The sequence below is a fragment of the Trichosurus vulpecula genome, chromosome 7 (genome assembly GCF_011100635.1).
Source record: "Trichosurus vulpecula isolate mTriVul1 chromosome 7, mTriVul1.pri, whole genome shotgun sequence".
Lineage (NCBI taxonomy): Eukaryota > Metazoa > Chordata > Mammalia > Diprotodontia > Phalangeridae > Trichosurus > Trichosurus vulpecula.
This window is the reverse complement of record NC_050579.1, coordinates 86893092-87128604: the sequence shown is the minus strand read 5'-3', so window position 1 is coordinate 87128604 and position 235513 is coordinate 86893092. Positions and strand designations below refer to the sequence as shown.

Sequence of the window (235513 nt, the reverse complement as noted above, 5' to 3'; positions counted from 1 at the left end):
TAGAGAGCCATGGGAGATTTCAGTGTAGAGAAGTAATATTATTCAAGTACTATGCTAGAAGTATTATATATCTAGCAGTGTGAAGGATGGAGTAAAGAGGGGAAGAGACAAGGAAGAAAAACCAGTTAGGAGATTACTACAAAAGCCCACGTAACAGATGATGAACACCTGAACTAAAGTGGTCGTAGTTAAGAGTGCAAAGTAACTCTTTATTCTCACAGTATCTCTCCAGCAGAGGTAACTTTAGCAAGTTGTACAGAGCTAAAAAGGTTTTTTTAGGTTTTTTTATTATTATGAAAATTACAAATACATGTGAGTTCTTAAACAAACAACAGAAAAAGAAGATTGTATAACACTGTAAATCTCCATTACTATACTTTTTTTTTAAAATGCATGAGTTAAATTTGACTACGTAGTTCCAAAGCCTACCTGTCTACCTATGTCCCTTTATGAATTTCTTCTGTTTTTTTAAAAAATGTTTTATTGACGCTCTTTTTGTTTTATTGATGCTCTTTTCTTTCTCTTCTTTTTTTGAGGGGGCGGATATCACTCTCATTACCTCTATAATTCCGCTCCATATTTTGCCAACCCTAAGTAAAAAGAAGTCCTTCATGTCTCCTCTCCACCCTCAAAAATAAATGAACCCTTCCCTTGTAACAAGGGAAACAAACACACACCAGTCCACATCTGTAAATGTGTCGTTAGGGTTAGGGTTAGAGTCGGAGAGGGAGTTGGCTCCTCCTCTATAAGCTCAGCACTTCTCTGCCAAGAGGTGGGAAGCATGCCTCATGCTCAATCTTGTGGATTCCTAATTGGTCATTGCTCTAATCATAGATTTTAAGTCTTTCATAATTACTTTCCTTCATAATGTTGTAGTCACTGAATAAACAGTTCTCCTGGTTCTGCTCACTTGGTTCTTCATCAGTTCATATACATCCTCCAAGGTTTTCCTGAATTCTTCTCTTTTGCCATTTCTTATGGCATAATAATATTCCATTATATTCATATGCCATAATTTGTTCAGCCAGTCAACCAACTAATAGACAATCATTTTGTTTCCAGTTTTTGGATACAAAAAATGCTGCTCTAAGCATTTTTGTACTGGAAAATTGACTGTCATCAATTATTGACTGTAGCTCTGGCAACAGGTTTTTCTATTTTTCAAAGACTGACTTAGTTATGAATGGAGAAGCTCATCTCCAGTAGATAAGAGATATGTGTGATGAATACCTTGGCTACAGCAACTCAAGAAACTTACCTCACAGCGTTGCTGTGAGCAAAGCATTTTGCAAAATTTAAATTGCAATGTGAATTGTAATTGTAGTAGAATTAGAATGATTTGGCAATTGATATATGAAATTAGGAAGAAGGAAGAGTCGAAGACAATGCTGAGATTTCAAGTCTAGGTAAGTAGGTAGATGGTAGCCACATCAAAATAAATAGAGAAGTCACAGGAAGGTACAGCTTTTCAGGAGGCATGGGGGACCTAGTGAGGTCAGTTTCGGACACACTGAACTAGAGATGATGGCAAACTATCCAGATGGAGAGAGCCAGCAGATTACAGGGCCAGGTTGATATAGGATGAAGAGATAGAATTATCATCTGCATAAAAGGATCCATCGAAGCCCAAACAGTGGATGAGATCATCAAGGGAGGAAGAATAGAGAGGGAAGATAAGAGAGCCATTCTCTTCTCACATCTACATTTTGGAATCTCCAGTTTCTTTTAAGATGCAGTCCAAGTGTTACGTGCTACGTGAAGTATTTCTAGGTCCTCCATGCTACTAGTACACTCTTTCCCAAAACTACTTTGTAGCCACTTTGTATAGTTAAGTATGTACATGTTGTTTCCCCATTAGAATATTAACTCCTTGAGGGCAGGTAACCAATTCTCTTTTGTCCTTGTATCTTCAGTGCCTAGCACAGTTCCTAGAATATAGAACTAAATAAATACTTGTTGATAGATTGTGTCCTTGGGGGACACTTGAATTTAAAGGAAGAAAGAAGGATATGGAGTCACTCCATATATGATCTGACCACCTGAATTCATTGAAGTAAATGCAGAAAGGAGCTAGCAATAAACAGTGACCAGTATCACATGCATTCTGTTTTCGCAGTTCAGTGTCAAGGGAAATAGATGGAATTCAAGATTACTGCTGTTAAAGTGGCAGAATGGAATTCACCTTCACTAACCCTTGATAAATCCAAGCCCAGGTGTCTTGGCTCCAAGTAAGTTATTCAGTCAACAATCTTCTTTTAAGCTACATACGTGGTGCTAAACATTGAAGATACAAAGAATGGAAAAACATGACCTCTTCCTTGAAAAAGCTAGCAGTCAAATGGGGCAGACAGACAACACAGAAACAATTATATATAAACAAGATATCACACACAGCCTGTAAAAATGTACTTGAAGAATCACTGACTTGTTGGAATCCATCATGGCTCATCTACTCTGCTTCATATTTAACTGATGACAACAAGCTGAAAGTTTGCCATTAAATTGGGATTATGGGCTCTAGCTACTGTTTCATTAATTCTATGAATTCACTACTTCAATTTCATTCTTTTCTCTGCTCCCACTGCATAAGGCTACAAGAAGAAAGATGCAAAAGAAAGAAGGTTGCCAGCCATCTGCTGGAGGGGGCCACCTCCAGTCATCCTGATCTATATCTTGCCACTGGACCCAGATGGCTCCGGAGCAGAAAATGAGGCTAATGACTTCACAGACCTCCCTCACTTAAATCCATTCTGGGGACCACCTTGGCTCTATCCGGAGTTTCTAGTGCTTCTAGGTTGTGCCTTTGAGGGTGGTGGTATGCAACAGAAGCAAAGAGGGACAGAAGAAGTATCACCCACTGCTTCCTCCCTAACCGTTCTACTATCCCTTCAATCCTCAGCATTAGGTAGTAGGTCACAGCCTCTAGGCAGACCCAGAGATTGTTCTGTAGGACAAAAATGCTTTCATCAATATTAGGTCAGGAGCTATTAGTATGTATATGTTTGATCAATTTAAAAAAAACATAATGCTTAGTTCTTATTTTAAGGCTCTGAAAAGAGCCTGGTTAATTAGTAAAAGTCATACAATACATAACTTTCCAAATCAGTAATTGCTAGCATTTATATATAGCATCATATAGTCAACTTCCTCCTCCCTCTTTTTCTATTCATGACCGTGGAGCCAATCATTACAATAGAATCTAGCTAGCTAATCTCTCTTGGGCAAACCACATGAAGCAGAAAAATCAGGGAAGAGTTGGTAAGTACTTCATATGTGCTACCTCAGTGATCCTTACAACAGTTTTAGGAGGTAGGTATTAAGTGACTTGCCTGTGGTCACATAGCTAGTGTCAGAATCAAATTTTGGACCTAGGTCTTCATGATGCCAAGGTCAGTGTTCTATACGCTATTGCTCATATTGTTTGTATACATGCCTTTTCCTCCTTTTAAACTGTAAACTTTTTCATCTTTATATTTTTAAAACCAAGCAGAGTTCCTTGCTTAATAGATGGTATTTGGATTAAATTTATTAAACAAATGCAAAGAATTACTTAGAGTTTTCCCACAGAATCAATTTCATACCCAAAGAAAGATCACGGCAATGTTTTAGCCTCCACTTTTAGTGAGGGCAAATGAGGAACAAATAAAAATACCAAGAACAACCCTAACAAGGTGGAAATGTTCTCAAGGCATTTTCATAACTATTTTGTGCTAAAATGAGTTTGTGTCATTTCATAGAGCAAATGATTGAAGAAAGCTTTGTGATGGTAGAGAATAATAGAACTAAGTAGACGCCAGATTATTTATATCAATGGGAAATAATCCTGGGATTATGGGGTTGAGATGCCATATCCAAATGGTACTCACAGTAGGAACTGTTTGATATGATTTACTCAGCGGTTAGGGAACTTTAAAAGTTTGTTTACCTTTTTAAATTGGTGAAACCTAGGATCTACAAAGCCTGTTCCTGAGGTGAAGTGGAAAGTCATTAACCATGACTGAGCAGCCTCAGTGTAGAAAGATCACGTTAACAAATCAACAAGCACTTTATTCAGTGTCTACTATGTGCTAAGCACTATTAGATGTACAATGAATAGATAAACCAATTTTTAATAAGCATTTATTAAATGGCTACTATGTGCCAATCACTGAATTAGGCACAAACGCAAAAATCTCAAGGATCTTATATTCTACTTGAAGAAAACAATATATAGGGGTAGCTAGGTGGCCCAGTAGATAGAGCACCTGCCCTAGAGTGAAGAAGACCAGAGTTCATATCTGGCCTCAGATACTTACTAGCTATGTGATCCTGTGCAAGTCACTTAACCCCAATTGCCTCCAAAACAAAACACCCCCCCAAATATATACACAAAATACTCACAAACAAAAAGTGAAGTTTTTTTGTGTTTTTTCAGAGTGCATTAACCAATGGCATGTCATAAAAGGGCCCTTCTAGAGGTGGTACTTGAGCTGTGCCATAAAGAAAGTTAAGAATTCTAAGTAGAAGCAATGAAGAAGGAGACTATTCCAGTCACAGGGGACAGCTAAGGTGTTTGGTCACCAATGGGGCCAATAAAGTTTCTTGAACCAGAACCTTGCAATGACCTGTACAATAATCCCTTACACACTTAACTGCCCATAGTTATTCACATTGAGAAAGAAAAGTGGGTTTTTTTGGCCCTTTAGTATATCTATAACTGCTTAAGCTGTGAATCATTAAATCTTGAATACAAGAATCTATTTAGAGGGATATTTAGGATTGAGAAGTCAAATAAGAAGAAACTCAGAGTAGAGGCAAAAGTGGAAGCAGCATGAGATCTAAGACCTCAGGAAAGACAATCATGGCCATTGAGTCTTCTGTGATCCCAAAGTCAAATGGCCTCCAGAGAGAAGGCAGCAATAAGTTGAAGCCCTCCATTTCCTCCTACCTCATCTTCTATTCATGACAGTGGAACCAGTCATTACAATAGAATCTAGCTAGCTAATCTCTCTTGGGCAAAACACTTGAGGCAGAAATATTAGAGAAGAGTTGTAAGGCTGTGGTCAGTGAAATCCAGGGTAAGTACCCTGGAAATAGGGTGCAGCAGGTTGCTGCTGTAGATAAATGCAGTGAACAGAGTATATCTTTCAAGCACAGTACGCGAGTCAGAAAATCTGCAGTTCAATACATATTAAGTGTGAGATCTTGGTCGTCATTTCAATTCATTAGCAGAATGACTATAATACTTGCATTATATCAGTATATATTTATGTGCATGCATGTATATACACATACATATGTATATATATGTATATACATGCATACATATATGTATGTATATAGCCATATCCATATATATGCATATATGTACATATATACATATATATCTCATATATGTATATATGTACACAAGCTAATGGACTAATTCAAAGGTTTACCCATTTACTTGCCCATGCTACCAGAAAGATTTGAGACAAGTACTAGTTGTGTGACCCTTGGCGAATTGTTTAGCCTCCACATCTATAAAATGCGAGTAATAGAGCCTAATCACAGGTAGGTTGTGAGGATCAAATGAGGTAACATATTGCTTTAAGCTTTGCAAAGCAAATAAACACTAATTATTATTATCATGATTATTACCAATCAATCAATAAAGATTTATTAAATGCCTACTATGTTCCAGACACTATGCTGTAATCAGTCACCTATTATATTTAACATATAGTATTAGGAGCTATGGTGAAACAAAGTTTAGCTAAAGCATCGTGCCTGACTTCATAGAGCTTCCAGCTTAGTAGGGCTATGAGGCCCATGCACATTTACCCATAAAGTCGGGTCCTGGGGCTTGGTAGTAGAAGAAAGAAAAGACATCAAGAGGAGGTGGAGAGTGGCCACCTGGCCTTGCATGGAGTCATCATGGCCCTTTTTGTATCATGGAAATAAAAATTTACCAAAAGGAAACTTCAGTACAAGAAAAAGTCAGCCTATGTCTAAAATATATTCACTTACTTTCTCCTTGCTGATGGGCTAGGCTTGTGTTCATTAATGGTGCTGTCCTGAAGACTAACAGTCACTGATGTGATCTGGTGTTGCTTTGTAAAGGCAACAGAAAATCAAAACATGGAAAGCACAGAGCAATAAGCAGTCACACAAGGGAAGCAGTACTATGCACATGCTATTAATATGCAAAAGCTCCCTAGAGTTCAAGCACTAAATAACAGTATACATGTCCCTAAATTAGTAATCATCAAAGTTAGAGGAAAATATTTAAATAGAATTAATTAGATTAATTTCTCCCTTAGTTATATTTTAATAGAAATTTTTAACCAAAACATGTAATCACTATTTGCTTCCTTCCATTTGACCCTATAACCTAAATCTAGGTCCTGATAGCCTGCTGTCCTTGTTAGATAGATACAGGAGGAATTCAACTATACCTCACACTGGCTTTCCTCAATGCCTGGAATATCTTCCTTCTTCTTACGCCTACCCAAAGAGTTCTTCCCTTCATTTAAGTGGCAATCCAAGGACCACCTTCTGCATGAAGTCTTTCTTGATTTTCCCTTAGTACCCTCCTTCCCATAATACATTTTATTTAATAGTTTGTGTGTATATTTACCACCTTTATATTTATGCCCTCCATAATTTATTTTTTCTTGTTTTCTCCTCCATTGCAATAAGCTCATTGCAAGTAGGGATTGTTTAATTCCTTGTACTTGTATCCCTAGCATTTAACTCAGTGCCTGGCACACAGGAGATGCTTAATACTTCCTGAAGGATTGATGCAAAGGTGGGTTCTCTTTGTTTATGCTCCCCTCCTCCCAGAGAAGCCAGGTGCACAACACAACTCTGCATATTCATACTCCTTTCCCTTCCCACATACCCCCATCCAAACTGAAACTAGGCTAGAAAGGGCAAGGCTTGGGGATGAGTTGGACAGAATCAAAAGTTAGAGACAGTGTGCTTGCAGGAGTACTTGAATGGATATATTCTTCCCCTTTCTATACTTCACTTTACAGTTAGGAGTTTGGAGATTAAGGCTGCAGCTCTATCTTATGTCATATTTATTTGTGCAGGTCTTATCCTTTTAGACCGTAAGCTCTTTGAGGGCAGAAACTATGTTCTTTTTTCATTTTTGTATCTCTAGTGCTTTGCAGATGGAAGTTAAATGTTTTTAATTGAATTTCTCATCATTTCAAATGAAAAACTCCTCCTCCTTGGGTACCATTTGCTTTGAACTCCATCTTTAGTTATTATGCAAGGTGGTCTTGAAAGGAAGATTGGTTGTTCAATCTCCATTTTTTTGGAAAAGAAAAAAAATGAGAAATGGGGATTTGAGATGTTCAGGGGAATGGCAAGCTGATGAAAGAGACTGGAATGGAATAGAGCCATTGACATTACTTAGCTGCTGCAGGACAACCTGTCTTTTGCATGAGAAATTTAAATAGCATCATTATAGCCTCTGAGTATCCCTGAGATACTTAGAGACCCGCTTTTCCATCATAATGAATCCAATTAAGCATTTATGATTGAAATTATGCAGGAAAAACTCATGATGGCTCATCCACTGCTCACCCTCTTATGGACATATAATCTGAAGAAGCAATGATTAGGGAGTATCAAAGACAGGAAAATTATTGAAAGGCAATTTTCTCCCACCTGATTGGTTACAAAATGTGAAGAAGGAAAAAGAATATCAAAATGCTAGCAAGCAGTTCATTTTCACTATGTCTAAGATTAGAGACTTTCTCTAGAGCATATGTACATTGGTACTATCAAACTCACCCTCATGTGCCCTCTCAAAAGATATTCAAAAGGTCAAAAAGAAGTGAAGAAGCATCTCTCCAAAGGTACAAGAAAGCCAAAAACACACTTTCAGAATGGCTTACAAATTACATTACCAATTTCTTTTCTTCCTTCCTTCTTTCCTCTGTTTTCTTCCTTTCCTTCCTTTCTTTTTCTTTCTTTTCTTCCTCCTTTTCTTCACCCATCTTTTCTTTCTTTCCTTCCTTTCTTTTTCTTTCCTTCTTTCCTCCCTCCATCTCTTTCTTTCCTTCCTCCCTTTCTTCTTTTCTGTCTTTTCTTCTTTCCTTTCTTCCTTTTTTATTTCCTTTTTCTTCCTTCCTTCCTTAATACTTTTATTTCAGCCAACATGAATGCTTTCATAATATTTAGGGGCAAACCAAAGATATTGCTTTCTTATTATAACTGGCAAAAAAATTACACAGAATTAATTATTTTGCTACATGCTGATAGGGAGCTTCTGTAGCCTGTTCTTAGTATAAATTTGTTTTCTTAAGTCTTTTCTCCTTTTCAAGTATTATATTTTACATTCTTTATAAAAATCTGGGTTTTCATAAGTAGGCAGAGGCATTCTTTTAATGGTGAATTTTCCTCCCAACATTTTACCATCTTAAAAAAGCCAGAGTCCTTTGAAGCATTTGATGAGATCTTGCACTTGATAAGAATTCTTCTCCCCTCGTGTTCTCTCTCATAAACCTTGGAATCAAAAGATATCCTCTCTGTCTGTCTGTCTCTCTCTCAGATAAAGCTGTTCATCCAGCTCTATCTATTTAGGTGACCCATCAATCAATTTTCCTGGTAACATTAATACTAATCTCCCCTTTTGAGTCCTGTGGATTAGTCAGAGGCCTGACTGTGGATGCCTATTCTGTACAAATGTCAGAAGGCTTAAGATTGTAAAAATCCCTTTGACATAAATTATAAAAATGAAAAGGCCATAATAAAGGTACTTTGTTTTCCACTTTGTGTCCCCTGTGGCTATCACAGTGACTTGCACATAGTAGGTCCTTAATCCATACTTATTAAAGACAGAGTCATGACCCAAAAATATAAGACTAAATGAATCAGTGGTTCTGCTAACTATAGATCTTGTTCAACACATTTCCAGAAGGTAGGGCCATTTAAAATGGTTCGGTGGCCACTATCTTGTTTTAAGTTTGAATACTGCATTGAGCTAGTTATCTTTTTGTCATGTGTCAAACTTGATCAAAATCAGCGCCCCATAAATGTTCTCATGGAACAGGCATAAGAAATGCCAAGCAGTCAATACGCAACACAACATCACTTTGTTCAGTCAATAAAAGTAGAAACCATAGAAACCATCAGTTCTTAATTAGAGGTTTAAGACAAGTGGCTCTTAAACTTTCTCCAGCTGCGGCCCATAAAACAAAAACCCAGTTACTCCCTTCCCCAACAATCTATACTTGTCATTGTGAAATAAGCTTGCCAGAATCAATGAGAAGACTGGTGCTAATTTTGAAAAGACACCAATACAAGTCATCAGATTGAGAGAGTAAGAAGAAGAATGAGAGAGTGAAAGGAGACATTAAATGTTTACTGGGCACCATGTGCAGTGCTAAGAGCTGGGGATACAAAAACAAGTAAGCAAAACAGTCCCTGCCCTCAAGGAGCTAACATTCTAAGGGGGTGGGGAGAGCTGGAAAGAGAATTATTAGGGAGAGGAGCCAGGAAGCATGGTGTGGAGATGACTGGGAAGTGACATGGAGACCCGGTTCTGGGCAAGACAAGGTAAAAATTTAGCTATCACATCTCAGGGAGATTCTAGGGGTGGAATCCAAGGTTCCTGTGGGGAGGAGGCAGGGGTGATAGCTGGAGTGGAAACAATATAGTATGGAGATGATATAATGTGGAGACGGTAATATTAATATAACAATGATGATAATAATATTAGGGAGCACTTATATGGAACTTTAAGGTTTGCAAACATTTGGTTTATACATATTATTTCATTTGATACTTACAACTATTATTATCCCCATTTTACAGATGAAGAAACTGAGGCTGGCACAGGTTAAGGAACTTGCTCAGGGTCACACAGCTAGTTACGTGTCTGAGGCAGGATTTGAACTGAGATCATTTTTTTTCTGATTCCAAATCTGGCATCCTGTGATGAGATGCTACCTACATTAATACTATAAGAAAACCACTTGTGGAGCACAGAGAACCTATGGAGATCACACTCTGAGATGAACTGAGACGAATCTCACGCTTTAAACTTGGACAACTGGTGATGGTATTAATGGATAAAACATGTCCAAGAGGTAAATAAGGTTTGGTCAGCCTGAGATCAAACACGTTTAGATTAAGATAATGAGATATCTATTTAGTAATGTTCAACAGGCTGTTAAAGTCAGGGGATCAGAATGTGAGAGAGAGGTATAAAGACAGAAAGTTAGCCACATAAAGATTACAGCTGGGACCCCAGAAAGGGATGAGTTCACCGGGGATAATGTATAAAGAGAGCAGGGAGGGAAAAATTAAGTATGGAAGCTTGGGGGGATGCCCATGTTTAGGAGGAGAAGATAGACTAGGAGAAAAATGAACTACTTAGGTATTGTGGAAAACAAAAGAAGAGAAAATGTTAACAAATAGAATTGTCCGTAATGTTAAAAGCTGCAGAAAGGTCAGAGTCGGACGACTAAGCAGAAGTCTGGACTTGGTGATTCAGAAGTCATGATTAATTTTGAAGGCAGCAGCTTCAGTAGTGGTAGAGCTGAAGGGAAGGCAAGTCAAAAAGCACATTTCCATGAACTAAATCTCTAAGTGAATGAATTTCTTAGGGAGGTGAGTACCATTTAGCATATTTGACTTGGGTCTCCATTTCCAAGGCTTCTTCTCCCTCCTTCCAGGAATTTACATTCAACCAATCTATCAATCAATCAATAAACATTTGTGAAGCATCTACTATGTGCCAGGCACTGACCAAAGTGCTGGAGATACAAAAATGGGCAAAAGACAGTCCCTGCCCTCAAGGAAGTTACAATCTAATGTACACACACATACATACATACATATATATGCATATATATTATACATATGAAGAAAGCCATCTACAAGATGGACAGGAAATAATTAACAGAGGGAAAGCTTTAGAATTAAGAAGGGTTGGGGAAGGCTTCCAGTGAAAGATGGGATTTTAGTTGGTACCTAAATGAAGCTGGGGAAGTCAGGAGACACAGCAGAAGAGCAAGAACATTTCAGCCAGAGAAAATGCCTGGAGCTGAAATATGGAGTGTCTTGTTCATGGAAAAACCAGGAGGTCATTCCACTTGGTAAGGTGCTCAAAACATTGATCTGCTTAGTCACTCATTCTTTCATTCATTCAGCAAACACTATTTAAATTTCATTTAATATGAAGTGACTAGGACCTAGAGTGGATTGGGTTAGTTTCTAGAAGAGAGACAAAGATTTTTTTTTTCCTTTCAGAGAGTCCTTGCTGTTATAGAGCTTACAAACAATTAGGGTAAAGAAAACAAATAGATAAATATAATGCAAATTGTAATGTGATGGATGTTAACTTAAGGAGTCAGCCTAAGGACAGATATGTCTTTCAAAGGAAGATGTAGCAATCTAAATAGAAAGTATTTTTAAAGTACTAAAGAAAAAAAAGAATCAAAGATCTAGGAATTTTTAGTAGGCATCGGGAGAGCTAAAGCAAAGACTTTTTCATTTTAATTTTAACAAGATGGGGGACCCTGTCATTCATGTACCACAGTTTCTTGATGACACTTACTGAGACCAGGGTGTCAGTAGAGGATGTCTTCTTGGTTGGCCACTTTGATCACCTGATCAATCTCCATTAGCCTCTTTCTTGGAGAGTCATATCAAAACTGTCACTTGTGCATCAAAACCTCACTCTTTGGATGATGAACAGGTTAGGATTAAAAGTGCAATCCTTTCAATCACTGAAAGAGAAAAGGCCTAGATATATGGATTTGGGACTCATCTGCACAATTATATAGAGAGTTAACAGAGTAAGGAGAAACGAGAAGAGGCCCCAAGATAGGGCCTTGAATGATGTCTGGGGTTCAGGGTGAAAGACAGATGCTAATCCAGCAAAAGAGACTTAGAAGAATTAGTTAGACAAATTAAAGGAAGTCTAAGAGAGAAATGAGTCACAAGAGCCAAAAGAGGATTAAATATCCGGGAGGAAGAAAAATTAGTCAGCTGTCAAAAATTATAGAGAGATCCAGTAGAATGAGAGCTGAAATAAGACCATTAGATATAGAGTTTGTCTGTGAAAGGGGAAAAGGATATGAGTCTATACCATGAGAAGATGGGCATGGTGTGTATATATATATATATATTTTTATATATATATATATATGTGTGTGTGTGTGTGTGTGTGTGTGTGGTGTGTGTATGTGTGTGAGGACTAAGAATATATATAATATAATTAATATTATATATATATATATACATATATATGTGTGTGTACACACACACACACACACACACACACACACACACACATATATATATATATATATATATATGGTTTAAGGACGGGGGAGATGTGAGCATGTAGGTATGGCATGGATAAAGAGAGATTAAATATAGGAAATGGGAGAAAGAGAGAGACTGAAACCAAGAGTGAGTAAGCATGATCAAAATTATTAAAGGGACTATACCTGAGGGATATAGGAAAGGTAGGACCAAGGGCACAATTAGAAGAACTGACCTTGACAAGAAGGGTCATTTCTTTCCTGAAGGCCTGGAGCAAAGAAGGGCAGAGTCAGACATTATGTAGAAAGATTTGGGAGGTCCAGAGTCAGGGAGAAGGGAGACCTTAAGGCTGATTTTCTCAGTAAAGTAGAAAGCAAGATCTGCTGATTGAGTGGTATAAAGGATTTTAAAAAAGAAAAGAAGATTGGAATCCGTTACTTCACAAAGTATGATTTAGGGTCAGTTAGAGAAAGATAAAAGTAGTGACAGCCTTGTGTAAAAAAAAAAAAGTTTCTACCAGATCCATTTGGCATAGTTGTTTTCAAGTTAAGAGAAGAGATAGCTCATGGTAGGGGTAATGCAGAATATAAGTGATAACATGTAAATTAGGTAAAGGATTCAAAGATAGAGGACAATGTAGAGTTGAACTGGTTACCTATAAGGTCAAGACAATGAAAGCAAAAAAGTGAGTCTAAACATGGATGATGGAATAGAATAAGAAGGCATAATCAGACTAGAGATCTCAATTAGAGTGAAGGATATGTTTAAGAGGAATGAGGCAGAGGGAAAGATGGAAGGATAGGAGATTGTGATCAGTGAGAGTTTTATAACTCAAAATCACATAGGTAGCATAGCTACAGGTAATAGTAAGATCTAAAGTAGAACCATCCTTATGGGTGGTGGAAATGGAGTGAACATGTACGTCATGGAAGATGGTTGATGAAGTGAAAGGGAGTCAGTCAAACATTTATTAAACACTTAATATATTCTAGGCACTATGCAAAATTCTGGATACAGAAAGAAAGCGAAAAACAAGGTCCCTCTCCTTGAAGAGATTATATTCTAATAGGAGATAACATGTAAACAACTATGTACATACTAGATATATGCAGTTTAAATGAAAGGTAAGCTCGGAGGAAAGGCACTAAATGGGGAGGGATGGTGGTGGTGGGACCAGAAGAAGTGTCTTGCGGAAGATAGGATTTGAGCTAAATGATGATGATGACGATGATGATATGACAACAGCTAGTGATAATATAGTGCTTTCCAGGGTTGTTGTGAGGTTAAAATGAGACAATATCTGTAAATCACTTTGCAAACAGGTGCCTCCCCCTCTTGGTCATCTACACTGGTTGCTGCTCATGCAGATCAGTTAGGAGAAGGGGGTAGTGTTCAGTTGCCAGGCTGAAATCAAAAGCGTAAAATTCAGGATCTGAGGGGAAATGGCCACAACAAATACAAGGAAAAAAAAACACAAGGAATCAATAACAAAATATCTAGGCAAGGCCTGGAACATAAGAGAGCACAGGCTCATATTCTGGAGAGCTAGATGTTGAGTATAATTCAGGGTCAGAAGGCACAGTCAGAGAAGTAGATGATCCATAATGAAGACAATACCTGGGAACCTCAGTTACCTAATCCCACCTGGTAGAATCTTCTCCATTTGACCCTGATTTAGAGTCTATATAGGGTGCTGGGCCTCAAGTCAGGAAGACTCATCTTCCTGAGTTTAAATCTGGCCTCAGACACTTACTAGCTGTGTCGCCCTGGGCTTAATCCTGTTTGCCTCAGTTCCTCTATTTGTAAAATGAGCTGGAGAAGGAAATGGTAAAACATTCCAATATCTTTGCCAAGAAAACCTCAAATGGAGTCATAAAGAGTCAGACACGACTGGAAATGACTCAACAACAAAAGTGTTACAGATGTACCCGTTTTCCTGCTATATCCTGAAAGGATTCTTATAGACCAGGGATTCTAACATTTCTTTTGTCATGGATCACTTTGGCATCCTGGTGAAACCCCTTCTGAGAATAATTTAAAAAAACATAGCAGGAGGAAATGCTAAATTTCAGGGGATGGTGAAATGGCTTTCATTTTACCTACAAATGACAACTCTGAATCACCAGGATCAGGGAAGGAGAAGGCAGGAATTTTCTTAAAGCTTCAAGATGTAATTTCCCGCCCCCCTCCCCTCCAAGTTCCTGAATCCCCTGAAAATCTACCACAAACCCTCTTGGAGGTCTATGGACCTCAGGTAAAGTATACCTGTTACAGACAATGGATCATGAGAGTTCACTTAAAGCTTCTTTGAGAAAATGTCAAGGTGAAAACTCTGCTTTAAAACACATCAGCAAAGGTTTACATGGAAGAGAGAAATCAAGCCCCAAAGGAATTGAGAGGGAGGAAAAAGAAGCAGAGCTTTGCAGATATATGGAAAGAGAGAAAATTATTTCATTTTTTCTAAATAAGCTTTCTATTAAATCATAATTAAGGGAATATTCACTCTAAAACACTTAGAAATGTATAACCCCTCCCTTCCAATAAAGGACTCACAAGAATTACCAACTAATAATGTCACCTTGGTGGTACACAACTATCATTAATCCTGGAGATAAGAAATACTTCCACTCTGTTACATACAGCCTGGAGCTGGAGAAGTACTTGTGACTTCCAGGGCTGTTTTCCTCTGTGAATTCCAAGCATCATTACAGCTGGTAACAGTTTTCTCAAATTCTCTTTTGTGCCAATGATAAAATGGAGCAGGCCCAACCAGTGTCCAGAAAATCATTCCAATTCAATAATCCAATTACTTTTTTCAGTTTCTTTTTCCAGAACTGGCTTCTTTTATAGTTGAGGATAATGTGAAAATGAGAGTATGTTACTCTAAAGAATATTCTACTATGATATATTACAAATGATACCTTTTATTAAAAAGGGCTTGAGCATTTAGCACGATTCTTGGTATGTATCAATCGATCAACAGGTATTTATCAACAAGCACCTAACATAGTGCTGGGAATAGAAATATAATAATAATTGTATTATATAATTAATAAATAGATAATTAAAATGTATATATGTGATAGCATTATATTATAATTATATGTTATACAACAATATATAATTACATAATAATATAATAAAAATATATGTCCTTGCCCTCATGGAGCTTTAATTCTCCTATAACAGAAACAAAATAATATTCAGAGATAAAGCATATCTATGTAAACTTGTTTGAAATTACATACACTTCCTATCTCCTAAACAAGTTTCAAGTCACTTGCAGTGTAATGGCACCTAGAGGCATCATAAAGCCATAGATACACATGGGATCATTTCTTCCTTTCACACCAATGAGTGCACAGTGTCTGAGTATGGACATAAAGTAGTTTCTTCTGCCTTCTTCCCACATTTACTACTTCAGTTACTCCCAGTTAAATGATTTTTCAGCAGCTCATAAAGCCCTATGTAACTGTAGGGTCCAATCTTTTTTTTCCTATAGTGGAAAAAATAGCAATCCCCGTACTTTAACACCAGCTCCCTTGATTGAACCTATAAATTATAGCCCTAAATCATGGATTTTTATCCTTTTTGTGTCATATGGTGAAGCCTACAGACTCGGTTTCTGAATAATTTAAAATGCATAAAACATATAGGATTACAAAGGAAATTATATTGAAATGCATTTTTATATATATATGCGTATATGTACACACATACATATATACACAGTCAGCATACATATACCTATATATATTTATGTATATATATATAATTCCTAGATGCTGTCTCACAAACCTCTGTCTTACACAACACTAATTGCTGGGAAGGCCATTGGTTTGTAATGTTACTTCATAATAGTATGGCACAGAGAAGATATGGGTACAAAGTTTAGAAGAGAAGAAAGGAGTAGAGAAAAGATATTCTCAGCCCTCAGCCACTGACAATATAGTGCCTCCTGGGGCTTGTGTGAACTGGAGGCTGAGGAACTGGGGAATTCTAGGTGACACAAGAGAGTAATTCAATATGGAGAGAACACATCTGATTCTATGTAGAATTCAGGTGTTTACAGGAACAATCCTCATGATATTTATTCTAGTTAAAACAGTTAAAGAAAATAGATGGTATATTTATCAGTGTCGGGTTGAGAGTACTGCTGCCATTGTGGTCAGTGTTCTTCAGTTGGACAGGTCCCTGGATGATAAGTTAGGCCTCACTGGCATTCTTATATTTCAGGAAGTACACATTCTGGAGCCTGAGGACTCTGCCCCTACACCTGGCAATATCACCACTGAGTTGATGGCGATCAATAGAAATCACTCCTTCCCTGCCTCTTCCTACTCAGACAGGAATTCTAATTCACAGAAGGCACAAACTGCATTTATGACCTATACCCTGCTTGCAACAGACTGATGCAATTATATATATTTTAAAGCACTTTAAGGTTTGCACAGTTCTTTCTTCATAAGCATTCTACAACAGAGACAGCAAGTGTTATTGTCCAACAATTTCAGAGATGAGGAAATTGAAGCAGTTAAATGATTTGTCCATAAAGCCACTTAGTGTATGAGACAGGATTCAAACCCAAATCTGGGCCCAAGCCTATGGTGCTATCCATGCTGGCTCTCAATATAAGCCTCATCACTTCTATTATTTTTTGTTAAAAGCCATTTCAATTTTTTTTTTGTAATTGAATATTTGTTCCAAAGAGCAACCCATCAAAAGGCCGTAACATTTTTTCGTCCTCAATAAAAATGTTCCTTAAAGCTAACTTCCATCTTTTCCAAAGTATGTAAATGGACACTTAGGGGAGAAATATAACCTTGGAAAAAATTCTGGGTAAAGATCATAAAATCTCTTTCTCTCTCTCTGTCTCCCTCTTCCCCCTTTCCAGTCTCTCCCTCCTACCTACGATCTTTCCCTCTCTTACCAACCTCCCTCCCTCCTTCTCTCTTCCATCGTCTTCTTCCACCCTTCTTTGGGATTTCCTCCTCTTTTCCCATTCTCCTCTGTGACCTTTCTCACCACCATTCTCTGTGATCTCCTCTCTCCCTCATCCTCTTCCTCTCTTATGCCTCCCTCTCTCTCACCTTCCTCTTTCACCCTACCATCCCCCATCTTCCACCCCCTTCTCTCCTACCTACCTTTATCTTTCTCTATCTCTCATCCTCCTGTCTGTCTCTCCCCCACCCTTATTTCTCACTCTCTCTCTGCTCCCTTTCCTCTTCCCTTTTTTCTCTCATTCATTCTCAGACTTGTGCCATTAAATTTTTCTAAGTCTGAAAACAAAATTGCTTAGAATTCCACACTGTGACAACTCATCATAGTCTCTCCTTTCACTAAACACATCTATTTTAAAAAGCAATATAATTCATTCAGGAAACTATATGTGGGAAGCAGGAAGAATGCTGTTTGAAGAGTAATTCACTTTGATTAGAGACAATGGTGCTTTGAACCCAGCAGGTGGGCTTGCCATGGTGACCACTGCCCATCCTGGGACAGAATGAGCAAATCTCTTTTATAAAGGTTGGAGGTAATTTAGTTTCCAGTTTCCTGATGAAGACTTTGATGCCCAGCCTGCCTGCAAGAAGCTGGCAGGAACAGAGTGTTATAGGTGGGAGATTTTGTAAGGAAAAAAGAACCAGCATCGCAGCCTCAAAGACATGTAGGTCTGTAAACATATCCAAAGTGGTATCTGTAGGATTTGAAATTAGTCCATCAGTACAAGGCTTTCTGGCCATTGGGCAATTAGCTAAAAGGTCCAACACAGAAGATGGACAGCAAGCAGAGTCCTGGGTGTATATTTTTTTGTTACATTGTCTTAATAGTTTGGCTAACCAACCAGTGTAAGAATTGAGCCACTGAAAATTTCATTGCAATTATCTGGCACACGGGAAACTCGCCTTTGGGTGTGATTACACAGAAGCAAGAACACTGAGCAAATTGAATCTGACTCCTTTTCAGCTCTGTGAATCTTTGGATGGATCACAAAGTAACTTCTCATGCTGGAGACACAGTGCTTTTTGTCAATCCTATTTACTGTTACAATGAATACTGCATATGACATGGATGTTATTAATATAACAGGGAGATGATATGTTTTACTGAGACCTGGGTGAGGAAAGCCTAAGGAATGTTGGGTCAACCCCTTTCTGGTAGAGGCTGTATGACAGAGCAGAAAGAACCCTTACTTTACACTTGACACTAGCTGTGTGACCCTGGGCAAGTCACTTAACCCTGAATGCCTCAGCAAAAACAGCAGCAGCAGCAGCAACAACCTCTTACTTTACAGTCAGAGGATCTGAGTTCAAAACAGTGCCTCTATCACTGGCTACTTGTGTGACCTTGGGTAAGTCACATAACTTCTCTGACCCTCAGATTCCCTACCTGTAAATTGAGGAGGTTGGATTAGATGGCCTCTAAAATCCCTTTCTATTTTAAAAGTATGAGCCTATGGATTCACAGGCAGACATGGACAAATATCACACAGGATGGGCAGATGGACATAGGCTGTGACTCGTCACTGAACTACACACAATTGCGAGAGCACAGAACAGTGGAGCATAATAAATATTGGTCTGGGAAAATAGTGAACTTTCAGGTGACTGATTGCATAGCCCTTTGCAGTTACCACATGTTTTCCTTTTATTGTTCAATCATTTTTTCAGTCATGTCCGACTTTTTGTGACCCCATTTTGGGTATTCTTGGCAAAGATACTAGAGTGGTTTTGCCATTTCCTTTTCCAGCCCATTTTACCGATGAGGAAACTGAGGCAAAAAGGGTTAAGTGGCTTGCCCAGGGTCACATCGCTAGTAAGTATCTGAGGCTGGACTTGAACACAGGAAAAGAAGTGGTCCTGACTCCAGACCCAGCATTCTAGCTACTGTACCACCTAGCTGCCCAATGAATTTTCCCATACATTATCTCATTTGAGTTTAACAATAACATCTGAGATAGGTCAGGTAAGTATTTTGTGTCTATACAGGTTAAGTTTGAAGGGTTTCCAAGCATTGATCCCATCAGACTTCACTGATCTTTTGTGAGTCTGAGCACATCTGACTAAAAACCTAAAAAGAGTAAGGAAAACAGGACACATCTTCAGAAGCTGCTATCCTTATGACAGCGAAGTGACTGCAGTCATCAGGCATCAAATGAGGGCCCATAACAATTATCCATTTCAATGTGACTCAGATAATGTGGCTCATTCTCCAATATAGCTATTGCCGGGGCAAGTTGCATTGTGGTTATATTCATGAGGATTTTGTAACCTTTGAAATAAAAAAAATGACTGGTAACTTAATAGGCTGCTGGGGCTAGAGTTTGATGACCATATGTTATCCATCTCTTTTGAGGATGAAGCAAAAGGAAATAGGTTTAAACTGAAGCAAACCGCATTTAAAACTTAAGGAAAAACTTCCAGACAGGGAAGAGTGGAATGCCCAGAAGTGAGATGCCTAAGGGAAATGGTGGAATCTCATCTATTTAACTTTAAAAATAGAAGGCCCATTTCCCCCTTATTTTCAGCCAACCTTAAGAGTGTTTTGTTCGGCTTCCCTTCCTAAGGATAGGGAGATGTAGCATCTTAAGTAGATACTGTCCTAATATAGTCATATTCCTGTCTTGGGATAGTGATGTATTAAAAAAATTCAGAGCACAACTTTAAAAACTCTTTGCACTGACTGCCTCCGAAGAGATGCTTTTTGATAGAAGAACATTGCCAGAAAGATACTTTCAGGCTCTGGTGAGAAGGGTACAGTTAGTCATGCAAAATGTTATATACTGCAAGCAGCAGATCTCATGGGCAAGCAAATCATGTTTCATAAGAAACAGCAAAGAAAATGACGATGCATGGACAACCCTGGGTAATTTATAGACACGATTTATAAAACCTAAGACCAAAAAGCAGCTATTATGACTTGTAATGATTGCCATTTTCTACTGCATCAAGTTTAAACTCATCCTAGCTTTTAAAGCCTTCTTGACCCAAGCCTATATATCCAAACTTCCTTTCCAATATACATCCTCCGAGCCAGGAAATCCAATGTCTTCATTATCTCCCAGAGCAGCCATCTGGTTCCTGACTCATAACTTTGCTCGTGATATCACCTGGCTCCCATCTCCCAGGCTGGGGTATCCTATCCATTTCTCTCTGCCTCTCCAGATACTATCTGTATTTTAAGGACTACCTCAATTTTTATGAAGCCTTCCCCAACAAATCTGGTCCCTTACTGATTCTTCCTTGGTCTAACAACCCCAAATATTTATAATTAAAGGACCATACACCTTATCACTAGATGGCATATTAGAGATTATCTACGTATACGTAGTGGGCACTTGAAAAATTATTTTAATTTAGTCTAGCACAAAGCTCTTGTTTTACAGTTAAGGAAATTATAGCTCAGAAATGTCAAGTAATTTGTCTAAGGTCACACAGGTGAGAAATAGCAAAACTACTTGGGATCTGAACCCAGGTCCTCTGTCTAGCATATTTTGGTCCTTCATTATATTCTGTCTTTTACTATCCTCTAAGCACTGGGCTTGGAATCAGGGAGATTCATCTTCATGAGTTCAAATCCGGCTTCAGACACTTACCAGCTGTGATTCTGGGCAAGTCACTTAACTCTGTTTGCCTCAGATTCTCATTTGTAGAATGGGCTGGAGAAGTAATTGGCAAACGATTACTGTATCTTTGCCAAGAAAACCCCAAATGAGTCAGACATGACTGAAATGACTCAACAACAAATTCTTTCACATAAGTAAGTTTTGTCTTTTCAGTTAGAATATGAGGTCCTCAAAAAACAGGGACTGCTTTATATTTTAGGTGTTCTACAATGCCTATCAAAATGCTGAGCACATGGTAGGTAGTCAGCAAACATTTATTGATTTGGATTTCTGTAAGTGGCCAGAACAACTAGCAAATTTCGAGGTAATATGGCAAGGAACGTAGAGAGCTCCTTGAGTCGGAAAGACTTGGCTTCAAATTCTGGTTCCATTACATACTGGCTTTGTGACTTTTGACAAGTCACTGAACCTCTGTGTCTCAGGCAATTCTCTAATATGATAAGTTGCAGAGAAAGCCCCTCTTTGACATCATAATGATATGCTTCCATGATCACACCAAAGACATCCCGAGTTCTGATATCTTTTGGTTCCTTTTGGTTTGTGGAACTCAGAGGCACAATCATAAGACTAAGTTATGAACATTTGTATGATGACGTGTTTTGAGTATGAAAGGTTGATAAATTACAGGTGCACAGGATGCTTTACTAGATAAACACCCAGGTACTTTAAAAAAATAGCTTTACTTTCCAATAAGAGCATACAATGCTTTAATACTTGAAGAACGTATGATACCACTGGTGTAGGTAATTTCTCCAGGCAAATCACAACCCCTTTATAACTTAATACATGTTCTTGAGTGCGACTGTGACCAAGGAATTTATGGACAGCATAGTGTTGAACCTTATTCATTTTAGCAAGACTGGTCCTTCTACAGTTTAAGACTCAGTCTGAGGCCTGCCACAACTTCTTAGCAAACTGGCTTTCAGTTTTTCCTGTTGCTTCTGAGAGCTCAGGGTCATCTTCACATCACGATAAGGCATAGGAGGTGATCATTAGTGGGTATAGGAGGATTCCAGGGACTATAAACAGCAAACATAGTATAAGAGTGTGATGTGTTAGATAATAATTCACATTTACCTAGCATTTTCCACTTATAAAATGGTTTCCTTACAACCCTCTAGAGGGGAAGGCAGTACAAGTATTATCACCCTTATCTTAGAGAGGGGGAATCTGAGTATCAGAGAGATAAAGTGATATGTCCAGTATCATGCTGTAAGTGGTCAGACCATGAGTTGAACCCATGTTTTCTGACTCCAAGTCCGATGTACCGTGCTGCAAAACAAAACCATGCTGGTGTCCAAGTGTTGGCCTGCTTCAAGGTGCAGCTAGAGGTGGAATAAGAAATTGTTGCACTGGTAGTGTGTTGCTTTACTCTTTCTCATTATAGAAGACTTTCCAGGGACTAGAGTCTTAAAGAAAGAAATATATTCCTTTGTGTCACTCGCTCTTCACAAACACTCCCCCTCACCATTTCTATTATAAGAAGTTTTTGTTTTATAGCAAAAAGATCAAGATTAGTCACACCTCGAAAAAAAATGAAATGTATTCCATAATCAAGCAGCCCACAACATCCAATCTGGTGGGAAAGCACCTGACTTGAAGTCCAAGGTCCCGGATTCAAGTTCTAGGGCCATAATTTACTAAGTGCTTGAGATCTGGCAAATTTTGTTGACCTCTCTGGACTTCAGTTTGCTCATTAAATAACTAGGGATTATAATGCCTGTTCTGACTATGTCATAATGTCATGATATGACGGATGAGCTTGGAAAACCACAAAGTAATATACAAATTATCATTGTTATCATTATTCTTATGAGGTATAGTAGATGGAACAGCAGACATGGAGTCAGGAAGACCTGAGTTCAAATCCTGTCTGAGACACTTATTAGCTGTGTGACCCTGGGCAAATCACTAAATCTCTTAGCCTCAGTTTCTTCATCTGTAAAATGAGAATAATAATAGCACCTGCCTCATACGGTTGTTGTAAGGATCAAAAAAGGTAATATTTGAGAAATGTTTTACAAATCTTAAAGTAATAGATAAGTGCTCATTGTTAGTATTATTACTATTTAATGCATACTACAGGATCTACAGTAGTAGGCTACTGTAGTAGTATTACTACTATAATATAACTACTATAATATTACTACTATATATATAACTAACTGCTATAATATTACTACTATATACATAACGGCTATAATATTACTACTATATATATAACGGCTATAATATTACTACTATATACATAACGGCTATAATATTACTACTATATATATAACGGCTATAATATTACTACTATATATATAACGGCTATAATATTACTACTATATATATAACGGCTATAATATTACTACTATACACAACGGCTATAATATTACTACTATACACAACGGCTATAATATTACTACTATATATATAACGGCTATAATATTACTACTATATATATATAACGGCTATAATATTACTACTATATATATAACGGCTATAATATTACTACCATATATAACGGCAATAATATTACTACTATATATATAACGGCTATAACATTACTACCATAACTAACGGCTATAACATTACTACTATATATAACTAACGGCTATAATATTACTACTATATATAACTAACGGCTATAATATTACTACTATATATATAACGGCTATAATATTACTACCATATATATAACGGCTATAATATTACTACCATATATATAACGGCTATAATATTACTACCATATATATATAACGGCTATAATATTACTACCATATATATATAACGGCTATAATATTACTACCATATATATATAACGGCTATAATATTACTACCATATATATAACGGCTATAATATTACTACCATATATATAACGGCTATAATATTACTACTATACACAACGGCTATAATATTACTACTATACACAACGGCTATAATATTACTACTATACACAACTGCTATAATATTACTACTATATAACTACTATAATATTACTACCATATATAAAACGGCTATAATATTACTACCATATATATAACAGCTATAATATTACTACTATATATATAACGGCTATAATATTACTACTATATATATAACGGCTATAATATTACTACCATATATAACGGCTATAATATTACTACCATATATAACTAACTGCTATAATATTACTACTATATATATAACGGCTATAATATTACTACTATATATATAACGGCTATAATATTACTACTATATATATAACGGCTATAATATTACTACCATATATAACGGCTATAATATTACTACTATATATATAACGGCTATAATATTACTACCATATATAACGGCTATAATATTACTACCATATATATAACGGCTATAATATTACTACCATATATATAACGGCTATAATATTACTACCATATATAACGGCTATAATATTACTACCATATATAACGGCTATAATATTACTACCATATATAACGGCTATAATATTACTACTATATATAACTGCTATAATATTATTACTATACAACTACTATAATATTACTAATATACACAACTACTATAATATTACTACTATATACAACTACTATAATATTACTAATATACACAACTACTATAATATTACTAATATATATAACTACTATAATATTACTACTATATATAACTACTATAATATTACTACTATAACATAATATGACTACTATAAATATTAAAAGTATTGTGCTAAATGCTATGGGAAATACTAAATACAGCCCCTGCCCTCAAAGAACTCAAAATCTATTGTGTTAAGCATATATGGTACATATATGACAAAAACAAATAACAACACGTATCAAATTAAAAGGAAAAAACAAGAAAGCAGCTGTCATAAGTAAACTCATGATGAAGCACTAAAGGAATGGTAATGCAGAATGGATGCAAGTAGGTCACTAGAGAGAAAGATCACTAGAATCATGAGAAAGGCTTCTTGGAGGGAGGAATGAATTAACCGAGCCTTATAGAATGAGCAGAATTTGTCTAAGCAGAAAAAGGATAGCATTATAAGTGAGAAGAATGATGTAAGCATTAGATGTAGATACTACATCTCTCTCTGTGTAAGGGGTGGTTTCCACCCCTAACTCAGTATAATCATAGAGGGCCCGGGCGGCTATATTGAAATCAACTGAAAGGCATAAATTAAGTTTGAACCAGTTGCTTAATCAATTTCAGAAAAGCGAAGTGTTTTGATCCTTGAATGAAGACATGATGTCACACGGGAAATGTCTTGTGAGATAAGCTGAGCCAAAAACACCTCTGGGCCTTTTGGTTCCATAGAAATGGAACATTCCTGAAAGGAGGCCAGTTGGGTAATGGCCAAGTCAACGGCCAAAGACTCCTGAAAAGGAATCTCTCTTGGAGGGAGGTGGGGGAGATTGACTTTCTCTTTTCTCAGCCCTGCCACTTCACCCCTACGATGAGGACAAACTGAGACATACTGAGGACAAACTAGAAAGTCGAGGAAAGGACTTGACAAGGATGTCAACCCTCAGAGCCTAGGAAGAAAAGGATTTCCAGAGATCAGGAGGTCTGAGTTCCCCTTGGGCCATATGTGTTTTTTAAGTTTGTACCTGCTCTCCTTTGGGACCTTTTGTACGCACAAAGGGACAGTGCTCCCTCAGTCTTTACTATTGTTATCCTGTTATCCTGTTGTTCAGTGGTTTTTTTCAGTCATGGAGGATTTTCCCTGACTCCATTAGGGTTTTTCTTGACAAAGATACTGGAATGGTTTGTCATTTTCTGCTCCAGCTCATCTTATAGATGAGGAAACAGAGGCAAACAGGATTAAATGACTTGCCCAGGGTCACACAGCTCATAAGTATCTGAGGCCAGATTTGAACTCATGAAGATGAATCTTCCTGACTCCAGGCCAAACACTCCACCTACTCTACCTCCTAGCTGCCCCATCTTTACTATACTTCCTTAGTAAATACCCTTTCTAAAGCCTCATTAACTGGATAATAATAAGTGGGGAGCACACCAACAGGGGCTCCTGAGCTATGATAGAATTAAAAGTTCCAGTCCCTCAGTATTACAACTAGAACCCTATAAGGAGTAGTCAGTAGTCAGCCAGTCTCTGGAGACCTGCACCCTGTTGATTTGAATAGAATTTGAAGAATTAGCCCTGGAGGAGGTGAAACATCTAAACATTTTTTTTAAATCAGTAGATTATATGCTTGAACTAGCACTTCATAAATAAACATCAAAAGCCAAGACCTATGAAGTAAGCCCACCTTAAATAGGAAAACTACTTCAAAAAGAAGTTTCCCATGAGCAACAGACAGCAGAGTTTGAAGTCTCCCACTCTACACCAACCCAAGGCTTCTTGCCAGTCATGTTCACAACCCAAGTGATGCTACAGAACCACAGAAAACTTACATAGGTGGAAAAGAACCCAGGGCTTAAGAACCAATGAAGCCAACTTGATTTGCTTGCATTAAAAATCTCTTATATTTTACAAATCTCATATTTCCATTGCACTTCACTCTGCCTTTGTAGAAAGAAACTGACCAGTCCAGTAGCACCAGAGGACTTAATACCACCTAAGCCTATTTTTCATTGCCATCTCTACAGACATGGAACCTGGAAGAACTGCTCCAGGAGTCAGCACCTATGTATATCTTACTCAGAGGATCTCAAGGTCATTGATTTAAAATTAGAAGGGACCTCAGATCCCTGTAGTCCAACTTTTTCATTTACAGATCAAGAAAATTAGGCTTAGCCAGGTTTCGTGACTTACCCAGTGTCACACTAGTAGTTCTCCTTAGAAGAATAATTTGACACCAAGTCCTCTGTCTCCAGAGCCTTCCCTAACCTCAGGACACCAGGATCTCATGTTTTTCCTCCCATATGTAACAGACATCAACTCGTTTTGCTAGTTTACAAAATAAGTACTGCTAAATCGCTTTTTCTGAATATAAACAAAGTCATTTCAAAGTTTAAAATAATTGGTAGTTGACTTAGGAAATATTTTTAATCCTATCTGAAAATTATGGGAGATAAAGCATCGTCGTCTTTCTCCTTTTTCCCCTTTATTGGTGAGCTAGGAACGATAAACACTTTTAAATTACTATTAAAGGACTCACAAACGCAATTCACTTTCTGATGATCCTGTTACTGTTGCCTCACTAATTTCCTTCAAATATTTTTGTACTTTGGTAATTCAACAAGCATTTATTAAGTGCATTCTATGGTGTTGGGGAGTAGAGATATACGACCAAAAAAAAATCAAAACACATTCCTATATAACTTTAGGTCTTTTCATATGTTCAGTATCTTATTTGATCCTCAAAACAACCTTCTGAGTTACATAGGGCAATTATTATTATCTCCACTTTATGTATGATGAAACTGAGGACTAGACTTAACTAAGATCATCTAAATGGTAAGTAGAGGAGTTGGGCTATAAACCCAGGTCTATTGAATTCCAAGTCCAGTATTTTATCCTCTGCTATGCTTTTATTTCATATGATGGATACTACTGCTGCCAGAACGTAAAGATAAATTACTCCAGCTGGTACTTCAAGACACTCTGAAACAAGCCATATCACCCAAACAAATGTTAAGGGAAAACATGCACCCCTGATTCTATGGCTTCCTTCCATAATCTTTGCTAAGAATGGGTAGCTGAAACCAACTTCCACTCATACAACTTAGAGGTATTTATGACTGAGCATAAAAGCTCAAAGTAGTGTTTTTTTAAATAAAATAATCAAAAGTTGTATCACAGACTGGTAGAGACCCTGATTACTGATCTATTCTAATCACCCTTCCTTCAAATAAACCCACTTCTAAGTTGCCCCAAGTGCAAAGCAGCTTACGTTGGTCTCAAATTTAATCACTTAGCCTCGTTTCATTAGCATACTCAAGAAGCTGTACCAAAGAAAAATGTTTCTATTACTGCTAGAAGCTTGCAAGAAAATGTTTATAATAGAAGGCATAAAGAATTTAAACTGTAATTAAAACCTCTGAATCTTTCTCCCTCCATGCAATATGCATAAGCACACACATTTAAAACATAAAAGCTTCAGATCTATAAAATGTTATATACATGCATGTACATTTCTTCTTAATTAGAGAAGAGAAAATTGAAAACCAAAGAAAGATCATATCAGTGACCATAAATTGCACAATGAGTCAACGGGAAACAGTTTTTGTTTCCCAAGGTTCCTAACTACAATCATCAGACCCAATTTTCTCAACGTTAGAAATGCGAAATACGTCCTAAAATTTCCTCATTACTCCCTTACGTCAATCTCAAAACTAATCAAGCTGTTCCCTCAACTGTGACAAGGCAGACTTAGTTTGGTATAAGTCAATAGCCCATTTAAGGACAATCTTTGACTCAACTATTTCTTTCCATTAATCTTATTGATAAGCTTCCTTTTTTACTAACGCTGCTTCACTCTCAGGGAAATCAATGTCCCCCAAACTCATTATACTACCATAAACACCACTGGAGCATATTACATTCAGAGCCATGAAAATGGATAACAACAAATTTAAGATCTATAAAATGTCAAGAGACTTAAGTCATAATTTAGGTATCTTACCCTACTACTTGGCTGATAGGCAGGCAGGGTGGGTGGCAGAGTGAGAAGTTGGGTATGGGGGAAGCACAACAGGAAGGAAAGTCACTTTGCTCCCTCTAAGCCTCAGGGCTGATTCATGTATGTTGTTGCTAACATACCTGGTCCCCATTTCTGGATGAGGTGACAAAGTATTATACTCACCTTTATTTTTTCTGAATTCCTATCATGCTAACACAAGTTAGTACATAATTGTTGGCTAAATGCTTGAAATACTAGCTTTATCTTCCCAATTCAATTTAACAAATTGATCTATGTTGTTATCTCAGAGGAAACCAAGGTCTATTAAAATAAAGTGACTTGCCAAGGTCATGTAGCCAGTAAGTGACACAGACAAAATTTGAACCCAAATTATTTTTGAATTTCCAATTTCTTAGGCACATAAGTGCTCTCTGAATGCCTGTTGGTAAGTAGATTGGTTATTAATACATCCCTTTTGATCGTGTGGGAACCTCATATCCAGGGTGATAAGGATGCTGAGAAATCCAGGGGATCAGAATGAATGGAGTGAGAAAATATTATGCTCAGTGTCTAGGAAGCCTACCTTTCTCTGTCCTTAAATCAGGTATGATCTTTGTATCATGGTCACCACTTACTATTTCAGAAGGATGTGAGATGAGTAGAAACAGAAGAAGGGAGATAGTGAAAGTCAAAGAGGAAGTAGAGAAAGACCAAGTTCGAAGGAAGATGAAAAATTGGAGAGTGAAACTGTCTTACCTCCACCCCATCCTAGTATCTACCCATGGATTATCACCCGGGAGAACTGTTACACTGACTCCTAATTATGTCTCCATTAGCAGGAAGAATCAAGTCTTCACAGATGGCAGGGTTGGTGATGTTGGCTTTTAAAAGCATCTTTTCCTAATACTATATTGGACTGAAAAGTGAGCAAGCAAATAAATTAGGGAATGTGGCATGGTAGTGGTAGTCATCAAAATCCACTGCCATATTCTTGGACTTGGCCATGGTCTATATGAATACTAAAAAAAAAACTTGCTACTTTTAGCATGTTGTAAATATCCCTAAAAAGGCACCAATGTTAGCTTTGAATTAAATCTGTGTAGTAATTCAATGAACATTTATTGAACAATTGCTCTGTGTAAGAGAACTGTGCTGGGCTCTGAGTGAAGATATATAGATGAATTACATACGTAAGTATTTACAAAAGAGATAGCCTATAATTTTGAGGGGAAGGTAGTTCAGTCTGGAAGGATCAGGGGAACTGGTGTTTGAATTGAGTCTTAGAGGAAACTAGACATTCTAAGAGACGAACATGAATATTGAGGGCATCCCAGATGTGGGAAACAGCTGTTGCAAAAGAGACGAATCCCTCCCTCCATGAGATCATGAAGGGAGAGATATTAAGAGAGGAATGACTTATGACAGAGCCGAGGGGAACAACCATACTCAGGGCAAAGGGGCGGGTGATGATAGAATAAGTGAGAATGAGATAGCCAAGACAAACAGGTAGGAGGAAATCCAGGAGAACAACATCATAATAGCAATGAAAAAAATGAAGTATTCTTGAGAAAGAAGTGCTCAGCAATGTCAAAAGGTCAAGAAAAAGGAAGAACAGTGGAGTCAGCAGTGCAGAGATTGCTAGTAAGTTTACATACAAATTGCTGGGGTAAGAGGCCATATTGCAAGGGGTTGAGAAAAATGACAGCAATGACTGTAAATGATTCTTCAAAGAGTTTGGCAGTGAAGGCGAACGGAAATAGAGAATGGGAGCTTGGAGGAATGACAGGATCAAATGGAGTTTTAAAGATAGTTTAGACCTGATCATTTCTGTAGACAGTGAGGATGACTCTAGGATATAGAGACAGACTAAAGAACAGATGAAGAGAATGAGCAATAAGGTAGACTTCCAGAAGAAATGGGGTATGGAGGCAGGAAGAAGGAACTGTGGGCACAAATAGAGGGCTGGAATTTTGCAAGAAGAAGGGTCATATCTTCTTCAGAAACTGGAGTAAAGAAGGAGAGGAGCGGGTAGAGATGGAGAGTAATTGTAAATGATGGAGTAGATGAAATTCAATTTATCCAATAAACATTTATTAAGAACCTACTATAGTAAAGTGCATTAAGAGACAGCATGGCATACTAGATAGAGAGCTGGACTCTCTGACTTGTATTTGCTATGGGACCCTGTGCAAATAACTTAGTCTTTCACTGCCCTAGACAGCTCTAAAAGACTATAAGCTGCAGAAAAGTTGCCAGCCTGCATTGGTGGAGGCCATTCCTTACCAGCAGCTCCATAAACCAATCAATTCACAGGTCCAGTCTCTATCCCTGTGTGTAAAGTATGATATGCAGTGCTTGGAGTACAAAATAGACAAAAGAGAACAAAACAGGATAGTTCCTGGCCTTGAGGAACTTCTTTGCTACCAAAAAGTACACAGACAAGAAAAATATAGAGTCATTCAGGCAGGAAAAAAGTACTAACCAATGTATGGGAGGTAGTGAAAGGCTTCCTTTAACAAGCTGTACCTGAGTTGAGCCTTGAAAGAAACTAATGATTCTAACAGGCAGGAAAAAAGAGGGAGTGCATTCTAGGCTACTTGTACAAAGCAAAGACATGGAGATGAGAGGTGGACCAGGCCATTGTGGGGAGGGGTGTGATATTGAATAGTTGGGGTCACGGTGAAGGATTTAAAATGCCAGGACAGAAAGTTCATATTTTAGTCTAGAGTCAACGGGAAGAAGTTGCAGAGAGACAAACTGAGGTTTGATTTAAGGGAAAACTCCCCAAATATTAGAGCTAATCAAAAATATAATGGGTGCCTTTCCCCTTACTGGGGGTTTTTAAGCAAATTGGATGACCACATGTATGTTGTCATCGGATTCTTAAACAGAAATGGGCTGGACTACTTACCCTCTGAGGTCCCTTTCAGCCCTGAGATTCTCTGAATTGCAATAGAATGTAATTCTAGTTCAATTGCCACAATTCAAGGAATCAAAGACTCACAGAATTTTAGGGTTGAAAGGGACCTCACACCAGTCTTCTGGTCTAGCTCATATGCAAAAAGATCCATTGCTTTAATCTCAAGCCAACTCTGCTAGAAGACCTCCGATAAAAGGGAAAAGTCAAGGATTGCTGAGGTTTCGAACTTCTGAGTTCATCTTGATTTTTTTTCCTCAGTAGAGAAAGCTCATCTACTGAGAGATGTGGAGGCCTTGTGAGTTTTATGAAAGGGGAAAGTTTGGATCAGCTGATGAAAGGGGAGGAAACCAGTCAATCAGGGAAGAATAGTGAGATTGAGCTGGAGCAGGGGCTCAAGATATTATGTGTATAGTAACTCCATTTGGCATGGTCTTCTAGTTTTCAGAAGCAAGAGAAGAGAAAAGAACATGGTTGGGGTAATTCAGGATAGAGCATTAGCAAGACATGAATGAGAGAAGGATAAAAGGCAAGGTAGAAAACACTATTAGTGGGAAGAGCACTGATTGGAAATCTAAGAACCTGGGTTCAAATCCCAGCTCCGCCATTTACTACTTATAACCTTGAACAAGTTAGTTCATCTTTCTGGATCTTGGTTTGCTTCTTTATAAAGTAAGGGGGTTGGTCTAGATGGCCTTTGCAGACCCTTCCGATTTTATATCTAGGATCTTATGATCCTGTTAGGCAAGGGGATAAGATAATATCCGATTGAATTGGTTAGCTTCCAAGAATGTTGACAAGAATGTCGTAGAGCTGATGAACTGGGAGGACAGAGAGAGATAAAGAGACTTGAAGTTATGGTAAGGATAGAAAATGGTTAAAGAGAAGAGTCAGGTAGAGGAATAAATGAAAGGGCAGGAGATTCACATCACATGGGCAATGGTAAGATCTAAGATACGACCATCCCTATGCAAGCCTGATGTGGAGTGAAGACGTAGGTCATGTAACTTTAAACAGTTGATAAATTGGGAGGGAGACCAGTTTGCTTGGAGAGCAATAGGTATATACAAGTTCCTAATTATGAAGGGAGGGGTTGTGGATGGAAAGAAAGACACATACTAATCTTGAGACAGAAATGAGAGTAACCTGAAAATCTGTACATTATAGTAATATGCAGCGTCCCAAAAGTCTTTGTGCAATTTTAGTAGCTTAGGCTTTAATCATCGTGTATAGGTGGCATCAGTAGATTGAGTAAGACTCAAAGGAGGAGAAATGACTGAGTGATGGAAACAGAAGGACACAAAAGAGGTACTACGGAACAAGAACGTAGTCTGACTTCTACGGGCCAGTGGATTGGAGATGGGAGATGGCAACACTGAAACCAGGTTCTGAGAGCCAGAGTATAAAAAGAAGGGATTTGGGATGAAGGAGAGATCAGGATTCTTTTGTCATAATGAACCACTTGACTTGAGAATGATACACATGTGACTATTGTTATAGCTATTGGCGATATATAACCTATCATTACAAACCTTACTTTTTTTTTTTAAGCCAAGTAAATTAGCATGGATCCCATCCGCTCAGGGCCTCAGAGAATTTAGGATTATTCTAAAAGAGTTTTGGCTCCAGGCGTTAAAAATTGGGGGAAAGACCGAAAAGATGACCCGCAGCAAAGTTAATGTATACCTTCAGGCTAGCAATGCTCATTTCTAACAGATGACTCATCACAGTGACATTAACAAAGGGAGAAACTGCTGGGGAGTATTTTTGGAGCTAGTAAAAATTGCGGCAAGCTGATACACCTTTAAAACGTTTTTGTTGTTGTCGTTCATGACTCTTCTTTTAAAGAATTGTACCTTTCAAAGACCAACATTGTAAAAACAAATGCTATAAGCAGCCTGAGAGCTAATCTGTGCTAAATAATAGTTATAGCATACTATACTATAGCATACATAGATACTTTTAAATTACTATTAAAGGACTTACAAACACAATTCACTTTCTGATGATCCTGTTACTGTTGCCTCACTAATTTCCTTCAAATATTTTTGTGCTTTGGTAATTCAACAAGCATTTATTAAATGCATTCAATGGTGTTGGGCAGTAGGGATATAAGACCAAAAAAAAGAATTAAAACACATTCCTACATAATGTTAGAATTAGAGGTTTTTTATATTATATACATAATATATATTTCATATTTTCAGTATCTTATTTGATCCTCAAAACAACCTTCTGAGTTACATATTATTATCTCCACTTTATGTATGATGAAACTGTAGTCTCACTAAATTAATTTATGGACAATGTGTCCCTGACCATAATAAGAAAATCCTAAGAACAGTTTTGGGTAGGTTTTAAACATGTAACTTTCCCTCCTAACGGTACAGGGAGAAAAGTTCCTCCAGGCTTGCAAAGCATCTTTCCTTTTTCTCTGTATTTTAGAATCCCCAGCTTCCTTCAAAGCACAGCTCAGGTACCACCTTCTACAGGAGGCCTTTCCAAATTCTTCCCTGTCAACCCTTCCTTCTCCTCCCACCAGTTATTATCACATTCTTCCTCTTGAAATCACTTCTTATATATATTTTATATTTTCTTATTTGTATATATCTTGCATCCCTTTTGCCCCAGTAAATTCCTCAGGGCAGAGCCTGGTTGGTTTTTTTGTTGTTGTTGTTGTTGTTGTTGGGTTGGGTTTTTTTTGTCTTTGTATCTCTAGCACCCAGCATTGTGCCCCATAGTGTATTGGTAATTAAGATGGGCTTTTAGCACTTATTCAATCAAGTGCCCTTGAAGAGTTTGGCCTTTGTTTCCTTGATTAAATTAGGAGTCCTCGATGACCTCCTTGCCTCGAGTGAAAGCCTAGTGTACATGGGTTTGAGTGACATGTTGGTGACATCAGAGGCTTTTAGACCACATGGGTTTAAGTCACATTTTTTGTGATGCTTTTAGATCACATGGGTGAGTCTCATGTGTGACTCACCTTTGACCCTGAACAAGATATATAAACTCAGAGGTTGGCGCTCTCTCTTGGGACTCTGAGCCACAGGAGAAGTGGCTTGTGACTGGGCCAGCCATTGTTATGAGCTCCCCAACTCCTGAACTCAGATGTTGATGGTTTCTTGGTAACTATGAATTGTATTTGGTCCGTTTATAATAGATGTTTGTAATTTGTTTGTATTTGCTCTGAAGTTCAGGGTGCTGGCTTTTCCCCTGAACTAAGTGAGTTTATGTGTATATCTTGGATTAAAGCAAGATTGTTAACCCCCTAATGTTTTGCTTTCCTTAATAAAGCAGATCAAAAGAACCTATGCTGGCAGCATTCTTGTTGTTGGGCTTGTGTTGGTCTTTCACGTGAACAGCAGCTGCTAGCCAGATTGTTGCAACACATATATAGTAAATGTTTTTTGAATTCCAATCAATCAAGCAGGTGAATTCAGCTACAAAACAAATAAGTGTCCTAATAATGGCCTGCATTTGTACAACACTTTAGTTTCAAAACATTACTTAATAAGAGGAGAAGCTGGGATTTGAACTCTAATCCTCTGACTCCATGTCCAACACAGTTAATTAAAAACATGGAAGTTGAAACATGTCACTTGACTTGTACTGAAAGAGAAAATAGAATTTACATTTTCCAGTAAAACAGTGAATACCAAGTTGAGCAAAATATCATATGGTAGGATCACAGAGGAAACAGATTTTAGTCAAGAGATTTCAAAGTTAGTCTCTTCTAAAACCAGTCTTAAATTATAAACCAGCCTTAATTAAATGCCAGCATTTGTTGAAATGTAGCATTTCTGTCAAAGACCCTGCAGAATGTTGTAAGTCTGGGAACTAGAATGGTAAATGGTTTTTTGCAAAAATTGTTTGAACTTGGTCAAGTTAATGTATCCTTCTGCCTCAGTTAGGTCATCTGTCAAATGGAGATAATTCCTGTCCTAATTACTTCACAGGGTTGCCAGAAGGATCATAGAACCACAGAATGTCAGAAACATAAGGCATCTCAGAAGGTACCTAGCATAACCCCTTCCTAACCAAGACTCCTCTCTGTGACATCTCTCATAAATGCCATCTAGCCTTAGTCTAGTAAAATGGAGCACAGACTCTTCCAAGATATCTCATACTTTCAGGTAGCTCTAATTTTTAGGAAACATTTTTCTTTTTTTCTTTCTTTTTTAATCTTCCTTGACCTCTGGGGACAATCAAAGTAAATGGTTTCCTCCATTCAAATATTTGAAAACAGCCTGGTATAGCGGAAAGAGTGCTGGACTTGGAGCCATAAGAACCTGAGTTTGGATCCTGGCTCAATTATTTACTATCCATGTGACTTATAGTCAGTCAGTATCCATCTCTGGGCCTGAATTTCCCTAATCTATAAAATTTCCATATCTATAGATGATTTCTGAGGAGTCATCCAGCTCAAAAGCTAGAATCCTCTATTTCTCTGTTCCCTTCAGTCTTATAACCCCAGGCTACACATCTCCATCTTTCTAGCTCATCTTCATATAGCATGACCTTGAGGTCCTTCATTATGCTATGGACCCACTTTGGATGCTCTTAAATTTATCTATGTTATTCCTAAAATAAAGTGTCCAAAACCGAAGACAATTATCTTGATGCAATTTGGCCAATAAAAATCATAGGAGGACTATCTCTTTTCTCATCCTAGATTTTATATCACTCAAAATGGCCCAAGACATCATTAGTATTTTTAACTATTGTATGAAAATGTTGACTCATCTGAACTTGAAGTCGACTAAAAAGTCTATAGCTCCTGTTTTTTCAGATGACCTACTATCTAGTCATATCTCCCACATCTTGTACTTCCGAAATTTATTTTTTGAACCTTGGTATAAACTTCATATTCATCCCAATTAATATTTATTTTACTAAATAGGGTGCAATGGATTAATCTATTGAGATCTTTTTGGAGCATGACTCTTTCTACCAATACATTGGTCAATGCTTCAAGTTTTGTGTCATCTGCAAAATCTCAAAAGCATTCCATATATGTATTTTTCTGAGTCAATGACAAAAATGTTAGCCAACACAGGCCAAAGAAAAATTCCCTAGTTAATCCACTGATGGCTACCTTGGGGTCTGGTCATTCAACCAATTTTAAATCTAATAGCAGTGTCACCTAGTCTATACTTCTCTAATTTGTCTACAAGAACAGCATGAGAAGCTTCATCAAATGTTTTGCTAAAATGTAGGTAAATTTTGTCTATGGAATTCTCTTGAATCAATTAAGTTAGTGAGCCCATTAAAAATGAGGTTAATCTGGCATGACACATTCTTGATGAAGCCATGCTGGCTGGCTCTTTGTAATCACTATTTCCTTTTCTATATCGTTCTCTAACAATTCCTTTAATAATGAATTCTAGAATTTTGCCAGGAACCAAGGGCAAATTATTGGTTCTAATTTCCAGGTCCCGTTTACCCTTCTCCAGTCCTGAAGCACCTCTCCTTTTCTCCACATTCTTTAAAGAATCACTGACATTTGCTACGCAATAACATGGATCAAATGGGATAATGAACACGAAAGTATACAACAAGAAGCAATGTGATATAACAGCAAAAGTGTGGGATTGACACCAGAAGACCTGGGTTTGAATCCTAGCCTCATAATTTACTACTCTAAGCATTTGATGAGCCTAAAAATCTCTTCTAACTATAAACCCTATGATCTCCATAAGTGTCTTACTAACATAAAGATTTACATAAACTTACAGTGCCATCATCATCACTTTTGTTATTTAAAATCACCATGGGGAATTACTTTTAGCATTTCAAGGAGAACAGCAGACTTGTTGCTCTATGTAAATGGTGGACATTACAGGAAAGATAGTCCATGGTCCATGGAACAGGTAAGAGCAGGAGAGGAAAGAGAATAAGATGTCAGAGAAATGATTATACAAGTAGAAGAACACATCAATATTTACCAAGTTCACTTTTTCACTCAGTTGGCTTACTGGAGTATTTGGATTATACAAATCTAATCATTTGTATTTGCTTAGTACATGGCTTACCGACTTTTCCTTTACTATGCTGAATGTTGATCTTGCAGAATTTTCAAATTAAATTGATAGCAATGTAGAAGGAATGTCTACCAGTACCATCAATGGTACTTTTGACAACTCATATACACATCATTACATACTGAGCTCTTTAAATGCTGACTCAATACATGGGCATCCCTCTATAGTGGTTCTACCACCCCTGTAGTTTTCCCAAAACTCTTCCCATCTCTCTTACATCATGTATTGGCAACCAAAAATGGGCTCCTTAGCACTTAGTCAACAAGTGCCCTTGACTAGTTTGGCTCTTTCCCCTGAACTGAATGCTGTTTGTATCTTGGACTGGAGTAAGCTTGTCGGCCCCTTCGCCTTGCTTCCCTTGCTTAAGCTGATGGAGGGGGCCTGTGCTTTTCTGGTCGACCCCTTCGCCTTGCTTGGGCAGATTGGGGGGGGCCTGTGCTTTCCCCGGCGTGCCTTGCACCCCCGCAGAAGCTGGATGGTTAAAAGCAGCTCCCGTTGGAACCAGAGGCAGTTACAGCTACAGTTACAGAGGCAGTTACGGCTACAGTTACAGTTACAGTTACAGTTACAGCTACAGTTGCAGTCACAGCCACAGCCACAGCCACAGCTGAAGCAGGAGCTGCCAGTAGCAGAGCTGACCTACGGGAGGAAGCTGAACAAAGACTTCAGGCCAGTGGGTAATCTTATTACCATAGAGGGGGAAGCATGATTTTGCTTTACGCAATCATGCTTCTCTGTAGCCTCCTGGTTACTCTTTCAAGGCGTACTTATTGGGCCTGGAAGCCTTTGATCAATATATCAAAATGGGGTTGCTGGTTCATGGGTTGGTTACTGTGGAGCCTAAATATATGTTTTGATTCTTTTGCCTTCTACTTTGAGAGTTTCTTATATCCGGCAATTCCGAACGTTTCAGACATGTTTATGATCCTCTTTGAGATTATAAACTCTGCCCTCCTAATACATTTGGCGACGAGGATGGGATCGCTAGGTATAAGATCTCTATTTAGAAGCAGAACAATTCCAGAGGAAGAGATGAATATCCCAGGATGGGAGGATCCATTTTATTCCTCCCTAGCAAAAGAATTGGCTAAAAAAGCTGGACCCTGTGAAAACTGGGAACCAAGGCTACGGAGAGGAGATCCTAGGGATTTAGAAAAGTGTTTACAAGAAGTTGGGATTCAGTCAGGGGCATCACTATCTAGGCAAAGCTGGATGGTGTTATCAGCCTACCGGCTAGTATACGAAAGATTGAGATTAAGTGAAAGACATGGGGGCACTCCTACCCCACAGGAAGAAGGGGAATCTCAGATAGCAGGAGACCAAACTGACTCAAATGAGAACTTTTCTATTAATGTGGCTAAGAGCAACAGGAGACCAAAAAAGCCCAGAGTGCATTTCAACCCAGCCCAGAAAGAGCCTGACTGCCTGCTTCGTCCTAGCCATGGTGGCAGAGGAAGTGAGTGGGGAGAGAATGAGATAATGTTAGGGGCTGAGGCACAAAACACTACTGGGGTTCAGGATGTGCCTCACACAGAGAATAGGAGATGGTTAAATGATCAGACAAGGGCTCGACCCATACAAAGGAGGAAGACAGAAACCCGAGGTGAAGATTCAGTTACAAGGGAAATTCAGGAAGATTTCTCACCGCAAGAGGTCACAGATATTTTGAGTAGATTCAGCCAAAGAATAGGAGAACCATTGATATCTTGGATGGTAAGACTCAGTGATCAAGGGGCCAGTGGAATATCAGTAGATAGGACAGACTGCATGAGATTCATAGGTATCAGCCATGATCCTCTAGTTCAACAAGCTTTTAGGGAACATCATCAGCAAGGAGATGGTGATAGCAGGACTACTCTGTTGGCATTAGCCGCTGTGGGATGCAATAAGAGATATGCTACTGATTCTATGTGGCCCACTGAGCACAGACCCTGGTATTCACTTAGAGATTGTATCATGAGACTAAAGGAGGAGGTGATGAAGACTGCCATTATGATAGGAACCTCAGACAAATATTACAATGATCCAATGGGACTGCCTCATAGGAATTTAATAATTAGGACAGCTCCCCCTGCTTATAAACAACTAATTTTGAATTTATTACTTGGAGAAGTAGGGAGCCGTCTTACAACAGTGATAAATAAGATTTTACAGTTACATGACTTAGGTGACTGGGGAAGGGATAGATCTCCTCGAGAGAGAAGGGTGAATAACCAGCAAACTTGGCGCCAAAGGAGAGTAACAAGGAAAGAAATGTTTACTGCTTTATTGAGAGCAGGGGTAGGTTTTGAAATGATAGATGGAATTCCAACCAATGAATTATATAGAATGTACAGAGATAAAGGCCTTGATAACAGGAGAGATAGGGAAATAAGAACTGCTCCTGCAAATACTACAGATGTTGAACCTTCAAACCCAAGTGAATCACATGAAAGGGAATACTAGGGAACAGGCCGAGCCCCAGTCCAAATTAAGGAAATACACAGGCTGGATTGCAGACCTCACATTAACTTGACCATATATTGGAAAAATGGGTCAAGTACGGTAACTGAGGCATTAATAGATACTGGGGCCGAGGCCACCCTTATTTATGGAAATCCAGACAAGTTCAGCCATGGAACTCCTATTACCATTACAGGACTAGGAGGGACTGAAATATCAGCCAGGCAAGTTAAATTAATGATGAAAATTGGACAGTTGCCCAAGAAAGAATATAGTGTGGTTATTGTGCCTATTCCCGAATACATCATTGGAATAGACATATTGAAGGGTATGACCTTAAATTTACCCGAAGGGAAATACCAATTTGCTGTGAGGAAAATGGGCATTAATGCAGTCTTAGTGGGGAAAATCAAGATGGATCCAATCACTTTGCCCGAACCTTCTAAAATAATTACTTTGAGGCAATATCGTGTGCCAGGTGGGCAAGATGAAATTGCCAACACTATAAGAGAATGTGTTGAGGCAGGAGTGTTAGTCCCTACAACTACTCAATGGAACAACCCTGTCTGGCCAGTCCGAAAGTCAGATGGAACATGGAGGATGACAGTAGATTATAGACAGCTGAACAAAGTGACCCCTCCCTTGTCCCAGACATGCTGTCCCAGACACAGTTACTTTAATAGAGAGAATACAAAAACGTGAAGGGACTTGGTATGCAGTTATTGATTTGGCCAATGCCTTCTTTACAATCCCAATAGACCCCAAGCAATGGAATCAGTTTGCTTTTACTTGGCAAGGCCGACAGTATACATTTACACGCCTGCCGCAAGGATATATTCATAGCCCAACTATTTGCCACAGGATTGTAGCTGAACATTTGGATGAATTAAAGTTACCTGGTGTACAGCTTACACATTACATAGATGACATCATGATACAGGGAAAGAATATAAAGGAGGTGGAGGAGAGTTTAGCATTATTAATTGACCATATGAAAAGCAAAGGATGGGAAATCAACCCCGCAAAGGTTCAAGGGCCAGCTCAAACTGTAAAATTCTTGGGGATACAGTGGAATAGAGGACTGCGAGAAATTCTCCCACAAGCTCGACAAAAAATCCAGGATTTTCCCACCCCTACCAATAAGAAAGAGGCCCAAAAGTTCATAGGGCTGTTTGGTTATTGGAGACACCACATCCCACATTTGGGACAGATTTTAAAACCCTTGTATAAAGTCACCAGAAAGAAATATGAATTTGACTGGGGACTTGAACAAAGTAGAGCTTTTGAGGAAGCAAAGGCTGCTATTCAATTAGCTCTAGACTTATGGCCTATGCAAAATGGGCCAGTAGAGTTACAAGTGACTGTACAAGATGACTATGCAAATTGGAGTCTGTGGCAAAAACAACAAAGCCGAAATGTACCTTTAGGCTTTTGGTCAAGGAAACTGCCCTCATCTGGAGTGCAATATACACCTTTTGAGAAGCAGCTGTTAGCTGCATATTGGGCTTTAGTAGAAACTGAGCAACTAACTCTGGGTCATGAAGTGGTATTAAGGCCTGGAATTCCAATTATGACTTGGGTAATGAGTACCCCAGCTTCTCACAGAATTGGACATGCACAAGAGGCAAGCATAATCAAATGGAAGTGGTATATTCAGAATAGGTCCAGAGCAGGCAAAAATGGAGTTTCTGCTCTACATGAATCTGTGGCGAACATTGATACTGAGAGCAATGAAAAGCCCCTTGAATCTAGGCAACAGATGGTACCATCCTTAGTGAAATGGAATAATGGATATGACGGACTAAATGAAGAACAGAAGAAACATGCTTGGTTTACTGATGGGACAGCAAAATATTTAGGACAGAAGAGACATTGGAAAGCAGTAGCCTATAACCCCTGTACAAGGAGAACTCTGGAAAGTTCTGGGATAGGTGGAAGTAGCCAATATGCTGAACTGATGGCAGTGCATCAGGCCATCAGAGCAGAGAAAGGAGGACAGTGTCATATATTTACTGACTCGTGGGCGGTAGCTAATGGATTAGCTACGTGGATGCCTATATGGAGGAATCAGAATTGGGAGATTCATGGCAAACAAGTTTGGGGTAAAGAGTTATGGGAAAATATATGGGACATGTCTTTGGTTACAGATCTGTCAGTTTTTCATGTTGATGCTCATGCAACCCTGACCACACCAGAACGTGAGTACAATGCACATGCGGATCGACTAGCAAAGATTGCTACTGAATGTATTGTCCCTACTCCGACTCCAACTGATGACCCAGCCTTAGCAAGATGGGTCCACCAGACTGCTGGCCATTTAGGGGTCCAGGCCACCCATCGATGGGCACAGGATCGAGGTATCAGTATTTCTCATGCGTTGTTAAAACAAATAACAGAGGAGTGTTGTATATGCCAATTAGAAAAAGAACGAACTCTTCCTAGGATAGTTACTGGAGAAATAGCAAGGGGAAAAGTTCCAGCCCAAATTTGGCAGATAGATTATATTGGCCCACTACCCCAGGATAAAGGATGTAAATATGTATGTACGTGTGTTGACACCTATTCAGGTGTACTAGTGGCTTGTCCTTATAAAGACGCAACTCAGAAAAACACCTGTAAAACTTTAGATATTGTAAGTTTATATTATGGAACCCCAATGCAGATTCAAAGTGACAATGGGTCACATTTCAAGGGCAAAGAAGTGAAAAGATATTGTGTGTTGAATAATATAGAATGGATATATCATATTCCATATTACCCACAAGCATCTGGGCTAATTGAAAGAATGAATGGATTGTTGAAAGAACAGCTGAGAAAATTAAGCTCAAATAATTCATATCGACATTGGAAGGATAATTTGTCTATTGCCTTACGTAATTTGAATAATAGGCCCTTAGGGGGAAGTACACCTCTAGCCAGAATGATGACCCCAAATCTGCAGATCAGAGAACAGCAAACATGTGAGATCCAAAACATTGAATTTTGGACTGTGAGGGAAGATGTCCCACTACCAAGTCCAGGAACACCTGGTTCAGCAGGATATGATTTACATTGTATAGAGAATTTTAGGTTAAATAGGAAAGAGATAAGAAAAACCCCTACTGGAGTATGTATGAGAATCCCCAAGAATCATCTTGGACGGATATTACCTAAACCAGGATTAGCGGCTCAAGGAATACATGTATTGGCTGGAGTGATAGATTCTAATTATCAAAAAGAAATTGTTGTGACACTCCAGAATATGGGTAAAAACCCTGTACAATTTTGTAGAAATGATAGGATGGTTCAAGTCATTATTATCCCCTGTGAAAAAATACCCTTTGTGAAAACTGACCCTCCTCCCAAAATAACTACTAGAGGGGCAAAAGGGTCTTGCTCCATTGATAGAATAAAGTCAGGAGCTAAGGTATGGGTAAAACGGAAGCCAGATGATATTCCAAAGGCTGCAGAAGTTATAGCCCATGGGAAGGACAACACTGTAACAGTTGTCTATTCAGGGGAAAATAATTACCAAATCGTACCCCTGAACCATATATTTTACCGTGAATAGGTTATAATAATAGATTCATAGACTCCACAGGTATGGCTAATGCTGATAAATGCCATAAGCCACTCAGAGGAAAGGTAACTTTGTGTGATTAACGGATGAAAACTTGTACATCTGGGGAAAGGCTGGGAGGACAATCTTAGTCTCTATCTAGGGTGGGATCCTCTTGGCTTCCTCATTATGTTCCTTTTGAAAAGAAACATTTCCCACCTGAGTTTGGCTCTGATGTTGGATCTTTGCATAACTGAAATCTCAACCAAACTTGAGATGATTTTATTTGAAGAATTATAGTCCATACTTGTCTATTCTTTTTGTCCTTTGTTTTGGCTAACCTTGTTGCTAGTTTTGTTTCCTTCAGGCTTAAGCACCCTGCACTTTCCGGTGACTGCCTAAGCATGTAGCATTCTTGGAATTCCTGCCAGCTTGTTAAAGAAATGACCTCTGGAATGGGACTTTTTGGGGGCAGGGCCATCTCTACATCCAATTTCAGCATGAAGAAGCTATGGAAAATGAGACCTTCACCCCTCACCCCAAGATTTTGAGCCCCAATCGTTCAAGGGGGGTGGAAATGATGATAGTGTTCTGTTTACTTATTTTGTGTTATCCTTGCTGTGTTGTTTTATTGTTATGATATTATTGATCCTATGTAATGGATACAAGGATTTAGGGGTGGACATTTGAATTATTAATAATTATTTTGGGGATGATTGATTGAAGAGATTATCTTGCTGGGATCTAGGGGTGGATCACATTTGAATCGTAAACCAATATTTAGGAATGTCACCAAATGATATGTTTTGCTTTATAATGAATGATATGTTTTAGTTTCCTTTGTAATTGGATCACAATGTATGTTCTAGGATACATGGCTGATTAGATTATGTATCCTATAACAAGGGGTGGAGTGTATTGGCAACCAAAAATGGGCTCCTTAGCACTTAGTCAACAAGTGCCCTTGACTAGTTTGGCTCTTTCCCCTGAACTGAATGCTGTTTGTATCTTGGACTGGAGTAAGCTTGTCGGCCCCTTCGCCTTGCTTCCCTTGCTTAAGCTGATGGAGGGGGCCTGTGCTTTTCTGGTCGACCCCTTCGCCTTGCTTGGGCAGATTGGGGGGGGCCTGTGCTTTCCCCGGCGTGCCTTGCACCCCCGCAGAAGCTGGATGGTTAAAAGCAGCTCCCGTTGGAACCAGAGGCAGTTACAGCTACAGTTACAGAGGCAGTTACGGCTACAGTTACAGTTACAGTTACAGTTACAGCTACAGTTGCAGTCACAGCCACAGTCACAGCCACAGCTGAAGCAGGAGCTGCCAGTAGCAGAGCTGACCTACGGGAGGAAGCTGAACAAAGACTTCAGGCCAGTGGGTAATCTTATTACCATAGAGGGGGAAGCATGATTTTGCTTTACGCAATCATGCTTCTCTGTAGCCTCCTGGTTACTCTTTCAAGGCGTACTTATTGGGCCTGGAAGCCTTTGATCAATATATCAAAATGGGGTTGCTGGTTCATGGGTTGGTTACTGTGGAGCCTAAATATATGTTTTGATTCTTTTGCCTTCTACTTTGAGAGTTTCTTATATCCGGCGATTCCGAACGTTTCAGACATGTTTATGATCCTCTTTGAGATTATAAACTCTGCCCTCCTAATACACATCATCATGGCCTGTTCCAGTGCTTAAATTACCAATTGTTCCAAGGACATAACTTTGAATCAAGGGATTATCTTGAAGAGAGCTCTGGTTAAAACAGTAGCTCTGTTAAAAAAAATATCCATTAACCCAACAATACTGAGTGTTTGATCATATCATTTAGCCATTAGGTAAGAAAGAGTTTCTATGACAGTAACAAAATCAGTACGCATTGATGGTGAAGGGGGAAAAAAGTGAAAAAGTTTGGCATATGGACATAAAGGACTGCTGCAAATTACTTGGTAGGATTAGGGGCAGGAATGAGACTAGGTATGTATTGGCACAGGAGAAGTGTCTAAAGGGATTTGGACATGACTCTGAAAACAAATTTGCATACAACACATTTTAACCTATATTTTGGCCACTGTACAAAATTGTTTCATCAGAAACATGGTTCCTAGAGGCTTGTCTATGACATAAAATATACACCAGTTATGTGGATCTATGAAAAAAAAATACTGACTCAAACTCAAATGCCTTCTTTATTTACATCAATAAAGAGTCATAACTAGCAAATTTTGTATATAGACCAAGTTGCTAGGTAGAGGAAGCTTCCTATTTTAATCACTCTTGCCTACTCTTTAGTTACTCTCACCAAGTAGGTGCTAAGCTCAGTTATTTCTATATTGCCAAAAGATTGAAATTTTTTGAAAGTGCTCTGGATCACAGCTCCTATTGCCCTACCCTAGTTATGACTCTGGTTAGGATTACATCAGCGATTCTCAACCTTTTTAAAATGGGTTATTCTGTTAAATTGATTTGTCACATTTAGTAGGTAGCGTGGCTAGAATATGACAGACCTGGAGCTAGAACCTAGATCTCCAGATTCCCAGTCTTAGTGCTCCTTCTACTTAATGTAATAAAGGAGCAGCTAGGTGGCACAGTGAGTAGAGCACCAGCCCTGGAGTCAGGAGGACCTGAGTTCAAATCCAGCTTCAGACACTTGACACACTTACTAGCTGTGTGACCTTGGGCCACTCACTTAACCCCAATTGCCCTGCCTTCCCCCCTCTAAAAAATAAATAAAATTAAATAAAATGTAATAAAAATAAAAAATGAAAATCCCTGAAACTGCTGGTTGAAATGCTACCAAGTGTCAGACCAAAACTGAAGGAGCCATATATCACAGTCCTAGAAGGACTTCTAGGAGACCTTAAAGGATTTAGCACTGTTAAGGTCAGGGATGAAAGGGTGGAAAAGATATGTTCAGCGCAGGAATTAGGCAACACAAGGAGCCTGCATTACAGTTTCAGTTTCTTCAACTGTACACAATGTCCAACTGAGGTAGTCTAGACATCCCTTCCCCAACCTTCCCCCTAGCATCTGAGAAGCACATGTCTAACATGAAATGAAAAGTAAAATGTCAAAGCCGAATGTGTCCCAAAAAGAATATCCTTAAAATTGATTTTTAAAAAGACAGAGGACACACCACAGTCTATAGGTTTTTCAGAGAGTCTATTCTCTTAAGAGAGAGTATGAGACAACTTTGTGACAAAAAAAAATGTGAGAAAATGAATGGGAACTTAATTCTAGCTTCTCTGAGCCCCATAAAAACTTGTTGTTTTTTTTTTAAATCACTGAGCAGGAAGCATAAATTGAAAGTTAGTTGGAGACTAAATAATCTAAACCTAAAGAATGAGTGTGTCAAAGAACAAATCACAGAAAAAATTAGTAGTTTCATTAAAGAGAATGACAACAATGAGATAACATTCCAAAATCTGTGGGATGCAGCCAAAGTGATACTTAGGGGAAAATTTATGTCTCTTAAATGCATAAATCAGTAAAAGAGAGAAAGAACAGATTAATGAATTGGGCATGTAACTAAAAATACTAGAAAAAGAACAAATTAAAAACCCTCAATTAAACACCAAAATGGAAATCCTGAAAATCAAAGGAGAGATCAATAAAATTGAAAGTTAAAAAAGCATTTAACTAATAAATAAAAGTAGGAACTGGCTATGTGAAAAAAACCAACAAAGTAGATAAATCATTGGTTAATTTGAGTTAAAAAAAGAAAGAAGAAAATCAAATTATTAATATCAAACATGAAAAGTTGAAATATAACCAATGAAATGAAGTGAAAGAAATAATTAAGAGTTATTTTGCCCAATTACATGCCAGTAAAACAATCTAAGTGAAATAGATATTTACAAAAATATAAATTGCCCAGATTAACAGAAGAGGAAATAGAGTATTTAAATAACCTTATCTTAGAAAAATAAATTGAATAAGCCATCAATGAAATCCCTAAGAAAAAATCTTCAAGAGCAGATGAATTTGCAAATGAATTTTACCAAATATTTAAGGAACAATTAATCCAAATACTAAATAGACTATTTGAAAAAATAGGTAAAGAAGGAGTCATATCAAATTCCCTAATTTGATACCTAAACCAGGGAGAGCAAAAACAGAGAAAGAAAACTATGGACCAATTTCCTTAATAAATGTTGACGCATAAATAAACAAATAAACATAAACAAACAAATAAATAAACGAGGAAATAAATAAATAAATGAACAAATAAATAAATAAATAAGTGGAATGCTAGCAAGGAGATTACAGCAGTATGTCACAAAGATCACTCTCTATGACCAAGTGGGATTTATCAGAAATCACAGCTGGTTCAATATTAGGAAAACTATCGCCATAATTGCCTATAACAATAACAACAAAAATAATACAATTATATCAATAGATGAAAAATTTTTTTTTGACAAAATACGATGCCCATTCCTATTCAAAACACTAGACAGCAGAGGAATCAGTTGAGACTTTCTTAAAATAATAAATAGTATCTATCTAAAACCAGCAGCCAGCATTATCTGTAAAGGGGATAAACTTGAAGTCTTTCCAATAAGATCAGGAGTGAAACAAGGATGTTTATTGTCACCACTATTATTCCATATTGTACTAGAAATTATAGCTTTACCAATGCGACAAGAAAAAGAAATTAAAAGAATAAAAATAGGCAGTAAAAAACAGAAACTATTACTCTTTGCAGATGACATGATGGTATATTTAGAGAACCCTAGTGAATCAACTAAAGAACTAGTTGAAACAATTAACAACTTCAGCCAAGTTGCAAGACAAAATAAACCCACATAAATCATTAGCATTTCTATATACTAGCAACAAAAAGCAAGAGACAGAGAAATTCCATTTAAAATAATTTTAGACAACTTAAGATACCTGGGAGTCTACCTGCCAAGACAAACTGAAGGATTATGTAAATACAATTAAAAGACATTTTTCACACAAATAAAGACATATCTAAACAATTAGAGAAATATTAATTGCTCATGGGTTGGCCAAGCCAACACAATAAAAATGACAATCCTACTTAAGTTAATTTACTTATTCAGTGCCATATCAATCAAATTACAAAAGACTTATTTTATACAACTACAAAAAAATAGTAATAGAATTCATCTGGAAGAATAAAGGTCAGGAATATCGAGAGAATCAATGAAAAAGAAATATTAAGGAGGGAAGCCTTAGCAGTTCTAGATTTCAGACTATATTACAAACTAGTGATCATCAAAACAATCTGGTACTGGCTAAGAAATGAGGAGGTGGACTAGATTAGGTACACTAGATTAGGTACAGTGGAATAAATTAGGTACACAATATACAGTAGTTCATAAACATAATAATATGTATTTGATTAAACCCAAAGATCCAAACTTTTAACAAAAGTTGCTGGGAAAACTGGAAAGCAGTTTGGCAAAAGCTAAGCATAGATCAATATCTCACATTGTATACCAAAATAATGTCAAAATGGATAATGATATATACATAAAGGGTGATACATAAAAAAATTAGGAGAGCAAGGAATAATTTACCTGTCAGATCTATGAATAAGGGAAGAGTTTATGCCCAACAAGAGAAAGAACAGATTACATGATTTTTGATTACATGAATTTTGATTACATGAAACTAAGAAGCTTTTGCACAAACAAAACTAATGCAGCCAAAATTAGAAAGAAAACGGGAAAGTGGTAAACATTTTTACAGAAAATGTCCCTAATAAAGGCCTCATTTCTCAAATATATAGGGAACTGAGCCAAATTTGGAAAAATAAGAGCCATTTTGCAATTGATAAATGATCAAAGGATATGAACAGGCAGTTTTCTAAAGAATAAACCAAAGCTATCAATAATCATATAAAATTCTCTAAATAACTACTGATTAGAGAAATGCAAACTGAAATGACTTTGAGATACCATTTCACACCATCAGATTGGCTAACATGACATAAAAGGAAAATGACAAATGCTGGAGGAGATGTGGAAAAATGGGACACTAATGCACTTTTTAGCAGAGTTGTGAACTAGTCCAACCATTCTGTAGAACAATGTGCAACAATGCCGAAAGGGGTATAAAATTGTGCATATTTTTTGACCCAGCAAAACCACTACCAGGTCTGTATCTCAGAGATCAAAGGCGAAAAGACCTATTTGTACAAAAATATTCATGGCAGTTCTGTTTGTGGTGAAAAAGAATTGGAAATCAAGGAGATGACCATCAATTGGGCAATAGCTGAACAAGTTGTGGTATGTGGTTGTAATGGAATATTATTGTCCTGTAAGAAATGATGAGCAGCATGGTTTTTCCCTTTTGTTTTGATTCTTCTTTCACAACATGATTAATGTGGAAATATGTTAATACGACTGTACATGTATAGCCTATATCAGATTGCATGCTATCTTGGGGAGGGGAAAAAAATAGAACTCAAAATCTTATAAAAGTGAACGTTGAAAACTAAAACTAAATAAATAAATAAATGACAAACAAGATGGTTTCAGAAAAATCTGAAAAGACTTATGGGGATTGATGCAAAGTGAAGGGAGCAGAACCAATAGAACATTGCAAACGAATAATAATATTGTAACAGTCATATTGTAAGGATGATCAGTTGTAAAAGACTTAACTACTCTAATCAAGACAATGATCCAAGACAATTCCAAAGGACCCATGGTGAAAAATGCTATCTACCTCCAGAGAGAGAACTGACGAACTCTGAATGCAGATTAAAGCATACTTTTAAAAAAACTTTATTTTTATTATTTTATTTTGTTTGTGTTTTCTTTTACAACATAGCTAATGTGGAAATGTTTTACATAACTTTCACATATATAATTGATATCAAATTGCTTACCTTTTCAAGGACAGAGGAAGAGACAGAGGGAGGGAAAGAATTTGGAACTCAAAATTAAAAAAAATATTTTACAGATGATTGTGTAATGTTTAACACAATAAATAAAAATAATTTTAAAAAGTCACTGAGCAAAATAGAGGTCCTTTAAGGATGTAGTAGCTTATAGTAGTGGTAGTAGTAGTCAAGATTCTCTTCCTATGGTTCATAGAAACATGAAGAAAGCAGTTCTTAACCTTTCCTGCATCATGTATCCCTTTGGCAGTCTGGTGATGTCCATGGACTCCTTCTCTGAATAATCTTTTAAAATGCACAAAATAAAAGCCATAGGATTACAGAGAAAACCAATTATATTGAAAGATAGTTATGAAAATATTGTTAAAAACTCAAGTTCATGGACTCCAGGTTAAGAACTCCTGTGAAAAAAAGAAAAGGGACAGCTAGGTAGTACAGTGGACAGAGCACTCAGCCTGGAGTCCAGGTGATTTGTGTCAAACTTGGGCTCAGAAACTTACTAGCTGTATGACCCTGGGCAAGTCACTTAACCCCTATTTTCCTTAGTTCCTCATCTGTAATATGGGGGCATACTGGAGAAGGAAATGGAAAACCACTCCAGTATCTTTGCCAAGAAAACCCACGGACAAATCCATGGGGTCACAAAGAGACAGAAAAAACTGAAAGACCAAACAACAACGAAAAAGAAAAGCTCTAAAATGACAACCAAGTTGTTAAGAAAAACTATTCTGAACGTTCAACCCAACCTGTCTTCAGTCACCACCGCTCTCCTTTCATTCTTATCTCTATAGCTCTCCTTTTCATTTATCTACCCACCTCCACACCTGCATGCCTGACCTGCTCCCAACATATCTATATAAAAAAAATAGAGGCTATGCCCATTGCTCCTGTGATATACAAGAGTTAGTGACTGGCAGCAGAATCTAGTGTCCAACTATGATGACAAAGAAAGGGCTTCTCTCCATCTGGGACAAAACAATATGCCTGTCAGTTCACATCATAATCTCATATGAAGCTGCCAATTCTGCCTGACATACATGTGATGTTCCAAATCCTATCTCCCAGATAATTCTTCTTTTCAAGAAAAGGGTGATTATGCTTCCTGATCATGAACAGTCCTCTGCTTTGCAGATATTACTACATAATTAGGGCTTGCTTCATTGGCTGACAGTTCACCTCAAGCTGTTTCTTTAAAATGACCTACATTTTCAACAAAGGGTGTCTGCTCTAGGCTTTGCTTTTGTGACCATTGTCATCAAAATATCATAGTGATATTCTTCCTCTCCTCTTGCCTTTTCTGCAGGCATAGCTTTAAGTAACACTGGTACAAAAGTCTAAGACCTCTTAACTGTTAAAGTGCAATCAAAGAATCTCTGTTCTAGAGATATTTAGAGACTAGACCAAGGGAAAAGGCCGAAGTCTCACATGTCTTAAAATACAGGTAATCTTGTATGGTTTTATAAGCTCAAAGTTCTTTGCAAACACACATGCACAATCATCTCTTTTTTAACAGATAAACTGAAGTATGGGTTCTCAAGGAACTATCCCCCAAATCACTCCCCATGCTAAGCTAAAATCAAGAAAAAAGTTTGGCCAATATAGTTGGGCCAATGTTCTTTTTATTGATTCACACTTTCCCTTTTCTATTCAAAGTCCTATAAATGACTAACCAAAAATGGAGACAGAATAAGAAGTTTGAATAGTTTAAAAAATATGTACATACACATGTATTCAAAGGAATGTCTGGGTGCGACCCTGGACTCTGAGAGATAAGTTTTTGCCACATCTTGATGGAACCAGCCCCACCCCCTTACCCCCACCACTCCATTTTAGCTTCCCTATACATTATTTTTTCCATTAAAAGGAAAAGTCCTTTAGGGCAAGAACTGTCTTGATTTTAATTTAGTCCACGGCTGTATGCACAGTACTTCACATTATAGTAAGCATTTAATAAATACTTTTTTTCATTTATTCATTTAATAAATGTTTAATGAATGAATGAATGCTTTGAATCTAAAAGAAATGAATGTATTCCATATTTCCTTCCATTTTCCCCTTTTCATTTTCTATGAGAGTCTTAGATAGAAGAACTTTCAATGTGTCTTTCATAGGTAAATGCTCAAGGTCTCCCAAGGAAATGAGGAACAACAGAAGTCAGTATTGGTAAATATCAAACCAGGTTAATTCCCAAACCTAAAAAACACTATGTTTAAACGTACACTTAATGATATGATGTAAAGAAGAGGGAGAGATGCTTTAGACCAAACAAAATCATGATCTATGTGCTAGATCCCTTTGAGAAGGATGAACTATGTGTCTGGTTAATTGGGTAAAAAAAGAAAAAGAGAGGAAAAAAGGAAGGAAGAAAAAGAAATAAAAAAGGAAGGAAAGAAGGAAGAATGGAGCATGTAAAGCACTTTACAAACCTCAAAGTGTTATATGAATGTTGTTTTCTTCATCACTATTATTTTGTATCCCTTCAATAGACTATAAGCTCATTGAGGGCAGGTTTGGTGTCATCTGTATCTTTGCACAGCCTAACACACTGACCAGCACATTAAAAATTCTGAACAGATGATAGTTGAGCTGAAAAGTTCCAAGTCTTCCACTAAATAGCTATGTCATCTTGAGTAAATTTCCCATTTTCTCTGGTTCTTGGTTTCATCATATGCAAAATGAGGGTGTTGTACTACATGGTTTCTAGGGTCATTTTTTTTATCTCTAAAGTTTTTGATAAAATCTAAGAAAAATCTACTATGTCACAGTATACTGATTAAGACCTTGAATAGTATAATAGCCTTAAATACTGATGTATGGGCTTTGAAATCTAACTAATTAAAAATGGCTTATAGGAGATCAACTAATTAGATGATTCTTATTTTTTGTCCCTTCTGTAATAACTGTGCAGAAAAAAAATTCTGTCACTTGGGTGTAATTTGTGATTTGGATAATGTTTCCTTGTAGGACTGACAGTGGAAATAACTGAGATGTCTGGTATATTAAGTGAAAACAGTGAGATGACTGGATTTTTAAATATCAAAGGGCATTAAGGTCAAAATTTATCAGTGGTAAGATTTCATTTGTTAATGGCTCTTTCTTTCTTTCACATATGTCTCCTGAAATGCCTCTATACCTTTGCTCAGTTCTCTTTACATGGAAAGTCCTTTCCCCTCTCCCTTCTGAAATTCCTGTACATTCTTTAAAATCTCACTCAAATTCCACCTCCTTCAAGAAGACCTACGTGATAGTCCCCATCCAGTCCTTAATGACCTCTTCTTCTAAGACCTCATTAACCTCTTTCCCTAAGATCTCATATAATACTTTATATCTCTCTTATTTATTCATCTTGTATCATTTTGTGTTATAGTTCATCATATATGCATCATTAGACATAAGTTCCACAACAGCAGGACCATGTTTTTTATCTCACCCAATTCCTAGTATACTTGCTCTACATAGATTGTACCCCAAACTAAAATGATTCCATTTCACTGGATGTCTTCAAGCAGACATTTGATGACTTCTCAGGGATGTAAAGAGAATTTTGTTTATATACAGGTTAGACTAGATAACCTCTGTTCCAACTCTGAGATTCAGTGATCCTTCCATCCAAAAATTAAAGGGACCTAGTGATTAATACCAGGGAAAGTTCTAGAAATTAGCAGTGCTGTGTATGTCAACGATTAGGAGATATATATATGGGAATCTATGTCACATTTCATCCTAACAAGGACTTTTGTTGTGTACCATTGATTGTATCAAAGGTAGACAACCAAAGTTATTTTTTTTCCCTGAGGCCTGATATAATTTGATGTACACATATTAAATCACCACCATGGACCTGGCACTCTGCTAGATGCTGGGCACACAGAGACCAAAACAAAGTTCTTGGCATGCCTTGGAATAAAAAAGGAACCAGAATATTTGTCTCTGACCATTCTCCCTCCGTTATCTGTTCTTTCAGCTGGGAGGGAGGAAGAAGAGAAGCCTTCTATCTAGAGGAAAGGGAAAGATAAGAAGAAGAAAAAAGATAAGGAGAAAGGGCCTGAGGCTTGTTCCAGAATGGAATTAGGACTGCTAAGTAACAGGCCTATGGGTTCCCTATCTCCCCAAAACTTCATACCCTTTTTTCCCACCCCACCTCAAAACCGTATCTCGAGCACTGTCTGTATTAGAAGTGCTAATAAAGTATAGCTAGACAAGTGGGTAACCCAGGGAAAGTATGCCAGGCTATGAATGTAAACTCCCCAAAGGAATAGTTTACTATTAGAACAAGGGCATTAACACTACGTGCTTAGTACAAGATAGCACCCTGATCTCAGTCCTCTCAAGAACAAGATTAAATAATATTTTGACAGAACAGACACTATGCAGAGCATGAAAATTTCACAGGTCCACATTTAAAAGGAAACACAATCAAATAAAGAGTAAGTTTGTTCCTAAACAAAGACAGAAAAACAAGGCAGAAGGGAATGTTCCAAAGTAGAAGAGTTACTTTCCAGTTTTAGTAGGCTCCTTACATTAAGACAATTAAGACAATAAAATGTGGAGAGAGAAGGTTGTATGCCTTTAAAGATCACATTACCATAAAGAAAAGAAATTTAAATATCAGTTGCATTTGGCTTTAAGATACAGATTTTAGACCCTCTTAAGCATTAACAAACCCACTTTTTTTTTCTTTTGTGAGAAAGTCAAATCGACACTCTTGAGTGCTTTGCGAAATACAGAAACACAACAGTACTTACTAACAGTGCCCCAAAGAGTTTAGGGAAGACTTGGCTGAAGAAGGAAAACATGCCATGTAAGTTGGAAGTGACAGTTTTGGCCAAGGAAAAAGAGAGTCTCACTCTTTTAGCATTAAACGTCTTACTCCTTCATCAAGAATTTCATTCCTTCATTCCAGCCATCTTTCAAGTGAATTTCTGCAAACACTCATTCAAATTCTCCTCTTTTGATCTCGCTGAGAGCACAGGGAAATTTGCTCAGCAAGTGTGTTGTGGCGTGGTGCTGATATCACTTTCAGAGAATGATTTAATCAAACACCTCAAGGTCATTCACCTAATATAGGAACTGCTATTTCTGTTGGATGGCAGGTTCAATGAGATTTACCACCTGTTATGTTACCATTCTAACTCCCTCCAGAGGAATTAGGCACAGGGTTAGTGGTACTACTCAGACAAAGATGGTGAAAGGGAAAGGAAACTGACCAGGAAGGTATGAAGCTGGCTAGGTTACACTTCTTTGAAGCCTTCCTGATTTGCAGAGGCTTCTGATCCTTTCCTTTTATGTTACTATTGGGCTCAAAATGATGCTCCTGAATAAGTTAATGCTGAACATTATTATTTAGCAGTTATAAAACAATGCTGAAGGCTTTTAAAAATTTTTTAACATTGCTTGCTTGCTTTGGAGAGGACTTGGATTTTATCCCTGTCATTTAGTTTGTGATTCTATGGGACTCTGAGCAAAACAATTCTTCCACTTTTCTAGACAACAGTTTCCTTATTTGTAAAATGAGTGAGAGAAGGGGGTAGGCAATCAGATGAGATGACCTTTAACATTTCTTTCTGCATTGTTTGCGATCTCTACAACCATATGGCTAATCCTCAATAAAGACATGTGAAACAAAAATCAAGTGATTTACCCACGGTCAAACAGCCAATTAGTAAAAAAAAAAACTACAAATATAACTTATCATTCCTTATTTCCAGGTTGTGGGCAGCTAGGTGGTACAGTGGATAGAGTGCCAGACTTGGAGTCAAGAAGACTTGAATTCAAATCCAGCCTCAGACACTTACTAGCTGTGTGGCCCTGGACAAGTCGCTAAACCCTGTTTATCTCAGTTTCTTCATCTGTAAATGAGCTGGAGAAGAAAATGGCAAACCACTCCAGTATCTTTGCCAAGAAAACCCCAAATGAGGTCATGAAGAGTCGGACACAATTGAACAACATTTACAGATTGTTCCTTTAACACCCATGGAAACAGGCTCTTTTGCATGACTTTTGGCTGTTTAAAAATCTAATCCACTCATAATATTCCTCATAAAATTTTGTAGTGACACTAGACAAAAACATTACCAGCCATATTTTCTCACTAATCTTTGAAGAGAATTAGTTTTCCAATTAAATAACTCTTTATTCTAGTGATGTTCACACATTTAATACAGTGCTGTCACCAATTTAAAATTTAAACCACATCTGCTGAGGCTTTCTTCACGATCTTTCCAAATAACTGTAAATTGATATCTGTGAATCTAGAGACAAAGACCATTAAAAATAATAGCAATGCAGTTAAGAGGAGACCCACTCACCATGCTCAGACATACTTCTGGGATCCAGTAATTTACCTGTCTGGCTTACTGAGTAATGGGGCTAAAAGCTCATTCTATTTGTCCTCCATGTAGTGAATGTCTCTGTCCCTGCCTTTTAAAATTCTCTCTTTCTGTCTCTGTCTCCCCTCCTCCAATTATCATTCCCCCCATTCTATCAAGTGAGAAAAGTAAGAAATGTATCCACTTTGCATTGTCTGAGATTCTGGTGGTTGGGAATTTGAGTCATTAAACAATAACACCAAAAGGATAAGAGATATCTTTATAGCCAATGCTGTTCAACAAATTTCTGCAGAAAGTTAGCCTGTCCTCACCTCCTACACATTGATTTTAGTTGCTGTTTGGAAATCCCCAAAACTTGAATTGCCTTATTCCTAGCCTTCCCCTCTCCAATTCCACTTGCTCTAGGACTAAGGTGTTCCTTGGGTCCCTGATGTGTTTCTCATCCTTTTTTCCTCTATCTTAGGGGCTTTCGAATGACTGTTGCTCCTTGCTTCTCACTCCCTATTCCTCTTATCTTTGTCACAAAATGATCAGCTCAGATCAGAAGCATTCAGAGTTCACTTTTACAGGGCCTTCTCCCTCCTTCTTCTGTTACCACAACCATTATCCATCTCTAATATTACTGACAACTAGGACAAGGGGAGTTGGAGGGGGAAAGGGTAGGAATAAGGCAATTTGAGCTTTGGGGATTTGGGGGTTTTATGAATAAGAATATCAGAGTGTGTTTTTCATTTTTAACTTAACAAATATTTCTCAAGGACCTAGTATATTCAGGGTTATGTAATCAGGGAGACATGTGCGCTATGAATAAGAGACACACTTGAAACAGAGAGACACACACAGAGTTAAAATAAAGGGTTGGAGCAAAATCTGTTATGCTGAAGTAAAAATGGCAAGAGTGGCAATCATGATCTCAGACAAAGCAAAAGCAAAAACAGGGTTAATTAAAAGAGACCATTAGGGAAACTACATTTTGCTAAAAAAGTTACCATAGACAATGAAGTAATACCAAAAATTTTTGTAGCAAGTTTCTCCGATAAGGTTCTCATTTCTCAAATATGTAGGGAACTGAGTCAAATTGATGAAAATAAGAGCCATTCCCCAATTGATAAATGGTCAAAGGATATGAACAGTTTTCAGAAGAAGAAATCAAAGCTACCTGTGGTCATATCAAATGCTCTACATCACTATTGATTAGAGTAAGGCACATTAAATAACTCTAAGGTACCACTTCACACCTACTGGAAAGGACAAATGCTGAAGGAGATGAGGGAAAATAGGTACATTAATGAACTTTTGGTGGAGTAGAGAACTGGTCCAACCATTCTGGAAAACAATATGGAGCTATGCCCAAAGGACTAAAAAACTATGCCCATCTTTTGATCCAGCAATACCACTACTACAACTGTACCCCAAAGAGATCAAAGAAAAAGGGAAAGGATCTATCTGTACAAAAATATTTATAGAAGCTCTTTTTTGTGGTAGCAAAGAATTGGAAATTGCAGGGATGCTCATCAATTGGGGAATGGCTGAAGAAGGTGTGGCATATGATCATGATGGAGTACTATTATGTTATAAGAAATAATGCAGGGGGCAACTCAGAAAAACATGGCAAGAACCTGGAGATCATTGTGTATAGTAACAGCAATGTTGTAATGTTGATCAACTGTGAAAGACTTGGCTCCTCTGATCAATACAATGATCCAAGACAATTCCAAAGGACTCATGATGAAAAAATGTTATCTACCTCCAGAGAGAGAACTGGTAACCTCTATGTGGAAAATGAAGTATAACTTTCTCAACATATTTTTTTGCTTTGTTTTCAATGTAGCTAATATGGAAATATGTTTTGAATGATTTCACATATATAACTGATATACTTAGTCTCGTCAGGTGGGGCAGAGATCAGAAAAAGCAAAAGAATCTGGAACTCAAAATGTAAAAAGAGAAGAGTGATAAAAATAAATAATAAATAAATTTTTTAAAAAAAGAAAGAGAAAAGAAAAGCAGAAAAAATCATACCTAAACCAAATTTCTAAAAGAAACTCACAGACAGTAACTTGGCCATCCCATCCTCAGTATCCACAGAGGTAATTATTACAGGATTAGTGACAACTTAAACTCAATAAGGTGTTTTCTTACCATGTCCTCTAATCTTCAGCCTCATCTGATAATCATGTTTTTGCCATTTATATGAACCACTTACCATTTGTGCTTCATTATTATGGTGCAAAATAATATGCATTTCACTAAATCAATCAGATTAATTTCTTTTTTAAGAAGTAAATGGCAACAGTAAATTCCAGACACGTTTGTTCACTCTTGCCAGTTCATTGCTTCTGCTTCTTAGGTATTTATTCAAGAACAAAAAAAAGGAAAAAAAAATTTGAGGAGACTTTGTTTGCAACCTGTTACTGCCCGAATAGCTTTTCAGAATCCATTAGACCAAAAGAAGTTAGAAACACAAGACTGATTGACAATGTGGAAAGGGCCAAAATGAGGGAGGGCAATGGGGCAATTATTTCTTTTTTCTCAACATAGCTAACTGGAACTGGGTCAAAGGTGAATTGGTCAAGACATAAACAAAGACCCCTTTCTCAACTACATGTGAACTATTAGTATAATATTCCAGGACAAGAATGATGTGGCATGGGAGCTTGACCTTCAAGGGACAAGATAGATGGTACAAAGGACTGTAGCTTGTTTTGTAAATTATCAGTGATAACCTAGCTTCCTTCACAGTAGAGCTCGAGATACTTTTTACATCAGGACTTCCCTGATTCCCCTCTTGCTACCCCCCCAATTACTTTGTATTTTGTATTTATTTATATATGTACATGTTGGGGTGTGTGGAGTATTTGAGGAGGACTGACACACTTATGGTAAGAGGGCTTGCTGAGCCATTTTCAGGGAAGCCTGTCCACTTTTGGTCTTCACCTGCCACTCAATTCTCACCTGTGTTCCAAGAAGCTGTAGTATGCACAGTGGCTACACCCTGGTAAAACTGTCTCTGTAGAAGGGTTAAACTAGGTTGAGGGTAACTGACAGGCCTAAAACTCATGAATGAGTTAGGAGTATGTCTACTCCAAGCATGTGAACATTTCCTTCAGCAGAATGGATGGATGAGGACAACATGTTCCGGTGGCAGATGAAGAAGTACTGCTGAGTACTTGGTCAGACATCAAAGATGCCAAGGTCATCCACTGCATCCTAAGCCATTACCAGTTGTCTTGACTTTTATCTTGCCATTGGACTCTAATGACTCTGGAAGAAACAGTGAGGCTGATGAGTTTTTGCAACTCTGCCTCACTTAAATCCGATTCACATGCAAGTCAAGACGTCATCTATGATGTCATCGGCCCTCTTCAAGAACAAAGGATGAACAACAACAGCAGAGTGTTGTATTCCCATACAGAATGTAAATTTCTCCTGGGCAGGATGGCAGGGATTGCTTCATTTTTGTCACTGCATCCCCAAGTTCTACTAATTAATCAACCAATCAACAAATATTTGCTGAGTACCTACTATGTGCTTTTAGCACTATGTGTTTTAGGTACTTGGAGTACAAAGACAAAAATAGTTTCTGCCCTGAAGGAGCTTACATTCCAATAGGGGAGACAACATATACATGCATAGGTACAGGGTCTATATGAAATATACACAAGGTGATGTGGTAAGAAAAGAAACTAAAAGCTAGGGAGATTAGGAAAGACTTTACATGGAAAGTGATTTTTGATCTGAAAATTCTAAGATCCTAAGAGGCACTGATGAGGATGGAGTACATTCCAGGAATGGGTGGCAGCCTATCTAAAGGCACAAAGCGCAGAGATTTATTATCTTGTGTAAGGCACAATAAGGTCGGTTTTATTCGACCAGAGAGAACATGAGGGGGAATAAGGTTTAATGAGTCTAGAAAAATAAGCTGGGATAAGGTCAAGGAGAACTTTAGATGCCTAGTGAAGGGCTTTATATATTTCTAGAAGTAACAGCAACCTACTATAGCTTGTTGAATAAGAGAATGAAATGGTCAGATCTACATTTTAAGAAATTCTTTGGCAACAATATGGAGGACAGATTAGAGAGAAGAGAGATTCATAGTATGAAAACCAATTAGGAGGTTTTTGAATCACTGTAGGCCAGAGGTGGAGAACCTGTGGCCTCAAGGCCCCATGTGGCCTTCTACCGGTCCTTGGGTCTGGCCTTTTGACTGATCATAAGTTTTACAGAACAAATTCTTTTATTAAGGGGATTTGGCCTGTGATGTTTGGATCCAGTCAAAGGGCCACACTTGAGGACCTAGAGGGCCACATGTGGCCTCAAGGCCACAGGTTCCCCACCCCTGGTCCAGAAAAAAGGTGATGAAGGTCTGAAATGACGTATTGGTTGTTTGGGTGAAAAGAAATGGAAGTACCTTAATACAAAGTTGGAAGAAGCCCCTAGAGAGTAGCTTCAGAAGCCACACATCCCAAAGTCCATCCTTAGGTACTCTCCCCACCCTTGAAAGATGCTAAACCAAAAACCATCATCCCAAGCCTACCCAAACCACGACTAAGTGAAAAACCCTACCACTCCCACCAGAGTTTCTCTTGGTCTATGGAATTAGTATTCATCTAGGTCCATAAACCTTATTCACAGGTCCAGCATAAAGAGAGGCTTTCTAGAACATGGTAGGGTGCTTCACACAGACCAGACCAGCTGACTTTTTTCAAAAGTGACTTTCCTCATTCTTCAGAAATCCCACCCCCACCCCTGCCTTCTACCTCCTGACTTATGTCTCACCCTCCCTCCCCCATTCACCACATCTGCTTTTGCTTTTGTCCTTATGACTCCTCCAACCCCCTGTCTTCTCCCTCCCCCCACTGAACTGTACTCAATGAAAAGCTGAGAGAGCTAAAAGATAGTGCCAGTCTGATGTGTCTCTCAGGCTGGAACATGTCTCAAGCTAAAGACAGGAAGGATGTGCAAAATTATGTAAAGGTAAAAGGGACAAGACTTGGCAAATGCTTAGAAATATTAGGAAAGAGATCATGAAGTGTTGAGGATGACAGTGAGGTTTCGAACTCCAGTGACTTGGAAGGACGGTGGTGGCTTTGAAAGAAACAGGCTAAATTTGGAAGAAGGGTGGTCTTAGATTGGAAGGGAGGTAGTGGACTTTGTTTTGAGAATGATGAGTTTGAGCTACCTGTGGAAAATACAATTGGAAATGTCTAATATACATTTTAAACTAAGGCAGATTATATAGATCTGTGATCATCTGCAGAGATAAAAATTGAGTAAATTAAAGTTGATGAAAGCACTGGTTAAGAAAATATGAAGCGGGAAAAGAGCCTAGAAAAGAGTTTTAGGGTAAATCCACAATTGGCACACCATGGACGATAATCCAGTAAAGGTCCATTACAGCTACAATAATTCTACAAATACTTAAACAATCTTTTAATGTAGCTGCTTGTTTATTATTGAGCAGAATCGTTTATGGACCGGAAATTATTTCCTAGAAGATCAGTTCAAAGAGCTTGGGATGGTTGTTCAGATTTTACTTGTTTTGCTTGGTCCCAGAGGGCAGAACCAAGTACTAGTAGAAGTTGCAGAGAAGTCTTGACATAAAGAAAAACTTTCTAATGAGGTTTGTTATTGTTCAGTCATTTAATTCATGCCTGACTCTTTATGACAGCTTTCGGGGTTTTCTTGGAAAGACACTGAAGTGTTTTGCCATTTCCTTCTTCAGTTCATTTTACAAATAAACAAATTGAGGCAAACAGGGTTAAGTGACTTGCCCAGGGTCACACGGCTAGTAAGTGTCTGAGGCTAGATCTGAACTGAGGTCTTCCTGACTCCATGCCCAGTGCTCTATCCACTGTACCACCCACCATTTCTAATACTTAGGGCTGTCCCAAAGTAGAATAAACTGCCTCAGGCCCTCTCTCACTTGAAGTTTTCAAATAGAAGCTGAATGGCTACTTGCTAGATCTATTGTAACAGAGGTCACTACTCAGGCATGCCTTGAAGTCCCTTCCAACTGAGATTCTGTGACTCTACAACCTAGTGCTTCTACTAAAATGCTGTGTAGTTGGGAGCAAAGTCATTTTCTTCTTTTGTGCTTTTTTTTTTAAACTAAGGGGTTATACCAAATAATCTCTAACGTCCTTATCAAGTGATACATGCAACAATTTAATGTCACTGACATTACTTTTAAAATCACAATATGCATTTTGGGGGGTAAAGTTGGACTGGATATATTATTTTATTGGTATAGTGAATTCTCTCTAAAGAGATTCCTTCTACCAATACACCTATTTTAAAATGGATAGTCTTGAAGATTTGCCGAGGGCACTGGGAAATTAAAGGAGTTATCCAGGGTGACTCAGCCAGTAGGGGGTCAGTGGCAGAATTTGAACCTAGTTCTTACTGACTCCTAAGCCGACTCTTTATCCACTACACCAAACCACTTCTATTTTATGTGGAGAAACTTAAGCACACAAGCATTAAGTGGAGATATGTATAGATCACACAAGGGACAATGGAATAATAAGCACCTCCCACCTCCCAGTGAATTATTGTTCAATGTCTTTGTCTTGTCCTTCAAGGGCTCATGCACACTTTTTGAAGAGTCTGTACAAAATCAGGTCCTAAGATTTTTGAGAATAAGAACAGACCTTAGAGATTATTTAGTCCAATCCTATCCTTTTACAGATGGTGAAGGAGAAGCCTCTAGAGGTTAATGATTTTGACGACTGATATAGGACTCAATTCCATCTTTACTCCCTCCAGACCCAGTTAGACTTTCAGTAGGGTGATTTACAAATCTTCAGAAACCACTATTGCTAGTATCGGTGACATCATCGTTCCCCCAAGTTTAATGGGGATCTGGCGCATGTGTCGATCCCTATCAGCATACTAAGATAGCATTATCCATTTGGATGACACTAGGAAGCCGCTTCTGGGAAAATTGTTATGACAGGAGCATGTATGGATATTTTGCCTTGGCCTACCATGTGGTTGTAAGAAGCCTTTTTCCACTGGCTCCACAGCTAGAAACGTTGGCATCTTCAAAATGCCCTGAGTCAGTACAAGCCATGGCTTAGATTTTGCCGCATTTACATCTTGTGGGGTGAGTGACTCCAGTCACTGCTGGTGAAACCAGATAAGGGGGGAAGACCTTAGGTCCTCTTGATTCCTTGAGGCTAAAGTCCTTGACCTTTTTCTTCATCCATTTCTGTTCTAGAAGGAGGGTCTAACCTTAGCCAAGAACTTTAGCTCACAGAGATCTAGCCTAAATTGGGCAGGCTGGATGTTGAAATCAGCTCAGCAGACTTCATCCTGAGGAGCCAGGCCAGGTCCCAGACTCTAACCCAACAGAAGCTAGTAGTCATGCCAGCTTTGGACATCAGTGTGCTATAAACTGTGAGCCTCACCTCCATCCCAACTGAAGTATTATAGGGGGGATAATACCCCCAAGGTATTGAGGAAAAAATTTGTACTTTGATCTGTCTGTATAGATAGTTCTTGTTGCCTGGCAAGCCCATCATGTTTAAAAAATTCTGTCCAGGTTGTAGGAGGAGAAATTACTGAACCCCCCTTTTTAAGTGTAGGTATAATAAGAATTTCTCCCTGTCCTAAGACAAGCAAGAGGCAGCTAGGTGGCACAGTGAGTAGAGTACCAGCCCTGGAGTCAGGAGGACCTGAGTTCGAATCTGGCCTCAGAAACTTGACACACTTACTAGCCGTGTGACCTTGGGCAAGTCACTTAACCCCAATTGCCATGCTTTCCCTCCTGCAAAAAAAAAAAAGACAAGCAAGCTCCCAGCTCTACCCCTGTGTCAGTAATCATAAGCCTATTGCTTCCCTAAGTATTACTAAAGTTTGTATGTTTGGCCCACCTAGTTATATTCTGTGAGTAGGTTCAACTACCAGCAGATGGTTCACTTCATCCCTGGGATTGCTATATTCCATAACCCTTTTCCAATATGGAGTTAGTGAACTATGCTTCTGAAATTGAGCTTGAAATGGATAAGATTTTACAGAATTTCAAACGATGGAGTTTATTTTCAATGTATCATGGTAGAGGATTAGAATGTGCTCTTCTTTCATCCTACCCCTGATATAATTTTATTTCTTGTACCATAAAAAGTGCTGAAGAAAGCACACTGTGGTTTTAGTACCATTACAATTCATAGATAAGTTAACCACCCGCTGAAAATACCCTAACCCTCTTTCTATTGTTCCTTGCAATCAAAATTCCTTTAGCAAACAGCCTGGGCAAACACCCACGATGTTGGATCAAAAGGTACACCTTCCGGATATGATACTTCTGAGAAGAAATGTCTTACATAAGAATCACCAGGAAATTGGGTATCATGGCAGAACAGGCTGTGACCACCACCTATTCAAAATGTCTAGAAAAAAGCCAGGCTCTTTTCTTATATAATCCTGGACATTTGGCTCTGATTGTGATAAAAAAGTTTACAATTTATTAATGAGCACCTATTCAGCATCCAACACACGCTGTGTGCTATGGGTTTAAAAAGAAGTAAAAGACACTCATATTATATCTGAGTAAGGGAAGAAGACTTGAAGAATAATATAAGACAATATAATCCATAATTAAATTAATACCTGAGAGAAGCCAAAAGCGTAGTACAGACTATTTATGCAAGAAGAGATCAAAAAAGGGAGAAATCAATGTGACTGAATTTTTTTTCCAATGGGAAACCTGAAGACATCATGATCAAGATAGAATGGCCACACATCATTATCTATTAGTCATCAAACACGCTTCTTATGTCAATTTCTTCCGGAACCTCAGTAGTATGGAATAAATGGATGGTAAAATATCATAGATAGTGGGAGGAAAGCAGTTAACAATCCTTTGACCTCCTGCTGCACCTCTTGGCTATCCCACTTGCTAAACACAACCCTGATTAATTGGTATGCCGCCATCTTCTTTTTGAGAGACACTGTGGCTTTGACTATATCGCTTGTAGTGGAAAGATCATCACACTCAGAGTCAGATGATCTGAGTTTGAGCCCCGTTTGTGCCACTTTCTATATGACCTTGAGCAACTTACTCAGTTGGAGAGTCTCAATTTCCTCATTTCTAAAATGAGCATAATGACAATTTCCCAAAGATTTTTTGGGGGAAGAACGAATGAAAAAGCAGATGTAAAATTATTTAGCTTAATAAAGCAACATATATGAATTGCTACCAACACTACTTTTATTGTATATTCCCTGTTTAAGTGGAAAACATATGGACTAGGTCTTTGTACCTCCAGCTCAAAACACAGTATCTTTTCTCATAGTAAGTACTCTGCAGATGTTATTGATGACTTCCGTATTTTGTTTTCTTCTATGTATTTATTTGTTCTAGTCCTAGTTAGCTTTTCAGGGTTTTGTTTTAAGTCTTGTCTGCCTGATAAGGCTGTAAAATCCTTAAGTTCAGAGATTATAACAGCATTCTTCCATGCAAAGTGCTTTGTAAACCTTATTTGATTATCGTCATTCTCCCTGGGGCGCTAGTGCAGTACCTTGCACACAGCTGGATTTTAATTAACATTTGTTTGACTGCCTTTAAAAAAAATCACTTGATATGTTCATTCAATTGTGGTTACCTTTAATATTTTCTTAAAAATCACACAGCCTGGTATATGGTATCACCACATGTTACTAGGTTCAAGCAATATAAATTCAGGCTTGAATAAGATTTATTTTAAAATCAAAGCCAAAGTATTTCAACTGTATGTTATATAAAATTGGCTGAAATATAGGACTAGTGAGTCATCTCTTTTATGCCCCCGCATCATTAAAAATACATTTTTTTCTACTTAAATCTTGTTCTGTGCTGCCTACTCCAAAAAATCATGGAAGAAATGAACAAAGAGAAAAACAAAGTGAAATACAACATTTAAAATTAAGAGACCAGGATTGCTTTGTTTACTGAATGCAAACTTGTGTTTGCTGTAATTACAACTGAGAAAAGTTGACAACTTCCAATTTTCTTTCTGCAAATCAATTAACCTTACATGTACCTTTCTACTTTTTCAACTAAGATGTTGTTGAAAAATGTTATCCACTCTCTACCTCCTAATGCAAGAAAAAGGGGAGTAAAGGGAACACTGAAAATTCAAGTGATGATGCAAAATCAATTTTTGATATCACCTTTCAAAAATGACATTTATGGAGTAAATCGAACTTAAACTTCTACTGATTCCTCCTTCAGAGGACCTGAAAGAGTTTGGAGTGACACAGATTTAGAGCTGGAAAGGTCACTAGATGGTGCAGTGGATAGAGTGCCAGGACTGAAGTCAGTCAGGGAGACTCCTGTTTCTAAGTTCAAATCTGGCCTCAGACACTTACTAGCTGTGTGATCCTGGGAAAGTCACTTAACCTTGTTTGCCTCAGTTTCCTCAACTGTAAAACGAGCTGGAGAAGGAAATGGCAAATCACTCCATTATCTTTGCCGAGAAAACCCCAAAAGGGGTCAGAAAGAGTCGGATACGACTGAAAAATAACTGAACAAAAGAGTTAGAAAAATGTCAAAAACTGAATCTTGACCTGCTAGCCCAACTCCCTCATTTCACAGATAAAACAATGGAGGCATGAGAAGTGAAGTAGTAAGTAACTGAGTTAGGGTTGAATATCAGTCCTTTGACTCCAACCCAGGGATCACACCTGTTCTCTTGAGTGTTGGTTTTCGGGGGGGGAGGAGGGAAGGCAAGGCAATTGGGGTTAAGTGACTTGCCCAAGGTCACACAACTAGCAAGTGTGTCCAGTGTCTGAGGCTGGATTTGAACTCAGGTCCTCCTGACTCTGGAGTCAGTTCTCTACTCACTGCACCACCTAGCTGCCTCCTCTCTCTCTCGAGTGTTTTCTAAACACTCCTGTGATTTTAATCCTATCTCCATCTTATATCTAAAGAAAAAACTGCCACAGGGTGGTATAATAACTTGTCTATAGTTTCATGGCTTATTAAGGGCAAATCTGAAATTTAGAGATTTATAGAAATTAGAGCTAGAAGAGACTCCAAAAATCACCTGGTCCCACCCTCTGATCTTACAAGCAAGGGAACTGAAACCCAGAGAGGTTAAATGGCTGACTTGCCTAAGGCCACGCAAAGAGTAACATGGCCAGAATTCAAATCCAGCTCCTGCAGCTTTCAAAATCATCACTCATCATGTTGAAGCTTGTCTAGTTTAGTGGACTTGAATGGTTACTACTCTAATAATCTCTATATTAGACACATCTACTTCACATTCCTTCCCTCCTTCCCCTAAACACACACACACACACACACACACACACACACACACACACCTGATAAGTGCTCATTTTCTAGTATGTGATACTTATGAATTTGCTTTAATAACATTTAATGAAACCATCAATGATAATGTAAATGAGTGCAATTTTTAGCTCACACACAAGAAAGAACAGTCAAGTGGAATATAAAATGGGGGAAGTAATTTATCATATGCATGCATGCATGAATGCCAAAAATGTGGTAGGGATCAGTTGCTACTGCCGCTTTTACCATGATCAGCCTTTGGCTTCTTTTCTGAGTTCATATATAGTCAACTCCTCAAATCCCTGAACTCAGCACACCACCAAAACCAGAGATAATTGTGAACTTCAGACATGTATATGTGCATGTGTGTGAATACAAGTGTGTATATATACAATGCTTAGTCATTCTTGGAAGTCTGAGTTAGCAGCAATAACATTACATCATACCAATGAAGTTCCTGGGGGTTGCTAAGCAGAGATTAGTTCAGACTCTAGTTGTGTGGCCCATAAATGCTTCAGGGTTCTCTTGGAGAAGCCTAAGACATGAGTAGGGTGGAAGGAAAGAAGAAAAGTAAAAAATAGAGAGAAGGGGAGGGAAGCAGAAAAGAGAGGGACAAAGCAGAGAGGAGAGTGTTGCATATGGTGGGGGAAGAGATGGAAGGAGAAAAGGGGATGCTAGAATACTACAGTCAGATGCTGAATAGGTGTTTACCCTAGCTCCAAACAAATTTGAACGAGCTCTCTGCCCGGCAGGCTCACATTGTACGTCTCCTGGACTATGCCCAAATTAGGCAGATACACCATTAACTAATGCCAGCTCATTCTTCATGAATATCATGTATCACTGCAGCTGGTTCACCAACCAGACAGCATCAAGCTCTAGCAAAATACTTTAGTAGGTGCTGTAGGGAGTGAGAAAGGACAGAGAAAGCCCTGACTAGCTGAATGATCTTATTATCCACAGCTGAAGCAATATGTCACAAAACTAAAAATGCACCCAAAATGGATAACTCAGGAATCTAAGCAGTCTTAATTTTGAATTTCATTTATTTTCTCAATTAAAAAGCCTTTATAATTTTTTTCTCTTTCCCACCTCCCACCTACCTCTGCCTCCACGATGGGGAAAAGAAAAAAGAAAAACAAAGCCTCGGTAATTGGTTTCACAATCAAGCAAAAACAAATTCCCATACTGGCAGGGGAAGCCAAGTAATATGTTGGAATACACTGGAAGGCACATGGGATGTACCCAGTCAGATAGACTTGAGTTTGAGTTCTGGCTCTGGCTTAATCTGTGCCACCATTGGCAAGTCAATTCTCTATGTGACAGTCTCATTGTCTGTAAAATGAGTTTGAAAATGCTTATAAAACAGACTTGCCATGAGGAAAGTGCTTTCCAAGCCTCATGGTTTTATATAAATTAAAGTTGCTATTGCTGATCGAGGAGCTGTCTTTCATCCCTGTCCACAGAGAGTGGGAGCAGAGCAGGGGCACAAGTACCATGGCCTTCTTTGGGACAACAGGGATCAGCCTTGTATAATCTGGCCCCTGGCTCTGCTAACTCAGTGCTAAAAAGTGTCAATCTCAGGCTTTTCCTCTCATTACCATAGAGGTCATCAAATGAATGGGGCCACCCTTGACGCACAGAATGACATCAAGCAGCAACGTTCATCGCTGGGAACTGCTGGGTAAAAGCAACAAAGGGAGATGACGTGATCCTTTTCAGCCCAGTCATGTACTGCCGATCATGAAGCCAAGAAAGCTGAAGCCTCAGATAATAACAACCTGTTGGCCACAGCGAAAAAGCAAAAACCAGTCTGGACATGGAAAGAACTAGTGGTGAAATCAATTCCAGCAAAGCTGCAGAGGGGGAGAGAAGGAGAGAAGGAAGGAACAAGCATTTACTAAACCCTCACTGCATACTAGTCACCATGCTAAGCACTTTATAAACATTATATTATTTGATCCTCATCACAACCCTGGGAGGTAGGTTCTGCTAAGATCCCTATTTTACAATTGAGGAAACTGAGGCACAGAGAGGCAATGAAGCAATGTTCACAAAGAGCCAGTCAGCACAGGTTCAGTAAGTACTGCTGGTCATACCAGAAGAACTTTATTTTTCTTTTTTAACTGCATTGCTAAACTGTTAGATTAGGGCAATGATGTAGATATAATTAATGGAAAATACTAAAAAAATTTATACAGTTTCTCATTCTATTTGTGTGGAAAACCGAGGGCTCGAAAATGGTAAAAATTAGATAATTTCAAAACTAGCTGAATTCTCAAAGAGCATTCATGGCTCCGCAATAACTATGAAAGAAGTGCCCGAGGTATCTGTGCTTGGCTTTGTACTATATACGTATGTGTATGTGCATAGGTACATACCTACACACACACACACACATATGTGTATATATATAGTATACATGTATTATATATAGACACATATAGATAAAATATACATTGATATATTGATAAAATACACACATACACACATATATATTATCAATGACTGATAAAAAGAATAGAGGAAGGCAATAAAAGCATATTATGTGCCTACTGCATACCAGCCTTTGAGTTAAGCACTTTACAAATATTATCTCATTTTATGCTCACAGAAACCTTGTGAATTAGGTGCTATTACTATCTTCATTTCACAATTGAGGAAACTCAGGGAGACAGATGTTAAGTGACTTGCCTGGGGCCCCACTCCTAGAATCTGAAGCCAGATTTGAACTCAAGTCTTCTTGATTCCAGCACTCTATCCAGCCACCTAGCTGTGTCAGACACAAATTATCAAATTTGTTAATGACACAAAGCTGTAAGGCACAGTTAATGTGCTGTAAAATAGAATCATAATCATAATAGGCTGTGGCACTGGACTAAATGCATGAACTAAGATGGAACTTAATGAGGATATAAAGTCCTATACTTGGCTTGAAAAAAATAGACATTGTCAGTACAAGCTAGCGAAGACACGGTTATATAGTTTGTCTGAAAAAAAAAAAAACAACCCAAAACATTTGAGCATTTTGATCAGTGACTGAAAACTCCATACAAGTCAATAATGGGATTTGGCAGCCAGGTAATTTGATGATGAGAGGTATATAGCTTCCAGGAATAAGGAGATAATTGTTCTGCTGGTGCTCTTCTCTGCCTTCATAAGACCCCATCTGTAGAATTGTATGCATTTCTGAGAAATTTATGTTTTAAGGACATTGACAGCTACAGTGTCAACAAGAAGAGTACAAGATTCGTGCTGTATGAATATCCAGTGAAGAAACTCATGATATTTAGCCAAAGTGAGAAGCTCTCTTCGAGTATCTAAAGAGCTGTCACCCAATGGAGGTATTAGACTTTATAGGCACCTGGCTATAAAGAGTAGAACCAGGTGCAGTGAGTGCACACAAAATTGTAGGTTTGATGTTCAGAAAAGACTTCCGACTATTTGAGTCAACCAACTAGCAGCCACAAAGCAGGTGAGCCAACCTAGTTGAAGGACCAAAGGAAATCTGAGGGAGATAGAGGAGGCAGCAAGTATGAGGCAAATCAAACCACTGTGTCCACCTTGACCACCACTTTCCATCAGACCCTGATAGAGATACCCCAGAACTCTGAATCCAAAAGTCTCGGAAACAGCAATGCTTCCACCTTGGAGTCTATATACGTCATCTTGGGGAGCAGTCTCTATGGAGACTGCAGCCTGGCAGCTGCTCCTACAAGTGCAGCAGTCATAGCTACTGAGGACCCATAAAAGAAGGTTCTTGCCACCAAGTTCCTCAGAACTATCAAATGGCACAACATCAGAAATGGAAATGATCTTCTCAGTGGAAAAGACATTAAAGAGGAAGCATTATCATCTCTTTATCCTAAGAACCATGAGACCTTTCCATATGACTCATAGCTAAAATCTTTCATAAATGATGTCTCCGTCATTAGAATGTGAGCTTTTTGAGATAAGGAACTGTCCTACTTTTTTATTTGTATCCCAGGCAAACCGTCTCTTTATTTCACACCAGGCTGCAACTGTATTCTTCCATTATGCCTTAGAAAACACTTCATCAGGGGGAGGAGCCAAGATGGCAGCTAGAAAGCAGGGACTTGCCTAGGGCTCCCCCCAGGACCCTCCAAACACCAATAAAAAATGGCTCTGAACAAATTCTAGAACTGCAGAACTCATAGAATAGCAGAGGGAAGCAGGGCTCCAGCCCAGGGCTGCCTGGATGGTTGCTGGGTAAGGTCTATCACCCGGAGCTGGGAGCAGAGCGTACCCAGACCAACCAGACCAGGAGCCAGGTGGAACAGGCCCTAGCACCCTGAATCAGTGAGCTGTGGCAGTTACCAGACTTCTCAACCCACAAACACCAAAGACAACAGAGCAGGTTAGTGGGAAAAACTGCGGGGGACAGAGTGAAAGGAGTTCACAGTCCGGCCACCACCCCGGGGCAGCAGAGGAGGTGCAGCTACAGAACTACAGCTGCAGTTGCTTTCAGCCCCAGGCCCACTTGGTGGGAGGAATTAAGTGGCAGATCAGAGCAGGAGTGCAGAGCCTGCTTAGATCTCAGTCCAGTCCGGGTTGGCGGATCTTGGGGAAGGAGGAATGCTGGTGTGGCAGAGCTTGATGTGTAGAAAAAGCTCTGAAAACAACAGCGCATCACCTCAAGCTGGGCACAAAGTACTCTCTATTCTACAAGCAATCATACCTCAACGAAAAACTCAAGGGTCAAGTAATTGGCTGGGAACATGAACAGGCAGCAAAAACAGAATCAGATTCAGACTCAGACTTTGGAATCTTTCTTTGGTGACAAAGAAGACCAGAACATACAGACAGAAGAAGTCAACAAAGTCAAAGAGCCTACAACAAAAGCCTCCAAGAAAAACATGAACTAGTCTCAGGCCATGGAAGAGCTCAAAAAGGATTTGGAAAAGCAAGTTAGAGAAGTAGAGGAAAAATTGGGAAGAGAAATGATAATGATGCAAGAAAACCATGAAAAACAAGTCAATGACTTGCTAAAGGAGACCCAAAAATATGGAAAAAAATACTGAAGAAAACAACACCTTAAAAAATAGAATAACTCAAATAGCAAAAGAGCTCCAAAAAGCCAATGAGGACAAGAATGCCTTGAAAGGCAGAATTAGCCAAATGGAAAAGGAGGTCCAAAGACCACTGAAGAAAATACTACTTTAAAAATTAGATTGGAGCAAGTGGAAGCTAGTGACTTGATGAGAAATCAGGATATTATAAAACAGAACCAAAGGAATGAAAAAATGGAAGACAATGTGAACTATCTCATTGGAAAACCCACTGACCTGGAGAATAGATCCAGGAGAGATAATTTAAAAATCACTGGACTACCTGAAAGCCATGATCAAAAAAAGAGCCTAGATATCATCTTTCAAGACATTATCAAGGAGAACTGCCCTGATATTCTAGAGCCAGAGGGTAAAATAGAAATTGAAAGAATCCACCCATTGCCTCCACAAAAAGATCCCCAAAAGAAAACTCTTAGGAATATTGTCTCCAAATTCCAGAGCTCCCAGATCAAGGAGAAAATACTGCAAGCAGCCAGAAAGAAACAATTTGAATATTGTGGAAACACAAACAGAATAACACAAGATCTAGCAGCTTCTACATTAAGGGATTGAAGGGCTTGGAATATGATATTCCGGAGGTCAATGGAGCTAGGATTAAAACCTAGAATCACCTACCCAGCAAAATTGAGTATCACACTCCAAGGCAAAATATGGATTTTCAATAAAATAGAGGACTTTCAAGCTTTCTCAGTGAAAAGACCAGAGCTGAATAGAAAATATGACTTTCAAATACAAGAATCAAGAGAAGCATGAAAAGGTAAACAAGAAAGAGAAATCACAAGGGACTTACTAAAGTTAAACTGTTTTGTTTACATTCCTACATGGAAAGATGATGTGTATAATTCATGAGACCTCAGTATTAGGGTAGCTGAAGGGAATATACATACATACATAGAGGGCACAGGGTGAGTTGAATATGAAGAGATGATATCTAAAAAAATAAAATCAAATTAAGGGATGAGAGAGGAATATATTGAGAGAGGGGAAAAGGGAGAGATAGAATGGGGTAAGTCATCTCACATAAAAGTGGCAAGAAAAAGCAGTTCTGTTGGAAGGAAAGAGGGGGCAGGTGAGGGGGAATGAGTGAATCTTGCTCTTATCAGATTTGACCTGAGGAGGGAATAACATACACACTCAATTGGGTATGTTACTCCACAGGAAAGAAGGAGGAAGGAGATAAAAGAGGGGACGATAAAAGGGAGGGCAGATGGGGGAGGAGGTAATCAAAAGCAAACACTTTTGAAAAAGGACAGGGTCAAGGAAGAAAACTAAATAAAGGGGGATAGGACAGGAAGCAGCAAAATATAGTTATTCCTTCACAACATGAGTATTGTGGAAGGGTTTTACATAATGATATGCATGTGGCCTATGTTGAGTTGCTTGCCTTCTTAGGGAGGGTGGGTGGGGAGGGAAGAGGGGAGAGAATTTGGAACTCAAAGTTTTAAAAGCAGATGTTAAAAAAAGTTTTTGCATGCAACTAGGAAATAAGATATACAGGTAATGGGGCATAGAAATCTATCTTGCCCTATAAGAAAGTAAGGGAAAAGGGGTTGGCAGGGAGTGGGGTGATAGAAGGGAAGGCTGACTGGGGAATGGGGCAATTAGAATATATACCATCTTGGAGGGGGGGGGAGGGTAGAAATGAGGAGAAAATTTGTAATTCAAACTTGTGAAAATCAATGCTGAAAACTAAAAATATTAAATAAAAAAAGAAAAAAAATAGAAAACTCTTCATCCTATAAGATCCCTTCAGCCCTGGAATTCATGGGTCAGAAATACCTTCAGCCCCTGCAGCCCTTCCCTCTCATTGGATTTCTATTTAAAGAGGACACATAGGCCAATCATCTCTTCATTTCTCACCAAGCTGCAATCCAGACTCTTCCATCATGCCCTATGATGGATATCTTCCCCTCACCCTAGTTCAGTTTCCTTTTATGTGTCGTCTTTTCCCACTAGAGTATGAGTGCCTTGAGAGCAGGGACTGCTGCTTCTTTTGCTTGTATTTGTATCCCCAATGCTTTGCACAGTGCCTGACATATAATAAGCATTTAATAAATGCTTGTTGGATGACTGATTCACCCCAGAGCTCAATGTGGTGCTTTGCACCCACCAAGTGCTTAATAAATGTACTTTAATAATAAATTCATTTATTCATAAATAGGATGGGCTGCCTTAGGAGGCAATAGGTTCCCACTATACATCTTTAGGTACAGTCTGGATGATCACTAGTTGGCTATGTTATAGGGTTAGTTCTTTTTCTTTTATTGATTAGAGAGACTCTGAGGTATCTTCTAAATCTGAAACTGATACTGTGATTTAAAGTACAATTAAGGGTAAATTGTGGCAATTTACATACACAAACACACACACACCACATTTAAGGGTTTACACATGGTATTTCCTATGTTGAATACAAGCTCCTTTAGGGCAGGGATTGGTTTTGTATTTTTGTCCCAGGAGTTAGTATGGTTTCTTGTACATAGCATTGGGTTAGAATGGAAATGAGAATACTATTTTTCTTTCTCATTTTTTCCTACACTGGAGACCTACAGATCTAGTTATCTTTGTGCCATTAATTTGCTGTGTGACTTTAGACAATTCAACCTCTCCGGGCTATGCTTTCCTCATCTTGAAAATAATGAGATTAAATTAGAGAATCTTCATAATCCTCTTCAATTTCAGAATTATATGGAAATGGCTATGTGGTTCTACGAAAAAGCAAGAATGTTTACTTTGGGAATCAGGAAGAAAGGATAGGACAAGTATTTGAAGAAAGGGGTATAAGAAAGAGGACATTTGAGTTATTCTGTTTTATATTAAATTTGATCATTCTTTTACTACCATTATGAAAGGAATTATGATCTAGTAGATAGGCAAGTCAGTCAATAAACATTTATTAAGTGCCTAATACGTGCCAGGTAACATGCTAAGTGGTGGGAACATAGATACAAAAAAAGACATCTTGCCTTAAAGTAAGACCTTGTTTGAGTCATTCCTCTGATACAAATGAGCTTTGTGACCTTAGACAAGTTAATACCCAAAGCAACTCTCTAAGAATAAATGAGAAAAGAGTTGCCCATCTGAACTGGTAAGACAACTTCCCCACACCAAGGAAATCATGGTTCTAAACAAATTGTTTTCTATGTTAGATATTGGTAGGTTGCTTTCTGTCACTTGTTCACTTTGGGACCTCTCATCTGTAAAATGGGGACACTAGAATAGATTACCACTAAAATCCCTTCAGCAATATGATTGAAGGATCTGTGTCACTTTGGACAGCTCAATTCTCCAAGGTTAAATGTCCTTATCTTTAAAAAGAAGATAATAATATTTATACTGCCTACCTAACAAAGTTGTGGTGAGGTAAGTACTTTGTACATTGTCAAATGGAACACAAATGGGAACCATCAGCAATATTATTATAGCTCCATCAGTCTACCAATAACCCTTTTTTTAATCAGGCAAGTCAGTAACTATACCGAAAGCCATTAAGTGTTATATGTAGAGAGACGGACATGTCATAAACCTAATGTTTAGAAGGGACTAAAATGAAATGCTGGAAAGTTTTCAAATGAACTATATTTAATTATTCTAGTTGTGTTAATTGTATTGACAGGTAGGTTCATAAATATGTCTACATCTTCCCCAGGATGGGTTTAATCATCCTCACAGAAAACATCCATCCAACAGAATTCAAGAATATATTCCTAGATAGATGGAAAGTAAATATCTCAAAAGTGAAGCCTGGATCGCAAAAAAGAGCCAGCTGGCATTGACTCTTGAAGAAGAAGTCATAGTATATAAATTCATTTCCTTTTTGATTAGGGTTTCTAAATGGGTAGACCAGGGCAACATTGTAACAGAAACCTCTGTCTCCTCTCTTATCCCATCACAGCTAAGAGAAGACTAGAGGTAGGGGAAAGGTACACATTATATACTAAAGAACTAATTGTCTACAGGTTATTTTTATGAGATGGAGAAAATGTTAAATTCACATATACTATACACCTTTATTTTTCAGTACTTACAATTTTTTTAAATCATTATTTTTAGACCATCATGAAAAATAAATCTAGCCCATGTGGGATAAATTTAATAAAAGTCACATGTATAAACTTTATTTCTCAAATATTCATACAGTATTTCAATTTCTCCCCTCCTGAGGTTTTTGATTACTTTGTGGGGTTGTAAAAATTCTTCCAAACTTATTGGGAGGATGCCAATTAAAGCATTCACAACTTGCTAGTTCAAACATGTGAAAGGGACTAGCTCAATTTAGATCCTGATGGTAAACCTTTCACCTTATTCTAAATCAAAGCAGTTTACCATGTATTTCAGGCATAATCTCTTTATTACTTAAATCAGTTATTTCTGGCAGGACATTCTCAAATTTTCCTCTCAGCACCTTGCACAGTACACAGTAAATTTTGATAACCTCTTCAACAGATTGTTATGAAGAGGGAAATGTCAAGTGCTGAGAGTAATTTTGAGAATGTTCTGACAAATAATAATTGATTCAAAGCAATCCTTTCCCTCTCTAATCACATATTGGCATTTTATCAGGACTCTTCAAGAGACAATGTCCTAACCCAAAGAAGTTAATTTAACAGTGAGAATTCAAGGTGAAAAAAATTGGAGGAAGGTAAGTTTTTTTTTTCACACTGTGCCAATTACACTTGATTGAAACATATAAAGAATCCAAGATCTGGCTGTGCTTATTTGTGTGTGTGTGTGTGTGTGTGTGTGTGTGTAGTGCACTTGATTTGGTAGAGCAAAATGGCACCATGAGGGTTCTGTTCCAACAAAGTATCTTTCACCTATACGTAAAAACCAAGAGTCACTGAAAGATATAAAAATAATGATAATCTTGTTTAACACCTACCCTCTGATCATAAACACCAGGCAAAACATAAAAAAGGAAACATGTTTGTTAAAGGTGTTTCAATAGAGAGAAAGAGGAAATCTTGTGTGGAGTCCAAATGAAACAGGGATTTCTTATAAATGCTGACATAGACATCCTCCACATGCTCCTGTTTGTAGGTGACATTATGCTGGTTGCAAACACTGGAACATAAAAGCCTCCTGGGAAAGAGCTGTAAGCACTCAAAAGAATTTGTCTTAACCACCTGCTCAGGAAAAACCAAGTGAATCGAGAATCTTTTGCCCAAATTTTGACATTCGGTTAGAGGAAAAATCTTATCCATCAGTATGACCGAGACAGACAGTACATACGGACAATAAATGTGGATCAGAATTAAGCAGGAGGAGAAGAGTAGGTGCGTTGGTAATTAAGGTGGGACTTTCTTACCGTTTTAGAATGATAAATTAATTAAGTGTCTTTGACTGAGCCTTACTAGTGCAAAGCCCCAGGCCCAAACCTCTATCTACTAGGTGCTAAACCTACATGAGGGTGAAGCCCTCAGGGTCCTAAGGTATTGCTAAGACCAGAGCCAGTAGTAGGAGCCTAAGTTCTGGTGGCTCAGATGAGGTTTATGACATCAGAAGACTGTATAAAAAGAGCTCTGAGCCACAGGAGGAGTGGCGCATGACTCTGGGTCAGCTGTTGTTATGAGCTCCCCAACTTCTGAACTCAGATGTTGATGGTTTCTTGGTAATTATGAATTGTATTTGGTTTGTTTATAATGCATGTTTGTAATTTGTTTGTATTTGCTCTGAAGTTCAGGGTGCTGGCTTTTTCCCCTGAGCTAAGTGAGTTTATATGTGTATGTTGGATTAAAGCAAGATTGTTAACCCCCTAACGCTACTTTCCTTAGTAAAGCAGATCAAAAGAACCTGTGCTGACAGTGTCCTCATTGTTGGGCTTGTGTTGGTCTTTCACCCCCCCCCCCCACAGTAGCTACTAGTCTAATTGTTGCAACAGTAGGTTAGATTGTCTTCACTAAGATGCAAGGGCTCTTTTAATGATCCCAAATTTCTCTCAGAAACTGAGGCCTATGCTAATAATACCCATGTTGTCATATGGTTTAAATCCCATCTCTGACAATTCCTAGCCTTGTGGCCTTTAGCTTAACTTTCTGGCCTTCTGTTTCCTCATCTATAAAATGGAGCTAACGATACATGTAGTACCTTCCTTATGGGACTATTATGAGGATCAAATGAAATAATATATCTAAAGCACTCTGCAAACCTTAAAGCAGCATATACATCATAGCTATTATTTTGAAATACAGTTATCAAATATAATTTTTTAAAAATATCTTAGACTCCAGCTTTATGACAGCCTTTTGATCTATCAAATTAATTTTTTTGTAGTAAACAAATTAAAAAACAGAGCAGGAGATTATATTCTTTGAGCCTTTCAATCAAAGAGGTGACTATAAAGAAATGATCTGTTATAGAATCCAATTTGCAAAAGCTTTCTTGTTTTCTACTCTTCTACTTTCATGAAGGGTACCTTTGATCTCCATCAAGGGAGATGTCTGTTTCCCATTTTTCACCTTTGACAGCATCTTTAAATACTTCAGTTCCAAGTTGTTTTAATTGCGCACTATAGCTTCTCATATTTATTCTATTTTTTTTGGATTTGGTATTGAATTTGCTCTTTGCTCTAACAAGTTGATAGTCTGACTATTCACAGACATCTAATGAGGACCTTTCCCACATCGGTAACTAATTGTTTCCTGTCTATTAAGATTAAATCAGTTTCATTTTTGATGCTTTTCAGTGTTCACCATGTTTAATGCCTCCAAAATCTTATTTTGAAGAAAATATAATATGTAGGCATGATACTTCTATGTAGCTTGCAAGATTTGTCCTTTGGAAGCAGCTAAGTGGCACAGTGAATTGAATGCTGGTCCTGGACTCAGGAAGAACTGAGTTCAATTCTAACCTCAGACATGTATTAGCTGAACATGATGCTAGATAAGCCACTTAATGTCTCTCTGGGGTCACATAATAAATGTTCGAGGTTAGAGTTGAACTCTGATCTTCTTGATTGCCTTAGTTTCCTTAACTGTAAAATGGGGATAATAATAGCACCTATCTCCCAGGATTGTTGTATCAAATGAGATAATATTTGTAAAACACTTGATATACAGTAGGTGCTTAATGAATGCTTGTTTGCTTCCTTTTTTGTTTCTTATTACCAAGTCGCATTTTTCAACATTTTTCTATGGTCTTTCCCAGGACACAAAATCTGCAGTGAAGTCATTCACTGAGTATTAAAGAATTTGATGACTTGATAAGAAAAATAGGATGGCTATAATCAAGTTTTTGATTCTTATGAACATTCAATGGTCACTGGATAAGGGTTTCATGTTTAGAGTACCAACGGTGAAGTTAATGCTTATGGAAAATCTATAGATTGTGTGAGATATTTAATCCTGTCTGCTCCCATTTCGGCCATTCTCCCAGCCATCACCACAGAAGAAGATGGGTACCATGTACCTTTTCTTCATGCCACATATTCATAGGATCACAGATAAAACTGAAAGAGAATATGAATATTATGTTGTGCAACTCCCTTGTTTTATATGTGAGAAACTGAGGAAAAGTGGCTGGGGCAGAAGGGAGAATAAGAGAAATTTTCTTAAAAGATAGGGCTCTTGATTTGGGTTTTAAAAGACAATAAAGACAGCTCCTGATATCAGGGCTGGTGGTAAATGTCCGTAATCACTGCTGCCAGATAGGCTGAGGCTGGTGGGTCTGCTGAGTGCAAGCATTCTGAGCTGCAGTGGGCTAAATTGATCAGATGCCTTCACTAAGTTAAGCATTCGATTAATAAGCCCTTGGGAGAGGAGGGAACAAGGTAAAGGGGGACCTCCAGGTGGCGTAAGGAGGGGGCGAACTGACCCAGCTTAGAAAAAGTTACTCAGTTCCCAGTGTGCCCAGAGTGGGATTGTCCCATTGGTAGCCCCAGAACTTTGAGTCTGGGTGAGTCAGAGAGATCTGGTCAATCAATCAATAAACACATTAACAAAACAAACAAAAGTGCTACACAGAATCATAGAATTTTACATTTGAAAAAGTCAGCCAGTCCAAACTGAATCTGAACAATTATCCCCTTTACAGCATCCCCAACATCTAGTGTTTGCTGGAAGATCTTCAGGGGGTGGAGAAACCACTAAACCTCCCTAAGAAACATCATTCCACTTTAGACTCTGGTATAATTGCTAGGACATCTTAAGCTTGAGGTACCAGTAGGACATTCAAAATCTGTAATTAGTTACAGATAGGTTCTGGAGTATAAAGGAGAAGTAACAGTTGAGATGGAATTTGGGGAAATATTTCCATTGTGATAATATGGTGAAAGTAGAGGGAATGAATAAGATTGACAAGAGAGAAATTGTAGAGAGAGAAAAGAAGAGAATCAACAAGTGAATTTTATAGTACATTCCATGGAGATCCAGGAGAATGTGATGTCTCAGAAGCCAAGGAAAGAGAAAATATCAAGAAGAAGGTCACTGACAATTCCAAATGCTGCAAAGGAATCAGGGAAGATGAGGGCTAAATAAAAGGTAATGGGATTGGGTGACTGGAGGTCACTGGCGACTTTCAATAGAAGAGTTCACTTAGGGCGATGAGGATGAAAACCAGGTTTTCAAAGGATTAAGGAGAGAGGGTGGTGAGGAAGTAGAGGCACTGGCTTCTGATGACTTTTTCCACATGGTATGAAGGAGTTGCAGAGAGATTGCACATTAACTAGATGGAGAAGAAGGGTCAAGGAAGGTTTGTTTCCTTAAGGATTGGGAAATTCCTGCATATTTATAGGCAGATAGGGAATAACCAATGATGAAGGAGAAACAAAGATGCCTGCTAGAAAGAAACTTGGAAAAGGAGGGAGGGCACAGAAAATTCTCCATCTGCGAGAAGGAAAAAGTTTTTCATCTAATACAGGAAGTATGGCAAAAAGGACGGGCAATGACACTGAAAAGTTTTAAGGAGTGAAGGAGGGTAGTTGTGCTATATCTAAGCCATATTATAAAGGCATTTCCCTGTGGTTAATTTTCCATATTTGATTATGATCACCTGGAAAAGCTGAGGGTCCATCATCTCATTTCCTTATCAGAAACCTTATTCCTAACAGAGGCAACATGATGCAATGGAAAGAATGCCACATGTGGCATCAGAAGCCCTGAGTTCGGATGCTATCCCTGTCACTAACTTCTATATGTGTCCTTATACATCTTGCTTCAGTTCTCTGATCTTGGGTTTCCCATCTGCAAAATAAGGAGGTGTATTTGTTCACCTCTGGGATTCCTTCCAGCTCTAAATCTAGGATCCTCTGACATTGTTATGCACCCTGTGTACATTGTTTTACTTGAACTAAAATCAAGTGAAAAAGAAAGAAACATGAAGCTAATACTAAATCATCTAAATGAGAGAGGCTAAACTGCCTTTCAGGAATAATGAATTAACTAGAACATAATTTTACATATTTGAGAATTAATCAGCTGAGTATTTCAAACTGGCAGATCTATCTCTAACAGCTTTTTGTTTTTAATTACTTGTTTCTTTGCTCTCAGGTGGGAGTCAAGGTCTTTCCCATAACAGAGAGAGTTTTGAATTCCAGATGGCTGATTCAGGAATTAAACCACATACTACATACCATCATGCCATTCCTCCCACTCCTCCCTACCCCAACAACCCCCCCCACCCCCACCATGAAAAATATGGTCACTTGAAATTGTTTCATCACCCAGTCACCAGTGACAAGTTACTAATCTGTCCCCCACCAAGACTATATCGAGAAGTCGGTGTGAAGCATTGGAAAGACCATTTAACTGGTTCTGAACATACTGGTTCAGCCATTAGCAAGATGCATGCATTTGCTAGAAGATTTAACATCTCCAGATTTCAATTTCTTTATCTACAAAATGAGGGGGTTGGATTCAATCATCTCTAAGGTCTTTTCCAGCTGTAAAATCCTATACTTCTCATTAATGCTGTATTCTCCCAAAGCTTTTTCCAATCTTATTTTCTGACAGGTTTGCATCATTTCACTGGTATTCACAGCCTAGCAGCTCTCCCTGGTCGAATATTTTTGATGGCATGTTGCCTGGATATCTCACCAGTGAATTTTGCCCATTGACTATGCCAGAAATTCCTCTAAATGCACTCTCTCACTTCTCTACTTTCTACTTTAAAAAAAAATTAGATGCATGGGTCAACCCTTTGGTCAAACTGGATCCTTGTCAATAAAGATGGTAGAACTGAAATTATCATTAGCGGGTCATTTATTGAGAAACCACGATTTAGTGGAATGGTACAAGAGCAAATGAAATGTGAAGAGAGGAAGAAATCTGAGGGATAGAAAGAAAAATACAATCATGAGAGATCAAAGAAGGATCTTGTGTAAAAATAATTCAAGAACAAAGGTAGAGAGATGGCTACAAGAATCCTTCTGACTCTTTTAAAAGGCTATTGTTTAAACAGTTGGATTACATTGGGTAGAAATGTCACATTATACTATAGGAATAAATGATGATAAAGGTGGTGGGGGGGAACTAGTTTTTGCAGTCAGCTAAAAGGCAAAAACAGTGCATAATACCCTGAGAAAATATACAATCTAGACTCAGCCACATTTCTCATCAAGACAGCCACAATTATACAGAACTCCATGAAGTTACAAATAGAAAGTGCTCACTAATAGGGGCCATGTAAAATATTCATAAGTAGAACCTTACGTAAGTTTATGTAACACCTCTGCCCCTGAAGACTTTGCAATTCTGGCTGCAAAGCCAGGTTCAGTGTGGCTGTTTTAGGTAACCAATTATGCAAATCATGTCCCAAGTCCCCATCCAATATAGCATAATGTAAGAGTCCCCAATAAAGTAGCAAACGCTTTTAATTAAGATAGAAAAAACAATGTAAATAGCAAGAGGCGATAAAGTAATAGAATCATTTTCCACCCCAATACACAAATGAATACTATCTCCTAAACCTCCAGATGGTAAATGGTTGGGAGAGAAACCTGAAAAAAATTTATGGGGGGAGAAAAGAAAGTGTCTCTTTAGTAAACCAGGTAAGGAAGCAGTCAATTGTTTCCCTTCTCAGGGTGCTCTCAGTGGAGAGCAGAGAACTCCACGGAATCTCCTTGAGGCTGGTTTCACCTCCACTCCAGTTCTGAAACCATCAGGATCCTGCCAGGACTCCTGAATTCAGGGATACTATTAGCAATGCCACTTTACACGGCTCTTCTAGCACTCTTTACTCCAAATACAGCCTGAAGCTCACCTCTCCTGTGCTTCTTCCAATGGGGTCTTCTGGTAGCCCTGCTCCATTGTATTTCTAAGGATCACTTAAGGATTTTCCTTTCCATGTGTCTGAGGACACACACACACACACACACACACACACACCTGCCTATATCACTTCTGAAAAACCTTCTCTTCTCTGTCCTAACATACTTTTGATCCTATGTTAGTGCAAGAACTGGAAATAAAACTTGGCCTTTCAAACTTGTAATTTGGCATTTCATTATCAATCCATCAGCCAGCGGTCATTGGGCACCTTCTTCAGGGGGTGCAAATTAACTGGGATGAAGTAAAAACAATTAAATTTATTATCCTACAATTAGCTTTACAACTTTTTACATTTTTAAAAAAAACAACGTACAGGCAATAGTTCCTCATTTTGATGCAACTGCTTTTGCACAATTTGGCATTGACTTCACAGGACTTTGACCCATATTCTTTTTTTTTTTTTGAGGCAATCAGGGTTAAGTGACTTGCCCAGGGCTGCATAGCTACTAAGTGTTAAGTGTCTAAGGGTGGATTTGAACTCATATCCTTCTGACTCTAGAGCCAGTGGTGCTCTATCCACTATGCCACCTAGCTTCCCTGACCCATATTCTTTAAGACTTTATCATGAAACTCCATTTTCCTCATTAGATACTAAGTGCATTTTTGACAAACAGTCTGCTTTCTCAATCTAGACTTTATTATAGTCTATAGGTTTTCAAAGGGGTTCAAATCATGTAAGTTCACACACAGGCACACATACCAAAATCCACCAAGGAAATGAGGTGTTAAAGAATTTTTCTATAGCTCCACCACAAAGTTTGAACAAATTCCTATTTGGAATGGATTATAATACTTTGACCATTGGAAGAAGGCAGGTGATACCTTTTGTGATTGCCTGAAAGAATCAGACATACTTCTCGCCTATATATAAAAACAACAGTTAGGCTTGTGTAGGGCTAGTCAAGCCAAATTTCCTACTTGAGTTGAAGCCAAGCCTCCAAGAAGGAATTATTTTAGTTGTTCCTGGGGGAAAATAGGAGAAATTCTGTCCCCTTCTCCTCTTTTTTGTATTTTTCCCTCCTCCCCTCCAAAGCTGATCAAGTCCTCAAAGAGTTTAGACTAATAAGCATAGAAGGCATTCAGCTGGGATCAGAAAAACTAGATCAGTAGAGGATATATCCAAGGCTCACAGGAAAGCAACATACTGAGGATGAACATGCTGAAATACAACTTCTTGAAGAGGAAGATAGCTTCAAGAAGCATGATTCCGTGGACCAGAGAAGAATGCCAACTATGAAAGCACAGGGAATTGTGAGTTACCCAGGCACCCTCTATGGCCACTATATCTCCTTGGGAGTTGCCTGTCCCCATTAGGCTTTCTCCCTGCTCCTCCCTCTACCCCTTTCCAGCCACACATAGCTTCTTGATGCCCTGGGACAACTCCACCTGAGATCAAACTATTATGGACAATGATTATCCACCTGAGCTTATTCCTCAATAATTAATATACTCATATCCCATCATACGCCATTCCATCCCAATTATTCCACAACCCAGGATGCCATTATTCAAACCCTATTCTCTGACTCCTCACTAGCTGCTTCCATTATTTACATCTTCCTCATCCTCCTCAACCAACATCTCACTCTAAAGCTACATACCCCTTCTACTGTGCTCATAGACAATGAACTAACTTTTCATCTTAAACGTTTTTCCTTTCTTGCTCCCTCCATGTTCCTTCACTGAGACCTGTCTTCCTCCTGAAAACACAGATTCCCTGGCTACTCTTTTCAGCATCATTTGCATTTTTACTCTTACCTCCTAGCCTATGGATCACAGTTGGAGAGTTTGAATATTCCTTACTTCCCATTGCCACTTCAAGATTCTCCAGCTACTACCATCACTCAGTAAGCTCTTGTCCTATCAGGTTCCTTTCATCTGTTTTTATCACTCAATCAGGATTCTGGTAGCTACTGTCTGCCAACTTCCAGGATACTGTTCTTCCTTCTTTATTGACTTCCATGCCTGTTTCAGTCTTTGTCCTTCCCAATCTTTGCCAACATATTGACACACATTGATACCCTGTCCTGACATCTTAACCTCCAGTTGCTCAATCTTCTAATTTCCCATGACTTACTCCTCCACACTCTCATAGCCACAGTCATAGCCTTGATTTGACATCACCAGGTATCTGACATCCATGTTCTTAAACGCTGAAGTTCCTTTATCCAATCAAAATCTGTTGTCATTCTACCTCTCTCTCCCTATTCTTCATCCTTACCATGAACTTGAATCTCTTCATCCCTTAGCTTTTCCCCAGGCCATCACTCCTACATTAGCTACACTCTCTGGCTTTCCCCTTTGGTGAACTCTTCCAATTCCAAAATGTCCTTTTCTTGTCCTTTATCATCTTGAAGATATTACAGATAGGCATGACTAGGGCATGTAGTAGATGACCATGAATCAGGAGGTCTACGGTGGAGCCACGAATAGGGTTCCATTCTGAATTTTTTGTTCAAGCTCCTATCACTGAACCACACACTGCCTCTTTTCACCATCAGATAAAAATGAAAGCTGTAAAGGTTAATGATCTTGGTTTCTTTCTTTCTGAGTAGGTTGAAGGAGGAGGTAAATACATTTGAAGCAAACCAATGATTCACATAACTAAGTAGATGGACGACCAAGCAAATAGAGTTGGGGGGAAAAGGATGGGAGATATATTAGAAAAGGTAGTAGGAAGGACTTTGTATTTTCATCTTCATCTTTTAGCAGCAAATACAAAATTCACAGATCCTGACCATATCTATACGGACAGCAAATAGAGCAATTGAGTCCTTGCTCACGCTGTTCAACTCAGGCTTTTGTGATGGGAATAAAATTCTCAGTAAAGCTTAGATTTCATACTTTGCTCCTTCATCATCTAATTTCTTGGTTATTTTAAAAGAAAAACACAGGGATTCTGATGAGCTTAGAGATTGAAGAAAAAAAACAGGTCCTTTTCCTCTTCTGTAATTTAAATGTAAATTCCTTGAAGGCAGGAACAGATACATATGCACATACATACATACACACACACACATATATACACATATGTATGTATATGTGTAGGTATTATATATGTGTATGTATATATATATATATGCATATATATATATATCTCCACTTCCATATATATATAGTAGGTTTTTATTGTGGATTCTCTTTTGTCCATACTGTTATCTCATGAGATCCTATGGTTCAATTATCTGCTCTATGCAAATGACACCAAGATTTGTATCTACCTCCTTAGCTTCTCTTCTTGAACTCCAGTACTACACCAAAACCTGCTTATTGGAGCTATATGACTAGATATCCTGCAGGCGTCTTTAACTCAACATGCCCAAAGCAGACTTCCTCTCATCCCAGTCCTCTCCTTTTGCTGCCTTCCATATTTCTATTGGAGGCACTACCATTTTTCCATTCACCTAGGCTGGAAACTTGTGAGTTATCCTCAACTTTTCCCTCTCTCTCATACCTAATATTTGTCCTAATTGGTCACTTTGCTTCTAGCCTGTACAATACATCTTCCATAAATCTTCCAAATTGATATTCTCTGCATGCTGCATTCCCAACTTTCTTCCCAGACTCTCTCCATTAATTCCCCAGAAACGTCTTTATGCTGGAAGGTCACTACAGCCCTGGACTTCTCATATTAGAAGTACTTGCTCCCTCTGGCCCCTCCCTTTCATTGGCTGGTTCCTCCCAGAACTTCCATTTTAAAGAAGATACCCAGGCTACCCATGTCTTCTTTCCCTCCTTAGGCTACAGTGCAGGCTTTCCTCCAGGATTTTCTTCCCCATGCCAGCTTCCTTTTATGTATTGTCTTCCTCCAATAGAATGAAGCCCCTTGAAGGCAGGGGATATCTTTATTTCGGCTTGTATTTGTGTTCCCAGAACAGCACAGTGCCTGGCATATGGTAAGTGCTTAATAAATATTTGTTGACTTAATATACCCAATATCTGTGTCTTTCAGTGATACCATTTTACTGACAGTGAAACCATTTTACCTTTGCAAATCTCATGAACTTGACAAACAACACCCTTTAAAAAATCCTACTAACTTCAGTGCTGAGGCAGCGAAGCTTCACAACAAAAGCAACCATAATGCCCTCTCAGATACATTTATGACATTTAAGTTGGTAAACAATGACCAATGGTGCTGCTGGAAAGTGTACTTTCATCAGTTACAGAAATTCATTAAATGTCCTAGTTTTAGGTGCCCTAGTTTGCCTTAGTTTTAATCAGGAATAGGAAGAAAATCTATGATGATGTGCGCAAAGCTATTCAAGGATCTCTATTTCTTTGGCATCCCATGGAAAGGGAAATGGAAAGGTACTCCAGTTCATGAAGGCAGCTAAGTGGCTCAGTGGATGAAGTGCTGAGCCTGGAGTCAAGAAGATCCGAGTTCAAATGTGACCTCAGACACTTACTAGCTGTGTGACACTGGGCAAGTCACTTAACCTATTTTCCTTAATCCATTTGGAAGGAAATGGAGAACTATTCCAGTATCTTTGCCAAGAAAACCTCATGGACAGTATTGGCATGTTGGGATCCATGGGGGTCATGAAGAGTTCTAAATGACTGAACAACAACAAAAACCCCAGTTCATAGACATTCACTTTTTTAGTGTTTGCCACAACAAAAATTACAGCTATAACTATTTTCACATGTGGTTCCTCTCTGACTTTGATACATTTGTAGTATATGCCTATTAGAATTTGATTCATCTTTCACGTGATTCCTTCAAATGCTTGAAGACAGAGTGCACCAATTAAGTCTTCTTTCATACAGGCTCAATAACCAAAGTTCTTTCAACCAGTACTTGTATAGTATGACTTTGAGGCCCTTCATCATCCTTGTTACCCTCCTCAGGACACTCTCCAGTTACCAACTTTCCTTCCTAAAAATGTGAAATGCAGAACTGAATGCAATATTCCCAATGGTCTGAAAAAAGGAGCACACAATGGGATGATGACCTCCTCAGAACAGGATACTATGCCTTTCTTAAGGCAAACTAAGATTGAATGCACTGTTTTGACTGTTCCATGCCACTAGCTGACTCCTTTGGTCCACCAATACCCCTAGATATAAATGCTTACACCTAAGTCACTCCCCAGGTTGTGAGGTTGATTTTTTAAAGTAAATATCAGTCCAGTTCTGCATCTCAAAGAATAGAAGTATAGTTAGGCATACCTTAAAGCTAATTCTACCAAGATATTTGATAATATGCAAACCACCAGTGCTACATACTAAAAGATGATACATACCAATCAGCCCTACTGGCTACTCGATTTTTCAGCCATGTATCCTTTTTCCTAAGTAACAAAGGAATATGTGACAAGGACCTAGCCCTGACAAAGTCTTATCCATGGCAGTTTTATACTCTAGAGCAAGGGTTAGCCTTTTTAGTGTGCCATGGACCCCTTTTGGTGGTCTGGCAAAGCCTTCTCAGAATGATGTTTTTAAATGTATAAAATAAAATGCATAGGATTACAAAGAAACTTAATTATTTTGAAATACAATTATTAAAAAAAAACTAGTTTACAGATCCTAGGTTAAGGACCACTGTTCTAGGGAGGAAAAAAAGATATAACTTTTCTCAAATGCATAAACAGACTCCATGAACATTTTGTATATACCAATCACAAATAAATTAAATGAGATGTAGGAGGAAAGAGGGGAATATGAACGGAAAAGTTGGCAATTATGGATTGGTCATTCTAGCTACTTCTATTTACCTCCTCTTTGAACCTTTTTGTGGGACCAGACATACAGTCTGTCCAAACCGAATTAATAGTCATATATAAAATGTAACGCTTATCCCTATTAAATGTCATATTACCAGATTATGCCCAATGCTTCAGCCTACCATCCAAAGTATTAGTTATCTCTTCTAAACTTTGTGGCATCTGCAAATTCAATAAGATTCCTTTCTAAACCTTTACCCAAGCACTGATAAAAAGGTAAAAAAAGCATAAAGTTAACCCAAGATTCCCGAGGTATGCTATTAGAGACTTTCTTCCAAGATGGCAGCAAACCATCAAGGACTATTCCTTGAGTACAGCCATTCAATCAGTTCTGAATCCTCCCTATTGGTCAAAATCTCACCATCTTTCCCCCCACAAGAATGGCATTAGGCACTCTTGAGTAAAATTGAAACCAACCCCATTTTAGAGATGTAGAAAGAGTTTAGCATATCCACTCAAAGTCACATCTATTTAAGTGGAGGAACCAGGACTCAAACTCAGGATTTTTCCTGATTCTGAGCATAGTGCTCTTTCCATTAGACCATACCATTTCAACTATCCTGCAAACAAAGCTGATATAAATAAATTCTGTCTTCCCTAATGTGCACAGTTGTACTATTTGGTAGCTCTTACAGTTGGGCAGCTAGGTGGCACAGTGGATAGAGTGCCCGGCCTGGAATCATGAAAACTCATCTGCATGAGTTCAATTCTGACCTCAGATACTTACTAGCTATGTGACCCCGGGACAGTCCCTTAATCCTCTTTGCCTCAGTTTCCTCGGCTGCAAAATTGAGCTGAAGAAGGAAAGGGCAAACCACTCTAGTATCTCTGTCAACAAAACCCAAATGGGGTCGTGAAGAGTCAAACATGACTGCAAAAACTCCTCAACAACAACTACTGCAACCTTGATCAGCTATAATACCAATACCTTGTGCACGCACAGCTGAATACACAGTTATTTATCACTTTCCAGTTACACATTGTCATTTGAATGAGTCGCATAATAAAGTTCTTATGCTTATCAATCAAAGTCAATGGTGCAGATTATGCTAGATATCAGATATTTATTATCTTTTACATGCAATCATCCTATTTTATTTATCTCTCACGTAGTCCAGGCATGGCACTGACCCCCTCTCCCCAGGTTCTGTCTCTTCCTAGGCTGGAACTGGCTCATTCACTCCATCTTTTCCTACTTTGGCAGGTCAGAATATTTCCCCACAGGGGTGTAAACATGGCTACCACTTGTTCTCAGAGTCCCAGGTATAGCCTCAGGTTTTTTAAGGGGAAGAAACAATCCTACTACTTATCACTATATCTTCTAAGCCCCCAAAGGTATGCTTCTTATTTACACAAAATTAGCCTCCATAACTTTTTCTTACTCCAATATAAATAATTTATTAAACAAGAAGGCAAAAACAGGGATTATCACAACAAAATATTTTTGGGAAAATCAAGAATAATCAAAACATAACTGTCTACACATAAACCTCCCAACTAAAGCACACAGTGTCCAAGTTCCCCATGGAGAGAATAATGCACACAGAAACCTACCAGTGAGGCACATGAAAAAATGGGGGTAATAATACCATCTATCGCCTAGGATTGGTATGAAGATCAAATAATATTTGGAAAGCACTTAACACAGTGCTTGGCACACAGTACATACTGTGTAAATGACAGCTAATATTATTTTATTGTCATTGTTATTTAATATTTAATACTATTAATCTTAATGATTTTATTATTTATTATTATTGTTATATTTTTCGATGGTTCCAATGGTTACAGATGAGGAAACCAAGGCCTGAAGAGGCCACGTGACTTGCTCGGGATCATCCAGGTGCTAAAGATAGCAGGGATTTGAACTTAGATCCTCTATCTCTCAATCTCTCCATTTTGCCACAATGCCTCTCTTTTCAATGACCTTAAATGGTTTTACTCATTTCTCATCTTGGTCTATAGGGACTCAAACAAACAGGTCTTCATAGATTGTGTTTTATCTAGTACCACCAGGAAAACTGTTGTCTCCCAGGTACCTTGCTGTCTCTTTGGTACCCCTTGGCCCCGTGTGACCTTACATAGATTGATCACAAATGAAAGAATTGCATTGTATCAAAGGAGATGTGTGCAGTAAAAACCATAGGAAGCATGGAGCTACCATCTTGAAGGGACATAGCACTGTCATCATCAACCATAAGAACTTGGAGGACCTTCAGACCCTTCTATCATCTTTGTGGTATGATGAAAAAGGCTGTTGATTGGAGATCTGAAGATTTGCCTTCATATCTTGGCCCTGTCACTTACTATGTAACCTTGAACAAGAGGCAGCTAGATGGTGCAGTGGATAGAGTGCCAGTCTTGGAGTCAGGAAGATTCATCTTTCTGAGTTCAAATCTGGCCTCAGACACTCTGTAGCTGTGTGACTATGGACAAATCACTTAACCCTGTTGCCTCAGTTTCCTCATCTGTAAAATGAGCTGGAGAAGGAAATGGCAAACCACTCCATTAACCTTACCAAGAAAACCCCAAATGGGGTCATGAAGCATCAGACATGGCTGAAATGACTGGACAACCACAACAACCTTGCTTAAGTCACCTAACTTCTCTAGGCCTCAGCTTCCTCAACTATGGAATGAAGAGATTTAACTAGATTATTTCTAAGAGCCTTGAAATGAGATGGCTGCTAAGACCTTTACCGCTTTGTATCTTCTTTAGTCTTTGAAGGAATCCAGTACTAGTTTTTAGCTTTCTGGGCAATAATTTTAACAAATTCAATATCATCATTAACTATATTCTAAGACATCTCTATCTGTGGGCAAAATATACCTTCAGAAAGTCAGAACTGGGACACCTACTAGGTCACCGTCCCTTTAAAGATCACAAGCTTTACAGCCTTCCCACCGCAACTGAACTGGTGAAGTTTGATTTTCTGGCAGCAGGTACAATATGTCTATAACCAGGTTCAGTTGACCATCCTCCAAAGTATCATGATTCAAATGTCATCTTAGAATTTCATGTTGAATCAAGCCAGGTGATAACCAAATAAATGGCTCAAAATTGTGTTACTGTTGTAGAATTTAAACTTGAGGGTTTACTATTTTATTAGGGTATTGAGAGTAGACTTTCATTCATTCAACATTAAGCACCTACTATGTACAGAGAGCACTGGGCTAGATACTAGGAAATTGTGGAACACTTAGATACAACACAATCTTCTCCAACCTCATTGAATTGCTAATCTAGTAGAGGGAAAACCATTGGTTTATTTTTCCTAACTTATATGGTGTTTGTTTTCCACCCCCTACAGACTATATATAATTATATTATCTAAAGTTTTTCAAAAATAGGCATGGAAAAACAGGAAAATAAAGTCACATGATTCCCTATTCTGCTGACCATCACCTCACTATTTATGCCATTTGTTATCAGGCAAAATCAAACAATTGTTCTTAAAGTTATATTGGAGTTAATAAGAGACCATTTAAAAATCTTGCTTTAGGCAAATAAAGTCATTATTAACTCTGTTCATATTGAGCTTGTAGTTCTTATTTAATTAATCTTAAATTTGATGAATTGATTTTTTAATTGGCTCATTGCATTTCTCAGAAAAGCAAAAAGTTAGATAGTATGGAGATTTCAGATTTTCTTAGAAGATCAATCACTGACACATTGTGATATTGTGAAGCGAATTGTTTTAAAAGTACATTTGGAAATAAAAATTAACCTTGACCTGAAGAAGAGAGAAGAAAACGTGATTCCCTCCCTCCTTTGAAGAGGTTGGAGAGTATGAGTGTGGAACATTTAACATATTGCCACACTAAGCTGATATGTTTGTTAGTTCTGCTGACCTGCTTCTCTTTCTCTCTCTTTCTTTTTAATTCTTTATTATGAGGAATGGTGAAGAGATGTATTTGGAAATGAATATGACAAAAGAACAAAAGATATATATGCGTGTGTGTGTGTATGTATGAGAGAGAGACAGACAAACGGACAACATCTGGGAAAATATATTATTTCAGATAGCACATCCTTTGCTTTTTCAACTCTTTTGTTTATTCATAGTGGCAATAAAATTAAATAATTCCCTAGGTAGTTGGAAAACATTAGTACAAATTTTCTGGTATATATGGAAAATTCTCATAACAGCTCGAAAATTTTGTGTGTAAAAAATTCAGCTTACATTCAAAAGAGAATCAGGTCATTTATTGACTAGCTTCAACTCCCCATTACTCAGTGACCTTTTTCCCCCCCAATTCCTTGAGACTCAGATTGCGTTAGCTGTTAATTGCTTCTCCTGTCTGGCTCTGTTATTGAGAGCAGAAGAACGCAGAACCCCTTAAAACAACATTACAGCAATTAATCTAATGTCATTTGGTGGAGTAGTGGTTGCAGGAGAAAATACAGAAAGGATTTATTACCAAGTCTTACAAACTATATTCTGAGGTCATACACAATAGAGACGTCTTGTTCAGAATTAGTCCTCTCCTCCCCCCCCTCCTCTCTGTCTCATTCTTCCTCCCTCCCTCCCTTCCCTCCCCTCCATGTACCTACCTTTAAGTGTTTAAGTAGGTGTGTTTTATTTGCAAATAGGCAGGTGTACTCTGCGCTCAAGGTCACAGAACAGCTTTGCTTCCCTGCTCAAAAACTCATTAATCCTTCCTTTTTTCTACCAAGTTTAAACTGAGAAAGAAGTGACAGAGATAAAGCACAACATTTTTGTAAAGCTGAACAGAATCTTAATACTCATGTCATCCAAGCAAATCAGCTTCTAGAGGGAGAAACAGAAGCCCGCATGTGGGAAAATAATAATAGCTGACATTTAAATGATACATTACACATGATATCTCCCGTGACCTCACAACAACCTGGTGATGTCGGCATAACCATATTATCCCAATTTTACACTTAAGGAAAGTCAGGTTCAATGACTTGCCTACAGAATCACACAACTACTAAATACTGGAGGCAAGATTTGACTCCAGCTCTCCTGACTCCAAATCTTCTGACTCTTTTCACTACATCATAAAATTAAGTGGCAAGTCCCGTAAGCTTAGTATCAGAGCTGAAACTTCAACCCAGCTCTTCTGGCTCCAAGTCTAGCATCTCTTTCATCACTCCACAAAGATGTTCCATTGTCGGCTAAGTGAGGATAGTGGTTAGCAAGGGAGTGCAGGGAGTTAGCCTTGATTCTAATGCAGGGATGGTAGCGCCAGAAATATCTTTTTCAAGCCATTATTGATACCTGTGCCGAATTAATCACTATTCAGAGATCTGATTATGTTCCTCTTTTCAAAATCCTTCAGCCATTTCCTACAGCCTTCTGAATGAAATCCAAGCTCTTTAGTCTTCTCATTGCAGGCCCTCCACAATCTAGTGTCTACCTTTTCAGCCTTACTTCATACTTCTTCCCCTCCAAGGTGGTAAGCTCTAGTCCTACTCAAGTGTTTGCTGTTCCTTGTACACAAAATCAGGAAGGTTGGAAGGAACGTTAATGGTCATCAAGTAAACTCTCTCTCTACTATAGCATACCCACCAAGTGGTTGTCTGGGCTTTGCCTGAAGAACTCTAAGAAGAGGAAACCCACCACCTCCCTAAGTAACCTAGTCCATCTGCGGACAGCTCTCATTGTTAGGAAATTTTCCTGACATCAAGTCTCAACTCCCATCTTTGTAATTTCCACTCATTGCTCCAAGTTCTATCCTCTGGAGCCAAAGAGAATGAATTTAATCTTTTCTCTACATGACAGCCCTTCAAATACTTGAAGACGGCTACCGTGTTCCCCCTGAGTTTTCTCTTCTCCAGGCTAAATATGCCTGATTCCTTCAACAAGTCTTCATAAAAAAATAAAAAATAAAAAAAGGACTTAAGAGCCTTCACCATCCTGGTTGCTACCCTCTCTGGATGCTTTCCAGCTAATCAGTGTTCTTTTTAAATTGTGGCACTCAGAACTGAACACAAATACTCCAGATGAGGCAAACAGGATAGCTTAGAGAGGGACTCCATATTCCTGGAAGCCATGCTTCTATATGTCACCTCCATGTCACTGGAAGATATGCTTCTCAATGTAGCCCTAGAACACATTACCTTTTGGGGCCGCCACATCACAACATTGACTCATATTGCAATTATAATCCACTAAAAAAATCCTATATCTTTTTCAGTATGAGTGCTATTGGCCAATCTCCAATTTATACTTATGAAGTTGATTTTTTTTGTATCTAAGCTAAGTAAGCAATCTAAACAAGATCACATTTAACTCTACTAAATTTTATCATATTAGATTGAGCCCAGTGTTCTAATCTGGCAACATCTTTTTGGAAATTAATTTCATCATTCATTGGTTTAGCTCTCTCAGCTTTGTGTAATATGCAAATTCCATGAACGTGACATCTATGGTTTCTCATGTCATTGATAAAAAAAGTTAAATAGCACAGACCCAAACACAGTTCCCTGGGCTATTTCATTAGAGACTTCCTGCCACAGTCACACTGAAACATTAATAATAACTGAATCTGACCATCTTATTTAATACTTTCTTACCTTTTCATTTTTGCTCATGCCAGTTCCTATGCCCAAAATGTTATCCGTCTACCCACTTCTGCCTTTGGAAGCTCTTCTCATCCTTAAATGCTATCTTTTTTATGAAATTCTCATAAACCCTCTCAAGAATCTCTACTTTTTTCTGACCATGTGCACCTCTTATATAATTATTATATTTCATTCTGACCTATGGACCCATTTTGTCCCACTGTGTTATACTCCTCAGAGGTGACATAGGGAAGGTAGACAGGGTGGTACCAATTCCATTCCATGAGACATCACTGCTTCTCAACTATTATCTCCACTACAAGCACTACTTGCTACTACTTTTCTCTGTCTTTCCATTATATGTGCATCCCTAGCAATGAGAAAGCAGGACTTCAGCTAGGTGCCAAGAATAAAAATGATTGATCCCATAAAGTAATTGCCTGCATTTTAATTCACACTATTTGAAGTTATAACTAAGCAAAATACATCAACTTGTTTCAATCTATTGAAAATATGCAGTATGAATTCAAATAATGCGATTACTTCACAAGAGTCATCAATCAGAGCCTGTCTCACACTTTGGCAGGAGGATCCTGACCTAAGAATAAACTAGCTAAATGAATGTAGGTCAAAGCTTTTCTTCCTCACTTCAGCATGCTCCAGCTGCCCATTTATAAAGAGCCTGATCAGTACCTGAAAATTGTCATTGTTTTGCATATCGGCCTTAACATATACATCTTCCTTTAAGAGAACACGCCACTATTTATCACACAAAGTACACGAGGATCTCTGTTTCTGACAACGTTCACAAGATGCCGACAAATTCTGTAAATCAGAAAGTGACTAGAACAAAACTGTTAGCAGTGTCTTTGAGAAAAGCTCTTAGAAGTAAGAATTTTATCAATGTAGTATTTGCTTCCTGCATGAAATTAGTGACTTTCTTAAAATATGGGGAAGAAAATGTATTTACAAGTACTTTACAGATAAGGAATAGGAATTCAAATAAAAAGTACTTCTGAGTCATGGTACAAGATGTCATGGCTAAAGTAATAAATCATCCTCATAACCAAAGTTAACAAACCATGAAGATCTTGATCTTGCATGGGGCTAAGCACACAGTGGGCCTCAATAAATATTTGCCAGCTGGTTGAAAAGGAGGAATTAAGCTAAAATATCATCTCTTTTTTTATCTTAATGCCACTAACTGTATAATGCCTAAGGGAATTTTTATGGTGTTTACAGTTGGCAGTTTGTATTCTAAATACTTCAATTATTTAAATAATTATTTTTCAATATTTCAAAGACTTGTGATTTCTACTGACCCAGTATTTAACCCACCTATGACTTGGAAAACAGTCTTCAAGAATTGCTTGGACCAATTTCATCATTCCATGGCCAGCCTGCTTACAAGCTTTTCTAAACTTAGGTAGGTTGGTATTACAGGCAAAATCCATCCCTGTGTGAATACCCAAAGTCTGCCCAGTATAGTAAAGCCTGCCATAGTGAGGTGGTTTATTCTAGTGGATAGACTGTTGAAGTTGGAGTTAGGGAAGACCTTAGTGCAAATCCCAGGTAAGTAACCTAACCCCCTCAGGTTTCCAGGTCTGTAAAATGGGGATAAAATAACTCCCACCTCACAGTGTTCTTGTGATGATCAAGTGAGATAATATACGTAATGCAATTTGAAAACCTTACTGTTTTTCAGTCTTGTCCGACTCTTTTTCCTGGCAAAGATACAGGAGCAATTTGCCATTTCCTTCTTCAGCTCATTTTATAGATCAAGAAACTGAGGCAAATAGGATTAAATTATTTTCCTGGGGTCACACAGCTAGTAAATATCTGAGACTGGATTTAAACCCACGTGGGGGGAAGATGGAAGGAAGGGAGACTCTATCCACTGCACCACCTAGCTGCCCCTGAAAACCTTGAAGCACCCTAGAAATGCCAGCTGTTATTTTTGCTCATCTGAGAGCTCTCATAAACTCAAGGCCACTTGAACACTATGATGAGCCACGCAGTAGGACTTTAGTGTAGGTAGTTTTAAACAAAAATGATAAAGCTTTTCACCTCTACTCAATTATATTTCATTTGGTAAAAGAAACTCAAGTGACTTTACAGATTAATTTATTACTTCTCATAGTACACTCACTGAGTATGTAGATGGGTTCACTGGCTCCTTTCTACTGTACAAAAGGAAAACCCTAAGGAGTAATGCACTTTGCAATGATTTCATAAGCAAGTAACTTAAAAGACTTAGATACCTCAGTTAGTTAAAATGAATCCAAAGTGTTTGACCAAGAGAACTCACTGAAACAATCAAATCAAATCAAGAGCAAGAGGCCATTTTTGTTCTACAGTCTATGTAAAAGGCAAGCTATCGCTCTCCCCCCCCCTCTGTTGTCCTTCCCCTCCTCCTCTCCCTCTCCCTCTCTCTTCTTCTCGCTCTTTCCCTCTTCCTCTCTTTGGAGGGAAGTTTCAGACTTGTTTACTCTGAGTGTCCGAAAATCCTCAATTCAACAACCCTTTATTAAGTGTCTCCTGTATGGAGAGCACTAGGAGAGATAGATAATTAAGAAAAGGTCCCTTGTAATCCAGTAGAGAACACAACATATAGCCAAGTGGCTGCAAACACAACTGATATTAACTGCATAAAAGAAGGTTTGAATAAAGTGCTACGCAAGGTTCCAGGGACCCAGAGGTCCAGAGATTGTTCAGGTTAAAGAAATGAAGTTGGTGGAGTAACTAAAAGGTTTCCACTAATTCCTAAAACTATCTAGGTTGCAGTTCTCCTGAATTCTTCCATTGAGATATCCAGAATCATCTGCCTTTTTTTTCAATAAATTATTCCATAATGTGGCTTAAGTCCTATTTTAGAAAGATTAAAATAGATAAATATCTCGCACATAATTAGTTTCACACACAAAACATTTTGCTTGATGTTTTAACAAAATATTGGCAGCTTACATCAGTTTATACACATTTTTTCATATAGTAATGTCCTACTTTATAGATAACATGCAGAACAGATGGCTCCTAGAACATATACACTAGTAACAAAGAGTTTTTGAAAATTATAAGGAAAGAAAAATATTTCAAGGGTGGAAGGAAAGGACCCTTGTAGATTAAATATGCCTTATGAACGGGTGCCACATTGGTTGCATACTCAGAAAATTAGCATGTTGCCTAATAGAGTCACCACATTTTTCATCGCATATACTAAGCATACTACACCAAAGACTCATAGTATAGAGATGGCCCTGTATCGGCATAGCCTTTGATGATACAGAGCCATAGTGGAGGGTGGGCAATTTCAAAGACTGTCCTGGCATCTGCCTAGCTAAATCACCAGCAGGCTGCACATTTGGTGATCAATTCATCAAGCAAAGAAAAATACAAGACGGCGTTCAGTCCTATGAAGCTTCAGCTTCAACACGGCCAATAGGAGAGTGGTAGAAAAGGAAGAAGAGATTTCTAGGAATCACACCAATGTTAGGGTCTCCATAAACATTCACTTATGTGTAAAAGCCTTGTCTAGTGACATGTGAGTGGACATCCTGGTAGAGGAACTGAATCCTATTCATCTGGGCAATTTTCTCACTAGAAATGGAACTATGAGAGAAATACACAATAATATACAGTTGAGTAGAGAGTCTACAGAATGGATGCAGTTAAAAAGAAAGCATGGCTCGCTGCTGCATTTAAATAGCACCTACTATGTGTTAGGCAGAACAGTTAAGTGGTGCAGTGGATAAAGCACTGGGTTTAGAATCAGGAAGATTCATCTTCATGTGCTCAACTCCGGCCTCAGACACTTATTGGTGTGTGACCCTGGGAAAGTCACTTAACCCTGTTTGCCTTAGTTTCCACATATATAAAATGGGCTAGAGAAGGAAATGGCAAACTACTCCAGTATCTTTGCCAAGAAAACCCCCAAATGGGGTCACAAAGAATCAGAAACAATTGAACAACAAAATAATTATTATGCACGTGACATGCATTCCCCTCATTTAAATGAACTCCAGTTTAGCCTATATTCCCTTTTGTACCCTATAATACCTCACATTTATTAGCACATTCAATTTTACAGGGCAAGTCACTTACCCCTGTTTGCCTCAGTTTCCTCATCTGTAAAATTAGCTGGAGAAGGAAATGACAAACCATCCCAGTATCTTTGTCAAGAAAACCCCAAATGGGGTCACTAAGACCTGGACACAAGTGAAGTAATAACAAAAAAATGTGCCAGGCACTATGCTGAGCATTTTACAACTATCTCATTTGATCCTCACAGTGACCCTCTGAGGTAGGTGTTGTTGTTATCCCCAATTTACAGTTGAGGAAACCGAGGCAAATCAAAGTTAAGTGACTTGCCCAGGGTCACATAGCTACTAAGTGTCTGAGGCTGGATTTGAACTTGTCTTCCTGACTCTATACACTGCTCCACCTAGCTGTCCCTTACAATATAACATAGATAATGTTTATATGTGATGTTCTAAGTCACTATGTGGCTACAGGGATCCTTATATATGACTTGGTGGCCTATTTCTGTTTGAATTTGACACCACTGGTTTAATGGATTGATCCTGAATCTCAAAATCAGGCGATGTATGTGTCCCTCAGCATTATTGATCTGAGATAATTAATACTTTAATATCTCAAGGGATCTATAACATCATCCATTTGAGCGTTCCCTCCATATAAGGAGTGAAGGATAACCAATCGGCAGCCTGCATTTACCATTGGTTTCCATGCAGTGCCACAATGTCTACGAGAAGGCCCCAGCACATTAAGCAGACCTTTGTGAATGCTTTAAGGGAGGACATAAAAGTTCCACAGGATGAGAAGTAATGGGTGGTTTTTGTTTTGTATAAAAAAGGCAACAAGCAAGAAGCTTAGTCAGGATTTTGTATTTTCTGAACCTTTTAGTAAAATATGTGGCTGTAAAGATGTAGCCTGCTAGAGAATATCCTTTGCAAAAATCTACCTCATCAAGGATACCCTCAATAGATAATTCTATTCAATTCTAGTTAATAGCTCAGACACTTACTGGCTAGGCAAGTCACTTAGCCCCGTTTGCCTCAGTTTCCTCATCTGTAAAATGATCTGGTAAAGAAAATGGCAAACCTTTCCAGTATCTTTGTCAAGAAAACCCCAGATGGGGTCACAAAGAGTCAGATATGGATGAAATAATTGAATCACAACATCATATTGTATTTTTATTTATTTTGTTAAATATTTCCCAATTACATTTTAATCTTGTTCATAGTCACAGATCTTGGCCTTCTGTTGGGTGTTTGATACCACTGTATTAGATCACAAATCTCTAAGTTGGAGCAGTTAGGTGGTGCAGTGAGTAGAGCACCGGCCCTGGAGTCAGGAAGACCTGAGTTCAAATCTGACCTCAGACACTTGATACACTAGCTGTGTGACCTTGGGCAAGTCACTTAATCCCAACTGCCCTACCTTCCCCCCCCAAAAAACAAATAAATAAATAACTGATTTTTAAAAAATAAATCTCTAAGTTTCTGAAATTAATAATTAATTAATCAAAAACAGGAAAAAAGGAGGAGAATATGATCTTTTCAAATAAATGGGTGCTTGGCAAATAACTGAATCCCACATACATATGCCTACAAAGTATAGTCTTTTTCTTATTTCCATAGCAATACTGGTCTTAAAATTCTTTATAAGTGTACTTTTAAAAAACCTACAATTCTCCAATTTCATATTTGTAGAATTTTAGAGCTAGAAGGAAACTTACAAATCATTTTACAGATGAGATCTGTACCTGAGATCATACAGCTAGTTAGGTTGAGACTAAGTGCCCTGACTCCAAGGTCAGTGATCTTTTACATCACACTCTCTCCCCTCTCCTAAACACATACATGCCAAACCCTCAAAACATGACATTCAAGGAGGAAAGTTAGGAGGATTTTACAAAAGGAAAACCCATTGAGTCTCAAATCATTGGTTAAGTAAGGAATACTGGATGTCCCCGGTTGCATAAAAGCTCCCACAATTCCCATAGAACTTCCATTGCATACCCACTCTTGTTTTATAACGCCACGACGACTAAGGAAAACAAGTAAAATGGACCCATCAATTGACGTCAGCTCAAGCAATCTCTCCTGAACTGACTCATATAATTGAGTTCTGATGTAGCCAAAAATAATGAACATTTATTCTCAGTTCACAGGAAGAAACAGTTCTCTTTCTTGTGTTAGCTCATAAACTAGGCTTTCTACTAAAGAATTTTGGGAACTTCCTCTATTAATAATTAGAATGTAATCATAATTAAAATATTGCTACTAAGAATTTGAGGGCCACCTAAAACCCCAAGTTTGACACTTGATAGAGTCTTCAAAATATTATGCATAACATTGACAAGTTAGTCCTAAAATGAACAGGGTAAAATGCTACATTCTTTATTTTTGTGGATTTGGAAGTGGTTATACTTGTAATGTTACTGATTTTAGATGGAGCTGACCATACTAAATAAATATCAGATGGCCAAGTAAAATAACATTTCAATAATGAAAAATCCATCAAATGCTGAGTAACAGAAATATATTTAGGCTGTTTTAGAATTCAGGGAGTCAGAAGATACTGGTTCTTGTCCTAGATCTGAGAGTTTTGTAACTCTGTGCAAAAATACGGTCATAGATTTAGAGCTGGGGTCAGAGGTCAGTTAGTCCAAATCCTTCATTTTAAACTCTAGAGTGACTTTCCCCAAGGTTATACAAGTATCAGGTAGAAGAGGTAAAATTTGTTCTCAGGTCTCCTTTTTGCATTCACTATATCATATAACCCTCATTCAAGTCCCTCGTCCTAAACGTTCCTTATCTATTAAAGAAAGGGATTGTAAATGCCAAATTTTCTTACAAGTTTAAAATTCTGCCATTATGTGAATGGTTCTTCTCCGCTGAACACTGAATAAGTGGGTAAAATTGTTCAAATCACAGAAAACGAAAAGCACCCCTTGCCTCCACAAGGCTAGTTAGTAGTCACTCCTGTAAGTACACAGTGGAGTGCCAATCATAGTAAAAGTTAACAAAATTAACCTCAGTAAAATCATTTGATACCACCAGCATGTAATAAGAGAAAAGGGAAAAAATAACTTACTAGTATGCTATGAGGCTTGAAAATGTATTCAATTGAATCAAACAGAAACTTTGTTTTCTTCCTTTTGCCCAACTTTCTCAATTTACTGAGACTAATTCTTTTTCCTTACATCCCAACTATGAAGACTATCAGATCCAGAAAATGAATGAGAGCATATACAGAGGACGAAAAATACAGTAAATTGTTTTTCTGAGGGAAAAGAGAAATAAGTACTAGGGAATGAATGGTGCACTGCTTCAAGGTACAATTTTTACAACATTATGATTGTTATTTGGAATTTTCTAAGTCATTGTCTGATGTCACAAAGATTAGTATATAGATAAGAAGATTTGAGGGACTTGGTGTGCACAACATCCCCTCTCCTTTATTAAATTTGATTTACCTATTGGTTCCAATCTATGTTCATCTCTAGTAAGCCTCTATTTTGGAGGTATATCATTGCATAGAAATCCTACATCTTCTTCGTAGAAATGAACAAAATATCAACCTAATCCCTCTCTGAGTGTTTTTTACTGCTTTTCATTTATTTGCAGCAGATTTCTAAAGGTTGGGGTGGAGGGAACTAATGGAGGGAATGGATTAAAAATACACCTTAAAAAGGGCACCTGAATTTGCCTGGTTTCTAGTTGAACAGTGAGTCATTATTTTCCTTCACCCACCCTCAATTGTTACCTCCTCAATAAAAATAGGATTTTCCAGAGTTTGATCACTCTGGTCCAGATGTTAAAATGTTAGGTCTGAGAAATAAAGAGGAAGCCACGTACATGATTTTGCCTTGATGGTGGTTTGGAGAATTGAGTTTACGGAGTAGGAAGCATGGATCTCCCAACATCTCTAATAATCTGCTCAGGATTTATAGTTCAAGCTTCCAAGACCCACAGAATTATTGTAGCCATTGGCACCAGGCTGTGGAATGGAAAAGCAGCATGGAGACATGTTGTGTATTGCATATATTGAGGCAGTCAAGTGGCACGGAGCTCTGGGCCTGGAGTCAGGAAGACCTGAATTCAAATCCAGCCTCAAGCATTCATTAACTGTGTGATGAGTCACTGTGTCTGCCTCCATTTCCTCAGTGGTAAAATGGAGCTCGTAATAGCACATACCTCACAGGACTTTCGTGAGAACAAAATAGCATTTGTAAAGTGCTTAGCATATAGCATAAAGTGCCTGGCCTACAGTAGCACTTAATAAATGCTTACTCCTACACACACACCCTACCCCTACCTCCATCCCCAGCAGATAGCTCAGTATGCACTGAGTAAATACCTCCAGCTCTAGTTCAAAAAGACAATCTTTGAAATTATGCTAATTTGAGGACTGAATTAAACTACAGTACCCTATTGCTAATGCTGAGCTTAAAACAGCATGATAAAGTCGCCCCAAAATAAGATTTTAATGCAATTCCTTCATTCATTCAATAAATACCTATTTAACACCTACTGGGAAAAGATTACAACGCTAGGATCTTGGGGAGTTACAAAATTCAAGACACGCAGAAGTTCACCCAAGAACTTTAAAGGTCTAGGAGAGTGATAGGATGACAAAGAGGTAAGCATAATGTGCATTATTAGATTAGTAATAACAACTATCATTACCTTCACATGACACTTTAAGGCTTGCAAAAAGCTTTGTATAGACTTTCTTGTTTAATACACACAAGAAACAACCCCGTGAGGCAAATGCTATGATTATCCCCACTTTATAGTTGAGGAAATTGAGGGTCAGAGAAGTACCAGAAGGCAGTATTCAAGTCAAGGTCTTCTGGACTCCAGGTCAAGTGCACCATCTACCATTCTGTACCCAACTGTCTCAAGCACAAGGATAAACGTGATAATTGCACACTATCTTTAGTCTTTAATAGAAAAGAGTAGTAAGAGTGAAACATTATGACTGAGAGTGAATGAGATGTAAGGGATGAAGTAGATGGCTATTTGAGTTGTACTTAAAGAATGGGGAGAAAATGTGAAACTCAAAAACTTAAGGAATTGAATGTTGTAAACTAAAAATAAAAATTAATTAGCAAATTTTAAAAAGAATGGGGAGCAATTTGAATGTTAATTAAAAGAGGGAGTCTATTTTGGGTACAAGGAACTGCATATGAGCAAGGTTTAGAAATAGTAAAGCACAGGAGGTATTAAAAGGCATCAGGAAGTCCATTTTGGACGGCAGCATAGGGTGATGGAGGGGAATAATATGATGTTGATGTTGTTGAGTCATTTCGGTTGTGACTGACTCTCTGGGACTCCTTTTGGGGTTTTCTTGGCAAAGATAACAGAGTGATTTGCCATTTCCTTCTCCAGTTCATTTTATAATGGCAAACAAAGTTAAATGACTTGCCCAGGGTCACACAGCTAGTAGGTGCCTAAGTCCAGATTTGAACTCTGGTCCTCCAGTAGCTCTATCCCCTGAGCCACCTAGCTGCCCAATGATAGGATAAGAGATAGTAGAATGGTACAGTATTGAGTGCCCATCCCAAAAAAGAGTTTGAAATTTATTCAGGACACTTTAACTTTCTACCCCAGATGGAGAAAGTGATAAATGGCACCAAGAATTTCAAAGAGACCAAGAAAAATGAAGAGGAAGCAGGGGCAGGAAAGGTGGTTGGTTCATTTGTGAGAAACTTTTGTCCAGTACCACCACTATGTACATTTGAACTTTTGCTTTTTAAATAACAGGCTAAACAGACTCTGACCATACATTTGTGACAGCATAGGAAATAAGCCCTCATTTACTAGAAAATAAAAATAATACAGTATTAATGGAAAAAAATCCTGGAAGGGACCTGGAGAAGTCAGCTAATCCATATGCCCACTTTCAAGTAATAACACACCACTGAAAGATTTTTCTCTCCTAATTTGAAATACTTCCAGATAATGAGCTTCAAGGCAAAGGAAATCAACAGTATTTATGGAATACTTACTGAATGCTCAGTCTTGGGCTGGGCTCTATGGGGGCAGGACAAATCATTTAGAAGTAGAATACATGGTTCCTGGTCTTAAGGAGCTTACAAGCTCGTGAGGTATACAAGATTTCCATAGGTGAAATGACCAGGAGAAATAAATGAGATCCTAAGATCAGCTGTTAATTTGTACGGTACCAATAAACGCTGTTGGCTGCTGTCCTTCACTCTTGAAGCGGAGCAAAATAGCATCACTGTGTTGGGGTCAAGGCATAATATGTCCGACTGAGGCTGATCAGACCAATATGAGCTTGGGAAGGCTCTACCACAAGTTGGGCACAAATAGTCCATATAAACATCTGGAGTGGAGATGTCTAAATTTGCACATCTCATGTTTCTTTTGAGCTACTGCAATTCTGCTTTGCTTACAGAGCACAGCACTTTCTTTGATGCGGGTACACCATGCTGGGCAGTCCTGTGCCAGTATCTCCCACGTCTCACAATTGATTCCAAAGTTCTTCAGAGACCTCGAGAGTGTCTTTGTATCGTTTCTTCTGACTTCCTCATGAGCACTTGCCTTATTCGAGTTCTTTGTTAAATAGTCTTTTAGGCACACTTACTTTGGCAGCCCATTAGAATTGCACTCTCTGCAATAGAGGTTTAATGCTTGGTAGTTCAGCTCAAGAGAGGACCTCAGTGTTCAGGACCTCATCTTGCCAGGTGATCTTCAGAGTCTTCCTAAGACAACTCAAATGGAAGTGATTTCGTTTCTTGGAATGGCATTGGCATACTATCTAGGTTTCACAGGCATACAACAATATTAACAGAATGGCTCCATAGACCTTCCATTTGGCAGGGAGTCTAATACCTCTTTTCTCTCACATTTTCCTCTGGAGCCTCCAAACACTGAGTTACCTCATCATTTGAGAGTACATCCCTGGAAAGGACACTGCCAAAGTAAGTGAACTTATCCATGGCATTAAGTGGAAGAAGAAATGATTCAAGAGAAGGATTTGGGCTTTCATAGACAAGGAGGAGATTAAACCTTGATCTGGGCTTTGAAAGACGGGTAAGAAGTGGATTGAAGAAAAGGATAGTGAGGATATTTTAGGTAAGAAGAACAAGAAGAACTAAATCTTAATGGTCTGAAGGTGTAAGAGGCATCTAGGTGGTACAGTGGTTAGAGCGCTGAACATGGAATCAGGAAGATGTGATTTCAAATTCAGCCTCAGACACGTAGTAGCTGTGTGATCGTGGGAAACTAACTTAACCTCTATTTGCCTCAGTTCCTCATCTGTAAAACGGGGACACACTAGGGAAGGAAATGGCAAACCACACCAGCATCTTTGCCAAGAAAGCCCCAAGAATAAGTCCATGGGGTTATGAAGAGTCAGATATGACTGAATGGCTGAACAACAAAGTGACAGAGCAGATAGAGGGCTGGATCTGGAGTCAGGAAGACTTAGTTTCAAATCTAGCCTCAGACCCTCCTCATAATTAAAATGCAGATAATAATAGAACTACCTCAAAGGGTTGTTGCAAGGATCAAATGAAATAACAATTGTAAAGTAATAAATAAAGAAATAATAATTGTAAGGTGCGTAGCTATATAAATGTTTACTATTACTAGTACTAGTACTACTACTACTACTACTACTGCTACTAGATGAATGCAATAAATTGAAGGAACATTGAAGAGACAGGTTGAGTAGAAAATTGCCTCATTCATCCAAAAACCACTTATTAAGCATTTATTATACACTAGACACTCAGATATAAAGTTTAGAGAAGGCTCTTCCCCTGTCCCCATGGAGCTTTCAGTCTAGTAAGAGGATAAGACAAAAATAAATGAATAGAATCATGGAATCTCAGAGTGCAAAGCTCATGTACTTGCCAGTTTGTGAACAGAAATCCCCTCCATATAACATATATCATAAGTAATCATTCAATGTCCTCTCCCTCTCCCCGACTTTAAGAATTCCTGCAATGGGAACCTTCTCAGGAAGGTCATTCCATTTTTGGATAGTTGTAATTCTTAGGAAATTTTTCTAATATGTAAAGGGGAGTAGTTGAAGATAAACTTATGTAAGCTGGGTAGAGCAGCAAATTGTAGAACAAAGAATGTTTATTCGATCAGTGACATTGAATTTTTCAGAATTTTTCCAGAAAAATGATTTTTTTTCAGAAAAATCTATATCTTTTTCTCTTAATTTCAAAAGTTCCCATTTTTCATTTTTTAAAATTTATTTAATATATTTAGTTTTCAGCATTGATTTTCACAAGAGTTTGAATTACAAATTTTCTCCCCATTTCTACCCTCCCCCCCACTGCAAGATAGCATATATTCTGGTTGCCCTGTTCCCCAGTCAGCCCTCCCTTCTGTCACCCAACTGCCCTCCCATCCCCTTTTCCCTTCCTTTCTTGTAGAGCTAGATAAATTTCTACGCCCCATTGCCTGTGTATCTTATTTTCTAGTTGCATGCAAAAACTTTTTTTTTGTTTTTGAACATCTGTTTTTAAAACTTTGAGTTCCAAATTCTCTCCCCTCTTCCCTTCCCACCCACCTCCCTAAGAAGTCAAGCAATTCAACATAGGCCACATGTGTATCATTATGTATAACCCTTCCACAATACTCATGTTGTGAAAGACTGACTATATTTTGCCCCTTCCCAACTCATCCCCCTTTATTGAATTTTCTCCCTTGACCCGGTCCCCTTTCGAAAGTGTTTGTTTTTCATTACCTCCACCCCCATCTGTCCTCTCCTCCATCATCCCCCCCCTTTTTTTAATCTTCTTCCCTCTTCTTTCCTGTGGGGTAAGATACCCAATTGGGTATGTATGGTATTCCCTCCTCAGGCCAAATCTGATGAGAGCAAGATTCACTCATTCCCCCCTCACCTGCCCTCTCCCCTCCTCCCACAGAACTGCTTCCTCTTGCCACCTTTATGTGAGATAATCCACCCCATTCTATCTCTCCCTATCTCCCTCTCTCAATATATTTCTCTCTCATTCCTTAATTTGATTTTATTTCTTTTAGATATCTTCCCTTCATCTTCAATTCACCCTGTGTCCTCTCTCTCTCTCTCTCTCTCTCTCTCTACACATATATATATATACACACACATACATATATACATACATACACATTCACTCATACATATATATATATATATATATATATATATATATGCATATTCCCTTCAGCTACCCGAATACTGAGGTCTCATGAATCATATCATACACATCATCTTTCCATGTAGGAATGTAAACAAGACAGTTCAACTTTAGTAAGTCCCTTGCAATTTCTTTTTCTTGTTCTTTTTCTTGATTACCTTTTCATGCTTCTCTTGATTCTTGTGTTTGAAAGTCAAATTGTCTATTCAGCTCTGGTCTTTTCACTGAGAAAGCTTGAAAGTCCTCTATTTTATTGAAAATCCATATTTTGCCTTGGAGCATGATACTCAGTTTTGCTGGGTAGGTGACTCTTGGTTTTAATTCTAGCTCCACTGACCTCCGGAATATCATATTCCAAGCCCTTCGATCTCTTAATGTAGAAGCTACCAGATCTTGGGTTATTCTGATTGGGTTTCCACAATACTCAAATTGTTTCTTTCTGGCTGCTTACAGTATTTTCTCCTTGATCTGGGAGCTCTGGAATTTGGCAACAATATTCCTAGGAGATTTCTTTTTGGGGTCTATTTGAGGAGGCAATTGATGGATTCTTTCAATTTCTATTTTGCCCTGTGGCTCTAGAATATCAGGGCAGTTCTCCTTGATAATTTCTTGAAAGATGATATCTAGGCTCTTTTTTTGATCATGGCTTTCAGGTAGTCCAATAATTTTTAAATTATCTCTCCTGGATCTATTTTCCAGGTCAGTGGGTTTTCCAAGGAGATATTTCACATTGTCTTCCATTTTTTCATTCTTTTGGTTCTGTTTTATAATATCTTGATTTCTCATCAAGGCACTAGCTTCCACTTGCTCCAATCTAATTTTTAAAGTAGTATTTTCTTCAGTGATCTTTTGGACCTCCTTTTCCATTTGGCTAATTCTGCCTTTCAAGGCATTCTTCTCCTCATTGGCTTTTTGGAGCTCTTTTGCCATTTGAGTTAGTCTATTTTTTAAAGTGTTGTTTTCTTCAGTATATTTTTCAGTATTTTTTTGGGTCTCCTTTAGCAAGTCATTGACTTGTTTTTCATGGTTTTGTGGCATCCTTCTCATTTCTCTTCCCAATTTTTCCTCTACTTCTCTAACTTGCTTTTCCAAATCCTTTTTGAGCTCTTCCATGGCCTGGGACCAGTTCATGTTTTTCTTGGAGGCTTTTGTTGTAGGCTCTTTGACTTTGTTAACTTCTTCTGTCTGTATGTTTTGGTCTTCTTTGTCACCAAAGAAAGAATCCAAAGTCTGAGACTAAATCTGGTTGCATTTTCGCTGCCTGGCCATATTCCCAGCCAACTCACTTGACCCTTGAGTTTTTCAGCAGGGTATGTTCAGCTTGTGGAGTTAAGAGAACTATGTTCCACGCTTGGGGGGGGGGGTGATGTACCAGCTCTGCCACACCAGCACTCCTCCTTCCCCAAGAACCCCCAACCCAGACTGGACTTAGATCTTCAGCAGGCTCTTCACTCCTGTTCTGATCCACCACTTAATTCCTCCCACCAGGTGGGCCTGGGGCCGGAAGCAACTGAAGCTGTACTTCTGTAGCTGCCCCACCTGCTGCCCCCAGGGTGGTAGCCAAACTGCGAACTCCTTCCACTTCGAACTGCGAACTCCTTCCACTTCCGCAGCTTTTCCCACTAACCTTCTCTGTTGTCTTTGGTGTTTGTGGGTTGAGAAGTCTGGTAACTGCTGCAGCTCACTGATTCAGGGCGCTAGGGCACACTCTGTCTGGCTCCTGGTCTGGTTGATCCACACCGCTCATGCTGGGCTGGGCTCTGCTCTGCTGCGCTCCGCTCTGCTCCCAGCTCCATGTGGGATAGACCTCACCCAGAGACCATCCAGGCTGCCCTGGGCTGGAGCCCTGCTTCCCTCTGCTGTTTTGTAGGTTCTGCAGTTCTAGAATTGGTTCAGAGCCATTTTTCATAGGTTTTTGGAGGGACTCGGTGGGGAGCTCACGCTAGTCCCTGCTTTCCAGCCACCATCTTGGCTCCCAAAAGTTCCCATTTTTCAAAAGCTATTTCCAGGTTGTTTTAATATTGATACCCGGTTTGGTTCATGAAACTCACCAATTTTCTTAGTTCCTTCTTGTTTTCCTAGTAGTTATGTCAATTTTTTCACAGTTCCCTACGGAACCTAAGCTCTGAGCTCCACAACAGAGTTACATGTTACATGTGTTCTAGTACAAATGGAGAATAGATTAGCAGGGGGTGGGGAGTTGGAAGTCTTGCTGTTTTTGACCAACCTACCTTAAAAAAATAGAGCTAAAATACATTGAAGACAAAATCCCCCAATCCTTCCAACTCAACATCAGCTTAAAAGAATCCTACATTATTCCAACCAGGCTGATTCCTGAAGATAATTAAAATATGTCACATTATAATAGCATAATAAATAGAAATGTTCATTTTAAAGATCATTTTACAGTACTTGTCAGAAACTGAAAAAAATTGATTAAAGTAACCAGGGGGAAAATCTTGTGTCATTAAAATATCTTCCTATAACCTCTGAAAACTAGTAAGCACAAAAACCTAATGCCATCTTTTAATAGCAGCACAAAAACCTGATGCCATCTTTTAACACCACATTCATATTTAGCACCTACCTTTTGCTTTCCTCTATTTGCCTAAGGTTAGCTCCTCTAAAGTCTCCTCCATCATGGACATAACCCTGGAAGCCTATACCAGTAGATCATAAATTCTCTCAGGTCCCACAAAGTAGTAAAGGCCTGGTGATAAACCAAATGTGTGAGGACAAGCCTGGATAAACTCCAAAGGGGCTCAGTCACCAGCTGTCCATAGTCTAATTAATTTTTCAGTCAGATTTTTTTTCAGTAAATAGAAAGACTATATGACTATTAAGCAAAAGTTCTTGACCTGAAATCTATGGACCTTATATCAGAGGGTGTGTAAGTTAGGTTTTTTAAAAAAAAACATATTTTGATAAATGTATCTCAATATAATAAGTTTCCTTTGTGGTGTTGTTTTATTTTCTGCTTTGTTTCTGTTTTTAAATAAAAACATTATTTTGAAAACGAGTCCGTGTACTTTACCAGACTGCCAAAGGGTCCGTGATGAAAGAAAGGTTAAGAACCCCTGCATTCAGTGAAGAGAGGACAAACCGATGACATCATGGATCCTTCAAGAACTAAATTACTAGAGACATGCTTTTCTATAACCTGGAAATGACTGTTCCAACTGAAACAGATTAGAAAGATTAGGGCCTTCTCTAGAAAGACCACCTGCTCATCACAGACAATAAATGTATTTGACTTTCCTTATTAAGACAAGGGGAAATAAACATGATTACTTCATTTATTTAGCAGTCACACCGAGGTTTTACAGATCAGTAATATATAATTACCCTGTGCTCACTACCAGCATTTGGTAATTGCAAAGTAATTAGCAGAGTCCATATCACCATTAGATAAGCAAGCAATTATTTGCCATGCCAATTAAAACACACAGCCATTATTCATTAATAGCTTTAAGAAAAATTAATCGATTTAAGCACAGGTACATTAAAGAGCTGCCAGAGTTGCAATTGTATTGGATGCAGCCTTTTCCCTAGAACACAGTATCTCATCCAAACTGAAGAAACAGTACTGCTGAGAGCCAGCATGCCTGGGACTATTGATGCTGAACCCATGCTAAGCAATTTCATGTTTTATTTATATAGCAATTTCTCCTTCAGGAGTTATTTAAATATTTCATAAATCTGTCTTGATAAAATATTAAAGACAAAAGAAACCCCGGAACTGCTTCACCTTTCCTATCACATATTTTTCACAAGCTGAAACAACAGATTTCAAGAGTTCCTGAAGCATTGTTAGAGCAATTAGCCCAACTATATTCAGTGAAGAAAAGTATCTCAGTTCAGAAGATTGAATGTCTTGTTTTAGCATCATCACTCCCTTGGGACCTTTACCCTTTTCTATGTTGTTGCATATCACATTAACAACATCAAGGATGTGACTGTTACCAGAACATGGCACTGAAGGAAACTTAAGAGGTCATTTAGATGAGGATCTCAACCCTACTGGTCCACTAGAATACATTTGGCTTCCCCTTCCCTCCTTATTTAGCTCAATATGCAATTGGACTAACAGGACTTACTGAAGAAAAATAAGAATGTACACAGAATTATTATAAGTAGAAGAATACTATAAATTTAAAGCAAACCAGTTACTTGAATTTAAGAGTCTTATCCTCTCCCTATTCAGCTAGGTTCGTTCTTAAACTATCTCATAGGGATGACAAAGTATACTATCCTTAAAACCAATAGAGAAGATACTGTTATCTTTTATAGCATATTCCAAAATATATCAAACTTCTCTGCCTTTTGGAATGCTAATGTGTATTTAAACTCTTGTGTGGAAGCTTCTTTTTTTTTTTTCAGAGCAGTTTCCTTATCTGCGAAAGATAAGATAACCATTGCCCAAGGACAGAGAATAATTCAAGATGAAAACATTCATGTAAATGTTGTAACCTCTTAGAAAACAGGAGAAACAATGAACCCATCATAAGAAAGGAATGAGAAGAGTTTCTGCTGTTCATGCTTCTGCCAGTGTACAATGTTAATGACATAAATGATAGCCTCTCAACAGTTCCATTAGATCAGATATTTCTTTTTATTTCTATTTACTTTGCTGTCCCCTAGTTAATTGAACACTTGTTATCACCATAGCTGAACAAATAGGTCCAAGAGAAGGAGAAAGTTTCCTAACATACAATATGGTACAAAAACAATTTTAGTTTTAAAAGATTGTGGCTCTATCCATCAATACCATTACCTTCCCCCACCCTGAAAAAAACTACCTATTTGTAGAGAAGGGGAAAGAGCAGAAGAGAAGAGAATTTATGTTATTTTGGTTAGTTTAGCAAGGTGGTTCTCAATGTTGCTCACATTTAAATGCATGAGCTCAGCATCTTTCCATCCTACACTCTAGAAATAATGGCTAAAGTGTGGTATAATATGATCAGACATAACAGAAGGAAGCTATTTAATATCTGAGGAAGTTCTTGAGTTAGAAACTTGGGGTAGAGGAACATTCCTTAAACAATTGACTTGGTTTACAATGCTTCATTTAACATTGGAAACACTAATGATACTGGTTGTATTCCAATGCCAGTTGGACTGTGAAGTCAGGAATACTCTCTGAGTGCCATACAGTTACTTGACAATGTGACAGTGCTTTCTCCTTTTATGTATGTTTTATGTGGCTTGTATAGATTATAAATCCAATGAGGTTACAAAATGGTACCTTACAGTGCTTTCAGGTTTAAAACAACATTCACAGGAACATGGCTTTGTGAGCTTGAAGAGCCTTTAGAGGTAATCCAGTCTAATTCCCTCCCTTTTACAGATGAGAAAAATGAGGTCAAGAGAGGTTAAGTAATTTGTCCAAAGTCACATAGGTAGTGATTAACAGAGTCAGGATCAGAGCTAAGTTCCTTCCCACAGCACTCCACCCCCTGGACGTATCCCTGCCTGTTGATTTTGTTCCTATCCAACAAATACTTATAAAGCCACTTCTATATGCAAGGCACTGTGGTAGGTACTGAGGATCCAAAGACAATAAACAAAAATTCTTACTCTCAGGGAATATACATAAATATAGTGCATATAAGCTCTGGGCAATTCATTCAACCCCCACTTGCCCTGAAAAGTAGGGTGCTCACAAAGAAGCTACTATGTATGTAGAGATGTAAGGGTGTCTTTCTAATGGCATTGCTCACAAGCTCCCACCACTTTGCCTTTCCCATTGTCTATCAGTTGATATCAATCATCCAGTTTTTAGAGCTAGTTTTTAGAAATGGGAATTTACCATGGTGGGGTACAAACCCCCAAGATGTTTATGATACTCTCCAAGTAATACAGAATTCGGGAGAAAGTGAGCAAAAGTTTGAAGCACATGTGATGATAGAGGTAAGTCAGAGCTCTTGGTTATTGGAAGTCCTTTTCCCAGTTTCATGGAGTTATCCATGAAGTCGTCCCTAGGTATGTTGTAATTTTCCTGCTGGGTTCCTTGCAAAGCCCTGAATCTCTGGATTCCAGATGATCTGCTGTTTTGTAGACAACACAGGATGCGACCAAGTTTCCTCAACCAACCTCAATACACTTATCATACAATATCACTGCAGTCCATCCAGTGGATTATTATTATCCCCAGTTTTCAGACGAGAAGCAGAAGCCTGCATGTATAAAATGACTTGCCCATGATCAACAGCTATTTGGATAAACACTGGAGCCAACACTTGAAGCCATGTCTCTCCTAACACCAAGTTACCCAGGCTCTCCTCTTTCTCCTATGCCATGCTGCCTCTCCATTAGTGAACAGAACAAAAAAGGTGAAAAGAACTTTCCAGATAACTAGTGCAACTTGCTTTATTTCACATACAAGAAAACTAAGGCCCAGTGGAGTTTTGTGACTATGCAAGGTCATATAAGCAGCACCAGAGCTGAGGAAGAATCAAATCAGGTCACCTTATTCTTTAGAAGTGAAGAAGGAATGCTGGATTTGGGGTCAAGTACCGCTGTTCAAATTGACCTCTACTTCAAATCCTAACTCTCCTCATTCCTAAATTTGTGACCCTGGGAAGGTCACAGCCTCTTGAACTTGAGTTTCCTCACCCATAAAAAGGGGCTGAAACAAGCTGTCGATATACCACAACAATTTGTTTTTTAAGGAAAGTATTCTCAAAGTGCTACACAAATTTAAACCAGTATTATTATTACCTCTGTTACTATTATTGTGACTTTGAACAGTGGTTGTAAAATGATTCTCAAAGTGCTACAGAAATGTAAATTGTTATTACCTTTGTTATGATTATTGGTATCTCAAATGCTTATTGCGAAGGAGGTGCTTCTCAAAGTGCTATACAAATAGGACTTGCTATTGGTATCACTATTTCGTTTTGTTGGTTTGTAAAAGGGAGTGATAAGACAAAATGAACTCTAACGTTAGTTCCTGCTCTGTAGCTAGATGTGGTTTCTACCCTCTACCATTGCATAACTATATATTCTTCCTCATCTTCCAACTTTATCTTTCTTTGAGTGACCAGGATTTCAAATATGTGTCAAAAATGTGTGTGTGTACACATAGATATAAATGCATACCTGCACACACACACACATATATATATACACATATACATACATATGTGTTGATATACATACACATTCTTATAAGGGCAGCTAGATGGCACAGTGAAAGAGTGCTGAACCTGAAGTCAGGAAGACCTGAGTTCAAATGCAGCCTCAGATACTTAGTAGCTGTGTGACCCTGGACAAGTCACTTAACCCTATTTGCTTCAGTTTCCTCATCTCTAAAATGACCCAGAGAAGGAAAAGAACCACTCCCGTATATTTGCCGAGAAAACGCCCAAATGGGGGTCATAAAGATTCTCACACTGCTGAAACGACTGAACAAGAAAAACATTCTCATAGAACCACAGATCTAACAACCCTATCTTATTTTCTGTTGTCTTTATTTATATGTAGTAAAAACAAGGAATAGATTCTAAAAGGTGCCCTCAGGTGGCAAGAGAATGAGAACGTCTGACCTTATTTTATTTTTTAATATCTACAACTCAGATTCGCCTAAAGTTTTGAACATCTTCAAGGCACATGACAATGACAATCAGATGCTTTAAAAATTCTTCCAGCCTCATGTTGTTCTATAGATTTGTTGTTGTTTTTTTTGCTATCTTTAACAGAAAGCAGAAAACATAAAACTGGCATATACCTTGTTACACTTTTTTCCTTTTCCCATCCCCAAAATATTGTAGACAAGTTTCAGTCAGACCAAACATCAGGGTTCGTTACAAATTCCACAGATCTTCAACTGTCTCCTATATCTGATTTAGGGAGATATTATCTTAAACTACAAAAGTAAAAAAAAAAAAAAATTTCCCTCTACCAACCCACCAAGATTAAACGGAGAGTTGTAAATTCTGAAGCTTAAAAAGGTCAGTGCAAAGGTTACCTATAGAATTATTTTCACCTGGCAGATGAAAATTCATGAGTCTTAGAAAGGCCAACTAGGAAAACGGTGTCTCCAAATTTAATTCAGCTGTTGCAAATTGAACCCAGTTGAATAATATACTGAATTTCGTTAGAAGCATTTTCTACAGGTTAATGGATTAAGCACAGGATAAAAACACCTCTAAAATGAAGGAAAATGTTATGGTTGTGATTCAATAAGTCTATAATACTTCCATCCTCAAAGCAAGACAGAGAAGCTGTACAACCATTTGAGAAACGAAATTGACCTATATAGTCATACTCTCGCTATTTTGTGCTTAGAAATATTGAGGCCCAGAGAAGTGAAAAAAGACATTGACTAAAGACTTATTCATATAGGTGTTGGTTTTTGAATTGGGATTCCATAATCTTTGGTTCACATTTTTGGTCTGGTATCACTCCACTGAGTGATTTATTGTAAACATGGTTTCAAAGCAGTCTTCTCTACAGGAATTTTCCTTAAGGGTTGCAATAAGTTATATCAATTATTTAAAAGAGATATGTTATATAATATTTGTGTAGAGACAGAGATTGGATCTGCGATTTCACTGGTATAGGGAACTCTCAGATAAGGAAATTATTTGCAAACAATTCAGATTATTTTCAATGTAAAATGTTATTCCTACTATCTTTATTGATGGTATAGGTTGGTATTCTTGTCTACCCATTAGAAGTGACCAGGTTTTCCCTACCTATAAATAGGGAAGGAAGAACAATAACACCCCCACCCCAATTTTAATGGGTGGAAGAGGTAGGGATTGACTAGAAGGAGGAATAGGAATGAAAATCACTGGAAAATTTTTGTCAAGACTCAAAGATTTCAGGCCCTGAATTTAGAAAACATTGCCCTAAAACTACCTTATAGCCCCTAAATTCAAACTAATGCTATTTCTTAAAACTGAAAACGTGTCCACCCTCCCCCATCTTCCTGAATCATCTTCCCTGTATAATTTCCTACCTATGATAATCAAATCCCACTGTCTATTCCCATCATTAACTCTTAAAGTAAGGAAGACATACTGAGGAATGAGTGAAGCCTCAAAGCTATGTAGGAAAAGCCTATCTACCTCAGTTCTAAAGTTCATGAGCCATAAAATAATTAAGGGATATATAATTGCAATGAAAAATATTTCTCGATTAGGGTTGATGTGAACCACCCTCTAAGACCCTGGACCAATTTAACTGTGTTTAATTGGCACAATGAAACTGTAACTGGGGCGTCAATCAGTACAAAAATGGAAGATGAGATCACAGCCAACCCCAGAGGGTCTAGACATTTAAAGAAGAAGGAGGAATAAATAGATACAAAGGACTGAAGAGACTTTTGTCATCCAACAACAAAGGATCCTAGACCCAAGGTCTTGTGAAATCCTGCTGAAAATATACTCTTTTAAAAACTTTTCTTTTCAGCTGCTTTCAACTGTTGCCACGCTGAGCATCAGAAAAAACTCAACCCCAAGAGACTGAGTGAAAGGCAGGTTGTGATTAATCTATAAAAAGAAAACAACATATTAAGAGATTATTTGGGGAACTAGAACAAGAAGACAATTTCTCATGAGTCGTGCTGTTTTCAGGATCTACTGGCCTTATTTCAGTCTGTCTTAGTAACTGGTGAGCATACACATTCCTCTTTTTACTCCTAAAGTTAATTATCTCCCTTAGATTCTTAGAGGTGCAGAGCCACACCACCTTTGTGAAATGAGTCACCTCTAGGCATGCGTATCAACAGCATGTGGATCATGAAAATCCATGAAATACAGAAAGCCTTTACTTCTGAAGTGTTCGACGAACTTCTAACTTTCCTCTTTGCAAATTGTCATAGAAGACAAACAATGACATTTCTTACTTAAAGAAGACCGCTTGCTCCTCACCAACGTCAAAGTTGAGTATACAAAATGAACAAGGGATGCCTCTCATTTTTTCCAGATTGCCTAACCTCTGTCAGGAAGAATGATCATTCATTCAATTAAAATTTAATTATCTAGGTGGTATAGTGGATAAAGCACTCAACTTCGAGTCACCTTGACCACAGTTCATATCTGGCCTATATTATTCACTAACCATGCAATCCAGGGCAAGACGTAACCTCTGTCTGACTCAGTTTCCTCATATGTAAAATGGTGACAATAACACTACCGACCTCCCAGGGTTGTTGTAAAGTGAGAAAATATTTGGACAGCACGATATAAACCATAAAGGGCTATATCAATGCCAGCTATCCTTACTAGGATAGGTTTCCACGCATTGAACAAGCTGAAATTTGGAAATAGTCCCACTGACAAGTGTTGTAGCTGGACTAAGGGACTGTGATGTAGCTGAAGCTCTTTAGCAACACAGAGGAATCCACTCAACTGAATAAGCATCTACCGTATGTGAGGCACTATGCTATGTGCTAGAGATACAAATGACACAGAGCCAATCTTTCAGGAACTTAAAACTGAATAGAAAGGAGAAGATGAATATACAAAGGGACAGGGAAGAAGCACTTGTACAGCATTTACTACCTCTTTTCCAGGCACCGCACTAAGCACTTCAAAAAACATTATCTTATTTCATCCTTATAACAACCCTGCGAGGTTGCTGCTGTTATTATCTGCATTTTACAGTTGAGAAAACTGAGGTAAATGAGGTTAAGCGACAGAGGCTGTGACAAAAAAAAATGTTTCATGTGCTAAGGAGAAATCCAGACAAACTGCAATGCTAATTTTAAAGAAAAAGAGATCACTTAGGAGCTTCTGGAAGAAATGGGAAGTCCCTGTGGGGAGAGGAAGGTGGAGAGCTCAGGAAAGACTTCAAGGGGAATGTGGCCCCAAAGTTGGGCTGGAAGGGAAGGAAGGAAGGAAGGACAAAAAGAAGGGAGGGAGGGAACAAAGGAAGGAACAAAGAAAAGAAGGAAGGAACAGATTGCAATAGAGTGGTAGTAGACAGAAAGGTTCATTTGAGAAATAACACAAGATGATCAAAGGATAGCATATGGACTTAGGATGATGATGATAGGATTCAGGTGATTTAGGTAGCACTTACAAATATTCTCTCATTTTATCCTCATAATAACCACATGTGAGATAGGTGCTATCATTATTCCCATTTTGCAGATAAGGAAACTGAGGCAGACAAGTCAAGTAACTTGCCCAGGGTCACACAGCTGGTAAGTGTCTGAGGCCAGATTTGAACTCAGGTGTTCCTAACTCCAGATCCAGCATTTTATCCACTGTATATGAGATTAGAAACAGTCCAATATAACCAGACTGGAAAGTAACAAACATGAGGGGAATAATGTGAGGAGAGGCAAGAAAGACAGACTGTAGAGTGCCTTGAATATCAAGATAAGAAGTTATAGTTTATTCCATAAGCAATAGTGAGAGATTGAAAGATTTTGAGTTGACAAGTGACATCATAGCAGTGCACTATTGAGATTCTGTGCACAGCATTGTTAAAGATAGAATACAGACTGAATTCAGCAAAAAGAAAACTAAGAAGTTATTAAAATATTCATTTGGGAAAGAGTTCTCATTTAAAAGGTTCTAAATGCCTAATGGTTGGTTGGTGTCCTTCATTCTCGAAGAGGATCAAAGTGACATCACTATGTTTGGATCAAGGTACAGTGCATCCAGCTATGGCTGATCAGACCAATATGAGCTTGGAACATTCTATCACAGGTCAGGCACAAATTGCCCATAAGAACATTTAGAGTGAAGATGTCTCTAAATTTGTGCACCTCATGTTTCTTTCAAGCTACTGCAATTCTGCTTCACTCAGTGCACAGTGCCTTCTTTGATACAGGCAAGCCATGCTATAAGTTAAAATTGCATGGAAGAGAAAATAAGCTTGCTCTTGGCCCTACAGAGTAGGACTAGGAATAAAGTTGAAAGTTTCAAAGAAGCAAATTTGGGCTTGGTGGTGGTGGTGGTCTCAATAATTACAGTTACATAAAATTATCGAGTTGCCCTTGGAGGTAGTAGGTCCTTAATCACCAAAGGTCTCACAGCAAAATCTGGATCATAATTTGTTGAGTATGTTATGCAAGGAGACTCATGCTAAACCACATGTTGGACTAGATTGCTTCCAGGACAAAGAGCCTTTGATTCTATGAATTCCACAGGAACTGGGGGACAAAAAAACACCTGGAATTATTCACCTTTAAAATCTCAGAAATTAATGGTAGCATATAGAAAAATTCAGGAAATTTTATTTTATTCTACCAGCAGTTGTTGACAAGACCAATAAAAATCTTTCTACTTCTAACTTCTGTGTGAGAATTAGCAATGGAAGAAAGCTTAGAGGTGAACAAAGAGAAGGAAATTGTATAGAAGACTTGAAGGGGTTTGAACTACTGAAATAGATCAGAGGTTGAATTTAGGGAGAAGAAATTTAGGGAAATTTGGGAGAAATTGAGGAATATTTGAGGAAAAACAATGTACAGGATTGCATACTGGTACACATTCTGTTCTAGGTTGAGAGAGGAATAAGATGATGAATAATTGAGGAGAATATAAAAGGATAAAGGAGAATGAGAGAGTAGAAACTAAAAAGCTAAACTCAAGAAGGAAAAGGAGAAGATAGATGGCAGGAAAAGGCAAGTGAGAAAAGTCAAGTGGGTCAATCAGAGGGTAAAGCTGAACCATGCCTTAAAAATAAAGGGATGACAGATTTCTGGCCAGAGATGAAGCACATCTAACAAAGACTGGTAAAGAATGTATTAGCTAGGTGCCTTGAAAATGTAATCAAAAGAGCTTTAAAGTAAAAAGGATGGGATGGAAAAAAATAACATACGTAAGTCCTCCAAGTCAAATACCACAAAGAGTAACTAATGGAAGATAGGCAGCAGCTGACACACAGAAATTCTCAGGAAAAAAAAAATTCAAGAAAGTAACTAGTAGTAAAACCCTTGGTCTTAAATGTAAATATGCAGATGCCTAAAGTTTAGGCAACAGAAAAAATAGAGGTCTTAACGTATAGAAGTACATTTTACCTGATGGGTATCACTGAGACTCACTGGTATGAAACTTCCTTCCTTCCTTCTTCCTTCCTTCTCCTTCCTTCCTTTCTTCCTTCCTTCTCTTTCCTTCCCCTTTCTTCCTTCTCCTTCCTTTCTTCCTTTCCCTCCTTCTCCCCTTTCTTTTGTTCATATATACACACATACTTACTGTCTCTGTCTGCCTCTACCTCTGTTTCTCTTTGAACAACTAATAGCTTCTTGACTTTAGTTATAATTTCAGCCTTCAAAGGTGAAGGAACCAATAAGAAGATATTCATTTTTGATCTGAATCTCTCTAACAGGGTGGAATTGGTCACCAGGGTCAAAATGATGGAAATCCTGAAGGAACATGACCACTCCCTCCTAGTATTTATGATAGAGTAGAGGAAATACAAATCTAATCTGGAATGCACTATGAGTTTTAGGAAAGTCGATATGAAAGGGTTCAGAGGAAAGATAAGTAGTTTTCTGTGAACTGAAATGCTTCAGGGGAAGTCAGCACAGTGGATATGGAAGATACTCAAGAATGAAATTCTGAAGACATAAGGGAAACCATTCTAATGAGGAGGGAAAAAAATGTGATTTGTCTGAAGAGACTGATGTGAATACAGTAGAAATTCAGGGTTTCTAGTACTCACTTACATTCTAAGAAGAAATAATCCAAGAGAAAGATGCAAGGCCTGGTAATAGAGGATGGATACGAGCATGACAGAGTTCTGTAAAAATGATGGGAAGAATATTAAAGCCCAGAATGTGCTGAGGCTGACTGGGGAAGCAAAGGACAAGCAATACGTAGGGCTTTTTCTTCTCCCTATCTTGGAAGAAAAAGAGAGACTCAAGAAGAGATAGGGCAGGACCTTTGCTTAGGGTGGGTACAATGATCATAACTGATAACATAGAGAAGGCAGAGTTGCTCAACTCATGTAGCTTCTGTTTTCTCTTCCAAGAACAAGCTTTGCACTGGAAATTTCAGAACAAAAATGACTAACGTGGGGTAAATACCCAAGATACATAAGGAGATGGTGAAAGAGTATCTAGTTTCTCTGGTTGAATTCAAGTCACCTGGCCAGGTGAACAATATCCTCAGGTCCTAAAAGAACTGGCAAACATGATTTCACAATCAGTAACAGGGACACTTGAAAGATCATGCAAAAAGGGGAAGACACAATGAGAAGGAAAAGGGAAAATGTTGGGCCGATTTTCAAAAATGGGAAATGAATTGAGATTACAAACTATAGGTAAATGAGCTTGACTTCACTTCTAGGAAAGTTCTGGAACAGATCCTTAAAAAGAGAAGGTCTGGAAAGAGAAGTAGTGATTGCAAAGAGCCAGCCACAATGGCTCCATCCAGAATAGCCTGTACCCAACTAATGTAATTTTGGGGGGTCAGTGTTACTAAACTAGACAATGAGGGAAATGGAAATGATAGAGTTTGCAGAGATTCTAACAAAGTTTTTTATAAAATATGATTAGTGTGGTGAAAATGAAGAGATATGGATTAGAAGATAATAGAATTAGATGAAATCAGAACTAGTTGGAAGGCCAGACTCAAAGGGTAGATAGTTATGGTTCATTGTCAGTATGGTATGAAGTATATAGTGGAAGAACACAGGCATCTGTGTTTGGTTGTGCTATTTAACATTTTTAATCAGTGACTTGGATAAATCACAAAGCTGGGAAGGATAGCAGATACACTGGATGACAGATTCAGGGTCTAAAAAGATCTTGACAGGCTCAAGTATTGTGTTGAATCTAATTTAAACTCTTACACTTAGGTATAAAAAATCAGCTTCACACATACAAGATAGGGGAGCCATGGTTATGTAATAGCTGTTTAAAAAAAGAAAGAAAAAAAGAAAAGGGGGTATTAGTTGTCTACAAGCTTTATATGAGACAGCAGTGTGATGTGGCAACCAATAAAGGTAATTAATGTATCTTATGCTTCATTAAGAATCGAATAATATCTAGGAATAAGGAAGTGTAGTCACACTAAGATCTATCATTGTAAGACATCATCTAGAATATTGTGTTTAGTTGAAAGCACTTAACACAGTGTTGGCATATGGAAGGCTCTTATAAATCCTTATTCCCTTTCCCTTCCCAACCCCAACCCCTTCTGGGTGCCACAGTTTCAGAAGGACATTGGTAAGATGGAGTGGGTGTCCAGAGGAAGGCAACCAGAATGGTGAAGGACCTTGAGTCCTTGTCATACTATGACTGATTAAATGAACTAGATATGTTTACCCTGGAGAAATGAAGACTGGGGAGGAGGAAAAATGGAGCATGATAGCTGTGTTTAAGTATTTAAGGGGTTGTCTAGCAAAGGAGGGTTTGGATTTGTTCTGTTGCACTTCAAGGGGCAGAACCAGGAGCAATGGGTGGAAGCTGGAAATCAAAATCTAGGCTGATAGCAGGAAAAACTCCTTAACATTTAGAGATTTATGGAAGCAGAATGGAGTTTGTCTGTCTGTGTCCTACCGTAAGATTTTCTTTATATCCCCAGGACTTAGCATGGTGTTTGGCACACAGTAGGTATTTCATAAATGTTGACTGACTGACTGAGAATATAAAGTCCTTTAGGGAAGGGATTGTTTCACTTTTGTATCTCAGTGCCTATCACAATCTACTACATAATAGGCACAATAAAACAAACTTGTTTATTGGTCAAATAAAATCTGAGGAGAAAAAAACCACAAATCAATCCTGTAGTTAAACAGTAATGGCATTAACATTTGTATATGCTGTCTTACTGGAAACTCTATAATCAGAATACTATCGAAGACATTAAATTTTAAGAACTTTAATCTTAGCTAACGAAGCCTCATTAGCTTAATATAATTTTAAGACAGAATACTTTTAAACTACTATAAACATTTAAAAGAGTATGACCAAAACAGCAGGATAAATTTAATACATAACAAAACAATCAAAACAAGATATCAGCTTCTAATTCTGTCCTAGCATGCAGTTCATCCTACAGGAAATACAAATGGGTAAATAGATCCTCATGGACAGGACCATTTTGTTTTTGTATCCTAGGTTCCTGATAATGCCCCAGTGCCTTTATATGGTGCCATACGTGGTACTTTACAAGCACCTAGGTGGTGCAGTAGATGGAGTGCTAGACCTGGAGTCTTCCTGACTTATCTTCCTGCAAAATGTGACATCTTCCCCACCTTCCCTCCTCCCCCCCCATTTAAATGTACTCCAATTTAATCTATATTCCCTTTTATACCTTAATAATACCTCACATTTATTAGCACCTTAAATTTTACAGGGCACTTTTCCCACAATACCCCTGTACAAATACTGTACAAATGTTGGGTAGTATAGTATTTATAGTACAAATATTATTTCCCCATCTTACAGGTGGAAACACTGAGGCTTAACTGATCTCCCAGAGTCACAGAGCTGATGAGTATCAAAGTCAGGTTCTCCTGAATCCAAGTCCACTGATTTTTTTTTCTGCCACATCATATACGGTTACTTGTTTCTTCACTTTTGGGTGGGGAAATTTCTTCCAAATTCCTTATTCTTCCCAACTGGCCTGTGTCAAAAGGCTTTAGTATGCTGATCTGTAAAATGACATTTGACTCAACAATTGAGCAGGTCCCTTCCAGTTCTAAATCTGACCCCTCCTCCTATGAGCATACCATTATAAGTATCAGACAGAACTAGTAGGTGTGACAGGTTGGTGTGACTACCAAAATAAAGGAAAATACTTTCTCTGTATAAAAGCAAAGACAAAACAAACAAACAAAAAATCCAACATATATGCCTTTGACTTCAAAGAAGTGACTGTGTGCACATGAAATACTGATCTTGGGAAGTCTCCTGTTTTCTCCAGTGTTGAATGGAGAAAGGAGAAAGTTACTCAGGAAGAGGACTGCATGGTAGCGGCAATAGAAACAAAGAATAATAGGACCACTGAGGAAGTAATGGTAGCTGGAGAATGACTAGAGGTAGAGCTCAGCAGGAAACAAAAAGAAATACTCATAGAATGTGCCGACATTTCTGCCATTTCTTGTTTTCAGAGTCCACCTTTTCTTGCTGTGGGCATGATGTTTTTAAAATCCAAAAGTGGTGCTGCCTTGGTGCAGTTTCAAATGGCAGAGCTCTGTCATGGAGTGGACCAGTTGTGATGGGAAAGAGCCACAGAATGAGGCTGCCATATGCCCAGATATAGGATAAAAGGGGTGGTGGTGGAATTTAGGGTTACGGGGAGGAGAAAGGGGGTACTGGGCTGTGATAAAGGATATAAGGCAAAAGGAGGGATTAGGACTATGGGGCAGGGTGAGGGTGTGTCAAGCTGTGAGATTTATCAGATACCTGAATAAGGAAACTAAAAAGAGTGACACAAAGCTCAAAAACCCAGAGCAAACAAACATCAGGTGTTTGCTTTCTCCATCAAAAAAGACTGACTTTTAGGGAGCTGTTATGCTTTCAAGCTATTATGGCTTAAGAATGTAATCTCTCAAAACAGAGATCCAGAAAATCTTACTCGTTTATCTAATATGTGGGAAATCCATGTGTAACTGGGTTTAGGAGTATGCTGAGGTTTCTTCTGAGTGGATGGATGAGTTATAAATTATGATCTCTGCTATTATAATCTACAAATCTTCCTCCTTTTCCCTCCTATCCCTATGCCATTTTTAATTTGGTTGGTTTCAACACTAAAATCATAGAAACTTGGAACTGGAAAGGAACATTGGAGATCATCCTGTTAAACCTCCCTCCCAATCAAGTAATCCTTTCTACAGATAACCATCTATTTTCTACAGCCAGGTTCTGATTTGTATGAATAATGAAGTGGTCTTATGTATTGAAATTCACACTATTCTAAGTTATAATTATGTAAAACCTGGTCATTGGTTCCAGTTCAACGGAAGTACAAAGTGCTAATTCAAATAATGCAACCACTTCAGGGGAATTCCTTGTTCACATAATCAGTACCTAGCTGTACTTAAACATCTTCAATGATGGTTAACTTATTTTGTTCCACTGTTTGGGAGTCTTTAATGGCACAAAATTATGACTAAGGAAAAATAGACCAAGAACCAGAGTGAGCTGATAACTTTGTCCCAGGTTCTGCTAAGTTCACAGGCTCCAGAGCTAGAAGAGGTAATCTGATTCAATTTTTTTTTAATTTTAAAGTTGGAGAAACTTATGCCTAGACATGGCTTGCCCAAGGTCAGAGTAGTGGATCTAGAAATCGAACGCAGGTACTTTAGACTGTAAAACCAGTTTTTTTCCTACTACTACTTCTCACAAAAATCAGCACTGATTATGGACAAGCTATTTATCTTCTCCATGTTTTACTGAAACAAAGAGAACAGCAATAGTATCCCTTTCCAATATGACAGTGATCATTGTACATCATTGATAACGCATTTAAAGCTCTTAAGTTGTAGGTTGTTCCTATATTGAATCAAAGCAAGCAAAGTGATCATGAGAAGTGTTCATGAGTCTATTTTCAGTGAGTCCTTTAGCTGCTATTACACCCCTTCAGGTAAGACTTGAAGCCCAATAGATACCTACGGTCTTATTGAGTAGGGTATACATATCACCTATCACCTTCTTGATCTATCCATATCACCTCCCACAGACCCAATTCAACATTCTAGGTAGGCTCAACACTTACAGGCAAGTGAATCGGGTAGACAAATATTTTCCTTATAATGCAGACATAGTATACCATGTGCCAGTTTAAATCCAAATGGTTATGATTTCTAAAGCTAAGAAAAACAAGACTTTGTGATTACATAGCTAGAAAAGATACCCATCTTTTCATTAATGATGTTAATTACATCTCAAATTAAATTGAGATTTTCCCCTTTAAAAGGAGAACTACAAATTATAAGCAGTGTTATCTCTGAATATGATTGTAAACCTCCTTCCCCACTATGCTTTAATTGGATTGCTTTGCACCCTGGTTGTGAATGTGGATGACAGACAATTGATTTGTAATTCTGTTGAGTACCTCAACAAAAGTTTCATAAAATGCTGTAACAATCTTTAAGTAACAGCTTTTTAATTAATATATGTATAATTCATTGATATAATTTGTATTTAAGTATGTTTATTTATTGTGTACATATCTATTTTTTCAGTTATTAGAAATCCTGAAGTATTTCACAACCGTAGTTGTACCTTGATATTTTATAAATTATATTATAAATTAATGTTTGTTGTTTCTAACAATGGTGTGTCTGGACATTCTTCTCTTCCCTATGTTTTCTCCTTTGGTGATCTCATCATATGTGGGTTCAATTATAATTGTTATGGAGTCGATGCCAAAATCTATATTCTAGCCCTATTCTCTCCTGAATTTCAGTCCTGTATTTCCAATTATCTAATAAGCATCTCCACTTAATAACTTGCATGTCAAACTCAACATGTCTGATACAGCACTTATAATTCCCTCTAAATTTATCCCCTCTTCCACACCTCTCCATTTCAATTAATGGCACCCCTGCCTTCCCCATTAACCAGTTTTGCAAGAGAGTCATTTTAAACTCTTCTTTCTCCCTCAGTTCCCATATTAAATCAATTGACACACTTTGTTAAGTCTACTTCCACAACTTCTTTCACATCTATTCCCTTCTTTAAAACCCTCACAGCCTCTACCCTAATCAGGCTTTTATAATGTCTTACCTGGACCATTTCCATTTGTCCCCCTGCATCTTGTCTCTCTTCTCTCCAATCCAACCTCCCCAAATCTAGCAAACTGATATTCCTGAAACATAACTCTGACCTCAGTACACTCCTACTAAACTCATTAATGGTTCCCTATTGCCTCTATGATAAAATACAAAATCTTCAGCTTGGTACTCCTAGCCCTTCATAATGTGGCTCCCATCAACCTTTTCAGTCTTAATTCATATTACTTCCTTCCTTCATTCTCATAGTCAAAATGGCCCTCTAGCTATTCACTGTATGTACAAATGTCACCCAACCCCTATGTCTGAAAGTCACTGCGCCCTTATCCCCGCCTCACAGAATCCCTAATTTCCTTCAAAAGCATGTCTCAGTTGCCACCTCCTTCCTGATTTGCCTCTCCCCCTCAATCATTTGCAAAGTCTCACTCTTAACATCACTTTTAATGATTCTGTATCTGCTTTGCTTATGTCATATTTAAGTCATTGGGGGCAATATTATTTTACTTTTTCCTTTGCGTGATCACTAGTTATCTTTGTAGAGCATGAGGGTGAATAGCTGACAACTCCCTCCTTGCTCTTCCCTTCTGGAGACATACTTACAGATCTGTCTCTCTGCCTACTGGACCAACTGTGGGGTTTTCTCCTCTAGTCCTTTTTCTATCCCACTTCCTACTAGTACCCCTTCCCCTTTTTCTTGTTGTCAGTCATTCACTTTTGAAGAAGACCAACAATATCACAATACTGGATGAGTGATATCTTGAATTTGATTTAATCTTAAGCCAAAAGCAGAAGAGGAGACATAACTGTAGTTTCAAGCAAAGGCTTTCCCAGTAAGCTCCACCCAGGATTACAATGATAGTGGAAGTTTATGTTACTTTTTTCGCTGGGGAAATAAATGGCCTAGAACCACATGGAATCCTCTCTCTTCTCTTAGGGAGTTTCAACATTATAAAATTGTAATAAAAATTAGATCCTGATGTCCTCAGGTGGTCACTCTGGCCAAAAAGCTAGGACATGGAGTCTTTCCTTATATATTTTGTAAATTATGAAATCAATATATAGTTGCTCTCTCCTACTCTGCAAATTCTGCTCATGGTTAAAGATACATTTTCACAATAGTAAGTAAAACCTCTTTAGCTAAGGGAACAACATATACAAAAGAACATTTGCCACTCTAGGGAAGTAACAACTTAGAAACAGAAAATTGGATTGAAACCTCCATTTGAAGAGATGAGAAGATAGACAGGTGGAGAAAGTAGAAAACCCACATCTTATTGCCAAGGAACAATCGCTAACTCTTGTAACTTTCTAGTCCTGCTCTTACTGCTTCCAGGGGTATAAAACTTCTGCCCGTAGCTGCATGTTGGACATCATCAGTTTGCTCCTCTGTCGCAAAACCCTCTTACTTGCTTTTCTACTACTTTCCCTGTTCATAATGTTGCTACCCTGGGCAAGAGAAGGCAGCCCAATCCCCACCAATGCTCTTCCCTTCTCTAGTCCCAAACTTCCCTGGGCTGCCAGATCTCATCCCACCCAAAGCATGCCTCCCTGTGTAATTAGTTCTGGAAGCTTGTCCTGGAAAGCTACATATGAAGCCCTGCCCCTAGAAGAATCCTTCCACATAGTAGGTGCTCTTTTAGAGATGCTTACTGAATGGAATGCTCTCAATGGAAAAGGGCCATCTTTTTGGTGTATTTCTGTGTAGCATCAAGTTCATTGTCAAATACACTGGAAAATGTGTGCCAACTGATAACAATACTGGATGATGTTGCTGTTCAGTCATATCCAATTCTTCGTGACTCCATTTGGGATTTCTTGGCAAAAATACTGGAGTGATTTGCCATTTCCTTCTTGAGCTCATTTTACAGATATTTATTAGCCAGTATAGGGGGCAGCTAGGTGGCACAGTAGAGTGCCAGGCCTGGAGTCAGGAATTGTCATCTTCATGAGTTCAAATCTGGCCTCAGACACTTTACTAGCTATGTGACCCTGGGCAAGACTAACTCTGTTTGTCTCGGTTTCCTCATCGGACAACACAGAATTTTTTTTAAAGCCAGCAATATTCCACATGGAAAATCTTCTAAATTCAATGCTAATAAAAGAGAGAGGGGATGAACAAGTGCCCTAATCTAAAGCAACCTGAGAAACAGAATAAGAGTAACAAAGAATAACGTACAAAGACAGACATACTAGCACACTGTTGGTAGAGACATGAATTGGTCAAACTATGGTGGAAAACAATTTGGAATTCTGATGAGGATGAGATGAAAACATACTTATCCTTTGACCCACAGATCTCCTTGCTAGGTGTATACCCAAGGAAGTTAGAGACATAATTCCTTATAGACAAATGTATTTATAGAATAATTTTGTGGTAGCAAAGAATTGTAAATAAAGTACACATCCATCAACTGAGAGATGACTAAACCAACCGTGATGCATGCATGTAAGTAAATGGGATATTATTGAGCTATAAGAAATAATAAATGAGGAATTCAGAGAAATTCGGTAAGGCATATTAATTGCTTTAGAACTATAATAAGGACCAAGAAAACACTAAGCACAATGACGATTATGGAAAAAAAAGAATAAGTGAAATAATGCTTTATAATTGTAACGATGATTAGAAAATGCAGCTTCCTCATTTCTTTGGAGAGGTAGAGGATTGTAGGTGTGGAATGTTGTGTATATGCCCAGATGGAGTTAATATGAAAGCTGGTTTTGTTGATTTTTTTTAATTGTTAAAAGAGAAGGATTACCAGGTAGGGGCAGGGAGACATATATATTCAGAAATGAATGGGATGTAAAAGCAAAAACGCATCAATAAACCTTTTCAAAGAGAATGTGCCTTTCCCTTGTCCAGAGGCAGTATTAGGGTGTGTGCAAATCATCTGAAGCAGACAAGGATCTATCTGATTTTTAACCACTTCAAGAGAAAATTCCACAGTCACCTCTTGTAACTCATCCTGATAAAGAAATCAGTCATCACTCCCTCTTATAAGACATGCTATCAAGCTCTTTTACACATGGCTGTCAGTGGGATAGGGAAAACAATGCACCATGGGGCATGGGAGTAGATAAGATTGAAGCCTGCACTTGGGGTGCATATGGGTGACTCTCCAAAGGTTCTCCTGAAGTTCCAGGAACTGTGGGCAAGCATCCATCTGGCTGCCCCACTAACTAGGTGCAGTAGTTCTGTACGTTTTTAAGGGTGGGTAATTAATGAGAGGGCTAGTGAAATATCTCTTTGATAAAACTGGCATATGCTTGGTGGTGAGAGTTTCTGAAAGTGAAAAAAGTGCTTTGGAGTGAGAATAAGTAGACCGCACATAAGTAAGAGCCAGGTGATAGCTGGGAGGTAGTTGCAGCTGTGGCACTTCTGGTGTTTGGTCCTGGGTTTCATCCCCCCATGCTGTGAGAGGGGGTGAAGAGGAGCAGTTTTCACAGATTGTAGTGTGGTGCCTGGCTCGGCTGCTTCTTGCTCCACAGCCCATGTGACACGTTTGGGGAAATAAGCCATCACATACCTCTCCTAGATCCAGCTTCAGGTAATTCCTACCTGAATTACTACAGGTGAGTTTACTATTGATTTTCCATCTTTAAAGTAGGGGACTTTGCTGTAACTATAGTCCAGAAGCCTTCGAAGGTATGGAGCACTAAAAGAAACAGTCATTGATGGAGAGGCAGCACGGTATAGGGGATAGAGAGTTGGCCTAAAAGTCAGGAACAACCAGGTTTGAGCCAGGCCTTTGACATATACAGATTGTGTCACCTCCGTCAAATCACCTAACCTCAGTCCTCCAGGCAGCTCTCTACGACTTCTCAATTTCAGAGATGTCAGCACCTTTAGTAGAAGGAGTTTCCTAATAATAATAGCTAGCACTTACACAGTACTTGACAAAGTATTTTAATACGTTAATTCATTTAATCCTCACAACCACTCTGAGAGGTAAATGCTATTATATCCCCATTTTTAGAGATGAAGAAATTGAGGCACAGAGAGATTAAGTGACTTGCCCAGGGTCTCACAGCTAGTAAGTGTAAGAAGCTGGATTCAAACTCAGGTCTTCCTGACTCCAAGATCTGAACTCTATCCACTGTGCCACCTAGTTGCCACATGTATTCATGGGTTTAGTCCCCAATGGTGAAGAACATGATGGTACAGCCAGAGAATGAGAAGTAAGAGAATCCTTGGATAATAGAGGTTTTGAATAATCACTCATTTCCAGGTAAAAACATGATTCCTGCACAACAGATCTATTGTAGAAGCCCAGATCTAGCTGGGAATGTGAACAAACTTACATGAATATTAAGATACGACTTCTGAGGAACTTTCTCAGGTTTTCCCTATCTTGATTAAAAAAAAGAGGGGGGTGTATATTTTCCCCTTCCTAAGAAATAAAACTATCAGCAATTTAGTTTTTTAAAAAGCCAGCATTAGTAGATATTTATACAACTTATGACAAGCTTAGTGCTCTCTGCTGGTGAGTCATTCAGATTTAACTTGTCTAAACCACTGTTGTTACTGTTTTTAACATTTCCTCTTCTGCTCGACGTTCCCTGTTGCAGCACCACACATTTAAGTAACCCAACTGACAAATCACATCAAACTATAATGCAAACAAAAGTTAAGTAGATGAAGAAACAATCAAAATGTAAACCCAACCACAGCTACCAGGCACATGGGTCCTCTAAACAAATCACTTGAATTAGAATGTTAAAATAGGCACAGTCCTAAACATTTATGGGCAGGCAGGCAAACAACAGAGAGAACGATGGGGGAAGGGGAGGCGAAGAAAGGAGGAAAAGCAGGAGAAAGTGAAGGTTCGGAAAAGAAAAAAAGATAGAAAAAGGAGGGAGGGAGGGGGGAGAGGGAGAGAGAGGGAGAGAGAGAGAGAGGGAGAGGGAGAGGGAGAGGGAGAGCACTGCTGCCCCCTTATAAAGGGATCTGTTTGGATCTGTTTTATTGCTTTATCTTTGGGGTAGAAAGGAAGCCAGTCTGTTATTTCGGCTCTGTCTCATTTTAAAGGTACTTCTTAGCCCAAAGTGTGAGAGTCTAGTGGAGACAGGGCAGGTTAGGAACAAATCAGATTCTAGAAATCAACACAGCAAGCAGCAGTCATAGGAACTGAGCTTTACAGCTAGAAAGGACCTTCGAAACCAAGGAGCCCAGCCCTCTCATTCTGTAGATGAGCAATCTGAAGCCCAGACAGTTTAACTGCCTTGCCCAAGATTACCAAGGTAACAAGGCACAGAACTGACTGTTGAACACAAACCCTTTAACTCCCAATTCAATCAGTCTTTTTTACTACGGCACACTGGCTCAGTGGGAGCCAGGAAAGTTAGCAGGATACCAGACCTAGGAGATAGGAAAGGGAGCAGCAGGTAAAGAGACAAGGTGGGGATCCAGGCAGGCACAAAGTCAAGGTAACAGCACCAGAATGAAAAAGAATGTTGTACTTTGAATACTTTTCTTCTGCACAAAGCAGTATTCCAAAACACTGTCATTTTATAGCAGACAATTGTAACTCTTCCTGTGCCGAGGACCCCTTTGACAATCTGGTAACACCTATGGCCCCTTCTCAGAATAATGTTTTTTCAATACATAGAATCCCAAGGAAAACCAATTATATTCAATTTTAGTGTTCAAAATGTTTTTTTTTCTTTTTAAGGTAACAGAGCCCATGGTAAGAGCTCATTTTATTAGCTATGAAGAGTACCTAGTCACCATCTCCACTCCTTCATTTCTCACTAACCTCCACTACACAATGAAGCAGATATAGAAATATATAGCCATGGAGTCGGGCATATGGGGACTAAACACAGGAATTAAACCAAACTCAAAATGTATCGCTGTGATTTTCAATGGCATATTTAAGTGGCTGAGGCATCATGTATGGCGGGACAAGCAACGGATTTGGAGACAGACTACTTTGGGTTTAAATCCTTGCTCAGCTATTTTCTATCTTTGTGACCTTGAATAATTTACTTCAGTTACCTGGGCTTGTGTTCTCATGTATAAAATGAAGAGGTGGATATGCCTCCGGTACATTCCATTGCATTTCCAGAGATTATGTCTTTGACACTCTGTTGGAAGCCAGCATGCATGGTGTTGCAGAGCACTGCGACTAACTTGGGGATAGAGAAAACCTGGGTTCAAATGCCATTGAGATTCACTAGCTATATGACAATGGACAACATACCTGAATTCTCTGAGCCTCAGTTTCTTCATGTGTAAAACTAATGCCTGAATCACTCACCTCAGTAGCAGTTGTATGAGTCAAATGAGTAAAGCACTTTGAAATGTAGAGCTATTATTATTTTTCATGTAATAAACTAACCTAAAGATATTCATAATTGTTTCTTTCCTACCAAAAGTGAACTAAAAACCCGGCAGTTTAGATATAAAAGTGGTATTTGTTGGAAATAACAGAAAGATAGGTTATTTTTGCTTTCTGTTTCCAAATCCTCCAGCCCCTGACAAGGACACTCATCAGTCAAACAAAAAACAATGTGGCCAATGAAGTGAGAAAAGGGGTATAATCTAATTCTAATGGATTGTTAATAGAATAGATAGCATCTAAGTGTTGAAGAAGAATTTTATCAAAACCAACTTTTAGACTATCACTTATGTCGATGCATCTCTCCTCTTTTTCTACCCCCATTGGCCAGTTCTCTGTCCTGGGGAAGTTGTTGGAATTACAATAACATGCTCCTCAGCTCTCCTTAGTTGGCTTCTATCTTCCTATCTTCCCAATGATTCTCTGGTCCCACCCATATCCCATTACTGTCCAGAGGCCCCTGAAAGGATAAATAGTTCTGGAACACAGATTATTTTAAACCATCTTCTCTTAAAATCTCATTAGAATAGGTCCTTTCGATATCTCTTCTTTCTTTCTTCTGAGTGACCAAACAACTGCAGTCAAGAACACCTTCTGCCACGTTTTAGAGAAATCTATTACATAAAGGAAAGCTTATTCCCTTCATGAGTTTTATCAGTGCAGAATTATAAGAAATAATTAATTCCATGGGTCTGGAGTTAATTGGGAAGAGGAGATAGATTTGAGGGGGCAAAATGCAAAAAAAAAAAACACAAGCAGAAATACAACAAAAGACCAGCTTCTTCCTCACTTCCATGACTAAGGTAAGTTAAAGCAATATTTATATTTTATAAAATTTTGACTTGCATTAGAGATGTGAAAGCCAAAAAATTACCATTGGGAGGGGAGGGTTAGAGATATGGATATAGGATTTCTCTGGGGGGAAATTCGTTTTGCCAGTACAGACTGTCTGTCAATGGTTCTACCACTTAAAGTCTTAGTGAGTTACCCAGGACACAGAGGTTAAAAGCCTTACCCACCATGGCAAGAATTATTGGTTCATGTTACCCATACATATTACGTATTCATAAAGGTGCTAATTTCATACTGGATACCCAGAACTCTCTAAGCAAATATTCATGGAGTTAGATGAATGCAGCAAGAGGAAATTGGAGTAGAAACTATAATACATCAAAGAATGTAGTAACACAAAATAGGGCAAGGAAGGTCAGTTGCAACAGCTGCACAAACCTTGAGCTCCCTAAAATTCCTTTACTTTGCTATGGTACAGTTCTGAAGATCCCGAGGTCCACAGTGCTGGATGCAAACAATATAGCTCCGAACTATGGGGCTATTAACTGCATAGTCAGATTTTTGAGACAGCCTTCAAAAATCCCTGACTGTGAAAACTCAAATGTCTCCTTTCTGCTTTGAAATCCAGAAGGGTGCCATGTCTCTTTACTGCCAATGAAATACACTAGACCTATTTTTTAAATTAACTGTAGAGATTCCAAGATCACAGGAAGCAGCAGGTGAGAGTTTCAAGAGGTATTTGCTAAGCAACAGCAATGTTGGGTGGGCCCAAGAAGAAGGATTCCCCAGTAGAAAGAACATGTCTAAAGGGCACTATCCCCAGTAAAGTGACAGCAGATTAATAATGTATCACTCTGATTCCTGCTTCCTGTAGTATATTTCCAATTTCAATTGAGCTTTGCAAATGCAGCTTTACAAGAAATCTAACTTAAAAATAATAACTGGCCAGGCTAGCAAAGCCACACATTTTTGGTACATTCAGCAGAAGGCTCTGGCCTTTAGTTGCCATAACGACACAGATGCTTAATCTACAAAGAGCTTATTACTAGTATCTTGTCCCCCCAGGGAGGCTATTACTGTTCCTGTATAACTCTTCTAGATATTGAAACATATACATACCAGGGGTTCAAACTACCTTCGTGTGGGAGGTCAGAACCTGTGGCATGGAAGCTATAAGGATGAATGCTTTCATTCCCCTTCTCTTCTCCCTTTGCTATTAACACCTGAACAGCCAAACGAGGGCTACATAAATCATCAATTGAGTCCACAGGTCAGTTTATATAATGTATTCCCTTCAGTAGCTCAAATGTAGGTCCCAGATGTCTAGCCTTAACATGCAAGCTCAGGATTAATTTCCTAATCCTTTTACCGCCCAAACAATGAAGTCCAGGATCAGGGAAGCATTTTGGCCAACTGGTGCCCCGTTTCAAATTAATCTGCCATTCAATCAGATTGCTGTTATGTTTTAAGGAGGAGAGGATGGTGCAACTGTTAACAACGTCAAGCTTCTAATAGCTATTCTAGCATTTTATATTCAAGAAGCTCTATTAAATGACCAAGATATTTCTTTTAAAAAATGTTTCAAGTGCACCCACCCCTGAAGATGTAGCAGTTTCCAGAAGCAAGTCAAGGGGTCCCTCATCCTCTGCCAGGGAGACAAATGCACTGTCTACTGAGAGCACATCCATGTCGATGCACAGCCTTGTCCAGATCTCCAGTGGCTCCCTGTCACTTGGAGCCACACATCGGTAGTGAGTCATGATGGGTCTAGAGGAGCTGAACCAGACACTTCCCAACACAGGGAAGCCTGGCAACTATGGCTGATGTTACCACCCCAACTTGGAGGGCAAGACAGAAAAAACACATGCAGTTGCAGGAGGATAAGAACACAATCCTCTTGGTGGCACTTGTAATCCCTGGGGCATTTTTCTCCTTCCAAAACAGGAGTCTATACTAACTGACTAAAAGAATACAGGGGTGTTTTTTTTAATTCTTAATTTTTTTCTAGTTCAATCGATCACAAAGGCCAAAAATAAAGTTAAACATCAGGAATTGCAATGATCATTTTAAAAGGTCAGCGAGGCGTGACAGAGAGGCAAGCTATTGTCACCAGCTGCATAAACACAGAAGTAAATATTCTCTGCTCTTGCTTACTCTTTCACATGTTCACAATCACTTTTACATTCTAAAAAAGGAATTAAGAAAAACAGGGAAGAAGAAGAAGAAACTCCCGGGCTACTGTAAATTGGCTGAAATCTGCTGTCTTTCTTTGGACTGAATACAGTTGGTTGGCCATATTTCTTCATCATTTATAGAAAAAAGCCAGAGAATAGTCACAGCCAATATCAATGAGCTAGGGAACTGCTGCCACTTAGTTACTACTTAGAAAGAAAAGGAAAAATGGAAAAGGGATGGGAGGGAGCCCCCAAATAACACCTGTCCTCATTTCCGTAGTGCTTCAGTCAGCCCAGGTGTAGGAACTATATTGTTTTCCTAGCACAGTGAGTGATTTCTGCTGTATGGTCTACTTAATCATCATTGTGGTTCCTGTTTGGTTGCCAGAAAGGGGGTTTTCTGTCCCACATTCAACTAGAGAACAAAAGAAGATAACAGCTGCTATCTTAAAGGTTTAGGGAGGAAAAAAAAAACACCAAACTTTCATTCTGATTTTCAGATAATTGGGGATCCTGTCACAGATAAAAACACGTTCTTGACCTTTTTTGTGCCAAGGACCCCCTTCTCAGAATAATGTTTTTCCAATGTATAAAATAAAATATATCAGATTACAAAGGAAACTGATTATGTTGAAATACAGTTATCAAAATATTTTTTTTAAAAAGTTCACAGTCCCAAGGCTAAAAATAATCCATATTTATAGCTATGGCTATTAGCCAGTCACCATCTCTACCCCTACATCTCTCCCTGCCCTCCAACACACCAAAGGGAATCCAGTTCTGAGATCAGTCATACAGGAACATAGGCAAAGGAAACCAAACTCAAAATGTATAGCTGTTGTTATGTAAATATTTTTATACTTTACAAGTATATTTTTTAAAAGCAAGTTCACAAACCCCAGGTTAAGAGCCCCTGTTTTAGACCTTAATACTGGATAGAAATCTATAGTAAGTCACTGTTTAAAATTATCTATTAGAGAAGGAATTGGCTATTCCAGGGGTGGGCAACTTACGGCCTTGAGGCCACATGTGGCCTTCTAGGTCCTTGGGTGCGGCCTTCGGACTGAGTCCAAGTTTTGCAGGACAAATTCTTTTATTGAGGGGTTTTGTTCTGTGAAGTTTGGATTCAGTCAAAGGGCTGCACTTGAGGACCTAGAGGGCCACATGTGGCCTCAAGGCCATAGTTTTCCCACCCCTGTTATAACAACTGTTAATAAAGGAGCCTTGGCATAATGAAAAGAGCTGCCCTAGATTTGGAGTGATAGGATATGGGTTCAAATCTTGGTCCTAACACTTACTAGTTATATGAACTTGGGTAAATCACTTCTTTCCTTTTTATTATTTTTTAACTAATTTATTTATTCATTTAAAATTTTTTAATATCATTTTTAATTTGTGGAATAAAACAAACATTTCCATAACAGTACAAAAAAAGATTGCACATGAAACTTCCAATCCACTATGCACAACTTGCTATTCTTTTTAAATATATAATAAAGTTATCATGTACATTTCTTTTTTTTCCTTTTTTTCTTCCCTCTCCTCCCTGCCCTAGAGATGGTTACCATTAGACATGAATAGGCATATATATTATATATACATATATATAATGTATGTATACAGGTGTATATATAATATATGTGTACATACAATATATGTGTATATAATCATTCTATACTTCTATTTATCAGTTATTTCTGTGGATACCAGCTATACGAACTTGGGTACATCACTTCTTTTCTTCATCTGTAAAATGACTCGCCTGGCTAGTTAGACCAGGTGACCATTCTAAGCTCCAAATCCATAATCCTATTAGAAAGTTCTCAGGGCTTCAGAGTCCTCATACATAAAATAAGGATGATGATAATATTCACACGATCTGTTTCATAGGATTGTTGTGAGGAAAGTACTTTGTAAGCTTTAAAGTGAACATGAATTATGCTAATGTTTGCTGTGTATACAGTAGGTGCTCAATAAATGACAATGCAATCAAAAAAGGTTAGAAGGTTGTCAGCAGAGTGTGCTACGCTGTTTTTGATACTTGGTAAGGACTCAATAAAACCAAACATGAAATGTAGACCACATGGTAAGGAATGGGCAGAAAGAGAAAAGGAAGAAAAAAAACCCCTGGACTATGATGTCCTGTACTTGTTTCAGTCAATCAATAAGATTTATTTAGCTCTTTCCTACTCTTGGCTTCTGTAATCATTCACTCCATTGCAACCTTTTATGGCAGGAAGGGAAAAGATAGTGGAAAATGACTATTGTTAAGTTCATTTGAAAATCATTCAGTTGATATCTTTCCTGTACTGCAAGGAGAGAAAGGGTGTAATAAAGTAGAAGACAAAAATCTTGAATTTATTTCCACCTTTGGTATTTAATAGCTATTTGACCATGGGCAGATCATTTTTCCAATTCACCCATAAAACAAGTGAATTGGAATAGATGATCTCTAAGGATTCCTTCTAGCTCTAATACTATGTCAGTCTGAGAATCCTCTTTTCCCTCAATGCAAAACTAAGACAATGTTTTCCAGATCCGATGAAACTCCCTTGTGACTTCAGCCCATCCTTACCAACAAGCACTTTTTCAAGAAGTGAGCTGAGGTGAGGTTTTAAACTCCTACATACTAGGCATCATGTCTTTCCCTTAATTTGTAGTTTAGCCCAATGCATAGAGGAAGCACTCAGTATTCAGAACCATGAAGAAGTAAATGTGGGACCCCTAAATGAGAAGTAATCCATTCATGTAGAAAGTGGAGAAGAGTACATTGAATAGAAGCTTTAAGAGCCCCAGGGCACTGGGAAACTATGGTAGTTCTGAAATTCAAGAAAGTCTTTCCCAACACTACATTGGGGATTAGCATAGATCTCCCCCCAAAGTTCATTCCTCTAAATATATTCACAAATAAGTGCATGAATTGTAAAATATTCATTGACCTAAAGAAGATCAAAAGTGGAGGTCACAGAAATGTCCGCTGTCTACATGTCCTACTGTCATGTGGACATGTATACATCAACATTTCAAAGATAAGGGTTTGCAAAGTACTTTAAGTACATCATCTTATTTGTTGCTCACAATGATGCTGGGAGGGAAGCAATATAAATATCCATTTGGTAAATGAGGAAATTAAGCATCAGAAAGGTTAAGTGAGTTTCTCATTTTCTTACAGCTCTGGTAAGTGTCCCAAATGGAATTCAAATCCGAATCTCTCCTGACTCCAAACCCAGCACAAATGCCCACAGTCCCACTCTACTCACACTTTAAGCTCTTAGATTTCCAATTACAATAATATGTTTTGTGCTTTTTCTCTCCCTCATCCTTCTTAATTTAGCACTCATTTGTATTTTTGTTGAATGGAAACTTAATCGGTAAAGTAGGAAAAAGAAGGATCCAGCCAACAGATACTTCCTGAGTCCTAAGTCCTATCCATCTTATACTTAATCTCAATTATTCCATGAGTATAATACTCAGATTTCTAGTAGAAAACAAAAAGTTATAAGAAAAAAATAGTGAAAATTGACACACAAGTCAAGTTTAGCCTTCCTGCTAAAATTATTCTAACTTATATGTGTGTGTGTGTGTGTGTGTATGTTAAAATAATGTAATTGATCTCCCCTCTCCTTAATACTAAACAAGTTAAAAGTTACTTGGCTGGGATTTTATCAGTTAACCTTATTAAATTACTGATCATACTTTATACCACAAAATAACTATACATGCAACTCTTGACATTTAACCCAGCAAGGGAAAACAAATTTCTTTTTATTGCCCTCCTTTAAATTTGAAAGTTTTTCTGCAAAAACTTTCATCTGTGCCTTCCTACAGTTACTGTATTAAATATCCTTCCACCATTATCTTTCACCATTTTTATCCTAACTTTACATAATATCTTTTTTAAGGGATAAAATTATGGAATCACCTATTTTTAAAAACCCTTCAGAGAAAACTTCACAAGGAGATAAATTTAACTATGATAATGATAAAAGTTCTTCACATTGTTAACAGTCCATTACAACTGTTACTTAATAAGATTTACTTAATATATTATGTATGAGGGCAAAGATGAAATACGTAACTATGCTATTAATAGGGCAGCTGAGTGGCACAATGGATAAAGCGCCAGGCCTAGAATCAGAGAGACTCATCGTCATGAGTTCAAATTTGGCCTCAGACACTCACTAGATGTGTGACCTTGGGCAAGCCACTTAACGCTGTTTGCCTCAGTTTCCTCATCTGTAAAATGAGCTGGAGAAGGAAATGGCAAATCGCTCCAGTATCTTTGCCAAGAAAACTCCAAACGAGATCGGGAAGAATCAGATGTGACAAAAACAACCAAACAACCAAAAACGCTATTAATATTATAACAAAACTAATTTCTGCAAAACTGGGAAAATAATGCCTGCCATTTCATTCTCTTCTCCCAAATATATGAGAGTTAATGAAAACTCACCAGAAGGTTTGAATTCTTAAATTATGACTGACACATCTTATGTTTCTCTGAAGTCAGAGATAATGACCTCAACATGGGAAAAGGAATGAACAAATTTTCCTTTATATTTCCTATAAACCAAACAAAATATGGATACTGGCAGCAAGTTTTTCGAACGTCTCTTGCCTTTTCTCACTTCTGTGTCTTTTTCTAGACAGAAAGAGTCCATGCTCATGCTCTTTTCTGTCCCCCACAATCTGTGCCTATAGAAATTCTATGTTCTGTCTGAAACCCAGCATAGAAAATTATCTCCTTCATGAATGTTTCCTTCGACCCTTACCCGGAAGTGTTCTCTCCTTCTTTTGAAGAACAAGATTCCTTCACAGTCACAACCCATTAAACACTTCACATACTGTTTCATATCAGGGTCGTTTTAAAATTTAGCTTTCTCTAACAAAGTCCATCTTCCTCCAAAGGCTCATTGTGATGGAGAAGTAACCCTGGTTCCTCAGGGGTAACGATGGCGGATTATAAATTCTGGCCGATCCTATGGTCTTTGAGATGGACTATGTATGCATCATCTGAACTAAGCTTGGGGAGGCTCACCACGAGATGGAGTGATGAGCTTCTTAGTTACTAGCAAAAACCACTGGAAACCATCTAGGTGATGCCGTTCATGCACCGATGCAGGGAGCACCCACATCGAAAAGACTATCCATCTCTGAAGTACATAACTATGCATGTTTTATCTTTCCAAATGGACTATAATGTCCCTGAGGCACATCTCTGTACCTCCCACAGTATCTAGTGAGTTAGCACGTGTTTAACAACATTTACTGAATGAATAAGCATGACTCAACCTAAATTTTGGATCCAAGTTTATAATCAGCTTTGTCGTTTGAATGCTCCATTGGCCACTTTTGATATCCTATGCGGGACTCTCAAAGCTGAATATTTAAAATTATTCAAGCAAGCCCCTTCCGCTAAATAGGAGATCGTTAAAAATCAAGATAACTTGTTTAGAAGGATATTTTAGGGAAATACAGGATTTTCTTCATTATTACAATACTATCAGTTCCCAAATGGCCATAAGATCACAGATCTAAAGCTGGAAGGAACCTCAGTCCAAGTCCTTCATTTTAGAGATGAAGAAAGTAAGGACTAGGGAAGAAAAGTAAGTTGTCATCGGGATTTGAACCTCTGATTCCAGAATCTTTTCACTGGACCATACTTGCCTTCTTATAATATTCAACTACTACATACATTCCTACTCTAAATAATAATAATATCTTACTTTTGCACATACCTTTACAATCTATATTTAGCAGCTAGGTGGCTCAGTGGATAGAGCATTGGTCTTGGAGTCAGGCAGACCTAAGTTTAAATATAGCCTCAGAAACTTACTAGCTGTGTCACCTTGGGCAAGTAAATTTGCCTCTCTGTGCCTCAGTTTCTTTATCTGTAAAATAGGGATAATAGTAGCATTCACTTACAGAACTGTTGAGATAAGATGAAATAGCCTATAAAATACTTTGCAAACCTTTAAAGTTGCTTTATATTTTACTACACTACTTAATACAGCATATGACTTTCTCTTTTATCTTCCTTCTTTCTCCCATTTGCTGAGGATCAATGAAATCTAAAATGTTAAAAACAGCTAACAGGGGAAGTCATGTTTTGTCTAAGCAGAAAGACAATAAATATCAAACGAATCACCAGGATTTGCCAAAAGGAGGATAATATTCACGGATCAATTCAACTCAATAGGCATTAGTTTATGTGAACAGTACCGTTAGCTACTGGGGATGCAAAGACAGAAACCAAATAGCTCTTTGCCCTTTTGGAGTTTACATTTTACTAGGTTGAGGTGGGGGGGGGTGAGGGAATAGAACATGCACACCAGTAAATATAAAGGAAGCATGCACAAGATGCCACTGATCAGCATACTGGATCTACTTTTGATCACCAGACTTTTAAAGTCTGAAGAAACCAGAGAAGGTACAAAGAAACACACTAAACACAACAAAACCCCTAGAAAATGTCTTCTTCAAGAAATGGATAAAGAATTGAGCCTGTTTTATATTTTTTTCTAAATGAAAGAAGATAAACATGGGACTTCACTCCTACCTTAAGAGTTTATGAGACAGGTGCTAAGCCATTGTCATTTTCCATGGAAGACTGAATAAGAGGAAATGATACAAATCAAGACAGGTGAGATTTCTATAAAACAAAAAAAATAACTTCTGGATTATCCTGATAATAAAACACTAAAGTGGGACTTTGTGAAATCAATATCTGGATATCTTTAAGAAGAGAATAAAAGGAACAGGGTCACTGTAAGGTGTGGATGGGACAGTAACTAGCAACAGAGAGAAGGGGGAACTGCTGAATTTTGTATCTTTTTTTCTGTGCCAAGATGACTTGTCTAGAAAAGATAGAAGAAAAAATGTGGTTAATAGGGTTAATAACCAACACTGGTCACTATAGTGGTCATTAATGTTATTATATTGTTATTATATTAATTATAGTATATTATTTTAATTATTATAGTGATTATTCGTAACCACTGTAAATAAAAGCTCACCTAGATGCTCTTGTTGAATACAAATCATCTGGCCCAGGTGACTTGGATCCTTGGATTTTGAAAGACTTGATGGATATTACAGCTGATATTTGAAAAATTGAGGAGAATGGAAAAAAAAAGACCATAGGAGTGGAGAAGGGCAAATACTGTCCTCATTTTCAGTGGGTAACGAAGAGAGTTGGTAAGCGGTATGCCATTGATTTTGACTTTGATTACAGGCAAAATTCTAAAATGCTTAGGCAAAAGATATTTAGATAAAGATGTGTTCACAAAGAACCAGCATGGCTCCATCAAAAACAAAGCACACCAGTTAACCTTATCTGTTTATTACACTTGTAGATTCAGAAATGTTATAAATAAAGTTCACCTAGATTTTGGTAAAGCATCCAATAAGGACTCTCACATTCTGCTTTTGGAAGAGACAGAGAACTTGGACTCTTTGGTAGTACAATCACAGATTCAGAACTAGTTGAATGGTTAACAATAATAGCTATCATTACATAGTGCTTTAAGATTTGCAAAGTGGCTTATTTAGACTACTCAGCTTGACCCTCACAATTACCCCTTGAGGTAAATACTATTATTATCCACATTTCACATATAAGAAATGTTTTCTATATTCCAATTACACTGTCTTCTTAGCTATTCCTCATATTAGACTTGCCATCTCCAGACTTGGAACATTTTCACTGGCTGACCCCCATGCAGAGAATGTTCTCCCCCATCATTTCCACTTCCTGACTTTTCTGCCTTCCTCCAAGAACCAGCTTAAATCCCACATCCTACAGGAAGCCTTTCCCAATCCCCCTTAATACCAGTGTCTTCCTCCTGTTGATTATTTTCTATTTATCCTGTGTAAAACTTGTTTGTGGTTTGTTGTTGGCATGTTGTCTCCTCTATTAGACTGTGAACTCCTTGAAGATAGGGACCGACTTTTACCTTTTTTTGTATCCCCAGTCCTTATAGCTTACCTGGAATGTAGTAGGTGCTTAATAAATGTTTACTGAAGATGCAGAAAAAGCTTTTGACAAAACACAACATCCATTCCTATTAAAAAAAAACACTAAAGGGAACAGGAATACATTGAGCTTTCCTTAAAATGATAAGTAGTATCTATCTAAAACTATCAGTGAGCATTATCTGTAACAGGGATAAGCTAGAAGCCTTCCCAATAAAATGAATGTTTATTGATTGACTGAATGAGTAGTACCTGGCACACAGTGGGTACTCAATGAATGCTTGATGATTGAATAGTCACTGATGATTCAAAGTCAACTTGGAGAGATCTCTCTATAATGTGCCTCGGGGATCCATGCTTGACCTTATGATGTTTGACATTTTTCTTAATGACTTAGATCAAGGCACAGATGGTAAACTTATCAAATTTGTAAATTACATAAATCCAGCAAATTGAGGGTTGTGGGGAGAGTAGATATAGCATGCTGGATGACAGAGGTAGACCCCAAAAGATATTTGACAGACTAGAATGCTAGACTACTTCTACTGAGATGAAATCTCATTGGGATAAGTAAAGACCCTTGCTTTTGGTTCCAAAAACAAACTTCACAAGTTCAAGACTGGTGATACTTTGTTAAACAGCAATTTGTTTTAAAACATCTGAGAGTATTTTGACATACTATAAGCTCAACATAAGTCACCAGTGATATAAGAGCCAAAAAAGTTAATGTGATATCGTCCTGTATTAAGAGGGGCATAGCCTTCAGGTATAAAGAGTTGATAATCCTGCTGTACTGTGATACTTGATACTATCATTAGACCACACCTTGAATAATGTGATATATTCTGGTCATGACATGTAGGAAGGGGACACTGAGAATCTAAAGAGTGTCCAGAAGAAAGTAATCAGAAAGAGTTTTGAGCTCCTACCCAACAAGGATTGATGAAAATATTTACTCCAGAAAGAGTTTTGAACTCCTACCCAACAAGGATTGGTTGATGAAAATGTTTACTCCAGAAGACGAGAAGACTAAGGGGGAACATCATAGCTGTCTTCAAATATCTCAGGGTCTGTCAGATGGAAGAGGGACTAGACTATTTGTCCCCAGATGGCAGAAATAGAAGAAATAAGTAGAAGTTGCAAGGAGGCATATATAGGCTAAATATTTGGGGAGAGGGGAACCTTTCTAGCAATTAGGATTATCCAAAAAGGTAAATGATTGCTTCTGAAGATAGTGAGTTCCCCACCCCACTCCCCATTGAAGGTCCTTAAGCAGAAAGTGAATGATCCTTTGTTGAATACGTTGTGGGAGGGATCTTTTTTTTGAGTATGGGTTAGAACAACAGAAATCTATGCTATCTCATCCCTAACATATTGGGAAGGGGGAGAAAAACAAAATCTTCATAGCAACTATCTGCAGTCAAGAAAAACAAAATTACTTATTGGCTGTGTCCAGAATCTATACGTCTCATTCTGCTCTTGAGTTCATAACCTTTTATTCAGCAGATTGACAGAATTTTTCATCATTGTCCTGGAATCATGGATGGCTATTAAATTGATTCGAATTCTTATGGCTTTCCAAGCTGTTTCTCTTTAGTCTTACCGTTATCATGTAAATTGTTCCCCTGATTCTGTTCATTTCATTTAGTACTTCATACAAGTCTTCAAAAATCTTTGGTTTAAAGAATATTGATGTTATAGTATAAAATTTTCTGCTACTGTTCATTTCACTCTGCATCAATTCCAACAAGTCTTTCCATATCTCTCTGAAACCATATTTTTTCCTAATTTCTTATAGCATGTACAAATGTATTCTATTACATCCATATTACCGTAGTTTGTTTAACCCTTTCCCAACTGATATGAATCCCCTTAGTTTCCAGGTTTTTACCACTAAAAAGAGAGCTGCTATAAAGATTTTTGTACATACAGCACCTTTTCCTCTTTCTTTGATTTTTTTCATGGTATAGGCCTAGCATTGGTATAACTGAAGCAAAGGACATGCACTATTGAGTACATTTTTGTGAATAAATCCAAGTTGTTTTGGGAATGGTAGGACCCACTCACAGCACCAACAGTGCATCAGAGTGCCTATTTACCCACAGCTCCTCCAACATTTGTCATTTGCTTTTTTTTGTCATCTTTGCCAATCAAATTGATATGAGGTAGGACCTCCGTATTGCTTAATTTTTCTAATAATAGTTATTGGGAACATTTTTTTCCTTTAGCTAGAGATAGCCTGAGTTTCTTCCTTTGATAACTGACTATTCATATACTTAGATCATTTAACAATTGGGAATGGCTCTTATTCTTGTAAATTTCAATCAGCAACTCATGTGTGTATCTTGGAAATGAGACTTTTATCAGAAAAATTTGCTGCAAAGATTTTTTCCTAGCTAACTGTTCCCCTTTTAATCTTAGGTGCATTGGGTTTACTTATGTTAAAATATTTTTAATTTTAAATAATCAAATTATCTATTTTATTTCAGTGGTCATGGAATTTTTCCTCTATGAGTGATACGTAATTTTCCCTTTTCTTTTCATGCATCCATCTGGAGCTCATCTTGGAATAAGGTATGAAGTGTTGGTCCAAATCTCATTTCTTCCATATAGCTGTCCAATTTTCCCAGCATTTTTTTTATCAAACAGTAAGCCCTTAGATGTGAGAGCCAAACACTAGGCTACTAGGTTTGTTTGTTTCTGTAGGTTATGTACCTAATCTAGGCTCTATTGATTTCTTTATTTTTTTTAAACTGTACCATTTGTTTTGTGAATTACTGCTGTGTAGTATAGATTGACATCCGATATTATTAGGCCTACTTTGTTCCCACTTTTTCCTATTATGTCCAGTGAGATTTTTGACCTTTTATACCTCCATGTGAATTTCATCATTATTTTTCTAATTCCATAAAATAATCTTTTGGTAGTTTGGTATGACACTGGATAAGTAAATTAATTTAGGTAGTGCTGTCATTTTTATTATGTTGACTCATCCTCCCCATGAACAGTTTTTCTCCAATTATTTATTTGGTTTTGTCTTCATTTCTATAAATTGTGACTTGTCAACTACACAACCACCCAGTTCACTTCAAACTTTGTGATTCTGTAAGATAAAATAGTAATAATCACTATCATAACACCCTCAGGTCCTTCAATCAGTCCCTGTGGGCCATGAACTCAAGGCCCTTCATCATTCTGGTTGCCTTGTTCTGGACACTCTCCAGTTTATCAGTGTCCTTCCTAAATATGTTGTCTAGAATGCACACCATCATTCCAGGTGTGGCCTGACCATGGCATAGTATAGGACTATCAACTCTTTATTGCTGGAAGCTATGCCTCTCTAAATATAGCCCACTATCAAACTATTATTGGTGTTTTCCAGAATGTCTGAAGATGTTCTATCAAGGTCTTTCTTGACTATTTGAATTTTACCTGAGCCTGGTCTGATGCTACTTTTTCATCAAAGAATGAAATCACCACAAAGAGAAAATACCATTAGAGAAAAGGATCAGTGTAATGTACAATGGTGATATTTGTTTACTGGAACACTTAACTCCTTGCACTTGTTATCTGTGATGACTGCTCAGTATTTGTTGACTATATTCAAATTCTTCTTGGAACGATAGTATCAAATGACTTATTGTTCTTGGGTACCCACAGTTACATGATAAGAAAATAACATTACACCCCACCCATCCTGCCAAAATTCTCTCCAAAAAAAACCCCAAAGAATTGACACTGAGTTAAAATATATCATTTCCATGTAGGAGCAAACTAGGCAAATAAATTCATCCTGAGTCATAAGCACATGGTGTACCTAGACAAACAAAAATACCCAAAATAAACCATGTAGAAAGAAGCTAACCTAAAGGAAAGTATGCTATGTGCAAGTAATTTTTAAATGCAAAATTCAGCCATTTTACTTATGCTATATATTTTTAGGTACTGATAATCACACAGATCAAATACAGCAACTTCACAGGAAAGCGATACCAGACATCTTTAAAAGATTTACTGAATCTATCTATTTTCAAGGACAATCTAAAGAATAAAAAGGAAATTCAAGGAGTCTCAGCTGTGCCCCTACTTTGTTTTGTAAAGTTGAATGTGTTACTTGGGCCTTGTGTGCCTCAACACAGCTACCCAATACAGGCACTTCACAGGATCATAAAAAAGATTAGATTTTAGGGATGGTTTTAAATGCATACCAGCCTTAGAATTTTACTACCACATTATACAAGAACATTTTATAAACTCATAGCAACTGAAACTCTGTATAGACATGAGCAATACATTCTTGAAGCTTTATGAATTGAACATTTTCTCTCTAAGAAGAGGAACCATAGGTGAAAGCACACATATGAAATTTTAATGCAAACTAAGTATCCCAAGTAAGAACAATTTATACAGTGACAACAACATTATAAAAAAACTTTGAAAGATTTTAGACCTTTAATCAGTGCAACGATAAACCAGAAGTACAGAGGACTGAAGATGAAATATACCACCTATCCCCTGCCAGAAAGGTAATGTAGAGGACAAAATGAGGCATGTACTTTTTGACATGGACAATGTAGGGATTTGTTTTGCTGGACTATGCATGTTTTTATGAGAATTTTCTTTTTTTGATTGTTCAATTGGGGGATATGAGTGGTGGAAAGGAGAGGTAATAAATGCTTATACAAATAAAATAAATTCATTTTTGAAAAAAGGCTTCTAAATTAAATACTCTGAAGACTGAGAAATTTAAGTCTATTTTTTAAAAATGTAATGTCTCAATTTTCCCTTAATTTTTTGGAAAATCATGATTTTTAAAATAAAAAGTCAGTCATCTATGATACAATAATTTTAGGCCAACTTCTGTCAGTCCAACAAACCGATTGTGGAAGATAGTCTCTATCAGCTGTCTAGGAATTTCATGTATGTTCATTATGTTTGGCTAAGGATAAGTGTTTGAGTTATTTGGCAAATGAATGAGCAAACTGCTAAATCCTCATCAATTAGTTTATGAGAATGTTTTGATCTCTTTAAACAAAATCCTCAAAATTAAATTTTCCAACATAGTAACCCGGAGAAGAGTTTATCCCACTTTCTTTCCTATCATCTTAAGATGGAGCACACTAATAAATTAGGGGCTCCCTTTCAACAACTCACTGTGTCCAGCAGCATCTGAGAACATTAAAAATGAAGCTCACCTTAACATATAACACTTTTCACATAAGGAAAAGGAGGAAAATGGCACCATTCCCAAGAGGGGCTGAAGTTCCCTGTTCATGAATCACTTCACAAGAATATCATTTGTCATGTCAAAGGTATTTTTAAAAAAAAAATTTAGGACTTAGAAAAGGTCACGTCATCCTACCAAATAACTTTTGATTGAACCCCACCTTTACAAAACCCACAACTTTCGTGATTTCAAAAACAGTCCAAACTTCCCAAACTACCCCACACCCCTCCGATGTAGCTGGGGATCCAGTCTCTTACCTTTTTTAGAAAGAGTTTCTGCAGTTTCTTGTGTGGTAGTCTGATCATCTTTCACTCCAATGATCGGAGAGGATCAGATTCCAAAAAAATCCATCATCTGCCTTGTCACTGTCTCATTACAGTTAGCTTCATCAAAAGGAGTTGGGCAAGCAGCAGTACTACTTGTTTCAGTGTCTCTCTCTCTCCTCTCCCACTCCAATGTCTTTCTTTCTCCAGCCCCCTTCCAGTCACAGATAAAAAAAAGAAATCAAATAGCTAGACTGGCTCTATCTCATCATTGCCTTGAAATCAGTTCTCAGAGGCAAAGAGGCTCTGGCTTCATTCAGCAAAAGCCTGGTTCTGTTTGTCAGCTCACAGAAAGAAGGGAGAGGAGGGAGAGAGAGAAAGAAGAGGGGGAGAAAAACCCCAACGACAACAACCTGACCAGGTTTCAAGGCTGTACCTCTCCTCCTACAGAACAGCAAAGTTACTCAGGTTCTAACGAGCTGCAGAAGCCACAATCAGAGAAGCTGGAAGTACACGTCTGAATCTTTCCAGGATGGACTTCAGAAGAAACTGGTTCAATCTCTAGAGCTGTCACAGATACTCAGTTTGGCTGATTGGCTGAGCAGCTCACCATAGCACACCTGTCAACTGTTTACATGTTATATGTCTCAGCTGAAAACAAGAGATGGCTTTCTCATCTATACACTTTACTCGATTTGGTTTAAATAAAAAAGTAGATCCCTTCTTTAAGAGAAATTGGGCAGAAAAAGGTAGGAGGAAGACTAAGAGGTATTTGTCTTTGAGAAACTACAGAGTCATTGTGTACACATTCATTTAACAATGAATTTAGCCCCACTCCTTCCCCTCCCCTGCCTGTCTTAGAGCTCAGGGTTTTTTTTAATCTGCTTGCCTTACTTATAAGAGAATCAGTTCATATATTTATTCCAGAAAAATAAACTCCTTTATTCCTATCACTTGCACCATATGTTGCCTCTGTCCAGCCTGAGAGCACATCAAGCTTGCCAAAATACACACACATCTGGTCCATCACTTCCCATCTCCACTACATGAAGAGGGGAAACACACACCCCGCCCTTTTCCAATTAACTAAAAAGGTGGAAGTATAATTCCCCTTTGCAAAGTGCTTCCCATGCTTGGAAAATTATTGTTTTCAAACAACTTTTTTATGCTTTCATTCATTCTACTGCTTCTGAATTGGGTGCATTCTATGTTCTTTCGCTGAATGACAAGGTTAGTTAAAACTCATCTGTCCACATAAAATGTGTGCATATATGATATCACTCGGAGGTGAACATGCCTGACAGTACTTTAGGGAATAATGAAAAGTAGGTCGCTCCACAAATAAATCTCACTGGTACAATTTATATTAATTACAACTCCTGCTTCAGAAAAATTAAGTTGGGAACCTGTCACTACATTTTAAAAAGAGAACAGATGAAATATGCCACTCATCTCCACACTAAGGTAAGGGCAGTGAGCCCTCTTCTGAGGCTATTGACAGTTCTCTGATTATGAACATAAAAGGACATAATACTGAACCCAATTACATCTAAAATATCGAATGGCTGTACATCTTTTATAGGCTAGCAGATGACAAAATAAACCAAACATCTGCTCATTGATGAAGGTTTTATGAAATCTCTCATTAATTTTTGCTGCTTCTTAAATGGCACCAGATAATAGCAACTGGGGAAAAAGCAGAAATTGAAAACCATAATACTGTTTGAAAGTAAGGAAAGTCACTTGGTTGTTTCTTACAAATTTGCAACAATGCATTTTTAAATGCATAATAAAAACAACTGATTGGATAATGTGCATCATGCTCCCAAAATCTCAAGCACCATCTCATGGCAAAAAGTATTGCTTCCCTTTTACATAGAAGAAAATTATGATTCCTAGAGATTAAATTATTTAAGGTCATTCAGGGGATAGTAGCAGAAAAAGTATTAGCTCTCCCTTTAGCCAAACACACTACTGAAAGAAAAGGTTTTATAAAAATTAATTTTACTGGGCCTTGGCAACACTTAAAAATTTACATCTCAATTCTCTGCCCATTTCCTTAACCCACACTTGATTCTCAAAGCCATAGGACCAAAACAATTAGTCTACACCCTCTTCCACTACAATGACCATAAAGCTACTTGGAATTGTAGTTGCCTTTAATTTTCATGCACAGATTCACTTAAAAGCCAGAATTTCTTCAGAGAATACTGGCAAACCTTACCTCCTTTCCATTTCATAGATGTCTCTGTACTCTCCCACTCTCACTATAGATTTCTCCCCTTTTTATAGCAGATGCTGTATCCAACAAGGCCACTACAGAGAGAGAAACTTCTTCCAATTCCATCCCCATTACATTTCTAAGAGAATAGTGAAGGTGGCCAAATGAGTGGCTCACAACTAATATTTCCATAATGCTTCTGTTATGACCTGAGCCTGCTTGATCCTTCAAGACTGCAGATCTGAAAGCTCATTGATTGTGTATAGCTCACAATTCTTCTTCACCTTCTCATTCTGTGTGAGTCTTGCCCGCATTTTTCCAAATAACCTATCAACAATGATCCACCAAGCTCTCTGGTCTTCCTTGCTGCCTTTACTATTTCAGGAGTACCAATGTGACATTCAAGCTGTTCATATGTTATTTCTTACTCTAGCTACAGGATCCACCTACCTTCTTTTGTTCCAGTTAGAAATAAAGTTTGACTATTGAAAATTTCCCCCTCATTTGTTTTCTGAATTCCAGTAAACTGCTAATATGTACAGATAAAGAAAACATATTTGGATTTTCCTATTGTTCCAATCGAATTTTTCTAATTAAAACAAAATAATGAAAAGAGAGGTACATCTGTCTTGCGCGGGGAGAAGTGATTCCTTAATTAAGTGTTGATAACAGCTAAAATCCGTATGATGTAATGGATCATGGCTACTTTAGGGTATGTGAGGGGAAGAGGGGGCAGTTTTGAAATCATGTGTATGATATAAATAGCTTCAGGATGCAAATGTTTGGGAGCTGTTTTGCATGCTGGATGGAAATTCCAACTCAATGCAAATTTGAAAGTATCAGGTATAAGTAATTTTTTAAATAAAGGCTGGCATGTCAGCAGTGACACTAAACCTATTTCAGCAATTCAAAGATAACCTCTTTAAAGTTACTTTTCTGAATGCATGTGGGATGTTTGCTCAATGGAAAGTCCTTGTTAATCAGATTGATTTTTATTATAAGGAGAGAGTAGATAGTTCGCAATTATTCAAGGAAACAGGAACTGGTCTGCCAACTTTGGGTGAGTGTAACTCAGTGGCAGACTAGCAACTTAAAAATTTCAACTTTATCTCTTATCAAGCACTGTTCAAAAAATAAAACGGATGAGTTCTGAATTTTTTCCCAGTTTCTAATTTGATATGTGTGTACTGATATTGCCGAACAGAAGACGATAGTAACAAGAAAACACAATAGAAAAAAAAAGCCTCTAGAGGCCATGTGCTGCATCATGGTATATAGTCCAAAGTATGTTGATTCTGGAGTCAAAAATCCTAGCTACATTCTAGATCTGCTAAATTACCACCAGTGTGATATTAGATAAATAACAACCTCTATGAGCCTCAGTTTCTCATTGCAGTCAGTAGACATTTATTAAGTGTTTTATTAAAGTATTTTATTATTATATTAAACTTATTAACTGGCACTTATGAAGTGCCAGGCATTGTGCTAAGTGCATGGGCTGCAAAGAAAGGCAAAAGACAGTCCCTGCTCTCAAAGAGCTCACAATCTAGTGGGAGAAACATCTGTAAAATTATCCATAAAAATTGGAGTGCCAGGGAGAAGTTGACTAGATAATGTCTGGGTTCCATTCCAGATCTAAATCATATAAGAATATCATCTATGAAATCCCGATTAGTATAGCATTCATAGAATTTTTGGTTGTTCAAAATGCAAGTCAAACTGAATTATTAGAAATGTGTATGTTAGAATGAGAAGTTAATTATCCAGGACTTAGAGCACTTCAAAACGTAACAGCTAAGCAGCCTAGGGCCCTTACAAAGGAATTATGTGAGCTCCTTTGGCTTTTTGTCAGCAATTTATATTCTTGACTCTTAATGGACTATAGCTTTAGGATTGTGGGAAAATGTTGACTAAATTTTGCCATGGTTAGTTGGGGCAGCCTCTTATTGAATGCCATGGTAAACAGCTATGACATATAATCTGTTTACTTACCTTCCCTGTACATTATTTTTTAAAATTCATCTATTTTGCATAACAGCTATCATTTCTTATGTTCACCAGCATCCTCTTAAGGATTTATTGTTATCATGATATGAAGCATTCATCTTCCAGCTACAGGAATAAAAGACTTGTACAAATGGATCTAAAAAACTTAAAACTCTTTTATATTTTCATAGTATTTTAATCATCTCAAGCCAGAAGAATTTTTATGCATCTTGCCCTCTATTTGTCTAAATTCCCAGACTAAAATCACTTCATATTATACATCAAATTCTTCCTCAAATCTACCTTAAACTACTTTGCAATGCTAAATTACCTTGATAGTTCAAATTCCTGGCCTCTGTACCACATTGACACTGTCCTTTAAGTCTTTTTGCATGAAAAATGGTTCCTTTTTTTTAAAAGAGTATTTTATTTCCCCCTATTACAGGCAAAAACAAGTTTTGAGTTCCAAACTCTATACAAAGCTTCCTTCCCAAACCCCTCCCTGAGATGGTAAGCAATCTGATATAGGTTATTTGTATGCAATCATGTAAAACATTTCCATATTAGTCAAAAAATAGTGCCCTTTTTACATGTCCCCTTTTACTATAATGCACTCTCTTCCTTTTGTTGGCGAAATTTTTTGTTGTACCTACATTATGAAACTCATTAAGTATGAACACATGAATCAGAAGCATTCCAAACATATTAAACTGCGTCTTGACCAGACAATGGCTCCTATCAGGAACCACTGAAACCAGATGGTATCTGCTGGCTATTAATACATTGTGTCAAGACTATCCTCCCTGCAAGCAACAAAAATCATATTTTTTGAGGTTTCAAACAACCCCAAATTTCAAAAACAGAAGCCTTTATGAGTGAAAAACAGGGTGCAGCATATTGAGTCAGAGGACTCAGGTTCAAATTCTGGCCCACCTGGGATCTTATGCAAATCATTTTGTCCTGCTAGACCTTGATTTCCTCATCAGCTATATGAGAAAGTTGAAATAGATGAGTAAGGTTCCATCTTGCACACTATGGTCTTTTCACCAATGATCATTTACGGTCCTTGTATGGGTTTATAGGGGACAGCTAGATGGTACAATGGACAGAGTGGGGCCTGGGGTCAGAAGACTCATCTTCCTGAGCTCAAATCCTAAGCTGTGTGACCTTAGACAAGTCACTTAATGCTGTTTGCCTCAGTTTCCTCAACTGAAAAATGAACTAGAAAAGGAAATGACAAACCACTCCATTATCTCTGCCAAGAAAACTCCAAATGTGGTCATGGAGAGTCAGATATGACTCAAAAAGAACTGGGACAACAACAACAGTGGGGGTATGGTTTCCACATTGATGTGGTAAGGTAGTCAAAGAGTTGGTCTTGAGAAACCCAAGTTCTAGTCTCACATCTGACATAGACTAACCACGAATTGTGCAACCATCAGCAAGCTCTCAATTTCTCAGGCAACTCAATTACCATTGAGTTGTTGCTCTGTGTCAGTGGAAGTGTCAACACCAGGTGTTTCCCACATGGAGGAAATTACAGGTTTGGACCAAAACACAAACAAAAAAACCCCAAAGGTTATATTCACATTTTTTTTCAAAATGGGGAATAAGATGGTAAAAAATAAGGATTAAAGGTGATCAGTTTGGCTTGCCTAATTTAATTTAAAGTAAGTGGAAAGTGATACACTGCAACCCTTAGAAATGAGTATCATCAAGGGAAATGATAAAGGCAATTATCAGAAGCTATATAGATGAGATTAATCGTTAGGAAACCAAAGAACAGGTGTAGTCACACATGGTGAGCACACTCCCAGAACACTGACTAGAGCAAATTCACAGAGTTCTTTGTCGAGCTTAACCCCTGTCTACCATAGTATGAAATCCCTATCATCTTCCCACTCTATAGACCTCACTTGTCACTAGCCCAAGCCAAATCATATTATGTTGATCACATGGGTTTTGACCTTGCTGTCACTCATGACACTACATTCCAACTCTAGTCCTTCAGCTGTGTGACCCATATTCTGGTTTCTGACCTTAGAATTATCATGTGGTCTTTCTATCTTCTACTTGCAAGGGAACTTTGAAACTTTGGCATTCTCTCATTCCTCCAAACTAGGAAGACTTCAACCAGTACCAAAGGTTGGCTAAGGCACAGATTGTGATGAGTACTGGTTCAAGCCCACCTGGGGGAAGTGTCAGGGCAGATGATATACCGAGGTGGAAGAGAGCTAGCCTCTATTACCCTAATGGTGAGCCTAGGTAGCTCTACAGACCTTGAATGATGGTCAAATGTTGCCTTGGGGTGATTGGCCCCTGGGGCAGATGTTCTTAACCTTTTTTGTATCATAGACCCCTTTGGCAGTCTGGTGAAGTCTGGTGAAGACTATGGACTATGGACCTCTCAGAAGGAGTTAGTAAAAGAAAAGTGTAATTTTCCCACCTGAGTTAATGGGGCGGGGTGGGAAGGCTGGGAGGGAATATCCAAAGACTCAAGGTCAAGGATCTCTACCCTCAAGGAAACATTAAGAGAAACTGCATAAAGGGGCAGCTAGGTGGCTCAGTGAATAGAGCACTGGCCCTGGAGTTAGGAGGATCTGAGTTCAAATCCAGCCTCAGACACTTGACACACTTACTAACTGTGTGACCTTGCACAAGTCACTTACCCCCAATTGTCCTGCCTTCCCCCCTTCAAAAACAAACAAATGAAAAAGAAACAGTATGAGATTGGGGCTTGGGCCTAATTTTTAAATAAGGGGAAAGGATTGCTTGCTGAATTTTAAGAGAAGATATTCCAGTACTAAGGATGAAATTGTGTAAGAAAAGATCATAGTAAGTATATTGAAAAAAAGTTACCAAAAATTATTTGACCAGGATATTTGCCCTTGTCTGTAAACAGTGGGGGGATCTCTATGTAGATATGAAATAAATCTTTTTTCAATCTTTCAGGGTATCAGTGGCTACAGATACCATGTGATTTGAGAAAGCCTAGAAATAAATGACAAGGTTAAAGGAATGTTCTCTTGCTCATCCTTCAAACTACCTTCCTCAATTGCACTAAATTATTATTAACTCGTTCACTAAATGAAGATTACTTAAAGGAATATTAGAGCCTATACTTTTTATCAGGGAATCAGACTCTTATCATTAATGAAATAATTGACAAGGAAGCAGTGATCTCTTCAGTATTAATTAGGTCAGACAACAAGGGTTAATCAGGGCAAGCAAGCAGCTCAAAGGGGAAAGCAACAACAATAAAAACAAACAAAAAAACAATCCTCACTCTAAACTTTTTCTTATTCCCATTTCAATTCAGTCTCCCACCATGGGTCGACATAAACTAGAATATGATACCAGCCTTCTTGCTCTTCCTTGCACAGGATGCTCCATTTCCTTCTGTGTCTGTCTTCCACGGACGGACGGAAATACTCTCCTCTGAGGCTAACCTCAATTTGTCCTGTCTATATCTTGTTTGCACATAGTTTTTAAATGTTGTCTCCCCATTAAATGGTGAGGTCCTTGAGAGCAGGGACTAGCTTTTTGCTTTTTTCTGTATTCCCACCACTGCTTAGTACAGTCCCTGGGATACAGCAGGCATTTAATAAGTTATAGTTGATTGACTAACATAATTGCATAGAATAATAGAGAAAAGGTTAAGGAAAAAGAAGGCTTTCTCTGACCTCCTCAATCTTGACTTATCTTTTATATATCTAGTTTGAACTTAATTGTTTGCACCTCATCTCCCTCAATAGACTGTGAGCTCTTTCAGAGTCAGGACTTTTTCATCCCTTTCTTTTAATCCCCAAGCACTTAGCACCATGTTTAATAAATGATTATTACTTCATTTGACCACCCCTAATATATTGTTCTTTCTACTATGACAATGTACTGCCTTGCTCTTTAAATTTATTTTTAGAAATATCAAATATGGTGGAAATCAAGCCATTTTTCTTGTCAATTCGTGGATCCAAGAAAGAAAAGCTAACACTGTTTCACAAAGTGAAATAAACCAAAAGACAAACAAATGAAGTCTATAGTCTTCAATTGTTATGCCCTTTCCACTACTACACAGCTTGTGTTAACACAAAGTATATTTATTCATCATTCATTCAATAGATTCTTCTCTCTTTAGACCTACAGAAAGAACCTGGTTCTAAGATTTAGCCTAATTAAGGCCTGAATTATCCTCATACAAATTAAATAATATTCTTCAGTGAGAACATTGCATGTTCTCATGGTCAGGACACAGCCATTGAAGCTCTCTATTCCTTATACTTTGTCAAGGACTGTAACTCTACCTGTCCACCTGTAAAATAGCACATCGGGAGATCTCTATAAGACTATTCACTCAAAGGAGAATTTACTATAAATTAAGCCCACCTTGGACTCCAACCAATAAAGGCTCATTACTAAGGATCTAAAAAAATCTCATAAGCTATGAAGCACTACCCACTGAGTGGACCACAAGGCCAGTTTTTCTCTAAAGATCTAATACATAGACTAATACCTTTCACTTACTAAGCAGAAGTTTGAGGAGAACTTGGGAAACAAAGGTACAGCAAGCATGATGAGGACACTTGTAGATATCCATATCACCAGATTTCCAACTAGAACTAGGAATTATAGTAATTGAACTAGACCACAGAGTTGGTGTAAAGGAGAGGCAATGAAAAGCTTAAGACCTCACTAACAAAACTAGAAATGGGATGGGAATTGAGGAGAACCAATCAACATTTATTTGAGTGCCCAGTGTATACAGTGTTGTACCAAGATGGAATCAACTAAATGATACGCATGTGAGTAGATGTCATATCGGTTCTTCCAGAATTGACATAAAATTACTTTGCAACATTCAAATGTAAAATTCTTTAGAGAAAACATTAATACTATAATTTTAAAGATTTGCAAAAGTCCCCCTGCTTTAGAATGGAACAGACACAATTAATTTATCTGTATCACATTATAGACCCCCCCATCAAATGACATACATATGTCATTGGAAAATGCTAGAGTTTTCATTCAATTTAATTCAACAAATACTTCTTAAGTACCTTTTTGAGTTAGGCTGAGAGAATACAAAAATAAAAAGTGATATGGTCCCTGTCCTCAAGGAACTTACATTCTATACAGAACAAATGCAATAGGTACATAGATAAATAGAATACAAGGGAAGGAGCGATACAAGCAAAAAAAAGGGATCCAGAAAAGGTATTCTGAGATCATTTGAGGAGGCATAAACCCTTTCTACTAAAGATCAGGGAAAGATTTATAGAAATAGTTGTACCTGAGGTGAGAATCACATGAAAGGCTTTTATAGGGACCTTTAGAGTTTGATGTCACCAGAGAGGTCTAATATTATTTATTTATTCATCATAGAAGAAGAAATTGAGAACCAAAGAGGTTATGTGGTTTGCCCCAGATCACCATCATAGTAAATAATAGAGCCAAAATTTACAGTCCTTTGATCTGAGCCTGTGTTCAACTCATGCATCTAGTGTTACTAACTGCTTCTCCTCTTACATCTAAACTGCAGGTATACGTCAATGGATGTATGATAAGGTGGAGGAAGCAGAGGAACCAGGGAAAAACAGGAGGAAGCCTAAGTTTCACAGACTAGTAGTAACTATTGCTTCAATTTTCCCATACCAGTTAATGATGAGTCCCTAGAAGGACACACACACACAGTTATATAGGTGGGTGACACAGTGGATAGACAGAGAACTGGACTTGCAGTTAGGAAGACATGAGTTCAAACCCTGCCTCAGACACTTACTACAGGACCCTGGGCAAGTCACTACTCTGTCTGCCTCAGTTTCCTCAGCTGTAAAATGGGCATCATAATAATAGCCCCTGACTCCCGGGGTTGTTGTGAAGATTCTATTATATGCAAATCATATTATAGATATATATGTATATATATGACATATGCAAAATATTTTATATATATAAAAATATTATTGTATATGAAGCATATTACACTTTGAAAACTTTAAACTGCTATAGAAATACTAGACATACTTATGCGAATATAAGGGTAGCTAGGTGGCACAGTGAATAGAGTAGTGAGTCTGGAGTCAGGAAGACCTGAGTTAAAAATCCAGCCTCAGACACTTACTAGTGGTGTGACCCTGGGCAAGTCACTTAACCCTGTTTGCCTCAGTTTCCTTCTCTGTAAAATGAGTTGGAGAAGGAAATGGCAAACCGCACCAGTATCTTTGCCAAGAAAACCCCAAATGGGGTCACAAAGAGTCAGGAACAGCCAAAACAACCAAACAACAACAAATGTGTATACAGTTATGTGTGTGTGTGTGTGCATGTATAGACATATTCTTCATGTGAGAAGGTTAATTTCCTCTGTCTCCTTTTTCTTTTGTTTCTTAGTGCAGTATCCAATAAATAAAATAGGAACCAGTCCTGGGGAAATAGGAAATTCAATTAGCTATTAAATACACATACGTTTTGTTAGGTGATGTGAAAGAAAGTTAGCTAATGGCTATGTTAGCATATCAGCGATTTCATGACATTTCCAGTAAAATATCATAAATTCTCTAACCCAAGGTTAATGGAGTAGCACCTGCTTATGCCTCCATTGCAAAACCTGTCAGGATATTTAATTGAAAACCCTGTAATTCCCTAACTTGCTTGTAAAACATTTGCCCTAGGCTAAAGATAAAGGAGCTTAATCTGAGTACTTGCAAGTTTCATTGATAGAAAAAAAAAGCAGAAATAGAAACAACAAAAAAAGAAAAAAAAAACTTTCTTCTTATCTTTGTGATCAAGTGAATAGGGGGAAACCAAAAAAAGACTCCACATGAACTAATTCATATTTTTACCATTTTCTCCTGTTTTCTGGATTGAATTTAGTTCAAGAACATTATTGAAGCACCTACTTTACTGAACTGCTATGCTATGCTTCGCTTTGAGGATACAAAGAAAAAACTAAAAATTGCCAGCTGCGCATCCAGGTGTTGTCCTCATTACCAAAATTTATGGGAATGCTAGTAGCCTTCCCAGGCCTGAAGCGATGTATAAACAAATGATCTCAGCACCTAGTTAGCAAGAATAATTCATTTTAATAGGAAGATATCAGAGGGTGTCCTTCCAGTGACTGCACCCTAATCCCCCAGTACCCTAACAACAGCTTTCCAGTGTCCCGGGAACCCTGCCCATAGAGAATGGTGGCACAATTCTTCTGTCTCTTCCCTTCTACCACCTTTATATCCCACCCCCCTTACCAAAGCTGTGTATTCTGGTGTGTCTCCCTTCTCATATTCAAATAAATTTGTTATTCAAAGAAAAATAAATTTTAGGGCAAGCTCCATGCTACTTTCACTAGGTCCAGGTACCAAAACTGCTAGTTAAAGTTCTGCCTGCTTTGAGTAGTTTGCTTTCTCCCAGAGGAATATAACACACACAGGAGTACATACAAAGTATATGCAAATGGATATGATGTAATTTCATGGGAGAAAGTAAACTAATCATGGAGGAAACCAGGAAAGGCCTCATATAGGAGGAAGAATAGGGATTTAGGGATCACATTTAAAAAAACCCAGAATGATTTAGGCAAAGATGTGGAAGTGAGAGACGGGCTGTCATGTATGGGGAGTGATGATAATAGCCAGCATTTACATAGTACCTACTATGTGCCAAGCAGTGTGCTAAGGGCAAAAACAAACAAATAAAACCTAATCTTGAAGAGCTGTGTATATAAAAATAATTGCTCATACTCATTCAAAATGTTGAATTTTTCAACCACAGTTTATACTCTCTCGAGTATAGAATGGTGATAAAACACATTTCAATATATATCTGGCAACAGGAGTCACAAAAAGCCACACACAACTTTCTTCTCCTACTTGATAGAAGCCCGGCCTGAAAGGAGTCTATCGGAGAGGAGAGGTAGCATTTTCTTCTCTTCAGTATTCAAGGGATAGCTGAACCCATTTTATGCAAATCAGATACATGTTCAAAATTATCCTCAGACTTGTATATACCACATTGTCACTGATGATTATAATTTAATTGAGGCGTTACCATCTCAAAGTGATGGCAAGGATTTTATCTATGTAGTTAGACACAAATTGGAATATAAAAAGATGTCTAATAATAAAAAGCAACACAGAACTACAACTCATACAAGATGAGGAGAAGGAGAATTTGAGTAAGTCAAAGAAAAGACTACTCTTTAGAATTTAATTTCCAGGGTGGACTTAGTGCCTAAGGCCGTAGGACTGTAATAAAACATTTTTAAAATTAAAGAATAACATAAGGTGATAAACGTCTGTTGCACCAATGTGACTTCCTGACTGATGTCAGCAACTGATTGACATCGATTATGTCAGCGTCATGATCTACAGCCTCCATGCCAGATGCAACTTTAACGAGCCAGTGACCATGGCAACTATTATGTGCTCCCTCTCCTACACACACACACAAACACACACACACACACACACACACACACACGTGCAGAAGACCTCACGTTAGCTAGTGACCTAGTAAAAGCTGACTAAAGCACTGAAATTGGGTTAAGTCGTTTATTCCTCATCTGTGATTTTCTGAGGCCTGGTTTGTTTTTTCCCTACTTCCACAGAGCTATTACTATGTAAAAGAATCTTCTTTCCTTGTAATACCTTTTCTGATCTTTTGAGAGATAGTAGGATGTCACCAAATACTCAAAAAGTTCATCTCTTTAGTCTGATAATCGAATTAGGCTATTATCAGAAAGTAGAAGCAATGGAAAAAGCCCAATTAGGGGCCCAAAGTTGCGGGTGCATGATGTTATGCATAAAACGACAGAACTCTGCACCAAAGGTTCCATTTTTTGAAGTTCAAATCGCTTGTGTGATTCTTGTGGACACAGCCCAATTTAATCCACGTAATAACCACAGTGGAGAATTGGATAATAATGACTTCAAGACCGTGAGCAACACTCTGTCAGACTATATAATCATTACCACAGATAATTCTACTGGGTTAGGGGCGACTTTTTTCTGAGGGAGGAAAAATGAACTAAAAAAGTCTGCTCCACAGATGTCTTCTCTGAAAGAGGAGAAATGTAGTGTAGAGGAAAGAATGCTGCCTTTGGAGTCGGAGATCCTAGACCTTGGTTTGAAGCCCAGCTCGGGCGCTAATTGTGTCCATTTGGCTACAGGCAAGTCACTCCACTATACCGGGTCTCAGTTTCTTTATCCGTAAAAGGAAAGGATTGGGCTATATGACTTCTAAGGATCCTTCTAGCTCTAAATCTACAATAATATGTGGTGCTTTAATAACAAAAAAAAACCCAGCCAGTCACATGTGGTGTATATAGTGCTGGACTTGGCATCAGGATGATGTGAGTTAAAAAACCAGATTCAGGTACTTCCTAGCTGTGTGACCCTGGGCGAGTCACTTCACCTTGCTTGCTTGCCTCAGTTTCCTCATCTGTAAAATGAGCTGGAGAAGGAAATGGCAAACCACTCCAAGATCTTTTCCAAGAAAACCCCAAATGGGGTCATGAAGAGTCAGATACAACTGAACAACAACATATTCTTGTTGGCATGTGGTTGTTTACATGTTGCCCCCCTGCCTTGAGGGCAGGTACTGTTTTTGCCTTTCTCTTTATCCCCATCACTTAGCAGGTTGCCTAGAACCTAGACAGGTGTGGAGAACCTGGGGTCTCAAGGCCACATGTGGCCCTCCAGGTCCTCAAGTGTAGCTTTGACTGAATCCAAACTTCACAGAACAAAACCCCTTAATAGAAGAATTTGTTCGGTAACACTTGGACTCACTCAAAAGGCTGCACCCAAGCTCCCTCGAAGGCCACATGTGGCCTCAAGGCCGCAGGTTCCCTACCCCTGCCAGATACTCAATAAATGCTTGCCAATTTGAGCATCAGCAATGAAGACCCTTGGTTTTACATTTATCAGTGAAACAATAAAGAGCGTCTTATAGCCAGAAATGCCAGTGGGAATGTTGTATCGGATTCATGTTTGTGGTTGCTTTGTCTCTGGGCAATGTCTAGCTTCTAATTATTTTAAGTAAAACACAACAGTATGATAAGGGATATTGCAACAGAAGGGGCTTATCTCTTAACCTTCTATGACAGAAGTAAAGACTCTGGAAGATGAAACTTAGAACTTCAAAGCTTACCAAAAGGGAAATTTTCTGTTTTGCAAACAAGGCAGACCTCTACTGTACAAAGACGTTATTACACAACTTGTGGTGTTGAGGCACTAAAAACAGTCAACTAAGTTAGCTTTTACTGCAGGGGGTCCAGGGGTGGAGAACCTGCAGCCTCGAGGATGCATGTGGCCTTCTAGGTCCTTGGGTGCGGCCTTCTGAGTCCAAGTTTTATAGAACAAATCCTTTTATTAAGGGGATTTGTTCTTTGAAGTTTGGATTCAGTCAAAGGGCTGCACTTGAGGACCTAGAGGGCTGCCAAAGCTTCCCCACCCCTGAATCAAGAGAATTCGAAAGCTTACCCTGCTATTTAAGTTTGGACCAGTGACTAACAAGATCAAAGAAGAAGAAATCACCCTTACATTGCAGCCCATCAAAAGAATATATCAACTCATATCAGCATGAGGGAAAAAAAAGTAGCCCTCTCTGTTTTTTTCTTACCTCCACTGGTGCAGCTAATCTTATCTCAGGAAAGGTCAATCCATGTCTACCCTGTTAAAGTTGAAAGTTATAGTTATACCTTTAAACCATAGATCATAATATGATGTCATCAACTACTTACTAAAAAAATGGAAGAGAGTACTACTTACCGGGCCTCTACGTCTTGTGTTTCTAAACAAAAAAAATCTCCACATGTTTTCAAATAACGTGAAGAGTTTCTCTCGACTGTTCACACAAGCCCTTTAGTTCAAATGAAATGAAAGGAACTTGACAACTTTGATGCAACTTCTAAGATCAACCAAAGGAAGTGATGAATGCTTGTAGCACCAGCCTCAAAACTCAACTGAAAAACAAGGTGACTTATTTAACTTTCAATCAGCAAAGTGTTTTAATGATCACCTCTGATTATCAGTTTTAAGTCTGAATTAATGTTTCTCTATGAAGAAGGGGAATGTCTTAGCCTCCTATTAATTATGTGGAAATTAGGAGATCTAGTTACAACAGAAAGGAAAGCATTTCTTATTATCTTTAAGTATTCCAACATTCTACTAATGACATTCTATTCATTACATTCACTCAAACTTAACCAATGTTATTTCCTTCCATCAGAGAGAGAAGGTGGCTAGGAGGAGGCACAGTGGATAAAGTACTGGGCCTGGAGTAAGGAAGATGAGTTCAAATATGGCCCTAGACCCTAGTAGCTGTGTGTCCTTTGGAAAGTCACTTAAACTCAGTTTTCTGAATCAGTAAATGCATCTGGAAGTTGTACAGGTCCTGAAGTATATTGTTCATTCTCCTCTTCCTGTCTCATGCCTCTTTTGGTAATTCTACACTAGCATCTCCACCACAGGAAAAATGAAACTTGGATAGGTCTTTTCATGCTCTGATTGGACTATGTGACTTCTAAGCCTCCTACCAGCTTTAAAATCCTACCATTCTGTGAATTCACAAGGTCAAGGCTACTTGCTAAAATATGGCTTTTGGTTTATCTTTTAACTTATATATCCATGCCACAGAAAATGAGTTTTCTGAATATAAAAAAAATAATCCAACCTCAGTCATAGATGGTGCAGGGGATAGAGTTCTGGACCTGGAGTAAGGAAGAATCATCTTCCTGAGTTCAAGACACTTACTAGCTGTGTGACCCTGGGCAAGTCACCTAACCCTGTTGGCATCAGTTTTCTCCTCTGTAAACTGAGCTGGAGAAGGAAATGGCAAACTGCTCCAGTATCTCCACCAAGAAAACCCCAAATGGGGTCACAAAGAGTCAGACACAACTGAAAAAAAACAACTGAACAAAAGTCCTAAAGGCCCTCCAAATCCATTTATTCTAGGGATTAAACTTGTCATTTCTGTTATTTCCTTTGGTCTTTATTTCTCTAACATCTCCCTCATGCTCCCTGTATTTTGTTCATTTCCCATCAGACATCCATGCTCTCTCCTGCTGTCACAGATAATCAGGAGTCAATTGTTACCTGGCTTTGGACTACACTCATTACTTGATATGATACTGGGCAAAAACAAAGTTCAGGGTTTTTGCTGTCTGAGAGACAAGTCTCAGAGGAATGAGCAAATGAATGGAAGGAAGGAAGAGATGGAGGGAGACAGGGGGGGACTAGAGGAAGAAAAAGTATTATGTACTATTTCCCAGGCAATGAACTAAGTTCAGTGGGTACAAATACAAAAAGAAAAATAGTTCTAGACCTCAAGGAGATTATACTCTAATGTGGAAGGAAGGGAACAAGCATTTATTAAACACCTACTATGTGCTAGGCACTATGGTAGGTGCTTTTTACAAATATCTCATTTGATCTTTGTAACAACCCTGGGAAGTTGTTTCAACAATTAGGCTAGCAGCTGCTGTGGGGGTGAAAGACCAACATAAGCCCAACAAAAAGGACACTGCCAGCACAGGTTCTTTGATCTGCTTTACTAAGGAAAGTAACGTTAAGGGGGTTAACAATCTTATTTCAACCAACATACAAATATCATTCACTTAGTTCAGGGGAAAAATCCAGCACCCTGAACTTCACAGCAAATACAAACAAATTACAAACATACATTATAAACAGACCAAATACAATTCATAGTTACCAAGAAACCATCAACATCTGGGTAAGCCGGGAGGCTCGTAGAGTGGCTGCCCAGAGTCCCTCACCTCCAGGAGTGAGAGCCTCAGCAAATAGCTCTGTTCTCTCTTTTTATACAGTCTTTGGATGTCATCAAAAGTCATCTGAGCCACCAGAATTTAGGCTCCTACTATTGGCTCTGGTCTTAGCAACTCCACTTAGGACCCTGAGGGCTTCATGCCCACATAGGCTTAGCACCTAGTAGATAGGGGTTTGGGCCTGGGGCTTTGCTCAATCAAAGAGATTTAATTAATTTATCATTCTAAAACAGTAAGAAAGTCCCACCTTAGTTACCAATGTACTATGTGCTATTACCCCATTTTACAGTTGAGAAAGCTGAGCCAGACAAAGGTTAAGTGACTTTCCAAAGGACACATAGCTACGAGTGTCTAGAGCCATGTTCCCAGCACTTTATCCACTGTGCCTCCTCCTCCTAGCTACCTTCTGTCTCTGATGGAAGGAAATAACACAAATAGAGGAGTGGTTGCCAGGGAAGGGAGAACTGGTCTATGTAGGGTAGTCACTTGACGTTCCCCTTCCAAAAGCAATGTACTGCCAATCTTCTTGAGAATTATTTTTTCCTGATTTATATGAAGCTCTTTGTGACCTGTTTAACTTCAAGCTCACATTGATAATGTCCTTGCTTTGTGTCCCTTCACAAGTGGTGACCAGTTTGTCCACAGGGGTCATGGGTGGTCTTTGCCAATGCTATATTTTGATTGCTATGACCAAACTCATGGTTCTAGGTGCTGCTAATTACAGAAGTAAAGCTAAGTGATGAATCAAGCCAGGATCAGAATTGTTATTGTTACTTATATGGCTATTGTTATTTTTTTCCTATTGAAAATGTAAGTACGCCCCTTATCCCATTTTGGATCACTCTTTCCTAAATAGAAATTTAAGATTAAGCATGATTAGGATTAAGCAAGAATTAAGCATAGTTTAGTTAACACTTTTTTTGCTTGCATGTTAATAGTTACTTTTGAAGTATAACCACTTGTTGTCTCATAAGTTTGCATGCTTTCAAAAAGTTTTTTCTTCTCTTTTAACTTCTGCAAAAAGCTATCCCCACCCCCAAGATAACAGCAGCTTCTGTCAAGGTCATCCTCTAGATATTTTTTGGTAGCCCAATTGAGCAGACCACCCATCTTCAGAAAGCACTACTTCCTCGTGTAAATGACTATATGTCATCTTTAGATTAATTATTACAATCAATGCGGTATAGGTTTCCTATCAGACTACCCTACCTATATCTGGGGACACAGGAGGTCTTAACTATTTTCCAAAGCTGTTTTGGCTCAGACTAATCATGACTAAGAAAAAAGATTGTCTATGAATGCAGCCATATGGTTCCTCTTGAATTTCCAAGAACATTTCAAGATCAGGTGCCTTACCAATAAGGAACGATATCAAAGGCAAAGCTTTTTCTATGTATAAGCAAGAGCTATCCATCCTCAAATCACATTCCACATATACACATATGTATTATACATATATATATGTATATTCACGTGTAAGTATATAAGTATATATATTCATGTGTAAGTATATATATATGTAAGTATATAATATTTTTAAGCATTTATATATGTCTGTGTATATCAAACATTCAACAATTTATATCTTTTAATAAACCCTGTAAGCTGTAGATGTGAGGGTTTTTTTCACCTTTTAGTAGTACAGAGCTAATATTTACCACATAATTACATATTTAGAGGGCATTTGCTGCTAAATGTTGGAGAATAGGAGAGAGCCTGATACCTTCTCCATTTCTTGGAACCCTATGAATCTAGTACATAAAGTATCTTTTAACTTCTCTTATCTTCCCATTGAGATTTTAAGCTCCTTAACTACAGGGACTCCATTTTCTATGTTTTGGGACAACCATTAAACTTGCAGCATGGAAATGAGAACTTCAAAGATGCTACACAGATTTGTCGTTGTTCCGCATTCTCGAAGAGGACCAAAATGACATCACTATGTTGGAGTCAAGGTACCGTGTGTCCAACTGTGGCTGATCAGACCAGTATGAGCTCAGAACTCACACCACAGGTCAGGCACAAAGAATCTACATGAACATTTGGAGTGGAGGTGTCTCTAAATTTGTGCATCTCATGTTTCTTTTGAGCTACTGCAATTCTGCTTCACACACAGACCACAACACCTTCTTTAATGCATGCACGCCATGCCAAGCAGTCCTTTGCCAGCGTCTCCCATGTCATACAACGAGTGAGGGTATACTGGTACTTTGTTTTCCTCTAGAAACTTGCCTCTTGTCAGGTCCTTAGGAAAGGGCGATGGGATAAATCAAGAATCCCATGTTATCAATCAACAAACACTTATTAAGTACCGTCTATGTTCCAGGCAACGTGTTAGGTATTGGAAATATAAAGACAAAAAATGAAACCATCCCTGCTCTCAAAGAGCATTCTATCTGGGGAGACAACAAATGAGAAGACACAAAAATATGTGTGTGATGCCCTCCCCTCTAACCCCCAGGAGGCACAAATATTCTCTGCCTTTCACAGATAGGAAATCTCTTCTCTCCAGAAGCTCACTCCATCCCTAGATTTCTCACATTGGAAATACCATCCACCCCAACAGCCTCTTTTTCTCTGGCATTTTACAGATCAAGAAAGTAAAGCTGAGAGAGAGTTTAAGTGATTCACCCATAATCATATGGCATACAAGCAGAACTATGTAAGTGACATAGTCTAGAGTCCTGTTTTCCCTCTTTCTCCTTGATTCTTCTCAAGGCAAATCCCAACCCAGAGCTGGGTGGATTTGGTGATGGACAGAGGTATTGATTTCACTACTTCTAATCCCTCACACCACCTTACTTCTCTGTTAATATGACAGAAACACGTTAGATCTCTGGGGATCCACCATTCTGTGGCTGCTTATTATTCAGAATCAATTCTTCAGACTCAAAGCTTCTTGGGAAAAGGGAGAGGTAGAGGGAGTCCAGCAGCTTAAGGGAGATAGGGGAGGGTATTTGTGAGGATTTTGGATTGGGGGTGAGAATGGTACCTGTAGAAAGAGGAGCAGAAAGGGCCAACTATATTATAAGAGAGAAAAATCAACATCTGCAAATAATTTCTTTGTTTACTGCTCAGAAAGACATAGAGGAGATCTAGAAAGATTATTAATGTTTATTTTAGAGAAAAACAAGTAAAATATAAACGACAATTAAAGAATCAGCTATATGACAATGGAGAAAGTAAGAGCTATCCAGTTGTGAATTTTAAGCCTAACTGATCAGACTTTCTTTGGTCAATTCTTTGTATTAATCATTATTTTGAATTTTTACACGGCAAAGCTTCCAGTTCAATTTCATGCTACATAACAAAACAATTTTTGCTACAATTGATAGGTTACTATTCACCCTCTCTACAAAAGTTTGAAATTCTTGAAAAAATATATTTTTTAAATTCTCAGAAATGACTGGTTACTGATGTAGGGAACTGGTTCAAATTAAGTATTTTGAGCTCATAGACCTTGCTATCGAAACATGACCTACCATCTCTCTCAGCTTGATAAGGAGATATCAATTAACACATTTCTTATGGAAGTTTAATTGAAATAAATTAATCAGCACAATGAGGAGACTAATGTCATTTCTAGGTTCTCTTAGTCTCCTCTTTGTGTTGATTAATTTATTTCAATTAAACTTCCATAAGAAATGTGAGTTGATATTTTATGCTATATAGCTTTGAATTGTAGAATACCACAATATTTGGAGGAGTCAATGTTATACTACTGTTATTTGTCCTTTGTTTTCTAAGAGGACCAGTGACATCACAAGTGATGTCTTGACTAGCACATGAATTGGATTTCGGTGAGGCAGAGTTGCACAAAGTCATCAGCCTCACCCTCTCTTCCAGGGTGGTCGAAGTCCAGGGGCAGGACAAAAGTCAAGACAACCAGTGCTGGCCCAGGATGCGGTGGGTGACCCTGGTGTCTTTGATGTGCGACCAAGCTCTAAGCACTCCACAGCACCTGCTTCAGCTGCCTTCGTGGGGGTTGAACATATTGTTCTCATCTGCCCATTCTGCTAGAGGAAGTCTTCACATGCTTGGTTTGGATAGACATCCCCCTAACTCACTGATGGGTTTAAGGCCAGTTGGTTACCCTCAACCTGGTTGTTTTCCCAATCTGCTGAGAGGGTTTTTTACCAGAGTGTGGGCACTGTGTCTGCTGCAGCTTCTTGGAGCCACAGGTGAGAGTGAGCCAATGAGCAACCTAGCTATTCATAGATTAACCTTTACTTCTATATTATCTTGAACAACACTAAGTAGTGACTATGTATGAAGGGAAACTTTAATAAATACTCTTAAATAAATATGTAAAACAGCCTAATGGTAAGGTAGGGATGTTGCTTCCTCCTTAATACTCAGAAACTGGGTGGTGAGGTGATGTTGAACAGTGGAGAGATTTGAAACCAGATAAACTGGGTTTGAATTCCAATGTTGCTATTTACTTCCTTGTGTGATTTTAGGGAAGTCATTTTACTCTTGACCTCAGTTTCCTAATTTTCGAAATGAGTAAGATGGACTAGGTGATCTATACAAACCATTCATAGTAGAATCCCCCAGTTTTCTGATTATTTTCATTCTCTGTTGTTATTACCTATTTTCCAGCCTGAATTGTTACTGTAAGCCACTAGATGTCAGGAGAGTACCAACAAAAATTTAAAAAATCCCCAATTTCATCTCATTTCTCTCCATTACCTTCTCTCATTTAGCTATTTGCTGATTTTAATTTTTCTTGAACTTAACTGAAATTAAATAGGTTCCTGCCATTATCTGTGGAGAGCTTACCTTCCCATTGCACCCACAGTGATTATGCTTTCATTTCCAATGTTAGCTAAGACTTCCCATCTTAATTAGTAATTTTCTTTGTTACCATAATATGTATATACTCTTTTTCCTTGTACCCTCCCTTTCCCAGTTCCCAGCAGTTGCTGACAGAGTGGGAGGTCAGTCATAAGAGTCTTTCATAGATCCACAGGTGGCTATATCCCTATAATGACAGAATAGTATAAGACCATAGGTACCCTCCCCAATACCCTCAAGAATAACCCAAAATGAATGAAAATATAATTTGGAAATATTTAACAAAGTAAATAGAAATATAATAAAACATAGATAATATTAAATTTTAAATTAAGTCAATGTAGGTCCCACAGAGATCCTTATGTACAGTTTGGGGGCTCCCATTTTGATCTTAATTTGATATTACTGGTGTAGAGAATAGTTCCAATGGAAGTCAGTCTGACAGTTTGCCAGAAACTCAGCCTACTTCTAGGGGGACAGCTGTTTCAGATTCCTACGGAGTACCAGAGAAAGCAGGCCAGACAACACTAAAACCATTATATGCCAATGGTGATCTTGAGAATGGCCTTCCTGCTTCTGAGTGAAATTGATTTACTTCAGTTAACCTATAGGAAATGGTGATGATTGGTCTTGTGCTACTTAGCTTTAAATTACAGAATACTATTAAGGGTGTAAGGGTGTGCTGGTAAATGTATAATAATTAACTCTCTGAAGAGAGAGAAAGAGAGACAGAGAGATTTACTTTTAAGTTTTATGGGGATTATTAACACTGTGTTAAATCTAGGCAATCAATAAAAAAATAAATTAAGCCCTGATTAATAAAGTTGGCTCATTTCTAAGGTGTAAGTGCTCTCACTGAAAATTTCAGAATCTTCTCTAGCTACTTCAAACTGGTTTCAGTGTACCCTGAATACCACAGTCTCTCAGGAATCAAAATTGCAGATTTACCCAAAGGGAAAGAAAAATGTGAGGCATGAATAAGTTGCAACTTTTCACCAAGGATGAATTATATGCATGAAGGAGTATGAATGATGATTTTAAAGAGCCACATGACCAGAAAAGGAAAAACTGATTACACGTTGAGAGTAAATAATATCAAACAGATAACCAACATGCCTTAATAATTTCAAAAGCCCTAGAGGAAACCCTCCAAGTCACTGGGTAGAAGGTCTGTAGGAGGTTTTTTTTGGAGGATATTTATGCTCAAAGAGTCCTCTAACACTTTGCCTGGCTGTCTCCTTTGTTCCCATCATCCCATTACATCTTCCCAGCTCACAGACCTCCAGTAGAATATAAGCTTCTTCAGGGTAGAGACTGCTTCAACATATACCTTTAGCACAATTCCAGGAACACTGTGGGAGCTTAATAGTCTTTTATTGAATTCAGACAAGGTCAGGAAGCCAAGATTGCTGCTAAACATTCATCCCTGCTAAACATTTCTATCCCTGCTCATCTTCATAAGTGAGTTGTTAGAACATCTCAGGGTGTCCTTCTCCAGGGTTTGGAACCCAAGTGGTTGGGCCCATCTTTCTGCGTTCCAGAAAAACAGGGACCCTTTATCTAGAAACTTTTATCTGTATATGGGAAGTTGGAGCAATCTGGGGTATTGGCAGCGTACTGTTTAAGCCACACTCATTCTGAAAGAGCAAATATATTAAATCCAGGGCTTTCTCAGGAAGACCTGAGTTCAAATCCAACTTCAGACACTAAATGAATGACCTTGGACAAATCACTTCATCTCTGCCTCCATTTCTTCAAATGGGGTGACAACAGCACCTACCTCCCAGGGTTATTCTGAGGATGAAATGAGATAATTTTTATAAAGCACTTAGCAGAGTGCCTGACACATAATAGGTACCATAAAAATGCCAACTCTTCTTATTGTTATTTAGTCATTTTTTCAATCATGTTGGACCCTTCATGACCCTTTTTGGAGTTTTCTTAGCAAAACTGTTTACCATTTCCTGCTCTAGTTCATTTTACAGATGAAGAAACTAAGGCAAACCAAGTCAAATGACTTTCCCAGGGTCACACAGCTAGTAAGTGTCTGAGGCCATATTTGAGCTCGGGAAAAGACTCTTCCTGAGTCCAGGCCCAGCACACTATGCACTATTCCACCTAGAAGTTCTTATTTTTAGCCGTTATTATTTCAAACATACTTTTAAAGCGATGGATCAACCTGAGAGTCATTTTCAAATCAGAGATACAGCCTTTGTTATATCTAAGTGGCCTTATCATAGACTTAACTCTTCCTCGAAGTCAAACCTCCCCCGCAAAGGGGAGCACCAAGAATGACCATAATTCAGAGAATTCTCAGGGGAGGCAAATACAGACACAGTATTCTGCTCCTACAGATACTTTTTCTTTTGTTAGCACACTGGGGAAGACATGTAGAGAGGCATATCCACATCAAAAAACAAATCAAAACCAAACTTCCCAGGGAAAACATTAAAACAATGCCTTTTCCTAGCCCCAAAGATTCATCTGTGTCTAATTTTCACCCCTAAAACAACCCAAGTTATGTAAAAGCAAAAAGGAGAATATGGTTGGCTATAACCTACAGTCAGCAAAGTTGCAACTAGCCAGATTATCCAAAAGAAATGGCTTTTATTTCTTCTTTAAACTCCCTACTAGAATGACAGGAAAATATGTGCTCACAATTTTAACTGATCCCTACCACTCTGTGAAATTTCTGTAAGTACAATACTAACAAATGGCACCCGGATTGCTATAAACAACAGAAAATAATAGGACTGTAAGCAAAAAGAGAAAACTATGCCTGACCATCCTAGAAGGGAACTGATCAATAGCCAGAAATACTGAATCACATGATACATAGAAGAGAATGACTGCAGCAACAGATGGTGAATACCCTCCCCAGGTGATGTAATAAGAATACACAGATCTATAAATGGCAACAGCCCTGAGGTTGGGCAAAGGAAGATTGGTGATTAGATCTGAAACTTGGATATTTTCACTGATCAATTAATCAACAAATATTTGAGTGTCTATTAAATGAGAGGTACTATGCTAGGTGTTTGTTGAATGCCAAATTTTTCCAAAAAGGAACTTTGAAAAAATGTAATCAAGTATTGATTATACACATATGCTTTATTCAGAAGAAATGTATAATTCCTTAGCGGCTTCTCCCATATTGCCCAACGTATTTCCAAATCACTTCTTCCTGAATTCAACTGGTATGTGCTCAGGTGATACAAAATATTCATCTAAGCAAACTATAATTAGGAAGATTAACTTCTGATATTAAAAAAACCAACAAAACAAAACATGAATTCAAATAATGTATGCCAAAGTCAACTAGGAATGAATTAGGAGTCATCCAAGCATTCTTTCTTTGTATTAGTATTGCTATTTGAATGTTGGTTACATCTATATTTTAAAAATTACATTCTATACACAGGCATTATCAAAAATGGAAAAAAGTATACTTGTTAGGATGAGACCATGACCCAGCTTTGCAAGGCATATGGGATATTTTCAGTGGGAAATACGTGTGTATCTGTATCAATAAACTAGATAAACAACATATACCAGCTGACTCCGAATAACACCAAATCCTTAAGGAAATTCGTAGTCTTAAGGACATGCAAGAGAGACTTGAAACATCATATAGAAAAATGGTATTGAATTGATTGATCTGAAAGTATATAGTGTACAGCAATTTGAACCCAAGGCTATGAAAAAGAATTTAGTATGTCCAGGAGAACAATACAGAGAGCTGTAAACACAGAGATTGTAAAAATCATACTTGTAGAAGAGTGGGTGGAGTAGGGAGGAATAAGCAAGTCCTTTATTGGTGGACTTCCTTGCATGAAGAAACGGGGGGGATGGAAGGTGAGCAGTGGGGAATACGTAACTGAAAAAGGCAGGTCATGGGCAGAAGACTGGATGAGGAAGTAATCCATATCTTTTTAACAATATCTAGCATTTATATAGCACTTTAAATTTTGTGAAGCATTTTACGTATGGTTATTTCATTTGGTCCTCCTAACAGCCCTGTAAAGAAGATACCATTATTATCTGCATTTTACAGATGAAGAAATTGAGGTTGGGAGAGATTAAGAAATTTGCACAGAATCCTCCAGTAAGTGCCTGAGGCAGGATTCAAATTCAGCTCTTCTTGAGTTTGAGTAGTGTCTAATGTGATATGACATTCCAAAAGAATTAAGAAAGTTACTTTGGGCAAAAGATGAAAATAGTTGATGTTGAAGCATTTGTGGAGAGATAGGTATACTAATACAATGTTGGCAGAGCTCTGAATTGGTACAGGCATTCTGGAAAGCAATTTGAAATTATGCAAATAAAGTGACTAAAATACCCATACTCTTTGAGTCAGAGATTCCACCACTGGGAATATATTCCAAGGAGTTAATTTATAAAAAAGAAGGTCTCCAGATGTGCCAATAGATATAGATTAGGTATAGATGAAGATAGAGATACAGATATATTAGCACTTTTTATTGTAGCAAAGACCTGGTAACAAAGTTTGTTGTTGTCCTTCATTCTCAAAGAGGACCATAATGACATCACTATGTTTGAGTCAAGGTACAGTGTGTCCAACTATGGCTGATCAGACCAAACAAGCTCAGAATGCTCTACCACAGGTCCGGCACAAATAGTCCATGGGAACATCTGGGGTGGATTCTCTAAATTTGAGCATCTTGCATTTCTCATAGAACTCACAGAGCATAGAACCTTCTCTGATGAGGGCCATGCCATGTTGGGCAGTCCTGTGCCAGTGTCTCCCATGTCACACAATCAATTCCAAAGTTCTTCAGATGGACCTTGAGAGTGTCCTTGTATCACTTTTTCTGACCACTATGTGAACACTCGTCTTGTGTGAGTTCTCCATAAAACAATCTTTTAGGCAAGTGTACATTTGGCATTTGAACTACGTGGCCAGCTTATAGGAGTTGTGCCCTCTTCAGTAAAGGTTGAATGCTTGTTGAGAAAGGACCTCAGTGTCTGGTATCTTATCCTGTCAGGTGGTCTTCAGAATCTTCAAATGGAAGCGATTCAGTTTCCTGGCATGGCATTGGTATGCTCTCCAGGTTTCACAGGTATACAACAATGAGGTCAGCACAATGGTTCTGTAGACCTTCAGTTTGGTAGCCAGTCTAATACCTCTTCTCTCCCATACTTTCCTCCTGAGCCTCCCAAATACTGAGCTAGCTCTTGCAAACAAAATAACAAAGTAGATGCTCATGGATTGCAGAATAGAACCGTGATACATGAATATAAACGGCATATTTCTCCGCTGTAAGAAAAAAAGAACATAGGGCAGCTAGGTGACACAGTGGATGGAGCAAACCAGCCCTAGAATTGGGAGGACCTGAGTTCAAATTTGGCCTTGGACACTTATTAGCTGTGTGACCCTGGGCAAGTCACTTAACTCCAACTGCCTCCGGAAGGAAGGAAAGAAGGAAGGATAACATGAACTGACACAAAATGATATGAGCATAACCAGGAAAGCAATACACACAATGACTATGACAACGTAAGTAGAAAGAACAATAACAACAAAACCATAAAAACTAAATGTTTTGAAATTATAAAAACCAAGCCTCACTACAAAGAAGAGACATGAGAAAAACACCTCTCCTTTCCCATTTGCAGACAGTGTCCTTGGATATGGAGCACTTTGTTCAACATCGGAATTTTTCAATCTGTTAGTTTGATTTATTAATTTTTTTCTCTTCCTCTTAAAAAATTTTTTAAAATAAAAATAATGCTCTAGCTGAGGCAGGGTTGAGGAAAAAGTAAGTGATGTAAAAAAGTATCAATAAAAGTATATACGAAAGGAAGGAAGAAATAGAAAAAAAGAAAGAAAGAAAGAAAGCTGAGGTGGGCTAGGAGAATGTGCTAGACCATTCTCCCAGTGGGCTTTCATACCGACTGAGTCAAACACTTTAGTGATAAGGCATCCCTAGAGCCACTACTCCACTAGGGGGCAGCAGTTACCAGTACTTTTGTAAACAGGACTTCATTCTAACCAATCTGTGTTTACTGAGATTTGTGTCTCAGATAATTTTAAATATCACTTTCTCTAGGCCATTAAATGTCATCTCCAAAACAGAAGACATTGATGGCCTATTTCTTTTTATCACATAAGTTCCCTCTGTAGCATAAGAAATTCCCCAATTCTTGACCACATTTCAAAATACCATACATTGTATGGTGGGAAAAGCTAAGTCTTGAATGGATCAGAATATTCATAATGTTTGGTATAATTAATTATTTGGCTATCCTGCTGCAAAAAAAAAATTAGGGGAACCTGGAAGGCAGAGCTGGTCTTACGTAGGTGGGCAGGAAGACAAGCTCATGCCTGTAAAAAAAATGCAGCAAACTATGAGAGTTCTTCATGGAAGTTGGCACCACTGTATTAACCTAATATGAAAACCATCTGACAGACCTTTGTTTACTCTGGATTGGGGTGCCTGCTCCTGTTTCAGATGCAGTCTTTGCCTTCTGCCTCTCAGCTCAGTACCTTAGATTCCAAGTTTTGAATGAACAGCCTGATGTATGTGGATGCTCCTTGAATGGGGGAGGTTATTGCTATCACCTCAACCTCAGCCCTGTGAACTTTTAGTCTTTACCACACTAGACTCACAAAATCAGCAATGGTAGTGCTGGCTCCCCCACCTGCCCCCTGGGTACAAGATATAGAGATTTTTTTAAACTTCATTACATTTTCAGTAAAAGTTTTAAATGCAGATGCTCTGAGATGAGGAATTTAACTCCATATCACTGTGAAACCCGAAGACTAAGTCTATAACCTGATAGATAACAACCAAGAAATAATTTCAACTAAGGCATCTAGGTGGCATAGGAGATAGAGCACTTGGCTTGGAGTCAGGAAGATTCATCTCCCTGAGTTCAAATTCGGCCTCAAATACTTGCTACCTGTGTGACCCCTGGGCAAGTCACTTAACCCTGTTTGCCTCAGTTTCCTCATCTGTAAAATGAGCTGGAGAAGGAAATGGTAAAACACTCCAGTATCTTTGCCAAGAAAATCCCAACTGGAGTCAGAAAGATTCAAACATGAACTGAACAACAACAACAAATTTCAACTAAGATTCATTTTCCAGCTGCAATTGTTATACTCTTTAAAAAATTTCACAGCCATTTTCTATACACCTGGGAAATGAATAGTCTACTCCCACCCCTCCTTACTAATGAAAAAAAAAATTAGCCTTCAGGTTGTTGGCAAGAGCACCAGAATAAATTTCATTTTTGTCACTGGATATAGATAGTACTTCCCATCTAAGAATATGTGAATTATCCTTTTTTTTAATCAGACGTCTGATTTTATCATTATAGGGAGAAGCTAATGAATAACTTCTACAAAGAGATCAGTCCTGCTCTGCAGCTTATAGTCTCAGAAAATTGCCATGCTGGTTGAAAGTCCTAGTTCGTCCATCCTATTATTCTATCTTTGGGCGTGGTCCCAAGCCAGGTATAAAGGATAATCAGCCTCCACCAAGAATGTCATCTGTGAATTTAAACAGAAACATACAGACACACACACACACACACACACACACACACACACAAATCTGTGTCTGTTTCTAGCCTTTGAATAATATACCTATTGGTATCAAGTCCCTTAATATGAAGAAAGGTAAGGAAAAAATACCAGTTGAAAATTTTGAAACTTCCTTCTTTCTCTGATTTTGCAATCTTAACTAAAATTAAACCACAGACCCGAAGAAATGGGTCAACAAAGCTTATCACTTCACCACATCCCGAGCCTTTATTTCTCACACTTCCCCACAAAGCTTGCTAAATTTCTCAAAAGCCTATTGCAGTATAAAATGATATAGCAATGAGAGAAGTACAATTATTCAATTCAGGCACTTGGATTTCAAAGCCATGCAGCAACAACAAGGAAAGAAGTTGGAGCATAAACACAATGAAAAAAATAGGTTAGCACTCTATTCTCTATTCATCACAATGGAAGAGAACCAGGAAAGGTTAAAGGTAACCCGACCTTTTAGGCAGACTTGGGTTTAACTCAAGAGTCAGAATGAGTTGGTATCAACTATTATCTTAAAAGTAAGTACATATTAAGTCAGCTGTGACTAAAAGAAAATGTAAACAAGACAAACATTTTAAAAGAAAAAATAATTTTTAGCATGAGAAAAAGACTAAGGGTTTGCTATTCAATCAAAAACATAAAATGAATCTTAAGTCTTCCATGGCAACTTGTTGATTTGACTTGAGAAAACAAAGTTTCTGAAAAGTAAAACACACATGTTAATGGAGTAATGGATATGAAACACTGACCTAGTCCAATTCAATCCAATAAACATTTTTAAGTGCCTACTGTCTACCTTCAAATTTCCCTAATCGATGTGTTCCGTTATGGAAAGTATACCAGATTTGGTGTCTGAAGTTTCAACACATGAAAACCTACTTAATTCAATTTAGCAGATATTTATCTAGTGCCTATCTTCCCTCACTCTGATACCCTACTAAGCGGCAATGATTTCCTCCTTGGAAGCATTTTACTCATGTACTTATCATGTAATGTGTACCATAGCTAACTGTACTTTTTGTCCTGGTCCTCTTAAGGTTGGCTAGACCCAAAGTTCCAAGAGGGAAAGAACCCTTACCTTGTTCAAACTGTACACTTCCCCCAGTACCTATCAGAGAGTTTTGCACATGTTGTGTGCTTAATAAGCATTTATTAAACAGGCAGTTAGGTGGTACAGTATATAGAGCACTGGCCTTGCAATCAGAAAGACTCAACCTCATGAGTTCAAATATGGCCTCAGACAGGGCAAGTCACCTGAATCTGTTTGCCTCATTCTTTAAATGTCAAAGAGCGTAATCAGCCATATCTGAAAGCCAGCTTACTTTCCCTAGCTTCACATTAATCCTTTTACCTAAGGAGTAGTTCTGCCTCCCACACCCCACCAATGAAGTAATAGAGGGCAACTGAAAATGTCCACCAATTAGTATTACCTTACCTTAACCAGAGGAGGTCCAAATGAGGTACTGTCAGGCCAATCAGAAGGAAGACATACCTAGGCGTAAAAAAGCCCTATCTACCCTAACTCTGGATCTTTGGGCACAAATGGAGGCAGATCATAGACCCATTTATTAATAGATTTTGGCACCCTATTAATGATATCTTGTACAAATAATTGCTTCAGTTTACCCATTTGTTAAATTTTACTCACAGCGGGGCGGAGCCAAGATGGCAGCTGGAAAGCAGGCACCAGTGTGAGCTCCTGGCCGAGTCCCTCCAAAAACCTATTAAAAATGGCTCTGAACCAATTCTAGAGCTGCAGAACCCACAAAACAGCAGAGGGAAGCAGGGCTCCAGCCCAGGACAGCCTGGATGGTCTCTGGGTGAGGTCTATCCCACACGGAGCTGGGAGCTGGGAGCTGGGAGCAGAGCAGAGCAAAGCCCAGCCTGAGCGGCACGGACCAACCAGAACAGGAGTTGGGCGGAGGGGACCCTGGCACCCTGAATCAGTGAGCTGCGGCAGTTACTAGACTTCTCAACCCACAAACACCAAAGACAGCGGAGAAGGTTAGTGGGAAAAGCTGAGGGAGTGGAAGAAGTTTGCAGTTCGGCTACCAGCCCTGGGGGCAGCGGAGGTGGGGCAGCTACAGTTGTTGTTGCTTCCGGCCCCAGGCCTACCTGGTGGGAGGAATTAAGTGGCAGATGAGAGCAGGAGTGCACAGCCTGCTGAAGATCTAACCCCAGTCCGGGTTGGGGGTTCTTGGGGAAGGAGTAGTGCTGGTGTGACAGAGCTGGCACTTCCCCCCCAAACGTGGAACATAGAACTCGTTAGTCTACAAGCAGTCATACCCCACTGAAAAACTCAAGAGTCAAGTTAGTTGGCTGGGAATATGGCCAGGCAGCGAAAACACACCCAGATTCAATCTCAGACCTTGCATTCTTTCTTTGGTAACAAAGAAGACCAAAACATACAGACAGAAGAAATTAATAAAGTCAAAGAGCCTACAACAGAAAACTCCAAGAAAAACATGAACTGGTCTCAGGCCATGGAAGAGCTCAAAAAGGATTTGGAAAAGCAAGTTAGAGAAGTAGAGGAAAAATTGGGAAGAGAAATGAGAAGGATGCGAGAAAACCATGAAAAACAAGTCAATGACTTCCTAAAGGAGACCCCCAAAATACTGAAAAATACACTAAAGAAAACAACACCTTAAAAAATAGACTAACTCAAATGGCAAAAGAGCTCCAAAAAGCCAATGAGGAGAAGAATGCCTTGAAAGGCAGAATTAGCCAAATGGAAAAGGAGGTCCAAAAGACCACTGAAGAAAATACTACTTTAAAAATTAGATTGGAGCAAGTGGAAGCTAGTGACTTGATGAGAAATCAGGATATTCTAAAACAGAACCAAAGAAATGAAAAAATGGAAGACAATGTGAAATATCTCATTGGAAAAACCACTGACCTGGAAAATAGATCCAGAAGAGAGAATTTAAAAATTATTGGACTACCTGAAAGCCATGATAAAAAAAAATAGCCTAGATATCATCTTTCAAGAAATTATCAAGAAGAACTGCCCTGATATTCTAGAGCCACAGGGCAAAATAGAAATTGAAAGAATCCACCAATCACCTCCTCAAATAGATCCCAAAAAGAAATTCCCTAGGAATATTGTTGCCAAATTCCAGAGCTCCCAGATCAAGAAGGAAATACTGCAAGCAGCCAGAAAGAAACAATTTGAGTATTGTGGAAACCCAATCAGAATAACCTAAGATCTGGCAGCTTCTACATTAAGAGATCGAAGGGCTTGGAATACGATATTCTGGAGGTCAATGGAGCTAGGATTAAAACCTAGAATCACCTACCCAGCAAAACTGAGTATCACGCTCCAAGGCAAAATATGGATTTTCAATAAATAGAGGACTTTCAAGCTTTCTCAGTGAAAAGACCAGAACTGAATAGAACATTTAACTTTCAAACACAAGAATCAAGAGAAGCATGAAAAGGTAATCAAGAAACAGAAATTGCAAGGGACTTACTAAAGTTGAACTGTTGTGTTAACATTCCTACATGGAAAGATGACATGTATGATTCATGAGACCTCAGTATTCGGGTAGCTGAAGGGAATATGCACATATATATATATATATATATATATGTTTATGTACATATATATATAAGTGAATGTGTTTGTATGTATATATCTATGTGTGTGTGTGTGTGTGTGTATATATATATATATATATATATATATATATGAGAGAGAGAGAGCAGACACAGGGTGAGTTGAAGATGAAGGGAAGATATCTAAAAGTAATAAAATCAAATTAAGGGATGAGAGAGCAACATACTAAGAGAGGGAGATAGGGAGAGAGAGAATGGGGTGGATTATCTCGCATAAAGGTGGCAAGAGGAAGCAGTTCTGCGGGAGGAGGGGAGAGGGCAGGTGAGGGGGGGGAATGAGTGAACCTTGCTCTCATCAGATTTGGCCTGAGGAGGGAATACCATACATACCCAATTGGGTATCTTACCCCACAGGAAAGAAGAAGGAGGAAGATAAAAAAGGGGGGGCATGATGGAGGGGAGGGCAGATGGGGGTGGAGGTAATCAAAACAAACACTTTGGAAAGGGGACAGGGTCAAGGGAGAAAATTCAATAAAGCGGGATGGGTTGGGAAGGAGCAAAATATAGTTAGTCTTTCACAACATGAGTATTGTGGAAGGGTTATACATAATGATACACATGTGGCCTATGTGGAATTGCTTCACTTCTTAGGGAGGGTGGGTGGGAAGGGAAGAGGGGAGAGAATTTGGAACTCAAAGTTTTAAAAACAGATGTTCAAAAACAAAAAAAAAAGTTTTTGCATGCAACTAGAAAATAAGATACACAGGCAATGGGGCATAGAAATTTATCTTGCCCTACAAGAAAGGAAGGGAAAAGGGGATGGGAGGGAAGTGGGGTGATAGAGGGGAGGGCTGACTGGGGAACAGGGCAACCAGAATATATGCCATCTTGGAGTAGGGGGGAGGGTAGAAATGGGGAGAAAATTTGTAATTCAAACTCTTGTGAAAATCAATGCTGAAAACGAAATATGTTAAATAAATTTAAATTAAAAAAAATTTACTCACAACACAACTAAGACTCATTATTGACATTAGCACTCTAGTCTCCCTTCCTCTGCCCATTCCCCTTTTCTATCTTCTCTTTTGTTTCAGGATCATTTTAACTAAGAAAAATTAATCTGGGAATAGTAGTTTATTTGATACCTTACTTTGAAGACAAAAAAACACTTAACATTGGTCCTAGAAATGTATTTGGAGACAAAGCTGGAGAGTTACTGCTAAGACAACATAAAAGTCAGTTAACATTTGAAAAGATTCTGCACTGCAAAAATGTTTTCTGGCATGAATACTCTGATTTTTCCTTTATGGTAGGACTTGAATTATATCATCCTCGTGCAAAATATAGCTAGTCCAGTACTTCGTCCACCGTGTTACCTAATGTGTAACTGCTAGTCTTAGGGAATTGTCTGGTGCGATGACAGAATGAGTGATTAAGCAACTTGCCCGTGTTCACATAGCTACATTTGTCAGAGGCAGAATTTGAACCAATGTCTTCCCGACTCCAATAATAGCCCTGTATCCACTATAATATGCTACCTCCACATGCCCCAGAAAATCATTACAGATGATAACTGAACTGTGGAAACAGCTCATATAACAACATCTCAGAAAGCACACTAGCTTTTTCCAATATGGTGCACTCTGTTCTTTTAGATGGGTGAGAAGATGAATATTCTGGTTAAATGAATATTCTAGTACATAGCCTTAACGTGCATAGACTAGCCAAGCTACAATAAGATAACTTTAATAATAAAATCATAAGGGCAGTTGGGTGGCTCAGTGAGTAGAGCACCAGCCCTGGAGTCAGGAGGACCTGAGTTCAAATCCAGCCTCCGACACTTGACACAATTACTAGCTGTGTGACCTTGGGCAAGTCACTTAACCCCAATTGCCCTGCCTTCCCCAAAATAATAATAATTAAATTATAGTTGACACAGTGTTTTCTAAGGATGCATCACAACCCTATGCATCTATACAGATCCATCTAAAAGAACTCTGGTTGACAGAGTAGTAGATTACAGAGAGTTCTGGTGTATCTTCAATGACCCCCTACTCAATAATTTTCAATGGTTTCCTATTCCTTCAATGATCAAATAAAACCTCCTCTGTGTGGCACTTGAATGCACCCTCCCATCCTGGCTGCAACCTACCTTTCCCACTCTATGCTTTATGGCACATAACTCTTTTCTATGCTCACTAAAGTAAATAAATAAAATTTACAAAAAAAACCCCTAAACTAAACATCCACGAAGTTCTTGAAGGGCAGCATTTTATAGTAGAAAAAAATGCTGACTTTGAAGCCACAGAATCCAAGTTTGAATCCTGACTTTGTCATTTATTCTCTCTGTGACTCTAGATCAAGTCCCAGCTTCTCTGGGCATCCATTTCTGGATCTGTAAAATGAAGGGACTCCACTAGAGTTCCCTTCCACATTGGGGAGTGGGGAGGGAGAGGGGGAGGTATGTTTTGCAATCTGATGAAAATGCCCAGATCCTACCAGCTCTCCTGAACTTCTTCTAATGATAGTTCTGGAATAACCTCGAGTGGTACAGCAAATTTTATCAGCTAAAAATTACCTTTTTGTACTCACCAGTATTCTGGTGTTTATATTGTCTTGCAGTAGTACTTTTTGTTAACAGCAACGGTTTCTAGCTTTTTTTTTTACAAGTCTTCCTGCTGCCGTACTATATCACACTGCAGGGGAATTAGTAACAACTTCTAATCACCAGTCCTTCTGAATATCTCATTGTTTTCTAGGTATCAAGGACTCAGAATTTGTCTGCTCTTGGCACTGTTTTCCATTTTTTAAATTGTACTTTCCCTTGTGCTTCAGCATGACTTATCCTATTTCACTGTGGGCTTGAATAAGCCTTGAAATCCTTGGCTTTCCCACAGCAACAGCTGCTGCAATATCTCTAACGGCCACCGACGTATGCTTTTTTAAGAACTACAACTCTCGCATGTTTCCTTGGAGTATTATCTATTCTTAAAAAACAAAGAATTAGAGACACAACAAAAAAGAATATACAGTCATTTTAAACGGAATCATTTTGTAAAGCATTTTCTTTGGTGCTCAACGTTTCATTAATGCTTAGTGCTTGAGTGCTATACAATCTGTTCCAGGAAGACGAATGGAAACAGAAGATTCTACCTGACCCCCAACACCCATCAGTTGCTGTTCTTTTTAGTGCTACTTCATTTCTGTGCCAATCAATCAAATACCCAGATGACTAATGACTTCTACTGCACTCCCACCATGATTATTTCCCCTTATTTTCCTATTTACCATCTCTTAGGTTCCTCCAGCACAGCCCATACTACCTACAATGAAAAGACTAGGATTTCCTCCATACTCAACAGGAAAGGTAGGATATAATGGAAAAAGCCATGGATATGGAGTCAGAAGATCTAATTCTGCAATTGTTAGCCAGCTGTATTAGGGAAAATCTTCTCTAAATTTCAGTTTATTTATCTGTAAAATTGGAATAATGATACCTGCCCTGGCTTCCTCATAGGTTTAATATGAATATCAAATGAAATATTGTTTTAATGATTTCCAGAACTATGTCTTGGTGAAGGTCACAATTTATTAAGCCAATTCCCCCTTGCTGGTACAAAACGATTGGAAATGTACCAAGTAAACTAAAATAATAACAAATAAAAGTTGGAGAAAATTGAAATTCCCATGAGTAAAAACCAGTAAAGTCTAAGGAAATGAGTAGGAAAGAAAAGCTCTTAGTACAGTGAAATACTGCGAAGTAAGAGAATGTCAAGAGAAATCTCCAGATGAAGAAAATAAGTCTGCATTAAGCACCGCTATGGTCCCAAGAAAAGAGAATAGAATAGCTGTAAGAACCCCCAAATGGTTTTTGTTCCGTTGTTTCTGGCTCTTTATGACCCCATTTAGCATTTTCGTGGCAAAAATACTGAAGTGATTTGCCATTTCTTTCTCCAGCTCATTTTACAGATGAGGAAACTAAGGCAAACTAAGTTAAGTGACCTGCCCAGGGTCACACAGCTAATAACTGTCTGAGGCTGAATTTGAATTTAGGTCTTTCTGCACAGCTAAGTGACTGGACCTGGAGTCAGGAAGACTTCTCCTCCTGAGTTCAAATCTGGCCTCAGATACTTACTAATTATGTGACCCTAGGCAAGTCACTTAACCCTGTTGGCCTCAATTTACTCATCTGTAAAATGAACTGGAGAAGGAAATGGCAAACTATTTCAGTATCTTTGACAAGAAAATCCCAAATGGAGTCAAATGCAGCTGAAAATGACAGAACAACAACCTTCTGACTCCAGGGTCAGCACTCTATCCACTGTACCACCTACTTGCCCCCCAAAACAGTAGAAGGCCTAATAAAAAAATTAAGGAAGGACTAAGGAATGAAATCGAAGCCCTCAATGAAAAAAATTAATAAGAATAGATGGTTTAGAATAGAAGCTGGAAAAACTCAGCAAAAGAGTTGACAACATGAAAAAAATGGATGAGAAGAGATGCATTAGTTCAATGACCTAACAGGAATTATCAAAACAAAGGCAAATACTAGCAAAATTAAAAGAACATGGTACTCAAAATTCTGACCTGGAATTAAAAAAAATGGAAAGAGAATCTAAGGATCACTGATCTCTCAGAAAAAAATCCAAGTAAACAAACAAACAAAAAGATGAACTGCACATTTCAGGAAATCATAAAAGAAAATTGCCTGGAAGTATTGGGACCTGAGAACAAAGTGTTAATCTATAGAATTAATAGGATAGGGAAAGCAGGGACTTGTGTGAGCTCTCCCCCAGGACCCTCCAAACACCTATAAAAATGGCTCTGAACAAATTCTAGAGCTGCAGAACCTACAAAATAATAGCAGAGGGAAGCAGGGCTCCAGCCCAGGACAGCCTGGGTGGTCACAGGGAAGGGTCTATCACACGGAGCTAGGAGTGGAGAGGAGCAGAGCCTAGCATGGGCCATGCCAGGACCAACCAGACCGGGAGCCAGGTGGAACAGGTGGTAGGGCCCTGAATTATTGAGCTGTGGCAGTTATCAGACTTCTCAACCCACAAACGCCAAAGACAAAAGAGAAGGTTAATGGGTAGAACTGCTAGAACAGAGTGAAAGGAGTGTGTGGTCAGCCCCAGCCCCAGGGCCATGGAAGTGGTGCAGCTCTGGGGCTGCTTCCAGCTGCAATTGCTTCCCGCCCCAGGCATACCAGGTGGAAGGAATTAAGCAGCAAATCAGAGAGGGAGTGCAGAACCTGCTTGGATCTGAGTTGCAGTCCAGGTTGGCAGGTCTTGGGGGAGGAGGAGCGCTGGTGTAGGAGAGCTGCTGGGTAGAAGTAGCTCTGAAAACAGCAGCACAAGGCCCCTAAAGCTTGGGACAAAGTACTCTCTACTCTACAAGAAATCCTACACTGACAAAAAGCTCAAGGGTCAAGTAGTTGGCTGGGAACATGAACAGGCAGCAAAAACAGACCCAGATTCAGAATGAGACTTTGGAATCTTTTTTTGGTGACAAAGAAGACCAAAACATACAGGCAGAAGAAGTCAACAAAGTCAAAGAGCCTACATCAAAAGCCTCCAATAAAAAGTTGAACTGGTCTCAGGCCATGGAAGAGCTCAAAAAGGATTTGGAAAAGCAAGTTAGAGAAGTAGAGGAAAAACTGAGAAGAGAAATGAGAATGATGTGAGAAAACCATGAAAAACAAGTCAATGACTTGTTAAAGGAGACCCAAAAAAATACTGAAGAAAATAACACCTTAAAAAATAGACTAACTCAAATGGCAAAAGAGCTCCAAAAAGCCAATGAGGACAAGAACGCCTTGAAAAGCAGAATTAGCCAAATGGAAAAGGAGGTCCAAAAGACCACTGAAGAAAATACTACCTTAAAAATTAGATTGGAGCAAGTGGAAACTAGTAACTTTATGAGAAATCAAGAAATTATAAAACAGAACCAAATGAATGAAAAAATGGAAGACAATGTGAAATTTCTCATTGGACAACCCACTGACCTGGAAAATAGATCCAGGAGAGATAATTTTAAAATTATTGGACTACCTGAAAGCCATGATCAAAAAAAAAAAGCCTAGATATCATCTTCCAAGAAATTATCAAGGAGAATAGCCCTGATATTCTATAACCAGAGGGTAAAATCGATATTGAAAGAATCCACTGATTACCTCCTCTAATAGATCCCAAAAAGAAAACTCCTAGGAATATTGTCACCAAATTCCAGAGTTTCCAGGTCAAGGAGAAAATACTGCAAGCAACTAGAAAAAAACAATTTGAGTACTGTGGGAACACAATCAGGATAATACAAGATCTAGCAGCTTCAACATTAACAGATAGAAGGACTTGGAATATGATACTATGGAGGTCAATGGAGCTTGGATTAAAACCAAGAATCACCTACCCAGCAAAACTGAGTATCATGCTCCAAGGCAAAATATGTACTTTCAATAAAATAGAGGACTTTCAAGCTTTCTCAGTGAAAAGACCAGAGCTGGATAGAAAATTTAACTTTCAAACACAAGAATCAAGAGAAGCATGAAAAGGTAAACAAGAAAGAGAAATCATAAGGGACTTACTAAAGTTGTACTGTTTTGTTTACATGCCTACATGGAAAGATGATGTGTGTAATTCATGAGACCTCAGTATTAGGGTAGCTGAAGGGAACATACACACATATACAGATATATATCTATCTCTATATATATATATCTATATATATATATATATATATAGATATACACACACACACACACACACATATACACATATACACACACATATATATATACACATACACACACATATATGTGTATATATACATATATATACAGGGCAGATAGGGGGAAGAAGTAATCAAAAGCAAACACTTTTGAAAAGGGAAGGGGTCAAGGGAGAAAATTGAATAAAGGTGGACAGGATAGGAGGGAAGGGAATATAGATAGTCTTTCACAACATGACTATTTGTGGGAGTGTTTTGCATAATGATACATGTGGCCTGTGTTGAATTGTTTGCCTTCTTAGGGAGAGTGGGTGGGGAGAGAGGAGGGGAGAGAATTTGGAATTCAAAGTTTTAAAAGCAGATGCTCAAAAAAAAGGTTGTTTTTGCATGCAATGGGAAAATAAGATATACAGGCAATGGGGTATTGAAATGTATCTTGCCCTACAAGAAAGTAAGGGATAAATGATTGGGGGGGAGGGGGAGGGGGGTGATAGAAGGGAGGGCTGACTGGGGAACTGGGCAATCAGAATATATGACATCTTGGAGTGGGGGGGAGGGTAGAAATGGGGAGAAAATTTGTATCTCAAAATCTTGTGGAAATTAATGCTGAAAACTAAAAAAATATCAAATAAAAAAAGAATTAATAGGATACCATCAGAGAGAAATACTAAGTTTACCTAACCTAGGAATGTGATAGCCAACTCTAGTTCTACAAGATCAAAAAGTAAATACTGCAAATAGCCATAATGATGTGAATCATGTGTCAAGAAACTCAAATCAGAATCATACAGTGCAACTCATTATCAAGGAAAGAATATGACTAAAAAGCAAGGAAAATGGCCTATAACCCAATAATAAATTATACTTAAAATTGAGTACAATATTAAAAAGCAAAAATAGATTTTAATGGAATTGATGAGTTCTAAGCATTCCCCTTTTAAAAAAAAGAGAGTTGTATAATGTTCAAAATGTAAACTATGTACAAAGGAAACTTGAGAGAGGGAAAGAAATAGGAAGAGGCAGCTAGATGGCTCAGTGGATAAAGCACAGAGCCTGGAGTCAGGAAGATCTGAGTTCAAATCTAGCCTCGGATATTTACTGTGTGACTCTGGGCAGGTCATTTAACCTCTGTTTGCCTTAATCTCCTGGGGAAGGAAATGACAAACCACTCCAGTATCTTTGCCAAGAAAATATCATGGACAATATTGTCCATGAGGTCACAAAGAGCCAGACGTGACTGAAAGACTGAACGACAACAACCACCAAATAGGAATAGCTCAAAAGGTATAGGTGACCCAGTAGCTGCATTTGAAAATGAAATAAAAGATCCTTGGATGTCAAAGGCCTATAATATATAGGGTTTCTATCATTATGTTGAAAGCTTTAAAATCTTTATTTTTTTTTATCTTTCTGTTAGATTTATCTAAGTCTAAAAGAGGCATGTTGGAGTAACTTATAAGTACTGTCTCACAATTTAGGTCTTCTCGTAATTTTGTTACTTTTTCCTTAAGCCATTTCCTTTGCTTTTTAGTGATGCCTTCCCATTTGGTTTAAATTTGTTTAATATCAATATTATTTTATGATTCATAGTGCCTTTAAACATAAAGTTTTCCTTGCTTGTTTCCCTTGACCACATATATTTTTTATTCTTTTCCTTTTTAGATCATTGCTATCTGTGCTTTTATTTTCAACTGAGTTGAGATACAGCAGATTTAGCTCTAATCCCATCATTTTAATTCTGTAGGGATCTTTATGTTTTAAATGCAAGTATTATCAAATTGCAAAATAACTTGTTTCACTTTCTAATCCATTCTGCCACTTTCCTCCATTTTATAAGTGAGTTCATATTCCTGGTTTATGATTGCTAAGGGTTTTGCTGTTTGTTTGGGGGTTTTGTCTCAATCAAAACTTTTTATAATATGTTCCATTTCCTACAACCCTGAGAAACAAAGAAAAAAAAATCAGCACAAGATATCTACAATTTGTACTACTTAAAGTAATCCATTTTCCATCTTTTGTCCCAACTCATTCAAATCACTGCATATTTTCCTCACTTCATACTCCATTTTCTTCTGTAATCATCCCTAGGTGGATGCACCTCTGACTCCACTTCTGTCTCAGGCACTCTTCCTTCTCCTCCTCTCTACTCTAGCCTACTACCTGTTTATGATTCTCTGTCTCTACTACTTCTATAATTTTTAACTCCTCACTTTCCAGTTCAGATAAAGATATAATTCATGACATTCTCTTTCCTCCATCCACCTGAATGTTTGAATGACCTTTACCTGTCCCAATTTCAAGAGATACTAAATCCCTTCCTTGCCTTCTCTCTTTTACAAGGTCTATCACTTGCTTCCTTTTTGTCTCAATGACCTTCATATAAGGTGAGATTCCTAAGAGACAATAATCCTTTCTCCTTTAAGTTTTTGAGCGCTGGACAATCACCTAGCACTTTCAAACTTTGAATGTTTTGGAGTGATTCATTCTTGATAATGAAGCTCAGTCCTTCCATCTATGTCCTAATAAAATCTTTCATTATGACACCCTAGGTCACGTGCCCTCTTGAGAAAACTCTTCCAGAAAAGGAAGCAGGAAGAACCTATGATCCAGACAAATTACACAGGAAAGAACATGATATTATATGAGTTCTTTCTGTACTGGTATATGCTATGTAAAGTTGAGGCATTAACCAAAAAAAAATTTAATAACAGCTATTAGGCATACATATTTTCCTATGCACAGTTTTTTCTCATGTTAAGTTTCAATGAGTGGTTAGAAGTCCCAACCACCCTCACAGAAGACTCATTCCCAAAACATATTACTCCTCTACGCTCTAATACACTCTTGTCTTACTACAACATAGAGCTAAAATACAAGCTAATCACAACTATTAGCTGGGTTTTGTGGTCTCTCAATTATTGCTCCAAACATAGTCTCTCAACCCCCCAAATCTAATTATGCCATCCCTGAGAAACTATTTCGTCATGCTCCCAAATGCCTCAGAATCATAGGTACTTGTGATATTTCTTTAAAGCCTTCAAAGAACAGCTATATCTCTACCTTTTCTCCTCTCAATCCTAAAATGTACCAAGCTGTTGACACCCAGGCCTTGACTCTGAAACTAGGACCTGACTGCTCCACCGCCTTTCATTTGGGAAGATGTCTTACTAAGGTGAAATCTATAGCAGTGATGGCCCATTCCAGACATGAGGTGGACAAGGTTAGTACTTCCACCCCGGATTTAAAACTGCAGGCACTCCCAGTTCAATATACTTAGCACTGTAGTAAATTCTGCAAAAACTCAACCACAACTCCTCCTTCAACCTATCTTGCTGTAAGTTTTCCTTTTTTTTTTTGACTTTAGACTTGGTTCTGTCTTTGCCTTCAGATTTATTATTGTTGCATAACTGCTGACCTCTTGGCTTACATATGGAAACTTCCTTTGCTTCTCACCATTCTTAGACTCTGTATTGAAAAATCTAATGTCATACTCCCCCTCTACATTTCATGGAAAAAATGTATGGTGCAATGGAAAATCTAAATCAGTTAACAAACATTGTTAAGTATCTACTATATGCCAGGCACTATGCTAAACACTGGGGATACAAAAAAAAAAAAGACAAAAGACAGTCCCTGCCCTCAAGAGGCTCACAATCTAATGAATTCTGAGGACGCTTAATTAGTAGTCATGGGATATAAGTTTGAATCCACCTCTAAGCCCTTATCTAGGAAATATTTGTTGAGTGACTTATCCTTTCTAGGTCTCAGTTTCCTCACCTGTAAAATGAGAGGGTTGGACTAAATGACTTCTGAGAGCTCTTCCAGATCTAAATGGACAGTCTTTTGACTCTGAGACCCTCCTCATTCTAATTATGATCCTATGATCCTTTATGGATTCTGGTTCACGATTCCTCTCCCAATTCTGGACCCAGACTATCAAGATCTCAGCCAGTAGTGTGGAAGATTTCTGGTTCCTCATATCTTAAATCCCATTTTGACCTTTACTCTCCTTCAGGCCAAAAAGTAGCATGACAGGAGAAGCTGAGCAAGGGCCAAGAACAAAATCTTCAAGAGGAGGGTTGCTAACTCATGAGGAAAAAAATTCGTGGCTGCTGGGTCAGCAGGAAGTGCTCATGATGGCATCCAGGAGTTTTATAATTATCACTGAGAAAATTGCCAGTGAAGCTTACAATTCTCTTGAAGTTCACTGCACAGATAAAGCTATTCATAGATATTTGCCTACAAGAGTTCTTCACCAATCAAACTAAGGTAAACAGGGTACCTGCTAAGCCATGTCATATTCCATGGATAGTGGCCTACTGATCAATGTCTTCAAAGAAATCCTCTAAAATACCCTACACATAGAGGTAATCAACCATCGGATGCTCCAGTAGGTGAGGAGTTAAGTAGTGGAAAAAGCAAGTACAATCAAAATTCTTAGCCAAGATCTCTGGAGTCAGTCATCATTGATGGATCAATTTTTAGAAGGGCCAAACATTCACCTGAGCCAGCAGTAATCACCACCACCCCCATTCTAGCATTTTAGATCATATTTAGCACTATAAAGGGGAAATATTGATGGCACAGCAACTACAGGACCGTGCTATTAACTTCCTCCTCAATATCCCCCCCAACCCATCCAGCTATTTTTATTCCCTGACTAGACCCAAAAAGGAGGCATCATAAGACATCCAGGAAGATAACCTATCCAACCTTCCACTTCTGCTGGGACACCAGTTTCCTTCATAAAGAAGAGAGGGGACAAGGTTCAGCCACAACTCCAGATCTTTCAACATATCACCACGAAACATCTATACATTCCACCCCCGGTCCTCGAACTACTGGACCAAGAGTATAGAGTCATTATTTTCATCAAGTTACACAGGAAGCAAGCAGAGATGTGGTCATATCACCACCATACTCTAAAAGATTTAGTAGTTCCTGCTCCTCTGTAGAATAAAATAAAAAAACTTGTCTGGTTCCAGACTACCTATCAAGGCTTATTATATATTCTCCCTCCCCACCCCCTGCCCATTCTGCTTTCCAACCAAACTGATAACACTTGATGTTCCATGTTATAGCTCCCACTTCCTTATTTTTGCACAGGCTGTCTTCTGCCATGCTTTTGTAAGTAGAGTAATTAGAGGAAATCCGGATCATTTGGAGAGTTCCCATACCCCTAGTCAACTGTATGAGATTACTGGGTATGGACCTTGCTGCAAGAATCTGAAGGGCATCTCCTAGTGAGGTAGGCTTGTACCCAGACACCTTCCTGATTGGGCTTCAGATACGGAGGCTGCCTCTTTACCATTGGTTGACTGAGGCTCAGAAAGATGGGATTTCGCGGGAGGAGTTGTCCCATTTGTGGTCTATGAGAACAAATAGTCAGATAGGAAGAGAAAGATCTGGGAGAGAATAGGGTCACCAAGGTTAAGGAAAGAGAGACAATCTAGAAGGAAACATACCCCTAAACTATATCAACATTAAATGAGATGATCTCTTTTTTTCAACTGCTTTAATTTCTCTGTTATTGTATCCTAGAAACCATAACAGTAAGCCAACAGTTTGCCTAAGAAGTTAGAGATGCCATTATCCCTCCTTACTCCCTAGCTACCAGTACAGATGCTGTTCCAAGAATTTCATGGTACCCACTCCCAGCAGCCTGGCAGAGCTGGTCCACCAATAGCAAGGTCAGGTCATGTTGCTCTAGGCCCAAGTGACTACCACCTAGGGAAGACAAGTCCACATCTCCAGGAGAAAGAAGACATGTCAGCTATCATCAGATGAGATGCTTTACCTTTATTCTAGGCTGCATGAAAGGAAATATGGCACAGTGGGCTGGATAGAGGACTGACCTTGGGGTCTAGAAGATACATGTTCAAGTCCTGTCTCTGACACGTACTAGCTGTGTTACCATGAACAAGTCACTTAGTCTCTCTTGACCCTACGCATCTCTCTAAAACTCTGTCACAAAAGAGCTGCCACTATATATTAGCAGAAGGAACTTCCACCCAGAAATTTTATGGCATGTATGAAATCATAGTTATGGATCAAAATGTTCCCCATGCCTCACAGAGAGCATAGCCCTGCTATGATTATGCTACAACAAATAAGTGGTAGGTAAATGGGAGGCATTTAAATATATTATCTGCAGTGTAATTCTAGTAGACTGATCTGAAACATGATACCAATCATTATGTCCAATTTTTACACTCAAAGGACTGTCCAAGAATACCTCCAGGACATTTCTAACTGCTCCATGGAAACCATAACACTTACTTAACTACCATTGTCCCAAGCATCTAACTCCATCTAAGTACTCATGGATATTCTCATTAAGGTCACCACCACTCCCCCTAACATCATAACCTTTAACTAAGTTAAAATTTCCATTCACATAGCTTCCCTTTATGTATTGTTTTGGAAATAATCTTCATTTTGTTTGCTTTATTCACTGTCCCTCCAGGTAAAAGTTATTTCCCAATCACTTTTCACCATCAATCTGATGGCCAATGTACAAGGGCTAACCAGAACCTTCTACAATATGTCCTGCTGCCAGGATAATTGATTCTCTGTTACAACCCTATATATTATTCCACACCAAACACACCATTCCAGGTATATTAAGGCTTCCACTCCCATTTTTCCCTGGCATTAACTAATAATGTAGTGCTGTGTCAGTGGTAGACTAACAAGGAGAATTCAAAGTGACCCAGGCTGAACTAGAGAAAACATTGAAAGTAATCAAATCCAGAAATAAATGAAGGGATGAGCGTCACAAAATCCCAGAGAGAAACTTTACATGTCATAATGAGTATGACTAGGCATAGTTTGCAAATGGAATTTCTACTTGGATAGATACTCCAAGCTGATTGAGCTATAGCTCTATAGACCTAAAATGACCCCTTTCCAAATAGAAAATTCCATGAACTATGGGTTTTTTATTATAATTACAGAGCAAAATGAGACTACAATGGGACAATAAAAATATGTCCTTGTTACCATCTATCATTGGGCAGCATCACTTAACTACAATTGTTAAGTGAAGGAGGAAACAGTACTGTTATTACTAACATCCCCCTCCAAAAAATGAACAGGGCTAAGTTTTCAAAATTCAAATCCAAGTTTTATACTGTAGAGAAAAAAAAAGAATAAGGTGAAATACCCTGAAGACAGGTCTGTGCTTTCGAGATTAGTCACGGACATTTGCTAAAGTTGAAGAAAAATTAACTTAAGGATTCCTGCTTATAATTTCTTATGAATCATGAAAAGCTAGGAATTTATTGCTCTAATTTCAAGAGATTTTTTTAACATTCTTTGCCATGTTATAGAGAGAAGGTAAACTTTTTGGGAATAGCTGCTTCCTGGGCATGAATTATTAAAGAAACAATTTTGAGTGATTGCCCTTCATGAATCTGAAAATATGCATTTAACAATTGTTAGGTTATAATCTTCCAAAATACTATGAAACTTTGTTCTAGACTCCAAGCAGAGAACTGTGAATAGACTATATGAAATCCAGAGCTAACAATCAATCATTAAAGTCAAGTATTGAATTAGCAGCCACTTTATGCTCAGCCTTACTTTGCAGGAGGTGGGGGGAGGGAGGGGCAGGAGTGGGAGGAGAGCACAGGGAAAGTGTTACAGAAGCAGTGTAAAATACAGCCCCTATTCACAAGGAGTTTAAGATGATCCCTGCTTGATAGACAAGAGTAGCTCATATGACATAATAAGCTAACGGCATAAGAGAAAACAGAATACAATACTAAATTGTATTCAGAGGCAATAAGTGCTATAGGAGTTCAGAAAAAGCAGCCAAGTGGCACGGTGGATAGTGCTGGATCTGGAGTCAGGAAGGCCTGAGTGGAAATCCAAGCTCAGACATATACTAGCTTTGTGACCCTGGGCAAGTCACATGATCTTTGCCTCAGTTTCCTCATCTGAAAAATGGCATTGATAACAGCACCTACCTCTCAGGATTGCCGTGAGGATCCAATGAGACAGGCATGGGGTAATGTTGGGACAAGTGAGAAATTAGGTTGGCTAAGAAAGATAAGGTCTTATGAGTGACTTTGGGAACCAAGCAAAAGAAGTTTAAACCTGATTCAGATTGAAAAAGGAAGTTTTGAAGATTCTCAAGGAGGAGAAAGATATGGTGAACGTGATGTCTGCAGTGCATAAGATGAATTGGAAGTGGGTAAGACTGGAGTCAGTTAGGATGCCATACTCCTAAGACTACAGAAGTGAGCCCATGCCTTGTCCTAGTCTGAGGGATTGTTGCAGTACTCCAGGCTTGAGGAGCTAGGATATCCAAATGACAGCCAAAACCATATTTTCTCACATAAGAGAAAATATGAAGCAAAAACTAGTGGCGCCTGATGACTGCCTGGATGTTGGAAATGGGCAGTCAAAATAACTAGAAGGTTTTTTAAGCCTAGACTTTTGCCTAGACTGTTCTTCTGTAGGCTTTTGGCTCTTAGATGGATTCCACCTATGAGTGAAAGGAATAAGGTCAAGCCCCATTGTAAACTCTTAAAGGCCCAGGGCAAAGACCACATTTATGTTCCGTACAACATCTCTCTGTTGTTGAGGATCAGCCGTTTCAGTCCTGTCCAGCTCTTCAAGACCCCTTTTCCTGGCAAAGATACTGGAGTGGTTTGCCATTTCCTTCTCCAGCTCCTTCTACAGATCAGGAAACTGAGGCAAACAGGGCTAAATGATTTGCCCAGGGTCACACAGCTAATAAGTGTCTAAGGCCAGATTTGAATTCAGGTCTTCTGGACTCCAGGCCCTGCACTAGTCAAGTGCAAATAGGCACTTGATTAATCAATTTTTATGAATATGCTGACATTTATGTACCACTTTAAAGTTTGCAAAGCACTTTAATACAGTATTTCACTGAATTCTCCCAATTCTATGAGGTTCATACTGCAGGTTTTATTATGTACATTTTACAGATGAGAGACTCACGGATATGAAGTGATTTGCCCATGATCTCATAGCTAAAAAGTGTCAGACGAAGGATACAAATAATAATTGATATCCATATAACAAGTTTGCTAAGCCTTCTACATATATTATCTAACTGGATCCTTTTAACAGTCTTCTGAGGCACACGCTCTGATGAGCTCATTTTGCCAGTAAGAAAATTCAAGAGAGGTTAAGTGACTTGCTTAGTGTCACACAGCTAGTAAATATCTGAGGCAGGATTTGAACTGAGATTTTCTTGACTTGAGGTCTAGCATTCTTTCCACTGTACCATGTTGCCTCTCAAAACTAATGATGATGATGAACTGCAATGCCACTAACTTAATCTTTTTGGGGAGGAGGAGGTTGGGGGAAGGCAATTGGGGTTAAATGACTTGCCCAGGGTCACAGAGCTAGTAAGTGTCCGAGGCTAGATTTGAGCTCAGGTCTTCTTTACTCCAGGGCCGGTTCCTATCCCCTGTGCCACCTAGGTGGCCCCCCCACCCCACCCTCAACTTAATCTTAAAAGCTTGGATGGTAACAATTAAGAACTGAAAAATATTATATCTGTGTTTGGATAAGAATTGAAGGGATCAGTCAGTGGATTTGAACCCCATTTTTGAATGAAGGTGATCATTCTTAGAGTCTGATCATACTAAAATTGCGTGAATATTTTGAAAAATTGATTAATAGCAACTCTTCCTATTTCTATATCCACCGGTCTTTGGTATTTGTGTGGGGAAATATCAGAGAGGGAAGGATAGAATGGGGTGCAGAACAGGAAATATGAAATTATACGAGGTTGACGTAAAGTATCTTGAAAGCATTTGCTTCTCAATGGTCAGAGTAAAAAGACTCCCCCTTTACATTCCACAATGACTTATCTTCTTTCTCATCTGAAGACAAAGCCTTTGGATAAAAGAACTGCTAAAGCAACACACTGCTGGAGAAGATTCACCGACAGAATCATAGGCTGTCAATGAAATATAAGCACCCAGGTATAGAAACTTCTCCAAGAACAGCATACACAGTAACAGCAATATTGCATGATGAGCAAATGTGATTGACTTAGCTACTGTCGGCAATACAATGATCCACGACAATCCCTAAGGACCTATGATGAAAAATGCTATCCATCTCCAGAGAAAAAAAATTGATTGAGTCTGAATGCAAATCAAAGCATTTTTTAACTTTGTTTTTCTTTTCTTTTTTTTTACAACATGAATAATATGGAAATGTGTTTTGCATGACTGCACATATAAACTATATCAAATTGCTTGCCTTCTCAATGAGGGGGGAAGGGGAAGAGGGAGAAAGGAAGAGAATTCGGAACTTGAAATTTTTAAAAACGAATGTTAAAAAATTGTTTTTACATGAAATTAGGGGAAAAGAAAATATTAAGTAAATAATTTTTTTAAAACAGAAACTTCTCCAAGTCCCTCATTTATCCTGTCTTCCTACCACTGATCCTCAGCCTCCTCCCCCCCCCCCCCACCACCACCACTACCCATCTCACCTACACTTCCTCCTACTCCTACAGGGACATAAAACAATGATTCAAGCAGAAGACTGTGGTTTAAAGAGAATCTCCATATTGATTTGAATTTCTATAGCACAGGAAGAGAACTGAAGAATCCTAAAAGAGTAAATTAATGGAAAGGAGAAAAGAAAACGTATTTTTCATTTTAAATAGACCCTGATGAGAGTCACGAATCAGACTCAAGTGCTAAAAGCTATCATTTCTCTTTTTTTTTCCTTCCCACCCCACTCCTAACCTTCCCAACCAGGTTAAGGCAGAGAGTTCATGGCTTCTGTGCTTTGCATGAAAATGTTAGAGGGACTCAGGAATGTTTCCTGACAAAAATATGCTTTTCAGTTCATTGCAACAATATCAAGTGACCACTGAGTTCAAGGTACCACATCAGGCGCTGAGAATGCAAAGATAAAACCAATACCAGCCTTTTTTCTGCAAGGGCTACTATTCTGCTTATAAAACAAAGTGCAGGAAGGCTCCCAACTCCTTATTGGGAAAGAGCAGTGATATAGGCACTTACTGAAAGGAACAGAAGAAGGAAACTGAAAATAACTGATAATCTGATCAGGAAGAACAGACAAGTACAAATATACTCAAATGCAGCAGGACAAGGATGGCATAGTGCCTTAGAAAGGACTCTAGATTTGGAATCAGAAGACCTTGGTTCAAGCCCCAACCCTACCACTGGCCACCTGAGTGATTTGAGGCATGTCACAACTTCTCTGGGCCTCAGTTTCCTCAATTGAAAAATGAGGGGCTTGGCCCTAGATGGCCTTTGATGTGTCTTCCATCTCTAAAGACACGAGCCTGTGATCCTAGCTATACTTATAGAGGTGCCTTGGGAAGAGGATTACAGTCATTGGATCAGGAGGTACAGATCTCAAAGCCTTACCCACTACACCTCTACCCCACTGCCCACTGCCATGCTCCATTCTCCAAGGTTTGCTAGGATTGCCTCACGAGAAACAGAACTCCTATTTCTTTTCTTCCTCCTGCTCGGAACTTGGCTGACCCTACTGATCTCAAGACTTTAAAGCAAAGAACACCAGTGTTCCCTGAAAGCCATGGCGAGAGACCTCTTCCAAGGGTAATCATTCTTTTTCATACTACTTCTCTTCTCAGATTCCATGCTCCAGCCCAACTCAACTTTGATCCTTTCTATTTGTTCTAAGCTTCTCTCATGCTGTCCCTGTTGCCATTTCAACCTATTAAAAATAACTCTTCCAACTCCAACTTTTCCAATAGCTTTATGAAGTCTTCCTCCATCCCCCAACTTTAATCTCTCTCCCTCCTTAAATTTTTCACAGCATTTTGTCTTAAACAATCATTTGGGCTTACTGCACACATCTCACTTTGTATTTTACTTAGATCCATACTTGTCTTATCCTTCTATTCAATTGTAAGGTGCTTTGGGGCAGGGACTATAACTTATTTTATCTTGGTAGTTTCAGCACCCTTTAAAGTGCCTTGAATATAGTAGGCACTTAATCAATATTTGTTGAAGTGGATTGAGAAGTCAGAAGACAAGAGCGAAGATCTCTGCATTCCACATACTAATATTTGAGTATAGATTCTATCATCAGTATACAATCTTTTCTGAATAAAATACATCCTTTATACATAATTATGTCCCTTTCATCAGAGTCTTTTTTCATCTCCAATTTCTCATTGTAATTCCTTTCTCATCACATTCTATTATTCACTCAGCACATTATTTTTTTGGTCTACTATATACTCATTCCAGCAACTTCCTATGAATTAAAACAAAGCACAAAGGTTAAAAGATGAAAAAAAAACCTACTTATTCTCTGTTGCTTTTCTTTAAAACTTGATGGACACATCCTGAATTCTTTTCTCTCTTACTGAACAATAATTTCTTTCTAGTCTATCCTAGGCTTGCTTATTCTTAACAGTCAAGGAATCAGTGTTATATTTTCAATATCTCTTATATTCGGATCATTATACTACAAGCTGATACAAAAAAAAGGAAACAAAATCTCAAGGAATTTACAGAGAAGGAATTAAAATTAAAAGAGAAGAAACCTAGGCTTTCTATAGCCATATGAAAAATGCTCCAAATGATTACTAATTAGAAAAATGCAAATTAAAATAATTTTGAGGTTCTACCTCATACCCATTGGCCTGGCAATGGCAAAATACCAAAAATAATAATAATAAATGTTGGATGGGCTGTGGGAAAACAGGCAAATTGATTCAATATTTCTGGACCTATAATTGGGTACCACCATTCTGGAAAGCAATTTGGAATTGTATATAAAAAATTACTAAATAGTCAAATAACCTATGACCCGGCTATACCACTGCTAGGCCTGTAATCAAAAGGGCTCAAAGAAAGAGGAAAAAGTCCTATATGAACAATAATGTTCATAGCAGCTCCTTTTGTGGTGGCGAAAAACTGGAAATTATGGAGGTCCTCATCTAAGGGGAAGGGCTGAACAAAATGAATGGGGCACAATACTACTGTGCTATAAGAAATGAAGAAATAGATGCTTTTAAAGAGATATGGAAAGACTCATAATGAATTGATATAAAGCAATAAGCAGAACCAGAAAAACAACTTACGCTATAGTATTATAAAAACGAATGATTCTAAAGACTTTTATAAATTGATGAAGAGTGAAATGAGCAGAACTAGAATTTATATAACACCAATGCTATAAAGACAAAAATCTTGAAATCTATAAGAACTATGATCAAAACAGTGACCATCTATGATTATACAAGACCCTTGAAGAAGCATACCATCTACCTCCTAACAGAGAGCTGATAGATTTAGGGAGCAGTATGAGGCATATATACATATATATATGTATGTATGTATTTATGTATGTGTGTATGCGTGTATACCATATATAACTACCATATATATAGCTACCATATATGTATATTTATATAGCTACCATATATGTAACAACCATATATACAGCTATCATATATAACTAACATATATGTAACGACCAACAAAGGGATTTGTTTTGCTTGACACTGCATATTTGTTAGAGGGAGTTTGGTTTTCTTTTTTTTTTCTCCAGTGGTACAGAGGGTGAGGAAGAAAAGAAAGCTAATTTCTGTCAATAAAAAACTAAGACTTTAATTAAAGAATAATTTCACATAAAACAAAGAGGATGTATAAGCTAGTAGTGACAAAAACACACATAGAGGCATGGTAGAAAGTATGTTATATGTATATGTCTACATGCATAGATATGAACTTGTGTACTATAACAACTAAAAACTAAAGCTTGATAAATGTCTATAGCAAGGAAGAATAATAAATAAATGTATTAATTGTTTCAGTTTTCTCTCATTCCGAAAGGTAATTAATTACTCAAGCAAGAAACATAGTCTTGATTAGTGGTTGTTAATAAATAAAAATGATTTTGCATTTCCCATGTGAAATGGCAAGACTGCATTCTAGCTTATAAAAGCATGTTAAATCATGGAATTCTACATTTTCAGAGAAGAGAAAAAGCAAAAACTAAGAAAGAAAAAATGCTTAACCGCTTTAAAACTACAAACACAATTTAACTGATTTATCATATTTGCATAAGGTTAATGGGATCTATTCACCCTCTTATAACAAGAATCACTCATACTCTCAAACACCATATCACTCTTCTTTTTTTTTAGTTAGCATGGAATGGCAAAATTGGAAGAGTTCTCAGAGGACATCTCCTGCCCTTAGCACACATCTCTGTCCGAATTATCTCCTATAAGTGGTCATCCAGTCTTTCCTTGAATACCTCCAATTATGAAGACGTCACTCTCCAAACAAGCCCATTCCATTTTGGTGTAGCTCTTTTTAGGTACGTTTTCCCTATATTGTACTAAAATCTGCCTCCTTGTAATTTATATGTGTATGTGTGTATATGGGTACACATATGGTTGTTCAGATGCTTTGATTCTTTGTGACTCCTTTTGAGATTTTCTTGGCAAAAATATTGGAGTGGTTTGCTATTTCCTTTCCCAGCTCACTTTACAGATTAGGAAACTGAGGCAAACAGGGTTAAGTGACTTGCCCAGGATCACACAGCAGATAAGTGTCTTGAGACCAGATTTGCACTCAGAGACAGGAGTCTTCCTGACTCCAGGCCTGGCACTCTATCCACTGCACCAACTAGCTACCCCATAGGGTATGTACTCCATATACCAATGTTTAAATAAAGATTTAAGCATGAATACACAATCATACTTCTCTCACTAAATTTTTGTACATTATTATGCCCCTTTCATAAGACTCTGAATTCTTCCCTAATTTCTGATTTTAATTCTTTTTTTCCCACATTCCTTTATTTATTTGCTAAATAATTCTACCTACTATGTACCCATTCCAGCAACTCTGGAGAGATTCCACTATTAGGAATATATTCAAAGGAAGTCATTGACAAAAGGAAAGATCCCATAATATAACAAGATATTTACAGCAGCATCTTTTGTGATAGCAAAGAACTACAAATAAAGTAGGTTGTATAATGGTTAGGGAATGGCTAAATAAATTACGATACATGAATGTAACATTATTCTGCCATAAGATATTATGAATATGAAAAGCAGAGAAGCATAGGAAAAAAATATCAACTGATGAAGAATGAAGCAAGGAATCAAGAAAACAATACACACAAGACGACATATTGTCAATGGAAAATATGGCAAACAAACAAAAAGAAAGAGCTGAATGTTGTATCATTGTAATGACCAGAAGGAGAAGACCTTAAGAGGTAGGAGGTAAGAAAATGAACCTCCTTCACTTCTTTGAAGAAATGGGCGACTGTAGCCATGTAATGTCCCAAAAGTTGTTGGTCACAGTTGAAACAATGGTTGGTTTTGCAGTATTGCTGTTCTTTGCTCACTTAATTCTTTATCACAAGAGATGGTTCACAAGTTAGGGTAGAGAAAGGGATGTGTTTGGAAATAAGCAACAAAAATAACAATGTAAAAACAAAATCAAAATACATTAATAAAAGCTGTTCAAAGACTTTAGAGAGGGGAGAATGATTATTGTCTTAAATTAGTTGAAGGTCTGCCATATAAAACAGAAGTATCCAAAACTAAGATGGGTTGCTTAGGTGTAATGAGTTCTTCCTCATTGGAAGTCTTTTAGCAAAGTCTGGATAACCACTTGTTAGGGATATAAGAGAGCGAATTTCTACTCAGGTAGGGGTTGGATTAGATGACCTCAATGGTCTCTCCCAACTCTGAAATTCTGTGATTCTACAAAAAAAGGATTAGACTTATTCTGCTCAGTCCCAGAGAGCAGAACTAAAATCACTGAGGATAAATTACAAGGAGGCAGATTTTAGTACAATATAGGGAAAACATACCTAAAAAGAGCTACACCAAAATGGAATGGGCTTATTTGGAGAGTGATAAATGTCTTCATAATTGGAGGTATTCAAGGAAAGACTGGATGACCACTTATAGGAGATAATTCAGACAGAGATGCGTGCTAAGGGCAGAAGATGTCCTCTGAGAACTCTTCCAATTTTGCCATTCCATGCTTAAGTTTTCAAACACCAAATATCTTCCAAAAGTACCTTTCAATAGTGATTTCATTGTTTTATTTATTGAGCATATCACCCAGATGTAGTTAATTTTAAATTTTCAATGCTTCAGATGTTTTTCTAACTTTTCAGTTGATTTTGAAGAGCCATGGATGCTGTTCCTTTTGGGCAGAGTTCAACAGTCTCTTCATAAATTTGTTGTTGTTGGTCAGTCTTTTCAGTCATGTCTGAATCTTCATGACCCCATTTGCAGTTTTCTTGACAAAGATACTGGAGAGTTTGCCATTTCCTTCTCCGGTTCACTTTACAGATGAGGAAACTGAGGCAAACAGGTTTAAGTGACTTTCCCAGGCTCACACAGCTAGTAAATGTGTGAAGCCAGATTTGAATTCAGTAAGTTGAGTCTTTCTGACTCCAAGCCCAGCACTCTATCCTTTCTGCCACCTAGCTGCCCCTATTCACAAAAAAGCCAGCTTTAACTGATACCTGCTTAAAACCTCCTCCCCATAAAACTCTCCAGGACCTGCCGACGCATGGGATTTAAAATGTAGATGCTTCATGCCTGATTTTTAGGTCTCCTGTTGAACTCTCTTTCACCTTGTAATCTCATTCCAAATTCTTATTTTTCTCTAAAATAACATTTGGCTTTCCTCCTAAAATAACTATGACAATTGCTACACAAAAGCTGAATCAACTGTAGAGAAACCTGATTTCTGACTATGCGAATGAAGATATTAGACATACAAGAAATATATATTCTAGTTATCATATTATAGGTTTTCTGCAAAAACAAATTAATCCAACTAGAATTCCATGGTTTTCAGCTTTCTCCTAACTCCTCAAACTAACCCCTTTCCTTTTTAGCTAAGTTTGCAACCCAGTGATATAAGGGGACAGAACTGTTACAATCCTGGACTCTTTAATGGTCTGCTGTAGCAGCAACACACCCAGTACGGCCTGCTGGCACAGCTTCTTTGATCTGCTTTTCTAGGAAAGACTGCCCAAAAGAGGGTTAACAATCCTACTTTTAATTACATTCACTAGTTCAGGGGAAGGGACAGCATCCTGAACGTTGGAAAAAGTACAAGCAGAGAAAATACAAGCATAAAGACCAACAGACAGGGCTCGTAACTGCCTGAAACAAAGCAATATCGATATACACTTTACATACACCACTGGATCGAGAGAGACTTTACATCTGAGCAGTCAGAGGGTCTGAACATATGGCTACTCAGAGTCCCAACCAGGGAATCACAAAGTCCTTCTCATAAGCCAACCCCCAAAGCAAAATACCAACTCAGAATATATATATATACATACATATACACACACACACACACACACACACACACACACGCACACACACACACATACACTTCTCAGAGGCAGAAGGCATCATAACCCTCATGACTCAGTGCCTAATCAACTTAGTACAAAAGGTGTGAAAGCCTTCCAACAAGCAAGCCACCCCCAAGCAAGCTTCCCTTAATGGGTTCCATGTGAGGCCTATTAATGGGTGGGGAAGATCTTATTATTCCCCTTATTATCTTATTATTAACTATGCATCTGTCTTCTCTGCTAACATGGCTTCCCCTAGTCACAAAATAATCAGATACCCCTAACTGAGGGTATTCCTCAAAGTTCTATTCTAGACCCTATTCTTTGTTAGTAAACTTAGCTCCCATGGGATTTAACTATCCACAGATACATATGTATGAATACATATGTATGTGTGTGTGCACATAGGTGTGTGTCTATAATAGAAAATTTGTCAGCCCAGGCCTCAGAGCATACACAGTACTTTGCCTATTACCAGCCCTCAAGGTGGGGACAAGGTGGGAAAGAAGAGAAGATACAATGGGTCTGTTTCTGAATGTGTAATAGAAGGGCCCTGCTCCCTAACTCTGAGCACGCACAGATACTCAATTACTATTACACATCTACTTGCTGTGTGGTGAAGAAAATCTTTTTTAACAGAATGCTGAACCAGAAGTGGTTGTATATACAAAAGACTCCTGCAGGGGCAACTCAACCTCTCTCTCTCCTTGGCTGAGTTAGAATGAGAAAAAACTGCTGTGGGCCTCCATTTGCGGGGGGTGGGGTACCCCTCAGGTCATCTCTCACTCAGGGCTGTTATGAAGCCTCAGGTCAGTCACTTTAACTTCTGTCTCCTTCAGTTTCCTCAACTGGGAACCGAGGACAATCATAGCACAGATTTCCCAGAGTCGTTGTGAAGATCAAATGAGATGACAGTTGTAAAGCCCTTGGCACACAGTAGGTGTCTAATAAATGTTCATTCCTTCCCCTCCCTTTTCAAACTTCCTGTTTCTGTCAAGCTATATCTTTCAAACATCCCTATTTCTGCCAAAGGTACAACCATCCTTCTAGTCTTCCAGATTTATAATTGCATTATTCTTGATTCCTCATGTATCAATTCACTTGCCAAACATTACTGTTATTCCATCTGTAAAATCTCTTGCATCTATTTCCCTCCATTCAGTTGCCTCTCATCTATATTATTGCTCCAGCCTCCCTACTGGTCTCTTTTATTATTCTTATCCATCTTCCACCCTTCTACCAGAGTGACTTTCCTTAAGCACAAGTCTCTGATCCTATGACTCCCCTACTCAACCAACTCCAGTGGCTTCCTGTTGCTTCTAGGATAAAATATAAATTCCTTTTAAACCCTTCACAGCCTAGCCCCAATCTACCTTTCCAACCTAATCATATATTATTCCCCCTCCTACATGTTATCCAGAATAACTGATGATGCTTCCTTTTATTTCTCACACAGGACACTGCATCTCCCATCTCTTTGACTTTGCACTGGCCATGCTGCATACTTGGAAGGCCCTTCCTCCTTATATCCACCTCACAGAGTCCCTCTTTCCTTCTGAGTTGCAACTCAACTTCTACATCAGAGGTTCTTAACCTGCTTTGTGTCTTTGATGCTTTTGGTAGTCTGGTGAAGCCTATGGACCCCTTCTCAGAATATTTGCTGTCAACATTCATAATTGAAGGAAATGACAAATTTCAGTTAAAAAGTTAGTGAAAATTAAAAATGTAATATTTTTTTCCTATCCAAGTTCACAGACCCCATGAAATCTGTCCATGGACCCCAGGCTATGAACCCCTTTTCTGATCCCCCATGTGCTAGTGCCATTCCCCCCAAACTACCTTGTATTTAACTACTTATATACACATATTTGTTCTCTTTATATTTATGCTATATATATGCATGTTTGTGCATATGTATGTGTATATATGTATGTATGCATGCATGTATGAATGTACATGCCTGCTGTCTCCTTCCTTGTGAGTTAGGGATTGTTTCATTTTTTGTATTTGTACCTCGATTACTAAGCATAGTACTTGGCACATAATAGATACTTAAGAAAACTTAGTTGATTGGTTGACTATTGACTGACTAAAGTAGAACTCAGGGAAAGCACTCAGATCTATGAATGAGATTCCTTTTCAATGTTTCTTTACCTCTGACCTTTAAAGGGTGAGTGGAAGCCTTTCAGTGATGGAGCATCTTCCAAAAACAAACAAACAAAAAAAGATAATCATCTGAATGGAAAGGCTCACTTTTAAAATATTCACAGGTGACTGGAGGATAGGCTATAAAGAGCATAGATCATAAAATCATTAATTTAGAGCTGATAGAAATGTTAGAGGTCATCTAGTCCAATCTCTTATCTTATGGATGAAGAAACTGAGGCTCAGTGAGGTTATGCCATATACCCCAAGCTCAGACAGGTAGCAGGTGGTTGTGGTGGGACTTGCAGGTCCTCTGACACTGAAGTTTTTAAAAGGAAGAGGTATGCCCTTTAATACCAATGTAAATAAGCTACAGTGTTTTGTTTTGTTTTCTTTTGGAGGCAATTGGGGTTAAGTGATTTGCCCAGGGTCACACAGCTAGAAAGTGTCTGAGGCCACATTTGAACTCAAGCCCTGCTGACTCCAGAGTTGTTGCTCTATCCACAGAACCACCTAACTGCCCCCACTGCAGTGTATTTGCTTTTCTTTATAGCATCAGTGCTTAGGATAGTGCTTAAGAAATGCTTTTTGACTGATCCATAGAAGCAGGATAAAGGGGTAGGATCAGAAAGATGAGTGGGTGAGCTGGTCCTGTGGGCAGAGCAAAGGATAACTGGTGACCTTTAATGAGGAAATGGAAGACAGAAAGCCTGAGGGAGCACAGGTCAGACAGGCGAAAGCTAACCAGAGGGAACTTAAAAGAGACGGGCAGATGAGCATGGAGAGCCAAGCCTTATTTACGAGAGAACTAGCATCACGCAGCACTTCCCCTCAGCTGCATATAGCCAAAGCTGTAGGAGGCATTTTTCTTCATAAGCATTTGGCTCAGAGGATTCTGAGAAACAGCAGGAGGAAATGTTTTCTCCTCTAGGGCCCAAGAAGACATCGTGGCAGAGGGGATTATCTCCTCAGCTGTCTCGACCTTACTTAGCGAGTATCAGGATCTGTCTATATGCAGCCTCCCTCTCCTCAGCTCCAACCATTCGTTGACTGCCCGCTAAACATCACCCGGACATCTCCACAAATTTAACACGTCCAAAATGGACTTCATTGTCTTCCCGCTGAATCCACCCCTCTTGTTAACTTCTCTCCTTCTGTCACTACTCTTCTTCTAACCACTCACTCTCCCTCCCCATGTCTAATCAATTGCCAAAATATTGATTCTACCTCCATAACATCGCTCACAGCTGTCCTTTTCTATCCATTCACAATGGCTACTACCATAGGTACATTCTTATCAGTCACCTCTCACCTTGACTATTGTGATAACTTCCTGATTAGATCCCCTCCCTTTAGTCACTCCTCTGTCTAATCCATATGCTGACACAGATCCCAAATTGCTATCGATACACACACAGGTCTGCCCACGTTACTTCTCTTGCTCAAGAAACTTCATTCTTTATTGTCTCTAGCATAAAATAGAAATTCCTCTCTTTAGTATGTAAAGCCCTTCACAATCTACCGCAACCTATATTTCCAGACTGATTTCACGTCGTTGTCCCAATATGCAATCTATATTCCAACAAATTATTCTACTTCCTATTTCCCCTATACAACATTACGTTGCCTCCGTGGCTTTGCTCAGCCTCTGTCTACCATCCCTGAAATGTTCTCTCTTTCCTTAACAGCCACCTCTTGGAAATCCTAGTTTATTTTGAGACTCAGGCGAGGTGCCACCTTTTACACAAGGCCTTTTCTAATCAAACAGGTGCTAATACTCATTTTCCCATGCATCTCCAAATTATTTATATATAATATTTTGCATATGTCAGGTGCTCACCTATCTGTATACATGGTGACTTCCTCCAATATAATAGAAGCTCCCTGAGAAGAAGAATTATTTCATTTTTGTTTTAATAAATACTTGTTTAAATACAGTACCTGTTAAACACTGAAGTTTCAGCTTTCATCTTATGAGCAAATATGTATTTGTGTGTGTGCGTGTGCGTGTGCGTGTGTGTGCGTGTGTGTGTGTGTGTGTGTGTGCAGTTTCCTAGATTATAGTACCTGCATGGTTGTTGTCCTTCATTCTCGAAGAGGACCAAAATAACATCATTCTGTTGGTGTCAAGATAGAATGTGTCCGACTGTGGCTGATCAGACCAATATGAGATCAGAAAGCTCCACCACAGGTCAGGCACAAACAGTCCATGTGAACGTGCAGAATAGAGATGGAGTGCTTGGCTAAGAAATCAGTGTAGGAGAAAGGGAATAAGTGGATTTGCATACCCTTCTTCCTTGAAGCTTTAGACGGTAGTAGTTATGGAAAGGTGCCGGGAAAGTGTTTTCTGTTGATTTAACAGCTTGTTATTTACCTGCTATGCTACTTTAAGTAAATGTCTTTTATTGCAATATAATGTCATGTGTTAAAGTTTGCTCTGAGGTGGAAGACGTTCAAAGGAATGGGAACTCAGAGCTATGAATGTAAGAAGTTGATTGACCCAAATGATTTCCAGAAACCTATTGAATATGGCAGTTAAGTGCTACATGAGGGGAAAAACAACGCCCAGAATCCATAATCTGGCATTTCTTGAAGGAGTTATAATGAATAAAACCTAGATGGGGCTCCTGGCAACACACATGGGAATAGATAAAACAGAAAAACGCCTAAAGAAAGGGGAAAAGAGAGAAGGAAAAACAACTCCATACATGCCACTTTCCTATAGAGCCCATGACAGCAATTCAGGACCTGACTTTCAGGCTACTGAAGATTATCCCAACAAGGTAGTTATTTAGAAAAGAAAACTGTCTTTAATTTTCTATGTTGATTAGTACCAGAAATAGAAGAAAACTAGGGGTCGGGCTGGAACTACCATCAAATGAACATGGTCATGAGAGCTGGCGTCCTAGATATTAACTAATAGAATTTTTCCAGATGGAAAATTAAGGAGTCCCCCAGTCCATCATGGCTGGCAGCTAGGTGGTACAGTAGATAGAGCACCAGGCCTTGGAGTCAGGAAGACTCCTATTCCTAAGTTCAAATCTGGCCTCAGACACGTCCTAGCTGTGTGACTCTGGGCAAGTCACTTAACCTTGTTTGCCTCAGTTTCCTCATCTGTAAAATGAGCTGGAGAAGGAAATGGCAAATCACTCCAGCATCTTTGCCAAGAAAACCCCAAATGAGGTCATGAAGAGTCAGACACGACTGAAAAAAAGACTACACAACACCAATCTCTATCACATCTACTCTGAAACAACACTATCACCTGAGAGTCTGTCTTTCACACCGACAATACTGAGTACAAGGTAAAGAAAATCAGCCTAGATTAGTCTGGAAACATGAAGTTAGACACAACAATGAATCACAAAAGCAGGCTATTTACATAAATAGGTTTCCTCTTTGCTTTGGTGCAATAGTTGTTAGGTTTTTTTAATTTTTTAATTTTCCTTGTGGTAAAGACATGTAAATTACATTTGGTTGCTAGAATAACTAAAGCTTCCCACACTTTACTTCTTCCCTCATTCCGACCTCCCCTCCTCCCATCTCCTTTTGAATAGATACAAGTTTTTTTAAAAGCTTAAATAATACTGTGAATTGAAAAGGAGGAGAGCTGGCTGGATTCCATTTGGGAAATTGCTTTAGTGCTTTTAATGACCTCTTTTTCTCCCTGAAAAAAGGACCATCTTTTTAATATTAGTATTCTTCCAAGGATGCTATATGGTGTTGGGTTGTGTAATAACACAAGCTCTGAAGAATTAATGTTGCAAGTCATACCAAAGACAATGGAAAGCCGATGTGAGTGGGCTGCGGTGTTTTTGCCTTTCTTTGTAGCCTAGGTGCTTAGAACAGTGCCTGGTACATAGTAAGTGCTTAAGAAACACTTTTTGACTGACTAATGAAGAACTTCACCTGAGAAATGAGAAAAGGAGTATGATTGGAAAGATAAGGGGATGGGCTGGTCATGTGCAGGGTAACTGGTGAACAAACACCATGTCCCTTAATACCTGTGCAATTCCAAGAGTTCTAAAAGTTCTAAAAACACCATGTCCGTTAATACCTATGCAATTCCAAGAGTTCTAAAAGGCAGACCCCCCAACACAGAAGGGAAGGACTTTGGGGAGCACATGTGCAATTACAGGAGATGAGAAAGTACACAGCGGATTGAGATCTGCAACAAAGTTTCCAACAAAATGTTTCTATGCATTTTTCTAAAGTGTTTTGTGTTAGTGATGACTTAGTAGTGAAGGGATGGAAAAGGAATGAACGGCCCAATCAGTATGAAAATGTGAATTCTATTCCTGACAACCCATCAAATATTCATGACTAGCACCATGCCAGACACCAGGGATACGGGGCTGTGTGGGCGATATGGAGTGTAAGACAGGGTGGGAGCCCACAGGGAAAAAATAGAGTGCTGCTTTCTAGAATGTTCAGGCTAGTAGTTAGCTGTCCAGCTACGGATATGCGCATCATTTATGGAGAAACCACTTACCTATGGCTGCTATTACAGAAGAAAAAAAAAATCTCTGCTAATCTAACAGAATGTAATGCAGCAAACCAAGGAAACATACTACAGGCAAAACAGTAAATATTAATATGTATGTATACGGAAACACAATACTAAATACCAGCACCTTGATATCAACACTTAAGACTTGCCAAGGTATGTGCCCACTCTATAGACTGAAGCAAGAACTTTATAATGCCACCCTCTGAGAAGTTATATTTGTGGAAACAATATCCAAGCTTTCAATCCAAAGACTGAAAGGATAAGTTGAATTGATCAAGGAAATTATGGAATCGCCAATTTAGAAATGTGACAAACCCCATCATTTTATTGGTGAGGAAATCAAGGATCCAAAGACATCATTTGATTTGCCCCAAATCACATAGGTGGTGTTAGAAGTATCCTATGTCCATTTCCTATGAACTTTCTATACTGCACCTTTCAGTGAGCAGGGTCTGCAGAAACTCAGCCTCCAGTTGGATGTCACCAAACACAAGAGCTCTGGTTCCTTTCTTGTCCTCTCTTTTTAGTTCTATATGATCAGGGTAGATGATTAAGAGAAATAATTCTATTCACTGATTTGTAAGAAAAAGTCCTGGGATCTTGTCTTTGCTACTACCCGTGTGACATTGGGCAAGTCACTTGTCCCCTGAGCTTCAGTTTCCTCATCTGTTAAATGAGGAAAATGGGTTAAATAACTTCTGAGACCCATTCAGGCTCCCAGTCTGTTGTTCTATGATTCTATGATCCTTGGAGGGAAAATAGCACAAACTAAACAAAGTATTATTCTAATCAGATACATAAATACCCCGAACATCTAATTGCAAAACAGTGACTTTTCCCAAAGTGACTAAATTATTTCTACAATGCAGGCAGCTCACATCACTCCAGATCATGGCAATGACAGTAAAGTGGTTGCCTTCTTTTCTATCTGTAGTCTGCAATCATCAGCCCCAGAAAGGTCTGAACCTGCTGAAATGACTAGAGGGAAGCATGCACGACAGTGGTAAGAGGTTATTTTTCCCTGGTACAAAAAGCAGACAGAAATCCAATATGTCAGGAGATTGGAAATGGACAAAAGATTTCATCTTGAAATAAAAATAGGTGCACTTGTGTCAACATAGTGTGCTGTGAGCTGTCCAAAGATTTCAGTGAATTTGGTTTAACTTTACTCAAGCCTGCAGTCTCATTACAAAGAAGCACTGAACATTGCAATAATCCGTAATATATAACTGGAGTCTACAGAGCATGAAATAATAATAATTTTATTATTATTATAGCTAACATTTATATAGTTACCTACTGTGTGCCAGGCAGAATTATGAACTGAGGTTTTTCCTCAATGAAAGTCCAATACTCTATCCACTTAACTACCCTTTTTTTAAATCCAACTCTAACAGCTGGAGGTTTATGAACCCTAAATATATAGAGTACTCTCTTGATTCCATAGGTAAGTCAATCTGGTCACACCTCACCCACCTAGGACTTACCTACACGGCAATTTTATCTCTCCACAACGTAGCTCAGAATGAGGAAGTAAGAAAACAAGGGCCATAAAGCATCAACAACAGATGTCATGAGTTCCCAGCACCAAGGCTAATGAAGTCATCAGAGAGGCCCTCAGTCCTCACTCAAGGTCTCTAAAGTGATCTGGTTTCCAAGTCAGCAATAGATTAGAAGCACCAAATCAGAAGGGAGAGATGATACAAAATTCCATGAAGATTTTTTGCTAATAGAAGCTCACGTGCGTATCATACTTTAAGGTTTATAAAGTACTTACCTTCCAATAATCCTGTGAAATAGGTATTATAATGTATCCTCATTTTACACAAGAGTAAGCTGAGGCTCAGAGTTTGTGACTTACACAGGATCACACACCAAATAAGCTGGAATTTGAACACAGTTCCCTCCTAAGTCTTGTATTTATTCTACTAAGTCATGCTATCTACATCTAGATTTTCAGAATTAACACTAAGTATGATTTGACAGAGACTAATAACAAATGTCATTGGAGAAATACAGCTGAAGCTCTCTCTGGAAGGTTTCTCATCACAAATACAGCTTTTGTCAAAACATTAAACCTTTGCCACGTCAGTCAATCAGGAATCAACTGTGCTAAGTACTGGGGATACAGTGACAGGCAAAAGAAGTCCCTGTTCTCAGGGAACTCACAGTCTAGAAGGGGAGACAACATGCAGAGAACTACATATACAGGAGAAATCGATCGTAATCAACAGAGAGAAGGCACCAGCATAAGGGGGGATCAGGAAAGACTTCTTGTAGAAGATGGTGCTTTGGCTGGACTTGAAAAGAACCAGGTAAGGTAGCATATGGAGATGAGAAAGGTGAATATTCCAGGCATGGGGGACAGCCAGTGAAAATTGGACAGAACCAGAAGATGGAGTGCCTTGTTCGAGAAACAGAAAAGAGGATTAGTGACACTGGATTACAGAATGTATGGATTACAGAATGTATACAGAATGTATAAGACTAGAAATGGGACCCACTTTATGAAGAACTTTGAACACCAAAGAGGAGATTTTATATTTGATCCTGGGAGAAAGCACCTCAGTTCCATTTAACCAATGAATACCAATGAGCTTCTATGAAGAGATACTTATTTCAAAAATGTAGCAAGAACAAGAGTACAAACATTTTCCCAAATGAGGAAAACATTCTGAGAGTGGACTCACTGTTAGTGCAGTTTTGACATAGCATTTAGTCCCACCAAGTTCATGTCCAAATGTGGCACTGCTGTCTGATTAATCTTTGTCTTAGATTAGAGAGTGTTTTGAACATATTAATCATTTCCTCAATCCAACAAAGTCCTCTGGGGTCTTGGGGAACCATTAATATTGGCCTTTCATTTGCTTCCCAGCTGCCACGCAGGAAAGAGTCGAAATAGCCAGTGTGATACAATCTTAATATAATCCTACATATACAGGGAAAAAATACATAAATTAAACACAGAAGATGGGCAAATAGTAGAAGTGGGGAATATAAGTACTCTTTTGGACATGTTGAATCTGTGAGATATTTAATTAAAATGTACAATAGGCAGTTGGTAATAACCGACCTTAGTTCGCAAGAGAAACTGGGACTTGATATGTATATCTGGAAATAATTTTCATACGGTCAATAATTAAGCCCAGCAGATCTGATGAAATCACCAAGTGAGATATAAAGAGAGAAGAGAGGCTAGGACAGCTCTATAGGGCGAATCCACAGTGAAGGGAGCATTAGCCAGGTTAGACTGAAGAGAGAGTGGAGATGTTCTTGATGAATCATTATGTGTTCAAGGGCACATGTGTAAGAATTTGGTAAGGAGAATTATCTCAATAGATTCTGGATGGAGTGGTGATTAACGTCAGAGTGATGTGAGATGAGGGGAGAAGAGGAAACTCCTAGCAAATAACTTTAATATTTTCAGTAAGTTATGAGGCTGTGACCTTATCTGTTGGGGTGGATTGGGAAGGAGCACGGGAGGCTCAAAGAGAAAAAGAAGTTTACATCAGCCATTGTACTGAGTAAAGAGCTGATTAGGGAGGAGTACTAGAATTGTCTTGCTACAGGGGAGACCCGGTTAAGATTAAATAGCATAAATTCATAGTACACACAGTCAAAATTGTTTCCTGATTTCCCAATCAGGAGCACTTAAGTAGGAATGAAGGGAGTGAATGGTGAGAACAAAGTCTAATGTATTTATTAAATTATTCACCATATTGAAAATTATTTGCGTGTTTTTCATCTACTCTTATTATTATTGCACTAAAACAAAAATCTATACTTTAAATTATTTAAACATAAGAACAAGCATAAGACCTCTGATCTCATTGGCATAAGGACCTTCCAAGTAAGCGAACTGTTTTTCACAATACAAATCAGAAATGTCTTTGCCATTTATCTTCTTAGAGAGTTATCTAGAGCAAAGGTGTCAAAACATAAATACAAATGGGGGGGCACTAAAAGATACAGAAGGATTCCTACAGGCCACATGTTGACACAGAAAACCACTTATTAATATTTTTGCTGTTCAGTTGTTTTCAGGCATACCCATTTAGGGTTTTCTCGGCAAAGATGCTGAAATGGTTTGCCATGTCCTTCTCCAGCTCATTTTACAGATGAGGAAACTGAGGCACACGGGATGAAATGCCTTGTCCAGGGTCGCACAGCTAGTAGGTATCTAAGGCCAAATTTGAATTCAAGAAGATGAGTCTTTCTGACTCCAGGTGAGGCATGCTATCCACTGCGCCACCTAGCTTCCCTCATAGTAATATTATCTATGTTTTATTATGTTTTTATATATTTTGCTAAATATTTCCCAATGACATTTAATTTGGTTTGGGCTGTATCGAAGAGTGCTGTGGGCTGCATATGGTCATGCGTTTGCCACCTCTGACCTAGAGTACTGAGAAGTTTAATGACTTGCCCAGGGTCCCATAGCCAGAATGTGTCAGATGACAGACTTTAAACCAGATCTTCCTCATTTTGAGCCTAGCTGTCCATCCATTATGTCATGCTGCCTCTCACACTATGAGAAATATGTGCAGTAATAAAAACTTGTAGAAATTGAAAATAATTACTGTGATTACCATTATTCTTTCTCATTCACTAGTTTTTGTCTCCTGAGAATTAAAAATATAAAGACAAGACACAATTTTCTAGCTTGGGTTTTATTATTGTCCAAGCTGAAAATGTTGCTCCACATAAATACAGAGCTGGAAAAGGCAATAAAATTCCCACTGCCTTTTCATGGAGAGCTGAATGTTCCATTTCTACTTTTGTTCCAAATGGAGATCTATTCATCCCTTTACATGTTGCTTTTAATTCCAAATCTGAAAATAATCCTCTAAAGTTTTCTTCTTTGTTGTTCATGTGGTTACTGTTTAGAAGATTCACAGCTGGATTGGTGATCCACAGACTTCCCAAATGTAACTCTTCTGGTGGTCAGTCATCAACCCCTTAAAAAGAAAGCTTCAAAATGGGCACGATTCTTCTCACATTCAAGGTGATGAATTCAAGGATTCGGAAAATCAAGGGACTGTTTTGCGATGCTTCTCTTAAAAGTGTTTCAATATTTTTACATTTTTCTTAAAAGCAGCACTTAAATTGCAATCAAAGAAAAATTCACAGTACCTTAGAAATCCACATTTAATTGATTTACAAAGTAAAAGAAATATTAAATTAAAAAATTAGCTTCTCCACCTTTTCTTCATCATAGAAATATTGAATAGTTTCTATTTTAAAATATTCCAGCTTCATATCACAACTCAAAGAATCTTTCAAAACTCTCCCTCTAGACAGCCAACATACTTTAGCATGAGATAATAAATTGTCCAGGGTCAGCCTCTCTCTCTTCCTTTGCACAGAACTGTAATGTGCCTGAATTCAATGCACTGCTCTTAATACAAATTATAATTTGTATTGATTCTGTAAGAATTTCATTGAGTTTTTTTAAATGCTAAATGGTGAGGGTTTTTTTAACACCAAATGTTCATAGTAAATGAGATAACTTGGTAGCTGTTACACAACAACCTCTAGCATTTTCTCCATGAGTGCAGGGACTTACTTATAAGCTTGCTTTCCATTCTAACTCCTTCTGTCATTTCATGAGACTCCAACATGACTACTATTCCCTTAAATGCCTTGACTTCCCAAGTCCTCAGTCCACTCAGTTTCCAGACCAATTTTTCCACTGCACCTCGGACACATACAAGGACCAGCGACCCCCAAAGTTCCATCTTCCATTTGCAATGGAGAAAGGGAATAAGCATCTATACAGCACCTACTATGTGCCATCCAGGTAGAACAGTGGATAGAGTGCCAGTGCCAGCCCTTGAGTCAGGAGAACCTGAATAAAAATCCAGCCTCAGGTGCTTACTAATTTTGATTCTGGGCAAGTCACTTAACCCTGTTTGCCTCAGTTTCCTCATCTGTAAAACAAGCTGGAGAAGGAAATGGCAAACCACTCCAGCATCTTTGCCAAGAAAACCCCAAATGGGGTCACATGGAGTCAGACACAACTGACATGACTGAACAACAACAAAAAATGGGCCAGGCTCTGTTCTAAGTGCTCTTCACAAATACCATCCCATGTGAATGTTATCTTCACAACACCCCTGGGAGGTAGGTAACATTATCAATCTCTGTTTTATAGTTGAGGAAACAGAAGTTAGGTGACTTGCCCAGGGTCACACAGCTGACACAAGCATGTGAGGCTGGGTTTGAACTAGGGGAGAGGAGTCTTCCTGACTTCAGGCCTAGTGAGCTATCCACAAACTTGTTTAGAAACTCTGAGTTTTCTTTATCTTTTCATAATAGTTTATCTTTCCTTTCCCCTCCACGCCTCACTCCTGTTAACCCTCTGCTCCATTCTCACCACGTCTCTTCCTGAGCTAGCACTTTGCTCTAGCTACACTCTCTTCCCTTCACAATCTCGACCCTTTGTTCATGTTCATCCATACACTGTCTTCTACTCTTGAATCCCTTGTTCTATTGTCCTTGGCCAATCATGTCTTAACAAACCCAAACTCTTGATTACTCCACCATCCACCTCCAGCATGCCTACTCATTGGTTTCTGAATGGAATTAGAGGAAATTATAAAACCTGCTGACTGGGTCTACAACCAATATGTGAAGGCCATTTTCAGCTGAGTCCTCCATACAGCAAGGCAATTCTTCTGCTCCCTAATTGAGTTCCTATACCCCTTACCATAGCAGATTTCTGCATCTTTTCTTCACTCCTCAAGGCTTCACTGCCATCCCCTACCCACCCACCCCCCCATGCTGAAGACTTCTTAACAGTCTACTGGTAAACGTTTAACAACTGACTTGCCAAAAAAAAAAATTTGCACAACACACTTAAGTTAAATGTGCATTATTAACATTTAGGTTATCTTAGGGCCGCATTAAAATAAAATAATTGTTCAAGGGCCGCACCCAGAACAGAAAATACAGTACACTAATAGAAAGTGAGGGAATGTGCATCATCAATACAACAGGCGAAGGCACAAAGTGTGACAGCAAACACAAAACAACAAAGCAACAACACAACAGTATAAAGGTAGGTGCATACTGACTAGTCTGCATGGTGCTGACAGAACGCATCCCACAGATCAGTTGAAAATTCCATGGGATATGTTCCATCTGTAATACTGCTTAAAAACTCCAAAGAAAATTAATATCAACGAGATTATTTATTAGTGATGGAACTAAAAAATATCTAATATGCATTCCATGCAAATTATTATTTTATTTTTTCACTCATGAAAATTAAAACCCACAGGCGGGCTGCATAAAATTGCACTGCGGGCCACATGCGGCCCATGGGCCATATTTTGGACAGCCCTGATTTAGTCTATATAATAAATAAAACAATAAATCAAATCCTCATTTGAAGTCAATTTCTGAAGTGCAAATGCTTGCACTGAAAATTTAACAGTTGGCTCTTGCAAACAGCTTTGAGCTGGCTCCAGCACTCTCTTCACTGAAAAAAATTAGGTCATTAACCAAGAGCTCCTTCCCTTTACCTCATCTCACATCCCCCTAATATCATCTCCCACTATCTATTCCTTCACTCCAAGGCTCTGATAATGAGATGGCCTTTCTTCTTTCAAATGCCTACTCCTATACATACACCCTTGATCCCTCTCAGCTTCTTAAATGTATCACCCCCACCATTTCTCCTTCCACTTATCCTCAATCTCTCTGTATGTATCAGCTCCTTCCCTGCTGCCTACAAACATTCTCATCTTCCTTATACTTAAAAAAAATTCCCCTACATTCTGCAAAGCCCTCCAGCTCTCAACCTACGGATTTTCCTCCCCTTCTCAGCTAAACTCCTGGGGCACAAAAAAAGCTGCCAGGGCTTCTACTTTTCCTCTGACTCTATTCTAAATCCTCTGCAATCTTGCTTCTGACGTCATCATTCAACTACCGTCACTCTCCAAATTATTGGTGATGTCTTAATTGACGTATCTACGGGCCTCTTCTCAATCCTCACCTCTCTGCAGCGTTTGACACTAATGACCGCCTTCTCTTCCAGGATGCTCGGTCCTCTGGGTTTTCATCACTGTTATCGTTCTTTGTTTCCCTCCTGCCTAACTGCTCCTTTTTAAGTTCTTTTGCTGGATTTTCATTCTTGTCATGCCCAGTAATTATGGGTGTCTCCGAAAGCTCCATCCTTGGCCTTCTTCTCTTTTCTCTCCAAACCCTTTCATTTAGTAACCATATCAACTCCCATGCTTTCAATTATCATCCATGCAGATGATTCCCCCATCTACTTATCCAGCCCTGGTCCTTCTCCTGGGCTCCAGTCCCACATAGGCCAGACTCAATTGGATATTCTAAACTGGATGTCTCATAAGTATCTCAAATTGAACATGTTCAAAGCAGAACTCATCTTTCCCCCTAACCTCTCTGCTATTCTACTCTTCCTGATGATTGTCAAAAACACTACCACCCTTTCATTCACACAGGTTCTCTTCTCTCTCTCTTTCTCTCTCTCTCTCTCTCTCTCTCTCTCTCTCTCTCTCTCTCTCTCTCTCATCTGTCTCTTTCTCTTTTGGACAAAATCAGAGGCCAAATATTTTTATTTCTTTCTCCACAATATTTCTCATATGTATATATGTATATATATATATATATATATATATATATATATATATATATATATATCCCTTTCTTTCTGCTTACATAACCACTAACAACTGGTGGTTGTCCTTCATTTTCAAAGAGGAAACTCAATAAACTCCTGTGGCCTCTTCCTCTGATTCACTGGTTCCTCTCAGAACCCGCAATTTAAGGAAAACATCCAGCCCAGCCAGGTCTTTATTCCTCTTCAAGCTACATTCCTGACTCCAAAGACTTTCACTACCATTTCCCCATTTGGGTAGCTTCTCTCTTCTTTTTAGTTTTCTTTTAAGTGCTGTCTTCCTCCACTAGAATTTAAGCTTTTTAAAGGGAGAGGCTGTCTCGTCTTATTTTTGTGTCCTTAGCCCTTAGCACAGTGCCTAGAAAACAGTAAGAGATTAATAAATGCCTGTTGACTTGTTGGCTTTTGTAATTTTAACTCTTTTGAACCACAGTTGTCTAGAATTTGTGGCCAATTTTGGGATTGGCCCGTAAGAGTTTCTAAAGGCCCTGCTGATTACCTGTAGCACCTGTCTGAGATAGATGTATTGATGAATTAATTTGGCGGGTTGCCCATCCAGCTCTAAGCCATCATCTGAGTAATATTCATTTCTCATTTACTTTGTTTTCCAATTGGAAATAGAGAGATAAATCTCTTTCCCATCACTATGCATTTCTTTAAGGAAGCTTTGCAGTGTTCTGAAGTTATATGTAATTAGGACACTGTAACTAGCGAACAGGAGTATTTAGCAAACCTCACCACAATTTTACCTGGCTCATTACATGAGAAATTATCCATAACACTGGCAAATACATATATCAAGCATATAGCAGCTCCCTGTTTAATACTTTAGTTGACATCAATACTCAGCCAATCACCGAGCAAACTCATCTCTGTGGCTATAGTTATAATGAAGTCTTGTATAATTCTGACATACTCTGAGACATCTTTTCTAAAAGAAAGACTTCAAAGGCAGCATTTTTTTTTGCTATGCATTCAAGTTCTTAAAATAAACAAAATCAACACTGAGCAATCTTATCTCTATATAGTATATTTAGCAATGTTACCAGTGTCTAAAATCACTGACGAAAGCATTGCATTTCTCATGTTTACATTTTAAATGAAATGTGTATATAGACTACTCAGACAAAATTAAGAGAAAATGATTTGTAGACCTTTATTTAATTTCTACACTTAAGCTCCTACTGTATGCAGAGAATATGGTGTTCAGTATTTGAAAAGACATAAAATATAGAAAATCCATGATTTCAACTTTCATGGAATTTACAGTTTCATAGGAGCATAAGGGCCTTAGATAGCTATGAAATCATAAAGCACAATGCAAACATGAACTATTATTATAGTTTCTGATGTTTTATTGGTTTCTTTCCCTCCCCCTCTCCAAATAAAAACATTATTTTTTGCCTTTTCCTATTCCTTTGGAATGTTCCCTTCTTTAAGATCTACTGGTGATTGATTTCCAAATGATTTTTAAAAGTTTCTACTCAAACACAGACTTTTTTCCATATTTACTTAGAACCAACTACTCTTCCTGGCCTTATTTTCACAAAATATCAGAAAGCAATTGAGGAGCAATTAAAGGAGCGCTTAAAGAGAGCATAATATGAAATTGAGTTTAATCAGATCACCTACAGAAGAGCATTTATTGAAGAAACTAGAAAAAAGATGATAAACAGATGTGAAATGGAATAGATTTGCTAGTGATTTTAATAACAATGTTTTTGTATCAGCTAAAATAAAGATGCCACCAAATTTTGGACTCTTTACAAGATGTGAAAAAATGGTAAAAACATATGCAACTTAAAATAAACCTAGACCAACTGGCACAAGTTAGTGAAATGTTTAAATCATTTTTTAAAAGTACTTAAGGAATGTTTACTTTCAAAGAATATTTACTTTCTTTGAAAATTTTACTTTTTAATCATTTTCAAGTATTTATAGCTACTTTAATTTTCTAATAAAGAGTTGTCAAGCTGATGTTTTGCCCAGCTTGTTTTAATAAATATATATGACTAATGAAAGCATATCTCTAAAACAAAAGGCTAGCATTATTTGCATTAGAGGAGCACTAGAAACCTTCTAAGTAAAGACAGTGGAAAAGCAAGGTCTATACTTCCTCACTTTTATTTGACATGGTTCTAGAAAAACCAGTGGGAGCAAAAAGAATAGTGAAAGAAATTAAAGGCATAAATGAAAGCAAAAAAGAGATGAAATGATCCCTATTAATAGATATTATGGTAGTTTAGTTAGAAGGCTACAGAGAATTAACAAAGTTACTAATTAAGATAATAACAAAAATAAAGCCCCCAAATTGTCAATGTTTCTATATAGTAATAAAAATAACAGGAAGAAATTATGGGAAGAGAAATCATATTCAAAAAGGTTTTAAGATGCATGTATTATCTTGAAGTCAATCAACCAAGATATACTAAAGACTGATGTAAATATAGTTGCAAAACTATACCATGGGCATAGAACATCGCATATATTGTTAGATAAAGTCTGTGTATTGGTTGGTTTTATTTTACTTCGTAAAAAAAAAAAGCTGATGCAGAGAAAAACTCACTATACACATAGGGGAGGGGTAATTTAGGTATTAGTGTGATATAAAAACAAAAGATATCAATAAAACTTTAAACACATAAATAAAAAGATGAAAATAATATAAGAAATAACATAAGAGGAGTATTATAAAAATTACATACGAGGAAAATATGTAAAAGGAATATATAATTCTTACATCAAAATATATCTTAGTAAATAGACAGTGCTCAGGTATTTAGTTTCACCTCTTGTGTGAGGTTAAAATTTTCCTAGCAATATTATTTATTTATTTTACAGATTTGAGATTTCATCGGTGTGGCGAACTTCCAATGTGGACACTCCTTCCACAGATGTAGATATCACCTGCTTTGTAACTTATCTTAGAGACTTGCCTAGGGCACTGAGAGATTAAGTGATTTCCTCACAGTGATACAGCTTGGATGTCAGAGAAAGGACTGGCATGCAGGTCTTCCAGTCTCCAAGACCAGATCACTATCCATTAATCAAAAATGTTTTGCCCCTGAAAATTTGTATTTTCATAATTAAAAGGTTCAGCAAACCCCTCTCTCCACTGACAGCACAAAGGAAAATTTTAAGGGGGCCTATCAATTATCATCGATTCTAAATTAATGAGGTTTTACTGCATGTAAAATATGCACGTTATAGACTAATTAAAACTAGTCCTTTTTTATACTTTTGCAAATAATCTTATTTTGGAATTCTTTGCAGAAATCAAAGCAAAGTCAAATTGCAGCCAACGGTCACATGTAGAGCTCTCCAATTAAGAAAGGGCTTGATGCCAGTTCTACTTTCAATTCATACTCAAATGAAATTGACTTTCATTTGGTGCAGTAAAGGAAATAGCCATAAGAGGCCCTCAGGCACCAACTCTAATACCCCCAAATCAAGAACAAAAAGATATGAGTCACTGATTAGACAACTGATACAGCAATCAGTCTTTCAAAACTTTGTATTGGGAGTGAACACTTGCTCAATGTTATTTTTTAAAAAGTAATCCCTAGGGTTTGCTCACCCATTCTGGAAGACAGCACTTTGGGGAACGGGGGACTTGGGTGTTTGAGGGGGAATATCTGCTGTGTCAAGACAAAATTTACCAACTAAAAATAGAATCATATATTATATATATACATATATATGTGTGTGTATATATATACATATACATATATATATATATACACATATACATACACATACATAACAAACAATTGCTGTCTTGCCCATGAACATGATTAAGGTTACCTTACCAAAATCCCCAAATCCAAACAAAGCTCCAAACTTGCTGCTAAATATTATAATATCATCTAAAAATACCTTCCACAGAGTCATAATACAATTTGCCTTGTTAAATAAAGTCATAAGTATCTAGTATAGGAATTTGCAAATATGTCATACTCTAAAAAGTTCATTTATAAGTCAGAGGTTTGGGTTTGCGGTTTTTTTTTGTTTTGTTTTGTTTTGTTTAGCTCTGAACGAGTTTCCCTAAAAACAGTTTTCTACCAGGTGGTTTGCTCCTAGGTCTAAAACTACAAACTCCTCGCATTAGACTATGAACTCCTTGAGAGCGTATTTTCTTTTGCCTTTTTTTTGAATCCCCAATCTTTGGCACAGTGCTTGGCACATAATAGTAGGTTTTAATAGAACCTTTTTTCTTCCTCTCCTCTCCCCTCCTTTCCTTTCTTCTCTCCACTAGATGCTACAGCCAATCTGGCCTCTTTGCTCTTCCTCACATAGTGTAACCATATCCTACTCCTGCTGCTTTTGCATGGGCTCTCCCAAAATGCCCTCTCTTCACTTCTTCCTCCTTCAAAGTTCTGCTACAGCATTACCTCTTACATGAGACCTTCTCTGACCACCACCACCATCCCTGCTGCTAATGCCCGCTTCTCCAAATCACTCCTATTTATTTTGTATATATTTTATATTCAACTTATATACATGTTGTTTCCCTCAATGAATGTAAGCTCCTTGAGCCTAGAGACTCTTTCCTTTTTGCTTTGTACTCCTTAGTGCCTAGCTCAGACCCTGGAATATAGTTCACATCTAATAAACACTCACTGAGATTGACTGATAGTTTTGCTTTGTTTTTGCAGGGGGGAAGGCAAGGCAATTGGGGTTGAATGACTTGCCCAAGATCACACAGCTAGTAAGTGTGTCAAGTATCTGAGGTCGGATTTGAACTCAGGTCCTCCTGACGCCAGGGCCAGTGCTCTACTCACTGCACCACCTAGCAGCCCTGATTGATAGTTTAGGGAGATGACCAAAATGAATTTTCTCATGTGTTTTGTTTTCTGATACTTCAACAGAAGTGTGACTGGAGGATAACATCATACGTTAACATGAAAACAGGTAAATTCCTTTTCCATAAAACAACAAAAATAACGTCCTTATTCCAGTGAAATTAAAATCACAGGAATTGGAAATATTCTTGGTAATATAGGTGAACATGTAAAGTCTTTCATTTTATTGCACCAATAATCTAAGAAAAAAAAATGCTTTTGCCAACAGATTTTAAAGCTGGTTCAATGAATTGATTGCCCAAAGGCTTAAAACCTCAGAACTAAAAAAGAAATTTAGAGACCACCTAGAACATTTTATGAATTAGGCCCACTGAGGCCCAAGAAGACAAAATGACTAAACATGGCTATTCAACTTTTTATCAGTAGATCTGGGACTGTTATCCTGAGTCCTTTCTTCTAGAGTCTTTCCAGGCCCTTGGAAAATGCCGAGGATATTTCCTAGTTCCTTCTCTCATTTCTTCAAAGAAAAGGATAATGAAAATGAGGACAAACAGGAAGAGGTAATCTAAAATGCTATCATTTTTTATTATCATAACTTTACAAAAAAAAAGAGTGACTTTATTTCTTGACCTGTGGAGTCCTCTGCCTGTCTAAATACCTATAAACCAGGAAGTCTTAAAAATCACTTTCACCTCTCTGAATAATAAAAGGTTTAGGAGCCAGTAACAGTTATTATAGTTTTCAAAGGCTGCCCCTGGCTACCACTTCCTTACAATAAATAGGTTCTTTTAATGGCTAGCCTGAATTTCTACCCTGAATTCAGAGATCTATGCAGCTATTTTTCTTTCTCTTCCTTTTTTGCCTTCAATTAAACTAACCTCTAAGGAGGTTGTTTTGTTGTTTGTTTGGGTTTTTTTTAAAGATCAAAATTTTGAAATATGCTCATGAACTCCAAGAAACATTATTTTTGCCAGAAAACAAGTTGACAATGGTCGGGCATCTTTCCTGTAGCTAAACAAGGTATGTAATTTGGAGCAGAGGTTTAGATATGCAAAATCATGCAAAAGTCTCTGCAATATGATTACACAGAGTATTTATTTCAGTCCAGAACTGTGACAATTTATAAGGCAGAAAGCAGTGTGGCATCCCATAGCATATGGCCTGATTGTTAGCTGTTTCTTAAAGCTTAGAATGTCAGCACAGGAATGGACCTGGCCTAGCTCCTTTATTTTACAAGGCAGAGCAAGGTCTTGAACCCACTGTGTCTTTGGACTCCAAATCCAGTGCCCTTCACACTTCCATCTCATTCTACAGATGCTTCCAACTCTTAGCTAAAGTTACCAGTGTGTTGCCTTAGGTATCTATCCATGGTCCTATACTATTGCCTATTTTTATTAACATCTTTGATAAGGTATATACATTAAGCCTATCAGATTTGTAAGTATCAAAAAAGCTGGAAGGATAGCTAATACACTGAATGATAGTGTCAGGATACAAAAAGAACTTGAAAAGCTAGATTACTGAGCCAAATCTAACAAGATGAAATTTTGTAAGAATAAATTTCAATCACATTAGGTTTCAAAAAAAGTCATTTTCACAAATACAAGATGATGAAGGTATTGCTAGACATCAATTCACCTGAGAAAAAAATCTCAGGGTTCTAGTAGACTCTAGGCTCAAAATGTGTCAACAGTATGATTTATCAGCCAAAGAAAAAGCTAATGCAGTCTTAGTTTACATTAAGAAAGAGTGTCCAGGAATAGGGAAGTAATAGTCTTACTGTGCTCTGCCGTAGTCAGACCACATCTGGAGAAATGCATTTATTTCTGAGCACTCCAAGAGGAATACAGCCAGGATACTGAAGAGCCTCAAGTTCACATCATATAAGGATTACTTGAAGAGACTAGGGATTTTATAACTGGTAAAGAGAAGGCTTGAGGGTAATATGATCAATGTCTTCAAATATTTGAAGGGTTGCCTATGTGGGCAAGAGATTGGACTTGTTCTCCCAGGCCCCAGAATCCATCAGTCAACTAGCATTTACTACTAGCAACTACTATATGCCAGGCACTGTTCTAAGCACTGGAAATACAAAGAAAGGCAGAAAAAACCCAACGAAGAAAAACTAGTCTCTGCTCTCACGGTGTTCACAGTCTAACAGTATTGTTGTTTGTCCTTTGTTTTCAAAAAGGACCAAGGCCATTAATCATGGGCTGATGTCATGACTTGTGGGCAAATTGGATTTAAGTGAAGCAAAGTTGCCCAAAGTTGTCAGCCTCACTCTCTCTTCCAGAGTCATCCAAGTCCAGTGGTAAGGCAGAAGTCAGGATAACTGGTAATGGCCCAGGATGCAGCGCTCCACAGCACCTGCTTCAGCCACCTTCATGGCCGTTCGAACAGATTGTTCTCATCTGCTCATTCAGCCAGGGGAAGTCTTCATATCCCTCTAACTCGCTGATGGGTTTGAAGCCAGTCAGTTACCCTCAACCTGGTTTAGCCCTTCTGCCGAGAAGGTTTTACTGAGGTGTGGCTGCTGCACATTCTACAGCTTCTTGGAGCCTCAGGTGAGAATTTGGTGCTAGGTGGACACCAAAGGTGGATGAGCGGCCCTGAAAAGGGCTTGGCAAGCCCTCACACCAGAGGTGCTAGTCCCCCTGAACACCCCCACAAGAGTATAGACAACGTTCGAACAACTAGATGCAAACAAGATATATGCAAAATAAATTAGGCATAGTCTTAGAAGGAATATATTGTGGTTAAGATCTGACATCAAGGCTTGATGTCAGACAACCTTCACAAATGAACAATCCAGCAGTGGAATGACCTGTCCCACAAATTAGTCTATTCTCTTCACTAGAGCTCTCCTAGCAAAAATGTGCCTTAGAAGAGACCCTCAAGTCACACAGCACCCTTACAAGGGCCATGGGAGACAATAGGGGAAAATTCGTGAAATGTAAGCTGGTCCTGTGAAAGTCAGATGTTAGTCAGGATCACAGGCCTACAATCTAGAGTTTTGTTTGTTTTTCAGTCTGGACCTATTCATTTCCAGAGTGTATGGAACTCCTAGATAGTCCTTCTATTAAAAATATTCCCTGGGCCACTGAGAGCTTAAATTACCTGTGTTTACATAGCTTAGCATATTTTAGGGACAGCACTTGAATCCAAGACCTTTCTATGGCAAAAGACTGGTCCTCCATCTACTACTTCTCAATCTAGAGATTGAGTAAGGGTGATTACCAGAAATTGGGAACAAAACAGAAGGTTCAGAATCTAGGCAAAGTTTGAAGGAATAGATAGATCATGTAGGACTATATGTTGATAATTAAAAGGGATCCCAGAGTTCACCTTGTCCAACCCCCCCCATTTGGCAGATAAGGTAATTGAGACCCAGGGAGGTTAAGTACATTGCTCTCGGCCATACATTCAGCAGAACCCAGGGCCAAGCAGCATCTCAGCCAAGAGTCTGTACCCAAGTTTTCAGATTCTAAATCTTATAAGGCTTTCACTATATCCCAGTGCCTCACTCAGTTCTGAGTTCAGTACCAAGAAGAATCTAGCTAATATAGACCAGTTAGCTTAAGGTAGCCCCAATGCAAATACTCAAATGCAAACCTGATTCTAAACACAGCTGAGGGATCCCTTACATTCCCTAGATGAAAAAAAAAGTTTGGAACAGGCCTGGCGACATAAATTTGAGCACTGAAATCAAGGCCACTGGTTAAGGAACCTAAACGACTGTGATTACTGGTAAGTTCTGATAAAAACCAAGCAAAGCATGAGATGAGTGCACTCAGGCAGGCTCTAAAAGCCACTTTAATAAAAAATGCTTTTCAAAAAAATAGAAAAATTTGTATCCTTTTTTTATCTCCAGACTTTAAATTTTTGTTTTTATACCTGCCTCCTCAAAAATTTCTAGAGCTGTGGGAAAGTATACTGTTTCAAAGAAACTCATTTCTTCCCAGGGCTAGCCCAAGAGCTTGGGAATCTCCTAGATGAATTTTTGAACACCTCCAGACAAAGAATGAGGTTCCAGCACAGGGATCATAAGGGAGTTGATGCTGGCCGGTTAGATCGGGCCCCTTTAATCAGAGAGGATATAAGTGGATGGAGACAGCTGGAGCAGCTTCTGGCTCTGCGGGAGTTCCAGCCCTGACTCCAAAAGAATTCTATCAACATCTGTGTTTAGGTTTATCTGGCCTATTTATGGTAGTTGTACTCAAAGGTGGCTTGGGGTATACTCACTCTAGATGAAAGCCATCTGGTGCCATTTTTGTCTTTTCCACTATGAAACCTTATAGCTTTCTAATATACAGGTGGCTAACTAGATGGCTTCCTAGATCAAGCTGGTTGCCCCTAGCTTAACCACAAATGCTTATGGTCTCATTTGCCTGAGACAGGGCAGAAATGAACACACAAACATCTTGTGCCTAGCTTCTATGAATGATTATGCTCCCTAAATCACTTTTATATTCTGTCAATAAGCCTTAGAATGAGGCTTTGCCTATGTTCCCTGAAATACCTCAGCTTATTAAAAAGGTATTCCAACTATCTCCTAAAAATTTCAGGATATGGAAGTAAAAGCAGAGGTTTCCCCCAAAAATCTAGTTAGGGCATAATCCATGGGTTTCAATTTGCCCCCTCATCCCAATTTCCCAGCAGAGACCTGGAGCACTAAAAACCACAGAGACTCTCCCAGAAAACCCTAGGCCCTTCCTTGTTGTTGGAGTTGTTGAAGTTGTTGTTGAAGTTTGTCCTTCCTTCTCAAAGAGGATCAATGACAACGGGAGGGTGATATATTGACTTGCAAGTGAATTGGATTTAAGTGAGGCAGAGCTGTGCAAGGTCATCAGCCTCACTCTCTCCTCCAGAGTCACAGGAGTCCAATGGCAAGAGTCCAGGTCAAGACAACTGGCAATGGCCCCAGATGCAGTGGGAGTCCCTCAAAGGGACAATGTTCTGAATGGCTTTAAAAGCCAAAGAGTAGGTTCCACATTTGTTCCTGGAGTCAACAGGGAGCTACTGGAATTTGTTGAACAGGAGGGGTAACTTTCCATGGGACTAGAGGCGGGCTTTCATTCACTGATTTGAACCAAAGTCTTAGTGCAGTTTTAAGTTTTAATAGCATTCTTAAAAAAAAACTTTTAAAGTTCTATTAAAACTTAAAACTACACTAAGATTTTGGGAACACTTTGTATATCCTTTGATATATAATGATGACCTGCCTTAGACTAATGGTTCTCAAAGTATGGTCCTGGGACCCCTGGAGGTTCCCCAAGATCTTCTATATTCGTAATAATACTAAGAAGTTTTCATTTCTAATGTAGTACATACCTGTAGATAGAACTCCCATTAACAAAAGCTCTTTGGGCATTCCTCAATAATCTTTAAGAATATAAAGGGGAACTGAGGCCAAAACGTTTGAGAACCACTGCCTTAAGGATGTGTCCTTTCCACACTACCAAAGAAAGTAACTCTTAAGAAAACATTGCTCTCTTTAAATGGCCCCAAATATCCACAGGTTTGATTGATTTTCTTTTCTAATTATTTTTTAGTTTTCCAAATTTAGAGTGGTGAAGGACTTTAGAGGCCATCTAGCCTAACCTGTAGCTGAATAAGCATCCTCATTACACCATACCATGCAAATGGTCTTCCAGCCTTTCCCTGAAGACCTCCTGTAAAAGGGACGTGTAGAAGGCAGCACATTTTACTTTTGGGTGGCTCTAATTGTTAGGAAAATTTTGTGGGTTTTTTTCCTGAGATAAAGCCTAAATTTGCCTCTTTGTAACTTCTACCAATAATCTAGGAGCGCAAGGTAATACTTGGATTAGAGATAAAAGGAAATAATACTCATCATTATTTAGCTCCCACTGAAGTCTCTGAATATATTGATAGCACTTCTGCCACAGTAGTTGCCAGGTCACACAACATGAATTTACAGCATTGAGAGATATGTTACTACCATTTAGGAAAAACACATTTTAATGTTTCCTTTGGGGATATATTTGTTACCTGGACAACTGCAAAATCTTTATATCCAATCCAGTCCTCAAATGCATCTACATTCAAGATATTATTACTTGATTTTGCATTAGCTCAGGAAATCTGAAGTAAAAGAGAAAGTTTTCCTCTCAAACTAAAGATGACTTTCTAATGTAGTGGACAGAGCCTGGGACTTGGATTCAGGAACCCCTAAGTTCTAATCCTTTCTCAGACCTTTACTAGCCCTGCAACCCTGGGTAAGCTATCTAACTTCTCTCAGCACCTACCTCTCAGCGTTATTAAGAGACTTAAAAGAGGACATGTATGTAAAGTGCTTTTCAAACTTTAAAGTACTATGTGAATTTTACTTATTATTATTATTACCTAGGCA

General features: G+C 38.3%; 1 pseudogene; it reads right to left on the bottom strand.

The window, feature by feature from the left end:
• Positions 1–8221: 8221 nt before the first annotated feature.
• Positions 8222–138185, bottom strand: LOC118857579 (annotated as a pseudogene).
• Positions 138186–235513: the final 97328 nt, after the last annotated feature.